Source organism: Pristis pectinata, chromosome 3 (genome assembly GCF_009764475.1).
Source record: "Pristis pectinata isolate sPriPec2 chromosome 3, sPriPec2.1.pri, whole genome shotgun sequence".
Classification (NCBI taxonomy): Eukaryota; Metazoa; Chordata; class Chondrichthyes; order Rhinopristiformes; family Pristidae; genus Pristis; species Pristis pectinata.
This window is the reverse complement of record NC_067407.1, coordinates 129,412,799-129,682,750: the sequence shown is the minus strand read 5'-3', so window position 1 is coordinate 129,682,750 and position 269,952 is coordinate 129,412,799. Positions and strand designations below refer to the sequence as shown.

Here is a 269,952-nt window from a genome sequence, read left to right as displayed (position 1 = left end):
CATGCCAAGTGTTGGCCCTGCCAGTCAAACACTTCTGAACTGCAGACAGCCCCGTTGTAGGAAATATTTTGTGCACATCACTCCCTCACAGACAGTAAAGGCGAGATTGTTTTTATATATTGGTTGACGGTTAATATTGCATAGATGTGAGATCTCCCACAAGCGCCGAGCAAGTAGATGAGGTCCTGCTTTAAACAAGTTACGCCTCAGTAACAGAGCAGTTCCCGCTCAGCAGCGCAACAGGGAGGTCACAGTCTGGATTTTGATGCTCAGGAATCTGGAATGGAACGTAAATCAACAATTTCCGATCAAGTGAAGCAGGGCTAACACACTAGGCATTCAGGAGATTATGAAACAGAGCCGGAGGCAGTCAGATGGAGCGATAATGTATTGTTGCAACAGGAACTGGCGTGAGAATCCAGCCCTACCCTCTCGCCGGCCGGCACCCGCACTGACTGGCGTTCACATACTGCTCCACTATAAAGAGGCTGTGACCGACCCCGCCGGTTCTTTCAAAGCTTGGAGATGGAGAGCGAGCAGACGGGAGAGAGGGCTGCGGCCGGTGAGGCCAACACCCTCGAGAGCAAGTTACAGCGTCTGCTGATCAGGGCGAGCAAGCTGGAGCCGGAGGAGATGTTGTTCCGCTACAAGGGGCTGCTCTATCCCACCGTACTCAGTTCCGAGGACAAACTGCAGCAGTTGTCAAAGTTCGAAGCTCGCTCAGAGGATATGTGCATCGTTTCCTACCCCAAGTGTGGTGAGATGCCCGGCTACCTTTCAGTTTAACCTGTTCCCCCAGCACAACTTTGGCTGAAGTCAGTTTTCTTTTTAAGTTTTTTACTTCAGCCCGATAGCTAAACGTTTTTAAGAAACACAGACAGACTGCAGATGCTGAAATCTGGAGCGGAAAATAAAACAAACCTCTGGGGGAACTCCGCCGTTCGAGCAGCCTCTGGCGTGGGGAATGGACAGTCGACGTTTCGTGACAGATGGTGGCTGACTCGCTAAGTTCCTCCAGCACTTTTTTTTTGCCAGAAATTTTTAGATATAGTTTCTCTTTCATGGGTGTGATTTTTTTAAATGCTTAATTCTGTGCCTGCCTTTCAGTTTAACATTTACCGTTGTTTCATTGCTTTTGGTTTAACTTGCCGGCGGGAACTCTCCTGTTGATCTTAGAAAATGCTTGCTTTTTCTCCATGGATGCTGCCTGGCCTGCTGAGTTCCTCCAGCATCGTCGTGTTTTTCAACTGGATTGTTTGAAACAAAGAGAAACTCTTAGAAAATGCTGGTGCTGGAAACTTGAAATGAAACCAGAAACTGCTGGGAACACTCAGCAGGTCAGGCAGCATCTGTGCAAAGAGAAACAGGTCAAAACCTCTTGGTCAGAACTAGGTCTGATTCTGTTTCTCTTCCTTCAGGCGCCTCCTGACCTGCTGAGTGTTTCCAGCTTTTTCTGCCATTTTAGTACTTAAACATCTTTGAGATAGTGACATGCCAAAGACGGAATTTCTAAACAGCAGCGCATCCCAGTTTCCTTGAGGGGTATGGGTTGGTGCTCAACATTCCTCTTCACCCTGGTTACCGTGTCCTTTGACCCAATTAGAGTCTGCCTTCATTGCCCTTGACATCCCAAGGAGACCCCCATAGTTTGCCTGCACACCGTTACGGTCCCAAGCAAAGATCCGGCAGGGTCGGCCCCTACCGGAGCCTGAGGTGTGCAGGCTTAATCCTGATCCACGCCAGCAAGCCACCCCTATGATTGTACTGAGCGGCTGTAATGGGGAGATGCAAATCAAGGCACCGCTGGTAAAGGTGGGCTGAGAGCTGGTGGGGAAGACCAATAATGCAGCTGTTGGTAGGGTTGGAAGACAAGAACATAAGAATGAGGAGCAAGGAAAGGACTTCTGGGCCCTCAAGACTGCTCCACCATTTGTCAAGGTCATGGCTGATCTTCTGCCTCAGTTCCATTTACTTGCCGTAACCCCATCATTCCCATAATATCCAGAAACCTACTGATCTCTGCTTGGAACAAACTACACTGCAGATCCAGCTCAAGAATTCCAAAGAATTCACCAATCCTTGAGTGAAGAAGTTTCTCCACATCTCAGTCCTAACCCGTATTCTGTGACCATGACCCTTGGTTCGACACCCCTCAGTGAAGGGACACATCCTCCCTGCATCCATCTTGTCGAGCTCTGTACCTTTCACCTGGAAGATTGCTGGTTGGGGGGGGGGGGTGAGAGGTTGGGGGATGCTGGTGGAGTACTTTTTCAGTGCCTCATTGATCAGTGTTTTGGCTGAACTAGCTGCACTTGCTCTGAATAACAATCACAAACATGTGCAGCTTAAATTGGCATCGTGGTGGGCACAGAGATTGTGGGCTATTGCAGTGCTGTACTGTTCTATGTTCTGTGTTCTATTTCAGGATTCTGAGCTGGTTTAGGGAAAGTTAGTGCATCTTCTTGGGGAGAAGTGGGTTGGAGTGAGGTGAAGCTGCAGGTTCTGGGAGAGCAAGAGTGAAAAGTGGGTAAGATCAACGCAGTGTGAGGAGTGTAATGTAATCCTGAGTTGCTCTGCTCTCCGAGGGAAGGAGAAGGGAATAGACAACCCCTTCCAGAGCGGCACATCATGTGTGTGTGTGTGTGTGTGTGTGTGTGTGTGTGTGTGTGTGTGTGTGTGTGTGTGTGTATTTATGTGCGTATGTATGTGTTGTGTTTGTATATGTGTGGGTGTGTGCGTGCCATTGGTGTGCATGCCTTTGGTATGTCATTCAAAGTTGCGAGGTCGAAAGTCGAGTTTATTGTCATGTGCACAAGTACATGTATGCACGGGTGCAATGAAAAACTTACCTGCAGCAGCATCACAGACACATGGCATCATATAAGCAGCATTCACAAGAAAAACAAATTAAATTATACGCAATTTTAACAAGAAACAATTAGAACAAAAAAAGTCCATTTTAGTGCAATTAAGGCAGAACGTGTGTTACTGCACTTGAGATCCAGTTGCACTGTGTGTGGTAATCCATTCTGTTTGTGATTTTTTATTTTAAATTGTGTGCTGCAGGATTTAATTGGGTAAATCAGCTATTTCACGACATTGCTGCTGCCGTGCAGGATAAACCTGAAGAAGGAAAGGATGAAGGTCAACATAAAGTCATACTACTGGAATTTGCAGATCCTGTTACACATGAGGTAGGTGCAAGAATCTTTTAACTCATCAAAGAGAACTGGAGAGAGAAAAAAATCAGCCATGGGTTTAACATCCCTGGGGAGGGTGAAGGTAAGAACAAGGGGCCTGGGAACATGCTCTGACAAATCAGTTTTGTGCCATGAATTCAGTGAATAGTACGGTAACCTTTTTAAAACGTCTTGGGGAAATGTCAGGGCCAGGGGGATTGTAGGATTACAGGTTTAGCTGCTTGGTTTATTGCTCAAGTCATGCAGGGCAATCTGCCCACAGGGAGTTTGTGCTGGATTGGCAGCAGCTGGGGAAACCAGATTTGCCAGGTGGTCCTTGGCTTGTGTTGGTCACATATCCTGTGTCCTTTTGAGCCACATGTTACCTACCATTCCCTCTCCTGCTTCGGGAGCAGTTGAACATAGTACCCCATTAAATCCCTGATACGTCTAGTCGCTGAAGCCCATTAATGCACCAGTGAAAAGGGTTACTACTAATCATGACCTGAGCTGAAAACTCCACTTATCTTCACCAAGCAGTGTAACATCCAAGATATCTGGGTGTTACAGATTTGACTGCTGTATGTTAGATATCTTAAATATCTAGATATCTTTATTAGTCACATGTACGTCGAAACACACAGTGAAATACATCTTTTGCGCAGAGTATTCTGGTGGCAGCCAGCAAGTGTCACCACGCTTCCAGTGCCAACATAGCGTGCCCACAACTTCCTAAATTGTACGTCTTTGGAATGTGGGAGGAAACCGGAGAACCCGGAGGAAACCTATGCAGACACGGGGAGAACGAGCCCTTAGGAATGAATCTCATTTATTTTCGATTTCATTAAAATTATTCCAGGAATGATTGCAAATTTGCATAAATTATGGAAGCTGCTTGGTAAACAATGGCAGCACTCAAAGTTGGTGATGAAGATTTGTTTTTTCAGTGTTTGGGCAGAGGATGAACACAGGGTCAGTCTTCTCTGTGACTTTTTCTTGTGCTGTTTGCATCATATCCATCCTTCAAGTTGTGTTTGACGTTTTCCTTTGTCCTGGGATTTGAAGGAATCTGGACTCTTATGCTTAATTTGTGCATGGTGCTGAGTCTGAATAACCAACTCCAAGGGGTATACAAAGCTTTTATTGTGCTTATTTAAATAGGTTGCCCTACTTATTATGAGTACTCTCCTACTTATTATGTGCAGTATCCTACATTACAGCAGTAACTACGCCTTGTTGGCTATAGCATACTCTATGATATCCTGCAAAATGAAAGATACTTTATAAATACGAGCCTTTTTGTTACTTTGGCATTGATGTCCTTTTGAGATATGCTGTTCCAAACTAGTATTGGTATTGGTATCGGTTTATTATTGTCACTTGTACCGAGGTACAGTGAAAAGCTTGTCTTACAAACCGATCGTACAGGTCAATTCATTACACAGTGCAGTTACATTGAGTCAGTACAGAGTGCATTGATGTAGTACAGGTAAAAACAATAACAGTACAGAGTAAAGTGTCACAGCTACAGAGAAAGTGCAGTGCAATAAGGTGCGAGGTCACAACAAGGTAGATCTTGAGGTCATAGTCCATCTCATCGTATAAGGGAACCGTTCAATAGTCTTATCACAGTGGGGTAGAAGCTGTCCTTAAGTCTGGTGGTACGTGCCTTCAGGCTCCTGTATCTTCTGCCCAATGGAAGAGGAGAGAAGAGAGAACGTCCCGGGTGGGTGGGCCAAATAATGAACCTATTTTAATCTCTGGAGTAGTTATAACTAATACATGTTCCGTTAGGTATGCATGTATGATTATTATTACATAATATTCATTAAATTTATTTTCCATACCTTGTGCAGTTATCTACATAGTGAAGCCTTTATTCTCTTTTTCTGGTCCCAAGATCACATACCAATTATTAAATCACCAATACAAGACATCATGACTTCTTTAACACAACCTTGAGAGGCTGTGGTGGCTGTGTGCAACACAAGTCAAAGAAATAGAAGTAACATTCCAAGCAAATTTAGCTTCCTGAGTTGGAAGGGCTGCTTCCTGATGCCAAAAGTGGGAAATAAAGAAGTTATTTACATTGAAGGCCCATACAGGTGTTGCTGTCCCGAAAGCTCAGTATAAAGCACATTGTTATGGTTAGGGGCAGGTATGGTAGTGTAGCAGTTAGCGTAACGCTATTACAGTGCCAGCGACCTGGGTTCAATTCCAGCCACTGTCTGTAAGGAGTTTGTACGTTCTCCCCGTGTCTACATGGGTTTCTTCCATGTGCTCTGGTTTCCTCCCACATTCCAAAGACGTGCGGGTTAGGAGCTGTGGGCATGCTATGGTGACACTTGTGGGCTGCCCCCAGAACACTCTACGCAAAAGATGCATTTCACTGTGTGTTTCTGTGTACATTTGACTAATAAAGAAATCTTATTTTAATCTCTAGGGAGAACTTGCCCATATTGGCCATAGTCCATCTTTTCAAGGTGTAGCAAAGTACTTGTTGATCAATGTTTCTTTTTGCAATCATCAATGTACTTGGTATAAGAACAGAAAATGCTGCAAACACTCCACCAAGCTAGGCAGCAACCATTATGAGTCAATGACCCTTCATTAGAATGTACTTGGTGTTAACAAGTGAGATGCTTTCATGGCTAATTCTGACTTCCTTTCACATGCAATTGCCCTTAGTGGTTTATTCTTTCTCTATTTTTGTTTATTTAAGATGATGAAAAGTTATTCATCACCACGGGTTTATGGAATGCATCTTCATTACGAAAATTTACCACCATCTATAATTGAGAAGAAAACAAAGGTAAGGTAGCCAGGTTACCATTTGATAACAATATGTGGGAACGTATGACTAAACAAAAGTGTAGTACCCTAAACTAATCTTAATAGGACCCATTTGACCTGGTCTTTATCCTGGGAATGGAAAAAACACAAATGGAAAGGAAATAAAGCTGGATGGCAAGTTGCGAGAGCTTGGAGAATTTCTTACAGCTCTTTGTTTCAGACTTTAAACATTGGACAAGGGGTAAAAGTTCGAAATGGATAAAAGAGATGTAGTCCGTAGTGGTAGAGAGGGAGAAGAGGATGTTACAATGGACAGAAGGTGCATTTTAGATGTACATTGAGCTAAAAGAAGTCAAAATTTCAGGAAAAGTGAAATGCTGTACCCATGATGAAAGACATGATGATGCTGGAGGAACTCAGCAGGCCAGGCAGCATCCGTGGAGAAAAGCAGGCGGTCAACGTTTCGGGTCAGGACCCTTCTTCAGGACTGAAGATAGGAAAAGGGGAAGCCCGATATATAGGAGGGAAAAGCAGAGCAGCGATAGGTGGACAAAAGAGGGGAGGCCAGGGGGGCACAGGGTGGTGATAGGTAGATGCAGGTAAGAGATAGTAATAGGCAGGTGCGGGGGAGGAGGGGAGAGCAGATCCACAGGGGGATGAGTCAAAGGTAAGGAGAGAAAGGGAATAAAAAGGATAAAAGAGAGATAGGCTGGGTAAGAAGAGAAGAAGCATGGTAGGGGGTGGGTTGTTGTGGGGAAGAGGGACAGGGGGGCAGGGATTACTTAAAGTGGGAGAATTCAATGTTCATGCCATTAGGCTGCAAGGTTCCAAGACGGAAAATGAGGCGCTGTTCCTCCAGCTTGCATTTGGAATTCTCCTGGCAGTGGAGGAGGCCGAGGACTGACATATCAGTGATGGAGTGGGCCCCCCTCCCACACTATCACTGATATGTCTCCCCCTCCCTCACTATCTCCTTACCTTTGACCCATCCCCTGGGGGATCTGCTCTCCCCTCCTCCTCCACACCTGCCTATCACTATCTCTTACCTGCATCTACCTATCACCACCCTGTGCCCACCCCACCTCCCCTCTTTTGTCCACCTATCACTGCTCTGCTTTTCCCTCCTATATATTGGGCTTCCCCTTTCCCTATCTTCAGTCCTGAAGAAAGGTCCTGACCTGAAATATTGACTGCCTGCTTTTCTTCACAGATGCTGCCTGGCCTGCTGAGTTCCTCCAGCATCATTGCGTTTCTCATCTAGATTCCAGCATCTGTAGTCCTTTTGTTTTTCTAAATGCAATACCCATGACTTACACCATCTACAGCTGCCCAGACTGATGCATATATTGGACAAATTGCACCGACCAGCATCCATTACCACAGATATCATTTATGCTACTTAAATCTCATTGAATACAACATTTATTCCAGTAATTCAAGAGACTCTTAACAGTTCATTACAATGAAATCTCTTTGTCATTAAGTTTCACCAACTTCCAGTGAAATGGCCAAGCAAGGAGTATGCATGTAGCATTAAGGTGCTGCTTATTAGAGATTAGAACTATACAGTTCTAATTAGTGGAACATGGGTTAGAAAATATTATGCGCAAAGTAGAGAGCAAAGCTAAAGCAAAGCTAAACTTCATCATTTTGGTAGAACATAAAGCATAAGAAATAGAAACAGGTCATTAGACCCCATGTGCCTGCTCTACCATTCAATAAGAGAAAGGATGACATTTTACCTCAGTGTCACTTTCCTGTATCTGACCCATATTGCTTAATTCCTTTCAGAACTATAAGTCTATCAAACTCTGTCTTCAATACTGTCAGTTCCTGAGCCTTCACAGCCCTCTTGGAATTCCAAAACTTCAGCAGCTTGTAGGTGAAGAAATTTCTTCTCACCTCAGTCCTGAATGCTGACCCTTTATTTTGAGACACAAGAGACTGCAGATGTTGGAATGTGGAGCAACACGCAAAGCACTGGGGGAACTCAGTGGGTCAGGCAGCATCTATGACGGGAAATGGACAGTCAACGTTTCGGGTCAAGACCGTTCATCTGGACTGGAAGGAAAGAGGGGAGGTAGCCCGCAGAAAAAGGTGGGAGGACTGGGTGGAGCGAGACCAGGCGGGTGATAGGTGGATCCAGGGGAGGGGCGAGGGGGGTGATAGGCAGATGAGGGTGGGCTTGATGTAAGAAGCTGGGAGGTGATAGGTGGAAGTGACAAATGGCTGAAGATGATGGAATCTGATAGGAGGGGATGGTGGGGCATGGATCAGAGGGAGGGAGGTGGGAGGGGAACAGGTGGGAGAAGCGTGTGGGTGATGGGCAGATGGAGAGATGCACATCTTCCCCTCCCCTCCCCTCCCCTCTCCGCTTTCTGCAGGGATCATTCCCTCCGTGACTCCCTCGTCCACTCACTCCTCCCCACCGACACCCTCTCTCCCCAGGCAGTCGCCCCTGTAACCACGCAAAATGTTACACCTGCCCCTACACCTCCTCCCTCACCACCATCGAGGGCCCTAAACAGCCCTTCCAGGTGGCGCAGTCCTTCACACGTGAATCCCTCAGCATTTATTGCATCCGGTGCTCCCAGTGCCACCTCCTCTATATCAGTTGGACCCAACGCAGATTGCCGGACTGCTTCGTCGAGCACCTTCGCCCCGTCCGCCGTGTCAGTGCCTCCCGGTGTCCAGCCATTTCAACTCCACTTCCCATTCCCACGCTGACATGTCTGTCCACGGCCTCCTCCACTGCCAGGTCATGGCCAAACGAAAATTAGAGGAACAGCACCTCATACACTGCCTGAGCAGCCTCCAACCTGGTGGCATGAATGTCGAATTCTCAAACTTCCGGTAACCACTCCCTCTCTGTCCCTTTTCCCTTATTTTTCTTTTCTTTCTCCTCCTGATCTGAGATCAGCCTTCATTCTTTTAAATTCAAGAGAGCTAATTAAATCAAACCTGTTTCAGATCCCTGAAAGTTGCCTCACAGGTGGATAGGGTAGTTAAGAAGGCTTATGGAGTGTTAGCTTTCATAAGTCGTGGGATCGAGTTTAAGAGCAACGAGGTAATGATGCAGCTCAATGAAACTCTGGTTAGACCACAATTAGAGTACTGTGTCCAGTTCTGGTCACCACATTATAGAAGGGATGTGGAAGCGTTGGAAAGGGTGCAGAGGAGATTTACCAGGATGCTGCCTGGTTTAGAGAGTATGGATTATGAGGAGAGACTAAGGACCTAGGCCTTTACTCTTTGGAGAGAAGAAGGATGAGGGGAGACATGATAGAGGTATACAAAATATTAAGAGGAATAGATAGAGTGGACAGCCAGTGCCTCTTGCCAAGGGCACCAATGCTCAATACAAGAGGGCATGGCTTTAAAGTAATGGGTGGGAAGTTCAAGGGAGATATCAGAGGAAGGATTTTTACCTAGAGAGTGGTTGGGGCATGGAATTCACTGCCTGGGGCGGTGATGGAGGCTGATACATTGGTCAAATTCAAGAGATTACTAGATAAGCATATGGAGGACTTCAAAATAGAGGGATATGTGGGAGGAAGGGCTTAGCTAGTCTTAGGCAAGGTTTAAAGGTCGGCACAACATTGTGGGCTGAAGGGCCTGTATTGTGCTGTACTGTTCTATGTTCTATGTTCTAATCTCTCCACCTATGATAAACGCACCGTCCCAGGAATCAGTCGAGTTGTACTGTGTCATATCGAATTGCCCTGAATCTGCAGCTCAGTCCAAGAGTGGAATTAATGCAGTGAATGCAGAAAGCTGCGTGAAAGCCCTCTCTGGCAAGGTGGGGAGAGTATGGTGGTGGGAAACATAAGAAGAATGGTGAGGCAGCAGAGTAGACTTACCCCATGAATAGCTGAGTGTTTTATCTAGAATAAGAGTACAGCAGAAAATTGACTGCCGTGTTTCCCACAATACTACTAGTTTATAGAACTGGGTGCTGATTGGAATCAGGTCTGCAAGCCATGCTGAAGGATTGTGGGGATAGTGTACATTGTACTGTTCTTCCTGATCTGCCTAGTGTTGAAGAAAAAGATTAAACCCAAACTTTACTTGTGGCCTGTCCGTAGGTATTGGTGGTGTTTCGCAATCCCAAGGATAACGCAGTTTCCTATTATCACTTCTGTCAGAAAAACCCTCTACTGCCCAACTCTGCATCCTGGGATGAGTTCTTCAAGAAGTACATGGCTGGAGAAGGTACATGTCCTGGTAGCTTTTGGTTACTTTTAACATTTTCAAATGCATGGTCTCCATGTTTTAATACCAAAACTGACTTGTGGTGTTAATGCAAAATGTGCATTTGCAACGGTAAATTTTCAGGTATGGCAGTGTCACCCTTGGCATTCCTTCTGAATCAGAAGGTTGTGAGTTTAAGAGACTTTATTCCTTCATTAGTATTACTGAAGCGAATGACTTGGTTATAATCATACAACTTTTTGCTTTGTACAAATTGGCTGCTGTGTTTTCTACAACACAAGACTTCACTATACAATTTGGATGTAAAGCATTTTGGAATGATGTGAAAGGTGCTGTATAAGTGCAAATCTTTTGTTTCTATAGAAGTGTATGCATCTGACCAGCAAAGCAACAGAGGCCCTCCTATTGCAGGGAACTCTCTGAAAAAACCTTGATGATGTTATCTGCTTTTTATTCCCCAATGAAACCCAAGTTTCCCTGTATTCTGATGTTCTATCAGTGCAGTAGAGGAACAAGGCCCCTTTCTTTCTATTTGGTAAAAGTACTAATCATTCCAGCTATTTTATTGAGAAATACAACTTTGAATAAATTGCATCTCCTTACCACCTCATTAAATATACTGACTGGCTTTCTTAGTTCCTTCAGCTTTAATTCAGCATCTTCATATAACCTGTAGCTATCAACTACCACTTCCTCCCGTGGAGAGGGCACTGTTCTGGGTGCCTTCAATACTTGCACGCTACCTATCTCTGATGTTATAACCTACATTAAACTGCTGTCGCCACTTAGTTTGACTCAGGAAAATCTGTTGGCCAGGGGAGGTTCATATTGTGTTAGGGAATTTTCCTTGATATAGCCCGAGTGGATAAGCTTTGTATCTTTGACAGACAAAATAGTTTCTTTAAACTTCTTTTTTGCTTCTCACAAAGACAATGGTTTCAAAGTATCTACAAACACAAAGCAAGTATCACTGTGACACACTTCACCAATCCATAGGTCAAGTACCTGGTTTAAACATGTGTAATTTTACATTTAGATGTTTGCTGCATAATAACATGAGACAAACAAAGATAGTTGTTGCATATTGAACAAGAATTGGCTTCAATCCCTTAACCAAAATGCTGCCCCTGAAGAAACTCATGACTTCAACCTCCCTTTTCAAAGTTACACATGCTTTGTAACATAGGGTACACCAGTATAGTGGTTATGTTACTGGATTAGTAATCCAGAAACCTAGGCTAATAATCCCATGACAGCAAGAATACACATTAATTAAATAATCTGGAATTGATAAATTAGTATCACTTTTGGTAACCTGATACTATCTAGGTATCCTATCTAGGTAACCTATCTAGGTAACCTATCTAGGGAAGGAAACTGCTCCTTCTAGTCTGGCTGGTATCCTCCTGTAACGTGATTGACTCTCAACTACTGTCCGTAAATAGTTGATAACGGACAATAACTGCCGACCTTGCTAACAATTCCCACATCCCAGGAGGGTTAATTTGGAAGGAAAGCACGGGGATGTCTGATGGTATAAGGAGAGAGTAATTAGTCTTCGATTGATAGCACTGTAAATGGTCTCACATTGGACTTGACTCCCGTGTATTTGTTTCCATGGACTTCAGCAGAATTGAACGGCCAGATGTTTATAACTGGCAGCTGATAATCTTGCATGTTTTATGCTAGTGAACAAATTTCTCCCCCTTCAATATGTGGGAAAGGTGAGAGGGGACATGTGGAACTTTAGCAGCAGGAAGTTTCCGTTTTAAACACTCCCCAGTAATGTGGAGTTAATCATGAACACGGTTGTTACAATTTTATCAGTGTTGAAATTTGTGAAGCTCCAGCTGTTCTTTGGGGGGGATTGACTAGTAGACCTCGGATGGTCACCCAGTTGTAGAAGGACATTTTAGATCTCAACAACAAAGCACCATGCACATTTTTGGGATGTGGGAAGACTATGATTGCACTGGAGAGAGTGAAGTGAAGATTCACCAGGATGTTGCCTGGATTGGAGGACTTTAGATCAGGGGAGAGATTGGATAGACTGGGTTTGTTTACCCTGGATCAAAGGAGGCTGGGGAGTGACCTGACAGAAGTATCTAAGTTTATGAGAGGCATGGATAGGGTAGATAGTCAGAGTCTATTTCCAATGGTAGAGGTATCAAAAACAAGAGGGCATTGGTTTAAGGTGAGAGAAAGGAGTTATATAGGGGATGTGAGGCATAAGCTTTTTACACAGAGAGTGGTTGACATCTGGAATGTACTGTCAGGGGAAGTGGTGCATTCAGATACAATTACTATGTTAGGGGGCATTTAGACACACACTTAAATAGGCAAGGCATACAAAGATATGGTTCTACTGCGGATACATGGAATTAGTGGAGATAATCCGTAAAGTGCCAACTGTGAAAACTAATTCAATCTAGTCCACCAGCTTCACTTTCTTTTACAATATTTTTATTAAATCCATGAAAGAAAATACAGAGTACATGCATCAAGAAAGACTAAAAATACTACTAAATACATTGTGTTAAGTCGCACTTAGGATTACAATACTCTAAGTCAATAATCAGATATAGTAGTTAGTTAATAAAGGAAGAAAAAATTGAAATATTTATTACAAAAAAAAATCTACCCCCACTACCAAAACCCGAAGCTGTTATATAAAAGAAACAGCAAGGAAAAACCTTTAAAAACGTAACAGTGTCAGCCAATATCTGCGTTTTAGTCCCCAAATCAGAGATTTTGAAAATAATTCAAAAAGGGTCCCCACAGGGTTTGAAATTCTAGGTTAGATTCAAAAACTGAACAGCAAATCTTCTCTAGATTCAAGCATGACATAACATCCCATAACCATTGAACATGCGTAGGCGAAGTAGCTTCCTTCCATTTAAGCAATACTGCTCTCCTGGCTATAAGAGAAATAAAAACCAGAATATGTAGATCAGAGACCTTCAAAGTTATATCTTTTTCTCCAACAATCCCAAATAGTGCAAAGGATTAAGTTTAAAATTTATTTTAAAAAGTACAGAAAAAGTATGAAAGACCTCTGTCCAATATTTTTTAAGACTCTGACACGTCCAAAACATGTGAATTAAGGAAGCCACCCTGTTATTGCATTTATCACAGTAAGGAGATATATCAAAAATGGGATAGTTATCTTTAGACCAGTGAGCTCTATGGACCACTTTAAATTGAAGGAGAGAATGATGAGCACATAATGATGACGTATTAACCAACATAAAAATTTCATTCCAAGTTTCCTCGGAAATTGACATCTGCAAATCTTGTTCCCAGGCATTTTTAATTTTATCTAGTGGCACCTTACTCATTCCTAATAATTGGTCATAAATATTAGATATTGAGCCATCCTGAAAGGGTTCCAAATTAAAAATTACATCTAATAAATTCTTATCAGGACACAAAGGAAAAGAATGTAATTGAGATCGAAGAAAATCTCTAATTTGTAAACCAGCTTCACAAACCTGAATCACCGTTCATTAAGGGAAAAAAATGAAGCTCAAAACTACCCTGATTGTAGGTATAAGGACATAAGTAGTCCAGGGAAGTTAGGCTGAACCTTAAGACTCTGGTTAGGTCACAACTAAAAGTTGGAATCCACTTCCGGTTATTACACTTTAGGAAGGATGTGGTGGTCTTTGAGAAGGAATGGTAGGTACCTGGAACATGCTGCCAGGGGAGGTGCTAGAAGCAGGTACGATAGTAATATTTAAGAAGCAGTTAGACAGACACATGAACAGGCAGGGAATGAAGTTTACAGGTCATATGCAGGCAGATGGAATTAGTTTGCTTTGGAATCATGGTTGGTACAGATATGGTGGGCTGAAGGGCCTGTTCCTGTGCTGTACTGTTCTATGTTCTACGTTCTGTGTTCTAAGGTGCAGAGGAGATTTACCAAGATGGATCGAGGGATGAAAGATTTCAGCTATGGGGTTGTGTTGGAGTAGCTAGGGTTGTTCTGCTTGTGGAAAAGGAGGTGAGGGGAGATTTGATAGAGGTGTACAAGATGGCTATAGGTTTGGATAAGGCAGAGAAGGAAAAGCTGCTCCATTTAGCTGAAGGTCAAGGAATCAGAGGGGACACAGATTTAAGTCTTTAGACAAGAAATTCAGGAGGGATGAGAGGAAGAACATTCTTATGCAGTGAGTACTGTAGTTAGAACCTGGCACTTGCTGCCTATGAGGGTGATGGAGACAGAGATAATCAAATGGGAAGTGAAATATGATTCCAGTTTATGGCTCAGAGATACCTCTCAGACTCAAGCCAATTTCACCTCCAGACTGTGGGACACCTTACATGCAATATTATAACAAATGAATACCTAATTTTGATCACTGTTAAATTTCACATGCTTCTGTGGGTTTTAGTTTACTGTACATTATAGTACATTTATTTTATAGTACATCATTGTATCCTGGTAAGGGGCAAGAGGACTTGCAAGGAGCAAATTACATCAAGGAGGGTGTTTGCTGTGGAACAGTGACTGATGTTCTATAGCCAGATCTAGGTCCTCCCCAGGTTGTGAACACCCAACTTACGGACAGCCGGTACACACAACAAGTGTTTGGGAGACCAGTGGGGTGGATTTGCCAGCTGCTGCAGGGCTGCAGGCATCTTCTGCCGTGTGGGAACTCGCTTCATGGCCACATTTCTGACGTGCAAACTGTTCGGGTTATGAACAGTTCACAGGAACTGAACCCTGTCGTAACCTAGGGGCAACCTGTATTGTGGGAGAGTGAGGTCAGCTTCCTACTTGAAGACAGTGAGAAACCGACAGATATGGCACTGAGACTGAGAGAAATGTGACTCAAAAATCATAGCAAATCCACAAATGGTTACTGTTTCTCTCTGACACTTTTCTAAACCAGTTGCCTGGGGCTCCTACTTCGATTATGCACTCATCTGGGAAAAGTACATTGATGATGAAAATGTGATGTTTATCACGTATGAAGAGCTGAAGGAGGTATGGTGGTCTTGCTTTATCTCTAACTAACCCTATATATACAGGTTATCAAAATGGATTATGTGCACACTTACCTCTAAAATTGAATGTTGCTCTGATGGTTCACTTTGTTCACCATTGACCACCCATTTATACAAATCCTACATTAATCCCATTTTTAAAAAATGCTCCTCACATCTTCTTCGACTCCCCCCAGATTCTACCACTCACCTATGCTTTGGGGGGCAATTTACAGTGGCCATCTAACGTATTAGTTTGGAGATCTTTGGAGTGTGGGAAGAACCCAGAGTTCCTGAGAGATACCCATAAGGTCACATGCAGACTGCCCTCAGATAGAACCCATGGTCAGGATTGAACCTGGGTCCCTGGTGCTGTAATGCAGTGGCTCTGCTAGCTGCACCATTGTGCCCTCCTTAATGGCAGGGCCCTGGAGAGTGTTGTAGAACAGAGGGACCCAGGGGTAAGAGTACATAATTCCTTGAGAGTGCTGACACAGGCAGACATGGTGGTGAAGAAGGCATTTGGCACATTTGCATTCAGGGCATTGAGAATACAAGAGTTGGGACATCATGTTACAACTGTACAGGGTTTTGGTGAGACTGCACTTGGACTATTGTGTGCAGTTCTGGTGACCTTGTAAAGGAAGGATGTCATTAAACTGTGCACAGTTTTGGGCCTCATATCTTACGAAAGATGTGCTGATGTTGGAGAGGGTTCAGAGGAGATTTACGAGGATGATTCCTGGAATGAAAGGGCTTACGTATGATGAGCGTTTGTCAGCTCTTGGATTGTACTCACTGGAGTACAGAAGAATGAGAGGGGACCTCATAGAGACACTTAGAATGTTGAAAGGACTGGACAGAGTAGATGTGGCTAGGCTGTTTCCCTTGGTGGGTGAGTCCAGGACCAGAGGGCACAATCTTAGAATTAGAGGGTACAGGTTTAAAACAGAGATGAGGAGAAATTTCTTTAGCCAGAGGGTGGTTAATTTGTGGAATTCCTTGCCATGTACAGCAGTGGAGGCCAGAGCACTGGAGGCGTTTAAGGAAGAGATGGATCGATATCTAAATAGTCGGGGTATCAAGGGATATGGGAATAAGGCCAGAAATTGGGGTTAGAATAGTGTGTGTGTGTTTCCCCACCCCCACCCCCAATTTCTCATTTCTTTTTCTTTTTTCCCTTTTCCTTGGAGCAGACTCGATGGGCCGAATGGCCTACTTCTGCTCCCTTGTCTTGTGATCTTGTGAGCTGGAAAGGGTACAGAAAAGGATGCTGCCAGTAATGGAGGGCTTCAGATATAAGGGGAGGCTGGATAGGCTGGGACTGTTTTGTCTGGAGCATGGAAGGCTGAGAGGTTTAGATTTAGTTTTAGGTATCTTTATTAGTCACACGTATATCGAAACACACAGTGAAATACATCTTTTGCGTGGACTGTTCTGGGGGCAGTCGCAAGTGTCGCCACGCTTCTGGCGCCAACATAGCATGCCCACAACTTCCCAACCTGTACGTCTTTGCAATGTGGGAGGAAACTGGAGCACCTGGAGGAAACCCACAAAGACATGCGGAGAACGTACAAACTCCTTACAGACAGCGGAATTGTATATAAAATCATGAGGAGCATAGGTAAGGTGGATGGTCACAGTATTTTTCCCAGGGTGGGGGAATCTAAAACTAGAGGACATAGGGTTAAGGTTAGAGGGGAAGATTTAAAGGGAATGTAAGGGGTAAGTTTTTCACACAGAGAGTGGTGGGTATGTGGAACAAGCTGCCAGAGGAAGTGGTAGAGGAAGGCACAATTAAAACATTTAAAAGACATTTAGACAGGTACATGGCAAGGAATGGTTCAGAGGGATATGGGCCAAACACAGGCAAATGGGACTAGCTCAGGTAGACAACTTGGTCGGCATGGGTGGGCTGGGCCATAGGGCCTGTTTCTGTGCTGTATAATTCTTATGACTCTATAGCACTCAGCACAACATACAGCCCAGTTCGTAAGTCACATTTAATCTGTTCCACACAGTGGCAATATAAATTTCACAAAATAGCATGGGCATCAGATTGATTTTGGTGTCCAACATTACACTCATTCGTTTTCTGATGGGTTAGAAGCACGTGAAACTCAACAGGAAGGCTCAACAGGATGTTTGATTTCTGGTTTGTGCCATGTTGGTTGATCTCTGAGCATTTGTATCTCTGGAGTAAAACTGGCTCTGATTCCCATTCCTGACAGTGACTATCGCATTACAGAGTCACAGAAGGAGGCCATTCAGCTCATTAACACCATCCTGGCTCTCAGTGGAGAATCCTGTCAGCCCATCCCCCGCTCCATGCCCAAAGCCCTGCAATTTATTTCCCTCATCTGCCTGTCCAATTCCCTTTTGAAAACATTGATTGTCTTTACAAAAGCTCTGTCAGGACCCGGTGGTCTAGATGAAGGGTTTCACCCCATCCGTCAGGACTCCAGTTTCACCCTGAAATATCGACCGTCCATTTCCTCCACAGATGCTGCCTGACCCACTGAGTTCCTCCAGCGTTTTGTGTGTTGCTCCAAATTCCAGCATCTGCATTCTCCTGTGTCTCCCCAGCTACATCCTCCCTTATTTCCCATAGCAACCAAGGATAGGTCTCATCTGACCCTGGGTATTTAGCAACCCTTATGGCATCTAACACCTCCTCCATCTTAAAAATGACCTGCTCCAGATTACCCACATAGCCCTCCTTGAACTTTTTCTCTTCGGTGTCCTTCTCCCTGATGAATACAGTTGACAAGTAGTCATTTAGGACCTCACCCCATCACCTAGCTCCACACACAGATTACCCCTTTTGTCCTAATCTTTCCCTGTCTACCCTCTTGCTCCTGATATAAGATAAGATAAAATATCTTTATTAGTCACATGTACATCGAAACACACAGTGAAATGCATCTTTGCGTAGAGTGTTCTGCGGGCAGCCCACAAGTGTTGCCACGCTTCTGGCGCCAACATAGCATGCCCACAACTTCCTAACCTGTACATCTTTGGAGTGTGGGAGGAAACCGGAGCGCCTGGAGGGAACCCACACAGACATGGGGAGAACGTACAAATTCCTGCAGACAGTGGCCAGATTTGAACCCGGGTCACTGACGCTGTAAAGCGTTATGCTAACTGCTACACTGCTGTGCCTGCCTTATAGAACGTCTTGGGGTTCTCCTTAATCTTCCTTGCTAAGGATATTTCATGGCCCCTTTTTGCTCTCGTAATTTCTTTCATAAGTTCTCTCCTACACCCTCCATATTACTCAAGAGACTCGCTTGATTCCAGTTGCCAACACCTGTCATATGCTTCCTTTCTTTTTTCCTGATCAAACATTCAAAATCCTTTGTCATCCAATGTCGCCATCTTTTCCTTTCACCTGTACCAGAACATCGAGGCCCTGAACTCTTACTCATTCTTTTTTAAAGGACTCCCACTTGGCAGATGTTGTTTTACCCATGAGCATTTGCTCCTAATTACTTTCGCCGGGTCCTCTCTTACACTATTGAAATCAGCCTCCCCCAATTCAGGACCTTAATTTGAGGACCAACCTTATCCCTTTCATTAACTACCTTGAAACTTACAGAATTACAGTCACTGTTCCTGCAGTGGTGCCTCACCGACACTTTCACCACCAGCTCGGCTTCATTTCCTCAGATAATTGGTAATTGGTTTATTGTCACACCTACCAAGATACATGAAAAGCTTTGTTTGCCTGCCATCCAGACAGGTCATTCCATACACATGTACATTGAGGTAGAACAAAATGAAAACAATAACAATGCAGAATATAGTGTTACAGTTACAAAGAAAGTGAAGTGCGGGTAGACAAGTAAGGTGTGAGGGTCATGATGAGGCAATTAAGAGATCAAGAGTTCATCTTTATTGTACAAGAGGTCTGTTCAAGCTGAGGTTGAGTACTGGTCCTTCTCTAGTTAGATTCTAGTTGAAGTCTCAAAAAACTTCCTTGGATGCACTTAACAAATTCTGTTCCATCTAAGCCCTTTGCACTAAGGCAATCCCAGTCAATAATGGGAAAGTTAAAATTCCCCATTACTTTAACCCTATTGCTCTCACACCTTTCTGCGATTAGCTTACATATCTCTTACTCTAATTCCCGCTGTCTGTTCGAAAGCCTATAGCATAACCCCAGCAAAGTGATCACCCCTCTCTTGTTCCTAAGTTCTACTTTGTCCTGTCTTTTTACAGATTTATTAAAGTGTTTTATTTTCCCTTCCTTTCCCCAAAACCCCCCCTTCCGCACTCTCTAGAACCTGGCAGGAGGAGTGCAGAAGATAGCAGAGTTCCATGGCTTCTCACTGACTGAAGAACAGATTCACAACATTGCTCACAAGGGCACCTTCCAGGCCATGAGCAACAACTCTCAGGAAACCCACTCAATACTTGGCAACGTCTTTTTCCGAAAAGGTAGGTAAAATCAGATATTGCGGCACAGGGAACTGTTTGTGTGACTGCCTTCCTGGGGACGTCTTGCGAAATGTATTTTTGATGTAAATTCTTACATTACATGTTTAGCTAAAGCTGACTCACTTCCTGGTTTATTAACATGCCTTACTGGCAATGATGTTTTCTGGATGTAGTAACATAGGAAAAACAGATATTTTGCAAGATCAGCAGCAAGGAGTCATCAGGATGACTGCAGAAGTTTAAACTTCATGCTACATTGCAGCCTGTGTTAGAGATTGAGGGTGTGTGAATAAGTTGGTAATCAGGATCTGCCGGGAGTGATCCCTGCCATAAGTTGGGGAGAAGCCTCTGACCTCAATCTTGTCCTCTCTCTATTTCAGCCACTGGGGTTGTTCTCCTTTAACCAAAGGTTGAGAGGAGATTAGATGGAGGTGGAGAGGATGATGCAGGGTTTAGGGAGGGTAAATAAAGGGTAAACCATCAGTGGATGGGTCAAAGATTATAACTTTGGGTAAAGACTCTCTCAAAATATGAGGCAAAGCATTTTTACTGGTCGTGAACTGGAGTTCTGATAGAGACATATGACAGAGAAACAGGCCCTTCAGCCCCCTGAGTTCCTGCCAGCCATCAGGACATCATCTACACTCAATCCATTTTTATTCTTCCCGCATTTCCATCAACTCCTCCCAGCTACGCACTAGGGCCAATTTACAGTGGCCAATTAACCCACCAACCTGAAAGTCTTTTTTGGGATGTGGGAGGTAAGTAGAAAACCCATGTGGTCCACAGGGCAGTGCCAGAGGTCAGGATCAAACATGGGTTGCTGGAATTCACAAGATCACAAGACAAGGGAGCAGAAGTAGGCCATTCGGCCCATCGAGTCTGCTCCAAAGAAAAAAGAAATGAGAAATTGGGGGGGGGGGGGGGGGGGCAAAGAAACCTAACCCCAGTTTCCGGCCTTATCCCCATATCCCTTGATACCCTGACTATTTAGATATCTATCTATCTCTTCCTTAAACACCTCCAATGATCTGGCCTCCACTGCTGTACGTGGCAAGGAACTCCACAAATTCACTACCCTCTGGCTAAAGAAATTTCTCCTCATCTCTGTTTTAAATCTGTACCCTCTAATTCTAAGATTGTGCCTTTTGGTCCTGGACTCACCCACCAAGGGAAACAGCTTGACCACATCTACTCTGTCCAGTCCTTTCAACATTTTAAATGTCTCTATGAGGTCCCCTCTCATTCTTCTATACTCCAGTGAGTACAGTCCAAGAGCCGACAAACGCTCATCATACGTAAGCCCTTTCATTCCAGGAATCATCCTCGTAAATCTCCTCTGAACCCTCTCCAACATCAGCACATCTTTCCTAAGATATGGGGCCCAAAACTGTGCACAATATTCCAAATGAGGCCTCACTAGTGCCCCGTAGAGCCTCATCAACACTTCCTTACTTTTATACATTATACCTCTCGAAATGAATGCCAACATAGCATTTGCTTTCTTTACCACCGATCCGACCTGGTGGTTAACCTTTAAGGTATCCTGCACGAGTACCCCCAAGTCCCTTTGTACTTCTGTACTTTGAATTTTCTCCCCTTCTAGATAATAATCTGCCCATTTATTTCTGTTTCCAAAGTGTACAACGGCACATTTCTCAACATTGAATCTCATCTGCCATTTCCTTGCCCATTCTCCTAAACACCTAAATTGTGAGGCAGCAGGCTCTACAAGTCACGCCACTGTGCTCTCTGCCAGTTGAGGTGGTGGAAACTGAAACGATGAGCGCCTTCGAAAAGATATTGGATAGGGACTTGAGGGAAAATAAGTGGCAGGGTTCTGGGGAAAGAGCAGGTGTGTGGAACTGACAGATTTGGTCCACTGTCGGCCAACATTGAGTTGATGGGATGAATGGCCCCCTTTAGTGCTGTAGCAATTCTATAAGCTTCACAGCAATAAATTTCATATGATATGATTGCATAAAGTCTACCACATAGATCTCAATGGTTTTGTAATCAACTTTGTGGATCTTTTTGATGTAATCTGGTATGACTGAAATTGGACTTTGAAGGTAGCATCGAAAGGACAATAGTGAGTTAGTGACCCGTTTAACATGCAATCTGATCTCATTTTCATTTACTTCGAAACAAAATCAGATGGATTATCAAATGGTTGAAGTTTGAATGCATTTGACAGGATGAGATAAAAGAATAGCAGCTGTGTGGAGAGAAACCAAGTTACCCGATCAGTAACGATGAAAATTCTGTTTCTCTTTCCACAAATGCTGAGGGATTTCCAGCATTTTCTATCTTTAAATCAGTTCCTCTGGCATATGATTGGAATGGTGGGGGGAGTGGGAAGTGATAGGACAGCAGAATTAAAGGGAACGTAATGTTGGAATTAGTGCTCAGTCATTCAGAGTGAAGACAGGAGACACAATCTTACAAATGTCATTGAGGGGTCTTGGCAGGGTGGATGGAGAGAAGATGTTTCCTCTTGTGGGAGAACCTGCAACTAAGGATCACTGTTTAAAAATAAGACGAGATGAGGAGGAATTTTTTTCTCTCAGAGAGCCACGAGTCTTTGGAACTCTCTTCCTCAAAGGGCGGTGGAAACGGAATCCCTGAATATTTTCAGATCAGGTCAGATTAGTTTATTGTCATGTACACAAGGACAGAACGAAATTCCTTGCTTGCATGAGGCTCTCGTAGTATTACATGGTAATAATAAGTACAACAATAAGTACAGCGATGAGCACAAAACAGAACAGAATGGTGCTAAGATTGTAGTGCAAAACTGAAGTAGTGCATAAAGAAATGCTAAAGTGACAATAACAGAATAACTGAGAGAGGTGGAATTAACCACCGGGAAGGAGGTGTGAAAGAGGTGATTGGTTCAGAGGTCTGATAGCTGTGGGGAAGAAGTTGTCCTTGAGTCTGTTCATCCAGGAGAGAATGTTGATAAGCAAGGGGGTGAAAGGTTCCCACAAGTAGGTTGGAATGTGGAGAGGGTCAGATCAGCCATGATTTTATTGAATGGGAAAGCAGGATAGAGGGGCTGAGTGTTCTCCTACATGCTCCGAATTCAGATATTCATGTATTCGTGTGACCTTTGTTCTCCAGAAAGCAGAAGTTGGGTCGATTTAAGAGATTCCTAAACTGGGGTTCTGAGGTTAATATTTGGCAAAGGTTTTTATGGAACAAAGGGTTGAGGCAGTTGATAAGTGGAGGCAAGATATGGATCGGCCATGATCCAACTAAACGATAGGACAGACTCAAGGGGCTGAACAGCCATTTCCTCTGTCCTGCCAATTCATTCCATGACATGGCTGTAGACTGGTATTGTTCTGGTGAGTTAAATACTGGACTCAAGACTGCTCATAGAAACATGGAAAAACAATGACAGAGAAGGAGGCCATTCAGCCCATTGAGTCTGTACTAATCATAAAAGAACTACCTAATCCCACCATCCAGCACCAGGCCCATAGTCCTGGAGGTCATGGCTTTTTAACTGCTCATCCGAGTGTTTTTTAAACATAACAGGGGATCAGCTTCTACCATTCTGTCAGTCAGTGAGTTCCACACCCCATTAATCCTCTGCTCAGCACAGTGGTGCAGTTAATAGAGCTGCTGCCTCATGGGTTCCAGCAGCCCAGGTTCAATCCTACCCTCCCGTGCTGTCTGTGTGGAGTTTGCACGCTCTCCCTGTGATTGCACGGGTTTCCCCTTGGTGCTCCAGTTTACTCCCACATCCCAAAGACGTGCAGGCTGATAGGTCAATTGACTACTATAAGTTGCCCCTTGTTTTGTAAGTGAGTGGGGGGGATAGGAGGTAGCTTAATGGGAATCTGGGGAGAATAAAGTGGGGTAAGTGTGGGATCAGAGTAGGATCAGCGCTTGAAAGTTGGCACGGATTCAGTGGACCAAGGGACTTGTTCCACTGCTGTAATGCCACTGGGAGAAGCCCTCCCTAGATCCCTCTCCTCTCACACACCCACTTCTTTCCAGCCCCTCCACTCCCGTGTTATCCAGTTTCTTTCCCCTTCCCCACCTGGTTCCATCTGCCTATCACCCACATACTCAACCCCCCTGGGTCCCCATTCGTCCTACTGTTCCCTGCAATCCCTCGCTTTTCTGGTTCCACTCACCTCCTTCCTTTTTTTTATCAGATTCCACAATCTACAGCCTTTTATTGTCTCCACTAATCACATCCCAGCCTCTTTCCCTCCCCCACCAGGCCCACCTGCCCCTCAACCCCTCCTCACCTGGATCCACCTATCCCTTGCCAGCTCCTGCCTCAACCCTCTTCCTCTTTATAATGGCTACCTCCCTGATGCAGGGTCTCGACCTGAACCGTTGCCTCCACATATTTAAGGTTGAGATGGGTGGGTTTATTGGATCCTTGGGCAAGGACGTGAACATGAGGCATCAGATTAGCCGGAATCTTACTGAATGGCAGGACAGTCTTGAGGAGCTGAACTGTGCCCACATTTAGATCTAACGCTGTTGGGTCCTGGTGATGGGAGATTGGACAAAAATGTACAGGGAAGTTCCCAATTAGTTTATCATATTGAGTCGTAGAGCAATACAGCAGAGAAACAGGCCCTTTGGCCCAACTTGTCCATGACAACCAAGATCCCTATCGAAGCTAGTCTCATTTTCCCATGTTTGGCCCATATCTCTCTAAACCTTTCCTATCCATGTACCTGTCCAAGTGTCTTTTAAATATATTTCAGAGGAACCACAAAGAATGAGATATATTGGGGAAAAAATGCATGGAAGAGTAGTGGTTGTGAAGATGTTTAGAGAATTCAAACATGGTTGGATCTGATTCAAAGCAATGGAACTTTTTCCCAGTGTCCACATTGGGTGTAGGATATGCCACCCTCCCTATCCAAAGCCAACCATTTACTCTGGTCTGAGGGAACCAGTCAACAATTTTACTTATTTGGCTGAACATGGCCCTTAATCAATTTAATTTTTTTTAAAATTTAGGTGTGGTTGGTGACTGGAGGAACCTTTTCACTGAAGAACAAAGTCGAGAGATGGATGCCAAGTTTGAAGAGTGTTTAGCAGGCACAAAATTGGGAGCAAAACTGAAATATGATCTGTACTGTAAGGCATAAAAAAGTGCAGCAAAAATTGTGATAAACAAGGACTAATTTCTTTTTTAAAGAACTGATCATTTGGGACTGTGTGCTCAGAACTCACTGGCTTGAAGCCCACAGCTTAACAATATGGAAAGAACCACAAGGTCCACCAGGAAAAGGCAGCTTGGTGTTATTGATTCAGAGCCAAGTTGCCTGTGACTTTTCAATTCCGTGACTATAATGTTAAGCATTTTCACCCCTCAGCTCCACCACCCTCCCTACCCCCAACATTAGCAGCCGAAGCAATCATTCAGACCCTTTTGTTTCTCCTTGACAGAAACAAATCCAGCTGAAATCTCTTGCAATTCATCACAAAGGCGAATGCTGCCTGAAGTGTACTGTGATATCGCAGCATCCCAGACTCTCTGCAGCTGTGACAGCAAAAAGCATGCCCTGGACAAGGACAATTATAGGTCATTGCAGCGAAATTTGTTGTCATCTATATCCAGAAAGACAAGGCAGTTGTCATTAGCTTAGATGCATGGCGGAGATTATCTGGTGCTCCCATGGGTCTTCGTTGAATAGCAGAACTAAAGGAGGGAATAAAATTCTTTGAATAGAGTTGCATTTTAATTTTTTTTTAAATCCAACACAGCTGAGAATGTATCAGTGCATCTTGAGTCAGCTTATTGAAAAAATAATACAAAAAGCCACAAACACAATGACAGTCTTGGGCATTATTTTATATCTCCTGTTGATACTGTAAGCATTATTGTGGGGGTTGTGACTGCAATTTCCAAACGTTATTTTGCTGATCTGTCAAAATTTCAGAGATTTAAAGAAAATAAAATGAATCATTTGGAATGTGTTGTGTTTTTGCTTTGAACATTTTTGTGATTTTGTTTGTGAATTGCCCACGATATTGCTTTGTTTAAATGCAAAATTGACTTTGCCATCAGCAGATAGTTGTTGGGAGTGTATCTGTGAGTGCTGTATCTGGACGTTTGCTGTTTGGAACCTGCCCACATGTTAGCAGAAATTACTAATGGAGCTCGGTGCCATGTTTCTTTCATCAGTGGAGTAACAAAGGAACCGTGCAGAGGCATGGTAAAAAGAGAAAATTCTGGAATCGCTGGGGGAGAATGTTAAAGATGGGATTCTGCCTCTGTCCACTGGGTGGAGCCATTAGCCCAGTAAGGGAGAGGGGCACATGTAGGACAGGCTGTGTGAGGCACGTTTCTGCAAATGCACCTTCCAAAGTCGAGCTCTGTGGGCGATTTGCAGGGAATTCCCCACAAAAAATTAAGCGTTAAAAATTAGAATGCTACACATCTGCTTAGTAGTTTCAAAAGTGGCCAGAGCAAATTCAGGACTCTCATCATATGGATTTTACTTTGTGGAAAAATTGCTTGTGTTTAATGTAGGCTTAATGTGATTGAAGGGATTTGCCATCTGTGAAGTATTTAAAGAAATAAAATTGAAGGGAAGATTTTGATGTTGGCTGCTTATTACTTGGTGAAGATGGAATATTGAGTCAAGTGCATTCATGTATTGCCATCAAATTGACTTAAAAGCTATGGTAAAACAATGCTCGTACTGCACTGAAAATGCCAATTGATCTAAATTTTAAGGGGAACAAATCTCATTAATCGCAGACACTCAGCTATTCATTGAAAGTTGAAATTATTTGTCCCAGGTGTGCTGACGATGCAGATGCAATTCCAAACAGGTTATATAGAAGAGCAATCAATGCAGTGCAGATGATCTCATGCCACAGCCCGTTTCTGTCCACTGTTGGAGAGTTGCTTGTTTATTGACTACAGCTCCGCCTTCAATATTATAATTCCAAGCAAACTCATCACCAAACTCTGAGACCTGGGACTCAACACCTCCCTCTGCAACTGGATCCTTGACTTTCCGACCAACAGACTGCAATCAGTGAGGATAGGCAGCAATACCTCCGGCACGATTATTCTCAACACTGGTGCCCCACAAGGCTGCGTCCTCAGCCCTCTACTCTACTCCCTATATACTCATGACTGTGTGGCCAGATTCTGCTCTAACTCCATCTACAAGTTTGCAGATGATACCACCGTAGTGGGCCATATCTCAAATAACGATGAGTCGGAGTACAGGAAGGAGATAGAGAGCTTAGTGACATTGGCATTGGTATTGGTTTATTATTGTCACTTGTACCGAGGTACAGTGAAAAACTTGTCTTACAAACCAATCGTACAGGTCAGTTCATTACACAGTGCAGTTACATTGAGTTAGTACAGAGTGCATTGATGTAGCACAGGTAAAAACAATAACAGTACAGAGTAAAGTGTCACAGCTACAGAGAAAATGCAGTGCAATAAGGTGCAAGGTCACAACAAGGTAGATCGTGAGGTCATAGTTCATAGTCCATCTCATTGTATAAGGGAACTGTTCAATAGTCTTATCACAGTGGGGTAGAAGCTGTCCTTAAGTCTGGTGGTACGTGCCCTCAGGTTCCTGTATCTTCTACCCGATGGAAGAGTAGAGAAGAGAGAATGTCCTGGGTGGGTGGGGTCTTTGATTATGCTGGCTGCTTCACCAAGACAACGAGAGGTAAAGACAGAGTCCAAGGAGGGGAGACTGGTGTCCGTGATGCGCTGGACTGTGTCCACAACTCTCTGCAGCTTCTTGCGGTCTTGGGCAGAGCAGTTGCCATACCAAGCCGTGATACATCCTGATAGGATGCTTTCTATGGTGCATCGGTAAAAGTTGGTGAGAGTTAAAGGGGACAAACCAAATTTCTTTAGCCTCCTGAGGAAGTAGAGGCGCTGGTGAGCTTTCTTGGCCATGGCATCCACGTGGTTTGTCCAGGACAGGTTGTTGGTGATGTTCACTCCCAGGAACTTGAAGCTGTCAACCCTCTCGACCTCAGCACCATTGATGTAGACAGGTGTATGTACACCGCCCCCTTTCCTGAAGTCAATGACTAGCTCTTTAGTTTTGTTGACATTGAGGGAAAGGTTGTTGTCATGACACCATTCCACTAAGCTCTCTATCTCCTTCCTGTACTCCGATTCATCACTGTTTGAGATACAGCCTACAACGGTAGTATCATCCGCAGACTTGTAGATGGAGTTAGAGCAGAATCTGGCCACACAGTCATGAGTGTATAGGGAGTAGAGCAGAGGGCTGAGGACGCAGCCTTGAGGTGCACCGGTGTTGAGAATAATCGTGCCGTAGGAATTGCTGCCTATCGTCACTGATTGCGGTCTGTTTGTTAGAAAGTCAAGGATCCAGTTACAGAGGGAGGTGTTGAGTCCTAGGTCTCGGAGTTTGGTGACAAGCTTGCTTGGTATTATTGTGTTGTAGGCAGAGTTGTAGTCAATAAACAATAGTCTAACGTAAGTGTCCTTACTGTCCAGATGCTCCAGAGCTGAGTGAAGGGCCAGGGAGATGGCATCTGCTGTAGACCTGTTTTGGCAATAGGCGAATTGCAATGGGTCCAGGTTGTCTGGTAGGCTGGGGTTGATGCGTGCCATGAGCAACCTCTCAAAGCACTTCATGATGGTGGATGTCAGAGCCACTGGTCGGTAGTCATTGAGGCATGTTACCTTGCTTTTCTTTGGTACTGGGATGATAGTGGTCTTAAAACAGGAGGGAACCTGAGATTGAAGCAGGGAGAGGTTGAATATGTCCACAAATACTTCTGCCAGCATGGTATCATGACAACAACCTTTCCCTTAATGTCAGCAAAACAAAAGAGCTGGTCATTGACTTCATGTAAGGGGGCAGTGTACATGCACCTGTCTACATCAATGGTGCTGAGGTCATGAGGGTTGAGAGATTCAAGTTTCTAGGAGTGAACATCACCAATAGCCTGTTCTGGTCCAACCACATAGACGCCACGGCCAAGAAAGCTCACCAGCACCTCTACTTCCTTAGGAGGCTAAAGAAATTTAGCATGTCCCCTTTGACACTGACCAATTTTTATCAATGTATCATAGAAAGCATCCTACCTGGATGCATCACTGCCTGGTATGGCAACTGCTCTGCCTGTGACCGCAAGAAACTGCAGAGAGTTGTGGACACAGCTCAGCGCATCACGGAAACCAGCCTCCTCTCCATGGACTCTGTCTATACCTCTCGCTACCTTGGTGAAGCAGCCAGAATAATCAAAGACCCCACCCACCTGGGACATTCTCTCTTCTCTCCTCTCCCATCAGGCAGAAGATACAGGAGCCTGAGGGCACATACCACCAGGCTCAAGGACATCTTTTATCCCACGGTGATAAGCCTATTGAACGGTTCCCTTATACAATGAGATGGACTCTTGACCTCACAATTTACCTTGTTTGATCTTGCACCTTATTGTCTACCTGCTGTGACACTTTACTCTGTATTCTGTTATTGTTTTTACCCTGTACTACCTCAACGCACAGTGTAATGAATTGATCTGTACGAATGGTATGCAAGACGAGTTTTTCACTGTACCTCAGTACAAGGGACAATAATAAATCAATACCAATACAAGAAGACCTGAAATAAAACAGAAAATGCTGGGAACACTCACAGATCAGGTTATACTAAAGCAGAAGGTAGTATAGTACAGTCTGGACTGATGAGCATGTCCTACAGCCCTAGATTACCAACACATCGCACAGGTAAAGAAGCAAAATGTGCTTCCAGCAGCCACATTAACCTGATGTGGCCACATCCTTTCAGAGATATTTCCTTCCCCCAACTTCCCTTCAACTGAAAACCAACTGTTTCTCTTTTTCCCCATTCTGGCGAAGGAAATGCTACCTGTTTCTCTCTCCTCAGATGCTGCCTGATCTGCTGTGTGTTTCCAGCGTCTTCCATTTTTATTTCAGATTTCCCGTTTCTGTAATTCTTTTTGGTTTTCCAGAAGTGACCATCCTTGGCCATTCTGCTTACCCATTGGCTAACTATCTGGAAGATTAAGGACTAAGAACATGGTTCAAAGTAGTGACCCATCACCTGCTTTATATGATTGACTGTCGGCTGAGAATGCCTTGTGGGACACGTTCAGTATTGGTAGAGTTCCTACAAGGACTTTGCTCTATCCATCACCCAAAGTTTGTAGATGCACCATATTCTGACCTCAGACTGCTACTCCAACACAGTAATTGCTATACCACCAGGTTTAATCCTTCTACATCCATGGATGACTTCGCTCTTCACTAGATTCTCATTTTTTACTTTCACGCTTTAAATGAATTGATGTGATAACCTTTGCGAAGACTACAATGCAAATATGAGTGAAGTGGTAACCAAGCTGTTAATTGGCTATTGTCTGACACCCGAGATAAATTTCAACTTCAATTATTTCCCTTTTGTGTTAAAGACACTCTATGATGCCAAGCCCAGCTAAGAACTGAGCATCTGGGGAGAATTCAAGGGAGCACAACTTTGCATCTAACATCTTCTGTTCTTGCTCCCTCTCTTCTCAGTTCTTTCCTTTTTTTCTCTTGGCACGTACCACCAGACCTAAGGACAGCTTCTATCCCACTGTGATAAGACTATTGAACGGTTCCCTTATACGATGAGATGGATTCTGACCTCACAATCTACCTTGTCTGACCTTGCACCTTATTGTCTACCTGCAATGCACTTCCCTGTAGCTGTGACACTTTACTCTGTATTCTGCTATTGTTTTTACCCTGTACTATCTCACTGCACTGTGTAATGAATTGATCTGTACTAATGGTATGCAAGACAAGTTTTACATGGTACCTCGGTGTAAGTGACAATAATAAACCAATCCCAATACCAATACTTTGCCCAGTGCTCCCCTGAGCTTTTTCCACCTTCATTCTCAGCTGCCAACACATCATCTCAGAATCCTAAAATGTAGAGCTCATTGGAGTAATCCATTGTTTGGGTTCTTGAAAGCCTATCTCTGAAATCAGTTGTGCAAATTTACTTTAAAAATCCTGGGATTTATGGATTAGTTAGATCTTAGGATTCCTTCTATTGCAATAGCCAAGAGGATTGAGAAGTCTGTATTGAGATACACAGTGGTACCGCGGTTAATGCCGCTGCTTCATGGCTCCACTGACCCAGGTTCAACTCCGACCTCCGGTGCAGTCTGCGTGGCATTCTGCTGGTGACTGCGTGGGTTTCCCCTGGATACTCCAGTTTCCTCCCACATCCCAAAGATGTGTGAGTTGGTAAGTTAATTGGCTAATCTAAATGCCACTAATGGAGGTGAGTAGCAAGAGAATCAGAAGGGAGTTGATGGGCATGTGAGAGAGTACAATTTACAAGGAATATGTAGGCAAATGGGACTGATGGGATTACTCTGAGATCTAGCATGAACTAAAAGGGCTGAATGGCCTCCTTTGTCATAAGAAAATATAAGGATAGAAAGAAAATGCCACTGGAGAGACCTGATTTCAAACAATAAATTGCTTCTGAAGACATGTTAGCTCCAGGATTATTGCTCTCCACACAATATTGTTGGCAGCAGCTGCCTTTTTTTTCACAGGAACCATTGAAAATTGTTCAAGTGGCAGCTCAGTGCTAATGTTATTTATTTTTGGACCCCCATCAAAAGTAGAAAGAGAATTGTAAACTGAGAGTACAAAAGTGATGAGATATACATACCAGGCATCGACCCATCCCTTCCTGAGGGCGATTTCCAATTGCCTCCTCTTTTTATTACTTAAAATGCTACCTACCCCAAAGTCCCAGCTATTCACCCTTCTGTGCTTTCGTTTTCTATCGCCGTTTCAAGTTCCATTTACCTTGCACCTTATTGTCTACCTGCACTGCACTTCCTCTGTAGCTGTGACACTTCACTCTGTACTGTTATTGTTTTTACCTGTACTACCTCAATGCACTCTGTACTAACTCAATGTAACTGCACTATGTAATGAATTGACTTGTACAAATGGTATGCAAGACAAGTTTTTCACTGTACCTCGGTACAAGCGACAATAATAAACCAATACCAATACAGGTCCTCCCCAGCTTACGGACACCTGATGCGGACAGCCTGTACACGCGAGAGAGCCATTGGGAGACCGGTGGGGTGGCTTTACTGGCTGCTGCGGGGCTGTAGGCATCTTCTGCCATGTGCGAACTCGGTTCTTGGCTGCACTTCAGACTTGCGAACTGTTCGGGTTAAGAGCAGGTCACAGGAGCGGAACCCTGCCATAATCTGAGGAGGACCTGCATCTAACTTTACTGGGGGGGCCATTGCTATGGCCCTTCTGGAATAATGAGACAATCATTACCACAGCACCAATTCAGATTCCACAATTGACATCAGCACCCTTGGAGAGGTGGCAGGTGGGGGTGGGGTGGGAGAGAAAAGCAAAAACACAGCCAAGGTTTCAACAGTGTCTCTGCCTTAAAGAGTAGTTACCAGAGTCAGCCCCTGGGTGATGAGCCAACTCCCATTTCAGAAGACACAGTTCAAAACTCTCGGGTACCAATCCAATGCAGTACAGAGAGTGTGCCGCACTGTCAGAGGTGCTTTATTGCGGGGGATTTTAGAAGCCGCTGAGGTTAGAAGTTTTGGAAAGAAGAATGTTTCATCATGGGGAATGGTTGCGAAAAGTCATTGTAAGTTGTAAGGGAAATGTGAATAAATCTGAAGCAGGGAACGACAGGAACTTGGAGGAGGGCAAAGCAGCAGGATGAGCTGCCCAGTAGAATAAGATAAGAAGATAAGATATTTTTATTAGTCACACGTGCATTGAAACACACAGTGAAATACATCTTTTGCGTAGAGTGTTCTGGGGGCAGCCTGCAAGTGTCGCCACGCTTCCGGCGCCAACATAGCATGCCCACAACTTCCTAACCCGTACGTCTTTGGAATGTGGGAGGAAACCAGAGCACCCGGAGGAAACCCATGCAGACACGGGGAGAAGGTACAAACTCCTGACAGACAGTGGCCGGAATTGAACCCAGGTCACTGGTGCTGTAACAGCATTACGCTCACTGCTGCTCTACTGTGGGGGCAAGTATAGATTGGGCTTCTCCTGGTCATTGTTACTTCAGCTGAAACTCCAGAAAGATGCTGCTTACTCCCAATGAGCCAGACATCTGTCTTCTTGAAAAGATCCCACTTAACAGCAATCCTCAAGCCATTGAATCAGCTACCCTTCACAAACATGCTCCATTCTACATACTGACAAGGAGCAATGTATTGGGGATTAGATAGTCCATTAAATTTATCTTCCATTTTGATTCTTTGCTCCCTTCATGATCTTATTTTAGCCATGACGCTCCATTGGAACATCTTTCTAAAAAACTTCTTAACGTGTGTACATTGATATAGTTTCTTCTCGATGGAATCTGAACATAAAGAGGTGAGGATCAAAGTATCGGAACAGGCAGAAATGATAACCAATGGTATTGGGAGCAGCAGTGGGACAATGCTGCCTTCAGGCAGGAGGTATAGGAGCCTGAAGAACCACACCTCAAGGTTCAACTGTGGCTTCTTCCCCATTGCCATCAGGTTCTTGAACTGACCTGAAAAACCCTAACGCTACCACTGACTGTATTTCTTTTTTCTCTCAACTTGCACTAATGTCATTGTGTTTATTTCAATTTATTTTGTTGTGTAGGTTATCTAACTTTCATGGTAATTATACCCTGGGTATATACACCTGCAACAATAAACAAACTTGGTACCATGGGTGACTAGGTCACCCGCAAGTCGCCAGCTATCACCACACCGCCTCCTTTCTTGGTGAGCCCGTTGTCCCCAGACAGCCGCTTTCTGAGTATTACAGGCGATTTCTCAGATGAAAACAACAGCAGCAATGAGCCAGAGTATCAGAGCCTCCCTGAGACTACTTCCACCTCCCTGCGCATGATATTGGTGTTGATGGCAAGGCCAGCACTTATTGCCCTCAAGAATGTGTCGGTGAATCACCTTCTTGAATTTCTGCAGGTCTCCTTGTGAATGTATTCCCACAATGAAAGAGGGAATTCCAGGATTTAGACCCATTAACGCTGGAACAACGATATATTTGCAAGTCAGGAAGCACGCAACTTCAAGGGAAATGTGCACATGGTGGTGTTCAGTCCGGATGAAGGACCTCGACCTGAAACAATGACTGTCTATTTCCCTCCACAGGTGCTGCCTGACCAGCTGAGTTCCTCCAGCTTTTTGTTGTTGCATGCAGTGGTGTTTTCATGTGTCCAAAGCTCTTATCCTTCTTGTTGGTAGATGCTGCAGTTTGTCAGGTGTTGACAGATTACCTTGTCGCTGGACAAGAGTACCTTGTCGCTGGTACACACTGTAGCCACGGTGTGCTGGTAGTAGAAGTAATCAATTTTTAGGGTAGCTATCAAATGGGCTGCTCTGCCTTAGGTAGTGTTTAGCTTCTTGGATGTTGTTGAAGCAGCACTCATCCAGGCAAGTAGAGAGTATTCCATCACACACTTGATTTTCAATATGTAAAATATTGAACATATCTGAGTTCTTCCAGCATCACAGTGTTTTTCATCTAGATTCCAGCATCTGCAGTCCTTTGTTTCTCATTGAACATATCACCTTTATTTATGCATCCTCAATACTCCAAAAGAATAACAATAATCTACTGATCAAGTCTTACAATTAATATTGTCTTGAATGTATCAGTTCCAATTTTATCAGACACGTATGAATTACTTTGTTTATAATGGATACCAATATTTTTTGCGCATTAGATCCCAACTAATGGATCTATTCTCCACAGAATCAATCTTTTTAACAGTTTGGAATAACATTCATTATTTACCAATCTTCTGGCACTATTCTTCAATTAAATGGGCTTTGCAGAATGATTCATGCTGTTGGGTTAATACAGTAATAAGAATATTAGAACATCTCCTACAATAGGAATATAATCATGCTAAGCTTGGCTTCATTCCTCAGTATAGTGTTATAATCTGTATTGCTGATTGATGTTCTTTACTGTAAAACGTGGCTAAATCTTCAGAGTGAAATGTAAGGTTAAGTGAATCTAACACAAGGTCATTATGACTTGAGCGATTAATTTAACAGCTTTAAAAACATAGTTCATAAAATACTCTTTACCCATCATTCAGGTTCTTTGCATTTCATAGATGGACTCAATTTTGCAGCACATTTCCACGCCAATTAATGACTTTCATAAGAAGCAGTGCAAGTCTAAGGGGAATTGGTAGCCTAGTGTTTAATATGAAGAAGCCGGGCTATTAATGTGCTAACATGAGGTTGAATCTGAGTGCAGCAGCTGGAGAACTTAAATGAATCTGAAATTAGTAATGGTAACCATGAAACTACTGGATTGTCATTAAAAACCCGTCTGAGTCAGAAACATTCTTCGGAGACTGAAATCTGTTGGCCTTATTTGGCCTATGTGTGACTGCAGACCCACCAGTGTGGTTGAAAGTTGACTCTTAATTGTACTCTGCCATGCTAGTCATTCAGTTCAAGGCACAATCAGTGACAGACAACAAAGGCAGGCCTTGCCAGCAACATTCACTTATGAGCAAATTTGTCACTAAGTGGCTTGGGAGGTCAATTGTACACAGATCTTTAAAATGTCTTGGAGACATAAGGGAAATGGCTCAAAAGTCCTTTAGAAGTAAAAGGAACTTGAGCACAAGGAGGTAGAAGTTATGCCACTGCAATTCAAAGCCTTATTTAGGACACACCTGGAGGACTGTGGGCACCACACTATGGGAAGCTTTGGAGAAAGTGCGGTGTACAATTATCAGAACGGTATCTGAACTTGAAGAGTTGTATTATTAGGAGCAATAACAACAACTCAGATTGTATTCTCTGTAACCTACTGTGATTTACTGTTGAATGATAATAGTGCAGATGGAGGCCATTCAGCCCTCGAGTCTGTGCTGTCTGCAACAGCAATTCAATGAGTCCACTGCCCTTCCGTTCCCAATTTTTTTCCTCTTTCTCAACTATTGCTCCTTTTGTGAATCACCACTATGCCTGTCTCCATTGGGCAGGGTATTCCGGATCCTACCCACTTGCAGCTTAAGACATTTTCTCCTCATGTTGCCTTTGGTTCTTTTGCAGATTATCTTAAATCCGTGTGTTGGATTCTTAACAATTCCAGCAATGGGAATGAATTTTCTGGAGGCAGAACCTATATTTGAGGAAGAGTACCTCACCTTCTGATGGGAAAATTGTGGCTTCTGGAATATATATCAAATTCAACCATTTCAGGTAACTCGTTTTCTCTGTTTGTATCATGACTGGCCAGTTGTGGTGTCAGGTCATCCATCTGTAACAGTAGGTTAGTTTTTTTTCTCCACTAATACATCCTGATCTTGGGGAATTCTTACATCTCTGCATAATACAGCTTTTACATTTCCTTTGGATGTGTCCTTGCCATCTAACCTCTCTCATTAACCTATCTACCAGAGGCTTAATCAACGGTTTATCTGCTTACCACCCCGGCCTCACCCTATTAGAGATATTCTCTGTCTTGTCCATCCCTCCCCCATCACACAATCTTAGAATTAGAATTCTAATCTTAGAATTAGAGGGTACAGTTTCAAGACAGAGATGAGGAGAAATTTCTTTACCCAGAGGGTGGTGAAATTGTGGAACTCCTTGCCATGCACAGCAGTGGAGGCCAGATCAGTGGGGGTGTTCAAGGAGGAGATAGACAGATATCTAAATAGTCAGGGTATCAAGGGATATGGGGATAAGGCTGGAAAATGGGATTAGAATAGTTTTTTGTCCCCCACCCCATTTCTTTTTCCCTTTTCCTTGGAGCAGACTCGATGGGCCGAATGGCCTGCTTCTGCTCCCTTGTCTTGTGATCTTGTGATCTTGTGATCTTCCCCTATTGTCTCTCCCCCATCTTCTCTGCAAATGGTTTCTCTTCTTTCCTCGTTCTGACAAAACACTAACTCTTTGTTCCTCAGATACAACCCTACATGCCGTGTGTTTCCATCATTTTCTGTTCTGATAACAAATTCTCTCTGTTGGTTATCCCAACACCTCTCAGTCCTTAGAACCCCACCTCACCTCTCAACCTTTGAAGGAGGACAATCACAGCTTTTCCAACCTTTCCTATTAAATTGTGTCTCATCCCAGTTATCAGTCTATCTTTCAGTCCTGATATTTCCTATCTTCAGTCCTGAAGAAGGGTCCTGACCCGAAACATTGACCGCCTGCTTTTTTCCACGGATGCTGCCTGGCCTGCTGCGTTCCTCCAGCATCATAATGTTTTTCATCAGTCTACTAAACTGTTAGTGTGTCATTTACAATCAAGAATGTACCTTTATTAACAGTGCACTAGTAAAGAATGAGGGTGATTTGAATGAAGTTATTAAAGTCAAAGTTGAGTTTATTGTCATCTGCACAAGTACATGTATGCACAGGTGCAATGAGAAATTTACTTGCAGCAGCATCACAGGCACATAGCATCAGATAAGCAATGTTCACAAGAAAAACATAAATTAAACATAAATTATACACAATTTTTACAAGGAAAAAATACAATTAGAACAAAAAAAACAAAGTCCATTTTAGTGCAAAGTGATCAGAGAGGTCACAGTTTTGCTAAACTGTAATGGTGATTAGGGTTTTGCCGGTTAGTTCAAGAACCAAATGGTTGAAGGGAAGTAACTGTTCTTGAACTTGGAGGTGTGGGATTAAGCAGAACTCATAGCATAGCTAGAGAGAACCTATTTCAACTGATAAATCCTGGAGGCACAGTTTAAAGTTAGAGCTGGTCCTCTTGGGATTGGTTAGGAAAAACACTGTCAGACTTACTGCCCTTTGACAGCGATGTTAAGCTAAGCCCCATTCTATTCTCTCAGAGCCACGATATTGGTTTGAGTAAGAGCAAGAAGGTTGTCTGACATCCTGGCCAGCATCATCAGAACATCATCATCGTCACATCTTTTTTTTGTAGGAGAGCTTTCTGCGCACAGGTTGGCTGCTGAATTTCCCACATATCAGCAGCGACCATGTCTCAACAGTAGTTAATTGGTTGTGAAATACCTAATGAAAGACGTGACACAAATGCACACGTTTCTGTATTATGTATAAATATCATGATTAATAATAGAAAATTAAATTTGAAAATCTGGTTACTCATTCCCTTCCTTTCTTGGCCCCATTATCTGGTTCAGTCACACCTCCTGACCTGCGGGATATGCATTAGTAAAGATGTAAATACCTGCAATTATAGATAATTACTTCTTTCAACTAGGCATCATTGACAGCAGGAGAGCTCATACATTGCCGCATGTGAATATTTGCAATGTTTTCCAAAATAGGTTATTTGTATCTGACGCAATTCCCAGTCACAGCCACAGGAGAGGACTCTTTAATGTTCAGGTCTTTATCCCTTGCTTTATGAGTCCACCAGTGAATCTTTGCAAATTTAAAAGGATAGAAATGAATGAAGATTCTGTTAATAATTTCATATAAGGATTAGCTTTGGATAGTTCTATACAGATGTGGAGAGAAAAATCAAACATAATACATTGCAAAATGGAAGTATTTCTACACAAACAGAAACTTGTGAATGCTGGAAGTTTGAAATAAAGACAGAAAATGCTGAAAGAACAACACTGAACATAGAACATAGAACAGTACAGTTCAGAACAGGCCCTTCGGCCCACCATGTCTGTGCCAACCATGACGCCAATTTAAACTAATCTTATATACCTGCACGTGGTCTATGTCCCTCCATTCCCTGCATGATCATGTGGCTGTCTAAATGACTCTTAAGTGTTGCTACCGTAATTGCTTCCACTGCTTCCCCTGGCAGTGCGTTCCAGGCACCTACCATTCTCTGTATATAAAAACTTGCCTCATAAATCTCATTTAAACTCCCCCCCCCACCTTAAATCTATGCCCTCTAGTATTTGACATTTCCACCCTATGACTACCTACCCTATCTGTGCCTTTCATAATCTTATATTCTTCTCTCAGGTCACCTCTCAGCCTCCAATGCTCCAGAGAAAATACTCAGCAATCCAAGCAGCATCTGTGGAGAAAGAATTAGTTAAAGGAAATTATAGATCTTGAACCTAACTCATTAGTCCTCTTCTCTCCCAAGATATGTTTGATTTTTAATCATTGATGAATTTGAATGTAATTCTCATTTGGAAACCTCCCATACTTCTCCCCCAGTGTTTCCTTGCCTGCATGGATTCTTTCTTGGACGGAATTTGGGTTGGGATGGGTCACTCCTCTGGATGAGATTAATCATTAATAAGAACATAAGAAATAGGAGCAGGAGTAGGCCAACTGCAGCCTACTCTGCCATTCATTAAGATCACTTCAAACCATGTTGTATTGGTTTACAGGAGTAGGGAGAAAATCATTAAAAGGTGGTGTTGAGCTACACATAGAGCTAAGGATGAAGCTGCAATCAGACCCCATGAGAATAAGGGCAGTTATTGTTGAGTGAAACATTTCCTTGTTCCTTATGTTAACTGTTTCTTTTTCCACAGATGCTCCCTAACCTGCTTGGTGTTTCCGGCATTTTCCATTTTCTATCTTTATATCATGTGGGCTTAGTTTTTCTTATCCTGCTCATATGTCTAGCCTACCAGGCAGGTCACACCACCTCACCATCAATAACTCATTACACAGACCAAGAAATTTAATGAATCATAATTAAACTGTTTGGACTCATCCTATCACAGACATTCCCTTTGTTCAGTGCATACCTCCCCTGCCTTCTCTCCTACTGAAAACTGACTTGCATCTCTGTCTTTCCCAGTTCTGACAAAGGACTACAGACCTGAAATGTCAACTGCTTCTCTTTCCACAGGCACTGCCTGACCTGCTGAGCATTTCCAGCCATTTGAACAAAGTTACTGACCATAGAAAGTCAGCCTATGACCTAGAGGTGGGGCAGGTCACCTGGCTCACAACAAACAGACTAATGTACAGCAAAGAAAGCTGTTTTACACAGATGGTGAAGTCAGTTAGAAACTACAACAATGTTTCCCAATAAAAGCAGAGTCATTTATCCAGAAAAATGCAGTAGTTACAAAAAAAAATTATATGTATAAAATCAGCCTCAGTACCTTACAGCAGTGTGATCGTCACACTTGATTGACAGGAGAGTTACCCAATCATATTTACGCTGCCAGGCTATAGCGTTGCCACTGGATGCTGCCGTTTTAAATGTGCAGCCTCTGACATAATGTAGGAAATCCAGCAACCAATTTGCCCTCCAGCCAAGTCCCACATACAGCAATGTGACAATGAGCTGATAATCTGTTCTGAAGTGTTGCTTGAGGGACAGATATTGGTAATGGAAGTTGAGCCAGGAGCAGACAGCAGGGAACTTGTCTGCAGAGCTAAACTGGCAGCAGAAGAGGAAGAGGCCATCTGCCATGTCACAGAGAAAATATCAAGGGAAATTCTGCGTCTACAATGGGGTAAAGAGCAGGGAAGTTAACGTGGAATCAGGCATGGCCATGTTGTTATCATTCTCTGACCACGTGGGTGTTTGCCTGCCATGTGACCAATAATACCATAGGCTTCCCACTAAAAACCCCTTCAGATGAACTGCAATCTCTCATTAGCCCAGTGAATGAATCACTGAAGTACCAAATCCAGCAACAATATTGTCAATGGGATATTTGCTATATTTTCCCCACCCAATACCATAGAGATATGTACAGATTAACCTGGTGAACGTAAACCAGGACACTGTATGGCTAAGAAAACAGCAACACTATATCTGTGATATGACCATACTGTTAAGAAATTTACATGACCAAACAATTAAGATATTTAAGTAACTTCCCCCCCCTGAGTTTAATTTTTTAGGTGATAGCTAACCATCAATCAAATTACCTGAGAGAAACAATATGCCCAGCTTTATACTGGCACAGTGGGTAAATAAATTATGATTGCAGCTATGATAGTCCCCAGTATATCACATACCAGCAGTACCATCATAAGGCTAAAGGTCCCCTATAAACATTGAGTTACAATAACATGAATAAAGGTATCATTGATACTTGTCAGGTGAGTGTGAAATCGCCACCATCAAAAGGATACCCCTGGCAGTTTGTGGCTGTTATTGGCCTCTGGGCAACAAACATGGCAAGTAAATCATAAAGTGTTGAGGATGTTGCTGACGTGTGGGGGTGCTGCGGTTCCACATGAATGAAAGCAGGCCATTCAATAAGGGAGAAGTATACTCTGGTCTCTAGCAATAGACATGAAGGTGAGTATCAGCTATGCATTGGCTCCACTGATTTCAATACACACATACGTAGCACCAGTAACCAAAAGTGATTCTTGTCCCTGTAAAATTAGGTTGTGTACAGAACCATTCCTTTACAATATCATTGACTGATTTTCACTATCTTTCAAGGAAGAGCAACTTTGTCAAAAAGAACCTTCAATGTGAGAGCCACCTTAATCACTCAATTACTGCTATCTATCCCTCCTGCACTATTCCAACAAAGTTCAATGTAAGCTTAAGGACAGGTGCTCATCTTGCTTCTGGACACCTTGCAGCCTTTGGTGCACAATAATGGATTCAATAAGTTCAGATAATTTGCTTTTTCTGTTTGTCTCAGAAATGGCCAGTTTTGCTGTAGAGTTATCTATCTGTAATATTCACTCAGTTTCTCTCTCTCCACAGATACTGCTTGATCTGCTGGGTATTTCCAACATTGGAGTCATAGAGTAAAAGAGTAATACAGCATGGCAACTGGTCCTTCAGCCCAACTCATCCATGCTGGCCAAGATGGCAATAAATTAATCCCAATTAGAACATAGAACATAGAACAGTACAGCACAGAACAGGCCCTTCGGCCCACAATGTTGTGCTGACATAGTTATTCCCTCCTGCCTACAGAATGCCCATATCCCTCTATTTTCCTCTCATTCATGTGCCCATCCAAGCCCTTCTTGAAAGCTCCCAATGAATTTGCCTCCACCACCCTATCAGGCAACGCATTCCAGGCATCCACCACTTTCTCAGTAAAAAACGTACCCCTCACATCTGTTCTGAACCTACCCCCTCTCACCTTAAATGCATACCCTCTGGTATTAGATCGCTCAATAATGGGAAAAAGATATTGCTTGTTCACCCTATCTATGCCCCTCATAATTTTATGCACCTCCAACAGATCACCTCTCAGCCTCTGCCACTCCAGAGAAAAGAGCCCAAGTTTGTCCAGCCTCTCCTGATAGCACATGCCCTCTAATCCAGGCAGTATCCGAGTAAACCTCCTCTGCACCCTCTCCAAAGCCTCAACATCCTTCCTATAGTGAGGTGACCAGAATTGCATGCAATACTCTAAATGCGGCCTAACTGGAGTTCGATAGAGATGCATCATGACTTCTTGACTCCTATACTCAATACCTCGATTAATAAATGCAAGCATTCCATAAGCCTTCTACCACCCTGTCTACCTGTGTAGCCACTTTCAATGAGTCATGCACTTGTACCCCAAGATCTCTCTGCTCTTCAACACTGTTAAGGGTCTTGCCCTTAAGAGTGTACTGCCTCTTGACCTTAGTCCTACCAAGGTGCAACACATCAGATTTATCCGGTTTAAACTCCATCTGCCATTTCTCTGCCACATCTGCAACTGATCTATATCATGCTGTATCCATCGCCAGTCTTCTACACTATTCACAACTCCACCAATCTTGGTATCATCTGCAAACTTACTAACCCACCCATCGACATACTCATCCAGGTCATTTATGTACATCACAAACAGCAGAGGTTCCAGCAGAGATCCCTGCAGAACACCACTACTCACAGGTCTCCATCCCGAATAAGTCCCTTCAACCACCACCAGTTCTGGATCCACACAGCCAATTCTTCACTGACCCCATGCATCCGAACTTTCTTGATTAACCGATTATGTGGGACTTTGTCAAATGCCTGACCTTGGCCCATATCCCTCTAATCCTTTCCTATCCATGTACCTGTCCAAATGTTTTTTAAATGTTGTAATTGTACATGTCTCAGCCACTTCCTCTGGCATCTCATTCAATTTACATACTCTCTCTCTCTCTCTCTCTCTCTCTCTCTCTCTCTCTCTCTCTCTCTCTCTCTGTCTCTGTCTGTCTGTCTGTGTCGCCTCGTATACTTCCTCCTACATTTGTCCCCATGTTTCAGTTACATGCCAGTCTCCAGCTCCTGATCCTAGCTATATTCCAAATCCCAGCTTTCGATTCCAGCCACACTTCGGTCCCTGGCTCCCAATCCCAACATGCTCGTGGCCTCAGCTCCTGGCCACACAGCTGCCCCTGCTCCCAGCCATCCCATGTACACAGCCACCCTCATTCACAGCCAGACTCCGAACTCCAGATCCTGACTCCAGATCCAGTCACGGTTTGTCCACACACTCCCATCCACACTCCATCCATACACCAATCCACATTCTTGCGCACTCTCTGTTTGCACATCTGCCCACGTTCCATCCACAGCCCTGCCCATGTTCCCATCCACTCTCTGTCCATGTTCCATTCACCCACATTCCTATCATCTGCACATTTGTCCATGCTCATTCCACAAACTCTACCCATATTCTGGTCCGTACTTTGTACACACACAAGCCCACATTCTTGGCTACACTCTGTCCACACACCTACCCCTATTTCCAGCTGCGCACCTTCCCACAATCCTGGCCACCCCCTCTCCTTACATCTACCTCCATTCCGGCCATGCTCTGTCTACACACCTGCTACTGTTTTCATTCATGCACCAGCCCCCAGTTCTTGCACTTAAGGTCAAAGGGAGACACCACTGGCTCACAGGCCAAGCAGTGAAGATCACTAGACTATATTAAAGCTGTCAGTTTTATTCCCCCAGATTTCAAGCGTCATCCCCTTTGTGTATTAAGATGAGATTTCTTTACTAGTCACATGTACATCAAAACACACAGTGACATGCATCTTTTGCATAGAATATATGCACTTGATTCAAAGTCTAATCCATTCATTTGCAATATTCCTTCTTCTAATCTTATTCTTAGGCAGTCCTTTGGAATCAAGGCAACTTGCTTCTACTCCAGTTCTACATGTTCTGAGGAGGACATTGTGGGATGTGAAGAGTTTTCTAGAGCTGGGGCAAGAGATGCTTGATGGAATGGGGACTGGAGTTGGTGCACTTCTTCTGTTGCTTATGCTGGGCTTCTATATGCTCACGATGAATGGATTTGAGGTTCTCAATACCATCTTAAATCTTTCTTCTCTACTTTGAGCAGTTATGGGCCACGAATTCCTACAAATCAGTGAGGATGATCAACATCTATGAAGTAGATTACCTCACGTTTGTATTCAATTCTATTCCATCTGCCAACAGTTTAACCTGTCTGCACCCCTTTGCAGGATTTTTGTGCCCTCTTCACAATTTGCTAATCTGCTTTTCTTGATATCATCGGCAAATTTGGCTTCAGTCCTTTCATCCAAGTCTTCCATATAGATAATCATAAATAGTTAAGAACTCAGAATTGATCCCACTCGTTACTGATTGCCAATACAACAATGGCCCGTTTATCCTGACTCTGTGTTTCTGTTTGTCATCCACTCTCTATCCATCCACGTTCAACCCTGTGTGCCCTGTGCAGTCATCTTCTACTGAATGTCTTCTAGAAATACAGATATGCTAGATCTACTGGCTCCCCTTTATCTATTCTGTTTGCTACATCCTCAAAGAACTCGAGCAAATTTGTCATAGGTGATGGAGCTCAGAATAAGTTTTCCCCCTTTGGGAGTCTGATGCCAAGCAAACGGAATGCTAGAGATGTCGGCGTGGGAAAGGATCCATATCCTTTCAGACGATTTGGGGGATTTTGTGGAGTCAGCATTGATGGTACCTCTCCAGTCCTTTGAGTTACCTGTGTACATAATATGGCAATATTTCTATCATTATAGACACTGTCATTTACAGTAAATTTCTAGACTGCTAAAAGAAAGGAAGCAAACCAATCATCATCAAATACCAATGTAGTTAAAAAGTATTATTTCCAACCTCACTCAGCCAAATTATTCTTTGGAACAATTTATGGTGCAGAATTTTGGGAACGAAGACAAATACCACAGACACAGGCAACTGCAATTTGCACTGAATATTTATTGAAATGGTGATATGGTTGGATAAGGTTCGGAGCACAGACCCAGATAAAATGAACACACTGCAATTCCCTCTCAGGAAGCTTCATAACGGTACAGTGCTGTTTGAGTTCCTGTTCATTTTTTTTTGCTGCGTTTCAACAGATGTGTTTCTTCAAGCGTCAATTGAGTTCGGAGTGTGGCTTGTCAATATTTAATGTGTGTGTGTTCTATGCCCACTACTTTCATTACTCTTGGTTGCTGATAGTATTTAAATTGAAGCATTCAAAATGAACAGTCTTGAGGTCAGTACGATTCCAGTTGGAAGGGGAGTTCAAAATATAACTTGGTGCACACCTAATGCAATTTACCTGCATCCATTGTTCTCCAAAGACCCACATTGAAGACTTCTTCATATTTTCCTACCAAACCAGGTAGAAATAACTTAAAAGATTAAAGAAAGACAGCCTTAATTTAGAGTGGTCTGGAACACAATGGGATGTAAACCCTGTGTAGTGTACAAAGCTCAGGTAAGATCCCCCTTTTGCTTCTTCCAGTTCTGTGTGTAATGTGCCAGGAAGAACATGCATGCCGCACATGTTCCTTGGGATGATACAGATAAAGGAATTAAAATAATAAACACAGGTCATATCGACTGTTTATTTCCCTCCATAGATGCTGCCTGACCTGCTGAGTTCCTCCAGCACTTTTTGTGTATTGCTCCAGATTCCAGCATCTGCAGAATTTTGTGTCTTTATCTTCGTATCGATCAAGGTTATAATTTGTTTGGATTATTAAGCCCTTGATCTAACGCAGCACTTAAGATGATTAAAGAGGTAATTGGAATGAATAAGATAGAAACTATTGTCTAGAAATACATCAGCACCAAATATGTAAGTAGCCTGTGGTCGGCTAAAACCTTCACTCAGATGGGCACACCCATTTCAAAGGCTAGCAGGTTTATCATAGAATTGTGATTATTTTTAAGGCACAGAAGAAGGCCATTCAGCCTATCAAATACATGCCCATCTCCTAGTACAATCCTATCGGTCCCATTCCTTTTCTCTATCAAGTACCTATTCAATTACTTTTTGAAGGTGCTGAATGATTCTATTTCCACCACTCTTAAAAGCAGTGAATTCCAAATCCTAACCACTCTCTGGGTCCATTGACATAAATTTGCATGCTCAAAATGGGTATCAAGCTGCCAGTTAAGGGCTGACACAATATCAAGTGACCTGGAGGACAACACCTGGTGGCCTGACTGCTTCAGGAGAGGTGCTGTGGGAGAAGGAGGTGTGGTATGGTAATGGGTATGGTGGAGTAGGGTGAACCAGGGTGGGAGTTATCGGGTTGAGGCCTGGAGAAGCACACCTGTTTCTCCTGGCCCAACGAAAGTATATCTCCTCTGGCATATTGCCACCTGCTGCTGAAGAGAGCATAATTTGCAGGACTCTGGGGAGACGAGTTGGAGAATGGGACTGATGAGATTGCTATACTAGGATGCAGCACAGACTCTATGGACCCAATGACCTCTTTCTCTGTCACAACAATTCAATGATGAGGGTCCAAAGCACATGCTCTGCCTAATCAGCTGTTAAGACCACATGGGAATCATATGTGCAACTGGGATGGATTGACAAGCCTCTAAGTTTCTTGAAGCCTGCAGCTCAACCCACCATCGGAAATCTTGATGAGAGCAATATATCTACCACCTTTACTTTAACTCCATACTGCCAAAATAAAATCTGCCAGAGACCAGCTGCCTTCTTTGTCTCCTGCAGGGAGCTTGAGAACAGATATAAGAGAGACATGGAAGTAGGTCATCTGTATATCACGTGTGTGTGTGCGTGTGTGTGAGAGAGAGAGAGAATGTGTGTATGAGAGAGAGAATGTGTGTGTGAGAATGTGTTTGTATGTGTGAAAATGTGTGTGTGTGAAAGAGAATGTGTGTGAATGTGTGTTTGTATATGTGTGTGTGTGTATGTGCATGAGTGTGCGCATGTATGTGTGCAAGAGAGAGAGAATGTGTGTGCGTGCGTGACGGAAATTGCATTGGTGTGTGTGAATGTGTGTTTGTCTGTGTGTGAGAAGGTATGTGAGAGTTTGTGTATGAGTGTGTTTGTGTGTGTATATCTCTATACTTGCTTTGAATAAGAAAATTTAAACACATCTTTTGCATGTCTTTGCATTTCTGACACAAAATAGAAAAATAGTGAAATGTTGTTACTTGTCAGGCTTATTTTAAATTCTATAGGATTGTACAATCCTGACGCTACTTGTCAAGAGTAATCTTTGTTATACCAATAAACATGTAAATTCTAACAAATTGTGCAGTGTAAACATCACTTTCTAAGCTAATTTAACTGATTTACCCAACAAATACATTTTTTGTGAAAATCAAATTTGCATTTCTGGATTAGTGAATCTGATGATTTTGCATGCAGTTGCCAGCAGCCTCTGGGCTTCAAGATGGAGACTGACAACCATCCATCCCTGACACTGTAAGAGGAACCCTCAGTACAATTTCACAAGCAATCTCAGGTCGAGGTGAAGTAAAACTCCTAAAGATACATTTCAAGGGGAATAGATTCTGACTGTTCTGATTGTCAGCTAACAAAATTATAATTCTTAATAACCTCAGGGTCTTTAGTGGGAGCATGAGGTGCAGATGGTGCAATACATTAGAAAAAGGGTTAATTGATTGCTACATTCAGGGGAAATGATTCAGTGAATATGAATGAGGTTGTGATCCTAATAACAGAAAAGATTAACTCACATAAGGATCTCTTGCAGTTCAGCAATGTATCTGGCATGCAGCCGATTCACAGGGTGCTACATGTACAGTGTGTATGAAGCAATGTTGACAGTCTGGCACACTAATGTATGTTGTCTTTATAACAGACAGGGCAATGAACAAGATCCATTCAAAGCAAACACAGGCTGTATATCCAACACACCAACCACTCACTGTAACTGTCTTTCACATACCATTTTTCCAGACAGAACATTATTTATGAATCTCTCATTAGCACATAATCCATGCAAAATGTCGTCTTTGTAACATGACCATATGTATAACACATTTAGTGTTTTCCCAAGCTTGCCGATCCAAGGGAGATTATTTTACTTTCTCAATCTTTCCTTAACCAGCATGGCAGCTAAAGAACAGTCAAGTGAATTACAGCTACATCTGTGACCTCAGCTTTTCCTGCAATCCTGCAGAGAGAAAAGCTGGTTACTGCAGGCTAAAATAAATGTGGAAGGTGTCCTGTGATTCTGAGGGACACCTCATCTTCCAGAATACGACTGCTAATAAAATTCATCACAGATATAGCCGGGAGATAAAAAAATATGCAAGGATCCGAAAAGTGAGGTGAGAGGCAGGGGAAGGGTGTATGAATGAAGGAGGTTCACCATTTTTCTTCATTTCTATACACAAAAGCACTTATTGCGAAACTGGTTGAACACAACAACATAATTCAGAGCAATAAATGGAGAGTGCAAGTAAATGAAACTGTAAAATAAAACCCATCACTGTTTCATGTATCTGGGGAGGGGGAGGGTTACACCACGATGTAAAAAGGAAACCAATGCAAAGAAAAGGTAGACTAATTTACAAAAAGGAAAAAAAAACTCCACTGATATCAATGCAGGATACAAATTTTTTCTCATTCTTTTCCTTTAACGTTTTGCAATGAAACGATGGAGAAAATCAATATAGGAATGAAATAATGCATTGATGAAGCACGTAAATATGTCTGAGATTTATGCAACCCTGGGACTACCAGATGTCATTCATGAATAATATTCCTAACATTTGCAATTTAAAATGGAAGTTATTAAGGGTCGAAAACTAAAATAAAGACATAAAATTGAAGCTTTGCACTTCCATCAATTTGAAAGAAAGAAAATTTGTGGGGAGTTATAATTTTATTATTTAGATCAATTTGAAGAACATCGTTGAAGACAGGGTAAATGCACTCATCACAAAACATTTTTGCCTATATAATTCTGCCACTTAATATTTTCCCCAATAGGCTTGATATTTTTCCTCACATAATGGAAAAAATAGAAATGTTTTGTCTTGTTTTCAGGCCCAGATTAAAGTAGCCAGTTTCTTAATGACATCAATTTCTATCTTTCAACCCTCAGATTCTGTCCAGCATCTAGTCTTGGAAGATCATGAATTTTCCAATGAACCTCACCCCTCCAAACAATCCCTTAGGTTAAAGGTTTAAAAGTATTCAGAGTAGAACTATAAAACAAGGTTGGTTGTCTGGCATTTCATTAAATGGCCCACTCCAGTAATCAGCACTTCAGAGGGAGAACTTGGGCCACATTTGTTTAACAAACACCTGTCAAGTCCAGCACATGCCAGGTAACAAAGCTTTATTGTATATTGATAAGACTGCTTTGTGAAGAATCATTGTTAATACTCCACTATCAAATTCCATTCTTCAAATTAATGCAAATACAATAACAATGCAAGGCACCACCTATATTCTTCTTTCAAATATTGACTGGCCTTGTATACATTCCTATAATTTTGTCTTTATTTCCACACTCTGGAAATTACATCAACTCTCCACTTCTCCCTCCTCAAGACCCTTTTCAACACTTATCTTTAACCAAGCTATTAATCAACTGCCCTGATATCTCATTCTTTGGCTTGTTGTCTATGTTTTTCCTTTGAGTAAAGATAAAAGCTTTTCCTTGGGACATATTTCTATGAAAAAGTCTATTTTTTTAATAGCAAGCTGTTGTTGCCTATCACAAAATAGCCAATCAATTGAGAACATTTCCACTGTTAACATAATCTTGATAACTGCAGCATGACACATTCATTTCAGTGTGGAGTTATCAAGCATGGAGACTTGAATTCCACTTAAATTAGTTGTTCGGCTTAAATAAAGCTAGGTGATAGGCTTAGGTAATTGTAGACTTTGGGAATTTCACAGTCGCCTGAAGAATTGTTCTCTAGGTCACATTTTGTGTGACCTGCACTGTTGCAGATAAAATAGCGGCACCCATATTGCATGCAAACATAATCAACCATGTCCACTATTCTAAGGAATCCAGCTATGCAAGATTTGCTCTGTATCAAAACCTTCAAGTTTCTTATAGTAAAAGGAATGAATGTGCCCATCACTTTAAAAAGTTTAAACTGAAAATATAAATGAGTTATGATTGTACTTCTCTCCATAAGTCTTCCAAGACAAGACAACAGATAGCTAAAGAAGGGGAAAATCAAAAAAACTGCAGATGCACGAAATCTAAAATAAAAACAGAAAATGCTGGAAACACACAGCAGGTCAGGTTACGTCTGTGGGAGGAGAAACAAAGGTAATGTTCCAGGTTAAGGACCCTTTGTCAGAATCTAATAGCTAAAGTATTTTTTGTGCTACTGATACAATGATAAGTGTACTTTGGTACCTTGCTTAGTGTTCAGGATACATTCTCAACCTAATGGAATCAGGGCTGAAAGGAACCATTATAGTGATTTATATAGAGAGAACTGCTATAGGTAGCACTGTTGTATCGGGAACTGGTTGCAATCCCTGCCCTCCTCACTGCTAATGTCAGGAATTTGGTTGAGGCCTCAGCCCTTGGTTGTTGCTACTGAACAGCTTGGTGTGGAGTGAACCACTGATGGGGAGGGCTGAGGCAAGCAGTGTAACCACTCAGTGCTGAGATGTGGGGTGCAGAGTTGCACCCTGGCTGGGGACTGGCTGCAGTGGCTCCATGTGTTGACAGACCACCCGGATCCTACTGTTTCTCTCAGCAGCAAAGCAAAAGAGCTGGTCATTGACTTCAAGAAGGGAGGTGGGCCCCACGATCCTGTCTACCTCAATGGTGCTGAGGTTGAGAGGGTTGAGAGCTTCAAGTTCCTAGGAGTGAATACCACCAATAGCCTGTCCTGGTCCAACCACGAAGATGCCACAGCTAAGAAAGCTCACCAACACCTCTACTTCCTCAGGAGGCTAAAGAAACTTGGCATGTCCCTGTCAACCCTCACCAATTTTTATCGATGCACCATTGAAAGCATCCTATCTGGATGCATCATGGCTTGCTTGGGACTGCAAGAAACTGCAGAGGGTTGTGGACATAGCCCAGCACATCACGGAAACCAGCGTCCCCTCCACGGACTCTGTCTATACTTCTCGCTGCTTCGGTAAAGCAGCCGGCGTAATCAAAGAACCCACCCACCCCGGAAATTCTCTCTTCTCCCCTCTCCCATCAGGCAGAAGATACGAAAGCCTGAAAGCAAGTACCACCGGTCTCAATGTCAGCTTCAATCCCACTGTTATAAGACCATTGAACAGTCCCCTAATACAATAAAATGGACTCTTGATCCCACAATCTACTTCATTATGACCTTGCACTTTATTGTCTACCTGCACTGCACTTCCTCTGTAACACTTTATTCTGCATTGTTATTGTTTTACCTTGTACTATCTCAATGCACTCTGTAATGAATTGATCTGTATGAACAGTGTGCAAGACAGTTTTTCACTGCACCTCGGTACATGTGACAATAATAAGCCAATTTACCAGCTCTTGTTGAATGCTGCTGTCCCCACCTCCCTCTCTTTGTTTGGCTGAAAGATCTCCCTTGCCCCTAGATTTCTCTATGGTAACAAGGCTCAAGGGTGGCTGCTGGTCATTGAGTTTGTTACCATAAAGACATCTCCGGGTTGGGAAGGGCTATGTACTCAAACAAAGAGAAGGCGAGAGAGCAGCTTCTGTCATGTCCAACAGGAGGTGATGGGAGTGAACTGGCGGTCTGTCAACATGTGATGCAGTCCTGCTAGTCTCCAGCAATGGCTGTCCACACCATTCCAGACAAGGTGCAGCCTTGAGCCCCACATGTGAGAAACCACACTGCTCACCCCAGCCCTCACAGATAGCCTCTGCACAATGCCTCTGTGGTTCATTCCACAACCAGTGGAGTGGTGATGAGAACACTCTTTCATTGCAGAAGCAGGGGTTCATTCCAGGTCCCAGCACAGTAGCACATAGCCCAAGCAGATGCCTTTTTTAAATCCATGTTATATGTAGAACATAGACCATAGAACATTACAGCACAGTACAGGCCCTTCGGCCCACTATGTTGTGCCGACATTTTATCCTGCTCTAAGATCTATCTAAACTTTCCCTCCCACATAGCCCCCCTCCCCCCCCCCCCAATTTCTCTGTCATTCACGTGTCTATCTAGGAGTCTCTGAAATGTCCTGAATGTATCTGTCCCCACCACCTCTGCCGGCAGTGTGTTCCACACACCCACCACTCTCTGTGTAAAAAACTTACCCCTGACATCCCCCTTATACCTTCCTCCAATCATCTTAAATTTATGTACCTGCAAATGGTCAAACCGCAGGACCAAGAACTCAGTAGTGAATCAGTGCTCTGTGGGGTGGTGCTAAGCAGGGAATCAGTATCTAACTAATTCAAAATAAAGACCTGAATTTATTCATTACTTTACTCCTTCCGATCTAGATGTCCCACACCAACTCAGAGTGAAACTTTTGAAACATAGTCACTTTTACAAAGCAGACTTTATGCATTAACACTCACAAACGACAGAGTGATAATAACCAGATAATCTGTTTAAGCATGGTTGGGTGAGTGTAATACTGGCCAGGACTCCAGGAATGGGTTCCCTGCTCTTCCTCACCTGAGATCACAGACAGCGTCTCAGTTTATTACATCATCCAAAAGGTGGCACTTCCAACAGCACAGCACTCCCTCGGTACTTCAGAGAGATATCAGTTTTTATCTTCATTTTGCCTCTTTGGAACTGAATTTGAATCTACAGCCTTACGATAGAGACCCAAGACCCACAGCTCACACTCTGCAATCCTCAGTAATCACTTCTGTGACAAGTTTAAGGTTCCTGAAATAAGATTGTACACTCCATTTCTGGTTTATAAAGCCAATAATTTTGCCTCAATTCTAAAACTGTTCACCGCTTTAATTTCATGTTATATTGAAATTCATTTTCTTCTTTCTTAACAGAGCTATTTCCCAGTGTGTCACATAATAAACCAATACCAATATTACAGTAATAAAATGTGAGACTTGGATCCAAGGAAAAATATTGTGTTCATTTATATCACATAGTATCAATTTGGCTAAGTCAAGAGCTCTCCCCCTCATCCAATTTCTCTCCCTCATATCTAAGTCTGTGTTACTTATTTTACATTCATATGCATTATCCAAAAATGCTAAGCAAATCCTTGTCAGAAAATATAGAAAGAGAAAAAAAAACTGTTAAAATGACTGGTAAGGCAGTGTTGCTTTGAGCATCTTGTAACATTATTGCTTGTTTTGTTTGACAAAATAGGACTACCTTTGTCAATAGTTATTGAATTAGAAATAAAGGCAGTTCAGAAATTTATTCAATTCACCTGAGCCCCTCCTAAAATTGTACAGCAGGTTTGACATTTATAATTGCAAATTTAATTTAATACACAGTAAAGCAAAACAGAATTTAGACTTAATTCGCTTGTTTGGGTAAAAATACAGTAGTCATATATGATTAATACTGTTTTCACTTCCTGAGGAATAGCTAGGATCAATAGGGAAATGAGTAATGGGATTGCAACCACAGAACTACATTCTATCAACAAAAGCGAAGATGTTGGAAGAATTCAGCCAATCTCCATATGATCTTTTGTCTTACACCTCACTGCTCCACCAGTTCTGCTTTGAAGATTTCCCCAATCCTGAGGAGGGGTTCCTGACCTGAAATGTTGACTAGTTTTGTTTTCCACAGATGCTGCTTGACTGGATGAGTTCTTCCAACATTTCTGTTTTCTTTTCAGATTCTAACATCTGTATTTTTATTTCTTTCCAATACATTCTAATAATGTTATCATTATATGTGTGTCATGGTTCCAAGTACTGGCCTCAATTCAGCTCCATTGATGATGCCTTGTTGGGCAGCACATGGATTCCCTGCATGACTAATTGCATAATGACACACACCTGAGCCCCATTAGGCACCTAGCATAAGTACCCAGGTTTCTCTAGCACTAGTTGCTGGAATATTGGTCAATCTTTGGGTGTACTTTTTCTCTTGGCTGCTTAGAGTTGTCAGCTCTAGAGCAGTTCTGATTTCACTGTTCCTCTTAGGAGATCCAGTTTTTGTGTTGGGACTCCATCTCAGATCCAAGATCCAGGATTTGCTTTATTGTCATTTCTCTGAGTATTTACATACACAAAAAAAATACTGTTTCTCACCAGCTCATATCAGTGCAACAAAAAGAACAGTGATAAATATCTAAAATAGTCTATAAAAACATCTCTAAAACAAAACTAAAAACATATCAACACCACATATTCATCTGTTAAAGTGTGTTTATGTATTAATAAGTGCTTATTCAGCTTGAGATGAAGTTCACTAAATATCAAACTGTTTCTGTATTGATGTGAGTATGTGTGTGTGGAGGGAGAGCTTGTTGGTGGAAGGGGACACAGTCCATTTATGATCCTGACTGCTTGTGGGGAAAAAGCTATTCAGCATCCTACTAGATCTAGAGCAGATGCTCCTATATTTCTTCCCCAACAGCAGGAGGGAAAACAGGTCGCGAGAAGGGTGATGAAAGTCCTTAACGATGGCCGTAGCTCTGCGAACGCAGCGTTGCTGATAGATCTCCATCAAAAAGGGGAGAGGGGCACCAATGATCCTGCTAGCTGTCTTCCCCATCCTATTGAGCTGCTGTTGTTCGTAGGCCTCGCAGCTACCAAACCAGGAGGTGAGGCGGTAGGTCAGGATGCTTTCAATGGTGCCCCTGTAAAAAGTGATGAGGTATGGAATAGGGAGGCCTGCCTTTCTGAGCCCCTGGAGGCGGTAAAGCTGCTGCTGGGCTTTTTTAACGATAGGTGCAGTGTTAATAGCGGAGGTCACATCATCCGCTAGGTGAACCCCCAGGAACTTAATGTTGCTGGCCCTCTCCACAGCAGCACCATCAATAGTCAGCGGTGTATGATCATGCCTGCCAGCCCTCCTAAAATCAATCACCATCTCCTTTTTTTTGTCCACATCGAGGGTGAGATTGTGGAATCTGCACCATGCTGTTAGCTGCTCCACCTCCATCCTACATGCAGACTCATCATTGTCACTGACGAGACCCACCACCGTTGTGTCATCAGCGAGCTTAATGATGTAGTTGGTGCTGAATCTAGCAATGCAGTTGTGTGTGAGCAGGCTAAACAATAAAGGGCTCAGGACGCAGCCTTGAGGTGAGCCCATGCTCACTGAGATGGTTCCTGATGTATGACTGCCAACTATCTGCTGCCGCTGCGTCAGGAAATTGAGGACCCAATTGCAAATGCTAGTATCCAGCTCTAACAGCCTCAGCTTTTCCACCAGCTGTTGTGGAACGATCGTGTTAAATGCTGAGCTGAAGTCGATGAAGAGGATCCTGGCGTATGTATTCTTCCCCTCCAGATGTGACAGTGTGAGGTGGAGCAAAGTGGACACTGCATCCTCTGTGGATCGATTGACTCTATATGCAAACTGTAGGGGATCTAAGTTTGCAAAAAATCAGGTCTTAATATGCGGCATGACCAATCGCTCAAAGCATTTCATTATTGTTGGTGTAAGGGCCACAGGGCGGAAGGCATTCAGGCAGGCTGAGTTTGACTTTTTAGGGACAGGAATAATGAGGGCACTTTTGAGGCAGGTGGGCACTACTGCCTGGCTGAGCGAGATATTAAAGATGTCTGCAAAGACATCCTTCAGCTGCTCTGCACAATCCTTTAAAACACGTCCAGGAATGTTGTCCGGCCCCCAGCTTTATGTGGATTGACGCTGGCGAAGGCCTTTTTCACTCCAGCTGTAGACAGCTGAAGTACCTGGTCTCTTGATGATGGTGGAAGCATCTGTGCCTGAACGGTGTTATTTGCCTCAAAACGTGCATAAAAGACATTAAGTTTATCTGGTAAAGAGGGATCATTATGACATACCCGCAGGGAGGGGGGCTTGTAGTCGGTGATTGTTTGAAATCCCTGCCACAAACGACGTGTATCTTTGTTGTTCGTAAAATGGCTGTTAAGTTTCTGTCCATACAGCCTCTTCGCCTCCCTAATCCCCTGGGACAAGTTTTTCCTTGCCCATCTGTATGCAGCAATGTCCCCACATTCAAATGCAGCATTACGGGTTCTCAGCAGTGAATAGACTTCCCCAGTCAACCAAGGTTTCTGATCGGCACGTATCTTGATGGTTTTGACCACAGTCACGTCATCTCTGCATTTATTGATGTAGCCAATGACGGTCTCTGGGTATTCCTGCAAGTCAATGACGTTGTCATATGTTGCTGCCTCTTTAAGGATATCCCACTGTGTATTTTCAAAACAGTCTTGCAATGCTGAAAAAAAACAGGCAAGATTCCTTCCAGTTGCTGCCTGTGTTTGGTTCTGAGGAAGCATCCTGACTCCAGTCTCGTACCAGCATGCCGCATTTGGGTTCTCTGCGAGCTTGCTCTTCGCTCAACATTGTGACAGAATATTCTGGCTCACCATGAACCCAGTGGACAGGAATCCCCTGTATGAAGCCCTCACCAGCCAGGGCTTACTTCTGGGTGGGCACGACCAGCAGCTCCAGGGGGTTGTGGCAGACTTCCACACCCTTACCGCGACTGTTGGGCTACTCAGTGAACAGGTCATCCGAGTCTCTGCTCTTCTTACCTCTGCCATTCCTGGAGTTCCGTCTGACCAGCCCGGGCCATCAGTAGGAGCATCACCATACAGTTTGATGACCCGTCACCCAAGGAACCGCATGTACCTGACCCAGAACCCTACACTGGGGATCTGGGAAAATGCTGGTCCTTCCTCCTACAATGCTCATTAGTGTTTGAGCAGCGGCCCTCCACGTACACCACCGAGAGATCCAAGGTCGCATTTATCATGGGGCTGTTGTGAGGAAGGGCGCTGGAATGGGCCATGGCCATCTGGGACCATCAGCCAGAGACCTGCTCCTCATTTCACACCTTCATTGGGGAGATGAGAAAGGTCTTCAACCATCCCATCCATGGAAAAGAGGCAGCCAAGCGACTCCTCACCCTCTGTCAGGGCTCCCGCAGGGTCGCAGAATACTCCGTGGAATTCTGGACGTTGGCGGCCGACTTGGGGTGGAATGGGGAGGCTCTCCATGGGGTTTTTCGGCAAGGCCTCAGCAACAGGATTAAGGATGAGTTGGCAGCACGGGATGAGACAACCAGCCTGGATGCATTGATCTCTCTAACCACCAGGCTGGACAACCGACTCCAGGAACGGCAGAGAGAGAGAATGGTTTGTCCGACACCTCCATTCCCCCCACGGGTCACCTTCCCAGCCTCTCCTGACCTGAGCCTCTCAGCTCCTTCTCCTTCCGCCCCTAGAGGCACTTCCGACCCAGACGATTGCACCACGCCGGGAGATCAACCAATGCAATTGGGATGGAACTGCCTTTCTCCATCCAAGCAACATCGGAGATTAAGAGCTGGGGATTGCCTCTATTGCGGCCAGCCTGGCCATTCTCTCACCACTTGTCCCCTTCGGCCAAAAGGGGAGGACTCACCAGTAGAGTGGAGGATCCTGGTGAGCCAGACAACTTTCCCTATGGCCTCCCAGAACCAGATGCTGATCCCAGCTACCATAAGACACCTCCAAAGGTCCCTGTCCTTCTCCGCCTTGGTGGACTCCGGCGCCAAGGGAAATCTGTTGGATGAAGGCGTAGCCTCCCGGGCCGGGATTCCTCGGGAGCCATTGAGTGCCCCTCTAGAGTTCCGGGCGCTAGATGGCAGACTGTTGACTTGGGTCACGCACCGTACACATCCGCTGTCATTGTTGATCTCTGGAAACTATCAGGAACAGGTCCACTTCCACCTGATAACCTCCCCACAGACGCCGATGGTCCTGGGCTACCCTTGGTTGAGCCGCCACAATCCCCACCTCGATTGAGTGACGGGCAGAATAGTCAGTTGGAGTCCATTCTGCCATTCCACTTGTCTCCAGTCGGCCCTCGCTCCAGTACAGGCTACTGCTAGTTCGTCAGCCGCTGAAGCCCCAGACTTGTCCTGGGTCCCAGCGGAGTATCACGACCTGGGGCAAGTATTTAGCAAACAAGGGGCTCTTTCTCTGCCTCCTCACCAGCTATATGATTGCGCAATCGACATCCTCCCCAGGGCTCCGCTACCTACCAGTCGGCTATACAACTTGTCCCGGCCAGAGACGGAGGTCATGGAGGAGTACCTCAATGAATCTCCCAGGTAGGCGCAGGGTTCTTCTTTGTGGGGAAGAAGGACGGCTCACTGTGTCCATGCATTGTGTACTGGGGCCGCAATAACATAACCGTCAGAAAGAAGTATCCACTGCCGCTCATCAATTCCGCATTTGAACTTCTTTACGGGGCCACCACATTCTCTAAACTTGACCTACGAAGTGCTTACCACCTGGTCAGGATAAGGGAGGGAGATGAGCAGAAAACAGCATTTAATACCCCTCTCGGCCACTTTGAATACCTAGTAATGCCATTCGGCCTTATCAATGCTCCCGCCATCTTCCAAGCCCTGATTGGGCTTGGAAGAGCGGTTGGTTAGGGAGAGCGAGCAGGAAATAGACAGGAGTTATAAAGAGTTTGTAGACAGCACCTCTGTGGCGGTCCCCCTCAAAAACCGATATCTCATTTTAGATTCGGTTGGAGAGGATGACCTGATAGAGGAAGACCTCAGCAACCGGGACCTTGGCGCCGTGCCTGGTACTGTGGTCCAACGGAGGAAGCGAAATGCAGTGGTTATTGGGGATTCTATAGTAAGGGGTACGGATAGCAGATTCTGCGATAGCGACAATGAGTCCCGGATGGTGTGTTGCCTCCCTGGTGCCAGGGTACGGGATATCACGGACCGGGTCCAGAATATTCTGAGGGGAGAGGGTGAACAGCCAGAAGTCTTGGTACATGTAGGTACCAATGACATAGGTAGAAAAAGAGAAGAGGTCCTGAAGGAGGAATACAAGGCATTGGGGAGAAGGTTGAGAAGGAGGACCTCAAGGGTAGTAATCTCAGGATTACTACCTGTGCCACGTGTCAATGATAGGAAGAATAGAAAGCTCTGGCAGATGAATGCCTGGCTGAGTGACTGGTGCAGGGGGCAGGGCTTCAGATATTTGGATAATTGGGACCTTTTTTGGGGGAGGCATGACCTATTTGCTAAGGATGGATTGCACCTAAACTCCAAAGGTTCCAATATCTTGGCGGGAATGTTTAATTTAGTTGTAGGGGAGGGTTTAAACTGATCTGGCAGGGGGATGGAAACCAGGATGTTAGGTTACAAGATGCTAAGGTAAGGCAGGAAGTTTATAGAAACAAGTCCAATGAGGATGGCAAGAAGGACAGGCAGGTGAGAAGTCAGGATAATTTGCTGAATAATAGAAGTACAACAAGTCAGGATGTTAGGATACAGAATGTTAGGATAGGGGATGAGGTATATAGGAACATGTCTAATGCAGTATGTAGTGAAGATGGTAAGAAGGATAGACAGGTGGAAAGCCAGGATAATCTGCTGAACAATAGAAGTACAACAAAATTAATAGCAGATACCGGACTAAACGTACTATATTTAAATGCACGTAGCATTAGGAATAAAGTAGATGACCTAGTGGCACAACTACAGGTTAATAAATACGACATTGTGGCAATCACCGAGTCATGGCTTTATGATGGATGTGATTGGGAACTGAATGTCCAGGGGTACACAGTGTATAGGAGGGATAGGCAGGTAGGCAGAGGGGGAGGTGTGGCCATGATGGTTAGTAGTGATATAAAATCCATAGAAAGGAAGGATATTGGGTCAGAGGAGGTGGAATCCTTGTGGGTGGAGCTAAGGAATAGCAAGGGTAAAAGGACAATAGTAGCAGTCATATATAGGCCCCCTAATAGCAGTCAGCAAGTGGACGGTAAGTTGCAGTTTGAGATAGAAAAAGCATGCCAGAATGACAATGTGAAGATAATTATGGGAGATTTTAACATGAAGGTGGACTGGGAAATCCAGAATGGCGGTAGTGCTCAGGAAAGGGAGTTTGTGGAATGTCTAAGGGACGTTTTTCTAGAGCAACTTGTTGAAGAGCCCACCAGGGGATCAGCTGTTTTGGATTGGGTGCTGTGTAATGGACCGGAGGTGATTAGGGAACTAAAGGTAAAGGAACCACTGGGAACCAGTGATCACAATATGATTAAGTTCAGTTTCAAGTTTGAGAAGGAGAAACTGATAACTGGTGTATCGATATTTCAGTGGAACAAAGGAAATTACAATGGTATGAGAGAGGAGTTGGCCCTAATTGATTGGAAGAGTAAGCTGGCTGGAGGGACGGCAGAGGAGAAATGGAAGGAATTTCTACAGGAAATAAGGAAATTGCAGGATAGATATATTCCAAGAAAAAAGAAGATTTTGAATGGAAAAAAGGCACAAATGTGGATAACGAGAGAGGTAAAGGCTAAAATAAAAGCAAAAGCGACGGCGTACAAAGAAGCAAAAATTAGTGGGAAAACAGAAGACTGGGAAGCTTTTAAAAACCTGCAGAGAGAAACTAAGAAGGTCATTAGGAAAGAAAAGATGAATTATGAAAGGAAGTTGGCGGATAACATTCGAAAGGATACTAAGAGTTTTTTTAAATACATAAAGTGTAAAAGAGAGACATGGGTTGATATAGGACCAATTGATAACGGTGCAGGAGCTATTATAATGGACGATAGAGAGATGGCAGAGGAACTGAATGAATATTTTGCATCGGTCTTAGTCTCACAAAATGGAACTGAATTCAGTTAAGATTACTAGGGAGAAGGTGCTAGGAAAACTAAATGGGCTAAAGACTGATAAGTCTCCCAGACCGGATGAGATGCATCCCCGGGTTCTGAAGGAGGTGGCTTTAGAGATAGCGGAGGCATTGGCGATAATTTTCCAGAAATTGATAGATTCCGGCATGGTTCCGGAGGACTGGAGGGTCGCAAATGTAGTTCCGTTGTGTAAGAAAGGTGGGAGGCAGCATAAAGGAAATTACAGACCTATTAGTCTGATGTCAGTGGTAGGAAAGTTATTGGAATCTATCCTCAAGGATGGGGTTACGGAATACCTAGAGGCGCAAGGCAAGATAGGTCCTAGCCAACATGGTTTTGTGAAGGGAAGATCCTGCCTGACCAACCTATTGGAGGTTTTTGAAGAAATCACAGGTAGGATGGATAAGGGAGAGGTGGTAGATGTTGTGTATTTAGACTTTCAAAAGGCCTTTGATAAGGCGCCTCACAAGAGACTGATTAATAAGATGAGAGGTCATGGAATTATGGGTAAGATAACAGAATGGGTGGAGCATTGGCTGGTTGACAGGAAGCAAAGAGTGGAAATAAAAGGATCTCGTTCTGGTTGGCTACCGGTTACTAGTGGTGTGCCGCAGGGGTCAGTGTTGGGACTGCTCCTTTTTACCTTGTACATTAACGATTTGGATGATGGAATAAATGGTTTCGTGGCTAAGTTTGCGGATGACACCAAGATAGGGGGAGGAGTAGGGAGTATTGAAGAGATAGGAAGGTTGCAGAGGGACCTAGACAGTTTAGGAGAATGGGCAAGGAAATGGCAGATGAGATTCAATGTTGAGAAATGTGCCGTTGTACACTTTGGAAGCAGAAATAAGCGGGCAGATTATTATCTAGGAGGAGAGAAAATCCAAAGCACGGAAGTACAAAGGGACTTGGGGGTACTCGTGCAGGATACCTTAAAGGTTAACCACCAGGTTGGATCGGTGGTAAAGGAAGCGAATGCTATGTTGGCATTCATTTCAAGAGGTATAGTGTATAAAAGTAAGGAAGTGTTGATGAGGCTCTATGGGGCACTAGTGAGGCCTCATTTGGAATATTGTGCGCCGTTTTGGGCCCCGCATCTTAGGAAGGATGTGTTGACGTTGGAGAGGGTTCAGAGGAGATTTACGAGTGAAAGGGCTTACGTATGAGGACCGTTTGTCAGCTCTTGGACTGTACTCGCTGGAGTACAGAAGAATGAGAGGGGACCTCATAGCAACATTTAAAATATTGATAGGAAAGGACAGAGTAGATGTGGCTAGGCTGTTTCCCTTGGTGGGTGAGTCCAGGACCAGAGGGCACAATCTTAGAATTAGAGGGTACAGGTTCAAAACAGAGATGAGGAAAAATTTCTTTAGCCAGAGGGTGGTGAATTTGTGGAACTCCTTGCCACGTACAGCAGTGGAGGCCAGATCAGTGGGGGCGTTCAAGGAGGAGATAGATAGATATCTAAATAGTCAGGATATCAAGGGATATGGGGATAAGGCCGAAATTGGGATTAGAATAGGTTTTTTTTCTTTTTTTTTCTTTCCCCCATTCCCCATTTCTCACTTCTATTTTCCCTTTCCTTGGAGCAGACTCGATGGGCCAAATGGCCTGCTTCTGCTCCCTTGTCTTGTGATCTTGTGATCTTGTGATCAATGATGTCCTACGAGACTTCATGAATCGATTTGTGTTTGTCTATCTAGATGACATCCTGATCTTCTCTAGTAGTCTCCAGGAACACACCCAGCATGTCTGTCAGGTTCTCCAGAGGCTTTGGGAGAACAAGCTCTTTGTCAAGGCCGAGAAATGTGAATTTCATGTTCCCTCCGTCAGCTTCTTAGGATACATCATTGAGAGCAGACAAGTAAGGGCAGATCCCAAGAAGATCCGACAGTGGTGGAGTGGCCTCAACCCACGATGCGCAATCAACTCCAACTGTTTCTGGGGTTTGCACATTTCTATCGCCACTTCATTAGGGATTATAGTTGGGTGACGGCACCCCTTACTTGACTTACTTCACCTAAGACCCCTTTTCTGTGGAATCCCGAAACTGACCTGGCGTTCTCGGACCTGAAGAAACGCTTCACGTCCTCTCCTATCTGGTCCTACCAGACCCCTCCCTCCAATTTGTTGTGGAGGTTGACGCCTCTGACTCCGGGGTGGGAGCGGTCCTCTCTCAACGCTCCGGTTTGGATCAGAGACTGCACCCCTGTGCCTTTTTTCTCGCCGGTTGTCCCCTACCGAACGTAACTATGACGTGGGGAACCGGGAGTTACTAGCAGTCAAGCTTGCATTAGAGGAGTGGAGGTACTGGCTCGAGGGAGTGGAACATCTGTTTATTGTTTGGATAGACCACAGGAACCTGGAATATATACGAACTGCGAAACGCCTGAATTCCCGTCAAGCACGGTGGGCATTATTCTTTGGCAGGTTCTGGTTTACGCTAACATATCGTCCGGGGTCCAAGAACAGGAAGCCTGATGCTCTCTCCCGACAATACACCACCGAGGAGGATCATCCTTCCCCGGTCCTGTGTGGTGGCCGCCCTCACCTGGGAGATCGAGGCTGCAGTGAAGGAAGCCCAACAGACCCAACCTGACCCAGGCAACGGACCACCCAACCACCTTTTTGTACCAGAGCCTGTGTGGTCTCAGGTTCTGCAGTGGGGACATTCTTCTCGTTTTGCCTGCCATCCAGGGATTGACAGGACCCTTTTTCTCTTGAAGAAGCACTTCTGGTGGCCCTCCATGGACACTGATACCTGTTCCTTTGTCTCTGCCTGTTCTGCCTGCACCCGTGGAAAAGCCTCCCACTGACCACCGGCTGGACTGCTTCATCCCTTACCCACACCTAGCTGTCCGTGGTCCCATATCGCCCTGGATTTTGTCACAGGACTGTCCCCTTCTCACGGGAACACTGCTGTTCTCACCATAGTATACCGCTTTTCCAAAGCAGTGCATTTTGAGGCCCTTCCCAAACTCCCAACTGCTCAGGAGATAGCCGACCTGGTCGTCCAACACGTCTTCTGCCTCCACGGAATCCCTGCAGACATTGTCTCCGACCGGGGTCCCCAGTTAGTCTCTGCAGTATGGAGGTCTTTTTGTCGGGCCCTTAGAACATCTGTAAGCCTATCGTCCGGTTTACATCCACAGACGAACGGCCAAACAAAACGGGCAAATCAAGATTTGGAAACAGTGCTACGTTGCATAATGGCGAACAACCCTTCGACATGGAGCACCCATCTCGCTTGGGTTGAGTACACCCACAACTCTCTAGTCTGCACTGCCACTGGAAGATCCCCCTTTGAATGCTCACTCAGTTACCAACCCCCTCTGTTCTCCATCCATGAAGGGGACATCTCTGTGCCCTCAGTTCAGGACCATCTCCGCCGTTGCAGCAAGGTCTAGGAGGACACACGCGCGGCCCTGCACTGGACTGCTGACCGCAACCAGAGATTCGCTGATTGTTGGCTGATTCCCGCGCCAGTGTACCAGCCTGGGCAGAAGGTTTGGCTCTCGGCCAAGGACATCCCTCTCAAGGACGAGCCCAAGAAACTGGCTCCTCGTTTCTTGGGACAGTTTGAAATTGAGCGGATCGTCAATCCCACAACGGTCCGGCTCAAATTGCCTATGACTCTGAAGGTACATCCCACCTTCCATGTGTCTCAGGTGAAGCCAGTGGCTAGCAGTCCATTGTGCCCTCCAGCCAAGGCTCCCCTGCCACCCCCCCCGGATTGTTGACAACCACCCAGCATACTGGCGGTTACTGGATATAGGCCGCCGGGGTAGGGGCCTGCAGTACTTGGTGGATTGGGAGGGTTCCTGGGTTCCTCAGTCCTTCATTTTGGACCCCTCCCTCATTCAGGAATTCCATCAGAACCATCCAGGTAAGCCCAGTGGGTCGCCTGTAGGCTCCCATTAAGGGGCAGGGGGGTACTGTCATGGTTCCAAGTACTGGCCTCGATTCAGCTCCATTGATGATGCCTTGTTGGGCAGCATATGGATTCCCTGCATGACTAATTGCATAACGACACACACCTGAGCCCCATCAGGGGCCTAGCATAAGTACCCGGGTTTCTCTAGAACTAGTTGCCAGAATATTGGTCAACCTTTGGGTATACTTTGTCTTCTGGTTGCTTAGAGTTGTCAGCTCTAGAGTAGTCCAGGTTTCACTGTTCTTCTTAGGATATCCAGCTTTTGTGTTGGGACTCCACCTCTGATTCCTGAGGCAAGACTCCTTCCAGTTGCTCCCTGTGTTTGGTTCTGAGGAAGCATCCTGACTCCAGTCTTGTACAAGCGTGCTGCATTTGGGTTCTCTGTGAGCTTGATCTTTGCTCAACATTGTGACACTGTGAGGTCTGAGGCTTATTTCTGATGGTAAAGACTTCTTATTTTGCAACATTAACATATGATTACATTGCTGTTCTGGACACACATAGAAGACACATAGGGAAGGGTTGTAATTGGAAACCATAAATGGAACTTACTCAGGGATACAAAGGGCATAGCTCTTCTAAATGAGAATATTGCGTAATTTTTCACCTCAGAAAAATATGTTTCTAAAGTGTCACCAAAGGACAAGCTCTCTGAAGTTCTGGGTGGGCCAAAAATTCTTAAGGAGGAGATATTGGAATGGCTACCTGAATTTAAAGTGGATAAACCTCCTGGTCCAAATGGGATTCACTTTAGATTTACTGAGATAAATAATGATAGAAATTGCAGGGACCCAGTCATAACGTTCCAAACATCTGTAGATTCATGGATGGCATCTGAGGATGGAGAATTGCAAATGTTACATCCTTGTTGCAAAAATCATGCAGGGACCAGGATGTAGAGGGATATGGAATTAATACAGGCAAAAAGGACTAATATAGATGTGGTGGACTGACGGTCATGCTTCTTTGCTGTACAACTCTATGACTTTATGATAGACCCAGTCATCACAGATCTGTCAGTTTAACCAAGGTAGTGAGGAAAATTCTGAAAACAATAATCAGAGGCAGAATTAGCAATTTCTTGGACAAGTGTGGATTGATTAGAGAAAGCCAGTGTGGATTTGTCACAGGCAAATCATATGTACCTAACCTGACAGTGTTTGTCTGAAGTAACAGAAAGTCGTTAAGGGAGATGTGGTTGATGAGATAAATACAGACTTCCAAAAGGCATTTGATAAAGTGCCACAAAGTAGGCTTGTTGTCAAGATTGAGGGCCATGGAATAAAAGGGTTACTCAGCATGGATAGAAAATCGGTAAAGAAACAGAAAATAGAGGGTCAAGGGTGAAAGGCACGGCAGGTAATCTTCTGCCTCACAGCTCCAGTGACTTGGTTTCAGTCCTGACTTCTGATGCTGTCTGTATGGAATATGCATGTTCTTCCTGTGATTGCATGGTTTCCCCTGTGTGCTCCAGCTTTCTCCCACAGATGTACTGGTTGGTAAGTATATTGGCTACTGGAATTTACCCCGAGTGTAGGTGGATGGGGGCAGGGGGTTTGATGGGCACATGGAGAGAATAAGTTATAGTGAAATAGTGGGGAATGGGACTGATGGGATTGCTCTGAGAGTCAGCACAGTTGATGGACCAAATGACTCCCTTCTCTGTCACAAGAAAATATTTTAAAAATCTACATGTGAGGAAGGTTTGCTTTTAAGACGAGAGGGAAGTTTACTGTAGAGTTCAACAGGTGTTGGTACTCAGACTGTTGCTTTTATTAATTCATATTAATTATTTGGGCAGAGAAGGCTTGCTAGAAATACCTGAAATGGGCAAAAAAAGATTGCTGGAGGAACTCAGCGGGTCAGGCAGCATCAGTGGAGGTAAAGAGATGGCAACATTTTAGGTTGAGACCCAGTATCAGGACCTGAAATGGGTGGCCTTCTAATGAGGAAAGGCTGAATAGTCAAGGATTGTATCTGTTAGAAAAGTGAGAGGGGACTTGGTTGAAACAGATAAAATGCTGACTGGTTTGGACTGGCTGGGTGGGTGGGGGAAGAGGGTGTTGGGGGAAACAACGTTTCTTCTTATTGGAGAATCTAAAATTTGTGGTTCTTGCTTAAAAATAAGGGTTTGCCCATTTAAATCAGAAATGAGAGTTTCTCTATAAGGGACACAAAGGGTAGTTGAAGTAAAACCTTTGTGTATTTCTACAGCAGAGTTGGATAGAATCTTAATGAGCAAGGGTTTGAAAGGTTATTGGGAGGTGAAGTAACAATCAGATCGGGTAAAGTGAGCATTAAAGACTTGACCTTCCAGAGGTTGGAGTCATACCGCGCACTGAGGTAGCTGGTTATGTTTGTTAGAAGACAACCACCGCAGCCCTAGGATATCACCGTAGGATTTCCCCAGCATAGTTTCCTAGGATCAGTCATCTTCAGTTGCTTCATCAATGATCTTTCTTTCATCAAAGGATGGCACAGTGGCACAGCTAGGAGAGCCGCTACCTCACAGCTCCAGTGACCCAGGTTCAATCCCAATCTTCGGTTCTGTCTGTGTGGAGTTTTCAAGTTCTCTCTGTGACAGCGTGGGTTTCCTCTGGGTATTTTGGTTTCCTTCCACATACTAAAAATATGCAGGTTGGTAGGTTATTTGACCACTGTAAAATTACCCTTAGTGTGTAGATAACTGGTAGGATTTGGTGGGTGGAAGTTGATGGGAATGTGGGTTAGGGTAGTAGTTGTGTAGTAGTGGGTATTTGATGGTTGGCCAGAGTTGGTGGGCTGAAAGGTCTGTTTCCATGCTGTATCTCTCTGACTACTACACTCTATAAAGTCAGAAATGGAGATTTTCACCGATGGTTGTACAATGTTCTGTTCCTTGGAAGCATGCCCTCAGAGGTGTGGTATAGAGGACCACCAATTATTCTATTACTTGCTACAACATGAACTCTGACCTTTTTTTACTGGTTATGTTGTTTTGGACAATTAAAGATGTGTACTACTTGCACTATTTCTTACAGGTATATGAATACAAAAGTTGGAAGGTTAAGTTCTGAATGCGAAAGGTTATGGGGTTAGTGAGAACACATCTGAAGAACTATGTACGATGCTGCTTTTATTTACAAAAAGATTCTAATGCATTGGAAGCATGTCAGAGAAGGTTTATTGGACTAATACCTGATATAGGTAAATTGTCTTATGAGGGAAGGTTGGATAGTTTAATCTTGTAACCACTGGCGTTTAGAAGAATGAAAGAGGACGTGCTTGAACCATTTAAGATCCTGAAGAGTCTTGGTAGGGTGGATGTGGAAATGATGTTTCCTGTTGTGGGAGAATCTAGAATGAGCGGTACAGTTTAAATATGAGGCAATTTGTTTTATCAGCGAAGTCTGTGTCTCTTCCTCAAGGGGTGATGGAAGTAGAGTCTGTGAATATTTTTTAAGGCTGAGGTAAATAGGTTCTTTTAAGCAAGGGTATGATGCAGAACTAAGGTTACCATCAGATCAGCCATGATTTTATTAAATAGCGGAGTGAAGAGCTGAGTGGCCTAACTCTGATTGCTCTCCTCTGTGTTCAAACTTGGCTACCTGACCTAAGCCAGATAGGATTCTTTATGTCCAGTCTCCACTCTGTGTGAACAATGCAGCTACCCATACTTGCCTTTCTTTCGCCATTCACCTGAAATCTGTGCCCTCTGTACCTCTCAAGAAGGGTGCATATTCTGTAAAAAAAGGCATTCAAGTCTGGGTGGGATAAGACCAAGCCATGCTGCAGTTTGTTTGTTGAGTTGATTGACTTGGTATAGCCACAAGTGTCACTATTTTTGATTAATATTTAGTTTCATCTCCAAACAAATCAATAGTAAGTTTTAAGATTGCTACATTTATGGCAATGCTCTGGTCAGGTTTGGAAAAATAATATGTAGTTAGGATTGGGTTGAGTTTGGATTGGCTCTGATTAGGTTGTGTTCAGGCTGAATTTTTTTTTCCTGAAGCAGATATGTAGTCATCACTGCCTTCAGAGCTTATAAGTTTGGTGTAGTTTGAAAATTTAAAAATTATTTTCTGTATCAAATCATATTTATCTTTGTTTCAGATTTCCAATACTATATCATAGGAAATAAAGACTACCACCTTCCTGTGTTAATGTATTTCAGGAAAAGCAGTGGTCCTAAATTGGTTTATTATTTTCACATGTACAGAGGTACAATGAAAAACTTTGTTTTGCATGCCATCCATACACATCATTTCATCACATCATTGCATTGAGGTAGCACAAGGGAAAACAGTAACAGAATGCAGAATAAAGTGTTACAGTTACAGAGAGAGTGCAGTGCAAGCAGACAAATAAGGTGTAAGGCCATAATGAGGTGGATTGTGAGGTCAAAAGTCCATCTTATCATACAAGGGGACTGTTCAATAGTCTTATAACAGCTGGATAGAAGCTGTCCTTAAGCCTGGTGGTACGTGCTTTCAGGCTTTTGTATCTTCTGCTCGATGGGTGGGGGGAGAAGAGAGAATGTCCAGGGTGGGAGGGGTCTTTAATTATGTTGGCTGCTTTACGAGACAGCGAGAAGTGTAGACAGTCCGTGCAGAGGAGATTCGCCTGTGATGGAGCATTTCAGTTAAGAGGAAAGACTGGATAGTCTGGGTTTTTTTGGATGGTGGCGGGGGAGGGGCACATGAAAGGTATACAATATTATGAGGGATGCAGATAGGGTAGACTTTACCCCATAGCAGAGGGCATAGGTTTAGGGTAAGGTTAAGAGATTTAGAGGGGTTATGAGGAATATTTCTTTTCACCCAGAGCATGGTTGGAATTTGGAATGCGCTGCCTAAGTGGTGGCAGAGCACACCATGTTAAAAGTATCTAGACGAACACTTGAATCACCAAGATATAGGTTACGGACCAAGGGCTGGGAAATGTGATTACTGTAGATGGTTACTTGATGGTCAACATGGACATAGTGGTCCAAAAGGCCTGTTTCTGTGTTGTATGACTCTAATGAATTTGAAAAAATCATCAACCTAAACATTTCTGTTTCTGTATCCATAGATGCTGCCTGACCTGCTTCGCCATTCCACTATTTGTTTCATTTCTAAAGAAAGATACATTTACCTTGGAATTAGTGCAGTGCAGATACACTAGATTAATATCAGATGATTGTTCAATAAGAGATTACATGCCCAAACTTCTGCTTTGAAGAATCAGAGGTGGTATAGGATTTGTGATGGATTGATAGATTAGATGCTGCAAAGATGTTTCCTCTGCTGGGGAAGTTCAAACTGATCTCAGAATAAAGGACCAGCCAGTTACAACAGAGCTGAGAAATCCTTTGTTATTATTACAGATGATCATAAATTGTTTAGTTTAGAGGGCCGTGGATGCTTTGTCTTCCAATGTTGAAATTGTTGGACACTAAGTGAATTAGAGGATAGGGGGATCAGTCAAGAAAATGGGCTTGAGGTGCAGGTTTGGCACTAAGTCATAGAGCACAGAAACAGGGCCTTTGGCTCATCATGTCCATGCTGACCATTGTACTTATCTATACCCATTTCCATTTTCTTGCATTAGGTCCATAGCCTTTTATGCCTTGGTGATCCAAGTGATTGTCTTGGTGCTTCTTAAATGTTGAGTCACTGCCTCCACCACCCTCTCAGGCAGTGTGAACCTACTAGCGGGGAAAAAAAATTCCCCCTCAACTCCCATCTAAACCTACCTCTATCTTAGCGTAACACTTTACAGTGCCAGTGACCCAGGTTCAATTCCGGCTGCTGTCTGTAAGGAGTTTGTACGTTCTCCCTGTGTCTGCATGGGTTTCCTCCCACATTCCAAAGACGTATGGGTTAGGAATTTTTGGGCATGCTATGTTGGCGCTGGAAGCGTGGTGACATTTGCAGGCTGCCCCCAGAACACTCTACACAAAAGATGCATTTCACTGTGTGTTTTGATGTACATGTGACTAATAAAGAAATCTTATCTATATCTATACTGTCTTGTTTTAGACAGTGCAATCCATGGGGAATATATTCTTATCATCTACCCTATCTTTCCCTCCGGTAATTTTATATACTTTTAAGTCACCCTCTCAGCTGCCTCTGCTCCAGGGAAAACAGCCTATTCAGATGAAAAACACGATGATACTGGAGGAACTCAGCAGGCCAGGCAGCATCTATGGAGAAAAGCAGGCAGTCAACATTTTGGGTCAGGACCCTTCTTCAGTCCTGTAGTCGTTTGTTTCCCCAGCCTATTCAGTCTCTGCTCATAACTTAAATGCTCCGTCCCAGGATGGACTGACTTTGAATAAGGAGGTAAATAAAAACTTAAAACGCAGGAAATTAGAACTAGCTAGGTGGACAAGGTAGTGGGCATGGACTTGTTGGGCCGAAGGGCCTGTATCCGTGCTGTATTGCTCTATAAATGCAAATGCTGTAAACATGAATTTTGCTTTTTTGTTAAAGAAATAGAAAATGCTGGAAGCACGCAGCAGGTCAGTCATCATTTGCTCGAATAGAAGTGGGGTTAACGTTTCAGGTCAGCACGGCCTGCCTTCATTTTGACCGTGCTGGGTTAGTTCCGAGGGGCCGAATGCCCGCGTTTCCAGCGCGCCCTTTGGTTCCCGCCCGGGCAGGCGTTGGGGTCGGTCACGTGGGCACGCTTGGTTGGTTGGGGGCGGGACGCGCGCCCTGCCCTGCCGTCCCGGTCCGTTCAGTGTGAGGTCACGGCGTAACTGGGAGGCGACGCGCACGCTGGCGGCTGCCAGTGGGTGAGCGCGCGCGCCGGCGGGGGACGGGCGGACGAACCGTCGGGCGGACGGGCGGGCGGTCCGAGTGCCGCGGCCATGGCGGCTCCCTTGGCGCAGTTCGACGAGGACTGGCAGGATTTCTACGAGTTCAAGGCGCCCTCGGGCAGTTTCAAACTGGACCAGGTCAACTCCAACGGCGTTGCGGCCCCGGTCCCGGCCAGCGGCACCGGGACGCTGGAGCAGAGCCTGGAAGATTTCGCCGAGCTCGACAACTTCTCCGGCGAAATAGGCAGCTTCAAGTCGATGGAGGACCTGGTCAATGACTTCGACGAGAAGCTGACCGTGTGTTTCCGGAACTACAACACCAACACGGAGAACATTGCACCGATCAAGCCCATCTCCGAGGAGAGCATCATGAGAGACGACGAGTGAGTACGGGGCCGGGGGGTTGCCAAGGGGTCCGTGTGCCGGAATGTTTGTCTCGGGTGGACCCGCCGTTGCGTCCGCCCAGTGAATCTGAATTGATGCAAACTTTGTCCTCCACACTTGTGGTCCCGGCTTCCTGAGTCACTTCCCATTGCACCAACGCCTTCTGCTTGCGGGGTCGGCTTTCCCCTCTGCAAATCTTTTCCACATGCTGGGAGAACTGCAGTGTCCCTTTCTATTTTGTTGCATTTCACGTTTCCAGCAGGTCTTCATGAATGCATACTTCCCATTGTAACAAAACTATTTATACAAGGCTATTCGCTGCCTGCAATGTAAAATTCTAACATTGACAACACTGGATAGGTTGAGGGCTTGCAAGATGTTATAGATGCTGCACAGAAACAGGCCCTTTGGCCCATTAAGTCTGCACTGTCTATCAGCCACGCATTTGCACTACTCCTACGTTAATGCCACTTTTTAATTCTCCCCACATTCTCATAAGCTCGCACCCCCGATTCTACCACTCACTCACACAGGGGCAATTTACAGTGGTCAATTAACCCACCGACCTGAAGGTCTTTGGGATGTGGGAGGTAACTGGAGTACCAATGAGGAAATCCACACAGTTACAAGCAGAGTGTGTGGAATCCACAGAGACGGCACCTTGGGTTAGGATTGAACCCAGGTCTCTGGCGCTGTGAGGCAGTGGCTCTACTAGCTGCTACTCTGCTGCCCTGTGTAGGCGGAGCTAACTTTTAATATTGCTATACAAAAATGGTCTGAGATATAGCTCTTTAAGTAAGTTGCATGCACTGTACTGCAGGTAATATGATCTTGTGTGGCAATATTTTATCATGGAGCCAACAGATAGCTAAAATTCTGAGTTACTAGTTTTACTCCTGAAAAGTCCAAATAAGGCAGGCTGTGAAAAGTCCAAATAAGGCAGGCTGTTGTAGATACTTTTGAATTTAGAAACCCATGTTGCTCATTTCAAAATTAGTAGCCTTGTGTACTAAACAGTGAGCCTGAAATCTTGTATGCAAGTTCATTTTTTGTTATTGCTGGGATCTCTGCGTAGCCAGTAGCAATATGGCATTTTTAAAATGAAAATATTGTTACTAAATTTTATTAACCATTGTGCAGATAGCAATCATGTAAACAACAAAGCATAATGCATTGAGTTGTTAATATTGTTTAGGTTATTTTGGAAGCTACTGAGTAAAGTCTATTACTATTGTAACTGCTAAATACCTTTATTTTAAAGTGAATTAGTCCTGGTTGTGTATTGCAAGCAAAATGTTGGAGCATTATGACTCTGGCTTTATTAATATTGTAGAGAGGTATCATAAAAGTTTTCAAATTATGAATTAGGTTTATTCATTTATACAAGTGTCATTTCTAGTATTTTAAAATCCAATGCCTAACTGCAGAATATAAATGTATGTTTAATTTCTCATAGAATCATAGTTGTTGTGGCACAGAGGCCATTGAAATAGGTCGCTAGCCCATCTAATCCAGGTAGCTTTTTCTTAGAAAATAAAAACAAAATATTGGAAATATTCAGGAAGTCATACACCATCTCTGCAGAAAGAAGCAGTGGTAACATTTCAGGTCAATGACTTTTCATCAGAACTGACCTGATTATTTCTGTTTTTATTTTAGATTTCCAGCTTTTTGTCTCGTTCCCTATCATATAGTATATGTATAATCAGACACTTTCTATTTATAAGTATTTCCTTAAAAATTCTATGCAATAATATTCTTGTTAAAAGGAAATGTATATTGGAACCAACCTTCACTTCAAGTACCTTTGATAATATTTTAAAATCTTAAATTATGGAAGGAACTGTGTAACTTCCCTTCTAGTCTGTACTTGGGTTTCCCCTTTTTTTTCTTTGTTTTTTTACATTTATTTTTCATGCTCCTCCCTGTCTCTTCTATTCCAGAGGTGTGAACAACATTATCTGTGTGCACATCAAATCTTCCATTTTACTGAGGCATTTTCTCTTTTAATTATAGTTCATTTATAACACCCTCTTTATGGAAAAAGAGAGAATTCACTTTTTTTAATCTTGCTTCACATTTGACCATGTGAATTTGCTTAGTTTTTTGTAAAATGAATATTCAACTTAGCTGAGTTCATCATTTTATGTATGAACATTTGCCATTGCACCAAGCTCTGCTTAAATAATTCCATGTCCATAGGTGAGAATACAGCAAGTGTAGTTTGCATGTTCTGCCTTATTTAAGTGAGTTCCAGCAACATAGTAGTACTGTATCAGCACTTGATCATCACATTTAAGAGAAATGTATCCAGTAGTTTTGTTGATGCTATGATTTATAGCAGTATCAAAGTCATTTAAAGATTAATGTGGCTTTTCAGGTGGAATGAGCATATAAGTTTTATTAATGTAAAACTTGATTTTGCATGCTTGCTCTTTTACAAAATTTGGGTTTATTACCTGTAAATCGTGGAATCCTTCCAATCGAACTCAATACCAAAGTTTTTGCATGCCATCTTACCAGCACCTGAGAAATTCTTAGCTGCAGGTCTATACCGAAGTGCCATAATTTCCTGCAGATGCAGCAGCAAAATGATGCTGAGTTTGTCGTCATCTACTCTCTCTGCACTCATGACTTTGTGGCCAAGTGCAGGTCAAACGTCACCTGTAAATTTGCCGATGACACCACTGTTGTTGGTAGAATCTCAGATGGCGATGAGGAGGCATATAGGTGTGAGATAGATGGGCTGGTTGAGTGATGTCACAACAACAACCTCGCACTCACCATCAGCAAATCAAAGGAATTGATTGTGGACTTCAGGAAGGGGAAATCAGGAGAACACACACCAGTCCTCGTTGAGGGGTCAGCAATGGAAAGGATGAGCAGCTTCAAGTTCCTGGGCGTCAGCATCTCGGAGGATCTATCCTGGGCCCAACATATTGATGCAACCACGAAGAAGGCATGCCAGTGACTCTACTTCATTAGGAGTTTGAGGAGATTTGGTATGTCACCAAAGACTCTTGCAAATTTCTATAGATGTACGGTGGAGAGCATTCTGACTGGTTGCATCACTGCCTGGTACTGAGGCTTCAATGCACGGGATTGCAGGAGGCTGCAGAGGGTCATAGATTCAGCCAGCTCCATCATGGGCACAATTCTCCCCACTGTCAAGGACGTCTTCAAGAGCCAGTGCCTCAAGAAGTCGGCATCCATCACTAAGGTCCCTCACAATCCAGGACGTACCCTGTTCTCATTACTACCATCGGGGAGGAGGTACAGGAGCCTAAAGACCCACACTCAATGATTTATGAACAGCCTCTTCCCCTCCTCCAGATTTCTGAACAATCCATGAACACTACCTCTTTATTCCTTTTTCTTGCACTGTTTATAAATTACAAAATAAATAAATAGTAATTTTATGTCTTTGCACTGTACTGCTGCCACAAAACAACAAATTTCATGACATATAAGTCAGTGATAATAAACCTGATTCTGATCTTCATAGATTATTCTTTGGGATCAAAGATGACTTGCTTCCAGTCTGGTTCTTTGGCTTCTAGTGTGACTGCTAAGGCTATTGTCGGAACTACAGAATCTTCCATGGATAGGCGAGGAAGTGTCTGATGGGAAGGGTGGATGGTTTGATTGTGAGCTGGTGTGCACCTTCTACTGTATATGCTGGTCTTCCATGTGCTCTTGGTGCTTGGGTTTGAGGTTCTTCGTATTATCCCAGCTGATTGATGAGGGTGAGACAGTGGATTTTGTCTATATGTACTTGAGTAAAGCATTTAAAAAGGTCTCATGGTAGGCTGATCCAGAAGATTAAGGCATATGCGATCTATGGAGGCTTGGTAGATTGGATTCAAAATTTGTTTGGCGATAGAAGAAAGAGGGTAGTGATAGACGGGTATTATTCCGACCGGAGATCTGTAACAGTGGTGTTCTGTAGGGATCTATGCTGGGACCCTTGTTGTTTGTGATGTATATAAATAAATTATTTGGACAAAATTATAGGTGGGGTGATGAGTAAGTTTGCAGATGACACAAAAATTGGTGGAGTTGTGGATAGTGATGAAGGTTGTCAAAGGATACAGCGGGATGTAGATCAGTTGGAAATATGAGCAGAGTAATGGCAGATGGAGTCTAAAGAAGTGTGAGGCGTTGCACTTTGGTAATCAAATGAAAGAGGAATGTATACAGTAAATGGCAGGACCCTTGGGAGCATTGATGTACAGAGGAATCTTTGGGTGCAGGTCCATATCTAGTGTTGCCATTTTCATGGAGTTAAGGTAGTAAAAGGAGGCATACAGCATACTTGCCTTACTACCAACTCGACATACTTGCAGGTTGAGTTGGTAGTAAGGTAGGCAAATGCAATGTTAGCATTAATTTCGAGAGGACTAGAATATAAAAGCAAGGATGTAATGCTAAGGCGTTGGTCAGACCACATTTGGAGTATTGTGAGCAGTTTTGGGCCCCAGATCTAAGGAAGGATGTGCTGGCATTGGAGAAGGTCCAGAGGAGGCTTACAAGAATGATCCTGGGAATGAAAGGGTTAACACATGATGTTTGATGGCTTTGGGCCTGTTACTCATGGAGTTTAGAAGGATGAGGGGGGGATCTCATTGAAACCTACTGAATATTGAAAGGCCTGGATAGAGTGGACGTGGGGAGGATGTTTCCAGTAGTGGGAGAGTCTAGGACCAGAGGGCACAGCCTCAGAATAGAAGGATGTTCCTTTAGAACAGAGATGAGGAGCAATTTTTTTAGCTAGATGGTGAATCTGTGGAATACATTCCCACTGAAGGCTGTGGAGTTAAGTAATTGGGTATATTTAAAGCAAAGGTTGATAGGTTCTTGATGAGGGCATCAAAGGTTATGGGGAGAAGGCAGGAGAATGGGGTTGAGAGGGAAAAATAAATCAGCCATGATCGAGTGGCAGAGCAGACTCGAAGGGCCAAATGGCCTAATTCTACTCCTATGTCTTATGGTCAGGACATTAAGCGTAAAATTTGGCAAGTCATGTTGTAGCTGTATAAAACTGGTTAGGCCACATTTGGAGTATTGTGTGCTGTTCTGGTTGCTGCATTACAGGAAGGATGTGGAGGCTTTGGAGAGGGTTCAGAAGAGGTTTACCAGGATATTGCCTGGACTAGAGAATATTAGGTTGGATAAACTTGGATTATTTTCTCTGGAGCAGTTTAGTTGAGGGAGTGACCTGATAGAAGTACAGGAAGTCCCCGACTTACAAACGCCTGTACTTACGAACCGACCTTTGTGGTCGGTTCATAAGTGGGCCCGGCCCCCAATCATACCACGGCGGTGGTAGACCTTCTTTGGCCCAACCCCAGGACAAGTGCGCATATGCGGCCGGGGAACCGCGGGCCAAATGCATATGTGCGGCCGTGATCCCCGGCCCAAGTGCGCATGCGAGGACACTGTTCCAAGTTACATACAAAATTGGGTTACGAACAGTCTCAAAAATGGAATTCGTTTGTAACCTGGGGACTTCCTGTATATAAAATTATGAAAGGCATAGATAGGCTAGATAGTCTTTTTCCCAGGGTGGAATTGTCAAATACTCAAGGGCATAGGTTTAAGGTGAAAGGGGGAAAGTTTCAAGGAGATGTGTGAGGCAAGTTATTTTTTACATGGAGAGTGGTGGGTGTCTGGGACATGTAGGTGGTGGAAACACGATAGCAACATTCAGGAAGCATTTAGAAAGGCACATAAACAGGCAGGGGATGGAGGGATATAGAACATGTGCAGGCAAATTGGATTAGTTTAAATTGATGTCATGTTTGGCACAGACGTTGTGGGCTGAAGGGCCTGTTTATGTAGTATAATTCTATGTTCTGTGTTCCTTCTCTACTTAGGGCTCTCATGGGCCAGGGATTCCCAGGAGGAAGTTAGAATGTTGCTTTTTTTTAAAAGGAGGCTTTGAGAACATCGTTGAAATCATTTCCTCTGTCCACCTAATAACTTCTTCCCAGGGTAGATGCACACTACTTTGAGGTTGATTTTTTTTAGGAGTCTGGTGTTAGGCATGTGAATGCCATGGCTTGCCCAACAGAGCCAACTTTGTATATTTAGCTTTCCAATGCTGCGATTGTTGGCCTGGGGAAAGGCATTGACTTTGTTCTTTCAGTGGATTTCGAAGATTTTGCAGAATCAGCATTGGTGATATCTTTCCAGTGCTTGTGCCTGCTTATGTAGTCCAAGTTTCAGAAGCATGTAAAAGGGCAGGGATCACTGTCTGAATTTTGTACTAGATCACAGCTAGGGAAGGCTTGAAGGTTTGCATTCACAGGCTGCAGTTGACACCTTTTATTAGATCTGTTTTTATTAAATTTGTCCAAACCTTCCTGAAATGATTTATGAAATCCTATAATATTTAGGTGCTATCATGAAAGAAATAATTTGCTTGGAGCTAGAAACTAAGGGTGCCGCAATACTGCAGCAGGTGAATTTAGCTTGGCATTTGCTCCTTATGATTGCTGTTGTGTGAAACAAAGTGCTGCAAATACAGATGCATTTCTGTGGTTTTCTTCTGTCAGTTCTTCTACAGGAGCTTGTTTTCTCTCTCTCTTTGTCATTCTCCTTAAAGTTCCCTGACTGGCAAGGAGTTCAAGATAGAAGGCTATTGCAGAGGTGTTCCACTGACAGAGGGACAATCTTTCAAGTGACTGAATAAACCAAGGCTTTTCGGTAGATATCTAAGAATTTAAAGGAAAACTGAATTATCCCTAATGTCTTGACAGTTTCTTTATGCTGCCTCGATAAAGCAGCCAACCTAATCAAAGAGCCCTCCCATCCTGGTCATTCTCTCTTCTCTCCCCTCCCATAAGGTAGAAGATACAAAAGCCTGAAAGCACGTACCACCAGACTGAAGGACAGCTTCTGTCCCACTGTTATAAGACTCATGAACAGACTTCTTGTACAACAAAGATGAACTCTTGATCTCTTAATTGCCTCATCATGGCCCTTGCACCTTATTTTCGGCCTGCACTGCACTTTCTCTGCAACTGTAACACTTTATTCTGCATTCTGTTATTGCTTTTCCGTTGTACTACCTCGATGTACTGATGTGATGAATGATCTGCATGGATGGCATGCAAAACACGTTTTTTTCACTGTACTTTGGAACATGTGACAATAATAAACCAGTTTACCAATTTATATTCCCCTACTCTAGTAAAAGAGACTATCTGGTCATTACTTTGCTGTTCTTGAGAAATTGCTGTGTGTGAGATGTCACTTGGAGGGTGAGACTTTGAAGATCTATCATCTTTGTTAAGTATTTTTTATATTCGATGTAATTATTTTTGTCTATTATGCTTATAACCAATGTACCTGTACTATAGTGGTGCATTGTAATCATAAGTCTCAAATCAGTTTTACTTTCAAGTTTTTTAATTTAAATATGAATTGAAAAATCTTGAACAATTTATGCCAAAATCTTCCAGTCTTTTCTTTCTCTTCACCCCAAAAGCTTTCCCAAGACCCATCTCTTTGGCAAAACTCCCAGTCACATTTATGTGCTTCTCTTGCTATCCAATGGAAAGTACTCTGCTTTATGCTGCATATACGATATAAACCTGGGCGGTATCAATTGATTTTAATGTTTTTCTTTGTTAACTTTTACCTTAATTCCAATTGAATTTTTAAAATAATTTAAACTGTGTATATTGACTTGGAGATCATTTTGGTTGCAATAAATTTCATGAGTGCTTTTGTGGTGCCTAAAGAGCAGAACTTTGTCCGCAACAATTTTCTGCAGAAAAGTGAGATCTTGGCATCCACATCACAGGAGGGTTGGAGCGGGTAGTGCCTTATGTGAAGAAGTGCCAACTGGTGCAGTGTTAATGTATCCTAACTGTATTGGCATCCCTTATTTGGCATAGGCTTGCATTCATTGAAGTTAATAAGCTATCTCCCTCCTGTCTCAATTGAAGTATGGCATGGGAGAAGAATTGAGAGTTTTCTGATATAAAAATTTAAAAAAAATATATACTGTGACCAAGAAGAAGGAACCTGCAGAAGTTTCATTGAAAAAATCATTAATATTAAAAATTATTTTAATGAAAATAGTCTCCTGTAGACTTTATGGAGTCCAGATTAGGAGCCAGTGCTGCTGGTGATTACTCAATGCTAAAATGGATTTGTGAAACCCTGTTAGTGATTATATGACAGAGAAGTTGCACGCTTTCTCACCTCAACAAGGCACTCCAATTTTATTTCCAAAATTGGAGAATGGAGCTATATTGGCATACATCTGGATGCCCTGCATGGCAAAATTCATTTAGCTTGATTTTCCTTGAAAACTTTATTTGACATGATAGGTTTTTTCTCTTAACATATTTTGAACTATGATTATGGACTATTTTTTATTTTTAGAGTTGAATTATTGGGAATTCATACTCTCAAAACTTGTTAGAGTATCTTCATCAGAAGGACTGTAGTGGTTTAGGTAGAATCCATCACCTTTAGTAAATATTTGAGCTATTCAGCTTGCTTACCACATTTTGGGAGAGCAGTCATCCTGATCCCGAGAATATTGTTGTGAGGGTTCCTTCAGGACTGTGTCTTAGATCCAATCATTTTCAGCTGCTTCATCAAGGATGTGCTTTCCATTGTAAATTCAGAAGTAGGTATGTTGGCTGATGATTGCAGAATTCATTTTCATTAGCAACGCACCACAAAATGAAGCAATTCATGCCTCAATGCAACAAGACCAAGACAACATTTGGGTATTGGGTGATAAGAAGCATCTAACCACCTACTCGTGACATTTTAAGCTATTATCATTGTATCCCCTCCTGGCAATAGGGGAAAGGGGTGGGGAGCAGGAGTTGGAGAGGGGTCAGGATTGACTGGAAATCTCAACTGGACCAGGGATGTAAATATCATGCCTACAAGAACAGGTCAAAGCCAAGGTATCCTGCAGCAAATGACTTGCTTCCTGATACCTCAAAGCCTTTCAGTTGTCTACAGGCACAAGTTAGGAGCATGGTGGCATGCTCTCCACTTGTTTGGATGAATGCAGCTCCAACAACACTTAAGTAACTCAACATCAACTAGACAAAGCAGCTGGTTTGATTGGTACCCCATCAATTACCTTAAACCTCCATCACCAGTACAGTGTATACCATCTACAAAAAGTAATACCATTCTTTGCCTAGGCTACTCCAACAGCACCTGCCAAGAAACATAAGGATAACAGGTACTTAGGAACACCATCGCTTGCAGGATTGCTCCAAGTAACTGACAATCCTAACTCAAACTTATCATTGTTCCTTCATTGTTGCTTGTTTAAATATTGGAACTCCTATCCACCAGCCTTATTAGAGCATCTTCATTAGGACTGCAGTGGTTTAAGGTGGTGACCTATCATCACCACCTCATGTACATTTAGAAATGGGCAATAAAGTTGGCCATGCCAGTGACAGCCAGGTTCCAAAAAGTAAATAGATTTAAAAAAAAATCCAGTGTCTCAAGTCAAGGTGAGTTTATTGTCATATGTATGAGTACATGTATACACAGGTGCAATGAAAAAACCTACTTGCAGCAGCATCGCAGGCACATAAGATTAGAGAGACAATATTCACAAGGGAAACATAAACTGCACATAAGTTATACAAAAGTATACAAGAAAGAACACAATTAGAACAGCAAGCCAAAGTCCATTGAAGTGCAAGATGGTAATAGTGTTGCTGTACTGAGGTAGTGATTAGGGTTGGAATTGGTTTATTATTGTCACTTGTACTGAGATACAGTGAAAAACTTGTTTTGCATATCATTCATACAGATCAATTCATTACACAGTGCACTGAGGTAGTACAGGATAAAACAAAGTTTCACAGCTACAGAAGAAGTGCTGTGCAGGTAGACAATAAGGTGCAAGTCATAACAAGTTAGATTGTGAGGTCAAGAGTCAATCTTATCGTACTAGGGAACCATTTCAATAGTCATAACAGCAGGATAGAAGCTGTCCTTGAGTCTGATGGTACGTGCTTTCAGGCTTTTGTATCTTCTGCCTGATGGGATAGGGGAGAAGAGAGAATGTCTGGGATGGGTGGGGTCTTTGACTATGCTGACTGCTTTACCAAGGCAGCAAGAAGTATAGACAGAGTCCATGGAGGGGAGGCTGGTTTCCATGATATGCTGAGCTGTATCCACAACTCTCTGCAGTTTCTTGCGGTCATGGGCAGAGCAGTTGCCAGACCAAGCTATGATGCATCCGGGTAGGATGCTTTCTATGTTGCGTTGATAAAAGTTGGTGAGTGTCAAAGGGGATATGCCAAATTTCTTTAGCTTCCTGAGGAAGTAGAGGCACTGGTGAACTTTGTTGGCTGTGGAGTCTGTGTGGTGGACCAGGACAGGGTATTGGTGATGTTCACTCCTATGAACTTGAATCTCTCAACTTCAGCACCATTGATGTAGACAGGAGCATGTACACTGCCCCCCTTCCTGAAGTCCATGACCAGCTCTCTTGTTTTGTTAACATTGACATTGTTTTGTCATGACACCATGTCACTAAGCTCTATCCTTTCTGTCTATCCTTGCTGATTGTGGTCTGTTGGTCAGGAAGTCAACAATCCAGTTGCAAAGGGAGGTGTTGAGTCCCAGGTCTGAGTTTGGTGATGAATTTGCTTGGAATTATAGTATTGAGGGCGGAGCTGTAGTCAATAAACAAGTCTAACGTAGGTGTCTTTACTGTCCAGATACTCCAGAGATGTGTAGGGCCATGGAGATGGCATCTGCCGTGGACCTATTTTGGCGGTAGACGAATTGCAGTGGGTCGAGGTTTTCTGGGAGGCTGGAGTTAATGCGTGCCATGACCAGCCTCTCGAAGCACTTCATGATGGTGGATGTCAGAGCCACTAGTCGATTGTCATTGAGGAATGTCACCTTGTTTTTCTTAGGTACTGGGATGATAGTGGTCTTCTTAAAGCAGCTGGGCACCTCACATTGAAGCAGGGAGAGGTTAAAAATGTCTGCAAATACTCCCGCCAGCTGATCAGCACAATATCTAAGCACATGGCCAGGGACACCATCTGGGCCAAATGTTTTCTGTGAGTTCACTCTCTGGAAGACTGATCTTGTGTCCTCAACAGTGACTTTGGGTTCAGGTGCATTGGAGGCTGACGGCTCAAGAACCAAATGGTTGAAGGGAAGTTGCTGTTTTTTGAACATGGTGGTGTTGGATTCTGGTTTCTGTATCTTCTGCCTGATGGTAGCACTGAAAAGGTGGCATGGCCCAAATCGTGGGGATCTTTGACGATAGATGCTGCCTTAATGAGGCAGCGCCTCGTAGATACTTTCAATGATGGGGAAGGATGTGCCCATGATGTATGGGGCTGAGTTCACTACTCTCTGCAGCTTCTTGTGTTTCTGCACATTCGAATTGCTGTACCAGACCATGATGCAACCAGTTAGGATACCTTCAACAGTATATCTGTAGAAGTTTTATATTAAAGAGTGTTTGGTGACATGCTGAACCTCCTTAACCTTCTAAGAAAGTAGAGATGCTGGCGTGCCTTCCTTGTCTTAACATATCAGATGACCTGTCTTGGGCAGGTCATCTGATATGTTAACGCCTGGGAATCTAAAGCTGCTGACCCTATCCAACACTGAATCGCCAATGTAGACTGGCGCATGTTCGCCCTCCTTCCCCTCCCTCAAGTCAATGATCAGTTCTTTAGTTTTACTGACGTTGAGCAAGAGGTTGTTGTGACATAACTCAACCAGGTGTCCTATCTCACTCCTGTATGCCGACTCATCGCCACCTGTCTGTATAGAGAGTAGAGCAAGGGGCTAACGGCTACTTGCACTGCTTAGCACTACTTGGCTGTACTTGCACCATTTTGATGGCTAAACTTGTTCACTGTTGAAATCTCTTTCATTATTCCTACTGATTTTAATCTGAGGGTACTAATCTCATTTGGAGAGAGACAGTAAATGAAATACAAAGTGACTAAATTCAAAAAAAACTGACAAATCTGATTCCATGCACAGTATTTCAAGTTGAAATGTATGAATTTTGTTTAAAGAATTTTTCAACCCAATAGGTGGCATACTTCATTTCAATGATATATGACTATGTGACATGGTCAGGAAATGTTGCCTTGCTTGTCATGATCTATAAGTCTGTGGTTTTGCAATATTCTCCTCTGGGAAGAACAGAGAAAGTTAACTATTCTTGGACTGTTTGCAGGCCAGAGTTAGTAAATAGCCTCCTCTTTTATCTTTGTCAGGAAAATTACTGTTATATTAACAAACTTTTCAGAGGTGAAGTGAAAGGGGATCATCCTTATGGATTTAATAAGTTAATTTAGTAGTTGAAATGAACAAAGTTTGTGTTACATTTAAAGAAGAGCAGTTGGTTTTCTATGTATCTTGCCCAACAGCCTTCTCATTCATCATCTAACTGTGAATGGGTCTTGATCAATCCATCTTGACTGATGCATTTGTCTACTTTGCAATATGGAACCAGCATTTTCTGTTTTTATTTCAGATATCCAGCAAATGTAGTTTCTGATTTTCATTTGTTTCCAGCAGCTAGTTACATGCTGTTGATCATTCCATGGGCAATCTGTCTTCTAGTAATTTATATTGATAGAGTAATAGGCATATTTTAAACTTTGATTCTTTAGAATGTTCCCCATCCTAAATTACCCTAGTTACTACTTTGACATTTTATATGGAAGTTGATAAATGTACTTTTCAGAAGTCTTAAAATATTTATGGCATTCATTTTTCTTAAATAGCAGTAAAATGGTCTTGATTACATCTCCCCTGATGTACATGTAAATAAGTGTAAAACAGAAGCTGGCTTAGAATTCTTGCTGGGACATTTTAACTGAGTTTCTAATGTTTATTCTGTAGTGTAGAGTTGTGAGAGCTTCTGGCTTCCTCCAGGACAATTGTAATGACCCTGTGTACCTCATTACAATTGAATTGGCAATTCCTACTAGACAAAGTAGGAGATGTAATAAAAAAGCAGATGGATTTATTATTGTTATTAATGTTCTGGAAGCACAGGATATGACAATGGAAATATCTCACATAGGATTAGGATTAAATGTCTTCATTTTAGAGCCAGTTACTGTTTTTTTTATCAAGTCACAGTTGAGGACTGGACTCTGTCAGTTTCTTTTCTAAGTTAATCCTCAAGGTCTTCTCATTTTTCCATAAATCAGAACTAATTCTATATCTGCTTTCACTGTAAGTTAATTAAAGTAGATATTTGTTCAATTACATTTTTGATTACTTGCATCTGGAGCCATTTAAATTTAGTTTGTAATCTGTGAGGTTTCCATATCTATTTGGAGCATATTATTTTTCTGTGTTTAATAATGACATTTTGTCCCTTCTAGGAAGTGGGAATTCAGTGCCCTTTTCTGCACTTCCTTTTCTGCATTGAAAACAAGCACATAATATTTGTGCATTATATTCCTTAGCATTTGAATGTTAAAGAAAATGATGAATTTTTAAAATCTTGCTTGGTTTAGCAAATAAGTTTTTGTTGAAGTGTGGCTCATGACAGAAACAGATTTTTCTTTTCATATTTTTATGGTTTCCCTCGTAAAGATGCAAATTGAACACTTTACCATTTTTGGCACCTGTGGTTAGCCTTAAGTACTTGCAGGTTAAAGCAAGCTTGATTGTAGCTGAAGGACAATTCCTTATTCACAACAATAAACTTTAACCATGATTTCTACTCGACTACCCACGTAGACTAGTATGCAATTTCCATTTCTCCACTTGATGCATTTATAGATTGCGGAGTTACTAACTATGTGAAATTGTTTTGCTTGCTTATGAATGCACTAATAGTACAGTATAATGCTGTGCTTTAGTTATGTTGGATTAGATGTTGGGTGTCATTTATGGCTGAGGCTGAAGTTACAGGAAACATTTTTCTGATCATACAAGTTAGCTACCCAAAAATAAAGCAGAAAATTCCAAATTTTTCCTCTTAGTGCAGATACCATTGCTTTTATTTAGCAATACAGTTAAAACACTGGTATCTACCTGACCATTGTGGAAAATTGCCTATGTACGTTTTGTTCACAGAAAGCAGGACAAATCCAATCTGGTTAATTACTGCCCATTCGCAGTCTACTCTCAATCATTGGCCAAGTGTGGAGAGTGCTATGAAGTAGCACTTATTCACCAATAACTGATGTCCAGTTTGGGTTTTGCCAGAACCTTTTGGCTCCAGAAATCATGGCAATTTTGGTCTAAACATGGACCAAAGAGCTGAATTTACCAATACTGTAGATTAGATGAGAGTGAGTGTGCTTGACATCAAGATAGCATTTGACTGGATGTGTATCAAGGTACACTGGTAAAACCAAAGTCAAAGGGAAGACACTCCAATGATTGGAGATATAACTCACACAAAGGAAGATGGTTGTAGTTGTCAGAGGTCAGTCATCCCAGTTCCAGGCCATCATTGTTGGAATTTTTTATGGCAGTGTCCTAGAAACCATTCACAGCTGCTTCATCCATGATAAACTCAGAAGTGGGGGTGTTCTCTGCTGATTGCACAAATGTCTAATTCCATTTGTAACTCCTCAGCAAATGCAGCAACCATTGCCTGAGCAAGACATAGCCGAAGCTCAGGCATGCCACAAAATGAACAACATCAACAAGTGAGGGTTGAACCATATATCCTTGACATTCAACAGCATTGCCATTACTAAGTCTTGCACCATCGATATCCTGGAGGGTTTACTGCTATCATGGAATTTTGGGTAAAATTACTTTTGTCCATGACTAATCAGGTGCATTGAAATTGACTTTTGACCTCTACGTTCTCAAAATGCTATTGCAGAAGGGAATTCATTTAGCAGAAATGGACAGATCTTTAGAAGAGTCTAGTCAGTTCAATTTCAAAATCTTGAAGATTTGTTTTCCTGTAAGGTATGTTAAAATAGTTTGGAAATGCAATGAATAGAAAATATTTTTCTGCTTGTTTCCTACTTAAACCTTTTCAGTACTAGCCAAAAGATGAAAATTTCATTATTCACTGTTGTTTCTTTCATAACTTAGAGGCAGTGTGATTCATACTGCAAAGATGTATGATTTGTGGAACATGCCAGATCATATTAGTTAATCTATTCTAGCAGTGGGATGGTAGCATTTATCATGGAACGTTTTGCAACTTGTATTTGGGAGCTTTTGCATTTGAATCTGAGCCTTCTAGGTCTTTTATGTTTAATTGCTTGATTACTTTTTAGTTGCGCTGAAAAATGAAGTGGCTCCTAATAACTGAAGCGGAATTTATTTCAAAAAGACATTTTGATTTTTGTGGTGCCACACGTGACTGAAAAGAGTATTGAGCAGAAAGCAGATTCTGAACTGTTGGATTGTTGATCATGTTATTGGTGGTTTTCGAATTATATATGAATGGTTGCAGTAATTTTTAGGGAGCTTTGCCTTGAATCATTTTATAACCTATTCACCAGTGGGTTGGTTCTGTTTAAGGAGCTGATTTCCATACTTTCATCAAATGTGATTTTCAAAAGATCTTTATAATTAAATTTTTTTAATGTTTGTAATTGGCTATCGATTTTTATTTTAATCAGGTGTTATATTTTTACTTTTACCAGGTGCTTCTCTGCACTTCTATTTTCTTAAATATGGTCATTCCTTTTTTCAATCTCTCATCCCTTTGCCCATCATTTACAAGGAAGAAGGGTCCAGAGTGATAAAGGGGCTGAGGGGATGATATAGTTCGAACAGGAGGCAGATCCTGAGGGGTAGAAATACCAGCATAGACTTAAATGATACTCTAGACTTCCGAAATCTCTTCTCTGCTTTTCTTCCTCTTTTTGACTAAGTTTTTGTTCATCTGCCCTAATATATCCTCGTGAGCTGTTGTCAGATTTTATTTATCTGAAGTACCTTCAGCATTTTACTATGTTCAAGGTATATAAAAGCATGTTTTGTTGTGCATGTATTAGCCGTCATGCTTGTCTATAAAACCAGAGTGCCTTTTCAGAAATAAACCATAGGTTGCCCTGAGCGCACAGCCATGTACCTTTTTCTGTCAGTCTCTTCTGTGCCTGTGTCTCTGTCCCTTTTCTCCTGTTTTTGTTTTGTTTTACTCTGTTCTGCTGTGTACTCCCTTTACTGTACTTCATACTTCCATTCTTTTAGGTCAGTTTTTAAATCTGTTGCCTGTTATAACTTTAAATTTGAAGGATCTGCATCTGTTCAGCAGAATGTATTTATTGCCAGACTTATGCAAGATGTAAAATGCATGTAGTGTTTTTAAAATTCATTTAAATCTGAGGAACACACCTTCACCATGGTGAATGTAATGTCCTTAATGCATACTGGCATAAAATGCTGAATTCCTACCTGTTTTACTGAACCAGGCAACTATTACAGCAGTCAACCTATAATAGTTGCTCTTGACATTCCATCAACTATTATGGCTGTCTGCTATAATAGTTGATGGAATGTCAAGAGCAACTATTTATTAACATCACTTAATGTCTCCAAGTTCCCTGCCATAAACATCTTGGGGTCACCGTTGACTACATATTCAATGAGACCATCCTTGAGACCTGAGTATTCTGTGGCGAATGACTGGCTTCCTGACTCTGAAGTTTTTATACCAAATGCAAGCGGTGTGATGGAATACTTTCCACTTGCTTGGTGAATGAAGCTTCCTTTTCATTCAATAGCTTCAACACCACCCAGGGCAATGCAGTCTATTGGATTGGCATCACCCTAAGCATTTATTTCCTCTGTCATTGCACACCATGGCTTCAGCCTGAACCATATCTATTCATTTACTTGTCTGGCAGCACCATCCAAGTCTCCAAGCAGCAGACAGTTCCTGCAGATTCTCCTTCCAAGTTAAACACCATTCCACACTGTAAATGTTTCACTGTTTCCTTATTGTTGCTGGATCAAAATAGTCCTTGCCCAACAAAACCGTGCATACTATCACCAAAAGGGCTATGGCACTTCAAGATTTATCATGGTTTATAAAGATGGTTTATCACAATTTTCTCAAGTGATTAGGAAGACCCAATTAATGCTGGCCTTCCCAGCATGCATCCTATAAATTTAAGAAAATGTCTGCACTGTGTATTAGTACCTTTGCAGTAAAGTTGGCTTTCCTCTTTAATAATAAAACCATAATGGGTGACTGTGAGTAACACAAATGTGCAGTGTATAAAAAAAATGTATGCTTGGCTAAACTTGTTACCGACATCGCAAATACTGCTACAGGGTAGCTTCATTTGGTATTTTAAACTCAAATTAAGATGACTTTACAAATTATTAGAACTGCTTTGTTGTCCCTGAACTTGCTTTAGAGGGACTACTCCAATTTATCATTTCTGCATATGTAAAACTTATTTAATTGTTTTCAATCCAGTGCACTCTGCATTTAGATGGTTGGGCAGTGAGTCCAATGTATCTATTAGTAGGATGACAAGAGATGTGTGCTTTGGCACATCATGAATGCAGCATTATTTTCCTTTTTTGGATATTTATCTAGAAGTGTAGGTTAGCTGCTTAATGCTACATAACTATAACCACAAGTGCAAACTGAAATATATAAATTATGTTTGAACTTTTCCATTACTTCAAGTTTCTTGCTGATGTAATTGTAGGATAAGATAAGATTTCTTTATTAGTCACACGAACATCGAAACGCAGTTTAATGCATCTTTGCGTAGAGTGTTCTGGGGGCAGCCTGCAAGTGTTGCCATGCATCCGGCGCCAACATAGCAATTAGGATACAAATATATGTGTAGCTTTCTGAAAACTGACTTAGGATTGGAGGATGGCAGCCTAAATCTCTGGCTCCATGTTTTGATGTCCCTTCAATATTTAAGGAAGTGGTATTGTGAAGACTAATTACTTAACTCTAGAGTTCCCATCGACAGAATATTGTTTTGGTACTGATTTTGTTTTGTTTGTCTCTTTGTGCCTTTGCTTCTTGTCTATGCTGATACTTAGGTTGCTTGGTTTATTGTGTTACGGACTCAGTGAAAGTCCCTTTAAGATAGAGAGTGTGTGTGTGGGGCGTGCTTACGTCAATAGAAGATAAAGGACGTAATGACGTTGTTGAAGAAGTTAGGAGAAGGGAGAGAGACACCAGCCTGCTTGTTTTCTCTATCGATGGATGAGAAACAACTGTGTTTGCCACTGAAATCCATGTATGGAAGTTGGAAGTAATCCGGTGGAGTTCACTTTGTTGCTGACCTGTAAAAGGAAACAGGTATTTGTGTGTGGACGACCACAATTCAGATGCTTTTCGGGGTGAGGAAGTCACTACTGAGTAAACACTGAAGTGTCGCTGGGGTTCCATCGTGGAACGTTTGGATTTCGTATTTACTCTCTCTATGTTCTCTACATCTACGTCTTATCTTCAGACAACGGTGGTGTTTGAAGAAGCCCTTGCTCATGTTTCACCTTATGGCTTGCGGAACTGAACTTTAAGAACCATTCCGGAACTGGGAGTTTGGGACTTTGTCACACACACACACACAAAGACTTTAGTTTTGGGGTTAACGTTCAAGGTTTAACATTTTTGAATTCTAACATACTAACATTTTTACTTTTATGTATTATCATAAGTAGTGATTAATAAAATAGTTTTTAACACTAAATCATGCTCAGTGTGTTTCTTTTGTTGCTGGTTCGTGACAATTGCATAATAGCAGGATTCCAAGATCTAAAATCCCTCCTGGTTTTGGGAGAAGCAAAAATGGGGTATTAAAGACTATCTTTATTCTGATAAGTATCCTGAGGGAGCAATGATCACTCAAGGCTCCCATGACAGTTAATGGCCCAACAGTGGTTATAACTAAAGCCAGAAAAAAAGTTATACCCAAGGCATTTGGCTTGACTAACAGAAATTTGGGTCTTTCATGCCATTGGGTTTTAAGACATCAAATTTTGTCCTGCTGAGTTTACTTGACAGTAGAAGGACTGTACGTCTGCTGTGATAACATCCATATAAAAATCAAACTGCTGGAGCAATTCAGTGGGTTGAGCAGCATCTATGGTGGGGGTGGAGGGATAGATGAGGGAATTGTTGACGCTTTGGGTCGAGAACATGCATCAGGATAGCTGGAGGGTCTTGACCCGAAATATCCACAGTTCTTACCCTGCCACCACCCCTCCCCCAAACAACCCACAGATGCTGCTCAACTTGCTGAGTTCCTCTAGCAGTTTGTTTTTGCTCCAGATTCCAGCATGTTGTTTCTCTGTATCTATACGAAAATGTTTCAAAAGAAAGCATTTCACTGGAGAATTTTTAATTCAAAGATTGTTTTAGCAGATAAGTAATTCCCTGTCCAAAACAAGATGCTAGCAACTGGGAACAACTGTGGAAGTATCTTTAATAATGACGCTGATTCTGTTACTACGCATTGTTGTTGCAATGCAAACTCATCTTTGGGGCATGAAATAATTGCTGTAGAAGTACTTTTCCACTGAGGATTAAGCTGTTAATTATAAATCTGTTTGCTGTACTACATCACAAACCAGAGATTTTGTGAAATGGATATAGTCTGTCTGTACAATAACTCATTTCTGGTATAAAAGCAGGAAATGCTACAATACTTCCAGGTCATGCAGCATCTGTGGAAAGAGAAATGGTTAATGTCTCAGATTGATGACCCTTCATCACAACTTGCACCTCATTTCTGATGAAGGGGCTGCACACCCATTTTTTTTTTCTTTTGATGGAACCTGATAAATTTGCTTTTATTTTTTAAATAAAATTCTTGAATAATTCCTGCAGTGGTTTTACAGGACTCCCTCTTGACGTGAATTGTGAGTGAAGGGCATCACACCTCAAGGGGAAAGCAACAGCTTTAAAGGCATCTGAAAGGTGAGGTCCAACAGAAAATCCATGAGCCAAATAACAGATGGTGGGTGCAGCTTGCTGATAACCACGACATGCTCTGATTCCTCGGCATTGTCAAATCTGTCTTGCTGAGAGTCGTGAAAGGAGGAGTTCTTATCAAGAAAAGAAAGGTAGTCAACACTATTTGGATAGAGTACTTTAAAGAACTTCTCAACCGTGACCATATTCTTGAAGTGGGTGTCTTCGACTCAATCCCATTACAAACTATTTGGTTCAGCTTGGCTGCCAGCCCAAACTGACAAGAAGTCAACTGAGGAACATATGGAGTCCCTGCTGAAGTTCCAAAAGTTGCTGGAGAGGAACTTCAAACACAAATTTACTGAATTATCTCACACCTCCCCATAATTGTGGAGAGGTCGACATGCTGGGGATCCCTGAGGCTATAATTTAGATTATTTTCAAGAAAAGAGATGCATTTAATTGCAGTAGAGGAGTCTCTTTTATATATAGAGAAAGATGGCATAAAGGTCCTCTTGAACTCTTTCCCAATGGCTAAAGAGCTGCTTCCTGAATGGTGGTATTCTGTCCATCTTGAGGTACAAGGGACATGTTCTTCACTGATTGACAACTCAAAGGCAGCAACCATTATGTATGGCTTTTCCTTTGACCTCGTAAAAGTCTTTGACTTTCTCAGTTAGGACAGATCGGGAGCTGTGATCTTTCTCAAATTCTTCATTTTGTCTCATGATGGCCATGATTTTAAACCAGTATGTCTACAACTGATTCAGCTTCAATATTTTTGAGTCGTCACTGCAGTGCTGCAACCCTCTGATTAGCTTCCCACTGATTATCTAGTGAACAAATAGAAAACTGAAACTCCTGTACCCTCCACTCCAGAATAAAGGTCACTCCAAGCTGGTATTGAGCTGTAGTAAGATCAGAGGCTAAACTTCAAGTCATTGACTCATTCACTGAAACAAACAAGAGAATTTGCCTTGCACTAAGTACCTGCAAAGCAAATGACGTCCATCACCATGCCCCATTGCATAACAGACCTCTGTACCATGAAAATAAAGATCTGGGATGAAACCCTGGAAAGCATGGGCCACTTTCCAAATCTAGCGAGTCACCTCTCAGCAAACATTGGCGCTAAATTTTATCATTGCCTTCAGTGTGCCGGCACAGCCATAGAGGAAGAGTGTGTGGGTTTAACATCCTAATCTTCAAAGTCCATTGTCTACTGGGCAGCAGGAATCTCTGTCCTACCATAAACTTCTGAGCCATGGACTACCTATCCCAGGTAGCTCAAAGTGCTGGAGACTACCACTGTACCATGCTTTGTCTGGTTTGACACAGCTTGCAAATTTTGGCATTTCTTTCTCAATAAGTTATGATTTGTGAAATAAAAAAGGCAGCACATCCTTGTCCAATAATGGTTTTGTAGAAATCCATTGAGGAATCCATGAAGGCTGATTTGTAAGCCGTTGGGTCCACTAAGTTTCTCAAAAAATTGTTTACATTAGACTGTAAATGCCATGAGAGACATTAATTTGAAGGCCAAGATAAGTTCTCTTAAACATTTGAATGAAACTGGAATTTCCTTAATTCCTATCAAGCTGTTTGTATATTTTATAGTTGAATCATTTGTTTTGGTGGAAATATTTGAAACTTCTATCCTAGGAACTAATAGAATCTTGTGAATGGAATTTATGCATTGATCCATATTTGCTTAGTGTTTACTTAATGCTTAATTTTTTACTTAATTTCCAACCAATATCCTCTTGTGAGATGCTATAAATATAAGTAAAGGTTCACATGCTTGTAGGTGTATGGGGCAATAGACACATTGGTCCAAATGACTGACTGCTTTCAAATGGGGATGTCAAAGGTTGTGTTCTCCATGAGTTACATAGGTATATACTGGTTTATTTGGTAATAAGGGAGGCTATCCTTATAAAACTCCTATTGACTGTGCATCTCTCACTCCGCTGATGCTAAGAAATCTGATTAAGTCTCATTAATTGAGAATGCCAAAACCCCTGATTAATTCAACTGTTGTCTTTGAGCTAAAGGGTTCCTAGTTCAGGCACGGTAGTGTAATGGTTAGAGTAACGCTGTTACAGCGCCAGCGACCCGGGTTCAATTCTGGATTTCCTCTGGGTGCTCCGGTTTCCGGCATGTTGTGGCATGCTATGTTGGTGCCGGAAGCGTGGCGGCACTTGTGGGCTGCCCCTAGAACACTCTACGCAAAAGATGCATTTCACTGTGTTTTGATGTACATGTGACTAATAAAGATATTGTATCATATGTATTATCAAGGCTGTCATGGAAAAATCCTTCAACTGCAATTGTAGGATAAGTGAATCAACGTAACTTCCTTTTCTGGACCAAGATCCTCAGTATCAAAGCTGTAATTACACTCGGCAAGTTCTGATTGACAGGCCGTGTCTTTTGTAAACCTGATGTTAAACTCCATAAACAGGCAATTAACTTCAAGCTTTGTCATATCAAGAGATAACCAAGGAAACAGTTCAAATTTGTACCAAGCCTCTTAGAAAGGGTGTGACATCCTCACTAATTTATGGAAATTCCTGATCCATGATGTGTCAAAGTGGAGCACTTGTAATCTAGAGTTCTTTTGGGAGCACGTAAAAGCCCAGTGAAAACTGGAGGAAGCCACCACCCGTCAAACTACCGACTTACTTGGTTCATCAAATGCTATCTACAGCAGAGTCTGCCAGTCCCACATTGGCCTCATCAGCTGGAAAAATGGAGTGGAAGCAAGTCAACTATAACCATTAGGGACTGCCTAAGAAAGGCATGAAAGCCATAGAACAAGTGTTATGAGAGTCTTATCAAATCAGATGGGGGGGGGGGGGGGGGGGTGGTGGTTGTGGTTGTGCCTTCCAAGGTTAACCCTTTTATTGTTTCCCTTAGGACAAATCCATTCCGAAAGATTGCCTTAAATCCCCTTGCTTTTGTAGCACTGTTGTGTCTGGCCAGAAAAATAATTTCTGGGTGATGCTGAGAAGTGGGCAATTCTTTGAAATTATATATGCCACCTTCCCACACCCACAAACCACTCCAAAAATGAGTGAAAAATGTTTTACATGGGTCTCTTTAAAAATCGATGAGATTTTAGGCAGCCGATTTCTTTTACATCTTCCTTAAAGATGTTAACTTTTTGCCTAGCTGTGCTTCAGTGAATGGCTTTCAATATCTAACCCAGTATCTTGTGCAAGCCTAGAAGGTGAATCTATTACTGTATGTCTAGCAAGGAGAGTTGATGTGAGCTTGCCTACCTAAGAGCTTGTGGCTAATTCAAACCTCAACTTCTATGTCAAATCTATGTGCATTTAGCTCTTATTGCTCAGCAGTTTATAGTCTTAAACGAAAATACTGGAGAACTGCTTATTCATTTGGTTCTGGGTAGCATTGTTGGCTCAGTTTCCAAATTAGTTTGGGAAATATGTTGTGTCTCTATAGGCTTCTATAGTTTTATTCTTTGGCTTCTGACAGACTTGTTTATTACAAGCAGTGAGAAAGAGGCAGTTAAACTTTAATTTCCCCCACTCCTCCAGTCATCTCTGGAGTTTTGTTACTTATTCCTTTTATAGCATTTGTAAATCACTGGCAAGGTCAGAGCTTATTGCCTATTCCTAATTGCCAATGAAGTGGTTGGAGATGAAACACCTTTAATTGCTGCAATGGAATATATTACAAAGTCAGATTAAGAGATGATTTTGAGAGGAATTTAGGACTTCCCATGTACTTGCTAGATACTTTTCAGTGATAAAGATTGAATGTTTATGAGGTGTTGTTGGAGAAACTGGTGGGATGCTGCAGTACATCTTGCAGATGATACCCATAGTAGCTGCACTGCACAAGAGATAAAGAAAATGGGGATTTTAGATGGGTGGGTTGCTAGTCAAAAATGTAAAAGCAGTCAGCTGTCAGTTAATTAAAATACAAATTGTTATCAAGGTTTTTAAGAAAAATTTATTTGTATAACTGATATGAGGAAAAATGATTTGCATAATTGTTCTTTCTTGAATTGAGTGTTTTATACTCACAAGTTATTACCATACTTTTGGCACAAATATGGCATAAATTGCAAAACATTTTGCTTTACTTTGGGAGTTTTCTGCTCATTCATCTGTCCATCTCCTCTCATGAAGGGGTTGAAGGGGTTCACTTTGTTTGGAATGTTTATAAGGGACCACCAATTCACTTTTATCTTTTCACGTTTGCAGAAAGAGACGGCATTAGAAGGGTAATTGATTGTAGGATTGCATCGCAGTTTAAACTTGTTTCCAAAATGAACACTCATACATGTGCATTTTGAGTTAGGAATTGGTATTCCCTGCTATTAGTATACTAAATGATGCCTTTTTGAGCTAAGATATCATAGAAAGTAATTTGCTTTGTTCTTGGTGATTTTATTTACAAATCTAGCATCCCTATGTATTTTAAATAGTGCAAAATTTGTTCCAAAAATTTAATGCCTGTTTTTTGCCACAACATATGGCCCCCTCTCAAAAAGAAAGGTACTGCATGTTTCATTTTCTGACGTTAAAAGCAAGGACAATTTTCTGCTACTCTACTGTCAATCATAATCTATTTTGTATTCCTCACTCGAACCATTGTGCAATTTTCCTGTTAAGTATTTTCCTCTCAAGTCTACACTGCTGCATGTTTTTGGGAGAGATGCATGTTATTCACTGAAAATAAATGGGTTTCTACTTTGAATGTGATTAGAACCCATTTCCCATGAGAAAGACAAGGTTGCTGTGTAGGGATTTTAAAGCCTTTGGGCTCAGAAGATGCCTGTCAGGATGTAAATGGTGTAAATTAATATTCATGCTGTGTATTATACAGAGTATCTAAAACCATACTGAAGGGCTTTATTTTATCATCCTCTTTACAATTCTGTATACTTGCATCTTAATAAGAAAAGACCTTTGTTCGCTGTTGTTTCTTATGTCTTTAATATTAATGCCATCTTTCAATTGCCCAGTGGTCATCTAAAAAGTAGCTTTTTATTTTGGTCGCTATAATTTTGCCCTATCTTGTAAGCAGGGTTATTGTTGCATAGTGCAGGCTCTGCTGAGTTTAAAGAGTGAATGCCAACAGACTATGGAAGAGATTCTATTCTAATTGTTTGCATTAATACACACGGCATTATTCCCTTGCTCTGTCTCTTGATCTATCTAACCTTATCTTTTGGCCTAGCCATCTACATATGTTTCTTTTTCTCAGCTTGTTTTCTTCTTCCCTTTCCATCTCATCCACTTGCTTTGCTTGCTCATATCTCCTTTAATAGCATTCGGCATTATTGGATATACAATTGTAGTAAGGTTGCTAATGATGAGCAGATTGGCCAATGATCTTCTCTTTTCTAAAACATTACTCAACAACAGAAGAAAATCTTTGTGTGAACCTATGCAGCAAGTATCAATATGCACAATAAATATAACCTTGGATCTGGTGAGATTAAGAATGATGAGTTCAGATTCCAGCATGTCTCTCCAAGTAACTGAGTATTCACTCTGACTTTAAATAAGAAAAAGCAAAGTCAAAATTGGTTTTAGTTGGATGGAAACCAAAATAACTTGAATGATAGCACTGTGCCTTTTAATTTTGAGCTTATTTGATGACACAGTTAGAAACGACCTTTTGACTCTGAGTAAGTTCTCAGCTTTGCTAGTTTGCTAATTGCTCTTCTCTTGTAGAACCTGTTGAGTTTTCATCTTTTAATTTTGATTTAGTGAAAATCGGTGGTTTCTGGAAAAGGCAAGTGACTTGCTGCACTAGGTTACCACTTGGCATTAAAGTCAAACATACCAATTTTCTTAAAACCATTAAGATCTAAATTTGGTGCAAAAACAAAATAATTTTCTAGTTTTGGAATCAGTATTTGTTATGGAAATCTTAATTTGTTAAATCCATTTCCCCTTATTTTCTAAACAATCCTCATTTTCTAAACAAAAATCTTTACTCCTTTGGTTGTACACTTAAAATTTATAGATGATTTAGGCAGGTATGTAGTTTGAGAATGTCACCTTAATTATAACTTTGAAAATAGCTGCTGAACATAAATCTGCATGTCATTTAATTATAAGTCATTTAGTTATTAATTCAGGCAAAGCACTGTCTTTGGATAAGCTAGAAAGGCTTAAGTCAAAGTAAAAAGTGGCTGTTGGTTAACTGGTGTATTCTATATGAGTGGAGTAGATGTGTTTAGCAGAAGACTGGATAAACATATGAAGTAAAAGGGAATAGAATGATATGTGATTTAGGTGAGGAAAGATGGGAGGAGGTTTGAGTGGTGTGTAAATACTGACATGGGTGGACTAAATGCCCTGTTCCTATGCTGTATATACAGTGTAATCTGCAAGAAAAATTGATGTGATATGTGAAACTCGTTGGCCTGATGTGCAAACAATGATATTGCAGACCTGTGCAGGCAGTGTAACTGCACAAAATTATCCATAATGTTGCTGTTTAGATCAGAATCTGCTTTGATTGTGTTACGGACTCAGTGAAAGTCCCTTTAAGATAGAGAGTGTGTGTGTATGTGTGTGTGGGGCGTGCTTACGTCAATAGAAGATAAAGGATGTAATGACGTTGTTGAAGAAGTCAGAAGAAGAAGAAGGAGAGAGAGAGAAGGGAGAGAGACACCAGCCTGCTTGTTTTCTCTATCGATGGATGAGAAACAATAACTGTGTTTGCCACTGAAATCCATGTATGGAAGTTGGAAGTAATCCGGTGGAGTTCACTTTGTTGCTGACCTGTAGAAAGAAACAGGTATTTGTATGTGGACGACCACAGTTCGGATGCTTTTCGGGGTGAGGAAGTCACTACCGAGTAAACACTGAAGTGTCGTTTGGGTTCCATCGTGGAACATTTGGATTTCGTATGTACTCTCTCTATGTTTTTCTACATCTACATCTTATCTTCAGACAACGGTGGTTGTTGAAGAAGCCCTTGCTCATGTTTCACCTTATGGCTTGCGGAACTGAACTTTAAGAACCATTCAGGAACTGGGAGTTTTGGACTTTGTCACACACACACACGAAGAGTTTAGTTTTGGGGTTAACGTTCGAGGTTTAACATTTTTGAATTCTAACATACTAACATTTTTACTTTTATTTTACGTATTATCATAAGTAGTGATTAATAAAATAGTTTTTAACACTGAATCATGCTCAGTGTGTTTCTTTTGTTGCTGGTTTGTGACAATTGTTATTTAAGGTTTGGTTCTAAATTCTGCTTACATTAGGTGTATGATTTATCTGCAGTCAGCTGTGAGATAAAAGGATAGAGATGTACAAGATGATAAGTGGCATAGATTGCGTGGACAGTCAGAGACTTTTTCCCAGTGCGACAATGGCTAACATGGGGGACATAATTTTAAGGTGATTGGAGGAAGGAATAAAGGGGATGTCAGGGGTAATTTTTTTTACAGAGTAGTGGGTGCATGGAACGCACTGCCTGAACACGTTGTGGGGGCAGATACATTAGGGACATTTAAGAGACTCTTAGACACATGAATGATAGAAAAATAGGGGGCTATGTGGGAGGGAAGGGTTAGATAGATCTTAGAGCAGGATAAAATGTTGGCACAACATTGTGGGCCGAAGGGCCTGTACTGTGCTGTAGTGTTCTATGTAAAAATGCTTTTTAATCCACTGAACTGGTACTCTAATAATATTGCAAGATGTGTTTAATAAATTGTCAATACCTGTGGCTAAAGTACTACATTTTTAAATAGAATTTATTTTATATAATGTTTTTTTTATTAAATGTCCAGCAACAAACACAATTGTAATCTTATTTCAAGCTCCGGATCCAAGTGCTTTGGTGCTGTGGTTGCAAAGGATTAAATCTGTCTGTAATCCATACCATTACAACTCTTCTCAGTGTGTAAAATAAGCCCTCGGAGCAAATACTACTTGATAAAATAGATGGAAAACATTGAAAAATGGTTGAATTCTGTAATGCTTGAAGCAGTATTGAATGCTGTTAAGGTAGACTGATCTTCATCAAGGTACTCTGAGCACCATTAATTTGAAAGTAATATGGTCATAATTAGATTGACATTCATGCAAAGCTAATGGAAAATTATTAGACTGTTTTATATACCAGTCAAATTTGTTTTACAAAATCAGATGTTCTGTTACCTAGGTTATGCTTGCACAAAAATTAACATTAACGCCATCTCCCTTGAAGCCTTGAGTTGGAGGTTGGATCTTGTCTCCCTCCACTTCTGTAAAATTGGTTCCACAAGGGTCCATTTTAGAGGCTCTTATTTGAATCAAGAATTTGCTGGACCAATTAACTTCAAAGCTCCATTCATTTGAAAAAGACTTTATTTGAAATCTCTCGAGACTTGTCTCTGAGGGTAGAAAGTTTAGTCTTGTGCAAGAACTTTAGCATAAACCGCAGATTGCATTCTAGGATTTTCATCAAAACCAGCAAATGTAAATTTAAGTCAGTAAAGCTGTATTCCCTACTTGTTCCTCTCCATAGATCAACATCCTCAAATTTGTTTCAGAAAATACTTAATTTGTTCACAAATAGTATACAATATTAGATATCATGTTAATATGATTGGTACAGCACAATAGATTGTTCAGAACACTTTAATTATAAGGAGCAGATAAGTTCATGTATCTGTTTAGGCAAGGATCATCTAGACTATTGTCAAATCAGATTGTCTGATAGGTGTTTCAAAGCCACCAACGCTATACCCTTACTGAACCTTTGCACCTTAATCTGATTTCACTTTTGATCAAATGTCTGAATTTATCATGAAAGTAGGGCAAAAAAAATTAAGTTTAAATTCAAAGTAGTAGTCTAAACAAATTCACTTTGACTTGCTGCTGAATCTTAGAAGTTGAAGTGGAATCAATAGAAAATCTTCTGGTGTCTAAGAATAGATTACTGCGGATTAGATGCAACTCCGATTTGGTCATCCTGGGGAACAAAGGCTGCCTTGGATTCTTGTTATTATTATCAATAATACATCAAGGTTTCTGTGTAGGTTTTGAAGAAATGATGGCAAGCTGTGCAAATGATACCAGAATAGGAGATGCCTCATTAGTATTGGTTTATTATTGTCACTTGTACCGAGGTACAGTAAAAAAAACTTGTCTTGCATACCATTCGTACAGATCAATTCATTACACAGTGCATTTAGATAGTACAGGGTAAAACCAATAACAGAATACAGAGTAAAGTGTCACAACTGCAAGGAATAAGGTGCAAGGTCATAACAAGGTAGATTGTGAGGTCAAGAGTCCATCTCATCATATAAAGGAACTGTTCAATAGTCTTCAAACAGTGGGATAGAAGCTGTCTTTGAGCTTGTTGGGATTGTCCTCAGGCTTCTGTATCTTCTGCCTGATGGGGGAGGGGAGAAGAGAGAATGACCTGGGTGGGTGGGGTCTTTGATTATGCCGGCTCATAATCAGGCAGCGAGAGGTATAGACAGAGTCCGTGGAGGGGAGGCTGGTTTCCGTGATGTGCTGGGCTGTATCCACAACTCTCTGCGGTTTCTTGCGGTCCCGGGCAGAGCAGTTATCATACCAAGCCGTGATGCATCTGAATAGGATGCTTTCTATGATGCATCGATTAAAAATTGGTGAGTGTCAAAGGGTACATGCTAAATTTCTTTAGCCTCCTGAGGAAGTAGAGGCACTGATGAGCTTTCTTGGCTGTGGCATCTACGTGGTTAGACCAGGACAGGCTTGGTGATGTTCATTCCTAGGAACTTGAAGTTCTCAACCCTCTCAACCTCAGTACCATTGATGTAGACAGGTGCATGTATCCCACCCCTTTTCCTGAAGTCGACCAGCTCTTTTGATTTGTTGACATTGAGGGAAAGGTTGTTGTCATGACACCATGTCACTAAGCTCTGTTTCCTTCCTGTACTCTGACTCATTGTTATTTGAGATATGGCCTACTACAGTGGTATCATCTGCAAACTTGTAGATGGAGTTAGAGCAGAATTTGGCCATGCAGTCATGAGTATATAAGGAGTAGAGTAGAGGGCTGAAGATGCTGCTTTGTGGGACACCCATGTTGAGAATCATTGTGCTGGAGGTGTTGCTGGCTATCCTCACTGATTGCAGTCTGTTGGTCAGAAAGTCAAGGATCCAGTTGCAGAGGGAGGTTTTGAGTCCCAGGTCTCGGAGTTTGGTGATGAGTTTGCTTGGAATTATAATATTGAAGGTGGAGCTGTAGTCAATAAACAATAATCTAACGTGGGTGTCTTTACTGTCCAGATGCTCCAGAGGTGAGTGTAGGGCCAGGGAGATGGCATCCACTGTAGACCTGTTTCAGCGGTAGGTGAATTATAGTGGGTCGAGGTTTTCCGGGAGGCTGGAGTTAATGCATGCTGTGACCAGCCTCTCAAAGCACTTCATGATGGTGGATGTCAGAGCCACTGGTCGGTAGTCATTAAGGCATGTTACCTTGTTTTTCTTGGGTACCGGGATGATAGTGGTCTTAAAACAGGTGGGAACCTCAGATTGAAGCAGGGAAAGGTTAAATATGTCTGCAAATACACCTGCTAGCACAATATCTGTGGGGACAACCAGGGACACCATCCGGGCCAGATGCTTTCCTCAGATACACTCTCCAGAAGATTGATCTTATGTCCTCGACGGTGACCACAGGTTCAGTTGCATTGAAGGCTATCAGGGTAGATGGTGACAAACTACTTCCCTTCCGTTCAAAACGTGCGTAGAATGCGTTAAGCTCATCAGGAAAGGATGTGCTGTTGTTGACTTATGCTGCCCGATTTTCGTTTCGTAGCCCATTATAATGCGTAAGCCCTTCCACAACTGACGGTTGGTCTGGGACTCTATTTTGAACTGGTATTGTCTCTTGGCATCTTTGATAGCTTTACAGAGGTTGTATCTTGATTTTTTGCAAAGGTCAGGGTCACCTGATTGGAATGCAGCTGTGCTCGACTTCAGTAAGGAATGGATCTCCCGGTTCATCCATGTTTCCAGTTTGGGAACGCCTGTATTGTCCTCTTTGGTACACAATCCTCAACACATTTTCTGATAAAATCCATGATGGTGGTGACATACTCATCAAGGCTGGCAGCTAAGTCTTTGAACATGGACCAGTCCATTGACTCAAAGCAGTCGCATAGAAGCTCATCTATTTCCTCATACCAGCACTTCACGACTCTCTGTACTGGACCATCCCGTTTCAGTTTCTGTTTGCAGAATGCAAAAGGAAACTGGGGACTGATAAAATGAGGAGGTGGGTTGAAACGTAGTAATTGGAATTTGGTTTTGGTAGGAATGATCTACAAATTGATTTTTTTTTAACATAAAACTGCTGTTACTGCTTTGAATGGAAATAGCCATGTGGTATTGGAAAAGTAGAGGGATGTGAGGGTATGGCAGTGTAATAGCTACTGAACTCCATTATGGCATTTGGGAGAATTTAAATTCAAGGAATTATAGTCTGGAATTGATAGTCTCAGTAATAGTTTCCATGAAGCTACCAGATTGTTATAAAAACCTATCAGTTTCACTAATGTCCTTCAGGGAAGTAAATCTGCCAATTATGTTTGACCGTGTAGTTGGTTGTTAAGTCCTCTTCAGATTGGGGGCACTTAGGAATGTAAAGTAAATTCTGGCATTGCTCGTGATGTCCAGATCCTATGAATGAATAAGTACAACATAATGGGATTCTGGATTTTACCACGAGGTCTATAACACTAAAAACATGGTAATAATGAGTCCATATAATGAGCTTCAGCTCTCAGGAAGACAAAGGAAATGGAGGCTAAAATGGAAAATTTATGACAATTGTCATGACAGACTGCAATCAAAAATCAAACAAAATACATGGTGTTTGGCTAAGTTGATAAGAATGGTACAGAAAGTCAAGAAACATGAGAAAAGTAGGATATTTTATATATAGTGTCTAAATTGGGAGAGTTGTCCCATAGGCTATTCAGGTAGCATCCTGGCACAGTCATGCTCACTGAATTAAACCTTACAGATGTATGGCCAACTCCATCATAATCCCTGGGTATGTAGATCTTGTCCCAACAGAGCTGGTGGCATTATGACAAATTCACACTGGTATTGGAGAGAAACCATTGACAACTGATGAAAGGTATACTTGCCGTTATTCAAACTCTTAATTGAAAGGACAGTGCACAAATATTGTCACCTTGCACATATTATTATGTTTATTTCTCACAGTCTGAATTGCCATCAATATCTCCTCAAAATACCTGATACAGGATCCCTTGATTACTCAATACTGGAGATTCACTCCTTTAGATTAAGTCACTATCAATTTCCTTATATTTAATGTTTTCAGAGAACTATACAAATCATCAACCATCCTTGTATATGAAATCCTCAAAATGTCTGTTAAGGATGTCCATTCTTCTACTTTGTGATGGCTGTTTTAACCCTCTGACTACTACAGTAGTTATAGGTGGGAGGGAGTAGCCCGTAGAATCCTTAATGACTCCCTACCCCATGAAGTCTCATGGCATCTGATCAAACATGGCGAAGGAAACTACCTCCTGATTACCACCTACCATCCTCACTCAGTTGATAGCTAGTGCTCATGGAAAATCATTAAGAAGAAGCACTGAAATGAGCAATATCACAAAATGTACTCTGGGTGAGAGACTTCAATGTCTGTCATCAAGACTAGCTTAGTAGCGGCACCACTGAGTGAGCTGTCTGAGCCCTGAACATAGCTACCAGAAGAGATCAGCAGGAGATAATGAATGGATTAACACGAGGAGTTAACCTTTTTGTCCCTTACAATCTACCTGTGGCAAATGCATCTGTTTGTGATGGAAATGGAGAATGACGGGAAATGGAGCCAATGGTTTTATGGAGGGTTAACATCATGAACTGGTATACCAAAGGGCTTTCTTTCATATCGAAATGAGTTTTATTTTTGTACCTACTCTGTCTCTACAAGTGTCAAGTGAAAGGAATTTGTTTGATCCCAGATTGAGACTATACATGCAGCCAACTATCGATGCAAGTTTTGTTTCCCCATTCCCAAAGCTCAAAGTATTGACATGTCTAATTGAGTTTCTGTTAGTTTTATGTTGCCTTCAGATTGTTAAGATTTCACTGTGGCTTATTATTGAAGCACAAGTGGATATTTCTGGCCCTCCTCCTTCAGTTTCTGGTTGGTGTACCCCATGAAACTGAAGTTGATAGATGCCAGGACTGGAAGATCTGAAGGAATAAAACCTAATCCATGTAGAAATGCAAGAAATCAGTTAGGATTTAAAAAAAAATACAATTACAGGTTGAAACTCTCTGGTCTGATACACTTGGAACCTAACTGTTGCTGGACCACAGAAAACACCCTGATCATCTTCCTCTGAATAGGAGAACTGTTCTATTTTAACGTGTAGACATTCCCCGGGTCATGTTAGGGATCTGAGAATAGTCTGTAATTCGAAGTTTCCCTAAATTGGAAACGCTGTTGGCTGAGATCACAAAATTTACACTGGTAGTTAATTATCAACAGATTAGTACAGATCTTGCCTAATTTTAGATTTTAATTAGTATAGATCTGTACTACAGATTCAAAACAAGCTGGACAACAGAATGCCAGACTAGAATTTCAACCTGTATTACCAATGGATGTCAAGAGTTTTTCTATTGCAGTCCTCCAGTTGTTTCATGAAATGCATAGGGTTGATATTTTGCTTGGGATTCCGAACTAGGCTCTGCCAGAACTCCTACTGACAGTTTAAATGGTGTAGCGGTTTTCTATATCTGTGTGTTGTATACTGAAGAGAATTGTCATTTGAGGTGTTAGTATAAAATGATGCATCCAGGAAAGCCATTCATCCATTAACAGATTTTTCAGCTTTTTACTTCAGCAGTATATATTATAATCATATTGCTGCATATCAGAATAAACAATTGTAACAGAATTTATATCAGTTGAGGCAGTAAACTGTATAAATCTCTGTGCCAATTACAATGGATTTCCAAAGGTAGTTTAACATTGTCATCTGGACATGGGGGATTGGAAGCAATTAATTTGTTTGTGCTTGTACACTTTTTTTATACTGGAAGTGGCTAGCCTGAAATATTAAATCAGTGCAGAAGAGATATGAATTGTGAAAATTGATACTTAAATATAATTTTGCCAAACAGTTTAGCAACTCACTCATCAGAAATTGAATAGATTTGACTTGTATACCATTCTTTCTTCTGATGGGTTATTACGTTGGACATGCACAGTTTTAAAAAGACTGAATTAAACAATTATTGCAGTTGGAGATACATCTGAATAGTAGAACACAAATACCAACGTACTACATGGAGATTTGGTGCAGTATTTTTAAAAAAATCTTCATGACAGCTATTAGAAGTATTTATTTATAGAAGTTAAGGCTTTACAATTAAAATGCCAATTATCCTTCCCTTGAAACTTAAGTACAAAAAGAAATTGTATAAAAGTGAAATTCAAGTTTGTTTTCTCAGTTGTGTTTTCGTTAAATCCTTACTTTGACTTAAACTGCCTGGTTTTTTCATCATAAGGCTCAAAAAATAAAAGTAATGTTTTCCTTCCACTTCCTTGAGAAGTGGAGCAGCAGAGGCCTGGACCATGTTGGATTGGGCCCAGTTGGAACAACAATTTGTTTTATGGTTTATTGATGTGAAGTAATGTTTTTCATTTTATTCTGTTAGACTGTTTGTTACAATAAATTTTAATGTGAAACAAAAGCCTAGTTTGTTCATGTTCTTCCTTGTCCATGATCAAGATTGTCTTGCTTATCCACAAACAGACAAAAAAGAAATTGAACATCAGACATGATGGTAGATTTGGAAAGGAAAATATTTTTGCCAACTATGCAAAATCTGAGTGTAACTGCTATCATTTGGTCTCATTGTTTCAGTGATTGCAACGATGGATGATAAACAAAAACAGCAATAACATGGAAGTTGGTGGAAATACTCAGCAGCTCAGGCAGCAAAAGTTAGAAATCAAACATGGTTAAAGTTGCAAGGTGGGCTGGGGGAAGGATTGAACAAAAGGATTATCTGTGATTGGGTGGAAACCAAAAGAACCTGTAAGGCACAAATGGTAGTGGTGCTGGGTGCAAGAGTTTGGTGGAAGATTTGTTAATTTTACTTTGTCTGGAGGGTATGTAAATAAAAGTACACGAATGAGGATAGGAGACAGGAAAAAACACACTTGGTGCTGTGGGATTCCAACATTGATTTTCATTTGGTTTCCAGTACAGTGACTATGGTATTGTTACAAACATTTTATTCATTAATGAAGGAAAATTTGTCTGTGACTCTTGACCCCCAAGCAACTTGATTCTTAGCTATCCTCTGAACTGGTCTGGTACCAATCTACTAAAATGCTGGTATAAAACTGCATGTACTATGTGACATTGATCTCTGCACTGGATTCACAATCATACACTTGGCCTATTTGAATTGTGAAGTCCTCTTCAAGAACATCCAGAGATATGCCTGAATGGTGAATGCTAACACAGTCTTGAAGAGTAAGATATTTCAGCAAATTTCCCAGACTGCCTGTTCATCAACCTTGGGTATATCCCACTGGCAATTAGGAGATGTTCCCAGAAATTCTTAATGTTAACTTCAGGCCCCATGTTATCAGGTCAGACGAAAGCAAGAAAATCACCACCTGATTACTGCAAAGAGACATGAGACTGCAGATGCTGGATTCTGGAGCAACAAACAATCTGTTGAAGGAACTCAGCGGGTCAGGGTTTTGACCTGAAATGGTGACAGTTCCCTTCCTCCCTCAGATGCTGCTCGATCCACTGAATTCCTCAGGCAGATTGTTTGTTGCACCTGATTACTGCCCTCTGAGATACAGTATTTCTCTATTTTAATAATAAATACAACATTAAATACAATGGTGAGCACAAAACAGCAGAATGGTGCAAAGATTGTAGTGCAGTCTGAAGTAGTGCAAAAAGAAATACTAAAATAACAATAATGGAATAACCAAGAGAAGTAGAATTTAGAGTATGAGAACATAGCAGTACCACCAGCAAGGGGATGTGAAAGAGGTGATTTTATGAGATTCTGAAGGTTCTTGAAAGGGTGGATGTGGAGAGGTTGTTTTCTATTGTTAAATCCAGAACTAGGCGTCACTTTTTTTAAAAAGTAACACTTTTACAGGAATGTAAGAAGTAGGTCAGCTGCCCCACCAAGTCTGCTCTGCCATTCATTAAGATCATGGATGAACTTCTTTGTCAGCACCATTTTCAAGCCATGTCATATCTGTTGATACTCTGATATTAAGAAATCTATCGATCTGTTTTGAATGAATACAATGGTTTTCCACAGCCCTTGAGTAGAAAATTCCAGTGTTTCACAATCCTCTAAGTGAAGAAATTTTCCTCATCTCTATTCTAAGTCATCTACCCCTTATTCTCAAACAGTGCCCCTGGTTGTGGACTCCTGAGCCATGGGAAACATTCTCCCAGAATCTGGCCTATCAAGCCTTTTAGGAATTTTAAGTTTTGATGAGATTTCTCATTCTTCTAAACTCTAGAGAATATAGCACCAGTCTACTTGATCTCTCCTCATCCCCAAAACCAGTCTAGTAAATCTTTGCTGTGTTCCCTTTATGACAAGTACATCCTACCCATGCTACAGTCTTGCCAAAGCCCTATGCTATTGCAGTAAGACTTCCTTACTTCTGTCATCAAATTTTCTCATTAAAAAGGGTAAGTTGCTTTCCTAATCTTCTGCTATACCTGCATGTTGGCTTTCAATAACCTGTGTACTGGCACATTTAGGGCCCTTTAAATGTCAATACTATCCAGTCGCTCACCATTTAACAAATACTCCTCTATTATGTCAACCAAAGTGAATCACCTCACATTTTCCACATTTTATTACACTTGTCATATTCTTGCTAACTTGCACAACTTGTCCATATTTTTCTGAAGCCTCTCTACGAACTATCTGTGTATTAAATCCCACCTAGTTATGTATTGTCAGCAAATCTGGAAGTATGGTATTTGTTTTCACCCTACCTGGCTAAGTCAAATTGTTGATGTAGGTCATGAATTGCTGTGGGCCAACCACTAATCCCGGTGGTACCCTACTAGTTGTAACCTGCGAACCTGAGAAGGATCCATTTATTCCAACTCTACATTCTGTCTGATTATCCAGTTCTCTATCCATGTTGCCATTTCCATGTGCTGGTACCTTGTTGACGAATCTCCTATGTGAGAATTTATCAAAATTCTTCCAGAAATCCAAATATGTTTGTTTTCCCCCTTACTACACACATTCACACAGATGGGGTGAACCTTTATTTCTGAGGGTAGTGAGTCTTTGGAACACTTCCGCAAAGGGCAGTGTAAGCAGAATCTTTGAATATTTTTCAATAGATTCTTGAAGCAAGGGGGTGGAAGGTTACTGCAAATAGATGGGAATGTGGAATTGAGGTTGCAGTCAAAAATGCCATGGTGTTATTAAATGGTGGAGCAGACTTGAAGGTCTATTCAAGTGGTCTATTCCTGTTCCTAATGTTTATGTTCATGTATGAATGAGCTACAAGATTGGGATGTGTTTGGGAATAAATATTAGACTTGGTAACTAATTTCTGCAAGTACTTTTTCAAAAAAGTTGCTTTCCACTTTTGAATACAGCTGAGGCAGTTAGCATGGAATGAGGTTTGTCTCATGCCTATTTTGAGCTGTCTGGTGCTCATTGCTATGCAACATGTGTTTTGGGCCCTTGTTCATTTTACATGTTCATTTGGTCAGCTGGTTGTACAAATGTGATTGCTTTCCTCATGAAAGAGTGTATTATCATAAATTGAATAAATTACTTAATGTAGTTAATCCTAGATAGGCAAACTTGTTTAGAACCTTTCCTTATCTAGTTGTCAATACATCTGGTTCTATCATCATTGTTGTCATTAGATGGATTGTCCACAAGCTAGCAAACTGCAATTTCAAACTTGTTTGCACATTGAGAATGCTGCATGAATGAGGAAAAAGAAATTTGATTAATGGATGTTTCATTATGCATTTCTTAAGATTAAATGTGTTCACTTAGAGTTTCGCATTTAATTTTTTGAGGAGTAATACGCTTTTGGATTTGATGAGAAAGCAAATGAAGAAGTAAGGAGATTATTGCAGAAAGCATTTGTGCCAAAACGCATCTAAGATTTCAGGCTGACATATTGATTCCCAAAGTACTAAACTACATGCATGTATGAATTTGTCTTAATTCTTTATGCAGGTTAAAATTTTGCATTTCCTTCCACAGATAATTTAACATAATAACTTCCATGTTTGCACGTGTAGTTTTGTTATTTTGTTACATGATTTCTCCCCACCCCATGTCTTTTTGTCTCATATGTCTCAGCTATTACACAGGTCACTTGTAGGAAACACTGACCATCATGTGTAGGAATTACTACCCACCATCTCTATTCAACATGGATTGTTTGCCTCTTGTTTGGCAATTTAAGTTGTTACGGACTCAGTGAAAGTCCCTTTAGGATAGAGAGTGTGTGTATGTGGGGCGTGCTTACGTCAATAGAAGATAAAGGACGTAATGACGTTGTTGAAGAAGTTAGAAGAAGAAGGAGAGAGAGAGAGAAGGGAGAGAGACACCAGCCTGCTAGTTTTTTCCATCGATGGATGAGAAACAATAACTGTGTCTGCCACTGAAATCCATGTATGGAAGTTGGAAGTAATCCGGTGGAGTTCACTTTGTTGCTGACCTGTAGAAGGAAACAGGTATTTGTGTGGACGACCACGATTCGGATGCTTTTCGGGGTGAGGAAGTCACTACCGAGTAAACACTGAAGTGTCGCTGGGGTTCCATCGTGGAACATTTGGATTTCGTATTTACTCTCTCTATGTTTCTCTACGTCTACGTCTTATCTTCAGACAACGGTGGTTGTTGAAGAAGCCCTTGCTCATGTTTCACCTTATGGCTTGCGGAACTGAACTTTAAGAACCATTCAGGAACTGGGAATTTTGGACTTTGCCACACACACACACACACACACACACGAAGAGTTTAGTTTTGGGGTTAACGTTCGAGGTTTAACATTTTTGAAGTCTAACGTACTAACATTTTTACTTTTATTTTACGTATTATCATAAGTAGTAATTAATAAAATAGTTTTTACACTGAATCATGCTCAGTGTGTTTCTTTTGTTGCTGGTTCGTGACAAAATTGGGGGCTTGTCCGGGATCCAATCTAAAGATTAACGAGTGTCGTCTGGGATCGTTCCCCAGATTGACGAGATTTGTTCGGGATTCAATCCAAAGATTTTTGAGGGAGGTCTGAAATTCTTTTTAAGTGGCTTGTGTGTGTGGAAACCAGCAGCAATGGATATTAAGGCATTTTTGGAGTCACCAACCCAAAAGGGATTGGAGGTGGCGAAAAAGGATGATCTGATAAAGATTGCTACAAGGTTAAACCTTACAGAAGTAAAGCAGTCTATGAGAAAGGCAGATATTCAGAGACTGATAGCTGGCCATTATGTGGAAAAGAAGGTGTTTGAGAAGGAAGTGTTAAAACAGTTTCCTGGCAGTGAAATAGCAATTTCTGAGGCACAGGTGCAGCTGGCAAAAATAGAGGCTGAACGAGAGCAAAAGAGATTAGAGGCTGAACGAGAGCAAAAGAGATTAGAGGCTGAACGAGAACAAACCCAGTTAAAGATAGAGGCCGAACGAGATAAATTAGAGGCCGAACAAAAGATAACTCAGATGAAGTTAGAGGCTGAACGGGAACGGGAACTAATTCGGTTAAAGTTTGAGGCAGAGGAGAAGGAAAAACAGAGGCAGCATGAGTTACAAATGAAGCGAAAGAGTTCGGAATCTGATTCTGATGATGGTTTTTCAGCCAGCAGGGAGGTTCGATTAGTCCCTCCGTTTGAGAAAGATCAGGTTGATCAGTATTTCCAACATTTTGAAAAGGTTGCTGTGAGTTCAAACTGGCCAAAGAAAGGATGGGCTCTTATGGTACAGAGTGTGATTAGAGGTAAAGCTCAAAAAGCTTATTCTGCTTTGTCTGCTGAGGATGCAGTTGATTATACCAAGATAAAACAAGCTATATTGAAGGCCTATGAATTGGTACCTGAAGCTTATAGACAAAAATTTAGAGACAAAAATTTAGAGACTTGAGGAAATCTGCAGATCAGACTTATATGGAATTTGCCAATGGAAAGAGAATATGTTTTGAACGATGGTACATGGCTAAAAATGTAGATGGGGATTTTGATAAATTGAAAGAATTGATATTAGTGGAAGACTTTAAAAATGTGTTCCAGCTGAATTAACAACATATTTAAATGAAAAGGCAGTGGAAACTTTACAAGAAACTGCTAGGTTGGCAGATGATTATGCTTTAACCCATAAATCCAAATGGGGACAACCTAAAACCTTTCAAAAGAGTTACAAGGACAATCCAGGTAAACCGGAGATTAAATTGGGAGGTAATCAAAAAGGAAAGGATGAAAAGAAGCCAGGGCTGGAGAAACTTGTTGAGTGTACTTGTTATTACTGTAGGAAACCTGGCCATGTGATATCTAATTGTGCCCTTTTGAAGAAAAGGAAGGAAGCTGTGCCCAATGCTTGATGTTTTGTCGAACCTGTCACACATGTCAGATGGTAGGTAAACCAAATCAAAAACCCCCTGTGGCTCCGTTGAAACCAATTCCTGCTTTTGGTGAACCCTTTTCGAAGGTGATTATGGACTGTGTTGGCCCTTACCAAAGTCTAAGACTGGAAATCAGTATTTGTAACCATCATGTGTGCCACTTCTAGATTGCCAGAGGCAATACCCCTCAGAAATATTAAGGCCAAGACGGTGTCAAAGGCTCTTTTAAAATTTTTTTACCTTGTTTGGTTTGCCAAAAGAAATCCAATCTGATCAAGGTAGTAATTTTATGTCAAATTTTTTTCAACAACTAGTCTATGAGCTGGGAGCAAAGCAGATTGTATTATCTGCATATCACCCAGAATCTCAAGGAGCTCTGGAGAGATTTCATTCTACTCTCAAAAATATGTTGAACACTTATTGCTTTGAAAACACCAAGGATTGGACGAAGGTATTCATTACTTTTGTTTGCCGTTAGAGATTCAATCCAAGAGTCAATAGGATTTTAGTCCGTGTTGAGCTTGTATTTGGACATAGGGTGAGAGGACCTTCGGAGTTGTTAAGAGAGCAATGGTTAATGAAGAAGTGCACTTGGAGTCTGTTGGACTATGTCCAAAAATTTAAACTCGGTTGGAGAGAGTCTGCCAGCTAGCGAGGGAGAATTTGAAAAACCAGCCAGATAAGGATGAAGACCTATTTTGATAGACATGCTCGGCCTAGGACATTTTCAGTGGGGCAAAAGGTGTGGGTATTTTCCCTAGCCAAAATAATCCCTTGCAATCTCGTTTTTCTGGACCCTATGTTATTGAATCTCGAGTGACTGATCTAACATATATAATCAAAACACCAGATAGACGCAAGAAAACACAACTCTGTCATGTAAACATGCTAAAACCTTATTATAAGAGGGATTCATTTGTGGCCTTGGTGGATGATGTAAAGGTTGTTTCTAGAATGGCCTGATGTTGATGTTGAGGAAGGCCAATTTAGACCAAATATGTTCCATTGAAACTAAAAAACCTGAATATCATGGAGAACCTTGAAACGAAGTTGGACCATTTACAAGTTTCACAAAAACAACAGATGAGAGAATTAATTTGAAAATTTAAAAATCTTTCCCAGATGTTCCAAACAGAACATCGATAATTACCCATGCATGTTGATGTTGGGGATGCAAAACCAATCAAACAACACCCATATCGAATGAATGTGGAAAAAGTAAACTTGTTGATCAGGAAATAAAATACATGTTGGAAAATGATATTATTAGACATTCTACTTCAAATTGGAGTTGCCCTGTGTTATTGTACCTAAACCTGATGGAACTGTTAGATTTTGCACAGATTACAGGAAGTGAATGCTGTAACGAAGTCAGGTGCTTACCCTATTCCTAGGGTGGATGATTGCATAGATAGAGTGGGAAAGGCAAAATTTCTTACAAAGATTGACCTATTAAAAGGGTACTGGTGTGTTCCATTAACATAGAGGAAGGGAGATTTCAGCCTTTGTAACCCTTTCTGGATTGTATGAATACAATGTTTTGCCATTTGGAATGAAAAATGCTCCGGCAACATTTCAAAGAGTGATTAATTCAGTGATTCATGGGTTAAAACATACAGATGCCTACATTGACGACTTAGTGACTGGGAATGATACTTGGGAAGATCACATCTCTGCATTAGAAAGGTTGTTTGAAAGACTTTCCAAGGCTAACCTTACAGTTAAATTGGCTAAAAGTGAATTTGGCCATACCACTGTGACGTATCTTGGTTATGTTGTAGGTCAAGGCAAGCAAGCTCCTGTTCAGGCAAAAGTTCAAGCAATATCTGAGTTCCCTATTCCCACAGGTACGAGGACTGTTAAAAGATTTTTGGGAATGGTTGGATATTACCGAAAATTTTGTAAAAATTTTGCTGATATTGCTCTTCCCCTAACTAATCTTCAGAAGAAGGGAGTAAAGTTTGTTTGGACAGATTCTTGTCAAGAAGCATTTGAGAAGCTGAAAGCCATTTTATGCTACCATCCTGTGCTCAAAACACCTGACTTTGAAAAGCCATTTTCATTAGCAGTAGATGCCAGTGATGAAGCTGCAGGAGCTGTGTTGTTGCAGAAGGGTGACCTTGATGATATTGACCATCCTGTAGCTTACTTTTCAAAGAAATTTAATGAGCATCAAAAGAATTATTCCACCATAGAGAAAGAATTACTGTCGCTTGTTTTAGCCTTGCAACATTTCAGTGTATATGTTTGCACCACTCAGAAACCATTGACTGTATATACAGATCATAACCCATTGGTGTTTCTGAGCCGAGTCAAAGACAAGAACAGAAGGCTGTTAAACTGGAGTTTAATTTTGCAAGAGTTTGATCTCATGATAACTCACATTAAAGGCAAAGATAATGTGATTGCTGATTGTCTTTTCCGATGTTAAATGGGAAACATGTATCTGTACTAATCTGATAGTCTGTAGTTGTGTAGCATGATAATCATTAACATTACTAACTATGCACGGTTAAATTTTTCTTGGGAAAAATTTTTTTTTAGGTGGGAGGTGTTACGGACTCAGTGAAAGTCCCTTTAGGATAGAGAGTGTGTGTGTATGTGTGTGTGGGGCGTGCTTACGTCAATAGAAGATAAAGGATGTAATGACGTTGTTGAAGAAGTTAGAAGAAGGAGAGAGAGAGAAGGGAGAGAGACACCAGCCTGCTAGTTTTTTCTATCGATGGATGAGAAACAATAACTGTGTCTGCCACTGAAATCCATGTATGGAAGTTGGAAGTAATCCGGTGGAGTTCACTTTGTTGCTGACCTGTAGAAGGAAACAGGTATTTGTGTGGACGACCACGATTCGGATGCTTTTCGGGGTGAGGAAGTCACTACCGAGTAAACACTGAAGTGTCGCTGGGGTTCCATCGTGGAACATTTGGATTTCGTATTTACTCTCTCTGTTTCTCTACGTCTACGTCTTATCTTCAGACAACGGTGGTTGTTGAAGAAGCCCTTGCTCATGTTTCACCTTATGGCTTGCGGAACTGAACTTTAAGAACCATTCCGGAACTGGGAGTTTTGGACTTTGCCACACACACACACACGAAGAGTTTAGTTTTGGGGTTAACGTTCGAGGTTTAACATTTTTGAATTCTAACATACTAACATTTTTACTTTTATTTTACGTATTATCATAAGTAGTAATTAATAAAATAGTTTTTAACACTGAATCATGCTCAGTGTGTTTCTCTTGTTGCTGGTTCGTGACAAAGTGAAAGGATATTGATTTGAAACATCAGCTCTGTTCCCATCTCTGCAGATGCTGCCTGACATGTTTTTTTGTCATTCTGTATTTTAAACACTGATTCTTAACTGATCATATACATAAAACTTTAATAAACAAGATGAGTTTTATTGAACATTTCTAAAGTTATGACTTGCTCCTTTTTATACTTTTCCAATAGCAAGAATCATCTACAGTTTTATAATAGATTTAAATGAATTTTAAAATAAATAACCGCTTAAATTTCAGAAGCTAATTTTAACAGGACTTGTTATTTTTAAAATTATTATCAAACTTTAATCTACATTACAATAAAAACAAACTACTGGAAATGATCAAGAGGTCAGGCAGTATTTGTGGAAAGAAAATCAGTTATTGTTTCAGGTTGAGGACCTTTCATCAAACAATTTTATTTGTTTCTAGTGTTAAGTGTTGTATTTTCCCCCAACATGATTCAGGACTTAGTTATATCAAACAATATTACATTTATTTTTAAAGTATTGTTTTAGTAAAATATTTCTATCTTTAGCAATAATTTTCCTGATTTTTTTTCAGCATTTACTGCCAAAAGCAATGGCACCGCAATGAATGATTCTCTCTGACATCTGCCTGAAATTATAAACATCATGTGGGTCATTTTGATTTCTGAAAATAAATGTGGATAATTTTATTCTACTTTCTGCATGTTAATTTTTTGTGGGATTTGAGGCCTTCTTGCAGAAAGGTTTCAAAGGTAAAAAATGTTCTTTCCACATGTTGAAATTTTTAAGCAAGAGTGAATTGTGCAACAGTTCTGCCCTTGAGTGATTTGCTTTCATAGCAGATTGTGTGGCATTGATTTGACTTTCATCTGTAAATACCACTTTGCCCAGGGCATATGACGTTGAAGTATTGTGTACGTTTTTCTATTCACGGTCTAATAAGCATATTTTGTTGGATTTTAAAGTTTAAAGCAGCAGACCTTTTAAATGTTAAATTATATTTTTCTCCATTTTTGCTGAATTTGGGATTAGGATATTAAAGATGCTTACTACTGAAAAATGTTTGAATTATAATACAGACCAAGGCCATCTAATCCATTGCACTGGAGCTAGTTTTTTTTAACGGTGCTCTTTACTCTTATCCCATTTCTGTACTATTTCTCTGTTTGTGTCTATTTTTGAAACACTTGGCTTTCTTTTAAATTGCTTCTGTGAGTGAGGATAATTCTTGTGGCTCATGATAAAATTAAAATGGTTTGTTACATTTAAATCTTAAATAAAAATGAAACTTTATCTAAGATTTAGTTCAGTATTCATTGCTTTAATTCTAACAAGATATGAAAGTGTTTTCTATCACGTAGGCATTTTGTGGGATTTGTTAAAAATTTGATTGACAGACAAAATCCAAAATTCTGATTTAAAAATTTTCCACCTTCCAAAGATGATAAGGATCTTGTTAGTGTATATGACAAACCATAGCTGAAACAAACTGTGGTGGTGTCTATTTATTCTTGAATTTGGAAAGTTACAGGCAAGTAAAATTACTTCTGCTAATGCTTGGTGAGTTTGGGCTCACCTAAAGAGTTTCTGCACTTTCATTGTTAAAAGGTATGTATATATGCATCCCAGGATCTGCTCACCTAGGTTTTGAGAATCATGTCACTTAAGAGAGATTTTCATTGAATTTTTCTCAGTTTGCAACATCACGTAGTGTCGTATTGGAATTGCATTTGAGGTATTTCCTCCACTGAATCTGTTCTTGTTCTTATATACAATACATTTTCAGATCTTCTGCTTCTGAATGAATCGGGTACAAATGATGTGATGGACTTTAAATTGGGGAAAGTTTTATATATGATTTGTAAAAAGGAAACAAAATGCATGCAGAAGAACAAAACAGTATCAGACCAACTTTGTGCTTGTATAATAAATTTGAGTGATTTCTAGATAGTACTATGCAACATGTAAGCTTTTCACTTTTCCTTTCAAGTTGAAGTTGTCACTATTCTGATGTGATTTATACTGAAACTTGTATTGGTATAGAGATTATATGACCTTGAATCTCTTGCAACTTAACAGTTTGCAGTAAAATGTAGCTTAAAGCAAGGAAGATAAAATTGCATAAATATAAGCAAAAGGATGATATTGAAGAAATGCCTATCTGCAAGCTTCCATAAGAGTAAAATCCACCAGTGGGCCCTCACACTGAACATTGATTGTGGCAGTACTATATTTAATAGCATACAACTGTTATATTTGCTGAACACATTCTGGCAATGCTTCAGAATTGTTTTTAGAAACTGGAGTTTTAATGTCAAGCTTGGGTGTTTAGCTTTTCACTGGAAGCATTTAGTCTTTGAAGCTAATGACTCTTCATTGTCTCTTGAGAAAATGTACTACCAAAATACACAATAATTGTGCATAAAAGGTGTCCTACTCTGCCAATGTAAGAGTTTGTATTCAGTTTATTTGGCTTGGCTGTTATATATCTCGCCACCCTAGAAAATTGATATCAGATTAAAATGCATCTAAATTTATGGAAGTAATGGGTTAATTATCTACTGGATGTATATCGCCATTGATACTGCACCACTTACCATTTCATAGTAGACTTGGAAAATTGACCACCTCACAGACCCTGAAGTGGGATACATTGCCCTATTTATCTTTGCCCCTCTTGCCCTCAGAAATTTTTAGATTTACCCATCCGGAAAGTTCATTTGTTTTCTAACTTGCCTCATTCCATTGGAATATAGGCTCATTGTTTGGGCACAGAGCTCAGACGTAAACTGTCATTGAGAGAAGCTGATTTAAGAAGGAGCAGAACCGGTATGGATGAGCTTCTAGAATGAGTAATTTTAGATGAAATTCATGGGCTAATCAGTGGCAGCAGGAATTTGCTGAAGGTAAGTTTAAAGGACCACCCTGGTTAGTGAACAATCACTTAAAGCCTTTCAATGTGGTGAAGATTTATTATTTAATTTAGTTTGTTGCTTAACCCCAAAGCTTCATTCACCACAATGAGGGGTAGGGAACACATTTGGAGATTATCTTTCAAAACAGGTCCATGAAAACCAGTAACATTTAAGCCTCTTTGATTGGGTTACTGAGAAAGAGTCTGTGAAATAAACAAGCTCTTTAAAATGGGGGGAAAAAAAACTTCAGCGCACTGTCTCTGGCAAAGATGGTCATTGGATGAATAAATTCTAAGTTTCAACTTCTATGTTTTAGTTTGTCAAAACAAATGTGGTTTGTTATTGATTTTAGTGCATCCTAACTGGGAGGAGTTTGGCCAGCTTCTGACTTGCTATCACTGCAACTGGTATCCCTTGTGTAAGTTAAGGGTTCACTGTACCTCCCACTATATTAAATTTTGCCTAAAGAAGGGTTCTTTCAGAACCTCTCCCCTTATTTATTTGGGGGAGACCTGTATTTAAATTTGTGGAACTAATGAATTAATGACATGTACTGGATGTGTACTGTCATTGATAAATAGGAGATGGAGTAGAATGAAATGTAACAAGATGATCAAAGTTATTTCAGTATTAAACTAGAAAAAGGATGGAAATAGTGAACTCTGGGGTCAAGCAACTGCAGATGCTGGAATCTGGAAGCAGCATCTGTGGAGGCAAAGGGTGGGGTCTTGACCCAAAGTTTTGACCATCCCCCTGCCTCCACAGATGTTGCTTAACCTGTTGAGTTCTTCCAGCAGCTTAATTTTTTTTACTCTGGAGTCATTATTGGTTGGAGTTTTGTACTTGGTTTGCATAGAGCCTCCCCTCCATGGACTCTTGTCTACACTTCTCACTGCCTTGGTAAAGCAGCCAGCATAATCAAAGACCCCACCCACCCTGGACAGTCTCTCTCTCTCTCTCTCCCATCGGGCAGAAGATACAGAAGCTTGAAAGCATGTACCACCATTCTCAAGAACAGCTTCTATCCCACTGTTATAAGACTATTGAATGGTCCCCTAGTACAATAAGTTGGAATCTTGACCTCACAATCTACCTTGCTATGACCTTGCACCTTATTATCTGCCTGCACTGCACTTTCTCTGTAACTGTAACACTTTATTCTGCATTCTGTTGTTTTCCCTTGTACTACCTTGATGTACTGATGTGATGAAATAATCTGTATGGATGGCATGCAAAACAAAGTTGTTTGCTGTACCTCAGTATATGTGACAATAATAAACTAATTTACCAACTTGGGTGTTTAGCAAGCTCAAGATTTTTATTCCTAATAACTCAAATAAGGCTGTTTTGGTAAGCATGAAGAAAAGAATTAATATAGGAATGCAGATGGATAAAAATGCTTTCAATTATTATTAACACACAGAGCTAATGTACTTGGCTTGTGTCCAGATAACCAACATCTTCTGTTGTTCAGGGAGCTGCTTCTAACTGCTTATTTGTGCTAATGGAAATCGCTGCTGCTGGTGTTTGAGGCAGTTTTCTTAATTGTGTTACTGCTTTGTAGTAGTCTTGTTGAGGATATTTGTGTGATTATTCTAGGTCCTACATTTAGACATTAAAGTTACAAGACTCTGAACTTACTTGCTAATTTGGGCTTTTAAACCTTGGCATCTTGCAGACTGAATCTAAATCCAAAACAGGGGATCTGGTAGAAGAAACTGATCAAAGGATCATGAGTTGAAACAATGTATCTGCAGGCAATGGAAGGGAAATGTTTTCTCTGTTTAAAAATCTCATGCCAAGTTTGAAGCTAATCATTTTGTAATTTTTTAAAAAAATCTAAGTTGTGATTTAATTAAACACTTGTGAAAATGATTCTTTAATTGCTGTCTTAACAAAAGTCAAGTTTAATGCTCGCCGGGATTTCTAAATGCCATTTTTGCGTTCAGATTGTGAAATATCACATTTGGTAGATTATATTTGCATGTAAACCCATTTGGAAACACTTTCAGATAAAAAATTGATTTTCTCAATACTTGTCTCCTGCTCCCATAATCCCAATCCCACTAAATTTGGCTTCCGCCCAGCATCCCTTCCTGGCCTATATAAATTGATATTGTTAGGTTTTATCTCTTGGTACTGTGTTGCTCCCCTAAAATCCATAATCATCACACATTCCTTTAACAAATAATCTTCAATCCCTATGACTTTACAATCATTTGCTTCACCTGACTTCCCTTTCTTCAGAAATCTTGAATGTGTTGCAATTTCCAAAATTGTTGCCCCCCCCACCCCAAGAACTCTTTGTATGAAACCCTGTGATCAGTTTTTCGGGCTTGCTACAGTACCAAAAGGCTTTAATCAAAGTCAGCAATGTCATCCCTGATTGTAATATAGATAATCTACACCCCCCACATCCTTCAAAACCTAATTGCAACAAAAAACAAACTCCTGGAGAAACCCAGCAGGTCGAGTAGCATCAATGGAGGGAAAAGAATTGTCGATGTTTTGGGTGGAAACTCTGCATCAGGACTGAGAGTGGAGAAGGAAGGTATCTGGTGTCAAGAGGAGAGGGGGAAGGGTGAGACAAAGGCTGATAGGTGACAGATGGACCAAGGAGGGGTGAGAAATGATGGGCAGATGAGCCAGGTGGGGCAGGAGTGGAGCTGGGAGACAGGCAGGTGGATGATGGGTGGAAGCAGACAAGAGGGGGGAGGGAAGAGGAGGGACAGATGGGGGAAGGTGGAGAGAGGCTGAAGGGTGATAAGTGGGGACATAAAGACAACAAGTGCTAGAATCGAAGTAAGGAAAGTGATAATGGAAACCATTTAAGGGAGAAATGTAGATGGAACCCGGTAGGGGAGGGAATCTGGTGGGTGAAGTGTGTGGAAGGAACCACGAGGGGGGATGAAAATGGGTGATGGGGGCCAGAGGGGAGTGGGGGTGGCATACAGGAAAAGGAACAAAAATGGGAGGATCAGGCATGGATCAGGTGTTGAGAGAGGAACGCTGGGAGTAAGGGTTACCTGAAATTGGAGAATTCATTGTTCGTACTATTGGGCTGTAGTCTACCCAGGCGAAATACGAGGTGTTCTTCTAGTTTGCATTTGCCCTCTCCCTGGTAGTGGAGAAGGCTTGAGTATGGACAGGTTGGTGTGGGGATGAGAAGAGAAGTTGAAATGGCATGCAACTGGAGCTCAATATGGCTATTGCGGACAGAGTGTGGGTGCTCTGCAAACTGGTCAAATCTGCACGTTAGACATGTTTGTGCTGCAAACATGGCTGTGGTGGTCCCAAAGGATCTATTTTCTCAGCCACATGCTCATCTATGGCAACAACATGTGAAGAATGAATGTTAGTTTCCACATATGCACCCTTCCGCACAGCCATCTGTCTTGACCCTTCAGCTGTCAGATTGTTTGCCATATATCCAATATAAGAGAAGAGTAATTTTCGCTAATGTTGGTTAAACTGTGAAGCCATTGCCTTAGATATTTTTCCACTCTCTACTCTTCAGCTCCATCCCTGAAAATATTTGAAATTAGATAGTTTGCAGCTTGGTATCTTGTTTCACACCCTTCCCCTTTCGATATAGTTGAACTTTGGAATTACATCCACCGTATCACATAAAACACCTATTTTCAACTACTTAATACTGCTCAAATCTTCCTTTACCTCAGGCTATGTTCCTCTGATATCCTCATACATCCTTGTTACTTCCAAAATTGACCACTGTAATCCACCTTTGGGCAGAAAAGGGAGCTGCTTCTTTGAGGCATTGAGGTCATCTAAAAGTCTGTGCATATTGCAACTCGCACAAGTCCCATTCACCCATCATCCCCGTATTTGCTTGCCTACATGGTGATTGCATAATGTTTTCTTAAGTATTTCAAATATTTTTGAGTTCATTCAATTTGCAAATCTTTCTCTCTTCTATGCATGTTAGGAAAACAAGATTAGATTTCTCTGCAAATGAAAGCATGGAATTATAATATTACAATGGAGGTTACTCCCCACAGTCTTAAGAGCAATAGAATTTCAGTTATGTTTGATTACATTGAGTATCTGAAACTATGCTATCATTTACGATGGCAGTCCCAAAAAAAATTTCAGGAAATTTATATTCTCCTTGGATTTTTTATAAAATCACTTTTAAATGGGAAGATGCAAATTACTATTAGGTTAAGTGATTACAATTTAACTATAAATAGTTAGTTTATAAAGGGCTGCAGTTTATTAAAGCAGTTCTAAGTGATTAAAGATGAAAGTGATACATTATTTATGATTGAGACCTTGAGAAGTTGGTTTTTTTTAGAAGCACACTGAAGTACAGGTAATATATTAATACATAATGCTTTAGTTTGTAGGCCTCAATGACTTATAAAGTGAAACATTAAATTTTTAATAGCAGATTTGTTTTACTGGCCTCCAGTGGTTTTGCTTTGATACAGTGGTATAAAGTAGAAGATTTATCTGTTGCCTTCTAGTTACAAGTGAGGGGAAAAAAATCACATTGCACTGCATAAATTACATAGGTAAAGTCCTTATGAAGGAGAAAAGTCATGGATTGAGAGTCTTACAGCATGTGGGCTTTCTAGAATAATGAGTATGTAAAATATTCAGACTAAAGGTATTCCACCTTTATCTCCTTTTGTCAAGGTGGCAACTGCCAGCTTTTGAAATCACTGCAATGTCACTCAGTAGCAGCAACATGATAGTGGGCTTTACAGGATGCCAGATGGAATTGGACAGTCTATCCTAACTTGAAGGGGATGATTTCAGCTTAAGGACAGCTTCTACCCCACTGTGAGAAGACTATTGAACGGTTCCCTTATACAATGAGATGGACTATGACCTCACGATCTACCTTGTTGTGACCTTGCACCTTATTGCACTGCACTTTCTCTGTAGCTGTGACACTTTACTCTGTACTGTTATTGTTTTTACCTGTACTACATCAATGCACTCTGTACTGACTCAATGTAACTGCACTGTGTAATGAATTGACCTGTACGATCAGTTTGTAAGACAAGCTTTTCACTGTACCTCGTTACAAGTGACAATAATATACCTTTACCAAAGGGATTGCCAAGTCTGAAGCAGACTCCTTTATCCCTCTACCCATAACCCACACGCTTTCAGCTAGGCATCTTAAAGTATATATGTAGTGTGCTAAACCCATCCATTTCCTTGTGCTGTCTTGACTGTTCTCTTCTTGACTCTTCTGAGCAGAACTTTTAAGCATCATTGTACCCAGTGAGGTGCTTGCCCAGTAGTGCCTAGATTCCACACTAGCTTAAAAATTTTGTGGTGGCAGACTGTTGCTGCCAGTGATAGTGGTGCTTCTCTTACTGCATTCAGGCATATTTGAATCACACCAATTAACTCAAATTTCAGGCTAAAGAAATAGGTATTTCTTGCTTGCACTTGCAATTGATATCCATTTTCAGCCTTTCCCAAAATAACCTTTACAGGGTTAGTATTCCCAATTGCTATCCAGTGGCCTTGGCTGAAAATTATATATACATAAATATCCAAAAAGAAGATGTTGCTAAGAGTAAAATAGCAGATCTGGGTTTTCCATGAAATATGAACAGCCAGGCAAGGTTTTTACTAGCAACATGGAATTATACCTTATTAAAAATTGGTCAAAGGCCTCTCATTGTAGGCATACAAGCATGCTAAAGTAAAGTTGGAGCCTGCTTCTAATAGTCTACTCGGTGTTGTTGCTATTATATGTATAAAATTAAAATGTTCATTTTGAAGGAACTTTGGGTGCAAGTCCATAGCTCCCTGAAGTGCAACACAGGTGGATAGGGTGGTAAAGAAAGCATACAACATACTTGCCCTCATCGGTTGAGGTATAAAAGTTGGGAAATGATGTAGCTGTATAAAACTTTGGATCAGGCCACATTTGAAGTGCATTGTGTAGTTCTGGTCACTGCATTACAGGAAGGATGGCTTTGGAGAGGGTGCAGAAGAGGTTCACCAGGTTGTTGCCTGGATTAGAGATTATTAGCTATAAGGAGAGATTAGACAAACTTGGATTGTTTTCTCTGAAGCATCAGAGACTGATAGAAGTATATAGGAGAGGGGAGAGCTGATCAAAGTATATACAAGAGGCATAGATGGTCTGTTTTGTTTTCCCAAGGTGGAAATCTCAAATACTTAGGCATCTCTTTAAGGTGAGAGGGGGAAAGCTTAAAGGAGATGTGCGAGGCAAGTTTTGTTTTGCACAGAGTGGTAGGTGTCTGGATCGTGTTGCCAGGGGAAGTGGTGGAAGCAGATAGGATAGTGATGTTTAAGACTGGCACGTAAACAGGCAGGGAATGGAGGGATATGAATCATGTGCCGGCAGATAGGATTAGCTTGGGTTGGCATCATAGTCAGCACAGACATCATGGGCCGAAAGTCCTGTTTCTATGCTGTTCTGTTCTAAGGAGATTGCAAATTTTAAGCACCAAAGTATTAATCCTTGGTGGTAGCAGCATTGTGCAGTTGGACAACCTTAAGCTTTTTATTTAATACATTTTAAATGATCTTGCAGATGAGTCACAAGTTCTTTGCTGCCAATTCCAGCTAACTGTTCAGTTGTCTTTTGTGTGACTACTAGATTATGTATGTTTGATGCTGAAGATGTGCCAGGAATCTGCTAATCATCTATTGCTGTAAACATCAGAGACTCTCAAAGTGCCCATGGGGTTTTGTTAATCTTAGTGAAGAAGGCAGTGTGTGAATGCTTCTTTCGGCATGTAAATATCTTCAATATAACAAAAGTCCTGTAACTACATTACCAATTAACTTGAGTAGTATTTCTGTCATTTTCTGCACGTCTGGTAATTTTTGCCTTAGAATGCTTAGGAGTACCTTCCTTTTCAAACAAGCACAATCTCAGTGGATATATTTACTTGCTTTGCAGGTCTCCCAACAATAGGTGGTTGTTGTTGAGTTTAGTTACTGTCTTGCATCTGACCTGACCTTGATCCTGGCTTTTTTTTCCTGCCTTTGCTCTCTTCTCCATCCATGTCTTTCTGTTATAAAGTTTCACCATCAAACCCCTCATTGGTTAAAGCCACACATCACCTGCAGGTCCCAGTCTCTTCAATCAATGGCCTTTCACTTCCACTCTCTAATCTTTCTTATTATGACCACTCATAATTTTTGGTATCCATGTCAATTGCCTCTTGCTTTCTTGGAAATAAAACAGCAGGTGGCAGTGGGTAAATTAATGACCAGTTAAAGATAAGGATGAGTTGTGGTTCAATGATAGTCTCCAAGTGAGGACATTTGTTTTTAATCTGCAGTCCATTAGCTTGTTCATAATGTATTATATCATTTAAGTGCAGTGCTGAAGGAATGCTCTGCTGGTGAATGGGAAATTAAACTAAATGTATGTCTCACTATATAAAAGATCCCATGCAGTTTATATGAAGAATAAGATCTTGCTCTAAAATTGGCTGTACCATTCCTCAATTGAAAATGCAGCATCTAACTTTAAACAGGCATAATTAAAGCAGATTATTTGATCATTTAATCCATTGCTATTTGTGGGATCTTGCTGGGCTCAAATTAACTGCTTTAATTAAAATAATTGTCACACTTCAAAAGTTCTTGATTGGCGTTGGGCACAGGTGCCCTTGCCCATTGCCCTCCCTCTTCACTTCCCACTCTCAACTCCCCTCCCATTGATCTGTTACATTCACAGTTCTCCCTGTCCCTGAATATATTCACTTATTTTTCCCTCTCCTCTTCCAGACATGCACTCTGACATTCATGCACAGACCCACTAATTTTCAGCCCTTACTTTCCCACCTTCTCTGGATACAACTGCACCTATTTCTGGCTGCATTCTGATCCTTGCTCCCTCCCTCTCCCCTCCCTGGACTCTGATCTTGGCTGCACCCTGACTGCTGCCTTCCAACCCCTGGCTCTCAATTCTGGCCACTTACCACTTGCATAAATTGGAATATAAACTGTTAGTCAAGGAGCTGCACGGTCAGTGGGAGCCAACACTGGACAGTGACATGCTGTGGAAAGAACAGACTAGAACAACTTCATGTCTGACAGCATTAGAAGTGTTTGTATCTCTCTCTCCATTCTTGGTGGGCACTGGTTTGGGTTATCAACACCTGAGTACCCATCTATGCAGTGCTGCTTTTATTGACTAGTTGGCTGCACCCTTTTACTTTGACCTTTTCCTGTGGGTTTAGGCCTCTAGGCTCCAGTGTGAACAGTTCTAGATATGTCATCCTTGGCTGGGTTTATCAGATTACTGTTCCTTAATGAATTGTAAATTGTCCTGCAGACAGAATCTCGTCTTTTTGAGTTGTACCTATTATATGGTTTCTTTTTCTGTTTATCCTTAAATGCTTACCTAATTAGTTGGAAAGTATGTATGTTGCTCTGCTTTGTATCCTTATCGCTTGACCAAAAGGGAGCAGTGTAAAGTAAACCTTTGGGGACTGTGACTGTAGATCCAGGTTATGTTGTTTCTGAATACCTGTTTGAGCTAAATACATGGCATAATGCTAGTTGAGCCCTGATATCTGAATATCTTTTATCTGTGCAAATTTTATTTAAATTCCAAAGTTGTATGAAAATTGCAATATTATGGAAAAGCTGTTTGCATAACATTTTCTGAATCATTGTTGCATTGGGTTTCTGGTTATATTGTGTTTAAGACAAAAGCTGAATTTCTGCCACATTGCATTCATTCTCTTTTCTCATTGTCATTCTGTTCATGCATCTGTTTTCTTTCTAGGATTTGGAATGCATTGACTGATAACTATGGTAATGTAATGGCCGTGGACTGGAAGACATCCCATACCCGCGCTTTGCACCTGCCAACACTGAATCTATCAGAAAAGGCGGTGAGTGGTTTGTCAATCCTGATCTCAATAAGTTTGCAGATTTTGTTTTCTGCTTATAGAATTAGCATCTTTTTTGTGAAGAAGATGATCTTTATGGGTTAATTTGATTTATAAATAAATTGTTTTCAACCAAATTTGCTATGACACCCTATGTGTTTATGGGAAGGTCACCTTGCCCCTTTTCCTCTTCCTTCATCTGTGTGCAGTTTTGACACCATTGGTAATACCATCCTGTCCAATGCCATTTTACTGTTCTTCCTCCAGGTGGGATCCCATTTACCTGATTCCATTCTTATCTATCCAGTCAATGTCAATGAAACAGCTATGATAGCTTCTCTTCCTGCCCTGGCACCATTATTTTGTTTAGCCCCATCTGATGAGCTGGCTCCCATCTATCCACCTGCTGTATCTTGATAACATCATTTGAAAATATAGCATTACACATAGTGTCCACATCTACACTGATAGCATCTGGTTGTACCTTGACAATACTGTGACCCTTTCACACACTCATTACTTATTGTCGTATTACTTATCTGACATGTAGCACTCGATGAGCAGAAATTTTCTCCAAATAATTTTAGTGAAAATCAACTCACTGCCTTTAATCTTTTTCACTAACTTTCTTCCTTAGTCACTTAACTTGACCTTGCTCTATGGCATCATTCTGAAACTGAATCCAGTTTTTAGTAATCTTGTTATATTTGATCCAGAGATGAGGTTTCGACTATGTATCATCGTCTACCTATTCTGGCCCAGTATTGTTGAACCACATCCAGCCTTGGCTTGTTTGCTTCTGAATATTATCTCTGAACCTCAGTATTCCAACATGGTGCTGGCTGGCCTCCCATATTCTCCCTTTCATAAAATTAAGACTTTGCAAAATATTGCTGCCGATGTCCTGATTCCCACCAAGTCCCATGTGCTTACTAATCTACCTTGGCTGCTATCAAGCATCACCTCAATTTAAAATTCTCACACTTGTTTTAAAACTCCTCCATAACCCCACATTTCAGAATCCTCTCTGGCTTTACAACTCTCAGATTTCTGCATTCCAATTTTAATTGCTGCATGTTTGGAAACTGTGTCTTCAGTTTCTGGAATTATTAATTATTCTTGGGCCTCTATCTTTCTTTAGGTTACTCCTTTATAGTGCTTTGGTGTTTCATCTACCATAATATCTCCTGATATGATTCAAATATCAATTTTTGTTTGATTAATGACTTGGGACTTTCTACATTAGAGGTGATATATGAACATGAGTTTTTGTTACTAATGAGCTTGGAATCAGTAATTAATGACTTGGAATTGGTTTATTGTCACTTGCACAGTGAAAAAGTTGTCTTGCATACTGTTCATACAGATCAATTCATTTAAAAATCCTACTGCTATTAAGAGGTGTGTATGTATGTATGTTTATAATCCTTTTATATTGATTTTTATATTTAGAATTCTTTTACCTCTGTGTCCCCCTCCTGGAAATTTTTGTGATTAACCACTCTATGGTGTTAACAGATGTGTGGACCAAGATAAAACAGCTTAATCACTGGGAACAGTTCAAACAAGTCCCAGACTTCAAATGAAGGGACATCCAGCATATAAGCAGCTTTGAAGCCTTGTTCATGCTGTGCAACTTGGTGTATTCACTTTGTGGATCTCCATTGACAAGACGGTAGTCTTCCTCAGCAGTGATTTGTCAGGATTTAGTTAGTCATCTAGATACTGGCTGGGAATGATGGCATCACCACATGTAGCCTGGACTAGATATTCCAAACAGTATTTGATACAAATAATCAAACATCTAGTAACCTTGATGTTTCCACAACAAGAACTATAATGAAACAAGAATGGGCCAGTCAGTAACTGAAGGGCTAGAAACGGAGTCGATATTTCAGGTCAGGAACCCTTCAACAGAACTGGAAAATTGAGAAAACAAGCGCGATAAGTTGCAAAGAGGTGGAGAGAACAGAGGGAATGCTTGTGATAGGGTGCAGACCAAAGTTGCATGATAACAGTTACTTTAAAAGCTGGCAGTTGGAGACAGAAAAGTAAAAAAGCATATTGAAATGTGGAGGTACAGGAATATCTGTGGAGAGAAGGGGAAAAAAAAATAATAGTGGCTGCTTGAGATTGTTAAGTTCAATATCAAGTCCTAAGGGTTGCAGCATACCTATATGGAAGATAAGGATCTGTTCCTCGAGCTTTGGGTTAGGCATTGTTGGAGCAATGTACGAGGCCAAAGTCACAAGTTGTGGGGTGGAAAATTAAAGTGACCAGTGACTGAAGTCACTTTTGCAGACTGAGGGCATGTGTTTTGCGGACCACCAAGAACTATAATGAACGTAACTTAGTTCCTGTTGCAAGACTGAAACCTGAAAGATCTCCCTACAGTCATATTTCCAAATGTGATGTGTCAAACTTTCGTTCTTCTAAAGTCCTTTAGTAACTTTAGTAACTTTTTAATATGCTAAAAGAGAGTAAAGCATATACACACATACAATTGTGCACAGAAGAGAGATGGTAAGTATCATGTGACTTCAGGTGTCTTGCGAGTTCATTCAGATTCCTAGATGACCTTGTACAATGACCACTGACTATTGTCATCATGCAGTTGTTAAAATCAATATTTAACCATCTCCTTCCATACAAATGAATCTGTTTCTAGGATTTATTGATTGTTTTTCTTTTATTTGTATTTTTTCACTTTTTCTTCCATTCCTAGATAATTTTGGAATCAGGAATTTCTTATAGCCTTTTCCTATCATTAGTAAAAATATACAATATAACTTCTGTCCAATTTGTATTACTAACACAAAGCTTTGGCTGTTAACATTTGGCCTCAGGATAAGCTCACAGGGACCACTGTGGTAAAGAGATGCTATTACACTTCCCTCATCTGTTTCCCTCCCATGCCTCCCAAAAGAACTACTGAAGGCTCCTTTATAACCCAGTGATTCCATTTTGCTGCTGGATTCACCACTGATTCCAAAGGTGGAACACGTGTAGAGCTAAGAGGCTGGATGTGTTTGGCATTCCAGCCTTTATATTTGTGCCAGCTATTTGAAAGGTTTCATTGACATTAAATGAAAAGATAAGCGATTTATTCATTTTTCATTATTTTGTTTTATCTATATTTTGATTTATAGTACTTTAAGGATATCAGGTAAAACATCTTATTGAAATTATGTAGGACCCTAACAAGAATTTACACTTGAAATATTTTACACAAGTCTAGTCTCCCTGTCTAAGAAAGAATGTACTTGTAATGCAAAGAGTGCAATGAAGGTTCACTAGACTGATTCATGGCATGGTGGGGATTATTCTCTGAGAGATTAAGTAGACTGGGCCTATGTCTCTGGGTTCAGAAGAATGAAAGATGGTGGATCCGAGGATGATGATGAGGCATCTAGACCTAGTGGTCAAAGTCTCAAAATAAGAGTGGTTTTTCAGGACTCAGATGAGAAGATTTTTTCCCCCACCTAGAAGGTGGTGAATTTTGGAGTTCTCTATCTCTATCCAGGAGATCTGTTGAGCAAATAGATTTAAGGTAATTGTAAAATGCACTTAACCCTAGAGGACAGTAGCTTCAGAAATATGACTAATCAAGTCCAGTAAAATGAACTACTATCTATAAATTAACTTCCAAGGAAAAGAGTTGGCAAAAGTGTATACTTCAGTAAGAAATTGGAGGAAATTGATGAGAGTGCACTAAGTCTTTAGGCAGAGTTAATCTGTGGGCACTTTTACATTGAAATTCTATTCATTTGGAAATTTAAATCATTTGGGATTGACAATGGTGTATCAGCTCCACAAATTAACATCACATATTTTTATTCCAATAGCAGAATCATAGGCATCTGAGAAATATTACAGCAGCATAGATTCAAGGACAAGCACATGGGCACCGTTCTAATGCTGTCCATGTGATATATACACTGTTTACATACTATGTTTACAACCAAGATTGATTAAGAAATGGCTTCAGAAGACAATTGAATATTAATGCTTCATTAGCTTCAGAAATCTGATGGTCTAAAGAAGTCCAGTAAAATGGACAACTTGGTATTTATTAAGTTCCAGGGAAAAGAGCAAAAATGTGACCTTCAGTATGAAGTTAGAGGAAATAGGAGAGTGTGGACTCATTGATTAGATAAAGTGATGCTTTTTTCTGACATTCACTGCTTGTGGAGACAGCAGCAATGCAAAGTAAGCAGTTGTTTACTGACGCTGCAAAGGTCTAATTGGTACTGTATCTTCTTGCCTGCTCACATCAGCAAAATTATCAAACCTACATTGGTTTTATTTTGGAACCTCTGACAACCATGTGCCAAAATGTGGAGAGACTGATCAAAGCATAAAATTGGCTAGGTAGGAATGGTTATTTCTGAAGTATTCATAAAAGAGAATCTTGGCAAAAAAAAATGAAACTTGCATTTATATAGAATCTTTCAAATGTCATTCAGAATATCCCAAAGCACTTTCCAGCTAATGAAGTACTTTTGAGCTATAATCACTGTTGTAATGTGAGAAACATAGCAGCGAAATTGCGCAGGGAACAAGGGTGTTCCTCAGAGGTTACCAAGCCTGCTTTCATCTCCCTATTGCAGAGAACACGTGATCAATGAACATATTACACTTCACTGAAGGATGTACAAATAAATGACCAATTCACCTGTAAAAGTGGAGCATAAAAGACCTTATGAAAGGCATCCCAGTATCTTGGCCAATATTTATGCCCCCAACCAACACTCTGAAACAGTTTAATGTACTGATCACAGTGCCATTTGTTGGAGCTTGTGTGTCCCAACTTCAAAAAATATTTAATTGGCTGTAAACTTTTGGGATGTCCTGACAGATGAGAAAGGTGTTAAGTAAATGTAGACCCATCTTTTTCTCTTTTTTTAGTACTGATGAAAGTCTTCAACGTAAAATATTAACCCTGCTTTCCTCTCCACAGCTGCTTCCTGACTGGAGAATTTGCCATGGAGGGAATACAGTGAAGATTTATTAGACTGTTTCCAGGGTGGTGGGTTTGCCATACAGAACATAGAACAGTACAGCACAGAATAGGCCCTTTGGCCCACAATGTTGTGCCACTTTCTACAAACCAAAGGTGTAGCAATTGGCACTTGCATGGACCCCAGCTATGCCTGTCTTTTCACTGGCTACATGGAGCAGTCCTTGTTCCAAATCTCCTCTAGCAATCCTCCCTAATTCTTGCTCCACTACATTGATGACTGTGTTGGTGCTGTTTCCTGCACTTGAGCAGAAGTCATTAATTTTATCACTTTTGCTGCTAACTTCCACCCTGTCCTCAAATTCACTTGGATCATTTTTGACACTTTTCTCCCTTTTCTGGACCTCTCAATCACCATCTCAGGAGACAAACTATCCACTCCACTTCTCTCATTTTCTGCATCTCGGCTGCATCTGTTCTTGAGATGAGGCTTTCTATTCCAAAATTTCTGAAAAGTTTTCCTTTTTCAGGAAATGTGGCTTCCCTTCTACTGTGGTTGATGGAACCCTCCATTTCCTGGACATCTGCTCTCAGCCCCACCCCCTTCCCCAGACAGAACAGGGGTAGAGTCCCCTTGGTCCTTGCCTTTTCATCCCACTAGTCTCCGCATCCTTGACCATTTCTGCGAGCTGCAACAAGATCCCACAACCAGTCACATCTCTCCTCTCCTTTCTGCTTTCCGCAGAGACTACTGTGTCTGTTACATCCTGGCCTGCTCATCCCTTCCCACCCACCCTTTCCCTGCAACTGCAGGAGATGCAACACATGTCCCTAGACCCACCTCCCTTACCACTATCCAGGGACATTATCAGCCCTTCCAGTTGAGACAGATTCATGTGCACCACCTCTAACCTCATCCATTTCATTTAGTGCTCTCGATGTGGCCTCCTCTACATTGGCGAGACCAAGCATAGACTGGGTAACAGTTTTATGGAGCACCTGCACTGGCCACCTTGAGCTTCTGGTTATATTACATTTCAATTCCCCTTCCCACTCTGGCACCGACCTGTCTGTCCTTGGCTGCCTTCGCTGCCACAGTGAGGCCAAATGCAAATTTGAAGAACTTAGATACCCTACAATCCAGTGGTATCGACGTTGAATTTTCTAATTTCGGGTAACCCATCCCCAGGTTTCCTTTCCCACTCCTACATGGGTTTTCTCTCTCTTTTGCCTTTTCCTCCCTCATCCTTCCCCCAGTTACCTAGATTCATTACCCTTCCCCACCTGGTTCCACCTGCCCAACATCCAAATGCCAATCTACCTGGGTTTCTTCTCTCTTGGGCTACCTTTCCTGTTCCTTCCCTCATCTGCTTCCATTTGTCTATCATCCCTCCCTTTTCTAGTTCCACATCACCTTCCTGCCTCCCCTCCCCCCCCCCATCTTCTACCTCTAAACTCCTCCTCCTCCAACCTACATCACCTGGAGTCCTGATGTAGGATCTTGACCTGAAGCATTGACCATCCCTTTTCTCCACAAATGCTGCTTGACCTACTGAGTTCCTCTAGTAGTTTGTTGCTTGCTCCAGATTCCAGTGTCTGCAGTCTCTTGTCCTTGATATGGGGTTAATACTGAAAAATGGCACTGAAATAGATGATCAGCCATGATCTTAATGAATCTCAGAGCCAGCTGTTATGTCTATACATTTTTAGTTTAAGATTATCAGCATATGCAGTGTTGTGCTTTTGTAATACAAAAATGTATTTGGATTCCCCTCCAGTAACAATTGATATTTCATCCAATTGAAATGCTGCTTTCATGATTTTATTGATTCGATTCAGAGGTTTACAACTCAGGCTATTTGGCTTACTCCTTGCTCCTTCAGCTCTTTGTGCTACTAATTTCTCCCTTTCATCTGCATAACTCCAAACAATTATTTAACTTTCCATCAAAAGATGCAGTCATCTCAACTATTCTCTGAAAACCATTTTGTGCGCTCAACAGTTCTGTATAAAGAATGTTCTCCTATTTTCCTTCTCCATTCTAGCAGTTGCAGTTGGAAACGTAACTTTTATGAGCCAGAAGGATGGTTTCTTTTTATCTGCATGTGTTAAACGTCATGCAAATCAAATTTGGAAAGAATGGGAAAAACCTCTCTCCTATTACCTACATTTCCACTGGTGTCAATCAACTTTATGGTACAACAGTGTACTCGAGCAATTCCACAATAAAAGTGTACCCTGTCTGCCCTGCAATAACATGCTGACTGTATGCGAAATGCCAGGCAGTATTTATGTAATTGAGGCTATATAGCTAGCTGCGGCATTGTTATTGTTCTTAGTTTAGTAAAATTACCATGACAGTAGTTGCATCTGTGCTTTCTCATTAATTTAAATGAGTGGTGTATTTTGTGTATTTGGTTAAAGTCTGGCACTTTGTTGTAGAAATTCTGCATTGCAGTCCTCGCACTCAAGCAATAACTATTTAGAGAACTGTCCCATGAGGAGAAACCATTTCAAAGAATGGATTATTCCATTTCTGAAAACCTGGATGACACAGCAACTAAAACAAATTAAAGCAAATCAATTGAACTTCTCTCCAGATTTCCTTTTTCACTTATTGTTCAGAATTTAATGTTTGAGGTCTTGCCCAGTAAACTGCCTCACTGTGTTCTGGGACCTATCCAATAGATTTGTAAACTAGTGGCTTGAAATTTCCAATAAATTCCAGCAGTTCCATGTAAAATGTTTAGCTTTGAACTCCGACTGTACATGATTGTGCTCTGACATTGGACTCCTCAAGGATTTTAGCAGTGGAGTGAGATCTTCCTCTGATTTCCCAGCACAGATCTCTGGTTAGCAAACATTCACTTGACAAATCTTCACTACAACAAAGGATTTTATTCAATTTTTAACTTAATGAAAATTTCATTTACCACAGTGAAGATAGGGAACACATTTGTGACTGTCTTTCAGATACAGGTCTTTGAAAACCAGTAACATTAACTGTTCCTTTCATTAAGAATTTATTGTATCCTTGCTGGTAGAAGATTAACTAGCTTCTGACTTCCTTTCATAATATTCATGGCATCCCCTGTAAAAGTTAAGGCCTTACTGTATCTCCTGCTCTATATGACTTTGGTATAATGAAGGGTTGTTTAGGAAGCTAACTGCTTCATTAACTTAGGCCTGTACTTTTATGGGGAAATCGGATTCCTGTGTAGGCTTAGAGTTGGTACAATTCCACTGCCACCTGCCCCCATCCCTGGGAATCAATATGGTGAATTTTCAATGCATTTCCTTTATCACAAGGAGGGGAAGTATAGATTTAATGATATGTCTGTGCAGGAACAGGGACCGGGGTTCATGTGTGTAGATCTTTGAAGGTGGTGGAACATATTGAGAGTAACTAGCGAAGCAAAAATGATCTTCATCTTCATAATTAGCATAATTGGAGGTATTGAGTACAAAAAAACAAATTATGTTGAACCTTTATGAAGATGTAGCTAGGCGCAACTAGAACATTGCATCCATTTTGTCATCACGTTTTAGTAAGGATGTGATGGTCACTGAGAGAGTGCTTATCCCTAATAGTTCCAGTGATAGGGAAAATTAGTTACAAGGTTAATTTTGAAAAGCTGATGTTCTCCGTGGTGGTGGTGGTGAGGATCTGGTGCAGATGGTGGACCATATGACAGGTTTAAATAGGGGAGACAAAGAAAAGTTCTTCCCATTAACTGATGGTTACAAGGACTGGGGAGAAATATTTACGGTTTTTGACAAGTGTTTGGGGAGTCAAAAGTCAGAATGCCCTGAGACGGGAGAAATTATATTATTGAGGAATAAGGAAATAGCTCAAGACATCACATGAATGCAATGTGTCTGTCTTCACAGAAAACAGCACAGTAAAAATCCAAAAATAATGGAAAACAACAGGCCTAGAGTGAATGGGGAGGCGAGGAGGAGGGAAGGAGTGGGGTTAGTCCTTAAAGAATTGGCCATAAGCTTAAAACTTGGAGAAATGAATTGGACTGAAAACCAGTAAGCTCCCAAGATTTTGAAAGCTGTAGAGATAGTGGGTGCACTGGTGGCTATCTTACAAAATTTCACAGATTGAAATGTAGCAAATACGAAAAATGAAAAGTAGGGAAAATACTAGAGTCTATTACTAAGGAAATGCTAACAGGGCACTTAGAAAGTAATAATATTGGGTAGAATCAATGTAGATTTATGACAGGGAATATGTTTTGAGAGTATTCCATCACTTTGCTGAGTGTTACCAACAACACTGGAAGCTTGATACCATTCTTGACAATGCAGCCCATCTAATTGGTACTTCATCCACTGTGCTAAACATTCATTTCCTTCAGTGGCTGCAATGTGGATTGTCTGAAAACTACACTATTACTTGTAGCGATTACTCCATCTGCATCTTCCAAAACAGTGACTTCAACCACCAAGAAGGAAAAGTGTTTCAGATTCCCAGGAGCACCACAACCTGAACGTTTCCCTCCTGGTTGTACACCATCCTAACTATCACCATTCCTTCCTCATTAGTGAGTCAAAATCCTGGAACTCATTACCTACAGCATTGAAGGAGTACCTTCAGCAGATGGGCGGAAGTGGTTCTACCACTTCCTTGGGGCCAATTAGTGAAGGCCTTGCCATCGATGCACTGATCCTAAAAATAAAAGTATCATTTAAAATATTTTACTTGTTACTTCAAAAGTTTCTTTGATTAAATCTGACTGTTTCTGATTTTGTGCTTTGTTTTTTGTGTGACTCATAGAGTTAGTATGGAAACAGGCCCTCTGGCCCATCTTGTCTATGTTGACCAAGTTATCTACTAGTCCCATTTCCTTGCATTTGGCTGATATCCCTCTAAATCTTTCCAATCCATGTACCTGTCTAAATGTCTTTTAAATATTATAATTGTACCTGCCTTTACCACTTCCTCTGGCAGCTTGTTCCAAATACCCACCACCTGCTCTGTGGAACAAGTTGCCCCTCAGATCCCTTTTAAATCTTTCCTCTCTCACCTTAAGGTTATGCCCTCTAGTTTTAGGCTCCCCTGCCCCAGAAAAAAGACTGTGCCCATACACCCCATCAATGCTCCCCATGATTTTATAAACCTCTATAAGGTCACCCCTCTGCCTCCTACCCTGCAGGGAAAAAAATGTCCCAGTCTATCCAGTCTCTTAAGCTCTCCAGTCCTGGTATCATCCTTGTGCATCTTTCTGCACCCTTTTCACCTTAATGACATCCTTCCTATATCCAGGCGACCAGAACTGCACACAGTATTCCAAGTGTGGGCTCAGCAACATAGAACAATTACAGCACAATTCAGGCCCTTCGGCCCACAAAGCTGTGCCGAATGTGTCCCTACCCTAGAAATTACTAGGCTTACCCATAGCCCTCTATTTTACTCAGCTCCATATACCGATCTGACAGTCTCTTGAAAGACCATAACGTATCAGCCTCCACCACAATTTCTGGCAGCCCATTCCACCCACTAACATGCTGTAACATGTCTAAACTCTTGTACTCAATGCTCTGACGAATGAAGGCAAGTGTGCCAAATACCACCTTCATTACCCGGTGCACCTGTAGCCCTAGGCTGCTCTTTTCTAGGGCCCTTGCATTTACTGTGCAAGTCCTGCCCTGGTTTAACTTGCAGAAGTGTAACACCTTAAGGAAAGATGTCTTGTGCTTGGAGATGGTTCAGGAAAATTTTACTAAAAGATTGAAGGACTTCACTTATGGAAAAACTGGAGAAGCTGTGACTGTCATAGAGCACTGAAGGTGAAGAGATTTCATGATGCATTCAGTATCAGGAAAGGTTTCAATAGAATAAATGAGAAATAATTTCCACTGGAAATATTTCCAGGATGTACAGAGTGAGGGCCCAGGAGCAACAAGAGGAAAACGTTTATACACAGCAAATTGCTGTGATCTGGAATATACATTTTGATACAATGGTGGAACCAGATTCAATAGTAACATTCAAAGGAAATTAGATAAGTATTTCAAGCGAGAAAACAAAGGAGTATGGGAAAAGAAAGAAAGGGGATTAATTAGATACTTTCTGGAAAGAGCCATCAGTGTATCATTCTGTTATGTTAATAATTGATTGACAGAACAAGAACACAATCTATTTGTAGTCATGGAAAAGTTTTATTTTCTGATTAACTTTAATTTAGAAATTTACAAATATTGGAGCTAGAGTACTGTGGGAAGGATGTGATTGAAATGGAGTGAGTGGGCGCAGAGTTTCATGGGGATGTTGCACTTGAATCGCCAAGGATTAGGTAGCTATAGAACAAGTGTTGGTGAATGGGGTTAGTACAGATGGGTACTTGGTCATCTTAAACATGGTCACGGTGGGCTGAAGGGACTTTATTTGTGCTGTATGACTCAATGTTCAAAATTCCTAAGACACTGAGACTCAATTACTTACAGTTGTCAAACTCTGATCAGCATTCACTCTGGCTCCAAAGCAGTGCTTTGAAATCATAACAATCAGTGGATGGAGACTTTCCAGTGCAGCTTGCAAAATAAAACAATCAGAGATGATATAAAGGCTACTGATGATGTGTACTGTTATCTCAGCTATTATCAGTTAACACTGCAGAATGTGGATTAAATCTGTGATCATTCTGATCTGTATCTTGAGCACAACAATAGCACTGCATTTACCAACTGAACCATCAGAATGCTGTTTGTTTTCCTCCATACATTCACATTTTTCATTTATTTGATTTTATTGTATATATTTCCTTGCTTTTCTTCATCGGTTTTTCAGATTGTTGGTTACTTTACATCTTGACAAAAAAAAATTGATATCCCCTGTGGTAGCATTGAGCTGGTACTTTTTAATGTGCCACACTTGCATTTGTATTAAGAAATTGAAGAGATTTGATTTTAGACTTTTACAAATACTGGACTTTCCAAACTTGTTTCGGTCTTAGGATACAATGGCAATGCAGTACTCTTCATGTACTCTTAATGAATATTCCACATAGTAAGTTCCCACAAGAGGAGTGAGATAAATGACCATTGTATCGGTGGAAGAGTGAAGGTTGGTCAAGCCACTAGGATCTCTATCCATTACTTACTGACTCAAGAGGCAGAAGTGCTACCATTCAACCAAGTTGACATAGAGAAATTAAGCTACATATTATGAAACGATTTTCTCTCATAATTACTTTTTTAAAATTCCTGAACATCCACATTAGATTCTGAACTATTTTCTCTTTCTTCAAGGCACTGTACGTTGGATTTGCTTTTAGTGCTACCTCACCTAAGAAACCATTCAAAATGCCTGGCTCTACTGAATGATTGTCAGAAGACTGTTTACATTGGAGGGCATTGAATCAGCTATGACTGAATGTCTGCATTTTTCAACCAGATTTCCTGACAGTAAGCTTGATCAGGGACTTGGCCTGTGATTTTCCATGCCCGATTATGGTTGCAGCTGTGCCCTATGCTCTTCAACCCTACTTGTATGGCTTAGTGCTACAAGAAGTATCTTTTTAACCCACTTACCTATCACAGTATCTTATACTTATCAAATTGAGGAGTGTCGGGCAGATGGTGAAATGTTACTTTTGTTTCTCACTGCCATCATCATTTCTTATTATTAGTAATTTATAGAATAAAGTTCTTCCTGCATACACATTGCCACTCCTTCGATCTCTGAAGATATCTATCTACTGTACTGGAATAATATTGAATTTATAAACAGTTTGCAAAATGGATTCTAGAGATTTGCATTAACACTGACCAGCATGTTTCATTCAGGTCACATTGAAAGGAAGTATCTACAAATGTAATTGTTGATTAATTGATGAAATCTCCTGTAATTGCTTGTATGAAGCAATTCTTCGTTTAGTTGTTCATAAGGAACTTTGCCATCCTATCCCTAACAGACGTCTTCATGCATTTGCTGTTGCATTCTAGATTATGTGGGATTGAACTAATAATTACTTCATTATAGTATAAAATAAAATCATTGTTAATGGTTTGATCAAAGAAAATTACAGACTACACAATAGGAATGCACATTCAATAGATCTCTTTTCAGTACTTTTTTATGATCCCAGAAAAAATGCAGTTGTGTTGGCCTGGTGTACAGGTGCACCCCAATGTGAAGATGGTTGGGACGTAGTTTAAGTCCTACTAACTCATTTGATGAGGCCAGTGACAAAGAAAGAGCTTGCTTCGTGAGTTTGACAAGCAGTGAATTTAGTCAGGGATGCAAAATCTGGCAAAGGAACTGTCTGCTGAGATGCAGTGTTGTAATTTTGTGGATTATTTTCCACAATGGTACTTCGAAAATGTGTAACAAGACAGCTTTTTTTGATGGTGAAGAGATGTGCTGCTGAAATTTGGACGGTGCTATTTGGTATTAAAGTCCAATCCTTGTTAAAACCATAGCTGTTGTTTGCAGGATGTAAGGTTTTTGACTAAGTGCCAAATGTGTTGCAAATACAAAAAGTGAGGACCACAGCAAAAATAGTTGCAAAATTAAATGCTGTAGATGTTGCAAATGTGAAGTAGAAACAATATGTTGGAAACCTCAGAAGTTTAAGCTTAACGTTTCAGGATGTTGACCAGTACATATAAGGGGAAATAGAATTAAGGAAAGAGGTGAGGTGGGAGGGGGTGTGCAGAAATCACCTGTAATTAGTTGGCAGATGGGTGATGACTAAATAAGTGAAATCAGTATTAGACAAAAAGATAAAGAAATGTTTACAGGACCTAGTGGATTAATGCATGTTTATGGCAGAATATGGGAGGGAGAGTGAAAGCATGAAAAGCCTGGTTTATGAAAATAAAAGGCAGAAGATTACAAGGGTGCCGACCACCGATACGGGATTTGCATCCCAAGCACAATCCTGCAACCTGCCCCATCCTGGAAGTGCTAATGCACTGAGCTGTCAGATTGCCTGCAGGTCAACAGGATACATTCTGTTTAAATTTTAAATGATGATGCACACGTCAGGAGCACAGTCTTGAGCCTTAGCATCATAATGTCAGTCAGAAGATCAGTCAATCAAGCAAGCAATGATACACAGCCTAGTGCTAGGTTTTCTTTGTTATAACTTGAATTCAAATCCCACTAATTCTATGGGAAAATGCAGAACTTAGCCATTAAAGTTCTTATTTTCCACAATGTTCATCATTTAATTATGAAGCTATCCCAAGGTAAACACGTTTGACTAGTTTCAAATGGCTGCATATAGAAACCCTTATGCAAAGATATCTGGTTCTCTGTAATTGAATTGAAGAATTGGTGATTCCACCAGGATACTTAATGCTCTATACTGTACTGTTTTGTTTTAGAAATAAATTAAAAGTTTCTGGTCGCTATGTTACAGGAAGGATGTGGAAGCTTTGGATAGGGTGCAGAAGAGGTTCGCCAGGACATAGCCTGGATTAGAGAGTATTAGCTATAAGAGGTTGGGCAAACTTGGATTGTTATATCTGTAGTGTTGGTGGCTGAGGGGCAACTTGATAGAAGCATATCAAATTATAAGAGGCATAGATAGAGTAGATAGTCAGCTTCCCGGGGTGGAAATGTCAGATATGAGAGGCATAGCTGTAATGTGAGAAGGGGAAAGTTTAAAGGGATACGAATCAAGTTGTTTTACACAGAGTGATAGGTGCTTGGAATGCACTACCAAGGGAGGGGGTGGAAGCAGATACAGTAGCAATGTTTAAGAGGCATTTAGAGAGGCACATACACAGGCAGGGAATGAAGGGATATTGACTATGTGCAGGTAAATGGGATTAGTTTAATTGGCACCATGTTCGGCACAGATATTGTGGGCTGAAAGGCCTGTTCAATTTCTGTACTGTTCTATGTAAACCAGATGGTCCCTGAAGAGAAACTACAGAAACTTTTCAAAAGACCTAAGACATCAGATGCTGGAAATCTCAAATAAAAACAGAAATGATCAAGTACCCTGCAGGTCAGGCAGCATTTGTGGAGAGAGAAGTTAATGTTTCAAGTTGTTGACCTTTCATCAGAAGTTTCTGAAAAGTTAATTCTATGCCTTTCTCCACAGAAGCTGTTCTGTATTTCCAGCATTTTCTATTTTTATTCTAGAAGCATTTTGCAATTTAGAAATAGATCTGGAGGGAATTTTTATTGAAGCTATAAAAGCCAACATTGCTTCAGCACAAATCAAGACGAAAGTGCTGCTTAGTTTATTTCCTTCAAAGATGGAGTAGTTGGAAATCAAGATTTGTTAAAACCATTGACTTAAGTTCTACATAAATTTATGAGAATAATTTAGAAGAAAGATTCTGAAGTACCCATTGCATCCTCCGAGCATTCTATATCTCCTCATTGTCAATTAAGTCCTGTACTTTTGAAGTGCAGTAGTCACTTTTCTAATATTAAATGTACAAGAGAGTCAAAGTCTAATTGAATTTTTTTAATAATCAAGGGGAGCCAAGGCCTTGGTTTAACATCTCAACCGTAAGACAGACTTCATAAAAGGCAGCCTATGTTCCCGTGAATACAAAGCTTTGGACACCTTGCTGCAATGTACTTTGATCACATGCAAATCAGTACTTCATCACTTGCATTTAAAAATCTTCACCTCTGGTTCTGGGTATATTTATATGGGAATCTTTTGTGCCTTGGGACTTACTGTTTCTTCATGCTCTAGGTTGCTTGTAACCAAAATCCCTTTCATGAGTGCAGGTCTTCAGCCTGATATGGGAGAATTTGCTAGAAATAAGATAGACTGAGAAAGCAATCTTTCTGGACTTGGATTTTGACAGGATATTAATTCAGTATTTAGAGATTGGAGCTCTTGGCTCTGCTTGCCAGGCTGTTGGAGAGATACTCAAATGTAGCAAAGTAAAAGGCCATTTAACCCAGCTCCTACCAGGCCAATTCTGTGATTGAAATCGTGGCTGACCTGTGACCTAACTCCATTAAATATCCTTTGTTGGCTTTTATAATTCATAGCTTCAATAAAAGGAAACTTAATGGAGTTATTATTAATCTTTTCACCACCTAGCAAGTGTTCTAACCTGCTCCTTTTTCAGATACAAGTTGCTTGACTTTCCATTTTCCCATATTGAAACCACTTGCTAGTTTTTCTTATCTGCTGATTCTATCAATATCTTTGTAATTTACAGGTTCCATATATATATTACTCACCCTTAATCTCTAACACGGATCTGGAAATACTACTGTTATTACTAATTTTTGTTGTAAGGGAACGAAGAGTCAAAATTATATAGCACAAGGTTGTACGTGTGAATATGAAAACTTTGAATTTCTCAAAAGATTATTTAGAATCAAATATGAACATTCAAACTTTAATGAAAGTGAATGTCTCTGAAGTTATATGTAAGAGTGAAATGATAGAGATTTGTTTTGATTTCTTGCCAGCATTGCAGTTCATATTTGATCCTTGTTTGGTAGCTTCCATCAAAGTGCATATTTATGATGTAAAATTCTCCATGGGTTAATTCTATGGTGTCAGTAGTTTATCACCACTGTCAATATAACAGCTGCTCTGCCATATTATTGATACCATATCTGAACTTCTCTTGGCATCCAGTCCTTGAAGCAACACCCTTCTGTCCTTCTATGTCCCCTAGGATCCTAGGCCTGAGATCCTCAGATATCAGATTTCAGGCAATTTTCCAGACCCGAGGACCTTTTTCTATAGATGCAATTTTTTTTTTGCAGAGTATGGACCATTCAGTTACTTCGGAGCTGTTTCTTTGTAGTTAGCTAATTGTATCCAGTCGCTGCTGCCTTCTGGGTTGAGATCAGGTAATGGAGCATATTCCAGGGTCTGAATATTTTCAAATGCTTTTTACAGTGATCTCTTCTTTCCTCCTCCCTTTATTGTTATATTCTTTATTTTTGTTCTCTCACTGTAGGGAGTGCATGAGTAATTATCATCCTGCAAGTTCTCTGAGCTAAAATACAGGACAATAAATAACTGCTCAAGATCACAAGGCAAGGGAGCAGAAGTAGGCCATTCGGCCCATCGAGTCTGCTCCAAGGAAAAGGGAAACAAGAAATATGCTAATATGGTACTAAAATTTGTTTCAAGCCAGATAGATTTGGTTCTAAAATCATCTAGTATTTCCTTTCTATTTAGAGCTGTAATACCATTAATATTGTAATTCTCCCTTTTTGGTTTTCTTCTGCATCATTCACTCAATATTTGATGACACTCCTTAGGTCATGTGTTTGAGCCATGTCTCTACTGGTGTAGTTACATCCTAACAAGTTGCAACCTCACTAACCTTATTAATTATTTCATGGATATTGATTTCCATTTAATTTAATAACTCTTGTCATCACTTACAGTATTTTCCTCAATCTGGCCTCTGTAGTTGTTGAAACATTCGTATTTATATTGCTATTTTTGGTTCTGACTTGATTCTGTTTTTTCTTCTACTTTTAATTCCATTTCTTCTACCAGATTAGTTTAAATCCTGTCAACAGGAGCATTGATCCCAGTTTTGTTCAAGTAGAAAGTCTTCATCTTGTATACATATCTTTTCTCTCACAGTCAGTCCCTCTGTGGCAAAATCTGAAACCATCTATCCTTCATATACCCAAATGTATTTTGTCTGAGAAAGAGAGAAGTGCTGGAGAGTTAAGGAGAGCAAAACTGGACAAATCTCCTGGGCTTCATGGCCTGCAAAGCCAGAGTTCTTAAAGTGGCAAAGACAGAGATAACAGATGCATGAGTAATGATCTTCCAAAATTCTGAAGCAGTGACAGCAGATTGGAATGTAATGCTGGTAATTAAGATGGGAAGGAGAGAAGTAAGTAGGAGCTATGTTTGAGTTAGCCTTAAATCTGTAATCAGCAAAGTTTTGGATTGATCCATCGTTAAAAATGTGGCAACAGGGTACAATCATAGAACTGTGGCAATCACAGATGAGGCAGGAAGGGTGGTGGATAGTTGCATTTCTTTTGTGAGATGGTACCTTCTGCCGTTTACACTGAGCTTCCATTGTAAATGGCAGAAGGACTTGAGGTTCACAGTACCATTCTGAATGCTATCATTGGTTCCAACATGGGACAAAGAATATGCCACACCTGCTCAGTGACATCCTGCATTCTGGCTTCAGAGAGACAGAATACCATTTTGATATCATATTTGTAGATATTTATACCCTGTATATCTGATTTTCAGGATGGTAGTGACTCATGCAATCTCTACATTGAGACAAAAAGATAATGAAGTAGCTACTTGAGATAAAATAAACAAAGGAGAATATAAATGTAGGATCAGTTCTCTAAATAGGAAATCTTTGAAAGTTCCATGTTATGTCTGAATTTTAAGTCTTTAAAGAAAACTTAATAATGCCTTTGTTAATCTTTTGAAAAGGTAGATGTGTATAAAATGGTTAGATATTGCTTTTTGTTCATTTTTATCTCTTTACAACAACTTGTAGTTATTTGACACAACAAAGTAACCCAAGATAATTCATGGGCATTGTTTTCATATCAAACTTAAGCCCAGTTAAGCTCTTTATGGACAACTGATATGGTTGATCAGAGTTGTAGGTTTTAAGGAATACTTTGATAGAAGACAGAGGTGTGTGGAGGTGTGTGGACTGAAAGAGTGGAGGACATCTCAGAGATTGAGGCTTAGCTGAAGGTAAGGCCATGAATACTAAAGAAAATCTGGAATATGAAAGATATCTTGTGGAGAAATGGAAAAATCTTGATCAGTTTAAGGATTGGAAGAGGTTACAATCATTGAGAAAAACATCATGAACAGATTTGAAAACAGGGTTGAAATTTTAAAATCGATCAGAATTTTTAAACAGGAAACCAAGGTAGCTCAGCAAGCATAATTGTGGTAGATGAACAGGTTCTACATAAGTTAGGACATGGGAACAATATTTTGGATGAGGTTAAGTTTATAGAGATTGAACGGCAGGAAGCCATTCAGAAGAGAACTGGGATAGTAAAATCAGGAGATACCAAAGGTAGGGAGTTTCTGCTATCAAAAAATGCTGCAGCAGGAGTAGATATAGTCTATATTGCTGAAGTGAAAATAGCCAGAGGATATAGAGTGAAGATAGGGATATGATATGGCATGGGATCAAAAGAGAGTGTGACTGAGCTGATTGCTAGCTACAGACATGTAGCAAACAGAGATCCAAAAGTTGCAAGTGCTGTTATAAGTGATTTGGAGAAAAACTTGCAGTTTTCACAATTGGGAATTCTTAACCTGCACAGAGCTGCTAACAATAAAGAATGGTCTTATCAGCAAGTATCATCCGACAGTTCAGTAAAGATGTGTGGATAGGTATTGAGGTATCCATTTGTATAATATTAAGTGATAACCTGAATTTGTTGTGTCATTCCCTAAGTTGAATGAAGGTACACTTTTACTTATAGTGCAAGGTTTTAACCATTTCATTTTTGCCTTAATATCAGAAATAGAAAGATATCTGGGTTATCTCTTGTAACACTGTTTAGAAAAAACATTATTTTTCAAAATGGATTAGTCATTTGTAATCTTATAGAATGTCATGCCGGTGAAGCTAATGATTGTTTGCATCAATGTTGTTCTGGAGGGAGATGCTGGAAGACAGTAACATCTATTTTATTTTTGTTTTCTAGTTGAATGACAACCTTAACCTTGATCTTTCTGATGATGAGGAACTACGGGATCAGCTAGACATGCATTCCATTATCGTTTCTTGTATAAATGATGAACCACTCTTCACGGCTGAACAGGTGAATTCATTATGAACATTCAGTTTCTATAATATGAGAGTCGCTATAAAGCAGTGAGTTTTTTAATCCATTGAAAGTTTAAACAGGCAGGGAATAAAACTGGACAGACCGCTGGCATTGATATGCTGGATTCCTTCTTCACAATTCTGGGGTGTGTCAGGTCCTACCAGTTGAATGGATCCACCAGAGACGGTGGCATAGTAGCATGCAAGCTCGAGGGAGTAACCCTTGGAGACCTAAGCATCGATTTCAGATCTCATAAAGTCTTATGGCTTTCAGTCAAACATGGGCATCACAACTTCCTCCTGTTTATTACCTGCTGTCCTCCCTCAACTGATGAATCAGTGGTTCTCCATATTGAACAACCACTGGAAGAAGCACTGAAAGTAGTAAGGTGTAGAATGTACTCTGGGTGGGGTCTTCAATATCTGTCACCAAATGTGGCTTGGTAGCTGGCTGGGGATCTCAGGGAGAAGAATGTAGCTTCTTCCTGAGATCCCCACTATCGCAATAGTCAGTCTTCCACTAATTTGATTCACTATATGTTATCAAGAAACTGCTGAGAGCAGTGGATACAGCCAAGGCTATGGGATCTGACAACATCCCAGCTGCATAACTGAAAATCTCCACTTTGGAATTACCTGCTTCTCTTCAAGCTGCTCCAGTACAATTACAACACTGGCATCTACCAACAATGTGGAAAATTGACTAAGTATGTCCCTTTCACAAAAAGCAAAACACATCCAATTTGGCTACTTACTGCCTAATCAGTCTACCTTCAGTCATCAGGAAAATGAAGGAAACTGTTGTAGATTATGGAATCAGATGACACCTACCACCAATGCCCTGTTTGGCATGACCACTTGGCTCCAGTCTTAAGAAGGCAGGATGTCAGCACCTTCTCAAGGACAGTAAGGAATTGGTAATAAAATGCTGGCTTTGCCAATGATGCCCAGATTCCAAGATTGAAAATGGAACTGAAACCAAAATCAGATCAATCATGATGTGATGAAACGGCAGAACAGGTGCCACATGGTCTACTCTTCCTACTTCTTATTTCCTTAGAACGGAATGTTAAATGTAGATCTGTTTAAAGTAAAATATTCTTTTTATATTTATGTTGCTATATGCAAAGTAGATAATATAACTCAACTGCCACAATGTTTCTGTGATCAAATTAGTACATTATTCTGTTACTACCCCATTTTTTTTCATCCAGTAGATTTATCCAAAGGGGAACCAGTGGATGTGGGTTAAAGTTCCATACCCAAGTTTGGTGAACATGGTTAAAACATATATGAAATTGGTGCTAGTATACTAGCGTGGAACGAGAGTTTAACAGGTAGAAAACAAAGAGTCGGAATAAGCTGGACATCAGGTTGGCAGGCAGTGACTAGTTGGGTACTGCAGGAATTGATGCTTGGGCCAGAACTATTCATGGTCTATGTCAATGATTTGGCTGAGGATTACCTGTAACACTTCCAAGTTTGCAAGACACACAGTTAAGTGGGAATGTGAAAAGTGAGGAGGATGCAAAGAGACTCCAAGGGGATTTAGACAAATTGAACAAGTGGGCCACAAAATAGCAGATGGAGCACAAAGTGGAAAAATGTGAGATTATCCAACAATTTTAAAAAAATGAAATGGTCAGTACTTTTTAAATGGTGAGAGATTGGAGAAATGTTGATCTCTAAAGGGACCTCTGTGTCCTTTTTATAAATCACTGAAAGCTGGTGTAAGCTGCAACAGGCTGTTATGCAGACAAATGGTCTGTTTGTGGCAACTCACGATCCGTGCAAGTGAACCGGCTCGGCGGTTGGGGCGTGTGTAGTCGGAGCGGTGAGGCCCAAGATGGCGCTGGGCCTTCGTTTTTCCCGAGTGGGGGAGAACCCGCACGTGTGAAAAGTTTTGATGACGTAGTGTGTACGTCATTTCCATTTTCGGAGGGCGGGAACCACGTCACTTAAAAGGCCCGTGCAAGGTGGGTAAATAAATCAGTCTTGTTCTACAGCTTGCAGACTCATGTCTTTATTCTCGCATCATGGTAGCAGCCACTACATTGGTGACCCCGACGGTCCAAATGGATTTTGGACCCACACAATGACCGACAACGCAGCAGCCAATGCAGTGGCACTCAAGCTGCCCACCTTTTGGACGCTTCGGCCCCGCGTGTGGTTTGACCAGGCCGAAGCCCAGTTCCAACTGCGGCAGATCACCTCCGACTCCATGCGGTACTACCACGTGGTCAGCTCCCTGGACTAGGAGACAGCTGCCCAGGTCGGAGACTTCCAGTCTCCTCCATTGGAAGATAAGTACCCGGCTTTCAAGGCCCTTCTCATTTGGACCTTTGGCCTCTCCCGTCGTGAGTGCGCTGCCCGCCTGCTTCATCTCGACGGCCTGGGGGACAGATCTCCATCGGCCCTGATGAACGAGATGCTGGCCTTGGCTGAGGGACACAAGCCCTGCCTGATGTTCGAGCAGGCCTTCCTCGAACAGCTGCCCGATGACGTTCACCTGCTGTTGGTCGATGCCGATTTCAGCAATCCACGTGAGGTAGCCGCCTGGGCAGATGTCCTGTGGAGGGCCAAACACGAGAGCGGTTCGTCCGTCGGCCAAATCGCCAGACCGCGTGCCCAACGCCTACCATCGTTTCATCCCTGCAGCAGCCCATATCATGCACCCTTTGTTCTCGCTGATGTCTGGCAAGGGCAAGGACATCGCCTGGAATAAGAGGCTGCGGCTGCCTTCGTTAAGGCCAAAGAAGCCCTAGCAGACGCCACGATGCTGGTACACCCCAGGACAGACGTCCCAACCACCCTCACAGTGGACACATCTAACACCGCGGTCAGTGGGGTACCGGAACAACTAATCGAAGGCTGTTGGCAACCCTTGGCGTTTTTCAGCAGGCACTTTAGGCCACCTGAACTTAAAACCAGCGCCTTTGATTGAGAACTACTAGCGCTGTACCTGGCATTCCGGCATTTCCGGTACTTTTTAGAAGGCAGGCCTTTCACCGCTTTCACTGACCACAAGCCATTGTTTATCGCCTTCTCTAAGGTCTCCGATCCCTGGTCAGCCCGCCAGCAGCAACATTTGTCCTACATTTCCGAGTTCACAATGGATATCCAACGTCTCCGGAAAGGATAATGTCATTGCTGACGCGCTCCCCAGACCGACCATCCACAGCCTGTCCTGGGTGTAGACTACACGGCCCTGGCTGACGCACAGCAAGCCGACGACGAGCTGCCCAGCTACAGAACCTCAGTCTCAGGCCTGCAGCTCCAAGACTTTGTAGTTGGCCCTGGTCAACGGACCCTCCTGTGCGACGTCACAACAAGTCAGCCCCGCCCTATAGTTCCTGTAGCCTGGCGGAAACGCGTTTTCGACTCGGTACACGGGTTGGTGCACCCGTCCATCAGATCGACTGTCCGACTAGTCGCCACAAGTTCGTCTGGCATGGCCTGCGCAAGCAGGTCAGTGAGTGGGCCAAGACTTGTCCGCACTGCCAGACATCAAAAATCCAACGACATACCAAGGTCCCGCCACAGCAGTTCGAGCCTACCCGTAGAAGGTTCGACCACATTCACGTCGACCTCATTGGTCCCCTGCCTGTTTCAAGAGGAGTGCAGTACCTCCTTACCATCGTGGACCGGTTCATGAGGTGGCCAGAGGCAACCCCTCTTTCAGGCATCACGACCGATTCCTGCATCAGGGCGCTGCTCACAACTTGGGTCTCGCGCTTTGGTGTTCTGGCCCACTTCACTTCGGACAGAGGCGCCCGGTTTACCTCCAGCCTGTGGTCTGCGCTAGTGAACATGCTAGGAATGCAGCTGCACACCACCATGGCCTACCACCCTGAATCAAACGGTTCCACCACCATCTGAAATCAGCCCTGATGGCCCACCTGAAAGGTCCTAACTGGGTCGACGAACTTCCTTGGGTCCTGCTCGGCATACGCACTGCCCCAAGGAGGATCTCCACGCTTCATCTGCTGAACTCGTGTACGGTGCGCCCCTGGTCGTCCCAGGGGAGTTCATACCCACCCTTGGGGGGCAAGAGGAACAACCCGCAGCACTCCTAGGAAGACTGCGCGAGAGGCTCGGCAGCTTGGCACCGATTCCCACTTCGCGACATGGTCAGTCCCCGTCCTGTGTGCCCAAGGAACTACAAGACTGTAAGTTCGTTTTCGTTCGCAGGGGCACACCTTGGGCACCGTTGCAACGACCATGCCGTTCGGGTCGTCAGAAATAATGGGTCCACCTTTATTTTGGACATCGGGGGCAAGGAAGGAGTCTTCATGACGGAATGCCTCAAACTGGCCCATTTAGACCTACGACAACCGGTCGAGGTCCCAACACCGTGACGCAGAGGCCGACCACCCAAGCAACGGCTAGCACAGCCCGTGAACTTTGGGGACTGTATTGCTGGTTCTTCGTGGGGGGGTTGTGTGGCGACTCACCGTCCACGCAAGTGAACCAGCTCGGCGGTTGGGGCGCGCGTTGTCGGAGCGGCAAGGCCCAAGATGGCACTGGGCCTTTGTCTTCCGCGAGCGACGGTGGAGAACCCACGCGCGTGAAAAGTTTTGATGACGTAGCGCGTACTTCATTTCTGTTTTCGGAGGGCGGGAACCGCACCGCTTAAAAGGCCCGCACAAGGCAGGTAAATAAATCAGTCTTGTTCTACAGCTTGCAGACTCGTGTCTTTATTCTCGCATCGCGGTAGCAGCCGCTACATGTTGACCTTTCTTAGGGAAGATTTTAACTAAAAGAATAGAGATATTTTGCTACACATATATAGGGCCTTCATGAAACGAGCACTGGAGAATTGTGTGCTGTTTTTGGGGTCTCCTATCTATACTTGTTATAGAGAGAGTCAAGCAAAGGTTCATCAGACTGGTTCCTGGAATGGCAAGTCTGTCATATATGAGACACTGGGTAGGCAAGATCTCTATTTGTTAGAGTTTAGAAGAATGAGAGGTATTCTCATTGAAATGACAAAAAAATACCCTTGGAGTGCTCGAGCACAATTACGGGGAGGATGTTTCACCTGGCTAAGACGCTACAACTCAAAGACACAACCTTAAAATAAGGGGTAGGCAATTTATGACTGGTAATTTTGCAACGAGGAGAGATCACCTCATTCAGAGGATGACGAATCCTTGGACTTCTCTGCAACGGAGGGCTGTATATTTTCAGTTGTTTTTTGAATTCAAAACAGAGAACCATAGTTTTCTGGATGTTATAGGAATCAAGGGATATTGGAAAAGGACAGGTGATGATTAGAAGATCAGCCATGATCATGTTAAATGGCAGCACAAGTCTGAGGGGCTAAGTGGCATACTAATGCTCCTATTAAAAATATTCTTGTATTGGATCTTTGGCATCTGAATGGGCCATGATACATGTCTTTGACTTCAAAGCAGTTCTTTATTGCTGCACTAGATTCAGGTCATGGTCAGAAGATGGTATTGAACCTCTCAGTTTTCTGATTCAGAGTTGAGAAATTTGCTGACAGAATCAGGTTAACACGTGCCGTAGAGTGATTTTAGTACTTGGAGGCAACAAAAAAGACATGATTTTCAGAAATCATTATATTTGAGCTTTTGGGTGCAAGGTATTGCAGCACGAACAAAAATGGATAATTGAATTTAGAAACAAGAAAGAGAACTTCATGTAAAAAGTGATTTAAGAAGATTCTACAAGCACTCGTATATACTGAAGGCATAAGAATCATGTTTGTATAACAGATGGATATGCTTCTATCTTTACGCCAATTTAATTAGATTCATCCTGATGCAGTGTTTTGAACCATAGATTTTGAACCAAAACATAGAATTCTCTTCTGCCTCGGATGCTGCTTGACCCGCTGAGTTCCTCCAGCAGATTGTTTGTTGCTAATTAGATTTCCAATATTATGTTAAGTAGCCTTAACTTGTCAGGTATTTAACAGCATTTTTGCTCTGTTTTTGTAACTGAGTGAAATTTCCCAAAGGATTACATTGGCTCATGTAGATTTGATATTTTCCTTGAAATTAAACTATAGTTAGCACTATTCTTAATTTTTTGTTATTAATTTATCTTCATTGTGCAAACTGTAAAACAGCATGACAAACTTCCCATCTGGCTTTGTCTTGATTGTGATGGAGGGGAGGGAATCCTGTCTCCTCTAAGTCTACCCATTATGCAGTTAGTGTGAAACTGTAACCTATAACTTTAATGATCACAATAAATGATAGAAAAATTCTTTGACGCATCCTTAGGAAAACCGACTTTGTATAAAGAGTCTTCAAAGCTATTGTCAGCCTACACATTAAACAGTTCTTCTCTCTGTTATATAGGAGACCCAAAATGAATGTGTAAAGGTACTTTTTGTTTATTAAAGTTTGCTAGTTTCACTAAAATTTCTAAATTCTGATCTTGATGAGCTCCTTGCAATCCAAAATACAACATACAGAAGAACAAACCGGCAAATTCCCAAAACATTGTGTCTTCCTGAATTCTCTCTTGGTGAACAAGTGGAATTCCAAATTTAGTTTGGAGCTAGCTTAATGGGTCAGTCATACTGTTAAAAGTGGCCACTTGGAATTGGGTTTAGCTTAGATTTTGAAAAGTTTTGTGTATGCTTTAAGTTAACATAAATAAGTTACAGAGTAATTGATCCAATTACAATAAGAACATTAATGTTGCAGTTATTTTTGGAAAATAGGTTCAATAGAGTAATTGCATTTATTATCTAATAATGGTAGCTTTAAAAATACTTTCTTTCTTCTTTACAAGGTAATTGAGGAAATAGAAGAGATGATGCAAGAATCTCCTGATCCTGAAGAAGATGATACACCCACTCAGTCTGACCGACTTTCCATACTTTCGCAGGAAATTCAAACACTCAAGAGGTCTAACACCAGCAACAGTTACGAAGAACGTAAGCACCCATGAATTCATATAATTAACGTTGAGTTGTGGGGATGGTCATTTTTGAAGGAAAGTCTAAACAGGATTTTCAGTTCTGCAGTAGAACAACGTGTGTTTGTAATATTATAAAAGGTGATTTATTCTTGGTGGGGGGAGGTTGGCTGGAATAAAACAAGGCTTTTGAAATAGCTAATTTAAAAAGCAAACATTATGAATTGTAAAAATATGGAAATATCATCCATTGGCAGTTTAAATCTTGCCAGATCAGGTGGGAAGGCGTGATGTGGAAAAAGGTTCTGGAAGCAAATGGGAAAATATACTGGTTTCTTTGTGTCACAGTGGAGTTTAAGATCTTACAGCTTATTCTGGTTATGTTCTCGATATTTCAGACTGCTTCAAAGTGATGCAAACGCATCATACAAATGCCTGGGTCCCACACTTTGAATAATTAGTTAAATTTTGTCTTCAGTGCAATATTCCTATATTCATTTGCATTTTAATCTTTAATTTACAATGATCTACATAAAATAACCAGGAATTATATATTCAAGATGAACTTTATTAAACACCACAGTACCAGCGTTTGAAAAATTTGTTATTTCATAGTGCTATCCACACCCCCATCCCTAACTGCCACTCCAGCAAGAAACATCTTGCCAAAGCAAATAACCTCCTTCTTTGCTATTGAAGGATGCACAAGAACAACGTCCTGATTTTTCCTGATGTCCTTCCTAATTTTTCCCGTGAGAAGATTTTTTATATTTGTTGTAATTCATTCAATCTCTGTAAAACTAATGGTTTTAATAGTAAATAATGGAATTGCTGAATATGATTTTCAAAATGCTAGACAAAACCTTTGAGTCTATATAGTGAAATCAAAATCTTACCTCAGTTGAGCAGTATAAAAAATGTTTTGTTAAAAAAATCACCATTAATTAATCTCAATTAATTATGAAATATCAGTCACTTAAAATATAGATAACTATGTACATTATGATTTACTGACTTTTTTAACCTTTTTCTTATTAAGTGCTAAACTATCCATGATTGCAATTCATTCTGGTTGGAAGATCCCCTTAAGGAAAACTTGGATAGCATCACATGCTTCTCATGCATGTGTTCTGAAAATAAAGGACAAGACGAGTAGAGTTAGTATGCTGAGTTTGATAAAGAATCAGTACAGGATAAACTGAATGTGTTATTTAGTCTTTGATGTCAGAATGTGCCTGATCCCTTGCTGTACCATATTTAGAAAGGATTTATTCATTGGGATTTAGTAATATCCATTTGGGCTGTCTCAGATAAAAACATCTTTTAAGAGGGCAAAAAGTAATTATCTCTTATTTTTGTCAGAAATAAGTTTCAGATCAGTTTTAATTGTAGAGACCATACAAAGTAATTGAGTCAATGGAATAAGTTGATTTAAAGCAATAACCATATGTACATTTACTAATACATAGTTTAAAGATGCTACTGCCATCAGTCTTTGAATGAGTCAGCCACAAATGTCTAGAATAACTAATTCTGTAAAAGCAGGTCATGTATTTACTGCTAAGACAGAGCGAAAAGAAATGAAAGCTCAAGCTCTAATTTAAGGACAAAAACTTAAAAATTCTATTGTAAACTGCGGCTTTTTTATACGTAGCATGATAGAATTTTATTTGAAATTCTAATTGAAATCTTTTTGAAAATTTATTTTGAATCGGTAGCTGGCACAGTCCTTAATGGCTATGATGAATTTCTGCATGAGGGCTAATGATGTATGCAGTGATGTCAAATAGTGGCATTTTCTACTTTGAATATGCGTTCTGCATTTGACAAAATCCTTGATTGTTAGAGCAAGTTTTAAATGGAGGAGCTAAAGATGGAATGATAATCTAAGGTAAACTTGCTTCTCCCTTTCATAAATATTATTTAATGTATATACATCTGCACTGCTGGAGCTGTTTGCTAGGAGCTCAGTGAGCCAGAGCTTTAGATAGCTAGGCTGGCCTTTCTCCTGACACGAAGCAAATATGCCAGTGGACTATATCTCTTTACCAGTTCTGTCCCCGTAAAGAATTCCCAATGTCATGATAATTAAATGCAAGTGACTTCATAAAATGATGATAATGCTCCATACCCAATTGTTGCTCTTTCCGTGGTGTAGTGAGATTATTGGATGAAGCAACTTGTCTCTGGGGATGTACTACACAAGGTTAAATGCAAGGCATGAGTCGAGTCTCTGGTCACTGTAGAAATGGAATGAGAGGAATAGGCTATAATGCTTGCCCACTGAAATCAGCTTTAAACTGATATTTTAAACCTTTCAGTAGCATGTTATAATGTGGATCTCAGACAAATCATAGTTTTCTTCTAATCATGTGTTAGTACGTTCTTGTGGTTGGCATAAGCAAAGTTACACCAACTTCCCATTTTTAATTGCCTTTAGAATATGATTGGGCTCCATCTTGGAGTGGTACTGTTAGTTATGGTTCTCTATCTGATAGTACTATTAGCAAAATTTTCGACAAGGAATCACAGGATCTTGACCCAGTGGCAAAGAAACTGCAATACAAATCAAGTCAGATTGGTCTGTGGAGATTCAGAGGTGACTGTGTTTCAATTATCTTCTTTCTCTTAACTTTGGCATTAGAGGTTGTCAGACTGAGAGAGGCTACTGAAGCTGATTTAATGAGTTATTGTATACCATAGCATTTCTTCCATATGCCAGTGACACGGGGGTAAATTTGGAATACAGTGGTAAGGGCACAGATGCTTTTAAAGTTCTTCATTGTTGTTGTAGCTGCACTCACCCAGGATAGTAATAAATATTCTATCGCATTCTGGAGCTTTAATGGTCAAAAGCTGAATTGCTCTGTCTTCTATCCTGTGCTTGTATCTGTTGTATGACACAACTGGTCCTTTAAGGCTCTGGTGAATAGAGACTTGCATTAGTGATTATGGGGAACTTGGCAGTAGTGGCACAGTTAAAAGGGATGTGGTTGAGATATTTTGTTGGTTATCCGATGCATAAGTGTGCAAATTTTTCTTTCTCTTGTAATTCTGGAAGATAATCAAGTCCTGGTGTGGGCCGGCATGGTCTGTTTCATTATGTAAAGAGTTGTGAATAGAATTGAGCATTGTAAATGATAAATATTCACACTCATTATCTAATAACCAGAAGGTAATTGATAAAGCAGTTGAAGATGGTTAGCTTAGAGTGCTGGCCTGATGGCCATCTGTCTTGGGATGAGATGGCTAGCCTGCAGCCGGCATTTCCTTTCTGTCACATTTGACTCCAGCTACTGGTGGGTTTCATCTTCTCCATTAGCCTCAAACTACATTGTGCTCTGGTCAGATTACACCTTTAACTATTGTGCCCAGCTCTGATCATCAAAACTGAGGGAGATATTTAAATCTCTGATGCAATTGGGAGACCTAGGGAACAAATCCCTTTTCATAAAGGAGCTGAATTATGAAGAAAGATTTGTAGAGATAAGCATCATCTGAAAGAGGTGTAATAAAATAGACAAGGAAAAGAAGAAAGTAAATATGGAATACTATTAAACTTAGTCTTGGGAATTGAATAAAGGAATACATTTCAAATTAATAATAGGTAAATAGATGACTAATATCAAGAAGTACTGCTACACAAAGAATGATTGACATTTTGAATAGTGTTGATCAGGATCCTGAAATAACTAGATATTACAATAAGGGGACTTTAAGACTTTCTTGGATAGTTAAGGTGGGTTCAATGGAATAGTCTCCATTATTTGTAATTCTCTTGTACTCGTGTAAAACAAAAGGAGTTATAAGCAGGAATCTGCAGTCAGCAATAGGGATTTGCATTGATGAGTGAACTTGAGAAGCCTGAGAAAATGAAAGATGGTCAGAAGAATCCCTCCAGAAATCATTCACGCTTCTTATTCTTCCACAACCTTTCCCACCATCATTATTATCACTATGATAGTTATTTTTGCATTACTATTTACTTTAGGCTTAATTTATTGCTTGCAGTCTCCTAACCATGAAGGTTATGTAAGTTTTATTCAGTGGTTCTGTTTCCAGTTACTTTGATTTTCATTATCAGAAATTTTAAGAAAAACTTGCACATATTTTTAAACTAAAAAATGTCTTTCTGTATTAAATTCAAAAGATGCAAATCCCACTCTAGATGAGTGGTTCAGGTGTGAAGGAATGATGGCTGCAAGCAGGATTCTGTTCATATTGGGCATTTATTTTTGATGCTAGTTTAGTTTGGATAGTTGGCTGGCTTCTCACACTTGCATTCCTTAAGCAGCTCCTTATTGCTGGAGACAGATTTATTGACCTACTGAAGACTGAGATTACAGTTTTGGTGCCAAAATGAAGCTGATTTTAGAACTTTGGATTTGTGGTGTAGAGATGCTGACCTCCTATAAAATAAACTAAACAAGTACCTATTTAACGTTATTGAAGGTTTTGATGCAAGTAGAATATGACATCTAGGTAAAGCAAAGTATGTTTAACATTGATGTATTTTTAAGTTCAATTTTTCAGATGTTTAGACATTCTAAACCTATTTAACAGATCACATCTGAAATGCTTTCAGTTAATTCATCTAAAATTGCTGCCTTCCAAATGTTATTTTAGATCATTTACTGAATACTTTTAGGTATTTTGCAGAAATCCCATGTAATATTCCTGAATAGTATTCCAAAAATTTCAGAATCATTGTTACAAGGCATTTTTAAAATCACTATATTAAATATTTTGTTTATCTTCTGGAGTGTGACATATGGTTTTCTAAATCACCAATGGTTAACTGGCTTGTCATCAGCATTTGTTTGTTCCATGAGGCAAGCAAATAAAAGCAAAAACGATAACTGATCTTTAAATTCAAATTATGTGGGGATTGTACCTGATTGCAGTACTTATCATCATGGAGCACATGGCTCCAAATCTTTTCAATAGATCATATAAGACTTGGCAAATTTGGGATTTCATTGTTGCATGAAATGCATTTAGATGTTCTGTAAACACACCATTCAGTGGCTCTTATTAATAACTCTCCTCAGAAGGAAGCTAGATACAGTTGTTGCATTGGATTGGACCCAGTTATGTTAAAATGCTGTTGCTAGTTTGAAGCTGGCTTTAGCTTTAATTGCAATTTTTCTTGTATTATTACCAGAGAGAGCCACTATTGCAAGAGAAGAAATATTCATTGTTTACATTGTATTCTTTGAAAAAAACAAGTCCTCCAAGTATGACCATGTCTGATATATTTCTGTTGAGCACTGAAATTTAACTGTAGAGTATCAGTTAGTGCTGTAGTTCATCTTACATGGCTAAATGTATTTTAACAGAGACCTATTGATTTTTACCAGAGCCAACATTTAGGTAAGCTTTATTTACTGAGGTATTTATTAACTTTAAGGCACATAAGTCAATTTTAAATGTTTTTAAACATACTCTTGTTAAAAATGAAATTACCCATCCACTTTGATTGCTTTAATACAGATCTAACCATTTACTGTTCTGTGTGTATTAAATTTCTGGAAAATATGAAGTTATATTTATATTACATCTATATTTAGATATTAAATACAATAAATTATATCTATATTTATATTGGTTTGTGACTCGGTACTTTCTGATAACCAGTTCTATAGAATAAGTAAGCCAAGAAATGCCACTGCCATCAAATGCATCAGAAATGTGTAGAACCTTTAGCTCAGAACAACATAGATGGTAGATAATAAGCTCTGCCAGCAATCAAGTTTTTTTCTGCCATTTTATGTATGGTGTCAGACTAGTTGGGTATTCATAGTATGTACCATTTCAGCATATAAAACAGAAAGCGAACGGGACTATGTTATAGATTTGCTTTCAATGGAATGATTGGTGTATGCCATTATGCAAGGCAAAAGGCCATTGAAATTCACTGAGAAGTAAGACACATTCACTGAGAAGTAGGACACATCTATGAAGAATAGCCACTTTGGGTGCTCAAGGGCTTCTAGTTAAAATAAGACCTGAGCCCCATTGTCATGAGAAGGAGCAATTTACTTAATTGGTTTCATGTCTCAGATTTGTTAACGACACAGAAAGCATTGTTATAAGCAGTGTAGGTGGAAACATTCAATTACAAAGATAGGTAAAGTGAATGGGCAAAGATGTAGAATAGAGGTTACTCCATTGATTCAGAGGCCACCTCGAAATGATCCAGGGATCTGAGTTCTAATCCCACTTGGAGCCACCTAGGCACTCATTCACACCCAACAAAGATGTACAAAATCCTAACACTGCTGCAGAAAATTTGAGGAAATGCTTAAATTGAAAGAGCTGTTGCACAGGCTAATCAAGCATGATCATATTGATGGAATCATAACTTTCAGACAACTCCCAGATTCTTTCCTGCTGCACCGTTCCTGGACCCATCAGCCAGAAATGGTTGAACATACATGTGCAGTTAGGAAGGAATGGCCCTGTGAGTCCTCAACCTTGATGTGCCATAGCACCAGTTGAAAGATGAGAAAGGAAACATTCTGCTGATTATCTTCTATCATTCCTCCTTAATTTATGAATCAATACTCCTTCAATTTGAACACTACTTGGGAGAAGTACTGAGAATAACAAGGAATCAGAATGTACATTGGTACTGGTTATTATTGTCCTTTGTACCGAGGTAGAGTGGAAAAACTTGTCCTTGCATACCGTTCGTACAGATCAATTCATTACACAGTGCATTGAGGTAGTATAGGGTAAAACAATAACAGAATACAGAGTAAAGTGTCACAGCTACAGGGAAGTGCATTGCAGGTAGACAATAAGGTGCAAGGTCACAACAAGGTAGATTGTGAGGTCAAGAGTCCATCTCATCTTATAAGGGAACCATTCAATAGTCTTATCACCGTGGGATAGAAGCTGTCCCTTGAGCCTGGTGGTATGTGCCCTCAGGCTCCTGTATCTTCTGCCTGATGGGAGAGAAGAGAGAATTACTCGGGTGGGTGGGGTCTTTGATTATGCTGGCTGCTTCACCAAGGCACTGAGAGGTATAGACAGAACCCATGGAGGGGAGGCTGGTTTCCATGATGTGCTGGGTAGGGTGTCCACAACTCTTTGCAGTTTCTAGCAGTCCTGGGCAGAGCAGTTGCTGTACTAAGCCATGATGCATCCAGATAGGATGCTTTCGATGGTGCATCAATAAAAGTTGGTGAGTGTCAAAGGGGACATGCCAAATTTCTTTAGCCTTCTGAGGAAGTAGAGGCGCTGGTGAGTTTTCTTGGCCATGGTGTCTGCATGGTTGGATCAGGACAGGCTATTGGTGATGTTCACTCCTAGGAACTTGAAGCTCTCAACCCCCTTGACCTCAGCACCATTGATGTAGACAGGTACATGTACCCTGCTCCCTTTCCTGAAGTCAATGACCAACTCTTTCGTTTTGCTGATATTGAGGGAAAGGTTGTTGTCATGACACCATGTCACTAAGCTCTCTATCTCCTTCCTGTACTCCGACTCATCATTATTTGAGATATGGCCTACAATGGTTGTATCATCTGCAAACTTGTAGATGGAGTTAGAGCAGAATCTGGCCACACAGTCATGAGTATATAGGGAGTAGAGTAGAGGGCTGAGGACGCAGCCTTGTGGGACACCAGTGTTGAGAATAATCGTGCTGGAGGTGTTGCTGCCTATCCTCACTGATTGCGATCTGTTAGTCAGAAAGTCAAGGATCCAGTTGCAGAGGGAGGTGTTGAGTCCCAGGTCTCGGAGTTTGGTGATGAGTTTGCTTGGAATTACAGTATTGAAGGTGGAGCTGTAGTCAATAAACAGTAATCTAACATAGGTGTCTTTACTGTCCAGATGCTCTAGAGATGAGTATAGGGCCAGGGAGATGGCATCCACTGTAGACCTATTTTGGTGGTAGGCGAATTGCAGTAGGTCAAGGTTTTCTGGGAGGCTGGAGTTAATGCGTGCCATGACCAGCCTCTCGAAGCACTTCATGATGGTGGATGTCAGAGCCACTGGTCGGTAGTCATTAAGGCATGTTACCTTGTTTTTCTTAGGTACCAGGTTAATTGTGGTCTTCTTAAAACAGGTGGGAACCTCAGATTGAATCAGGGAGAGGTTAAATATGTCAGCAAATAACCCTGCCAGCTCATCAGCTCAAAATCTGAGCACACAGCTAGGGACACCATCCGGGCCAGATACTTTTCTCAGATACACTCCTTGATGGTGACCACGGGTTCAGTTGCATTGTCAGGGTGGGTGGTGACAATCCACTCCTGTTCTGTTCAAAACGTGCATGGAATGCGTTAACCTCATCAGGAAGGGATGCGCTGTTGTTGACTACACTGCCCCACTTCGGTTTGTAGCCCATTATAGCATGGAAGCCCTCCCACAACTGATGGCTGATCTGGGACTCTATTTTGAACTGGTATTGTCTCTTGGCATTCCTGATTGCTTTCTAAAGGTTTTATCTCAATTTCTTGTAAAGGTCAGTGTCACCTGATTTGAATGTAGCAGTCCTCGACTTCAGTAAGGAGTGGATCTCCCAGTTCATGCGTGGTTTCCATTTTGGGAACACCCGTATTGTCCTCTTTGGTACACAGTCCTCAACACTTGCTGATAAAGTCCATGACCGTGGTAACATACTCATCAAGGCTGGCAGCTGAGTCTTTGAACGTGGACCAGTCTACTGACTCAAAGCAGTCGTGTAGAAGCTCATCTATTTCCTCAGACCAGCACTGCATGACTCTCTGTAGTGGATCCTCCCATTTCAGTGCAGGGAGGAAGAACACAGCCTGGTGGTCAGATGTACCAAAGTGAGGGTGAGGGGTGGCTCGGAAGACATCTTTGATGTGTGTGTAGCAATGGTCAAGGGTGTTAGGGGTCCTGGTGGAACAGGAGACGTGTTGGTAGTACTTTCCTAGCACACTCTTGAGATTGGCCTGGTTGAAGTCAGCTGCAGTAAAGAAGAGGGCCTCAGGGTATCCTGTCTCAAGGTTGTTGACCACAGAGTATAGTTCATTGAGTGCAGGCTTCAGTGTCTGTCTGGGGTGAGATGTAGACTGCCATCAGGATAGCTGAAGTGAACTCCCGTGGCAGGTAGTATGGTCAACACTTCACCATTAGATATTCCAGGCTGGGTGAGCAGGAGCTCGCCAGGACCGTCAAGTTCGAGGACCATGAGTTATTGATTAAGAAGCAGACCCCTCCACCTCTAACTTTGCCCAAGGACGCTGTGCGGTCCATTTGGTGGATTGAGAAGCCCTCAGGTTGAATAGCACGGTCACATGAAGCAGGTTTCGGTCCCCTTTAGAAAGGGGACTTAAGTGTCCATCACTAAGAGTGGCTCATTAGCACCTTCACTGACTCAGCTGGATATAAGTCCTGAAGGACCTTGCTGCTATACTGGGTTTGAACCAGGGTGGTGAGAGGAACAGCAGCTGTGACTTTTTGGGAGTGACTGTTACACTGCCCTCGTGAAGACTAAGTTCCACCATGCCCTCCACCATGTTTTGTGGCCCTATAAGTGTGTCAGATTGATAAATTCAAAACAGATCTGGGAGCTCAAAACTGGGCATCTTTGAGTGTCAGTGGGTCAACAGCATAATTGTATTCTATCATAATCGTTTGCTTCATCAGACAACCTTTATCATCGGCAACAGCAGCAGGAGCAGTTGAGTTACAACTCAGCAGCATGCTCAGCTGAGTGATCTTGCAACCAGTGGTTCAGATCAAAGCTCTGCAACTTTGCCCCATCCACCTGATATGAAGCATCTTCTTGAGATGAGCAGCTTCTTTGCAGATGGTACTAATATCAGCAGAGTGGTTGATAGTGGGAAAGAAAAGTTTTTGGCTGCATGAAGGCACTAATGAACTGATTATGTGAGCAGAAAATTGGCAAATGGTATTCAATCTGGAAAAATGTGAGGTAATGTTTGGAGAGGGAAAGCAAGCTAATAGAATGCACAGAAAATTGTAGATGTAGAGGTATGTGGAGGAGCAGAGGATGTAAGATAGTACTTAAGATGGTTAAGAGGGCATACGGGATATTTGCCTGTACTGGTTGATGTAAAATGTAAGAACCATGCGGTCATGAAAGACCTATAAAATCACTTGTTTGGCAGTCCTGGTCACCACATTAAGGTTGTACATGATGGCATTGGAAAGATGCCAAGGAGGTGTTTTGGATGCTAACTTTGAAAAATTAGTTTGTATTAAAGGAAATCAATTAACTGAATGTCTGAGAATGTTAAATCATGAGACATGTTCAAAATGGATTTATGAATCTAAAGGCTGGAATAAAATAAATATTGAGCATATTTAGATCAACTGGTTAAGAAGTCAAGTGCAAATGCAAGGTGTTGACCATGGTTATCTTGTCCAAAAAAAATTATAGAAATGCCAAATGTAAAAGCATCCATTTGTTCTTGTTACTAAGTTAGTAGCTATCATATGGCTTATCATTAAATTTTGCAAAGGTTGAGCATAATTTGCATCTTATGCAAAGCTATGATTTGGTGCTTGGTGGGTTTCAAAAGAGTTTATTTACTATAGCCTCATTTTCATATCTAAAATTTGGGAAGGGAGCTGTGGTTTCATAATGTTTGCCAGATTTTATTCTTTGAGTTGAAGGAATTGTATTGCTTCTGCTTTTCACAGTATGTTAGTGGAAGTGAATAGTGACTTTCTGGTACATCTGCACAATTTGCAAGTAAATTTTACTTTCTTGTGTATTAGTCACAGCAGAAGATTTGCAGTAGAAGAGTGCAATACAAACAAAGTCTGGTTTGATTTTAGAAGGCATTTCTGTAGCATGATATCACATCAAAATGTGTCAGAGCTCTTCACATGATGAATTACTTCTGAAGTTTGGTGACTATTATGCAGTACATCATAGACAAGAAGGATAATTTTGGCCCAGGGCTGTCAGATTATTAAATCTGCTGTTCTCTGTTACAGCTCCTTATTAGGGAGGTTTGACCAAATGCTTTGAACTACTTCCCAGACAGCCCCCATCCAATCTTTCAGTCTGAAGCAAATCAGCTGCCTTTTAGTCACTACTTGTTAAGTGAAAGATATAAATTTAATGTCATTTATAAACAGATATCATTCATTGGGATGAGTTACTCATGAGCTCCCTTCAGATCTCTACAGGTGCAGTAAATTTATCATGGATCACTGATGATCACAGACTCCTTGCTGATCCATCGCCAATGTACAGCCAAGAGGGCATGGATAATATTATCTCTGAGCTATTCATCAAATACAACAGATAGTGTTCATTTCTGCTCATTGTAGTAAACATTGAGAAGTAGAATCAACACATTATTTAAAATAGTATGCAAACTTCTACATTCAATGATTAACTTTTGATTTAGCAGAAAAGAGAGAAGGGGTTTTGCATGATAGACATTGTGAAGATCCATTACTACTGTTTAGCTGTCTCTACCTCAGATAAAGGGAGGGTACCTTCAGTCATACTTAATACAGCAATAATGAATAAATAAAGTGGTGGCAGGCACCCTTGAAATACAGTTTTGTGTAGCCAGAGGAAGGATGAGAAAGGCATAGCATGCACCTTCTGTTGTTCAGAAGGTTCAATCATTGCTGAGCAGCTGGGAAAGTCAATTGTGAATTGTGTAGATGAAAGGAAATGAAAAAGTACTGCACAGGGAAATTAAGGATATGCATTTTGCTCAAAAGGAGGATGATTTGTGGACTCTGAGGGCAAACACCATGTTATTTTACTTTAAATCACGTAAATTTCTCTGTGCCTTTACATAAGTTAAAGGAAAGTGATTACAAAATCCTGTGGGGTCTCCATCACTGGCCAAGTGAATGAATGAACATTCCTCATTCTGATCTACATTCTGATTTGTGGCTAGCCAGTTAATTGAGAATCATATTTGTTCTTAAATGAACACTATATTCTGAGACAATGCGATTGATATTTAGATTTAAGGTTTGGTAAAGCACATTTGACTTGAAGGTATTCTTTTTCTTGCTTTCAGTTGTGATTGCAAATATACATTTTCCAAAAAAATGGGTTGATAATGCAGATCCAAATTTATTTGTCATTTGTTGATGCACAAAATTATCAAAATATTAGATTCTGTGAACTGCCATGCTTATTGTACATTCCTTGTTTATTGTACATTCAATTTAGCCTATCAGCTGTTGTGTTTAACTTTTTTTTCAGGTGTGAAGCGATTGTCCATGGCTGAATTAAATGAGCTTTTGGAGGAAATTGAGACTGCAATAAAAGACTATTCAGAGGAGCTGATTCAACAGCTAGCTTTACGTGATGAGTTGGAGTTTGAAAAAGAGGTGAAAAACAGCTTCATCTCCATACTCATTGAGGTGCAAAACAAACAGAAAGAGCACAGGGAAACAATGAAGAAAAAAAAGAAACAGAAGAATGGAAGCCCACAAAATGGAAAGCAAGAGAAAAGTCACATGCCAGGAACGGTGAGTCATGGCTAGACCAGCAGAGGAACAAGTCTCCTGGTATTATCTGTGATTAATTTGTATGGAGATTATTCAAAAAAAATTAAACCAAACACTATTTTGCAGAGTTTGAGTCAATCCTTATTCAGTTTGTTTGTGGAAGAAATGCTATTGAGGGGCAAAATTACAGAGGGGTGCTGATTTAATCAATCAGCATTATGAAGAAGCATGGCTTTATTGTGGCATGTTGTGGAACAATATTCTGTGGTGAAAGGACTGTCCCTTGAGATGAGGATGGGGGGCAGGGGGGAAAGCAGTAATTTAAAATTTCATGGCTGTAAAACTGATCTAGTCACGGGAGTATGAGCTTGTCCTATTAGTTGACTGAAGGCTGTCAGAGATGCACTTTCAGATATTGCCTCCAACAGATTAATAATGAGAGCAGGGGATAGAAATATAACTATGCATTTTTTGATATTGCTTTTATCCAGTACTCTCATTACTTCAGCTCCCATTTAATGTTGCAACACAAATTATTTTTAGAGTGTGCAGCTCTCACACAATATCATTTGTGTTGTCAGATTCATTACCTTTAATGTTTTGGAAAAAAAAAACAGGCTGACAGTTAAGGAGAGGAAAGTTTATTTGCAGGATCAAACTCAAAACAAAAGATTTTATTCGTTATGTTCAGGGAATACGCAGCTACTTCTAATGGATGCCATGCCACATTGTGCAGAATTCTTTCTATTTACACTGCATGACAATGAAGTTGTCTGTGAATAGATTTATTCATTCTGAATCATTTAAAGTCTAATTATAAAATCTCATTTTCTTGCAGTGGACTTTCCTCCATGTTATTATACAGATTAGCATTACAGAATCTGTACAGGCCTTTTGTTACAACTTCATTGAAGACTAACAGAGGAAAACCAACACCCAAATACAATTTTCTCCCTCTGAGCAAATTCAGTAAGATTAGCATGTCAAAGGAATTAGCACCATATGCTGGAGAAACTGGAAGGTTTATTTTGAAGGAGGAGAGATAATTTCATAACAGTAGACCTGTGCATGTGAACACTACTACATCCCTACATCAAAGTGAGGGTTGGGGGATTAACCTATAGTTCTTTCCTATCTTTCAAGTGAAAAAGCTTCTAAATTGATTTGTAATTATGCCTTGTAGCTGTGCTACTTACTAGAGAGATTTTAAAATTTGTATTTTAGAGACAGAATTCCATTATCTAAATTCCTTGATATACATTGTCCCTGTGCAGTATTTCTGTCTGGTTTGACATTATCGAAAATGACTTATCAATGGCAGCATCTTTGCCTATTAACTTGTCAAATTCCAAATAGCTGCCTTTTACATCTTTATAAAACACAAGAGCAGTTTACATCATCAATATGGTAAGTAGATCTCTTTTGCCCACTGTTGCTCTTATTTTTCACGTCATCTTCATGACTTGGAGTGCTGCTGTTTTGACTGTCAAACCTACAGGGAGAGAGCTGACAAAATTCACTTGACCAAGGCCAGCAGGTTTGAACGACTGCACTTCTTGGAGATAAATTTGAGACTTTAATTGAAGATTTCAGCTTCAATAAGCTGATTTGTTTTATTTATTCATCTATTAACTTTAGCAAAGCAAGGATGAGAAATAAATTTCTTTGAGTTTTCAAGTAATTTATAATTAGGAAATTTATTTTTTTTGTTTTAATTGCCAAGCTGCTTGTCCATCCTTCAGAAATGGATAGCAATAACTTTGATACATGACTTTCTTTCCTGTGATTTCCAATATCAAGAACAAGATGTAAGATCCTGTCATCAAATATAGTTTACAAATCCCTAGTTTATCTGTGTGAGATTAACTTCAAAGACACAAATATTTTTAACCAATAGGTATGAGAGGAATAAAAAAAATACTGCTGAGAAGAGATGAAAATTGTTGTTACTTCCGTTTATTCCTTTATCCCATAAGACCCTAACAAACATACATCACTACTTTTCCTTTGTGGTGGATCGGAATTTGCTATTCAATCATTGTTAGGCACCCTAGGCCCCCTGTTATTTGTCATATATATTAATTTGGATGAGAATGTAGGTGGCATGACTAGTAAGTTTGCAGATGACATCAAAATTGGTGGTGTAGTAGCCAGTGAAGAAGATTGTCTAAGGTTTACAACAGAATCTAGATCAACTGGGAAAGTGGGCCAAGAAATGGTGGATGGAATTTAACTGAAACAAGTGTTAAGTGATGAGTTTTGGGAAGTTAAGCCAAGACAGGACACACATGGTAAATGACAAGGCCCCGAGGAGCGTTGTAGATCAGAGAGACCTAGGGGTACAAGCATATAGTTCCCTGAAAGTGGTGACACGGGTAGACAAGGTGGTGAAGAAGGCATATCTCACATTTGCCTTCATCAGGAAGGGCACTGAGACCAAGAGTTGGAACGTCATGTTAAAGCTGTATGAGATGTTGGTGAGACTGCAGCTGGAATATTATGTGCTGTTCTGGTCGCCAAACTATAGGAAGGATATGATTAAGCTCAAGAGGGTGCAGAAAAGGTTCACAAGGATTTTGTCAGAACTGGAAGGCTTGAGCTATAAGGAGAGACTGGGTTGGCTGGGACTGTTTTCCCTGGAGCGAGGGAGGCTGAGGGGTGACCTGATAGAGGTTTATAAAATTATGAGAGGCATAGATAAGGTGGATGATGACAGTCTTTTTCCCAGTGTAGGAGACTCTAAAATGTTTAAGGTGAAAGGAGAAAGATTTAGAGGGGACCTGAGTGGTTGGTTTTTCCACACAGACGTTGGAGAGTGTATGGAACTAGCTGCCAGAAGTGGGTACATTTTTAACGTTTAAAAGTCATTTGGACAGATTCATTGATAGAAGAGATTGAGGGATATGGCCCTAATGCAGGCAAATGAGACTAGCTCAGGAAGGCAGCTTGGTCGACATAAACGTGTAGGGCCGAAGGGTCTGTTTCTGTGCTCTATAACTCTATGAATAACCTCACCACAGTTATTTGAGGCAAAAGTTTCCTCATGGCAATAAATTCAACTTTGTCCTTGTTGCCTACGTCCATCTTAAAACATACCCAAGCCATAATTCATCCTCAAAAATTACAAATGTAGTGCATTCTAGCATCTGTTACTTAAAGAGTTAAACTTACAGAACATCATAAGACCAGGACTTTTCTATTGGGTCTTTCTGGCTGTGGTTAGTTTTCCCAGAACCTGTGCAAGCAATTCCAGCAGTACCAACTCACTTTGATGGCATTATATTTGAAGGGCACAATTCAATGTCAAAATGGCTTTGTTTATTATAAGAAATTACAATGGTTTGTTACATATTGAAACGTTTCTGAAGAAATGGTAGTTCGGAGGCCAGCAAATTCCATGAAGAATTCCAGGCAATATCTGTTTTACCTTAAAATCATTAAATTATTGTCAATGTTAACTGCAAACAAATATTAGTCTATTTCCTTTCTACCAGCTTTTCGTCAGGCTCTTTTGCTTTGTCTTTCAAATTCTTGTTCACAGCTCTGAAAGTACCCAAGGATAGGATTTAGGGAAAAATAATACTTCAGATGATTTGGATTTTGGTAGTCATGAAGAATTTTGATAAAAGTACAGTATATCTGTATGAAAGTTGAATGTATAAAATATTTATCCCAATACAGTTAATATGTCCTGTTCAGCCATGAGTTGTTTTATTCATTCAGTGCATGTGGTTAGCTGTATAACTCTAAAGTTATGAAAGAAAACAAAAATATGTTGGAAATACTCAGTTATTTGGCCGGCATCTGCGAGAGAAACATAGGTAATATTTTAGTTCAGTAACTTTTCATTGAAATTGAGGTGTTCAGACAAAACAAGTTTCTAGGTTCAGAGAAAGGAGGAGAGGTGGAGTGAAGAAAAGGGACAGTCTTTGGTAGGATGGAATACATGTTTTTATGAATTGTGATCCTTTCATTTATATTACATCAAGTGTTGTAGCATGTTATCTCAGATTTTATCTCTACACAGTTACAAAAACTCCACTTTAAATGAACTACAAGCGCAGATGTTTGGAATTAGTGGAAGGATTTTAACTGAGACATCAGTATGCTAATTATAATTTCTGAAAGACTGACGGTGATGTTTTAAATGTCTGTTAACAGCTATGTTTTATGGTTGGTCTTCATCTTGCATCTTCTTGCTCTTGTCCCCCTGTGTGCTGTCAGTTGTGAGCCTGTGATTTTCATATGCTCTTTCTCTGTCCTTTTTCTGTTTTCTCCTGCTTCAGCGTTTCAGCATGGAGGGACTCTCAAATGTCATTCAGAATGGCTTTCGCCAGACATTTGGAAGCTCAGGTGGTGAGAAACAGGTGCCTTGTATGGTTTATACTTATAATTCCCTTACAGTCACTTCTTTATGTGGTTGCAGTTTGCATCATTTGTGATCGGGTAGATGGTGTACATTTTATAACATTTTTTGTTAAACTAGTGAAACTGTCTTAGATTTGGGCCATTTATTAATATAGCAGAAAGTAGAGAAAATTTTCCTTTTTTCTATATTAACTGACATCAATATTGATTGCAAAGGCAGTCTTTTCCACTAGGGCATACTCATGATGTTGTCTTGATGAGTTTTGCTTTAGTGATTGCTGGCTTTTCCCTTGATTAATCGAAGTTCTTCCGGTGATAGACGATAGCAACCAGCAATTCGTTGGTTGTTTATGAGGAACTAGGTTCAAACATTAATGACCTAAGAATAAATTGTTCAGGATAATAACAAATCTAACATCTTGATTTGGAACTGCATGTTTTATAAATCTTATAAATTTCTTTAAGGGCAACTAAAACATACCAAAGACTATATGAATTGCTTATCAACATTGCTCTCTGGTTGGTAACATTGCTATGAAATGGTGCCACCTATAGGCAAAGAATTTTACATGCCATGAACTACTTGTTCTCTACATAATTGTGATTTAGAGCATTCCTTTATAGTCTAGAAGAGTATAATTAGCAAAATACAAAACTAATAGGACAGAAAACTAGGGTACTGGGCCTCAGTAGTTCTCATTACTGTTTCAGTAAATGTTCCAATCCCATAGAGCTCCACACATAGTAGGGCAAGGGCAGTGGGTCTCAAGTCATGTTTTGTTATAATAGAATGTCACTGCTGATTTTGCTCAGAACCATTTCAATACTGTAGCTGCACCTGAAGCCTGATTGGAAGGATTCAAACAAAGAGTTCCAGGTAGAATAGGCTTGAATTTAGGAGGCTATATCGTTTAAGAGAGGTTGGAGATGGGCCACTAGTGCTCAAGGAAAAGGGTAATGATGGCAAATCTGAAGAACAGTGAAGAGTACTGAGGATAGTAAGCCATTATCAATAAGAACTTACAAAATTGGTACAGGCAACTTCTGCATTACGGCCGTTCAGGTAATGAGCATTCACTCTTTCAGAATTTGCAAATCGCTACCCAGAAATTTGAGATAAGGAATAAAATTCGCACTCTTGGAATTTATGTGAATAAAAGTAAAGAGACAAACAATTTTTTTTAACTTGTGTTTCTTGGTGTATGCGCAAATTGCAGTACAGGCACGGGAAATTGCAATACAGACCGTTACCTAGGAATGCAACACCTAACCCCCATAACACGAGGGTTGCCTGTATTGATATTGTCACTGTACCTTTAACCTTATGATATTTTTAAAGGTTATGCTCTTGGGGAAGGAGAAAAATAATTTACCAATGTGTTCAGATAAAATTGGTCAGCACAAGTTCACTGAGTAATACATTTGTGTTAGTGTGAGATCCATATAGAGCAACAGTATAAATTCCAGCACTAGGAAATAATGGACTCCATAATCTTAAACCATTGACCACTGACCTTCTAGCAAAACTGGTTGATGGATTTAATGGCTGTGTACAAGATAGTGACAGGTTTTGATATTGGAAATTGGGGTTGATGTACTGGGCATAGATTGGAACTATTATTGCACAGAAAGCAACGAATGGGAATAAACAACATCCTTCTCAGGTTGACAGGCTCTGATGTGTGGGCTGCCAGCTATCCATTACCTATATCAACAATCTGGCACAGGGAATGAAATTTCCCAATTAACTGATTCTAACTAAGATTAAAAATTAACCAAGCTTGATACTTATCTGTATCTAATTAGCCTACTGGTGCAACTTTTGCATTTTCAGCCGACAGCATTTCCAACTTGGGGAAACTTTAGTTTATACACAGTTCTTGGACCTCTTACATGATCTGGGGGATGTCTATACTTAAAAAGAATAGTTCTCCTGTTTGGAGGAAGATGATTGGGGGCAGTTTCTGTGGTCCAGCACCAGTTAGGTCCCCAGGGTGCCAGACTAGACTTTCAGCCAATAGTAAAGTAGAGGAACTCAAAGCTTTAACACGGGTTCCACAATATTGTTGCCATCGCTGAGACACGGTTGAAGCATGGGCAGGACTGGCAACTTAGTATCCAAGGGTATACAATTTTCGAGCAACACAGAGGGGGAGTAAAAGGGGGCGAGGTATTGCGCTGTTGGTCAAAAATTGAATTACTTCCGTATTGAGGGAGAATATCCTAGAAGACTCCGCAAACAAGACCACATGAGTAGAGATTAGAAACAAAAAGGGTGTTGTCACTTTGCTGGGGATGTATTACAGACCTCTCAACATTCAAGAGGAGATTGAAGAGCAGATATGTTGGCAGATATCAGAGAGATGCAATAAAAATAGGGTTATTGTACTGGGGGAGCTTAATTTCCCAAAAATTAACTGGGATTGCCTTAGCCCTAAAGGCTCAGAGAGAGTGGAGTTTTGAGGTGTGGCCAGGAAAGTTTTTTGACACTATATAGATAGACCAACAAGGGAAGGAGCATTACTGTACCTGGACTTTGGGGAATGTAGTTGGTTAATTAGGGTGTGTCAGTGGGGGATCATTCTGGGGATATTGACTGTAACTCTGTATATTTTGAAGTGGTTGTGGAAAAGAATAGGGATGGACCAGTAAGAAAGATCTTAAATTGCGGGAAGGCCATTTTCAGTAACTTGAAGGGGGACCTAGCAAAGGTAGACTGGGAGCAGCTACTTGCAGGTAACTTTATATCTACACAGTGGGAAGCAGTTAAAGGAGAAATAACAAGGGTTCAAGGCCAACATATACCTGTAAGGGTATAAGCAGGGATAACAAGTATAGGGAAACCTGCATGTTGAGGGATATTGAGGGCGGGATAAAGACAAAAAGGGAAGCATATGACAAATATAGGGAACTAATGACAGGGAAGGCCTTTCGTGAGTATAAAAAGTGTAGGAAGGAGCTTAAAAAAGAAACTTGGATGGCTAAGAGGAGTCACGAGAAATCACTGGCAGACAGGATTAAGGCGTTCTATAAGTATATTAAGGGCAAGAGAATAACCAGGGGGAAATGTATGGCCCATGATGGACAACGGGAGCAATGTGTGTGTGTGGAGCCAGAAGGTATAGGTGAAATCCTAAATGAATACTTTTCGTCTTTATTCACAAAGGAAACAGATTTTGTAGTTGGAGAATTCAGTGAAGCGGTTGGTGACAGTCTAGTGCAGGTCTCCATAAATAAAGAGAAGTTACTCAATCCCTTGGCAAGCTTAAATATGGATAAATCCCTGGGACCAGATGGGATTTATTCCAGGTTGTTGTGGAAGGCAAGGGAAGAAATTGCTAGGGACATGAGTCTGCAGTTGCTGGAATCTGGGGGAAAAAAGAAAACAAACTCCTGGAGGAAGATCTATTCCTCCAGCAGTTTGTTTTTTTTCCCCAAAAGATTGCATGGACTCACAGTTTTAAATCTTCACTAGACACAAAGTGAGGTACCAAAAGACTGCAGGACAGCAAGTGCTGTCCCCCTTTTCAAGAAAGGCATCAGGGAAAAGCTTGGTATTTATAGACCTGGGAGGTAATGCTCCAACTTTATAAAATCTTGGTCAGACCTCAGCTGGAGTCCTGTGTGCACCAAGGTATAGTAGAATGTGGGTGCAGGGGAGATCCACCAGGATGTTGCCTGGGATGGAAGAGAGAATGGAGAAGCTAGGTCTGTTCTCCCTGGAGCAGAGGAGGTTATGAGGGACATGATTGAGGTATATAAAACTATGAGGGGTATCGATAGACTGCAGGAAACTTTCCCCATAACAGAAGTAGATAAAACTAGGGGACAAAGGTTTAGGGTAAGGGGTGAGAGGGGATATGAGGGACCACCTTCACCCAGTGAGTACCTGGAATGCACAGCCTGAGAGAGTGGTTGACATTGGGTCACTGACAACATTTAAGAAGTGTCTAGATGAGCACCTGAATGACTTTGGTATAGAGAGCTATGGGCAAAGTACAGGGCAATGGGATTAGTATGAATATTAATATTGGCTGGCATGGATGAGTTGGGTCAAATGACCTACTTTCATGATGTACGATTCTATGACTCTATGGAAATTGAGAAGGGCATTCAGATGGGAATTGAGTGGAACTTGAGGGAAAATTATTTGCTGGTTACAGTGGAAAAGATTAATCTAAATAAGCTAGCATGGACCTAATAGACCACATGGCTGTCTCCTGTGTGCCACAACAATCCTATTATTTCTGTTTTTTCATTTCAAATTTGTGCGGACTTCGGTAAATCTAGGAAAACAGTAAAGTTATTGGTTTACAAAATTCTCATTTGAGAGAATGGTTTCTTCTACCTTATTAAATACTTTAATCATTTTAAATAGATCTCCTGTAAAACCTCTGTAATCAAAGGAATACAAGCCTAGCTACCAGATAGCCTTGTAATTTAACCCTTTTAGATCAGGTATTATTTGTACTGCTCTATAAAGCTTGTATAAATCCTCCTAAAGTGCACTATCTAAACTGAATGTAATACTCTGGATGTATCTAAGCTTTATATGTATGATGTGGTCTCCTACTTGAGATCACATGGATGTGGACCTTTTAAAGAAGTGAGTCCTATCCAAGCAGGTTCTGTTGCAGGATTTATAAAGTGCTCTCTTGATCTTCTCCAAGTGGTGGATCGTTCCCCTATGGTGACCCATCCTTTGTTCTTGAATAGAAATGAAATCATCTTTATGATACTGTAGTTAATTAGGACTTCTGTCCACTCCTGTCTTCTAACATTTCAAGTAAATTGCCCGTGTAAACACCTTCAGTGAGTCTGGTGATCAGTTTCCCATGTATAGGGTAAAGTACAGGTGCATCAAAATCTAATTATTCTATTTTACTCACTGTAGTAGCAGGCTGATAGTTCCCAAATGCGTTTAACCAAGAATGCAGACTGTAGATTTACGTTATACATCAACATAATGTATTCCTATCCTAACTACAAGACTGACATGAGCTGACAAATGATAGTTTCTTGGGAACTGATTTTCGCTTGCCCCTGCACCCCCTTCCCCCCCCCCCCCCCACCCAACCATATTACACAGAACTAAATCACTGATTAAAGTGGGATGACTGCTATTCAGTTCTGCTGGTTTTGTTTTAGTTTGACGTATTGCAAGATCATTTGGTGGCTAAATTTTAAATATTTAAGAATTTGAGGCATAATTCCATATGTTTCATTGAAGAATAAATGCACAGCTGTAAATTTTGCACAACTTTTCAGACCAGCTGATCACATCTCCTTGTTCTTTATTTTTATTTTCTGTGTTCCATTTAAATCCCTTCCTCATTTTTCTGTGGTTTGCAGTGTATAGGGATACATCTTATAAGAATACTATCTGTCTGTTGCTTTGCTCTTCAGCTGGAGCAGTAATTGTGATTTATGTTAGCTACTTACCTATGTGATTGAATGATTGATATTTAGCGTTTCTAGCATGTAAATAAAAAGCATGCAATGGTGCAAAGCATTGGACTTTACCAGAATCTACTTGCCTCTCTCCCACCCTCCTACCCCACCCCGGTTTCTTTCCTCCCACTGGTTTTAGCCTGCAGCCAGTGGACATGTACAGATAGTTGGTGAAAATATGGCACTTGTGTTAACAAATATATATTAATCCCACACATAGCAGATCAATATTGTTTATTTTATTCTTTTTGCAACAGTATTTGACTACAGTCATTCCTTATGAGAAGAAGGCTGGACCCCCATCAGTAGAAGATCTTCAAATTTTAACTAAAAGTGAGTAAAGATAATTTTATAAAATGGGGTTCACCCTTGGGCTAGATTTAACTTTTAACACATTAAGGGGAAGATTTGTTAGGTTATTTCCAGTGAATAACAGTGCAACCTCGATATAACAAGCTTGTTATATTAAAGTTTCAATATGTTGGGGGTTTTATCATGTTATATCTCTCTGGGTATATTTTATTTCATTGCAAAATAGAGCACAAATTCTGTCGTCTGCAATTCATAGGTACATTATGTCATTAGGTTTCCTAGCTTTATTATAATGTATTAGATTTACAAAGAGAAATTAATGGAATAAACTGGGCAGAGTCATGGCAAATGGATTGTCTAATGTAGGCATGTGTAGAATCATGAGAATTTGTGCCTCAGGGATCTATACCTCTGAGTCAGTGTCTGCGGATGACATCCAGTGAGAGTCGGTGTGCATGGGACCTGTCCCCCAGGGAGACTTGGTGTGCATCTTTGTATAATTATGTGGGATTTTATGGCTGCAATGTTTCCTGCATGTTCCTGGTGTTCAGCTGCACTCCAGTTATTCCAAGATTACATGAAGGTATAATATTCCCAGCAGAATGTGACAGACCTTCATTTGTCAATACTGAAGAAGGAACAATAGATTCTGGGAAAGAAATGAATGGAGAGAAAGGAGGTTGATGCTGAGGAAAGCTATTGAGACAGTGTGTGCACTTGTGTTTGTAAACATTTGAACATTGGTGAGGTAATTGGACACTGGGGTATGGAGCCATGTGGTAGAAGTGGAAATGACACACAAGAGAAAGATGAGTTCCAAAATTAAGTAAATGTTAGTATTACTTATAATGTGGGTATTAACGTTGTCCTCTGACACCTGTGTTATATTGAGGTTCAATGTATAACCAGAATATTTTATACTCATTATAGTGGTCTACTGTATATTTAATGCTAGATTACTGCATAATGTTCAAGTGCATTCAGTTAAATCAGTGATAACATTTAAAATAACAGATAATCTCCTCTGCAGGAGTATTGCACAACCTAGTATAATGTTAGACATACATCTGGCAGCATTACAGCACAGGACAAGGCCTAAATCCTTGTAAAATTGGCAAGCAAAAAACTGCAATGGAAATGCACAGGAGGTAAGGCAGCATTTGCAGGGAGAGAAACAGAGTTGACATTTTAGGTCAAAATGATCTTTCATTGGAATATCTTTCCTTAGAAGAGAAATCATGGATATACATAGAACAGTACAGCATTGGACGGGCCATTCAGCCCATGATGTTGTGCCGATCTTGATGCCGATTTATACTAAATGTCCTCCTCCTGTTTATCATCCATTTCCCTCCATTCTTTCATATTCATGTGTCAATGTAAAAGCCTCTTAAACTCCACCAAACTTCCTGATTCCACTACTACCTCTGGTAACCCATTCCAGGCACCTGCCACTCCTAAAAGTTAATTTCATTTCTCTCTCCACTTATGTTGCTTGATCCTATTGACTACTTCTAGCTTTTTGATTTTAATTCTAGTTGCAAGAATTTTCAATAACTTTTTACCTAATATTTTAGAGTTACAGGTTCATACAGCACTGAAACAGGTCCTTACATGCCCATGCAGACCATCAAGTACCCTATTTACAGCACTTGGCCTGTAGCCTTCTATGATTTGCCCATTCAGGTGATCGTCTAGATACTTTTTAAATACTATGAGAACACCTGCATCAATACCCACTCAGTCCATGCATTCCAGATTCTAGGCAGCCTCTGGGTGAAAAAGTTCTTGATCCCCTCCAAATCTCTCACTCCTTACCCTAAATGTGTGTCCTCTGGTTTTTGACACATCTGCTATGAGAAAATGTTCCTTCTTGTCTACCCTATCTATGACCCTCATAACTTTGTTATCTGTATCAGGTCCCCCCCTCAGCCCCCTCCACTCCTAGGAAAATAAATCCAGTCTAGCAAAGCTCTGCTCATAACTGAATTGCTCTGTCCTGATGAATCTCCTCTCCACTATACTCTTTCCAGTGTAATTCATCCTTCCCATAATGTGCTGATCAGAACTGTACACAGTACTCCGTGCTGTCTAGCTATAGTATAAAGTTTTACTATAACATACATGCTGTTATATTCTATTCCCAGTTAATAAAGGCAAGTATCCCGTATGGCTTCTTCAGAATCTTTTTGACCTGTTCTGCCCTTTCTGGAAGCTTGGACTTGTACTCCAAGGTCCCTGTGTTCCTCAATATTCCATAGAGCACCATTATTCATCGTGTAGCTTGTCAGTGCTGCCAAAATGCATCACCTCACACTTACCGAGATTAAATTCTCATACTTTTCAGAATGTTAAGGCTTCAACTTCAAGGTCTCTCTGTTCCTCAGTAATCCCTAAGACCTGGTGGTATATGTCTTAACCTTATTACTGCTTCCAAAATGCATCACATTTGTCTGGATTAAACTCCATCTGCCATTTTTCAGCCCATTTCGCCAATCTATCAATATCTTATCTGCAGCCAAGACCATCTTCCACAGTATCAAGAACTCTGCCAATCGTACTGTCATCTCTGAACTTACTGATCTTGCCTCTCACATCCATTTCCAAGTCATTCACCTATATTACAAACAGCAAGAGTCCCAACACTGATCCTTGTGTGACACCAGCAGTCATAGCCATCCAATCACAAAAACCACCGTCTACCGTCACCCTCTGTCTCCTATTGGCAATCCAATTTTGGATCCAGTTTGCCAACTTGCCCTGGATCCCATGGGCCCAAACCTTTTGGACCATTCTCCCATGCGAGACCTTGACAAAGGCTTTATTAGAGTCCATACAGCCCTATCCTCATCATTACATTTTGTTACCTCTTGCATGGACTTAATCAAATTGGTCAGACAGGATCTGCCTTTGGCAAAGCCATGTTGTCTGTCTCTGATTAGTCCCAGCCTTTCCATCTGATCATTAATCCTCTCCCTTAGTATCTTCCCTACCACTGATGTTAGGCTTACAGGTTTATAGTTACCAGGCTTTTCCCTGCTGCCTTCGTTGAAAAGGGAGATGACACTTGCTGTCCTGCAGTCATTTGGTACCTAACGTGTCCAGTGAAGATTTAAAAATCTCAGCCAGAGCCCCAGCAATCTCCTCCCTTGCCTCCCACAACAGCATGGGATATGTCCCATCCGATCCTGGGGTTTTATTCATTTTTAAGCCTGCCAAGGCATCAAGTAACTCTTTATTTATGGAGAACTGCACCAGACTATGAGCTACCCCTTCACTGAATTCTCCAACTACAAAGTCTGTTTCCTTTGTGAATACCAATTAAAAGTATTCATTCAGGACCTCACCTATAACTCTGGCTCCACATGGGCCCTACTTTCTCCCTGGTTATTCTTTTACCCTTAATATATTTATAAGACGCCTTCAGATTTACCTCAATCTTATCTGCTGGTGATTACTTGAGACCCCTCTTTGCCTTCCTAATTCCCATTCGGGCGCCTACTCATATCCAGATTGTTAATCTATATAACGAACAGTAGGGGTGCCAACACAGATTTCCTATGGTAAGCCACTAGTCACAGGCTTCCACTCATAAACACCCTTCACCATCAACATCTTGACTCCAATAACCAAGCCAATTTTGGATCCCATTTTCCAACTTGGATCCTATAGGCTTTAATCTTTTGGATCAGTTTCCCAGGTGGGACCTCACTAAAGTCTATGTAGACCACATTGACCTCATCAATGCATTTGAAATTCAATCAAGTTGGTCAGACAGGATCTTCCCTCACTGATTTATCTTTGATTAATCCCTGCCTTCCCAGTGTTGAATAATCCTGTCCCTAAGAATTCATCAATCACTGGCCTTAGATTCACTAGCTTGTAATTACCTGCCTTATCCCTGCTGCCCTTCTTGAATAAGAGTACCATATTTGCTGTCCTCCATGATGTCTAAACTCTTTCCATGGTTACTCTCTTGCCCGTAATGTACGTAATGCTTTGAAATTTTCCTTGATCATGTCTGCTGGTGATATTTTATGCTCCTTCTTTGCCCTCCTAATTTTTTTTTAAGTACTCCCCTACACTTTCTGTTCTCCTGAAGGGCCTCCCCTGCTTTCTGTTCTCTATTCTTGCCATATGTTTTGTTTCTCTCTTTATCCAACCCTCTTTCTCTTGTCATCCAGGGTTCTTTGGACTTGTTGTCTTTACCCTTCACCCTTATGGGAACACTCTAGCCTTAAACCCTCATTATTTCACTTTTGAATGACTCCCACTTGTCAGGTGTAGACGTACCTGCAAGACCTGCTTCAAAATGGTCTCTCACTGATACTTCAACCACTTGCTCAGCTGAATTTCCTAAGATTAGGTCCCATATTTCCCCTTCTATAGTCGGGCTTTCTACGTACTGCCTCAAAATGCTCTTGTGAATGCACTTGAAAAATTCCATCCCGTCTGCACCTTTCACACTATAGTGAACCCAGTAAGTGTTGGGGAACCTGAAGTCCCTGCTACTATAACTCTTTCATCTGTCTGTGATTTGTCCTCATATATCTGCTCTCTATCTCCTGCTTACCATTAGGAAGCATATAGTATACATCCAGTAAATTGATCACCCCTTTTTGTTCCGAAGCTCTACCCTTTTGGCTTTATTTGAAGAAGCTTCCAGGATATCTTCCATCTTTACCTCATCACCATAACAGACTCTTTAATCAATATTGCAATGCCACCTCCTCTATACTCGCCCACCCACCCCCAGCACACCTGACACTTCCACACCACAAAATGTTGAGTTGCCAGTCCTGTCCTACTTTCGTCCATGTCTCTGTGATAGCAACAAAATCACATTCCCAAGTGCTGATCAACAGTCTTAAGTTCATCTGCCTTACTAGTCAGACTTCTTGCATTAAAATAGAAGCAATTTAGCTTTGCATTACTCCCATATTCCTTATCAGATCTCTGCCTGCTGGACTGCCTTACTTCTTCTTCAATGTTTGGCTGTAACTTCCTACCCCTCCACCTCAACTGTACATCTATTCTGTGCCCCATTCCCCTGTCAAATTGGTTTAAACCCTCTCCAACAGCACTAACAAGGCTCTCCTCAACAATATTTCACCCATTTTGGTTCAGGTGCAACCCATCCATTTTGGACAGGATCCCCCTTCCCCAGAAACAGTCCTAGTGATCTAGAAGTTTAAAGCCCTCCCTCCTGCATCATCCCTTTAGCCACACATTCTTCTAACCTATTTGCTTGTTCCTATACTCACTAGCACAGTTAATGTATTGGTATTGGTTTATTATTGTCACTTGTACCAAGGTACAATGAAAAACTTGTCTTGCATACTGTTCGTACAGATCAATTCATTACGGAGTGTATTGAGGTAGTACAGAGTGCATTGATGTAGTACAGGTAAAAACAATAACAGTACAGAGTAAAGTGTCACAGCTACAGGGAAGTGCATTGCAGGTGGACAATAAGGTGCAAGGTCATAGCAAGGTAGATTGTGAGGTCAAGAGTCCATCTCATTGTATAAGGAAACCATTCAATAGTCTTATAACAATGGGATAGAAGAAGTATGTGCCCTCAGGCTCCTGTGTCTTCTGTCTGATGGGAGAGGAGAGAAGAGAAAATGACCTGGGTGGGTGGGGTCTTTGATTATGCTGGCTGCTTCACCAAGGCAGTGAGAGCTATAGACAGAGTCCATGGAGGGGAGGCTGGTTTCCATAACATGCTGGGCTGTGTCAACAACTCTCTGCAGTTTCTTGCAGTCCTGGGCAGAGCAGTTGCCATATGCAAGGTCATAACAAGGTAGATTGTGAGGTCAAGAGTCCATCTCATCGTATAAGGGAACTATTCAATAGTCTTATCACCATGGGATAGAAGAAGTATGTGCATACTTCCAGAGCCATGATGCATCCAGATAGAATGCTTCCTATGGTGCATCGATAAAAGTTGGTGAGCGTCACAGGGGACATGCCAAATTTCTTTAGCCTCCTGACGAACTAGAGGCACTGGTGAGCTTTTTTTTTAATGTAATTTCCTCTATCTTCTTGGGCATCAATTATTATCACTGAAGTGTGTAAATAGAAACCACTGTACTTTTCCCTTGGGTTTAAACACTGGAGATTCCAGTGGAAAATCATGAGCCTTCTTTTTACTCTTGATTTTGTTTTCCCTTTGGAATATGAAGAAATGAAAATGAGTGCAAAATAATTGTCAATTTATTACCTTAAGGTTTGCAAAGCCATCCAAAATGAATTTATACTCCATCTCTTCAACCTTCAGTCTTCAAAAATAGACTAATATTTAGATGCTGAGTTTAAGCCTACTGATAGCTTAGTAAGTTAGGGATAGTTTTCCCAAGTACAAAATTAATCATTTGTTCATTTATGTCCATTTAATTTGAATAATTTCTGCAGCTGCTTTTACTTCATAGTTATGATTGCTGAGGGTTTGATTTTCCTCTTCTGTTTTTTTGTAAATACTGCAGTTGATTTCAGTTCCATGCTTCACTGTAAAACTATTTCCTGAATTAAGAAAATCTTGATTTGAAAATCTAATTGGCATTCTCTTTCAGTCCTCCAGGCAATGAAGGAAGATAGTGAAAGAGTGCCAACCTTGTTGACAGATTACATTCTTAAAGGTAAGTGCAAATTTCCTTCTGCATCATTCACTGATGGGTCTGAATGACAGGTGCTGATCTGTAATTATCTATAGCTTTATATTGTCTTGCTCAAGTATGAAATGTTATTTCAATGTCTTCTAATTTACTTCAGCTGAACTTATGATTGAAATGTGGTTATTGGAAACCAGTTTTATGCAGTGCTTACCCATATTGATATCCCTGTTTGTTAGTAAGATCTGAGCACTTCTATTATCGCTCAGACTGCTTGCATACACTTCTAATTGCAGGTTGAACTTATAGAGGTTTCTGAATCTTTCTTAACTTTGGCGGCCTGGGGTAGCTTCTGTTTCTCAGGGTTTCCAGAGTGAGGATTTGATGATTCTCTGCAGAAACACCATTGACCAAACCAACAACTAACATGTTATAGGATCCTGTGTGTCACATGTAGAAGTGGATTTCAGCTTTAGTGATAAACGTCTCCTCATTCCCTGTCAGTTTCAAATAGATGTAGCCAAGGTTATTCCACAGCATTAAACTGTTCATAATTTTCTTCTGGAATAGTAATGTAACTTAGCAGTTTGAATGGCTGCAGTAAAATATTTTCATAGTGGAAAGATGTTTCTTTTTCTAGCACTGCTGAGAACAAATTTCATCCTAAATATCTTTGTCTTAAAATATATATTTCATGAGGCAAAACAAATATTTCTTCCCATTTTGCAGAAAATATCTGCAATCCAGAAATGACTCTTTACCTGAAAAGCACTATGGGACATCCCAAGGAGAGTAACTAATGCAGGTTCTTTCTCTCATTTCTCCCTGCGGCCATTCCCAAAAGTAAGCAAGCAAGCTGGGCTGAATTCTGTGTTGCCATGAATGTACATTACAAAAGTGAATTGGACTACGTCCATTCCAAGCTATGAATCCCTAGTGCTAGTGGCTCCACTCCAATGTAAGACTGCTTAAGTATTCTGATAGATCACTTTGGAAGTGTTTCATTTGCAGAATATCCATGCTGATGACAGTGCTTCAGACACAAATCTTATCCTTGTATTCCACATACATTATGGAAACAATATAGCATGTTGCTAGGCAACCTTGATTCCCTAAAAATCCTACAACAAAAAAATACTCTTGATTGTAGTGTCGACTTGACTGCCAGCAAATTTACTACAGTAAATTCATCTTCAGGTACTTTATTGCAGGCTGATTCTGAATCTGAAATGTTTGTCAGTGAACATAACAAAGGAAAATAACAGAAATAGAAGAGCAAAACAGGAAGATAAATGCACTCTATTGTTAATTGTATCATATAGACAAAGAGAGTTTATTCCACTCTCATTGCTGTGAATATTTGGAAATGAGTAATTTAGTACCCGACCAGTTCTATACTGCTGTCTGATTGGGTGACATGTTACTGATTACATATCCAGAGATTTGTACCCCAAGTTTGGGGGCTAGGGTGATGGTTGTTAGGGATATAATGTGTAATAGAGAATTCCTAATCAAATAAATGAGGAACTGCGGTGCCCATAGAATCGAGGTGGGTATTTCATGAAAATTCCATCAGAAGTTTCTAAAATTTAGGGCCACTTACATTCTATGGAGCCACAAGTCAAGCAAAATACACCCACTCTCTGGCCTGACCTGAAGCTGCCTGAGTTTCTGGAGGTTCAAGTTTTCTGCTTAAACCTGGCCTTTCTTCCACAGCAACCTACATCCAAAAGTGAAGGCAGGACACAGGTAATGGTGACTGGCTTCAAGGTCTCTGACCAGTGTTCACAGTCATCAGATAGAAGCCCTTCTCTAAGTAGGGACATCTTCTCACAAGGTCCAGCCTTTCCTCAGACCAAGAACAGATTCCATCAAGGAACTGCTGGAAGTCTATGAGTTGCAAAAATGAAACCAAGTGTTACATGTTGTATGACTTAATAATTAAAATATTAAATCTTGGTCATAGAGTCTTAAAGCCATACTGCATGGAAACAGACCCTTTGGCCCAACTGGTACATGCCAACTGAGAATCCCATCTAAGCTAGTCCCATTTGCCCACATCCCTTTAAACCTTTCCTCTCTATGTATCTGTCCAAGTTCCTTTTAAATATTAAATCCTCGTACTTGGTATAGAGGATTGCAAAGGCTTTCAGTATGTGAAGCAATTACACAATTAAAGTTAATACAGGGCTAATCCAATGTGGTGACAATTTGCATATTAGTGTTTTCAGCATATTGGACTCTCCAGCTGCCCAGGTCAATTCAGCAATTAGGTGGTATGCCAGTAGAGAGACGAGAGATCCATTTGAGGAAATTCTAGATTTATTCCACTCTATGCACATAGACTTCCTATTGATTAGCAGCGACTTTGTGCCAGTGTGGAACATTGAGGGCCAAGCTTTCCCTTTCTTTCTGACTTAGGATCGGGACCCTTTATCCTGGTAGGGAATCATTTATAAACGGAAAGACAATGTATGACGCTGATAAAATTGGTTCAGTTCACCTGAACCAATTTAATAGCAGTGGATTTTGCAAAAGTTATTTTCTCATTGAATTCTCTTCAGGTTTTCTCTTTATGTTACTTTTTGATTTTTATTTATATTAAATTTGTTTTCTTTCCTTTCCTCTGACTTTGTTTTGCTTTTTTGTTGTGCTAGCATTCGTATAAAGGCTGGATTGACTGAGGTTTGTGTATACTACCTGCAGCGCAGAGGGGAATGGGGTATTTGTTGTAATCAGTACTTTGTATATTTGTCCAGTTCATAGCAATTAGTATCGTGGACTCTTAACATGGTGCAAAAGGTTCACTTACTTCTGGAATCGTGGGTGATTACATGGTGGTTGGTTTAATAAAGGGGTTCATGCATGTTTGTTTCCTCACCAGAACCCTAAAGTCTAAGTAGCTGCCTTTTAACCAATCCATTTGTTACATATAACATGTATCATACTTTTTATTTTGGTTTTCTAACAGATTCATTTAATCGAAACACTGCTGATGGAAAGATGTTTATTTCATTCTGTAAACACGTGTATGTTATTGATCACCTGATTTTCTTTTCTCCACATAAAATATATTCCCCCCTTTCTCCTGCATGCGTGGGCTCTTGTGTGGATAGGAAGCAGAAGCATGTTCTCTGTGAATATCATCATTGATGTTTGACTGGTACAGAATGAGAATCAGTTGACTAAACTTCAAAGCTAAACTAGGAATACAATCAGTGAGAGCTGTGAGAATCCCCCTCATCCTTTGTGAAAAGAGTTTTGTCATTTTCAAGAAAACATACCTGCTGATTTGATAAAATCTGCAGTAATAATTGGAAATTCCTAATGATGTTTAAGAGCAGTTTATTAGAGAAAGTACAGCCAAATGTAAATCATAAAGGCTAGTATCTAAATAGTTTCATGATTCTGATTTAGGTATTAACACAAGTATGGCATTTTAAGGATCTGCACTTCTTTAATTTTACGGTCTCAAATATATTTGTACATTCAAGGAAATATGCTTTTCTACAAAGGACATTTGCTTGTATGATCTGTTTCCTATTTTGAAGTGTTCTAGCTTTAGGTCTTCAAGGGATGGTTGGGTGGGGATTAGTAATGGAAGGGATGATTCCTTTAAGTTTATGATTGCAGACATTTAAATAAGAGCACCACAATCTATTTCCATAAACACTCTTACTCACAGATTTTTTCTGGGATGGGATTCCTTCCCACTGGAAAGAAAATAGCTGTTGAGATAAACAGTACAAGATTTTTAAAACCTTCTCTTTCACTAGTACATTAATAATGGACGTGCTTCTTTAGGTGTTGCTCTCCACATCCTGACCACGTTCCCTGTACAAGAACACAAGAAAACTGGATCAGCAGTAGGCCTTCTGGCTTCTCAAGCTTTCCCTACCATTCAATACAAAGCATGGCTGATCTTCCCAGGTGTCAACTCCTCTCTTATTGCCATCAATTCCTCGATCTTTCAAGAGTGTATCAATCTCCTCTTTAAATACTTCAAATGATCTAGCCACAGCATCTCTCTGGGTAGAGAATTCCAGAGATTCACTACCCTCTGCAAGAAAAAATTCCAATGCAGTTCAGTTTTGTCCATGTCCCCATGTCCGAGACTTCTCACCTAGTGGAAGTATCTCAACATCTCCCCTGTCAAGCCACCTTAGGGTTTTGTATGTTTCAATAAGATCTCCCTCATTCTTCTAAAGTCCAAAGAATAAAGATCTAACTTCATTAACTGCTTGTGATAAGACAATGCTCTTGTCCTATAAATTAGCCAACTGAATTTCTTTTAGATTACCTCCAATGCTCGAATATGCTTTCTTAAATAATGGAACCAAATCTGCACAGTATTCCAGGTGTGACCTCACCAATGCCCTGTACAACTGTAACAATGAAAATCAACAAACTGCAGATGCTGGGCACCTGAAATAAAAATTTACAAAAATGCTGGAAACACTCAGCAGGTCAGGCAGCATCTGTGGAAAGGGGAACAGTTAACATTTCAGATCTGGGACCTTTCATTGTAATAAACTTCCCTGTTTATAAACTCCAAACCCTTTCAGTAAAGGCCAATATGCCATTTGCCTTCCTAATTCCTTGCTGCACCTGCTTGCTAACTTCTCATGATTCATGCATGTAAACACCTAGATCCCTCTGTACTTGAAATTTCTCTCCATTTAGGTAATAATCTACCTTTAGATTTCTCTTAGCGAAGTGCATAGCCTCATGCATTCCCACGTTAAACTCCATTTGCCAAGCTTTCACCCACTCACTAATTCTATCTATATCTTGTTGCTGAGACAATGTTAGTGTCATTGGCAAACTTGGGTACCTTACACTCTGCTCCCTCCTCCAGGTCTTTAATATAAATAGTAAAAAACTGAGGGCAAAGAAGTGATCCTTGGGGCATTCCGTTAGCTACATTCTTCCAGCCTAAAAAAGACACATTCATTCCAACTCTGCCTTCTGTTATCAATCCATGCTCATAAACTTTTCCAATACTATGAGCTCTTAAGTGTTTAAGAAGCAAAGTATCTAAGATGGATTTCATGATCAAGAGACTAGTAAGTTGTGTCAATGGAAGCAGAAAGTTCCAATGTAAATGAGTGGGAAAAGCAGTAAAAAATCAAGTTCTTTATAGGGAAATGTTAGATCATCAACTTTGGATCAAAAAAAAGACTAATTGGAAAGTTGAGCTGTCCATGTACACTAAAAATAGTGCAAAGGCATAGTGACTAAAAAGGTAAATGGGATGTTGGCATTATATCAAAAGGTTTTGAATTCAAATAAATTGACACTGTAGTGCACAGGATCTGGGTAAGAGAAAAAGGAATGGAAGAAGCTGCTGATATTGGCTGAAGAGTGGTGATAGTAGTCCTTTGTAGAACATTAAGCACTGGCTTTTCTGTGTATTGTATAACTCGTCATAATTTCTCAAAAAATGTGCTCCCTCCAGTCAAGGCAGGATCAAAACATTCCCTTTGTGTTCGAGGATGTGCATCAGTTTAATAAAATACCCTCTAGGAACAGCAGTCATTCTCACACACCACACACCAGCTGGAAGTCAAGAGCTTTATGGCATGAAGAGAAGGACAAATACTTGGGGCTCCAGGCATCTTAACCTCATATATGTATCCTCAAACCCATCTACTTTGCCAACAACATAATGAGGGTCTACTTATGTAGACTAAATAAATTAAGTTATTAAATGTATTTAGAAATCAATCATCAATTAGCTTCCTCCATTTAGAGTTCTATTGAATCAAGAAAACATGCACATTCACCAACTGTACAGTTAACTTTAAAATTCGGAGACAGCATAATTTTCTGGCACCATCACCTAATGCAAAGTCCCTGTGTACTTCACCTGAGTTTTTTTTCCATTAATTTCACTTGAATGACTTGATGAAATGGTTTTTGCAGCTACTGATGGATTATGAAATTCATTATGAGCTTTAATATTTTCATATTGTGTTCTTCTCTGTGCTGTTTTTATGCATGCACTACCCATTTACCAAAAATCGATTTGCACCTGCCCAGAATAACGCAGGAATGTTGAACAAGGGGACTGTGCTCAGTGTGTACCTTGCTGATCAGAAAGGTTCATCTTTTAAATGAACAATACAAACAGAATGCCTGAAAATGTTTCCCACTTCCTTTAGCCTTTTTCCAGTGTATGTGCACCTTCTCCACTTGACTTTGTTTGGAGCATCATTTCTTTTTCAAGTTGAATCATTGCTTTATAGTTTTCTGTTTTTACAAAAATGTTATTAATATGTTTTTTTTATTTTTGCAGTGCTCTGCCCAACTTAAAGCCAGCACCCTGTCTTCACATCAGACAGGCTTCAAGACCATATTCTGCTAGCTCCTGTGAAGAAGGAAACACTTTTTTTTTACCCAGAGGTCCTATTGAACTAATTTCCCTTCTTGAACATTTTGCTTAGCTTTTCTTCATTTAATCTAACTTGTCAATGGAGAGTAGTTTTATCAGTGAAGATAGTAGTGAAGATTTCCACATTCCCACCCCACCAAACCTCTTTACCCATTTAACAAACAGTGTTAGGCAAGCTAACTGCAGGTTCAAGTATTAGCACTATGCCCCAGTGCAAGCCCAGCTGCTGTTTTTATTAGAGCATAGAACAAAAGAAAGCCTGTACACTTTTAATGATGAGTATTGTATTAGCAGTGTAATATCTATTTTTACAATGTGCAGATTCCAGAGGTTAACTTTTTATCATTAATGAAACTGTTCAAGAAACAGTGGATGTAAATAGGTTCAAGAATTTTAACCAATCCATAAAGCAGCAAACCTGTACTTTTATTATTTATTTCAATTATGCTAATTTTCAAAAAGGGAACAGATGGTTTAACTGCACCACTAAGGCATCCCCTGAGAACATGGCTCCTTTAATACAATGCTCACTTTTTGGGGTGTTAAATGAGTGCAAGGTTTGAAAATGTAAATCATAGTGTTGCACTTGATTATAAATTAAATTCTGTAAATTTGTGTGATCTGTTTCTGGATATTCTCCCATAGCATTTAGATTTAACAGTGAGGCACTTGTTGGTAATAATGGAGGAGTTAGTCTGCCAACAAATTTGCCTTTTCCATCTCACAACTTCAGTTAGATTGAGAAATACCGATGTTTATTAAAGAAGTACTGGTATTGGTCTGCATAAAATGAAATAGACTGGTCTCCCTGTCCCCTCCTTTCAAAATTCACTTACACTAAAGTTATTTTCTAATGGGGAAAAAAATGCTGGCCTCTATAACATTTTGTGGGGAAAGATCTTTTTGAAAGATAATTTTTATTTGAGGAAAGAACATGACTACTCCAATGAGTGTTAACTGAAAGCTGAAGAGGCAAGACTGAGTCTTAAATAGAATTGAGTATTGATATGCTGCATTAAGGTCACATTTACTCCGAGAAAAGGAAGTCAGCTGAATTTGCAAAATTATATTGACTACATCAGGATACTACTAGGTCTCAACTGGGCCCAGTGAGCAGGGTTCTGTTTAATGGGCTATATTGTAGAATGTTTTGTACTCATTCTGTGTCTCGATTAATTTAATGTACTATACTGATTTATGCTAATCATGTGCAATGAATGTTAATAGATTCATTATTAGCAGTCTTGTTAAATTATATATTTCTTAATGGTGGACATAGGAGAATATTATTGTGTATGTGCTTAGCCTATATGTAAATCAAAGGCAGCATGCTAATCATGTTTGTAAACTAAGTATGTATTGTAATTTCATTTGAGATACAACAGGGATTATTTTAAAGTGCAAACTTTATTTTAACTTGTCTCATTTGTCCCTTATGTCTTCTAATGCCAAGATTATCAACAAAAACAGTAACAAAAATCCCTAAAAATGACCAGGAACCAGTCCACACTACATTGAACTCCAATGCATGCAGCAGTTTTGAAATGAGAACACAGTTTTGGTACAGTTGCTTACGAACTTGGCTGATAGCTCCAATGAATTAGCTGCTGCGTGGAGAGCAAAGCCTCATTGTACTACTATCACATGAAATTTACAGAATGGAGGGACATGGACATGGCACAAAGCACAGGAGTCAGAACTGGCAATGCCACATTATTATGGTTGCATGAGCAATTTTTGGAAGTACGCTGAAACATATCGCCTTCTAACAGTATCTGCAGACTCTGTTGAACCAAGCATGCCTGTGTGTACACATGTGTTGTTGTAATACTCCTGTAACGTGGTATGGTTTTACTAGTTAGGAAATGACTATCTGTGACATGAGAATTTTTTTTCTAAGTTTTAATGTAGCATATTGGTCTTTTAAAGTGGTGGTAGTCTTAATTTGTTTATCCTATATCTTTGACAGCTTGTAAAGTTTGTGGCAGTAATTTTATTTCATAATGGAACATTTTGAGAACAAATAAACTTGATTTACACATTTTGTGGTGTGAACAGTATGCGTATTCTAGCGTGTTTTATTAATACAGGTGGTGAGAAACTTCCCTGATGCAGAATGAAGCCAGGAACAACAGGAGGCTATTCTGATCCTCAAGCCAGATCAGGTAAATCATGGCTGATCAGTATTTCCACTCTTTACATGCCTAGTTTTCATAATCTTTTTACACCCTCTCTATTAACCTGCTTTGAAATTCTTAAATTGATTCCCATATACAGAGTTTGGAGAGAAACCCAGATTTCTTGTACACTTTGGGTGAAGTTTTCATCTGTTCATGCAGTTTTGACAAAGCTGGGATTTATTGCCCTTCCCTAATTGCCAGGCGATTTCAGAGGACAGTGGAAAGTTAACCACCTTACTGTGGGACCTGGCAGTAAGCCTATCTGAGCAAGGAGAACAGATTTCTCTCCCTAACAGGACATTTCTCAGCCATCAAACAGAATACTAGAGGAACTCATCAGATCAAGCAGCCCCTGTGGAGGGAAATAGACAGTCGACATTGACTGACCATTTCCCTCCACAGATTCTGCCTGACCCACTGAGTTCCTCCAGTATTCAGTTTGTTGCTTCAGATTCCAGCATCTGCAGTCTCTATTTGTCAGCCAGTTGGATTTCATTCTGGAACATGCTGCTTTAGGTTTAGGGATATGTCCTTTGTTCACCACCCCACTACAAGAAATGGTAAATTGGCAAATTGCTTTATTATTGTCACACGTACCATTTCTTGCAGTAAGGTAGTGAACAAAGGACATATCCATAAATTTACAGCAGCATGTTCAAGAATGAAACCCAACCAGCTGACAAATAGAGACACAAGAGTTATGTTAATGGTTAATGTTAATGTAAAACACAAATGGTTTATCTGATGTTGTATTCATCTTAAACACTCCTGAATGTGAGTACAAGAGTGAAGCTGTCTTACTGCAATTATACAGGGTGTTTAGTGAGACCACACGTGAAGTATTGTGTTGCTCTGTATTCTGTTACTGTTTTTACCCTGTACTACCTCAGTGCACTGTGTAATGAATTGATCTGTATGAATGGTGTGCAAGACAAGTTTTTCACTGTACCTTGGTACAATTGACAATAATAAACCAATACCAATACAACTTTGGCAGTCTTACCAAAAAAAAGGATACACTTGTCACAGAGGGAGTGCAGCAAAGATTCATTAGACTGGTTCCAGGACTGGTGGGTTTGGCATGAGGAGAGATCAGACTGAGAGTGCATCTTCTGGAGTTTAGAAGAGTGAGAAGATAAGGTGCATTGAAAATTACGAAACTCTAACAGCCCGACAGGCTGGATGCAGGGAGGATGTTTCCTCTGGTTGACGAGTCTAGAACCAGGGGTCGTTATTTTAGGATAAGAGGTAAACCAATTATTGGTATTGGTTTATTATTGTCACTCGTACTGAGCTACAGTGAAACACTTGTCTTGAATTGATCTGTACAAACAGTATGCATTACACAGTGCATTGAGGTAGTACAGGGTAAAAACAATAACAATACAGAGTAAAGTGTCACAGCTACAAGGAAGTCCATTGCAGGTAGACAATAAAGTGCAAGGTAAAACAAGGTAGATTGTGAGGTCAAGAGTCTATCTCATTATACAAGGGAATTGTTCAATACTCTGATCACAGTGGGATAAAAGCTGCCCTTGAGTGTGGTGGTATGTTCCCTCAGGCTCCTATATCTTCTGCCTGAAGGGAGAGGGGAGAAGAGAGAATGACCCGGGTTGGTGGGGACTTTGATTATGCTGGCTGCTTCACCAAGGCAGTGAGAGGTATAGACAGAGTCCACGGAGGGGAGGCTGGTTTCCATTATGTGCTGGGCTTTGTCCACAACTCTCTGCAGTTTCTTATGGTCCCAGGCAGAGCAGTTGCCATACCAAGCCATGATGCATCCAGATAGGATGCCTTCTATGGTGCATCGATAAAAGTTGGTGAGTGTCAAAGGGGACATGCCAAGTTTCTTCAGCCTCCTGAGGAAGTAGAGGCCCTGGTGAGCTTTCTTGGCCATGACATCTATGTGGTTGAACCAGGACAGGTTACTGGTGGTGTTCACTCGAAGGAACTTGAAGCTCTCAACCCTCTGGACCTCAGCACCATTGATGTAGACAGGTGTATGTATACCGCCCCCTTTCCTGAAGTCAATGACCAGCTCTTTTGCTAACATTGAGGGAAAGGTTGTTGTCATGACACCATGTCACTAGCTCTTTATCTCCTTCCTGTACTCTGACTCATTGTTATTTGAGATACAGCCCACTACAGTGGTACCATCTGCAAACTTGTAGATGGAGTTAGAGCAGAATCTGGCCACACAGTCATGAGTATATAGGGAGTAGAGCAGAGGGCTGAGGACGCAGCCTTGTGGGGCACCAGTGTTGAGAATAATCATGCTGGAGGTGTTGCTGCCTATCCTCACTGTTGGTCACATCTGTTGGTCAGAAAGTCAAGGATCCAGTTGCAGAGGGAGGTGTTGAGTCCCAGGTCTCAGAGTTTGGTGATGAGTTTGCTTGGAATTATAGTATTGAAGGTGGAGCTGTAGTCAATAAACAATAGTCTAATGTAGGTGTCTTTACTGTCCAGATGCTCCAGAGATGAGTGTAGGGCCAGGGAGATGGCCACTGTAGACCCATTTCAGCAATGGGTGAATTGCAGTGGGTCAAGATTGTCTGGGAGGCTGGAGTTAATGTGTGCCATGACCAGCCTCTCGAAGCACTTCATGATGGTGGATGTCAGAGCCACTGGTCGGTAGTCATTAAGGCATGTTACCTCGTTTTTCTTAGGTACTGGGATGATAGTGGTTTTCTTAAAACCTCAGATTGAAGCAGGGAGAGGTTAAATATGTCTGCAAATAACCCCACCAGCTGATCAGCACAATATCTGAGCACACGGCCAGGGACACCATTCGGGCCAGATACTTTCCTTAGATACACTCTCCGGAAGACTGATCTTGCGTCCTCGACGGTGACCACGGGTTCAAGTGCATTGAAGGCTGTTGGGGGTGGGTAGTGACAACCCACTCCCCTTCTGTTCAAAACGTGCATAGAATGTGTTAAGCTCATCAGGAAGGGATACGCTGTTGTTGACCATGCTGCCCAACTTCGTTTTGTAGTCTGTTATGGCATGTAAACCCTGCTACAACTGATGGCTGGTCTGGGACTCTGATATTGTATCTTGGCATCTCTGATAGCTTTACAGAGGTCGTATCTCGATTTCTTGTAAAGGTCAGGGTCAGCTGATTTGAAAGCTGCAGTCCTCGACTTCAGTAAGGAGTGGATCTCCCAGTTCATCCATGTTTCCAGTTTGGGACCACCCATATTGTCCTCTTTGGTACACAGTCCTCAACACATTTGCTGATAAAGTCCGTGACTGTGGTGACATACTTATCAAGGCTGGCAGCTGAGTCTTTGAACTTGGACCAGTCCACTGACTCAAAGCATTCGTGTAGAAGCTCATCTATTTCCTCAGACCAGCACTGCACGACTTTCGGTAATGGATCCTCCCGTTTCAGTTTCTGTTTGTATGCAGGGAGGGGGAGCACAGCCTGGTAGTCTGATTTACCAAAGTGAGGGCGAGGGGTGGCTCGGAAGGCATCTTTGATGTATGTATAGCAATGGTCAAGGGTGTTAGGGCCCCTGGTGGGACATGAGACGTGCTGGTAGTACTTTGGTAACACACTCTTTAGGTTGGCCTGGTTGAAGTCACCTGCAATAATGAAGAGGGCCTCAGGGTATCCTGCTTCAAGGTTGTTGACCAGAGTTAGTTCATTCAATCATTGAATTAGGGCTGTGATGTGAAATTTCTTTCACATCACAGGATAGTGAATTCTACACCCCAGGGGGCTGTGGAGGTTCAGACAATGAGTTTATTCTAGACCGAGACTGATAGATTACTGGCTATTAAGTGATCTAGGATTGAGCAGGAAAGTGGTGTTGAGGTAGTAGAATCTTGATAAATGGTGAAACAAGCTTGAAGAGCTAGATAGCCTACTCCTATTTCTATTTCTAATGTTCAGTCAGCTATCTTTTAGTTGTCTACGCCAGGGTCACTGCAACCCATTTTCCTATTTTAATTTGGGAATGCTTCATTACTAATTTCTGAACAAAAAGGACTAGGAATGACCTGGTTTTATTCGGAGATAGGTACCGGACAACCTCCAGCCCTTAATTACCCACTATTACATGGATCCCAACAAGAGGCACTTCTTCGAGAGTTGGAAGAAGAAATGAAAGGACTGGAAGTTGTGTTGAACAGCAGTTTGCATGTAGCCCAATATCCCAAAGCATCAGCATGAAGAGGATGAGGTTCAGGAAGATGATGAGAGACAAGATCAACAGATTTTGCATAAGGTTTTAAAGAAGTAGAGAGGTAGAAAGAGACTGTATCTAACAAATGTACATCAAGTGTAATTGAGAAGAAAAACTGGAAAAATTTGTTGAGTGTATTTGTATATATTTGACTTGTATCTATCAGATAAAGCAGACAGTAGTGAAAATAACGGTTATGTATCATGAGGAAATAAATTCTCCCCTGTATGAAATTTGCTGTTTTGAATATTAGCATGTTCAAATTTAATTATTTTCTCCATTGCAAATAACGTGTTAACTTTGTAAAATGACATCTCTATTTGTATTGTTTTGCATTGTGCTAATTTGATTAGCCAAAGTTCCTACCAATTTGTCCCAAAAACATTCAATCATGCTTTATATTATTTATTTGTTTGTGGGATGCGGTTCTCAGTGACAAAGCTGGCATTTATTGTCCATCACTAATTGTCCTTGAATTGACTTCCATTTCAGAGGTCAATTAGAAGTCAACTACACTGGTCTGTCTGGTGTCACGTATAAGTTAGACCAAGTAAGGCTGAAGGATACAGGGGAGCCAGATGACAATATTGTAGCCCCAGCAACAATCAATTATTTCAGTGTAGACCTGGGAGCATTCTGGTGTACCATGAGTACAAGAGGAGCTCTGCAGTGAATTGGAATGGTCAGATTGCTGGGGTCAGCAGCTTGCATTTTTCCAGCTATGGACTGTGGGAAACGATGGTTCGAGAACAGCTAAATCATAGTTCAATTTATTAATAAGTCATGCAAACATCATTTAACATTTGGGAAATAATAATAGCCTATTACAGTCCTTAAGTTTATTTCTAATTGTAAAATCCAGAAATATCTAGTTGCAGATGACATGAAAATTGGTAGTGGCATTGATAGTGAGGAGGATGGTCTTCGGCTACAGAATGATGTAGATCAGCTGATAAATTAGGCAGAGAAATAGCAGATGGAATTTAATTCTGATAAGCATGAGATATATTTTGGTAGGTTTAATAAGAGTAGGACGTACGTTATAAATTGCAGGGCCACAGGTAGTGATGGTGTACAAGTGCCTAGATCTCTAAACATGGCAGCAAGATAGATAAGGTGAGGAAGGTATACATGATGCTTGCCTTCATTAGCCAGGGCATAGAATAAAAGAACATGCACATCTATACAGCTTTGATTAGGCCATATCTGGAGTATTGTGTGCAGTTCTGGTGCTACATTATGGAAAGGATGAGAATGCACTGGAGAGGGTGCAGAGGAGATTGATGAAGATGACGCCTGTGGTGGAACATTTAAATTATGAGGAGTGACAGATAAACTGGGTTTGTTTTCTTTGGAGTGGAGGAGGCTGATAGAGGTATACGAAATTATGAAGGTCATAGACAGGGTAGATGACAGAAAGCTTTTCCCCATAGCTGAGGTATCCATAACCAGAGAGCATAGGTTTAGGGTAAGGGGTAAGAGGTTTAGAGGGGATCTGAATTTTTTGCTCTCAGAGAGTGATTGAAAACTGGGACACACTGTCTGAGTAGGTGATGAAAGCAGGTACTCTCAGAGTGCTAAGACATGGAGGGCTATGGAGCACTTACTGGTAAATGGGATTAATATAGCTAGGTACTTGATAGTAAGCACGGACACGTAGGGCTGAACAGCCTGTTTCTGTGCTGTAAGATCCTATTTAGATTAAAAAAATTAAAATTGAGTTTAAAAATTTGAGCCAAATTGCATCATGTGATCAGTGATTTAATATTCTTTAAGGAAGAGGAGAGCCTCTGTCTGAACTCCCCAGCCAGGGGTAAAGTACTGTGTACAATATTCCCTGATTTATCTGTGCTTTAAAGCTGTACACCAGAACCCGCGAGCGTTCAACATTGGTAGAAGATTGATCACAGTGCTTAAATTCACTTCCACTCTTCCCGGGGATAGCAGGCTCTAATTCAGTGGGTGCTGCCTCAGCTAATACTCATACTAATTGTTTATTCACAAATGATACATCTTCGCAACCTCTTTTGCTTTGCAAATTAATCTTACTTATGTATTTATTTTAATGATTCAATTTCACAAAGAGCAGGATTAGAGTTCTATGGAATCTTACCATTGGCATCATTTACCCCACTTTGTTGCCCCGAGAAGGTGGTTCTGAGGTGCTTTTTGGAACTGCTGCGGTCTCTAATTGATCAGTGATCAAGCAGAAGGGTTGCAGACTGTTGCCTCACTGACACCCCTTAACCTAAAACACTGATGAACATCCCTTCCGATCCACGAGTGAGATGGTGGTGGTGGGTGTGTGTGAGAAGGGAGGAAGGTAATTGATGCTGTGACCATCCACCCACAAGGGACTCCGCTTCTTATCTGTTTGGCTTCATTGTTTGCCTGAGCTGGGATTTGAACGTTACTTCTGTTTTGGATGGGTTTGCTTTCTCATTGCATCCTCCCAGGGGAGGGGAAAAGTATGTGGAGGTGGAAGACAGAGGCAGAATCCACAACTGGAGTGCTGTGGGGAGAGAAGTCTGCATGCACCGTGGGGAGAACTGGTGCCGGATGCCCTCACACTCCTTATTTAGAGCTATTCTTAACAAATGAGAGCAATTAAACACTCGCATGTTACCTGTCCAGAGAGTGGGATGGTATCACGTCGTGCCTAACCTTGTATCCCAGCATTTCACAGTGGAAAGCACTCTGCCCATTGCCTTTCCACTGTGAAATGCTGGATGATAGATTATCAGGAATAGAAACCCTGGGACAAAACCCTGAGACTTCCTAGGTATTGAATCCATTTGTAGCCATCACTATCTCCCAGGCCAAGATAAATCAACCCAGCACAGATTCTGGCTGAAGACTGATCTTAAATTGTTGATCTAACCAAATGATAGATCAGAGCAGGGATTTAATAAAATAATTTGGGAAGTTAGGAACTTGATACTTTAAATAACAAAGTTAGATGATTCTAAGTATAATTCCAATCAGCAGAAAATTTTAAATGGAGTAAATATAAAGAACCTCTAGTTTTGACAATTACCCTGAATTACAATTACCTTTGACAATTATCCTGAAATATTCAAGTATTAAGAATTTTTTTTTTCTAGATCAGTAAGCATAATATGGGGCTGTTTGCCTCTTAAGGGGAAAAGCTGTTATGACTCAATTGGTTACATTTTTGCAGTCAGAGGAAGCTGAAAAGTTTGTCACACTGAAGTGAAGGACACATTCTGGATCTATTAACTAGCAACTTGGCTGAACTACAAGTGGAAAAAGTTGCAGTTCAATGTCAGCACAGATAAAGGTGCTGTGGGAGTTGCCATCTGTAGGGGAGCGATACAATAGAACGAGCCAACGACAAACGAGTGGGTCAAAGATGCTGTGCCTGTATGGAATTCTCTGCCTGCTTTTCTTCAGTTTTGTCCCATTATTCAGGTCTATGGATCCTCCTCAGCCTATTGTTCTCAAGGAAGGAATTCTGAAGGATGCCTTTCACAACAGAAGCATCATCACAAATCACCAGTAAGTTCGTTGCAAAGTGATAGGTGCAAGCAGTTTATTTCCCCCAGTGTTACTCAGTGATTTGTTTTTCCTAGCAGCTGTCTTGCAATTACTGTGTTGTCAGGGGACATAATTTCAGAGATATATTAAGATATCTTTATTGGTCACATGTACATCAAAACACACAGTGAAATGCATCTTTTTGCGTAGAGTGTTCTGGGGGCAGCCCACAAGTGTCGCCACGCTTCCGGCGCCAACATAGCATGCCCACAACTTCCTAACCCGTATGTCTTTGGAATGTGGGAGGAAACCAGAGCATTCGGAAGAAATCAACGCAGACACGGGGAGAACGTACAAACTCCTCACAGACAGCGGCTGGAATTGAACCCGGGTCAGGTCGCTGGCACTATAATAGCATTACGCTAACCGCTGCTCTGGGACCACTTGGAGACTCTGCTCAGGGGCTGTGATACTGAGTGGGGAGGGGGTATACCATAGAACCATACAGCAAAAAACAGGCCCTTAAGCCCACCATATTGTGCCGTCCATCAAACCACCCTCACACTATCTAACCCTTTCCTCCCGCATATCCCTCTATCTCACATTCCTCCATATGCCTATCCAACAAGCTCTTGAACCTGTTCAATGTATCTGCCTCCACCACCACCCCAGGCAGTGCATTCCATGCACCGACCACTCTCTGGGTGAAAAACCTCCCTCTGACATCTCCCCTGAACCTCCCACCCATAACCTTAAAGCCATGACCTCTTGTCTTGAGCATTGGTGCCCTGGAAAGGAGGTGCTGACTGTGTACTCTATCTATTCCTCTCAATATTTTATATACCTCTATCATGTCTCCTCTCATCCTCCTCCTTTCCAGTGAATAAAGCCCTAGCACCTTAAGCCTCTCCTCATATTCCATACACTCTAATCCAGGCAGCATCCTGGTAAATCTCCTCTGCACCCTCTCCAACACCTCCACATCCTTCCTATAATGTGGCGACCAGAACTGAACACAGTACTCTAAGTGTGGTCTAACTAGAGTATCTAAATAGAAAATCAAACTGCAGACACTGGAAATCTGAACTACAAAAACAAAAAAAATTCTGGACGCATTCAGCAGGTCAGAGTTAACATGTCAGGTTGAAGTTCTGACGAAGCATCCTAACCTGAAACATTAACTCTGCTTCACCTCCTAGAATCTTCAAATCCCGCTGCTCCTCATTCCAAAATCTCTGATAACGTATAGGATGTGGACAGCATTAGGATCTGTCTCTTAAATTTCTCCTCTCCCAAACAATGGCCAAACCCTCTTGATTCAATAACCAAGAGCTTCAAGTTGTCTTAGCAGTGGCAGCTGAGGGAGAGATCAGTGATGAAAATGACAGTCCAACACCCTCAGCCCAGCTCAGGTACCGGCACTGTGTGTGTGGCAGAAGTTAACTTAGAAGCCGGGTCTTTCCATGTTGAGTCATCATGCATGAGTGGACTTGAAACGGAACAGAGGAGAAGGGTTGTGCTTGTGCCTGGAGGCCATGGCACTCCAGAGAACTTGGTAAGGGCAGCCTACAGGCAAACACTGATGGGCACATACAAGGAGGTTCTTGGGGGTGAGCAGTCCCTGCAAATCTGCTTAAAATTTCACGGAGGGTGGAAGAGTCATCTCCAAACCTGGCACACTGATCTGTGCAGAGTCTGGAGTCAGACTTTTCAGTATAGAACTGGTAGTCAGCTCTATGTCAACATGTATAGCTCGACAATGTTTGTAATATGACTGTATGTGAATCCAACCATCATGTGGTGAGGGTCAACCTCACAAGGAGTATTGAGGAGATGCGAGGAGTACTTGAGAGGTGATGGGCAGATGGGGAGGGGAGAGCACAAGTAGCGACTGTGATTACATGCTCTGCCTTCCTTTCCTATCAGATTCCATCAACATCAGCCCAGTGTCGCCTCTACCTATCACTTCCCAGCTTCTGTTGCTGTTTCTACTCTCCCCTCCCCCATCTACCTGTCACCCACCTCACCTGGATCCACCCATCACCTGCCAGCTCTTGCTCCACCCCTTCACCTTTTTATATTGACTCTCTTCCCTCTATGTTTCCGTGCAGACCAGAAACGTCGACTGTCCGTTTCCCTCCACAGTTGCAGCCCAGCATGAGAAGGTGATGTGTAAAGGAGGGTAGTCATTTGTAGAGATGTGACTACTCTGGCCTTAGGATGGAAGGAAGATGATTAATGGTTTGATAGGAAACTGCTCCTTCACTTGTAGGTAGTCCAATCAGTAAGTTGGTTGTAAACTCTGACATGATACAAGCAGTTTATTTCCTCTGATTATTAAACACTTAGCTTACCAGTTGCTAGTTGTGATGTTACTCGAAATGCTTCAGAGAAGTTATAAAATCTGTGTTGTCAGGCCACACAAGCAAATTAAATTCATTTTGATTTAATATGCTTGTGTGGTCTGACTGTGCAGATTTTACAACTTCTCTGAATCATTTCAAGCTGAGTTAAATTGAAATCAGTCCAGGAGGCAATTCAAGCACCAGTCAAAACTAAATCTACAGGGGCAGACAGTTCCTTCGAAACGTTTCAGTCTGCTGCTCGCCATGAACTTGCCAGGCCTGTGAAGCCCAACTTTCATACACAGGTCTGGTCGCTCTTCCGATGGAAGGGTATAGTTGTGATAGAGGGAGTGTGATGATTGATTCCTGAGATGAGGGATTGCGCTACTGGAGAAATTTATCAGTCGGGGCCTCTTATGTCCAGAGTTTAGAAGAATGAGAAGTTGAAACATGCAAAATTCTTACAGAGCTTGACAGGGTAGATTATCCAATGATCCTAATTATTTTTTTCTTGTTTGTTCATGGATTACTTCCTCGCTGACAAGTTCAGCTTTTATTATCTATCCCTAAGGTGACTGGGTCCTGAATCGAATGGTTTACCACAGCAACCCTGAGGTCAGAAAAATCAACCACTTTGGTGGGCCTGTGATCTCATACAGATTGGAATGGCAGATTTTTTTACCAGAACCAGAATCTTACCAGAATCAGAATTATCACTGACATATGATGAGAAATTTGTTGCTTTGCGGCAGCAGTACAGTGCAAACACATAAAGATCTATACATTACAAAAATAAATATAGTATGGAAATGGACGTTAGTGAATTCGTGGCTTTTTACGAATTTAATTTTTTCAATTTAAATTCCTTGATTGCCATTTGAACTCATGTCTCTGAATTAATAGTCCAGGCTTTTGAATACAAGTCCAGTTATGTACCTCCCATCCACTATAGCTCATACAGGTGGGAGTGACAGAGGAGGAACGTGGGGTCTGTGGGATCTTCTGCACTGTTGAGAGATTAATTGTCAAACTTAGAGTTATAGAGCACTACAGCACAGAAACAGGCCCTTCAGCCCATCTAGTCCATGCCAACCTGATCTTCTGTCTAGTCCCATCTACCTGCACCCGGACCACATCCCTCCAAACCCCTTCCATCCATGCACCTATCCAAACTTTTCTTAAAAGTTACAACTGAACCCACATCTACTACTTCCGCTGGCAGCTCATTTCACACTCACACCACCCTCTGAGTGAAGAAGTTCCCCCTTAGATTGTCCTTAAATATTTCACCTTTCACCCTAAGTCTACGTCCTCTAGTTCTAGTTTCACCCAGCCTGAGGGGGAAAAAGCCTGCATGGATTCACCCTATCTATACCCCTCATAATTTTGTATACCTCTATGATCTCCTCTCATTCTCCTGCGCTCCAGGGAATAAAGTCCTAACCTATTCAACCTTTCCCTATAATTCAGATCCTTAAGTCCCAGCAACAGCCTTGTAAATTTTCTCTGCACTCTTTCAAGCTTATTGACATCTTTCTGTAGGTAGGTGACCAGAACTGCACACAATACTCTAATTTCAGCCTCACCAATGTCCTGTACAACTTCAACATCCCAACTCCTGTACTCAATGCCCTGATTTATGAAGGCCAAAGTGCCATAAGCTCTCTTTACGACCCTATCTACCTGTAACGCCACTTTCAAGGAATCATGGATCTGTATTCCCAGGCCCCCTAGTTCTACTGCACATCTCAGAGCCCTACCAATCACTGTGTAAGTCTTACCCTGGTTTGTCCTCCCAAAGTGCGACACCTCACACTTGTCTGCATTAAATTCCATCTGCCATTTTTCAGCCCATTTTCCTAGCTGGTCAAGATCACACTGCAAGCTTTGATAGCCTTCCTCGCTGTCCATTACACGCCCAATCTTGGTGTCATCTGCATATTTGCTGATCCAGTTTACCACATTATCATCTAAATCATTAATATAGATGATAAACAACAACGGACCCAGCACCGATCCCTGCGGCACACTGCTAGTCACAGGCCTCCAGTCAGAGAGACAACCATCTACTACCACTCTCTGGCTTCTCCCGCTAAGCAATGTTGAATCCAATGGCTCCTTCATCCTGAATGCCAAGTGACTTAACCTTCTGGAGCAGCCTCCCATGTGGGACTTCGTCAAAGGCTTTGCTAAAGTCCATGTAGACAACGTCCACCGCCTTTAACTCATCGACCTTCTTGGTAATCTCCTCGAAAAAGATTGGTTAGACATGACCTACCACACACAAAGCCATGTTGACTATCCCTAACCAGTCCCTGTCTATCCAAATACTTATATATCCCGCCCCTTAGAATACCTTTCAATAATTTATCCACGACTGACGTCAGGCTCACCGGCCTATAATTTCCCAGTTTATTCTTAGAGTTTTTCTTGAACAACGGAACAACATTAGCTACCCTCCAGTCCTCCGGCATCTCACCCGTGGCTAAGGACATTTTAAATATCTTTGCTAAGGCCCCTGCAATTTCTGTGCTAGCCTCCCACAAGGTCCAACGGGACATCAGGGGATATATCCACCTTCATTTGCTTGAAGATAGCCAGCACCTCCTCTTCCATAATCTGGATACGGTCCATGACCTCACAACTCTTGCCTCAGTTTTATAGCCTCTGTTCTACAGTCACTTCCTAATATGAGTGGATACTGTCCAACAGGCCAGATTATCTGATGGAACGATTGAAACAAAATCTAACAGTAACATGCCAGCTGGACAGGGGATCTGCAAATGGATAAGAAGTTACTGAGTTCACGTCCCCTCTCTGGTGTTATTGCAATGCTAACATTTTATCACATTTGCCTTTCCAGTCACCTTGAGGAGGAGTTGAAGCAGCATCTCGGAAAGATTGACTTGGACAAAATGTCAGAGAAAGAGCTGGAATTCTATTACTTCACGTGAGTCAGGTGCATCTGCACTTCTGTTGAAAGTCTTAATAAATGCTTTTCCAATATTTTGCCCTAGCTGAAGACACTAAGGTTGATTGTTTGTCACACTGTTGTTAGGGTGCGATTTGACTGCTGTATCTCCTACGTAGCTGCAGTCACCGAATATTTGAAGAACCCAACTGAGCACTCGGGGTGTCCGGAAGTCATGAAAGAAACTAATATAAACATAAGATCTCTCCCCTTTCATAGATGCCACCTTTATATTGCATTATATCTGTTAGGGAATGAAAATAATTAAGAGAAAATTAATTTCTTTCATTTAATAAATGCAGACTTTCTGAGAGACAGAGAAATTGCATTTGTTAAATAACAAAGGAATTAATTGTGTATTAAAATATGTAATAATCTAATGTTCACATCAACTTCAGAGCACTAGTGCAGTTGTGCCTGCAGGGTCTGAACAAGTAATGCCTGCAGTTATTTCTTTGTCTTGCTGAAGTGCAGCTGAAAAGCCAGAGTAAACCTTTGCTCTTTCCCAAGTCATGTTAATAACACCTGCTTGAAAATGGTTAAGCCAACCAAGAGAATTGGCAGGTGTCCAGCACAGACAAGATACGAGTTCTTTTTAACCATGATATTTTTTCCCCCAGAAATGATCATGTGCCCACTTATGAATGTTAAAAGGAGCTTGTTAACAGTTTGCTGATTCAGCGTTAGCTAGAGTCTCCTAATGTCTCAGTGCACGTGGGTATTGGGCTGGCTTACTTGGTTATAGAGTCATAGAACAGTACAGCACAGATACAGGCCCTTCAGCCCAATCAGTCTATGCTAGCCACAGTGCCCACCCAGCTAATCCCAACTTCCTGTGTTCAGCCCATATCCCTCTAAGCCCTGTCCCTGCATGTACCTACCCAAGTGCTCCTTAAATGATACGGTTGTACCCGCCTCAACCACTTCCTCTGGCAGCTTGTTCCATATACTCACCACCCTCTGCCTGAAAAAGTTGCCCCTGAGGTCCTTTTTAAATCTTTTCTCCTTCACCCTAAGTCTATGCCCCCGAGTTTTGGGAGTCCCCTACCCTGGGGAAAGGACTGTCACCATCCACCTTATTTATGCCTCTCGTAATTTTAAACATTTCTGTAAGGTTGCCCCTCATTCTCCTACATTCCAAGGAAGACCTAGCCTGGCCAACATCGAACTCAGGCCCTCTAGTCCTGGCAACATCCTCATAAATCTTTTCTGCACTCTTTCCAGTTTAACTACGTCTTTCCTATAACAAGGTGACCAAAACTGTACATGGTACTCCAAGTGCCGCCTCACCAACAACTTGTACAGCTGCAACATAACGTCCCAACTTCTGTACTCAGTGCCCTGATGGACAGTGAGCTAAATACCTTTTCACCAGCCTGTCTACCTGTGACGCCACTTTCAACAAACCATGTACTTGTACTCTTGTGTTCTTCTGCTCCATCACACTCCCTAGTCCCTACCATTTATAGTACAAGTCCTACGCTGGTTTGACTTTCAAAAATGCATCACCTCACATTTATCTGTATTTAAATCCATTTACCACTCCTTGGCCCGCTTCCCTAATGGATCAAGATCCCCCTGTAATCTACGATACCCTCCTTCACTATCAACAACACCTCCTAATTTCATGTCATCTGCAAACTTACTGATCAAGCCTTGTGCATTCGCATCCAAATCATTTATATAAATAATGAATAACAAGGGTCCCAACACTGACCCCTGCAGCACACCACTAGTCACCAGCCTCCATTCTGAAAAACAACCTTCAACCACCACCCTCTGCTTCCTGCCTCCGAGCCAATTTTGAATCCACCTAACTAGCTCTCCCTGGATTCCATGGGACCTCACCTTCCAGACCAGCCTACCATAGAACCATAGAACCATACAGCACAAAACAGGCCCTTCAGCCCACCGTGTCGTGCCGTCCATCAGACCACCCTCACACTACCTAACCCCTTCCTCCCGCATATCCCTCTATCTCACGTTCCTCCATATGCCTATCCAACAAGCTCTTGAACCTGTTCAATGTATCTGCCTCCACCACCACCCCAGGCAGTGCATTCCATGCACCGACCACTCTCTGGGTGAAAAACCTCCCTCTGACATCTCCCCTGAACCTCCCACCCATAACCTTAAAGCCATGCCCTCTTGTCTTGAGCATTGGTGCCCTGGGAAGGAGGCGCTGACTGTCTACTCTATCTATTCCTCTCAATATTTTATATACCTCTATCATGTCTCCTCTCATCCTCCTCCTTTCCAGTGAATAAAGCCCTAGCACCTTAAGCCTCTCCTCATATTCAATACCCTCCAATCCAGGCAGCATCCTGGTAAATCTCCTCTGCACCCTCTCCAATGCCTCCACATCCTTCCTATAATGAGGCGACCAGAACTGAACACAGCACTCTAAATGTGGCCTAACTAGAGTTTTGTAAAGCTGCATCATAACCTTGCGGCTCTTAAACTCAATCCCGTGACTTATGAAAGCCAACATCCCATTGGCCTTCTTAACTGCTCTTTCCACCTGTGAGGCAACTTTCAACGAACTGTGAATATGAACCCCCAGATCCCTCTGCTCCTCCACACTGCCAAGTACCTTGCCGTTTACCCTGTACTCTGCCCTGGAGTTTGTCCTTCCAAAGTGTACCACCTCACACTTCTCCGGATTGAACTCCATCTGCCACTTGTCAGCCCAGCTCTGCATCCTATCAATATCCCTCTGTTAGCTCCAACAGCCCTCTACACTATCCACAACACCGCCTATCTTAGTGTCGTCCGCAAACTTACTAACCCAGCCCTCCACCCCCTCATCTAAGTCATCTATAAATATCACAAAAAGTAGAGGTCCCAGAACCGATCCCTGCGGGACACCACTAGTCACTGCCCTCCAATCCGAGGGCACTCCTTCCACCACAACCCTCTGCTTTCTACATGCAAGCCAATTCCTAATCCACACAGCCAAGCTTCCTTGGATCCCTCAGCCTCTGACCTTCTGAAGAAGCCTACCATGAGGAACCTTATCAAATGCCTTACTAAAATCCATGTAAACCACATCCACCACACTGCCCTCATCAATCTTCCTGGTCACCTCCTCAAAGAACTCTATCAGGCTTGTGAGGCAAGATCTTCCCTTCACAAAGCCATGCTGGCTGTCCCTAATCAGTCCATGATTCTCTAGGTGTTCATAAATCCTATCCCTTAGAATCCTTTCTAACAGCTTACCCACCACAGACGTGAGACTCACCGGTCTATAATTCCCTGGCCTATCCCTATTACCTTTTTTGAACAAGGGGACCACATTCGCAATCCTCCAATCCTCCGGCACCACCCCCATAGACAACGAGGACTCAAAGATCCTTACCAGCGGTTCAACAATCTCCTCCCTAGCCTCTCGAAGCAGCCTGGGGAAAATCCCGTCAGGCCCCGGAGATTTATCTGTCTTAATATTATTTAACAACTTCAACACATCCTCCCTCTTGATATCAACAACCTCGAGAACATTACCCCTACCAGCACTCCCTTCCGCGTCATCAAGACCCCTCTCCCTGGTGAATACCGAAGAGAAGTACTCATTCAGAACTTCTCCCACTTCCGCCGCCTCCAGGCAAATTCTCCCACCTTTGTCCTTAATCGGACCTACCTTTACCCTAGCCATCCTCCTACCCTTCACGTACTTGAAAAAGGCCTTTGGATTTTCCTTAACCCTACTAGCCAAAGCCTTTTCATGTCCCCTTCTAGCTCTCCTCAGCCCTTTCTTAAGTTCCTTCCTCGCTACCCTATATTCCTCACGGGCCCTGTCTGAACCTTGCTGCTTATACCTCATGTACGCTACCTTCTTCTCCCTAACAAGTCGTTCCACCTCTCTCGTCACCCACGGTTCCTTCACCCTGCCATTCCTTCTCTGCCTCACCGGGACATATTTATCCCTAACATCCTGCATAAGATCCCTGAACATTGACCACATCTCCATGGTACATTTTCCTTCAAAAAGGACATCCCAATTTACACTCCCAAGTTCTCTCCTCATAGCCTCATAGTTCACCCTTCCTCAATTAAAAATCCTCTTGTCCTCTCTGCACCTGTCCCTGTCCATGACAATTTTAAAGGTTATGGAGCAATGGTCACTGTCCCCCAAATGCTCACCCACCAATAGATCCTTCACCTGTCCCGGTTCATTTCCTAAAACTAGATCTAACATGGCATTCCCTCTAGTCGGCCTGTCAACATACTGCGTCAGGAATCCCTCCTGGACACATTTAACAAATTCCGTCCCATCTAAACCTTTGGCACTAAGCAGGTTCCAGTCTATATTTGGGAAGTTGAAGTCTCCCATTATAACAACCCTGTTATTTCTGCTTCTCTCCAAACACTGCCTGCCAATCTGCTCCTCTATATCTCTACTGCTACCGGGGGGCCTATAGAATACTCCTAGTAGAGTAACTGCTCCTTTCTTGTTCCTTAACTCCACCCATACAGACTCTAGAGATGATCCTTCTACAACATCCATCTTTTCCACAGCCGTAACAGTGTCCCTGACCAGTATCGCCACCCCTCCTCCTCTTCTCCCCCCTTCCCTATCCCTCTTAAAACACCGAAAACCAGGAATATTCAATATCCACTCCTCTCCTGACGTCAGCCACGTCTCAGTAATAGCCACGATATCATAGTCCCCCATACTTATCCAAGCCCTCAGTTCATCCCCCTTATTCCTGACACTTCTTGCATTTAAGTAAACACGCTTCAGTCCATCTACCTTACTACTTTTACAGCCTGTATTCTGCTTCTCCTTCCCCAAAGCCTCTCTACCTGTTTGATCTAACTTTTCCCCATTTCCTTCTTCCTCTGACCTACTCCTCCGGTTCCCTTCCCCCTCACAAACTAGTTTAAACCCTCCTGTGCCACCTTAGCAAACCTCGCCGCAAGGATATTGGCCCCCTTCTGGTTCGGGTGTATCCCGTCCTCTCTGTACAGGTCCCACCTTCCCGAGAAGAGATCCCAATGATCCAGAAATCTAAAACCCTCCCTCCTGCCCCAACTTCTCAGCCATGTAGGACCTTGCTGAAGGTCTTGCTAGAGTCCAAATAGACAACATCCACTGCCCTACCCTCATCTACCTTTTTGGTTACCTCTTCAAAAAACTCTAAAAGGTTCATGAAGTACAATTTTCCGCACACAAAGCCATGCTGACACCTAATCAGACTCTGTCTATCCAAATGCTGGTAGATCTTATCCCTCAGAGTTCCCTCTAGTAACTTCCCTGCTACTGATGTCAGGCTGACTGGCCTGTAGTTCCCTGGCCTGTCCTTGCTGCCCTTCTTAAACAACAGAACAACATTAGCCACCTTCCAGTCTCCAGGTGCTTCATCAGTGGCTAACAATGAAGCAAGTATCTCCTCTAGGCCCTCTGCAATTTCATCTCTAGCCTCCCACAAAGTCCGAGGATGCACTCGGTCATGCCCTGGGGATTTATCCACCTTAATATGCAGTAAGGCTGCAAATACCTCCTCTCTGGTAATATGAATTTCCTCCAAAACATCTCCACTAGTTTCCCTTTTTTCTTGAGCAACCATGATTTTCTCCTCAGTAAATACCAAGGAGAAGTATTCATTAAAAATCCCTACCATCTCCTATGGCTCGAGACATAGGTGGGCAGCCCTGCTGATCTATCACTCACTGGTCCCCCTTTTACTCTTAATATAGCTATAGGATGTCTTGGGATTTTCCTTAACCTTACCTGCCAGGTCTATCTCATACCTTTTCTCTGCCTCCTGATTTCTCTCTTAAGAGTATACTTAATCTTTCACTCGTCCCTGACCTCCTAAACCCAATGTATGCTTCCTCCTTTTTCTTGACCAGAGCCTCAACATCTCTTGTCAGCCAAGGTTCCCTAAACTTGCCAGGTTTACCCTTCACCCTAACAGGAACATGCTGCTCCTGGACTCTTGATATCACACTCTTAAAAGCCTCCCACTTGCCATTCGTTCCTTTCCCTTCAAACAGACTCGCCGAATTGACCTCTGCCAGATCCTGCCTAATTCCCCCAAAATTAGCCCTGCTCTAGTTTAGGACCCTAACCTGTGGACCTGTCCTATCCTTTCCCATCACTGCCTTCAAACTAATAGAATTATGGTCACGATAACAACTTATCATAGCAATAATATTATGGCAATAATAATGATTTATGGCAACTTCTGTTACTTGCCCTACCTCATTCCCTAAGAGGAGGTCCAGTATTGCACCGTCCCGAGTAGGGCCTTCTATTTATTGACACAGGAAACTTTCCTGGACACATTTCACAAATTCAACCCCGTCCAGGCCCTTAACACTCTGGTTAGTCCAGTTAATACCAGGGAAATTAAAATCTCTCACTAATACAACTCTATTATTCTTACAACTATGAGCAATTTCTCTATACACCTGTTCCTCAAGTTCCCGCTGACTATTGGGGTGTCTATAATACAATCCCATTAGAGTGCTCCTCCCCTTCTTGTTCCAAAGTTCTACCCATATGGCCTCACTGGATGATCTCCCAAGAATGTCGTCTCTAAGTACTGCTATGTCCTCCCTTATCAAAAAGCCAACACCCTCTCCTTGCTTACCTGTCCCTCTGTCACACCCGTAGCATCAGTATTCTGGAACATTGAGCTGCCAGTCCAGCTCTTCTCTCAGCCATGTTTCTGTTATGGCCACAATATTCCCAGGCCTCAGAACCAATCCACACTCTGAGTTCATCCGCCTTACCTGTTAAACCTCGTGCATTGAAATAAATGCAGTTTAACTGGGTGTCCTTTCCCTGCCTTTACTGTGTCCCTGGCTATCCTGATCACTAAACTTGCTCTCGCTAGCTACTGCTTTAACCCATAACTTGCTCCTGCTCAGAGTCCCATCCCCCTGCCAATCTAGTTCAGCTACCTTGGTTAAGGTGCTAATACAGGAGCTACATATCACCAAAGGCAAGGTTGAAGCAATGAGCCAAGTTAACCTCTGGTTGACACTTGAACTCTTTTGGAAGCTGTGTTTCTCTAAATTAGATTAGATTAGATTAGATATCTTTATTAGTCACATGTATATTGAAACACACAGTGAAATGCATCTTTTGCGTAGACTACTCTGGCGGCAGCCCGCAAGTGTCGCCACACTTCCGGCGCCAACATAACATGCCCACAACTTCCTAACCCGTACATCTTTTGCATAGACTATTCTGGGGGCAACATATTACATAGTTCCATACATCATTGTTGCTGAATATCACTACCTGACAGTATATGTGAGAGCGCCTTTGCAACACTTATTACAGTGGTTCATGAAAGAAGCTCATCACCATATGCCCTAAGGCAACCAGCACCAAATATTAAATACAGGTCACGCCAGCTGTGCCCACATTTTGAGAATGAAAAGAAATTCAGTAGAAATAATTGGATGTTATTATAACCGTTGGGCACAGAAGGTGCAACCTGGCATGAACCCACCATTGTAATAATATTCCAAAACTGTCCACCTTTCCCTATCATAGAGAATAATTTCAATATGACTTCAAATCTCAAGCTTAAAAAAATAAAGAGAAGTTAATAAAGCTACAGAGCTATTACATTTGGCTGCCGGATAGAAAGGGAACCTTCCCAAGTCTGATAATTCCTCAGTGTACGCTTTTAAATTCCTTCCATACCTGAGAGAAAAATAGTCACCTTATATCTTTCTCCCTCTCTCCAGTCTGCATGACTTTGACAAAAACATACTCTTGGATGGTCTTGAGATAATGACAGCACTGGAAGAGTCACTTGAAGAAGCCCTGGCTGTTTTTTCAACAGAAGACATGATGAATTTACTGATAGGTATAATTTCTGATTTTAGACCTGTGATTGTCTGTGTGGGTAAATCATCAGAGAGTCAGGGAGAGAGACAGCACAGAAACAGGCCCTTTGGCCCACCAGCTCTCTGCCAACCATCAAACACCCATCTGCACTAATCGCATTTTATTCTCCTCATATTCACCTCCACACTAGAGGCAATTTACAGTGGCCGATTAACCTACTGACCCACACATCTCTGAAATGTGGGAGGAAACGGAACACCCAGTGAAATCCCATGGCCAGGGAGAACATGCAAGCTCCACACAGATAGCACTGGAGCTCAGGATTGAGCCCAGTTCACTGGAGCTGTGAGGCACCACCCTTCTGATCCCGGCATAATCTCTAGACTGAGATCAAGAGGCACCCCACCACCCTCCCCCAAATCCATCTTCATTAAAAAGCACTTTTTTAATGGTTGTAACACTTTCCTCGCATAACTAATTATGTCCCATGATTATTAAAAAAGCTGATTCTGTAAGGCACCTTGGCTGATGCATATATTTTCATTATTTTCATTTATCAGCTGATTTTGGTCTGAAATCTCCCATCAAAAATACAAAAACTTCAAAGGCAAATTATATCCAGCAAATCCTATTACTGCGAACATTTGATCAGGCTTTGTGAAATGACAGATTCACCACAAAACTGGCCAATGTTATCACCATAGAGAATTTCCCACATTCTGCCTCTTTATGGGGCTCTTTGGGAGTTCTTTCTGGGCTTAAACTTAGTAGTCACTATTTAAAAATTGTTACCTGACCTTTATGCCAGTGAAATGTTGTAAACAATTTTGCATATCTTAACCCATTAGCTATGAAGATGATTACTCAGGCTTCTGGCACTGGGTCAAAAAGTGCTTATCTTGTGCAAAACAGATTTTCAGCAATATTGCTGAAACTGCAGCAGGTTACTACTCATTAATGTAGATAAAAGCCAAAAACAATTACAGTCTAAATGCTGCCTGGCTGCTGTGGTTCAAGGTAAATTTTATGTTACTGATAAAGCAAATAAATTTGGCTTCAAAGTCGAACCGTAAGATCAAGGCTGCAAGTGGTGCCAATGATGGGTGCGATTGGTTAATTTCACTGTCAATCAAGCTCACTGACCACGTCACTGGAAGTGACTGAGGTTGAAGGAATGTATCTTCCAGTCCTTGCAATTTTTGCTGTGGTTTCTGCCACAAGTATTTTTGCTGCTCATTAAATAGACCACTTTCTGAATAAATCTTTAATTCAAAAATCAACTGTTTACTGTGAGCCCTAGCATATATCCCACCCATTGCCAAACCTGGTTGTTAATAGAGACACTGTAAAATCAATTTGGAAAACTGGAGCAAGTTTGACCATAATTCATGCTCAGCTTGCCAGATGTACTCCAGATGTGTGCCCAGTGTTCTTCCAGCCCATACTCCCTGTAATACTCGCTCATTTCAATCCACAGGAGTTTCCAATGTTGATATCTGCCTTGGTCTTAAAACTGTTCAAGTATCACCTTCAAACATTAAACTTGGTGGAAGAATTTTTAATCGGAGTCCCTGGTTTGTAGTGTTTCTGGGATAATTTTCTATAGCTCAAGATATAAACAAGTTGTATTTTGTATGAAGTATTAGAGCAGCAGAGTTGAGGATCGAGATCTCTTTGATAGTGATATTGTGGCCATATGGCGGATACTGACACCTCCTGTTTAAGTATTGAGTCCATAATTATGTGCGAGGATGCCATCTGTACAGCAGTAGACACACCTTGCTTCCCTGATGGAAATGTCATTCAGAGCCATCCAGGCCTTGTGCTGGAGCTCACATCCTGGGAAGTACTTGGTTGGCTCACGGTTAAGGTATTGGTTTCTTCTGTCTACAAGTCCTTCTAATGAGGTATCTGAGATTGATTCCGTGATCCCAGGCTTCTCAAAGAGGACCAGTAGAGCAAAGTTTTTTATACAATAAACCTTACCATCTCCACTCTTCTTTTGGTAAAGAAATGACAGATGAAGTTTTGGAAAAGGATGACATGGACAGAGATGGCTATTTATCCTATTATGAGTACGTGCACTCTCAAAACAGGACAGCTAGCCCCACCACAATCCTGGATAAAAGTGCCAAAGATAAAACAGCAAACCTGATGCTGTGAATACATCGTACTCAAAGTCTACAGAAGCAAAGAATCTAAAGGAAGGGGGCAAACAAATTTGTGTTATGTTTTAAAAATCTGTTTTACATAATTCATTAAAGCACTAGTGAAAGATAATCTGACTCCTTGTGATACCAGGATCAGAGAAGTTACCAATCCATCCTAAACCTGACTCCTCCTCCCTCCTCCTCTGAGTCAATCATACAGTCGTAGCATGGAAACAGGCCCCTCAAGTCCGTGCTATCAAACAATCAAGTACAATAATTCCATTTATTCTCCCCACATTCACCTTAACTCCCCTCAGATTCTACTACTCATCTACACATTAAAGGCAATTTACAGTGACCAAATAACTTACCAACCAGCATATCTCTGGGATGTGGGAGGAAACCGGAGCACCTGGAGGAAACCCACGCGGTCATGGCGAGAACATGCAAACTCCACACAGACAGCACTGGAGGTCAGGAGTGAACCCATTCACTGGTGCTGAGGCAGCGGCCCTACTGGGTGCATCACTGTGCCGTCACAAAGGGGACAACGGCTTGACCTACTGAAGCAGGAATCTGTGGAATTTCTTCCTGACTGAACAGTTAATATTGTCAAAAAAGCAAAAAAAATTGCAGATACTGGAAATCTGAAATAAAATGCGAAATACTGGAAATACAAAATGCTGGAGGAACTCAGCAGGTCAGGCAGCATCTATGGAGGGAAATAGACAGTGGCCGTTTCGGATTAAGACCCTTCACCTCTTGACCTGAAAGATCAACTGTTTATTTCACTTCATAGATGCTACCTGACCTGCTGAGTTCCTCCAGCATTTTGAGTGTGTTGCGCCGGATTCCAGCATCTGCAGAATCTTGTGTGTCTACTGGAAATACTCAGCAGGTTAGACAGCACTTGGGGATACTCAGTTGTATAACTGCCACATATAAAACTGGACAATGATCTCCAGTTCCATTGATTTAGACACTGAATGTGGACACTGCAATGTCAACATTGCTAAGTCCTCCTCACAAAGAGTTGGTGGCTAAATTGGGAGAGCTGTCCCGCAAGGTAGCCAAGCAACAGCCTGACAAAGTTGTCCTCAGGATCGTACCTCATAGAAATCAGATTCTCCGTAACAATCTTACAGGCAGGACAGACCCACCAGAGGTGGGTGGTGGATCAACGCACAGATGGAAAGGAATAACCTTGGTGTCTGGACTCAATGTTGATACTCCATGAAGTCCCATGGCATCAGGCATCATGAAGGTCAAGGGCACCACCTCCTGATTATCACCTACCAACCACTCTCAGCTGATGAATCAGTGCTCCTCCATGTTGAACAACACTTGGAAGAAGGCTGCAGACAGTACTCTGGGTGAGGGGGCTTCAATGTCCCCCACCAGGAGTGATTTGGTAGCACCAACACTGAGCTAGTTGAGTACTGGAGGACGTAGCTGCCAAAATGGGTCTGCAGCAGGTGGTAGGTCAACAGGAGGGGCAAACCGACTTGACTTTGTCTTCACCGATGTTCCTGTATCTGTTGCTGATAGCACTGACAGAAGTGACTACCTAGAGGAGACGAAATCCCATCACACCGAGTACCCTATCTTGTGTGGCATTACAATTGTGCTGATTGGGAAATTGCTCATGAGGGACTGTGAATCATCAGTAACAGTAGACATGGACCCCGCCACAATCTGCAAATTTGTGTCTCAGCACAGTCCCCACTCCATTACCAGCAAGCCAGATCAATGCTGGTTCAATGAAGAGTGTGGAAGGGCTTGTCAGGAGCAGCACCAGACATACCTAAAAATGATGAGGTGCCAGGCTATTGAGGGTGCAATAAAGCAAAGCAACATCACAACTAATGGGTCAGATCAAAGTTCTGCAGTCCTGCCACATTATTAGTCACATATACATCGAAACACACAATGAAATGTGTCATTTTGCGTCACTGAGAATGTGCTGGGGGGCAGCCCGCAAGTGTCGCCACTCTTCTGACGCCAACATAGTGTGTCCACAGCTCCTAACCCGTATGTCTTTGGAATGTGGGAGGAAACCCGAGCACCCAGAGGAAACCCACACAGACATGGGGAGAATGTACAAACATATGAACCCAGGTCGCTGGTGCTGTAATAGCGTTATGCTAACTGCTACACTAATGTGCCGCACATCCATCCAATAAAGGTGGTAAGTAACAAAGCAGCTCTCTGTGAGGTGGCTGTGACAGGAGACATAAATGGTGGAGGAAAATTGAATAGCTTACGGGAGGAATTTTCCAATAAATATCCCCACCCTTGATGATCCCATCATGAGTGAAACGCTGAATACGTGACCCAACTCAACTTCCTCCTGAGATCCCCACCACCACAGACCCAGTCCTCCGTCAACTGGATGTCACGCCATAACTTAGGGCAGCAAACACCAGCAATGGCACAGGTTCCAGGACCAGTCAACATCCCAGCTGATATCCCGTAGACCTGGGCTCCAGAAGTAGCAGTTACAGCAGTTAGTTACCACCCACCAATGTGGAAAATTCCCCACCAATTCCACACTAACCAGAACAAATCCCATCTAGATAATTACTGCCTAATCAATCCACTCTTAGTCATCAGCATCGTGACAGGTGTCATCCACAGCACCACCACAGACACTTATTCAGCACTTCTGGTGGAACGTGTTTGTGAATTACCTCTGCTGAACGACCTGGAGTTCACAACTGACCAGATACTTACCTGGATGAATCACACCCATAGTTGGAGCAGGTTGTACATTCTGCCGCAAATGATTTATTTCCCAATTTCCCGGAGTGACCTGCCATTTCATAAGCTACTGCAAGAACATTGCAGTAATCGCTCCCACCCATGCTCTCATGGTCAGATGTGACTACAATGACTGGATTAGTAAGGATGATGTCAAGTAGATGTTCTCATCAACCTCTGCAATCCCAGCTTCAGTATTCAAGTCAGTGGCAGTGCTGTCAAACCAGTCAGGGTAAGAGATATCTTTATTAGTCACATGTACATCAAAACACAGTGAAATGCATCTTTTGCAGTGTTCTGGGGGCAGCCCGCAAGTGTCGCCATGCTTCTGGCGCCAACATAGCATGCCCACAGCTTCCTAACCCGTATGTCTTTGGAATGTGGGAGGAAGCCGGAGGAAACCCACGCAGACACAGGGAGAACGTACAAATTCCTTACAGACAGTGGCTGGAATTGAACCTGGGTCACTGGCGCTTTAATAGCTTTACGCTAACCGCTACACTACCGTGTGTCCTTGTTACCTACAGTTTTACAGTGGAGTGCTGACTCAGCGTCCGAGAGAGGTAAGCTGCGGTCAAAGTTTTGCTGCTCAAGTCTGACCCAATACTATGAGAGCCAGTGAGATCTGCAGTCAGTCTCGAGGACTCCCAGGGCCACGATTACAAGCAAATGTGGCACCTCTGGTGAGGCAGGACACACCCAGGGATTGTGCTGAAGGAGTCAGGGATGCTGAATGAAAGATGCATGTCAGCCTGATGTTTAAGTAGTCTGTGCAATTCTCCCAATGCAGGCACCTCCCTTGCTGATCGTGAGAGGAACCTTGCAGGCTAAACTAAGCCGCATATGTCTTCAACATGTCTGAGTGCAGTATCTTGGTCTTCTGACCAAGTTCACTGTAGCAGTTTGGGATAACTGAGTGGCTTGACGGGCTTTTTTCAGAGTATATCACATTTCTGTTTATATGGGGCTGCACGGAGACCAGACTAGATGAGATGGATTTCCTTCCCTGTAAAACATTGGTGACCCTGAGGTAAAGGAAGGGAACTTGCGCCTGTGATTCCATACTCCAGTAAACTGTTGAAAATGTGGGTGCAAGGAACAGCCTTCGCCATTCATCTCACTGACCTGTGCCTACATGCCTTTGGCTGGAATTACAATGCAGACTTCCTCTAATCCAGTGTTTCAGCTTGGTACTGTACAGGGAATCTATGACATGTGAATAGAACATACAGCAGTCAGGCTACTTAGCCATCCAGTGAGCCAGGACAAGTTCAAACCAGGAAACACATTTCAATATTCAGTAAATGAAATATAACTTGGGGTATACAGATGGAACTAATGGAGAGAAAGATGAGAAATACTGATAGAACCTATTCAAATAAACGTTAAATTTAAAAAAAAAATCAACACCATTTATTTTCTCAATGAAACAAGACTCCACACTCAGCGTTAATATTTCTGAGCCACAGCAGCTGCTCAACAGTAATTATCATTATGTCTTTTAAGCCTTTCTTACTCTGGCCTGCACCAACACGAACCTTGTCAGGCACGTTTAATACAGTATTAATTGATTCCATTTCAATAGCAAGTGTCAGTGCAGATTATGGTCCTGGAGCCCCTGGTGCAGCAGGGTGTGTCTGAAACCCACTGCTGGGTATCCATGTTTAACTGCACACATGCAGGCGCTAGAGGCTGCAGTCAAACCTACCCTGTTATAACAGTGACTGCAGACAGCCTCTTTTTAACCACAGTGAATACAGAGCCATTGACTTACAGTGGGGTATTCACTGTGGTAAAGTGAAAATGCTCTGGTATGGCGATTTGATATGTTGTTCATGGCGATTTTATATGTTGTTCTAACAGTCCTTGCTGAAACAAACTACTGAGCAGGCACCTGCTTAATCAAACAATAATACAGCACAGAAGGAGGTCATTCTGCTGATTGTGCCGTTTCCAATTTGGCTCACTTCCCCTTCTCTTTCCCCATGGCCTTACTTATGTTTTCCTTAGATACACGTGGAAATAACTTATGACATTCGCTTCACTATTCTTACTTCTCCCCATCCACAAAAGTAGGAAATTAAAGAAGTTGGGGTATATAATTTGCTTTAATTGTCTTTCAGAGCACTTTGCCTGCCCCTTATGGCAGCAACCATAAGATCATAATTCAAATACACATCGGCATATTGTGCACAGTCCTGCTTCACTTAAAAGATCCTGCAGTACATATACATATAGAAAGCACTGCAAAATACCAAGGCTGCTCCATTGACAATGGGGTAGAGGCACATATCCCACATTTATTCAGGTTAATAAAGCATTTCTCAGTCATGGGTGTGACCTTGTTTCATTTCTGAATTTAAATATCTGATAACTGCATTTAAAAAAAGGACAAGAACAGTCAAACTGGAAACAAAATCATACTTAAATCAAATCTGTATTTTATACAATGAACAATTCTAGGTCAATATATAATAGAGTGTAACTGGATACAAAGCTCCTTTAAAAGATCCAGCTCCCAGATCAGTCCCTCTTAGGTAGGAGTGGATATTCAGTCATCAGCAGACCTTTCTCATACAAGGCCACAGCTAAGGAGATCTGTAGAAAGAAGGGAAGCACATGGTTGGATGGTTAGAGATTCTTTATGCCTTTAGTATTTATATATAAACAAAATACCAGCAGCTACCTTTATGACAGTGAGCTGATCTACTGAGAAGTTGTGCCTCCTGGTATAGTCACCTGACATACCAGGAAGGTCACTGAAATGGGCCTGTCTCTCAGTTAGGTGGGATTGGTGCTGGTGGTGGCATTAATTAGTTTGGGTTCCCACTACAGATCACTAACAAGCCACTTGTGAGGTTATTAGACAAGCACAGGACCATAACTGCATTTTTGAACAGTTGGCTGACACTCAAACACCAAGGCCAGTGTGTGAGGAACAGCCACAAGGTACTGGGAGGTAATCAGCACCTGTAGAAACAATGCACAACACAAAGTTAACAATTCTGGGAAAGAGAATGGGAGGAAACATATTGGCAACAAAAACAAGAACATTGATTTAATCTCAAAATATCACCTCGAGTCAGCTGAGAATGTGATCAAAGTTGATTGGATGAATTAAAACAATATGCATTCCTACTAATAAAACTAACCTCAGCAAAAATACTGCTACAAAGAATTCACAACACTATGGAAATCCTGAAATAAGACTTTTTAATACAGTCTTCCTATCCAAATGGAATGCCAGAGATAATTTTTATAAGCCTGATGTATCAGAGTGCATCAGTGAGTAGCACTCTCACCATAGCTGAGGGTTCAACTCCCACTCCAGATGCTTCAACATGTTGGGAGTCAAACCAGGGCAAGACTTTTACAGTGAATGGTCTGGCCCTGGGGAGTGTTGTAGAATGGAGGGACCTAGGAGTACAAGTACATGGTTCCCTGAAAGTGGCGTCACAGGTAGACAGGGTGGTGAAGAAGGCATTTCAGCCAGGGCACTGAGTATAGTAATTGGTACATTATGTTGCAGTTGTACAACACGTTGATGAGTATTGTTTACAGTTTTGGTTACTCTGTTATAGGAAAGACATCACTAAGCTGGAAAGAGTGCAAAGAAGATTTACAAGAATGTTGCCAGGACTTGAGAGCCTGAGCTATAGGGAGATGTTGAGCGGGCTAGGATTTGAGAGCGTAGGAGACCATATCGAAGTGTTTAAATCGTGAAGAGCATAGATAGGGTGTATGCACACAGTCTTTTTGCTCCAAGAGAAAGGGAATCAAAAGAGTAGATGGCATAGGTTTAAGGTGAGAGGGAAAAGATTTGAAAGGGACCTGAGGGGCAATTTCTTCACGCAGAGGGTGGTGCCAATATGGGACAAGCTGCCAGAGGAAATGGTTGTGGCAGGTACAATAATCAGAATCAGGTTATCACTGACTTATATGACGTGAAATTTGTTGTTTTGCGGCAGCAGTACAGTGCAAAGACATAAAAATTACTATAAATTACAAAATAAATTAATAGAGCATAAAAAAGGAATAGAGGTATTTGGACAGGTATGCGGTTAGGAAAGGTTTAGAGGGATATTGGTCAAACGTAGGCAAATGAGACTAGCTTAGATGGGCATCTTGGTCAGCATGGACAAGTTGGGGTGAAGTGCCTGTTTCTGTGCTGTATCACTCCATGACTCTATGTCTTAGTCTAACACTTAAGTACATTACTGAGGAATTACTGAACGGCTGAAGGTGGCATCTTTCACATGGACCCTTGCTCCCTCTGTTGGTGCTGTAGAATCTAGACCACTCTTTCAAATAAAAGCATTGGAGTTCTTCCTAGTGTCCTGGCCAATAATTACCCTCCACTAAATACAAGCCAAAGTGCAATTATTATATTGTCAGTGGGAGCTTGCTGTGCTGAAACAAGCTGCCAAGTTTTCCTAGTTTACAACAGTGATTATACGTAGATATTTCATTGGTTGCGAATTACTCCAGGAGTTCCTAAAACGGATGTGAAAGGCACTTTGTAAATGGCTTCAGATATCAGATGACTAGAAACTACTGCTCGATGATCGAGTGTATAAATGCCTAGTGTGGCAATGAACAATACAGCCTAGAAACATCTGGAGGCTTAAGCAGCGGTCTGTGCCGAGATTGCTGATCTTAACAGGGACAGTAGTTGAAGCGTTACAATTGGCCTTAATGTCACACAGCTGTGGAATGAGGCTATTGGCCAGGACACACTCAGCGAATAATACGGCACACAAAGAGGCCACCTGGCTTACTGTGCCTGCGCTGGCTCTTTGAAAGGGCCCCACTGCTGTTTTTTCCCCTTACAGCCTCCAAACTTTTTTTCCCTTTGTGTATTTATCCAACTCCCTTTGCAGAGAATTATTAAATCTGCTTCCTCCACCCTTATAGGCAGCACATCCCAGGCCACAACACTGAGTAAACCAACTCCCTTCTCCACTCCCCTCTGGCTCTTTCAACCAGTTACTTTAAGCCTGAGTCCGCTGGTTACCACATCTTCCGCGAAAAGTTGTTTCTCCTTATTTAACCTGTCAAAACCCTTCAGTTTCAAACAGCAATATTAAATCTCAGGTTTCTCTGCTCCTTAAGAACCCCATTGCATAGAATCGTACAGTACCAAAACAGGCCCTTCATTTTCATGCTGAATGCTGTACTTATCCATACAATGTACTTAACTATTGCCCATCTCTCCAGCTTCTACAAGTAAAACTGGGCAGGGCTCCAAACGTCTGGGATTGCTGCTGGAACACACAATATAACATAGAACAGTGCAGCACAGGGACAGCCCACAATGTAGTGGTGAACTAACCAAACTGGTAACTAAATGCCTAACTAACCCCTTCTGCCTATACGTCCATATCCCTCCATTGGTACAGGATCATACCTACATTGACGGGGGGGGAGAGGGGAGACGACAGAATCTGGATTGGTTGTAATAAACTGACCCGGAATAGCAAGCTCAGTCAGTAGGGTGACCACATCACTCTACACTAGATGGTAGAAATACCACATGAAGGTGGTCCGAGGGGAGTGGTGTGCACGTGGAATAACTGGAACAGGTGGATTGGTAGGGAGGGTGTGTTCCATTGGCCTTAGGACCCCATACAGAGAAGCTAAAAGAAGAAATTTCTAAGGTAAGTCCACATTTACACTCAGATTCAAGGAGGGGAGTTCAACTCCCAATTTAGTTGTTAGAGAATTTGAATTCAGTTAATTAAATAAACCTGAATAAAGAGCTGGTATTGGTAAAAATGATCCCTGAAAACTGCTGAGTTGTCATAAATAACAGCTGGTTCACTGATGTCCTTGATGGAGGGAAACCTTCCACCTTTACCCTGTCTGCATCATGAGGCCGCAGCACTGACACTGATTGCGAACTGTTCTCTGAATGGCATGACAAGGAGCTCCATCCAAGAGCAATCAGGGATGGGCAATGAATGCCTGCTTTTCCATCGATGTCCACTGCCCTCCTCCCTGCAGGAAAACAAGTCAAGGCTACAGAGGATTTATGAGAACGATAAACTACTGAGTGGATAGAGAGGAAGGGTTTCTACTCTCCAAGCTGAGGGTGTAAGGAAAAGCTGGTTCTCATTCCCCTAACAGCTAGGAACAGACCAAAGACAGTCCTCACTTATCCTATTACATCTGTGCAGCTGCAGCTGATCCCAGTTGCCTCTCCTACTCATTGGGTAATATCGCTTCTGAATATATTATGAAAAATCAAAAGGGGTCACATACTCTTTGAACTGCTCAAACTGGGTAAAAGTGTTGAAAGCATCAATATATAAACCATTGGGAGTTGTGATACAGGTTAACACAACCACACATTAGCCCTAATTTCTGGAGGAGTGAATTGTAAAGTAGGTAGGATTTTACTGTACATATTAAATTTTGTTAATTCCACAAATGGAATACTATGTACAGTTGTGTTCTGCGTGTTGTAGAGGCACTGAAGAGCATTAGGAAATTTTACATGGATATCAGACTGGTAGGTTACACCCATCAAAAAAATGTCATTCAACCAGGCCTCTTTCCCTCTGATAGTTGGTGATTGAGGAAGTAACATATAACAAGTTGTTAGAATGATGAAAACTTCAGATAGAACAGTGAGGAAATATCTCCACTTATGAAAGAGAAAAACTTAGAGGCTCTCACTACAAGATAGTCACCAAGGCATCAAATAAGGAATTCAAAAGGAATTGACTGTGGGGCAAGATCATAGAATTTTATGGTACAATAAGCCGCTTCCTGGAGTATGAAAGTAGAGAAAGTTTCTCTGCACTGTACAGGGCTTCGGTGAGACAAATCTGGAATACTGCGTCACCTTATTTAAGGAAGAATATACTTACCTTGGAGGTAGTGTGGAGAGATCCAGATGTAAAAGGGTTTGTCTTATATGGAAAGATTAAGTTTATATTCCCAAGTTTAGGTGACCTTTTGGAAGTGTACAAGACCTTGAGTAAACTTTATAAGGTAGATACCAAGAGATGTATTTTCTGGTGGGAGATCTAGAGTTAAAAGGCACAGCCTCAGGGTAATGCATTGGACACTTAAGACTTCAATGAGGAGAAATTTCTTCTGTCAAAGGATTGCACATTTCAAAACTCTCTACCGCACAGAACCATGGAGACCAAGTCACTATGTATATCCAAGGTTGATATTGACTTCAAAGGAATTGAGGGCTATGGGGACCAAGCAGAGAAGTGGAGCTGAGGGCAAGGTGAGATCAACTACAATCTCACCGAGTGGTGGAGCAGGCTCAAGGAACCATACTGCCTATTGCTACTGCTATTTCTTGTTATGCTCTTATTTGTCCTATTGTGTCCATGACAGTTTAAAATAGACTGTTTCTGTATATTCCAATGCAAGGATGCAGAAGTGGTTTACCAGAATGCTGCCTGGTTTAGATGGCATAGGCTATGAGGAGAGGTTGGACAAACTAGGGTTGTTTTCCCTGGAGCCATGGAGGCAGAGGGAAGACCTGATAGAAGTTTATAAGAATATGAGAGGCACAGACAGGGTAGACAGCCGGTGTCTTCTTCCCAGGGTCGAAATGTCCAATACTAGAGGGCATACATTTAAGGTGACGGGGGCAAGTTCAGCAGAGATGTGCAGGGCAAGTTTTCTTTTTTATGCAGAGAGAGGTGGGTGCCTGGAATGCGCTGCCAGGGGTAGTGGTGGAGGCAGATACGATAGAGGCATTTCAGAGGCTCTTAGATACATGAATATGCAGAGAATGGAGGGGTATGGACCTTGTGTAGGCTGAAGGGATTAGTTTAGACGTTTAATTACTAGTTTAATTAGTTTGGCACAACATGTTCTATGTAGCCACTATCTGTTTCCCTATGGTCAGCTGTGCTAGAGCTCTTTCAATCCCAATTTAGATCAGATACTGAGTGCAGACTTGGCAAGCACAGAATTGTCGATTGTGATCTCCATCCAACCCAGGAGATTTCCTACCTTGTCATCAAGATTTCCAGCTGGAAGACTATCGACCTTTATAAATTGTGGGTATGAGCAAAGCAAGAGCTCCACCCCATCAGCAAGCTGGAAGAGAAACGGGACAAGTTATGGTTGCACAAAATGTTTTTAATTACTCAGTTCTTTAAAGCATGGCATGTTACACTTCCACCTACAGCTAAGATATTACCCTGGCAAATTAAACAATCGGTTAGCATGCTCAGACCATTGTGTCCAGCCACATTGTGCAGATGCCCAAAATTTGAAAGAAAATCTCAATGGAAATAAAAGGATATTTATTTTTTCTAAAATATTATAGCAAATGAAGAAGACAACCCATCTTACCTCTGGATCTATTTCTATGCATTTACTTTCTTCCTTGTGGTATTCTCTGGAATTTTCAATGGTATAATAGAGCAAAATGCTCCCGTTCTCACCACATAACCTATGGAGAATGGACAAAAGCACATCTTTCAGCATGTACGAGTAGTTGATGTGGGAGAAATGACAACTGAGTTTAATATTACGGGTTAACCTTGTTTGTCTCAATAAGGTTAAGAAAACCCAATTTTTGAGAACTAACTCCACTGCAATGCCACTATACCCACCTCCTGTAGTAGGGTCCCTCTTGGAAATCTGAGTTTGCCAATACAATGCTGTAATGTAACAGGCTCAGATCAACTCAAAATAAAACAGCCTGCTAAAATTTATTTGCCGATGGACTCGTAGAACTGAGACTGGACCAAGTTTGGAGTCAGGACTGAAGGTTGAAGGCACATCTGGCGATCTACTACACCATTCAGTTCCCTTACAGCTTTGCTCATTTGAAAAATATTGGGATTCATAACACAAAGTAAATGATAAAGAAATCATTGCACGTAAGCAAAGATACAAATTTTAATTGATGGTTTAATTTTTACATTAGCTAATTAAAGCAAACTATCTTGCACGATAGTGTCACAAACTTGGGTAATTGGTAAATTGGTTTATTATTGTCACATGTACCGAGGTAGTGAAAAGCCCGTTTTGCATGCCGTCCATACAGATCATTCCACCACATCATTATATTGAGGTAGTACAAGGGAAAAGCAATAACAGAATGCAGAATGAAATGCTACAGTTACAGAGAAAGTGCAGTGCAGGCAGACAATAAGGTGCAAGGGCATGACGAGGAAGACTGTGAGGTCAACAGTTAATCTTATCATACAAGGGGTCCATTCAAAAGTCTTATAAGAGCAGGACAGAAGCTGTCCCTGAGCTTGGTGGTACGTGCTTTCAGGCTAAATTATCTTCTGCCTATTGAGAGGGGGAGGAAGAGAGATTGTCTCTAATTATGCATGCCAATGCATCCTCTGAAATCATGTGTCCTTTGCATATCCTCTGCTCATTTACCCTCTAGTGAAGAGTCTCCTCAATTTTTAAGGTATAAGTAATATAAACCAGGAAAACATTCTTAGTGTAAGATACTTTCTTCTTGGCTCTCCATTTCTATCAAATATAAGAAAACAATTATTGACTCCAAAAATTTTTCAGCACTGCTCTACACAAAAGGACACCAAACCAGTCAGGTAGGTGAATAATTTGAGTGTACAGCCAACTGAAAGCACAATGATCCACAACAAATATGTAAGAGGATTTCCGCAAAGAAGCTGCAAAAATAAACTCTATACTGAAAATTAGCATTTGTGCTCCTAAGCGTTTCCAATGGTAGACTTTTGAAAAAGCTACTCTTCAGACAAAAAGAGCAATAAACTTTGTACAGAGAGCACTCTTGCAGAGCAGACCTTTCTGATTGGATTTATTTGTGAAAGCCAATCTTTCTGATCTTTTCCATTGCTAATTCCCAGCCACTACTCTCTCAGGTGTACAGCCTTGAGTATTTAGTCACCTTTTACCAATTAATTATTATTTGAGATTCCATTAATAGAATTTCCCTTACTCCATGTGTATTTCTTTTTCCTTTAACCCTCCCACATAAAATGATCAATTGAATGCAACTTCTTTAGGGAGGGTTTAAAATTATAATGCACAAGGCAAAAACATATGCAGCTGTTTCCCCCTCTGAGGAGTTACAGTTGTGATAACTGACTCTAAAAAGGAATTTGCAGCATCTCAAGACACTTATGGTAACTAATGTATGGAACAGTGACACAATTTTGCTTATCACAAGGTCCCTGAGATACAGGGCCAACAATACATTGAGGAACCAATGTGTGTGAGAGAGAGGGAGAGGGAGAAACTGCAGGAAATGAGGAAAATAGTGTTAGTGGAATTAATAGGATAGAAGGCTGATAAATCCCAAAGGCCCAATAGCCTACATACTGGAATACTTAAGGAAGTGACCCGAGAAATAGTGGATACAATGGTAGTTATTTTCCAACACACTTTACACTCCGGATCAGTTCCCAGTGATTTGAGGGCAGCTAACGTAACCCCACTATGTAAAAAACGAGGGAGAGAGAAAACAGGGAATTATAGATCTGTTAGCCTGACATCAATGGTCTATTAATATAAATGTAACAATGTACTTGGAAAATGGTGACAGCATCTGTCAAACTTAGTGTGGGTTTATGAGAGGGAGACCAAGCTTGACAAATTTACTGGAATTTTCCCACTGGAGGCACTGATGGTACGTGCTAAGATGTAACCAAAAAAATAATGAGATTTCACAAGATCATTATTATGAAACCCATTGTAAGTATAATTAGGAGACCTGGCAATATTACTGCGAAGCATTCGTATCCGGGTACTTCCTCGTAACTGCAGGATGGTGTTGTGTGGTCCGCCATTTCTCCATCGAACTGGTGAACTGTACACCGTGCATGCCAGTTCCTCTAGGAAGGAAAGTGCAATTATTCTTCAATAGAAACTATGTAGTTCTGATTCTATACAGAATATTTTGTACTATGAGAAGTCCAGGCTCAGTCCAAACTTCTAAACACACCTGATATCAATCTCCATCCATTAGACTCTCCCAATAACCCCAACTTCCACTAATGCCCCCAGCACATCCCCAGTGCAAACAACCAGGACACTGAAGTACAAGTATTCCAAACTAAATCACGTGTAAAGATTGATTTGGAGGTTAATATACAAAACATCTGTTTGGGAACTCTTTCCCTGAAAATGTGTCTGAAGGGTAGCAGTTTTCTACTATTTCTGTGCAAGGATTCATTTAGGTTAGTACAAATAAACCTGCAGGTCAATACGAGACATGGGTCAAAGGGACAAACAAAAATTATTTTGTTTTTATATAAAAGAGTATTGCAACCTTAGAGGCACAAAAATCAGACATTAGTATATTAGGCTTCAGATTCTAGAGATTTGGAAGACTTAATCTGGACTGCAAGTGTGTTGCATTAAAAGAACTGTTGTCTTTCAGACGTCTTGTGTACTTGTCAGGTGGATAGAAAAGATTCCATTTTATCACAAGAAATTACCAGTATCCTGCTAATTATAGTTATCCCCCAAGCGAAGGTCAATGAATCATGTTAACTGGTCATTTCTGTCAAGGCAGTTGGTTCCGTTCCATATCCTACATATTATAAACAATTACACTTAAAGGTAATTTATTAACCATAAAGCTGCTTGAAATAGTCCAAAAACATGTTAAGTAAAATCAAACTTTCCCTTTAAACCAAGGGGTAAACATAAATTGTCTATCTAAAAATAACCCCCCCCTTGCAAATCCCTTCCTTTAAGATATTTAATCCAGCTCCCTTTCAATGCTCCCATTAAATCTGCTTCTGCCAACACCAGACCCGAACTACTCACTGTGGAAGAATTATTCCTCATTTTTGTTTTGTTTCTTCATTCTATGTCCCCATTTTTGACCCCGTTCCCCTGTGAGAACCCTGGTGGAAGGAGTCAGAGGGTGGTAGTAGAGAATTGTTTTTCAGATTGGAAGCCTGTGACCAGTGGTGTGCTGCAGGGATTGGTGCTGGGTCCTCTGTTGTTTGTCATCTATCTTAACTAATTGGATGAGAATAAAGGTGGCGTGATTAGTAAGTTTGTGGATGACACCAAAATTGGTGGTGTGGCAGACAGTGAAGAAGGTTGTCTAAGGTTACAACAGGATCTGGATCATCTGGGAAGGAAAGGCAGATGGAATTTAACTCAAGACATGTGAATTGAGGCATTTAGGAAAGTTAAACCAGGACAGGACATAAACTGTGAATGACAGGGCCTTGGGAGTGCTGTAGAACAGAGACACCTAGGGGTACAAGTACATTGCTCCCTGAAGGGTGGACAAGATGGCGAACAAAGCGTATGGCACACTGGCCTCCATCATTCAGACTACTGAGTACAAGAGTTGAGGCATCATGTAACAGCTGGACAGGATGGTGGTGGAGCCCCGCACCTGGAATATTGTGTGCAGTTCTGGTCACCATACTATAGGAAGGATGTGATTAAGCTAGAGAGGGCGCAGAAAAGATTCACAAGGATGTTATTGGGGACTGGAGGGCTTGAGTTATAAGGAGAGACTGTGTAGGCTGGGACTGTTTCCCCTGGAATGAAGGAGGTTGAGGATTGACCTTATAAAATCATGAAGGGCATTTATAAGGTGGGTGGTCATAGTCTTTTTTCCCAGGGTAGGGGAGTCTAAGACTAGAGGGCATAGGTTTAATGTGAGAGGGGGATATGGAATGAACTGCCAGAGGAAGTGGTAGAGGCAGGTACAATCATGTTTAAAAGACACTTGGACAGGTTCATGGATAGGAAAGGTTTAGAGGGATATGGGCCAAACACAAGCAAATGGGAGTAGCTCAGCAAGGCACTTGTTGCATGGACAAGTTGGCTGAAGGGCCTGTATAATTCTATGACTCATATCCCAAGAACATCCCCAGTCCACCCACATAACTAAAGTCCCTCATTACTGGAATCGTTCTGCATTTCTGTGCAGTCTCGAATTGATGTTGGGACAAAGGATTCAAAAACCAGGACCCGAATAGGCAGATAAGCAGCACATTTAATGACATGCAAAATAACTGCAAATGCTTCACTTTGAAGACCGAAATACAACATAAAAGAGCCATGACAGCACATGGCTCATCCAAATCAGCATGGAACTTGCAATACAACGTAGTGATTCAATTAAAAAGGCATCAGAGCATTGGGATGTACAGCCGCTGTAAGGCTACAGAGATAGTGTTGGGACATTATCAATCACCCCTTATATCTTGGAACACAGTGAACAGTTTAAAGAATACCCAGAGAAATAGCAAAAATAATGAACCCCCCAAAAGGAAGAGCATGACTACGAGAAAGCTATGGGAGTTGTGAGCTTTCAAACCAGAAAGGGTTGCAAAGGGGGGGAATTTGTTGAAGGTAAGTAGCACACATAAAGTGACGCAGACTCAGGGAACAAAAGATGAAATAAATTGTTAGTAAATGTATATTTAAAATTTACACAGTTGATAATAATCTACCAGAACTTTTAGAGGAGTTTGATTGGATGTACAAAAGGAAAAATCAATTTGACTTATCTTTTACTTTTTCTTATAGAAAGAACAACAAAAGATTCTAAATGTGAAATTTTTTTTCTGGCTCACAGCAATAAAAATGAACTGCTAGTGAATAATAGCTCCCAAAACAAAGTCTCAAGAGCACTATGTACAAGATGAAGTGCCAAAACATTAAGTGTACAGCATTCACTTGGTATCCTTGTGGGAGAATTACTCGCTGCAGAGGGCTGAATTTGTTCATTACTGGTTTTTCCACTCCCATTAAAAAGCTGCAGTTAATAAAATAATCAAAATACCTTTAGTAAGGACGGGAGGTAGGCAATCATGAATAAAATCTTTGGCTTTCTGATCGACAGCTGCATCGATTGGTGCATACTTGAGTAACTTTCTCATTAGATTGTAAATCTTTTTATTAAATGTTTCCCTCCGTGGATCACCTTCCTGAGAAATAAAATTCAGATGTCAATTGTTTGTTGCAGCTGTACTGCAAAGTAGGAATTGTGTTGGTAAGGCACAGCCCCAGTGTACACCAGCAATATCAGTGTGATGGTGGCAGTGTAGCACAGTGGTTGAAGTTATCACATTAGCAATCCAGAGACCTGGACCAATGAACCAGAGAGAGTTCAGATCTAACACAGCAACTGTAGGAATTAAACTTCATTAATGAAATATAAACAATGAAACCATCAGACTGTTACAAAAAAAAATTAATGACCTTTGCAGAAAGAAATTTGCTATCCTTTTACCATTTCACTTTTGACTACAGGGTAACTTGGAGACAGAAGATACAGCTGGAACCTGGAGCAACAAACAGCCTGCTGGAGGAACTCAGTGTGTTGAGCAGCATCCGTGGGAGGAAAAAAATTGTCAACGTTTCGGGTTGAAACCCTACTTCAGGGCTGCCTGCCCTCTGAATGGTCCAGCAAGTCAAATGGTTCAAGGTCAATGGGGCACAGCACATGAAGAAACTTAAACAAGTTGTAAAACAATGATGATGTCAGGGCTGTTACAATCAGCCATGGGTAACAATATATCAACTTGGAGGCTCACATAAAAGTACAAGAGTAGAATCGTGGAACTGTATCACAGATTGTTAACTCTCTCTGAAGGTGTATACAAAAAAAAACTTTTTTTGAGATACAACTAGAACAAAACCCAATGACATTTAGAGACTATGGAAATAAAAAGAATTTTTTAAAACAGAGGAACAGCTTAAAAAAGGCCCTATAGAAAAACCTTTATTTTTCTTTGCCTTGTTACTTGTCAACTGTATCTTTCTGTTAGAAGTTGCTTCAGTCATTTGTATTTTATTTTTAAACTGTTTTTCTGGTTAAAAAAATAAATTTCCAAGTGTCGTATTGAGGTGTCACAGAATCTTGTCATAGTTGTACCTCAAAGAACAAAGCATTTGTTTTCTGTCTTCACTTGTAGATAAGGATGATGATCTGTGATCTTGTTCTCGATGGGATGTTGTACGGTAAACCTACACAGGACATGATCACTATGATTCAAGAACCAAACATTGAAATTGGAAAAATGAAATAAAAATACTCAGTAGGTCAGGCAGCATCCATACAGAGAGAAACAGAATTATCAAGTCGGACTGACAACTTTCCATTGGAACTGAAAAATTTAGAGATATGCAGTTTTATGTGATAGTCTCTCTCCTCATAACTCAAGCCCTCTAGTTTCAGACTTCCCTACCCTGGAAAAAAGACTGTGACCATCCGCCTTAAGTATATCCCGCATGAGTTTACAAACTTTATGAGGTGACCCCTCAGTCTCCTTTGCTCCAGGGAAGACAGTCCCAGCCTATCTAGTCTCTCTTTATAAACTCAAGCACTCGAGTTCAGGCAACATCCTTATGAATCTTTTCTGCATCCTCTCTAGCTTAATCACCTAGAGTATGGTGACCAGAACTGCACACGATATTCCAGCTGCAACATGACATCCCAATTCTTATATTCAACATCCCATCCATTGAAGGCAAGCATGCCTCACACCGCTTCACCACTTTATGTACCTGCGTCACCGTTTTCAGGGAACCATGAACTTGTACCCCTAGGCTCCTTTGTTCTACAACACTCTCCAGGACTCAGTCATTCACTGAGTATGTCCTGGTCTGGTTTAACTTCCCAAACCAGAAGTTGGTTCTTACGTGTCCGAGTTAAATTCGATCTACTACTCCTTTGCCCTCTTTCCCAGTTGCAGCGCCAGTGATCGGGGTTCGATTCCCGTCACTGTCTGTAAGGAGTTTGTATGTTCTCCCATGTCTGCGTGGGTTTCCTCTGGGTGCTCTGGTTTCCTCCCACATTGCAAAGATGTACGGGTAGGTTAAATGGGTTTAAAATGGGCGGTGCGGACTCGTTGGGCCGGAAGGGCCTGTTACCACGCTGTAAATAAAATTTTAAATTTAAAAAAATTTAGGCAACCACCTTCACTGTCCACACCAATTTTGGTGTCATCCACAAACTTACTACGCCACCTACATTCTCAACCAAATCGTTAATGCGTATGACAAACAAAAGGGGTCCCAGCACCAGTCCCTGCAGCACACCACTGTTCACAGGCCTCCAATCTGAAAAACAACCCTCCACTATCACCCTCTCAACTCCTTCCACCAAGTTAATTTTGTATCCAACTGGCCAACTCACCTTGGATTCCAAGTGCACCAGCCTACTGTGCAGGAAGAGTTGGGACAGATACAGGGGATAGACGGAGGAACACAAAGGAAAGTTCCATAATGGGTGGGGTGGAGAAATCGAGCATGTGGTGGTGGATTGGAGGAGAGGTTAAGTGATGAAACTGTACAATGCAAGAGGATGGTATAAGTCAAGTTATAGAAATAAGACCTGAAGATGTCAAATGGGTTTGAAATGGTTCAACTCACGTTAAGTCCAGAAAGCTGTGAGGTGTCTGCCCAAAAGATGAGGACCTGTTTCTCAAGTTTGCACTGAGTTTCAACAGAACTCAGTCTGATTCAGAGGATGGAGGTTGGAGTGGGAGGAGAATTAAAGAGGCAAACAACAGGAAACCTGGGGTCTTGTATGTAAACTGAACAAAGACATTTCTCAAAATGGTTACTCAGTCTGCAGTTAGTGTCCCCAACAGAGAGGAAATCATGTCGTGAGCATCACCAGGCAACAAAAGGAAAGGAAATCTTCCATTCTTCTAAAGGGTTGTGAAGTAGCACGTCAAAAGACAAAATTAGCACAGATTTGCTTTTCTGAGAACATTCATTTCTATTATAATGAAAAAAAATCAGAGAAAGCAAAGGTGTGAATTTACCCTTTCAGAATTCTGCACTCCCATGTAGTCCAGGTAATCAAGAGGCAAGCCTTCACGGAATTCTACATCGTCTTCTATTGCCAAGTCCAAGGCAGCAGGAAAAAGCTGTAACATGAAGAAATTAAACCGTATTTTAACAATACCTTGCCTTTAAAATGGAATTTGTGTCTACAATGGCAAACATACTTTTGGAACTTTTATTTGTTCAAAGTTACAAATTTGGGGTACTCTAACATTATTGGACTGATATGAGACATGTCATTATGAGACATGACCAAAAGATGAGGAACAAAGACACGAGTCTTACCACATCTTACCACAGTTCCTGCAAAATTTAAATGTTGAAATAAATAAAACCAGCCAAAAAAGTAAAGCTGGAAGCAGGAATAGTTAAAGACTGGATTGTCATAACATTCCATCTGGTTCAATAATGAACTTTGGGGAAGGATGCCTTCAGTATTAGACCAGTCTGGCAGGCAAGCATCTCTATAAACAGAGGCAAGGAGTCTCTTAGACTGTCCACTGAAAAGGCACAGGAAGCTACTCAGTTCTGGAGTAGTGAGGAACATGAATAAAATGCTGGTCGTAACAGCAATAACTGCATTCCATGAATGAATAAATATGAAGTCAGAAAAAAAATGCAGTTAATATGTGTCAATGTGAATAAAATGTGCATATAATTTGCAAAAGGTGCATCTGGAGACCATCTTTGCACTGAGCAAGAAATTTAACAACGGTCAAATGTGCAAGATAATAATATGCACAATAAAGTGCATAATAATAACACAAGCAGGTTTAGAGGAATGTGGGCCAAATGCAGGCAAATGGAATTAGTGTAAGTAGGCATCTTGGTCAGCATGGGCAAGTTGGGCCTGTTTCCATGCTGTACAACTCTATGAATCTATGAACCCGAGTCTCTGATGCTGTGGGGCAGATGCTCTACTAGCTGTGCCACTGTTGCCTAAATCAGTTAACGTAGAGAAAACAAAGAGTAGAAATAAATGGGTCCTTCTAAGGTTGGCAGGCTTTAAAGGGGATTGGTATTCACAATCTATACTAAACTTTGAAGTTTGTTGATGGCACAGAACTACGAATGTGGGTAGTGATGAGGATGCAAAGAAGCTTCAAGCAGTTGAGACCAGCTGAGTGAGTGGGTAACAACATGGCAGGTTGAGTATAATGTGGAAAAATGTGAGGGTATCCACTTTGTATGAGTAACAGAAATGCCAGTGTTCTTTTTAACATGGTGAGAGTTAGAGGAGGCCAACATGCAGGCGCAACAGACTGTTTGGAAGGTGATTGGTGTGTTTGACGAGAGGATTTGTGTACAATTGTGTACAAGAGTTAAGGTGCATTTGCTTCTTTGCGTCCTCATCATTACCCACATTCATAGTTCTGTGCCATCAACAAACTTCAAAGTTTAGTATAGATTGTGAATACCAATCCCCTTTAAAGCCTGCCAACCTTAGAAGGACTCATTTATTTCTACTCTTTGTTTTCTCTATGTTAACCAACTGATTTAGGCAACAGTGGCACAGCTAGTAGAGCGTCTGCCCCTCAGTGCCAGAGACAATTTGGATGGCACAGTGGTGCAGCCAGTACAGCCACAGCCCCTCAGTGCCAGAGACCCAGGTTCAATTGTAGAATTTGCATGTTCTCCCTGTGATCACATGGGTTTCCCCCGGGTGCTCCTGTTTCCTCCCACATCCCCAAGAAGTGTGGGTTGGTAGATTAATCAATCACTGCAAGCTGCCCCTAGTGTGTGGATGAGTGGAAGAATCTGGGAGCAGTTGATGAGACTATGGGGAGAATAAAAAAAGGGATTAATGTAGGGTTAGTGTAAATGGCAAGCTGATGATCAGCACAGTCTCAGTGGGCTGAAGGGCCTGTTTCAGTGCTGTTTTTCTATGTGACTCGAATTATATAAGGTCTTGGTGAGACCACCATTTTGGACTCCTTATCGACACATACAAAATACTTAGAAGGTTCAACAGGGTCTTCGTGGGGAGGATGGTTCCCCGAACTGAGTCGAGGACTAGGGATCACAGGCTCAAATTATGGGGTAGGGCATTTAAGGCTGAGGTGAGGAGAGATTCACGGTTAGCATAATGCTATTACAGCGCCAGTGACCTGGGTTCAATTCCGGCCGCTGTCTGTAAGGAGTATGCACATTCTCCCCATGACTGCGTGGGTTTCCTCTGGGTGCTCCGGTTTCCTCCCACATTCCTAAGACGTCCGGGTTAGGAAGTTGTGGGCATGCTATGTTGGTGCCGGAAGCATGGCGACATTTGCGGGCTGCTCCCAGAATACTCTACGCAAAGGGTGCATTTCACTGTGTGTTTTGATGTACATGTGACTAATAAAGAAATCTTATCTTATTCTTTGAAATTCTCAACCCCAGGAGCTAGGGAGGCCAAGTTCACCTACTGCAATCAAAACAGTGCTTGATAGATTTCTGGATATTAAAGGAATACAGGCGACCCCTGTGTTTGGGGGGGGGGGGGGGGGGGGGGGGGGGGGGGGGGGGGGGGGGGGGTAGGGGTTGGGTTGCATCCTTAGAAAAAGGGCCGTTTCGTGATATCCCATAGTGCAAGGCATCATCATCTGCGCATGCATCAAGAAAAGCAAGTTGAAAAGAAATTTAGTGTTGATTTATTTACTTTCTTTCCTGTGAGAGTGAATTTTATTCCTTATCTCAAATATTTGGGTAGTGATTTGTGAATTCTGTAAGGGCGAATTTCCGTCACCACTACAGCCAGTACACGTGGCTTGCCTGTAAAGGGATGTGGGGAAAGAGTACGTTAACTGAGGTAAATCAGCCATGAAATCAGCCAAGGCAGAGCAGCTGTGAGGGGCTAAAATTTCTTTCAAACTTACATTGTCTTCATCTAGATATTGCTTGTGAATAAATAATCATAAAATAGCTACATATAGAACATTTCAGTGCTGCTTTTAACCCAAGACATCTGCAAAGGTATAGAACCTGTCATGAATCAGTGCTGTAAAAATCCACTAATTGGTATTTTATGGTGTATAGAATGTAGCCCCAACAAATCCAGGGTGATTCAAGATCAACAAGATTGTGCTGTAGTAGCCCAGTGTGATCACCAGAGGCTGCTGTAGCACACATGCAATCATTACTGCAATCCTGCAATAATACAACAAAACCAACCCCTCAGTTAAAGCCTGAGGATGTGCATGCATGTGTGCGGAGGAGGCTGGTGCAAATCTTGCTGGAAAAATAAATTAATGTCACACGCTATTAATGCGCAAATCAGCCAGCAATTTCAGGAAATTGAAGTTATCCCCTGAATTACTAATCTGCAGGATTTGTCTGTCATCTACAAAAATGGCATCTCACCTTTTAGCTGCCTTGCTGTTTCTACGGACTTGCTAGATTCGCATATTAAGTACCTATTAAGCTTGCAGCAGAAACTTAAAAGCACAAGTCGCTGTGACAAAAAAATGCAAAGCTAATCCCTCGCTCTGGGGAAGAAAGTGAATCATTTTACACTGTTCAATCTCATTCCATAAAAAGGTTACTTAAGATTGCATCTTTAACTTTTCCTTTCTAGTTCTATTAATGCAATCTTTCTGTCGATCTCTTTTGGAAATTCATTTCACTTGAATTCACCCACTTTAATTCTGTTGCTTCTTAAAACTCATTGGTTGAGTTCCATTGCTCATCTGAGTTCAATCCTGACCTCTGATGCTGTCTGTGTGGAGTTTGCAGAGTCTCCTTATGGATCATGTGGGGTAGCTCCCACATGCCAAAGACATGCAGATTGGTAGGTTAACTAGCCACTATAAATTGTGCTTGGTGTGTGAGTGTATTGGTAGTGTTAGAATCTAGGTGAAGTTGATAGGAAGTTGTGGTGTCACAGGTGCACAGGGTGGTGAAGAAGGCATTTGGCACACTGGCCTACATCAGTCCGAGCATTGAATACAGGAGTTGGGACATTATGCTGCAGTTGTACAAGACATTGGTGAGGCAGTATTGTTACAGTTTTGGTCACCCTGTTATAGGAAAGACGTCACTGAACTGGAAAGAATGCAGAAAAGTTATGAGAATGTTGCCAGGACTCGAGCACCTGAGTTGGGCATACTAGGACTTTGTTCCTTGGAGCGTAGGAGACTAAGAGGTGATCTTATTGAGGTGTATAAAATCATGAGGGGCATAGATTAGGTGAATGCACACAGTCTCCTTCCCAGGGAAAGGGAATCAAAAACTGGATGGCATAGGTTGAACGTGAGAGGGGAAAGATTTAAAGGGGACCTGAGGGGCAATTTCTTCCGTAATGGAACGAACTGCCAGAAAAAGTGGTTGAGGCAGGTACAATAACAACATTTAAAAGTTATTTGGACAGGTAACATGGATAGAGAAGGTTTAGAGGGATATGGCCAAATGCGAGCGAATGGGAGATGGGTATATTGGTCGGCATGGATGAGTTGGGCCAGAGGGCCCGTTTCTGTGCTATGTTACTCTATGACTCTATGAATGTGGGGAGAATAAAATGGGATTAGTGCCAGTAGGTGCTCAGTTGGTGTGGACTTGGTGGGCCATTGCACCTGTTTTTGTGCTTATGACTTCATGAATATATTGAACTACTGAACTTGCCACTGTCAACTCACACTTCCAGCAGGTTATGGAATGGATATTGAAGGATATTAGGCAAAGTCCAGTTAACAGGTTCCTCCACTCGCCATCATTGAGATGTGATTGGCTGCAAACCTTACAATATGGAAGACACACCGGTAAATGCAATTCTATTCTTATACATGCATGGAAAAAAAACGAGGTTCAACAGTCAGCATTTGCAGCTATCGATCCTGATCAGTGGCTGTAAGTAACTTGTAGTCAGGCTTCCACTGAACATTGGTTAATTTATCACAGATGAAGAATTGAACCCAAAGCCATTCTGATGTCTGTGCCTGGTGATCCCAATAAATGGAGTTTTACACGCAATCATTTGGCTTCCTGCAATCAGCCTTCTTGAGGGAGCAATTATTGAGAAACAGAGAAATTTCTTCAACAAGGTACCATTCAACCTATCTCAGAAACTGATTAACATTCTCAAACCTACTGTAGAGTGTGCTTCTAAAATTCACCAACAGGTCAATATCGCCCAGCAGGTTCAATTGGCTGGTTAGCTGTGAAATAGAGGAAAAATAAAGTTCTCGGGGGCAGGATTATTTAGAAAAAGCCCCTACATGCAACACTTCTGAATAAATATCACAAATATCCACCTACTTTACGTAGCACATCTCCCCAAGAGTTCTTCTGGTAGGTTGAAATGGTGATGTGGAGCGAATGTGTGTCTGGTGTGCAACTTGCTTGGTGGATAAAGCCTCTTGGAAAATACAGCATGTCTCCAGCCTCAAGCAAGGTTTCCATAATAGGAGTGCCCAATTCCTGCTGACTGAAGTTACCTGGGCCAGATAGCACAAAGGATCACAATTACTCCTGCTAAAGGTGGTTATTATACAGTGTAAAATGCCTCCATAACACACAAAAAAGGAACTGAATACAACTTTCTGAAAGTACTCACGGCTTGAAACACTTGGAAGAACTTCTTCAGCTGATCTGTGAATACGATTGAACAGATTTTGGCACCAAAATACACATTGTTTTATTGGAGCAGAAGTAAAAAAAGTTACCATCATAAAGTAATTCGAAAGGATCACTTATGTATGTTAGAAATACAAAATAAAAATAGAAACTCTAGAAATATTTAGCAGGTCAAACAGCATCCATAGAGAGGGAAACAGGGATAAAATTTCAGATCAATGACCTTTCATCAGTGCTAAGTAACAGTACACTGAAGCACAATATTCTTGAAGGTTTGAGACCCTTTTCTATTAGGGTGAACAAACACTATGCATAAAAATGGTCAGGGATTTTCCACAGGAAAACAACAGGCTCTTGCAGGTCAATGATATATTCTACAACATTAATTGGTTTATTATTGTCACATGTACAGTGAAAAGCCTTTGCTTGCATATGCCATCCAGACAGATTATTTCATTCATAAGTACATTGAGATAGTACAAAAGAAAAACAATAACAGAATGTAGAATATAGTGTTGCAGTTACAGAGTAAGTGCAGTGCAGGTAGACAAATAAGGTGCAAGGGCCATGACGAGCTAGCTTGAGAGATCAAGAGTTGATCTTTATTGTAGAAGTGGCCTGTTCAACAGTGGGATGGAAGCTGTCCATAATGTAACCAAAATGAGCCACCTCACTCCTCAGATGGCAATGAAGCACAGTGATCTAGAAACCTAAGAAAGGAACTCCTAAATGACTGCCCCTCTACGCCTTCAGAATTGTGTGGCGTGATGTTCTTATCAGTGAGGGTACTGGGAAAGCAACAAGCAGTCTGCTGGAAGATCTCAGTGGGTTGAGCCACCACCCCACCCCCCAGTTACTAGGAAAGCAGTGTGATTTGCCAGTTTTTTCCCATGGCATTGGTAGGATTGAAAATGCAAGAATCATGCTGTCTAGGTTGCAGTGCCTCAGGACTTTTTTTCTTTTAAAACTCCTTTTCCTTCTATCGAGAATTTTGGCAATGTTCCCCGTCAGCAACTTACAATGAAATGCTACTGCTTGTGTCCATGTAGGTCTCCATGTTTGAATTGGCAGTCAGTATTTAGCATGAGATAAGAAATTATTTGATTGGTAAAGTGTGAAATTTCTTTTGAGTCCATAAAGTGTTTTCCATTAACTTCCATCCAATGATATATAATGAGAGCTGGTCAAAAAAGCAGGTGGTTTAATTACACAGTGGAAACATACCATGCCTTGAGGTAACAGAGGTCTCGGGAGCAGCCAGTACTGTGCACGGACAGATTACACATTACATACCTAGGATCATAGACACGCCAGTACTTTGCCCCTTCCAGCTGAACCACGAATGCTTCAATGTCGTCATAGTGTGGTGCGAATCCCTGGTTCCCAGGAGGAGTCAGATAGCTTCATAAGAAAACAAAACGCACATAAAAATATTTTTGTGATAGATCAAAGGCCTACTCATTCCAACTGAATTTGGCAGGTTCAGAAGTTCCCAATAGATAAGAATTTTTCATCAACAAAATGAATAAGAGCTTGACAAATGGCCCCAGGATGTAACTGCTACAATGCTGATTGTAAATTTCTATTCAATTAAACTAATACGGTAAAACTCCAATAATCCGGCACCCTCAGGTCTTGGGCGATGCCGGACAGCAGCTTTACCAAAATACTGAATTAATTTTATCAAGACACCCAGCACACTTTTAATTCACCTTCTGTCTTAGATATTACACAGTAGTATAAATTTTCCAATGAACTAGGTACGCTTGATAAGAATGTAGGGGAACGGGGCCCCGGCATGTTTATAGTGAGTGTCGAAATGGTCCCGGTGTGTTTATAGTGTGGATCTAGGCCCCGTGCATTCATAGTGAGTGTGGACACGGGGCCCCGGTGAGTTGAGAGTGAGTGTGGACACCAGGTCCCGGTGCGTTTATGGTGAATGTGGAACGGTCCCTGGTGTATTTATAGTGAGTGTGGACATCGGGCCCAGTGTGTTTATGGTGAGTGTGGACACAGTTCCCGGTGTGCTTGAACTGAGTGTGGGAACAGTACCCAGGTGAACTAGAAGCCAGACCATCATGATTTCCAAACACTGGAATACGGATTATCAAGGTTTTACTATATTTTACTGTATGCAACCAGTATACATGTCAAATAAAACAATAAACTTATTTCCACTTTAGGAACAATTTCAGTTTTTATAAACCATAAGAAAACATCACAAAAGATGTTTTTAGCAATACTTACAGAACCAAAGGATTAAGCAGAATATCTTAAAAGATTAAGTAGCAAGTAACATTTATGCCAAAAAATGGTGGCAGCAGTGACAATCTAAAAGAAAAGTCCAGCAGCTTGCCTTGTCATTCCAAGTCTTTACTTCACCGAGTCCCCACCATTAATATCTTGGGGATTACCATTAACAAGCCATATGACAAGATGATCAACAATATCAGGACTACTTGAAAGGCACCCATTGACTAGCATTAGTATTCATTTCTTTTATCACCAGTGCACACAAGCTGCAGCGTGTACCATTTACGAAATGTACTGCAGTTACTTCCCTCCGTTACTCTGATAGCACCTACCAAACCCACAACCTCTACCATCAAGAAAAGGGGATTCAGATGCATTTGTTTCCCTCCAAGTCACACATCATCCTGACTTGGAAATATATTGCCATTTGCTCAACTCTGGAAACACCCTACCAACCTCACTGTGGGAGTGCTTTCAGCAGAAGGACTGCAGAGGTTCAAAAGGTTGTCACACCACCAGCTTCAAAGGCAATTAGGGATGGACAATATAGAACCATAGAACACTACAGCACAGAAAACAGGCCATTCGGCCCTTGTAGTCTGTGCCGAAACTTTTTTCCGCTAGTCCCATTTACCTGCACCCAGTCCATAACCCTCAAAACCTCTCCCGTCCATGTATCTATCCAATTTATTCTTAAAACTTAAGAGTGAGCCCGCATTTACCAGATCAGATGGCAGCTTGTTCCACACTCTCACCACTCTCTGAGTGAAGAAGTTCCCCCTAATGTTCCCCCTAAACCTTTCCCCTTTCACCCTAAAGCCATGTCCTCTCATACTTATCTCTCCTAATCTAGGTGGAAAGAGCCTACTCACATTAACTCTGTCTATACCCCTCATAATTTTGTAAACCTCTATCAAATCTCCCCTCATTCTTCTACGCTCCAAGGAATAAAGTCCTAACCTGTTCAATCTTTTCCTGTAACTCAACTCCTGAAGACCCGGCAACATTCTAGTATATCTTCTCTGCACTCTTTCAATCTTACTGATATCCTTCCTATAGTTAGGTGACCAGAACTGCACACAATACTCCAAATTTGGCCTCACCAATGTCTTATACAACCTCACCATAACATCCCAACTCCTATACTCAGTACTTTGATTTATGTATGCCAGGATGCTAAAAGCCTTGCTAGCAGTACCCAGAACCCTAAAAGTAATTTTTTAAAAATGTCTTGTGGTCTTAACCTCATTTACCAACTAACATTGCACCTCTGAATTCAGGGATCCAAAGTGGGAAACAAAAACAAAAGAGAGGTGAATATTTCTCTATGCCCATCATGTTGATGACATGTGGGCTGAATTGCTATATTTAGTTTTGTGTTGTGTTCATAGTGGAAAGAAAGGACAAGAAGGAGAAACTACATCTTGTTTGTACAACACCCTTGCATTTTCTTATGGATCGAACACAACAACTGTTGAGACCAAAATAATGCATTGCATATCCCACTGCGAGCACCTTTTGAAGGGGGACAGAACAGGGAAAAAAAAATCTCTTCCCTATCAATGTCTTCAAAATTTTTCCTTCAATCATCCAACACCCTGAATCAAACACAAACCTGAATCAAATCCAAACGCAAACTGGTGGAACAACACCTCGTTTTCCTTCTTGGAGCCTTACCGCCTAATGGCAAGGACATCAAATTCTCCCACTTTAAGTAAACCAACACCCCCACCCACCATGCCTCTTGTCTTTCCTTCCCTTTCCTAGCCTCTCTCTTTTCTCCTCACCAATATTTTTTTCTCTCCTTTTCCTCTTCTTCCCCTCTCCCCGTCGCCTACCTCCACACTTTTGACCCACCCCCAGTGGATCTGCTCTCCCCTCCACCCCCACATCTGCCTATCACTATCTCTCATCTGCATCTACCTATCACCACCCTGTGACCACCCCACCTCCCCTCTTTTGTCCACCTATCACTGCTCTGTTTTAACCCCTCCCCACCCCCCACCAAATATATTGGGCTTCCCCTTTTCCTGTCTTTGTTTCCCTGAAGCAAATCCATGCTAACGTTTGAAATAAAAAAGCATCTTTTCAACTGAAAAATTTCACAGCAATTCTATGGTGTGCCCATTAGTCAGTAAAGAATGCACATTTTGGTTTGTAATGCTGCCGTTTAGCCAATTTGTACAGGAATATATCTCTCATTTATTAACAAAAAAATACAGATACTTGCACATTAGCTCCAACCATGCTCTCAAAAACTTCCTGAAGAATAGACAGCACGTTCCAAACAGTTGCAGAAAAGGTCTGAGGATTCAGCAAGCGCAAAGAATATCCATTCTGCCAACAGAAACACACAGTTAATTAGTTAATTCCTGAACAATGTTCACACCATCTTCCCCTACAGATGGAATAGATTGCAAGTCAGAAAGCATTTGGAAAGACAACACTAAAACCAGTATTTAAAGGTTGCTACTCTTTTATCTCTGCTCTTTACAGAGTTCCAAACAATTATGACTCATACACCACCCATGCCAACACATCAGGTGAACAAACTGTAGATGTTCAAAATGTACATGACCAAATAAGTCAATTTCTTTCCACATGACAACACAAAGAAGCAGCCATGTTCCAAGCTAAAAGGCTAAGCAGAGAAAGTGTACTGCAGGCAAATGCATCTGAAATCAATTTAACTAAGAAACTGGGTATTTCAGTGAATTACCTGTGACCTTTCATTGCTGGGACACAAGTTCCAGTGTTGCCTGTTCTGACTGAACACTGGATTGTAAAATCATACAGCACAGAAACCAGTTCTTTTGGCTCACCTTATCCATGCTGAACCCTGATGTCCTTTCTGTGATAATCCAGTTACTCCATCAGGCCCATTTCCCTCTATGCCCTTCTTATCCAAGAACCTGTCTAAATGCCTTTTAAACATTGTAATTGTATCTGCCTCTCACCTTAAACCTGTGCCTTCCAGCTCTAGACTCCCCTGCCTTGGGTAAAAGACTCTGACTAGCTATTATTTTGTAAACTATTATAAGGTCACTCCTCAGCCTCCTACATTCCAGTGAAAATAAACCCATCTTATCCAAACTCTCCTTATAACTACAGACCCTGGTGAATTTCTTCTGAACTCTCTCTATCGCTACCACATCCTTCCTGTAGTGTGGCGACCAGAACTGTACACAATACTCCAAAAGCGGTCTAACCAATGTTTTGCTCAGCTGCAGCATGATGTCCCAGCTCTTGTACTTAACACCCCAGCTAATCAAGGCAAGCATACCAAATGCCTTCTTCACTACTCTATCCACCTGTATCACCACTTTCAGTGAGCTACAGACTTGCACTTCAAGGTCCCTCTGTAGATCAATGCTCCTAAGGGTCCTGCCATTTACTTTATATATCCTCTCAAGATTTGACTTCCGAACTGCACTACTTCATACTTGTCTGGATTAAGTTCTATCTGCAACCACTCCACCCAACTTTTCAGCTGTATCCTTAGACAACCTTCTTTGTTATCCATTGCTCCTCCACTTTTCTTGTCACCTGCAAACTTACTAGTCAGATACTTGCATTCTCATCCAAGTTCTTGTATATATTACAAACAATGAAGGTCCCAGCACCGATCCCTGCAGTACACCACTTGTTACAGACTCCCAGTCCGTAAAACACCCATCCATCACTACCCTCTGCTTATCACCAAGCAAATTTTGGATCCCAGTTTTCCTATGCACCTCGGATCCATTCCCCAACTTTGGGTGTCCTGCTGATAATTAACCTGCCTAGTCAACTCAGGGGGCACAAAACAGCCAAACTTAGTTGATGCCAGATGACTAATATGCAAGAGAACAAACAACAATCACTCATGTTGAGGCCTGGATATGAAGAATGGGCAACCAGACAAGGTTTCAGTAGATTATCATCAATGTCATGGAGCTACATCTGACTTGTAGCTGGTATTTTTGGCTGTCAGCAGAGGGAGTAAACGATCATATTTAAAATTCAACAACATCTGTAAATAGATCATTTTCCATCAAAAAAAAGCTTCTGTTGTGGAGGTGCACAATGCACCAGAATGCTGAAAATTCAGATTATAAATCTCTCCATCTGGTTAGTCCAAACTTGACTAACTTAGAAATGAGCCCTTTTCATGAGAAAATTTCCCCTATCCATAAACCATTCCAGAATTTAAAACAGCTGTGAAAATGCATTGAAATTTCCATCCAAGTTTGAAATAATGCCTTAGCCACTGTCAGACCAGCGCCAACTTACAAAGCTATAGATACAGCTGTTGCTTACCTTATAAAAGTCCCACACCACCACGGGTAATGCCCTGCCAGTAGGAGTATGGATTTCCTTTTCCCCATCGAAATAACTTGTTACGTCCAGGTTTGTTCCAAAATTAACAATTTCCTTGAAAGTAAAGGGAGAACTATAACATTGATTCTGAAACAAAGAGGAACACTTTAATGCCACACATGCACTCAGATGTGCAAGATGCTGACACAGCAGATTTTCTAAATCACTACAGCTGGAGCTTGTGTCTGAAAGCAGTCTTTCCTCTATATGCAGAGCAACATATGGTCATGCACAGAATTCCTAGGTAAGAATGAGAAGAGCAGGACTCTCATTTTAAGCTTGCTATAAATCTGGATCCTGCCAAAATAGTGAGAGGTGAGTAGAGTTAGGGTACACTGCAATTAATATCATGTGAATGTTTTTACTCAGTAACTTATATGTCTTCATATCTTTTTAATTTCTTCTGTTATTCCCACTAGTGTATATAAATCCAAACTGATAACATCATATTATAACTTATATATCATCTATATCCTTTTGTCAATTCTCTTTTAGCATTCACACATTTTCATAATACTTCTCCATTTCATAGATTTTACCTTGCAATTTTAATGTTGGGCCATCTAGCTTTGTTAATTGCTTTTGATTTTTTTTCCTTCACCTTACTGTATTTTTTGTCATCCTCTTGATAGGTGTTGATTTATTTGGGGCCTTTTCTCTGGTTCAATTTTAGCAATTTTTTTCATCCTTGGTGAGTCCTCCAGAATGCTATTCATCACCATTTGAAGTATTTCCTGCCACTGATTTCTGGTTTATTTTTCCGAGCTCCATCTCATCCCCTTAAATTGATTTTCATTTATTCTACCAATTCAGTCTTTCTTATCTCTTTTTAATTTTTATCTTCAACTTTGTGGTGATCATTGTTGCTCCTTTACTCTTACATCAGTCTTTGGTTCTTGTTCATTTCCAATTGATAGATCCAGCAGTTACTTCTCTTGTTAGGCTTATCACATACATAGTACATTTAGAAATAAACGAGAGCTGTACGCATTATTAGAAACTCCATCTGTGTACTCTTTTTACTACCTTTCGATAATATTGATACAAAGTCAGGTCTGGGAAACTACATCAATTGATTAGGAATAGAGTGACAGAGCATGTTTAAGAAACATGAGCTGATCGAGGTTTAAGGTTAAGTCAGTATGACAGATTTCTGAGAAGATCACTAATATGATACTTAAGGTAGTATCTACGGGCATTATCTTTATAGACTTCCAGATGGTTTTCAATAACACTTCATGCAAGGCATCAACAAAAATTAGTGCATATGAAATTAGACACAAACTTTTGCCTCAACAATTAGTCTGAATGGCAAGGATACCACATCAATGTCCCCCAGGGATCTGTTCTGAAATAACAGATGAGGTATTTTTATCCAAATCAGGAAGGAATTTAAGTAGTACATATGGGTGCAGGAAATTCCATTAGAACACAGGCAGATTTAGTGATTGGGCAAAACAGTGACATATGTAGATAACGGTGAGGTCTTCCACTCTGAACTCAACTCAAAAAATATAAAACAAATATTGTCTAAGGAATCAGGAACTGTGGAAGAGCAAGGAGATGTTAAGAGTCCTTTAATAATTCATTAAAAACTAATACATAATGATAAAACAATCTGAAGGATTAGTGTTTTTCTCTAAACACTGGATCTAAGATGGTGGAACCAAGCTTCAGTTGCATGGAGACAAAATCAAAACCTTTCTGGAGTACTGCTTTGGGTACCAAATCTCAAAGCTGATATAAGAGCTAGAAACTGCAGATGCTGGAAATCTAAAATAAAAACAGAAGATGCTTGGAAGACCCAGTAGGTCAGACAGCATTTGAGGAGAGAGAAACAGGGTCAATGTTTCAGGTCCATAACTTTTCATCAGAAAGATTTGGAGTTGGTACAGAGCAGATACAATGATATCTGAGCTTAAGTAGCTTAAACTAGACCTATATACACTCCTGAGTACGACAAAATAATGGGTGATCTGCTAAGATATTTAAAATGTTAAAGTGATTTGATAAAGTAAAGAGAAATGATTTCCCCTAGTGGGGGAAAATCAAGAACAAGGGGTCCTAATCTTAAAATTTGAATTAAATTATTTAGGAGTAAAAACAGGAAGCATTTCCTTCCACTCCTTTATAAGAAATCTGGAATTTTTCCCCTGTAAGGCTGCAGATGCTATAACAACTGATTTTTGTTAAAGGTGTTGAAATTTGGAACAAAGGCAGGAAATTAGGAATAAAGTGTACGAACTAACTGAATGGAAAAGCAAGGCTGAGCAATTCATTAACTTGCTCCTCTTTCTGATAAACCTATGCATCAGGAAATACTGAATTTAAGAAATTTGGCCATTTTCAACAGTGTAATATGGTTGCTTCCTTCATGTGTGAATAAGTGAAGTATTTCAGAAAGGAGTTTTTCTAAGGAAATCTCTTCAAAAATCTTGGCAGACAAGCCATCTGTTTGCAACACATCAAAATAATTTGACCTCTAGGAGAACATCAATTTGCATTCTGCAAGAAATTTGTGGTCAAGTTGAATCATATTCTGATATAACTCAGAACAAACAGTTTTTAAATTGTTACCATTTCAATGGTGCATACATTTAATGAGTAGCATATACAACTCTCCAGCAGTTTTGTAGTACTATACATTCAGACAAAGGATCAAGTATAACAGTGAGATCTTAGCATGTATGATTCATTATTCCGGAAACCCAGTCAGCTTGTTTTGGGAATTATTTATGCATTCCCCTCCCACTTCCATATACCCCAAAATGGTAATCACAGTTAATCCTGAAAAAACATATCAGTTTCCTAAGGTAAAACTTGATAGAAAATAATGATATTCAAATCATAATATAAAATTCATCATTAGCATTTAACCTTAGTGTTCAATGGTTGCAATGTGTAAAAGTACTGGACCTAATAATGTGTGCTGGAGATTCAGATGTTCAAGCTTGAGGAGATGCTTGTATTTCTCTGTACTCACTAAAATATGTAATCTGGGATTTACTGACAGATTTGGAGGATGGATCTATCAGTTCAGCCCACTGCTGGACTCCACACAAAGTGAAATCTTGCTGGGGATTCCCAACATTATGCTGGAGTAATTGCCTCTCAGGTTCTGCATTGAGACCCGTGTGTAGGATCCAAAACATCACTGATTTCAGTGAGGATTAGAAAACAGATTTAGGAGATAGCAGGGAAAGGCAAGTTACTGTTTAAAATTTATTTTGTTTTAATGATTTGTTTCTCATGTTCTAGGTTAACTTTTTCAAAAAATTAATTTAAAAAAATTCCTTCAATTTTAATGAATTTTCAGATCTCTGAATGTCAAAGATTTTTAAAACACACAGCATTGTCAGAAGATAAAGCATCACCTCCAGCTTTGCTGCCTTCTTGGATGTTTCAGGGTTGGGATCCTTCCCCTATGCTGCTTCTGGAGTCTGTTTGCTGTGTGAACATCTCCCCTTAGACTCCATGCCACAGGCAGCCAGTGAGATAGGCCCTCTGCATCTGGTTTACATAAGTCTAGGCCTCCAGGGATTATGTGTGGCAACTTCAGACAGGGGATGAGTAGCTATGATTCCATTGATGGATAAATAATTTTAAAAATTAGAGTTGTGGAATTAAAATTGCCACAACCTTATTCTTGTTTTTGGGTGAAGTCAGGAAACAAAAATATTCGGTCAGAGTGACAGTGGAGAAACATCAAAACTTTATGAAAATGCTCTACTTGAATCAGGTTTTCCTTATAATGGGAATGAAAGTGAAGCGAACCAGTAAATTGAAAATCTGTGTTTAAATAAGATTGTGTTTTGTGTAGTTATGTCTTAGGAGCACATAATATTTCCCTTAAGAGAGACTGCACATTTATTAGACTTGCAAAGGCTGTTTGATTACTTACAAAAATACAAGCTACCCAGTTTCCTATTCATCCTGATTTGCAATCATTATGCAGATAGCAGAGCCCAAGCACTGCTTGGGAACAATATTCCTGTTTCTCCCAAGGGCTGCCTACATTTCCACTCTGCCGCAATGCAAATGTCCAATGCTATACCACACTAGTTTCCAGAAGATTACTTGAAAGATAACCACAGACTAAGATCAAAACTACTGACATGGAATAGTTGTTCTGACATTTAATTGACCATCCTGATTGATTTTGCTCAGAGGCTGTAAATATCTTGAGCTTACCTCTCTCAGTATTCTGTCAAAATCTTCTGCAGAGAACAATCCTTTGTAGTAGTTTACATTGTGACGCCTGATCAAAGCTGGGGTCTTCTCCCAGATGTCACTGAAATGCAGAAATCCAATTAAGATCAAGATATTGTTCTATAAATATATACAATGCAATCTCTGATATACTGCACCTCATTATATCGTGGATACTATTATGACTCTCAAGATAAAAATTAGGTAAATGTTAGTTTCATTTATAACATGGGTGTTAAAGTTGTCCTGTGACAGCCGCTTTACATCAAGGTTGCACTGTAATTAAGTTTTGAATCAAGGGATGATTTTTTTCCATGATTCCTTCACAGTGCCTACATAGTTGTAGCTGTTAACAGCTGCTGCAACCCATCTGTCCAATTCAAACAAGTTAAAACAAAGATCTTCTATTCCCAATGGTATCCCATTCAATTACTTATAAAGTGTCAGCACTGTTGACAACTTCCTCACCATATTTTGAAATTATTTCCCCTTTTTAAATTTCCAACAATCATGCATGATTCAGATCTAATAAAAGGCAGATCTACTTATAAGCACAGTCCAACTTAATTTGTACCTTCACTTTCCCAGCTGTAGGCTTCCTGAATTTTGGAGAACTTTACAAGGAAAACCTGGATTAAAACTGCATGGCCACATTTGCACACAAATTGGAAGTTCAACCTGTCTACTTCCTGAAGGTGACAGTGGGTTTAACATCAAAGACCCCCACGAACAGTCACCTTACTTGGTGGCTTATCATTGGAGTAAGAACAGTTACCTCAGTGATATCACATTTCTGTGATGTCATGATGCACATCCTTGGAGCAGGGAATGGGTAAAACAGAAGCACAAAACCAAGGATGTTTCCAAATCCACAGTGGCCGAACCAGAAATAAGTGCCTATTTATCATTTTGATATAGTGCTTCACATTTGGAGTCATAGAGTCATAGAGCAATACAGCACAGATACAGGCCTTTCAGCCCAACCAGTCCATGCCGACCATGGTGCCCACCAGGCTAGTCCCAATTTCCTGTGTTCGGCCTATATCCCTCTAAGCCCCGCCTCTCCTTATCCAAGTGCCTTTTAACTAATACTATTCTACCTGCCTCAACCACTTCCTCTGGTAGCTCTTTCCACATATTCACCACCCTCTGTGTGAAAAAGTTGCCCCTCAGATCCCTTTTAAATCTTTCCCCTCTCACCCTAAGTCTATGCCCCCTAGGTTTGGATTCCCTTACTCTGGGGAAAAAAGACTGTTACTATCCATCTTATCTATGCCTCTCATAATTTTAAGCACTTCTATAAGGTCACCCCTCATTCTCCTACATTCTAAGGAATAAAGACCTAGCCTGGCCAACCTCTCCACATAACTCAGGCCCTCTAGTCCTGGCAACATCCTCGTAAATCTTTTCTGCACTCTTTCCAGTTTAACCACGTCTTACCTATAACAGGCCAAACAAAACTGTACACGGTACTCCAAGTGCGGCCTCACCAATGACTTATACAATTGCTTTCTACCCATCAAAGGAGAGTCAGACCCTACTCCAAGCCTGCTGTGGAGTCTCAGCACCATGATTGAAAGCACAGAGAGCTCCGATTGAAAGCACAGAGAGCTCCACTTGTAGCCTCTGGGAGGTTAATTCCAAGGACATTAATGGTGCAAATTTATGTTGGGCAGGGTAAGGAAGCAGCAGCCAAATCCTCACAATCAATGAATATTCATAACCTTTGTAGGCTTGGGGAAGCTCAATGAGCTGCCATGAAGACTTAGTTGGATTGAATGGGTGGGGAGATGATAAATGAAAACAAAGGTCATCTCTAAACAATTTTTGTGCACTTCCTAATATTTGCTTTGAATGGAATGACAGGACAAGCTCACCAACAGAACATGATCTGCCCTGTGAGTAGAATCAAATGGGCAATAGGTGTCTTTGAGATATTTTTCAGACATTAATTGAAATTATTTCACTGCATAAAATGCAATGCCTTCAAAATGCATACATTACGACCTCAAAATTATTAACAAAAGCTATCATATAACAGTTATCATCTTAAATAATACTGACAATTACATTTTAAAATAAGTAGTCATTTGGAAATGATTTCTGACAGTTCATATATTGCACGTCAATCCAGCTGAGGTTATTTTAGACACTTTATTAAATGCTTGAGTTTATTAAAAGTTGTGCTGCTATCCTACTTGAAAAACTTCTTTGAAGCAACAGGTGCTATTAACCAATCAAAGAGTTTAATCGCTCTTTCCTTGCTGTTCTGTACATGACGTAGATCCCGAAGAAGTACTGATAATGTCGGTCCTGTCCAGGGTCGTGTATCTTTGCTCTGAGGAAGGACGATAAACAAACCTTCATTATGTAGTTAAGGTTAATACCATTCTAAATTTTTACTAAATTTACATTTTAAAAACCATCTCTTCAGCTTGACTTCTTAAAAAGACACTTTTAATGTTGCCAGCAAGGCCAACATTATTACCTGTTCCTAATTGTCCTTGAAAGTAGCGTCGAGTCCCTTGAACCACTGTTCTCTCGTTGATACATTTTCTCTAGTACTTAAGGACGCTTCCTCCAGTTCTCTAGGATGCTTTTGGTACCCATTAGGACAAGAAATAGTAATGCTGCATAATGGAGCATATGGTGCACAAACCATACATTCTTCTTGCCTCATCAATACGCCCTTGGGTAAACCCAAATTAGAGTGTTCCTCACGTGTGAGATTTTTGCATTTCCCACGTGAACTATTCTTACGGCCTCTTCAACTTAAAGTTCTTTATTAGTACCAAATGTGTCCTATCAATACACACCCATTAGGACCTGATGTGAAACCACTCCATGATTATATCAAGTAAACATTTACAGCTGGAGCTTTGACAGCCTTGCTGAGAGATTTATTTGAATTTAAGTACTAGAGAAAATGCATCAACGAGAGTACAGTGGTTCAAGGGAGTCAGCGCTACTTTCAAGGACAATTAGGAATAGGTAATAATGTTGGCCTTGCCAGCAACATTAAATGAAAGAAAAGATTGCTCACCAGCGTCCCACACAAATATTACATCATGTAACAAAGCCATAATTTATTTGTACTATGTTAAATGCTTCTGTAGATTGTTTGATGTCATTCATTTTGTTCTTAATTTGTGCTGACATTGTATTATAACGACACTAAATGAGTCACCAAAAAACTATTTCTTAAATATATTCTATAAACTGTTTTAACAATGCTGGTAATTCAAAGAAGTCAACTGCTTCAAGTAAGATATAGAACAGACCGATGTAATATCTGTAATTATGATGACAGATATTATGAAGTATGATCCATTTAATGTGGAAGCTGGTTCAGTGGAAGTTCAGAACAAGAGAAATCTTATCCTTGTTCTGGATGGGAGAGACAGTGGAAATTATGGAAGATGATCCTTTGATTATCGAGGCTGACAGAGTGGAAGGTAACCAGGTTTGAGGTAGTTTTTCCACAATTATTTCCAATGTTCAACAGGATGATTCACCAACCTGTTTGCAGATTCTGCTTACTGTGAAAAGGATAGCAGTATATCTCTAAGCCAGGACAGTGTGTGACTTGGAGAAGTACCCCCAGGTGGGTGTGTTCCCATGTCCTGTCCCCCTTTCCTCTAACTGGTAAAAGTCAAATGCTGGGAGAGCAGATTAGTCGAGGAAGACACTAATCGCAGGCATAGTTTAAGTGTTGAGGGAACAACTGTTAAGGATGGTGGAAGAGGTAACAATTAAATGGACTGATTTGTCCCAAATGGTGTTAAACTTCTCATGTTTTTAGACCCAAAATTATCCTGGTAATTGCAACGTATGCTATTGCACTCTTGACTTGTCGCAAATCTTAAGGGAGAGAGGACTTGCGTCTCTTGTCACAGGATGCCCAGTCTCTGACCTGCTCTTGAAGCCGCAGTGTTGATGTGGCCGATCAATTTTGTAGTCAAAGTTTCTGGAAGGAGTATTGGTTCTGCTGAATTTCCAATGTAGATAGTTCTGGTAATTGCAATTGTAGATCACAAACACAATTTTCACATCAAAATCACATCAGCCTATATTCAAACATTGTCTAGTTGCATGCAGATACAGGACGCTTCATTTTCTGAGGAGTTGCAAATGGAACTAAAAATTGTGTGATCTTATCCAACCTTTAATAACAGATGAGCAGAAATGCATTCTGATATTTGGAACACTGAACTTTGGCCCTTGTTACAACCGCATGCCCTTAACAAATCCACCCTATGCCTGGCCTATGTCTTTGGCTGTGTAAGAGTGCTCCGAAACTTGATGTCCCATTTGACCCCATGCTAAGCATCCAACCTCATTGCTGCTCCATGACCACAACTGCCTGCTTCACTTCTCTAATATCACTCCCCTGTCCAAATACATCTGTAGCCAAAAGCCTTATCTGTGCTTATTTTAAATCTAGGCTTGATTAAGCCAATGCCATCGCGTGTAGGGGTAACTGAACAACATTGACACCAAGGTGACAGTAGTCAGCTCAGTATAAGTTATCACAATCTGGAAAGACGCATCAAAATCAGGACCAAGAATCTATTTAACTTCCTTTTCAATAACAAATATCTCAACACAGAGACTTGCACCATGCTCTGCGTCGTGTGAAGGAATGAGTGCTGTGAGAGGACAATCAAAGGCGGTAGGCAAGGCTCGGTAGGAGAAAGACACTGTAAAGGTACATCTGAAAAACTGTTTTTAAGAATGTCTTTTAGATGATGGCAGCAGTGCAGAAGGATGAATGAAATGTTCAGAGAGAAAGGGGGCAATGCAGTTGCTTAATGCCACTTTGAAATAACAGGAAATAACGTTTCGAATAGCATTCATCTTTTTATGAAGGAAAGAATAACACCTTATAAATGTAGGATGAAACAAGGCTGCAGAGATTTTTGATATCAACTGATTGGGCAGTGGCAGCTCAGTTAGACCTAGGATGATGGAGATGTGGGACTTTACACGGGTGAAGCCGTCAACCACAGAATCCTGTATTGAACAATGTCGTGTTTGAAGGTGAACATCAAGACAAAAAAGATGTCAAAGTCGAGTGCAATGAAAAACTTCAGCAGCATCACAGACACATAGCATCATTTAAGCAGCATTCACAAGTAAAACATAAATATAAATTAGACACAATTTTTACAAGGAAAAACACAATTAGAACAAAAAAAAACAAAATCCATTTTAGTGCCAAGTGATCAGAGTGGTCATAGTATTTCTAAACTGTCATGGTGATTAGGGCTTTGCCGGTTGGTTCAAGAACCAAATGGTCGAAGGGAAGTAGCTGTTTCTGAACCTGGTGGTGTGGGACTTCAGGCTTCTGTACCTCCTGCCTGATGGCAGCTGTGAAAAGGTGTGCTTTTAGTGTTTCAGGAACTGCGCAAGAGACAGAGGCAGAGGTAGGCGACATATTACGGATTTGAAAGCCAGCTGTCTAAGTGGAAAAAAAAGTATCAGTTGGACTTGAGCAAAGCGGTTCTATGGAGAAGGAGTGAAGAGGAACAACAGGTCAGTGGTGACAAGGGCAGCAAAGAGCTGGATGTTGAACAATAAGGTACGGATGTAGTACCATAATGTAAACATTTCGTATTATTAATGCCACGATCAGTTGTGAGCAATTCTCTTACACATACTTAACAGCTTTCCCATACAAGTATTTTACCAAAGCACAGTTATCAATGCATGGTAATAAGAATGGACAACTAGTAGATTTGGCTGATAAAATTCAAGCCAAATGCAACTTTTCAAAGGAGAGATTAAGATTTCAATACTGAAGAAAATTAAAGGAAGAAAATGTGCAGAATACTCTGCTGGGCATATTTTATTAATACCATAGAACCATAGAACAATACAGCACAATACAGGACCTTCAGCCCACCATGTTGTGCCGACCTTCAAACCACTCCTAAGACTATCTAACCCCTTCCTCCCACATATCCCTCTATCTTAAATTCCTCCATGTGCTTATCTAACAATCTCTTGAACTTGACCAACGTATCAGCCTCCACCACCACCCCAGGCAGCGCATTCCATGCACCAACTACTCTCTGGGTGAAAAACCTCCCTCTGACGTCTCCCTTGAACTTCCCACCCATTACCTTAAAGCCATGCCCTCTTGTATTGAGCATTGGTGCCCTGGGAAAGAGGCGCTGGCTGTCCACTCTATCTATTCCTCTTAATATTTTGTATACCTCTATCATGTCTCCCCTCGTCCTCCTTCTCTCCAATGAGTAAAGCCCTAGCTCCTTTAGTCTCTCCTCATAATTCATACTCTCTAATCCAGGCAGCATCCTGGTAAATCTCCTCTGCACCCTCTCCAACGCCTCCACATCCTTCCTATAATGAGGCGACCAGAACTGGACACAGTACTCTAAGTGTGGTCTAACCAGAGTTTTGTAAAGCTGCATCATTACTTCGCGGCTCTTAGACTCGATCCCACGACTTATGAAAGCTAATATCCCATAAGCTTTCTTAACTACCCTATCCACCTGTGTGGCAACTTTCAGTGATCTGTGGATATGAACCCCCAGATCCCTCTGCTCCTCTACACTGCCCAGAATCCTGCCATTTATCTTGTATTCCGCCTTGGAGTTTGTCCTTCCAAAGTGTACCACTTCACACTTCTCCGAATTGAACTCCATCTGCCATTAAGGACCAAAGTAAGATAGTGCCAGTGACTCTGAACATCAACAAAGTTGGGTAGTCTGTCAAAATTAATGAGTGGAGTTTGCTTATATGGATAAGAAGACCTAGTCAAAAGGATAAACCCTAATACTATGTCCTCACCTCAGCCATTGCTTCATTCCTTTCCATATTTTATCAATATCTGGAATACTTCCTTTCTGCTCCAAAATCTTAAAGACATTAGCTATTGAAGTTATTAACTGGGTAAAGCGTGTTATCTTCATACGATTACTTGTGAAGATCCGTACTGTACAACTGGTGTGATGCTAGACCACTGTAATTCCAGCAGCTGATGGAACTACATCAAATGTCATCAAAATGATCACGTTTAAGTTCCACTCCATTGTCATCGCTCTGCTGCAATAAAATTCCATTTACAAAAGGTAAACAATTCTGACAACATTCAAATGATTGAAATAAAGTTAAAGCATTTGAGAACAGGTGTGGAAAAAGTCTTTAAAACCAACAGAAATTCAAAGGCACTTTCAAACTTTTTACCCATAATTCTAAGCATTATAAATCTGCATCTCCTGGCAACAGGCTATTACCACGGCAGCATCACAATCAAATTAAAGCAAGAACATATAGCACAAATTATGGCTAAAATCATAGAAATGTTAAAAGCAAGTCCCATTAAGAAAAACAGATTTCAGCTTTTTTGGAAGAATACATGTTTGACATGTATTGAAACACAGAATTTATGCCTTCAGACAAGTTAGTGAAACATTAATTCATGCTTATTTTCCATTTGCCTGATCAACTTAATACTGTCGTTCTATGACTACTTCAATTTACCAAATCCAGGGATCCTGATGAACCACCAGTATATTTAACCAGGCACTGCTAGTGTTTAACCATCTAATAATTACTGTTTTTTTCTGCTACTAGTTCAACCAGTTTTATTTATCGCCTGAAGCTAGATGGGAAGATTCCAGTTCCCACAGAGAAGGTCTACTACTGTTGAAATAGTCACTCACCAACAATACTGAGAACCTGCATCAAAACACTGTCTATCACAGAGGGCTGAAATGGTTTCAAGTTACCATCACCTAATGTATAATCTTGAAGCCACGTCGACTTCAAAAATAAAACTTGAGCTCTTTTCTCCGCTCCCAGGAAGACAATACAATGAGTGACGATGAGATGAATGGAAAATACTTCAATATAAATTGTGATTTAACTACTCCAAACTTTCATCTATAAATGAACTATTTTATAAAGAATAAGGCAACAAATATTAAAAGCTCAGAAACCTAAAAATTGCAATACAAAACTTCTCTGCATCTCCCCAATGAGTAATGATACTGTTTAGCAATAGCCCAATACATACAGTCAGAAAATCTCTGGTTTGATTAGTTCAGAGTACCAGCTGTACCAAATGCAATCCCACAGCACTCCTTGTCTGTGTCCATTTGCTACAAATATTATCCAACTTTCTCTCAAAAGATATCTCACTGTCACAACCATTTGATACGGCAAGAACTCCATGCTCTAACATCATTCAGTTCAAAGCAATTTTGGAAAGAGTTGGATCATAACAGTGGGTTGACAGGGAGGAGTACAAGAATTATCTTCCTTCGCTCAGAGTTGTGAGGACAAGTTTGTGACTCTTCAGCATGCCTTCTCACATAGTTTCCCATTTCAAACAAAATATCTGCAGTATGCCCAGTGGTTCTATTTGCATGGACATTACAAGTTCACATTCACAGGAAAACATTTGGCCTTCTGTATTCAGGTTGCCCAAACAAAAGCTGATCAAATCAATCCCATGTCCCATTATCAGTTCATAACCTTACACAATATCAAATGGTTATCCAGATACTTTTTAAATGTGAGAACAGTTCTTGCTTCCACTAAGCTTTATTAGCATTGAGTTCTAGATATTTGCACTACTTGGGTGAAAACCCATCTTCAATTGCCCTCCAATTCTTCTACTAACATTAAATCTATGCAGTCCTCCCTGGTAAACAAAATAGATTTCCCCCCCCCATTAACCTTATTTAATTCTGTACACCTCAATTAAATCTCACCTCCAAAGAAGATCATCCTAGCCCAACCAACTTTCCTCAAAAGTCAAAACCTTCAAGTCTGTTTCTTTCAAGTTTCCTCTGAGGTATCGCACGTTACTGCATGCTTTCCACAATGAGAGAACTAGAGCCAAGTAGCACTTGAGCTACTGCTTTGTATAATTCTAATATGACATCCCTGTATTTATCTTCTATGCTTAAACCAATGTCAGCCAGTATCCTTTATGGCTTCGTAACCATCTTATCTATCTGTCCTTCTTTCCTCAGGGATTTACATGATGCACTCCAAGGTTGCTTAGGTCTTTTATCCTTCTTGGTATCATAGTCATAGAGTCTACTGTCATAGAGTCGTACATAGAAACAGGGCCATTGCACCTATGCAGACTATCATGCCTATCTATACTAAACCCAATTGCCTGCATTAATTCCACATGCCTTTCTCATTCAAGTACCTGTCCAGATGCCTTAGTTATTACTATTCCTGTCTTCACCACCTCCTCTAGCAACTCATTCCAGATTGTGTATTACCTTATCTTGTTGCACATTCCTGAAAGCATTATCTCACACTTCTCCAAACTGAATTTCACTGGCACCACTTTTTTGACCATCTAATCTCTCCATTGACATTTTCCTCTAGTCTACCTGTTTCTACTTCACCAAAAGGAATCTGATCATTTTTTGCATCAAATTCCTTAATCATAACTCCCAAATTTTAAGTTTAAATTATTGAAAAATACCACAAAAAGGACTTTCTACTGAGCACCAAAGTCCTCATTGCAAACAGACTGTTGACTATTATTACTTTTTGCTTCCTGTCACTAAGCCATTTTTTAATACAACTTACCACTTGTTTGAAGGATGCGATTGCACTAGAGAGGGTACAGAGGAGACTCTCCAGATATTGCCTGGGATGCAATATTTCAGTTGAGGAGAGACTGGGTTTATTATCCTTCAAGCAGGGAAGGCTGAAGGGGACCTGATAGAGATGTACAAAGTTATGAGGGGTGGATAGGTTAGATTGTAAGGAACTTTTCCCCACGGCAGAGGTGTCTAAGACCATAGAGCATGGGTTTAAGGTGAAGGTAAGAGGTTTAGAGTGGATCTAAGGAATATTTTTTTCACCCAGGGAGTGGTTTCAATTTGGAACACATTGCCTGAGAAAGTGGTGGAGGCAGGTACTCTCACATTTAAGATGCACTTGAATCACCTAAGCATAGTGGGCTATGGACCAAGTGCTGGTATATGGGATTAATAATAGATAGATACTTAATGGGATCAGGGGGAAACAGCTGATTGGATTCATAATTGGCTCAGTGTGAGGAAGCAGAGGGTGATGGTCGAGGGTTGTTTCTCAGACTGGAGGCCTGCGTCTAGTGGTGTGCCACGGGGGTTGGTGCTGGGACCTTTGTTGTTTGTAATTTATATAAATGTTTCGGATATAAATGTACAAGGCGTGGTTAGTGAGTTTGCAGATGATACTAAAATAGCTGGTGTTGTAGACAGTGTAGAAGGTTATGTAAAATTACAGGGAGATTTTTTATCAACTAGGTATGTGGGCTGAGGATTGGCAAATGGCTTTCAGTCCAAATAAATGTAAGGTATTGCATTTTGGGAGATTAAACCAGGGTAGGACTTATACAGTGAACAGTAGGGCCCTGGGGAGTGTTATGGAACAGAGGCTCCGAGGAATGAAAGTGGCAACTCAGGTAGATAGGGTGGTGAAGAAAGCGATTGGCACGCTGCCCTTCATCAGTCAGGGCACTGAGTATAAGAGTTGGGAAGTTATGTTGCAGACGTTGGTGAAGCCTCACTTGGAGTATTGTGTACAGTTTTGGTCACCCTGTTTTAAGAAAGATGTTATTAAGCTAGGAAGAGTGCAGAAAAGATTTACCAGGATGTTGTGTGGACTTGGGGGCCTCAGTTACAAGGAGAGGTTGCATAGACTAGGACTTTATTCCTTGGAATGTAGGAGATTGAGGGGTGACAATAGATAATGAGGGGCATAGACAGGGTGAAAGCACATAGTCTTTTTTCCAGGGAGGTGGTGCTAAAAACAAGAGGGCATAGGTCTAAGTTCAGAGGCAAGAGATTTAAAAGGGACATCAGGGGCAGCTTCTTCACACAAAGGGTGGTGCGTATTTGGAATGAGCTGCCAGAAATAGTGGTTGAGGCGGGCACATTAGCAACATTTAGCAGCCATCTAGATAAATACATGGATAGGAGAGGTATAAGAACATAGAACATTACAGCACAGTACAGGCCCTTCGGCCTATGATGTTGTGCTGACCTTTTAACCCACTCTAAGATCGATCGAACCATTCCCTCACACATAGCCCTCCATTTTTCTACCATTCATGTGCATATTTAAGAGTCTATTACATGTCTCTAATGCATCTGCCTCTACCAGCGCCCCTGGCAGCACGTTCCATGCACCCGCCACTCTGTGTAAAAAAAAACTTACCTCTGATATCCCCCCTGTACTTTCCTCCAATCACCTTAAAAGATGCCCCCTCGTGTTAGCCATTTCTGCCCTAGGAAAAAGTCTCTGGCTGTCCACTCGATCTATGCACCTCTATCAGGTCACCTCTCATCCTCCTTCACTCCAAAGAGAAAAGCCCTAGCTCACTCAACCTATCCTCTTAAGACATGTTCTCCAATCCAGGCAGCATCCTGGTAAATCTTCTTTGCAGCCTTTCTAAAGCTTCCACATCCTTCCTATAAAGAAGCGACCCGAACTGAACACAATATTCTAAGTGTGGTCTAACCAGGGTTTTATAGAGCTTCAATATTACCTCACGGCTCTTGAACTCAATACCCTGACTAATGAAGGCCAGCACACCATACGCCTTCTTAACAACCCTATCAACTTATGTGGCAACTTTGTGGGATCTATGGACATGGACCCCAAGATCCCTCTGTTCCTTCATACTGCTAAGAATCCTGCCAGTAACCTTGTATTCTGCCTTCAAATTCGACCTTCCAAAGTGTATCACTTCACACTTTTCTGGGATGAACTCCATCTGCCACTTCTCAGCCCAGCTTTGCATCCTATCAATGTCCCGTTGTAACCCTCGACAACCTTCTACACTATCCACAACACCACCAACCTTCGTGTCATCTGCAAACTTACTAACCCACCCCTCCACTTCCTCATTTATAAAAATCATGAGGGCAATGGGCCAAACATGGGCAGATGGGCCTGTTTCCATGCTGTAAGACTCTATGATTCTATGATGGTTGGCATGGGTATGGTGGACCAAAGGGCTTCTTTCTGTGCTTTCATGAATTTCCCCTGGATTCAATGGACTTCAACTCAGTTTGCTAGGTAGGACCTTATCAAACATCTTGCTAATTTCCATGTTTACCACAATAATTCTCATCAAACATTGCAAATATTTGTCAGATACACCTCACGTTTCACAAATCCACATTGACATCCTTCTCATTAATCTAAATCCAAATTATGAATCATAATGTGTGAATTGTGCCCGATAATCTGTGATCTGCTCATTACCAATACAACCTAACGAGCTTTCCTGTCTTACTTTTTTCTTAAGAACAACTCTAGTATCTTCCATTTTCCTGGTGCATTTAAAAATGATGGTCAGTACTGTTCTGATGTACATTTTACGCTGGCATGGCAATTTATCTACTTTAAAAGATGCTAAGCTGCTTCTCTCTCTCTATGTTCATCATACTTAAGAGTTACTTAAATATTTTACAATCTTCTTTTTCTATCTCATCCATCTCCTTTGTGAAGACAGACTCAAAGCAGTCATTTAGAACTATAATCACATCTTCTGCCTCCACACAGTTTACTTATCTTGTGTCTAATAGGCCCTTAATGATGCTTTTGTCCTTCATGTACTTATAAACTGGGAGTCTGATGAAAGATTATCGACTGAAACATTAGCTTTTTCTCTTTCCACAGATGCTGCCTGACTTGAATATTTGCTGAATTTTGTTGTTTTAGATTTCAAGCATTTCAGCTTTTTGATTTTTTTAATATAAATTATGGGGCCTGTTACACATTGATTCAGAAGGTTCCCTGGAACATATTTTGAGAATTCTGGATACTCTGCAGCTTTTATATTTTTGTCTAATTAAGGATTTAGGGTAGTTAAAATCTCATACTATTATGGCCGTATTGGTTTTGTCAGCCATTTGCAGATGGCTTTCTTTGCACTACTATATCAATACCAGTTAATAGCTGTTTAAGTGATTCGTAAATCACAATTCTAAATTTTATAAGCTTGAGGTGCTGCAATAGATCTCTGGCCCTTCATTTATATTCGCTGGTATTTTCTTGCACAGATATGGGACTCTCAGCTATCTTGTTCTGTTATTTTTCCATTAAACTCATTGCTTTCTGCTTTCACATGGCGATTGCTGCTGTAATGTATCCTCATTAGCCCAAATAGTAATTGGACAAAAATGACAGGGGATTAAGTCACCATGATAATTGCATTTTAACCACAGAAGACTGAAGAGGTGAGACTGCCTAGAATAATCTACATGATTAATATAATACAGGAATACATTTAACGATAATATCTAAGGGAACAGCAACTGAATAGCATTAACTGCCTGGTATAGAAGACTGTCCACAATAACTACAGATAGTTCAAAAGGTGAGGACTGTATTGTAGAAAATGGCTGGTATCCGTGAACACTAGTATCCCTTCAGGTAGGAAAAAAATTGTTTACAGAATAAAAATCATAGAATTACAATCTTTTACACTTTTTCTCATTTCCTCTGCCTAGTTAAGATATGTCCCACCTATTCAATGTATTCTTATCAATCTATGTTTTTGAATATACAATGTACAACTATGGCCCTTTTCTGTGGATTTCAACTTTCTTCCTCCAGACACTAGGCCAGCACCAAACACTGCCGCAGACTGTCGTCAGAGAAAAATGTAACAGCAGCAGATTAGAATTACTTGCAACAAAATTTTTGCTTACATTTAAAATGGAGAGATTGCCAGCTAAACCACTGTGGGGTTAACATTTTTTTTATATAAAGACGACATGTTGAATATACTAAGAAATATCACTAGCCACCTTCATTATTGCCATTGTATTTGCCTTCCTCTGTAACATGAATGTTAAGCAGAAGGGGCCCCTTGAGCCTTCAACAGTAATCAAATATTGTGTACTTGTGAGGTTGGGCCAAGCACCATCTCCAATTTTTTTGAACAAAGATATGAATATACATGTACACTTTGAGGAACCAATCATTATCTGTACAAATATGGTGATTTGTTTCCAGATCACTTGGCTCAAGTGGCTCCCTGCAGTCTTTGTTTACACAGCTGAACACTGTGATTTCAAAGCAGATCAATGCTTGTAATACATTCAATGGAAGCAGTTTCTTAGCCAATATCACTTCCTTCTAGGTATTTGAACATTTTCATATGTTTATTAATGAGTGTTAATATCTGTTAGTATTTTAGAACATAACAGAGCAGATTTTTATTTATTTGGCAGAGGGGGTTATTGGGTTACAAAGATCTCACTTTAAATGATTTTGACATTTTTGGGAAGTCAACGGGGGCCTAGGGCACAGACTGAGGTTTTACCAAAGCTCTGTACAATTGGCAGCAAGATTACCATATTTTTTTACTCCAACTACCCCTTGATATAAAGCGCAAAATCGTTTCACTGCTTAGTACAGGTTAACCATCCATTGAGACCATATTCTTTAATCCTGTTTCTTTTCCTTATGTTGTATTTGTTTTGAATTTCAGCAAATATTTGTATCCTGTGCACAAGCAGGTTTCTGTCAATAAGTTTTAACCCAGGAACAGTAGTGAACAAGTTGAGAAAGACCAACCTTGGATGGTTCCCCAGGAATCTCCAAGTTGGAGGCTGCTGTACTCTTTCCTTGTGAATGGTTCGACAGATCATTGACAATTGCAGCAGCTTTCCTAGACTTTGACTTCATCCTTTTAGTTTTATTCATCCTTTTACTGCTGATCTTCCTTTTACCATTGTGACTTGTGGGTTCTTTCTCAGCACAATCCACGTCCCTTTGCAATAATGCAGCATTGTTCACAATTGCAAGAGTGCCTGTTGAGGAGATCATTTTAACTTTCAAATACTTTCGTTTCCTCTTCATCAACAAGCGCCTCCTAGACAAAAGTGAACACTTTCTTTGTACTTGACTTGTTGCTGGAATTCCATTGGTCTGCAACAAAAAGTTGTTCATTAGCAAATCAGCAGAAAATCAGAAACATTTACATTGAAGTTTCAAGGCTTGCAGAGTTCAATGCAAACATTAGAAAGGTTGGTTAATGAAGGATACCTAGCCTGATTTTGTTTACCTCAACAGTGGCAGCACCAGGCATGCCACATTGATCTCTGTTCTATATTAAGGAGAAAATCAGCCATGGCTCCCAATCCTGATCACTACACTTAGCCATGTATAATTATTACATTGAATTGAAATATTTCAACAGAATCTTGTGCTGCTTTATTAAAACCAGTTAATCAAATACGATTAATTTGATTTCATCTCTGGGATCAAACAGTGACCTTGAATGAACCATAGACTATTTCATAAGTGATGCTGGCAGGCATAAGTCCTGTAAAGCATTCAGAATCAAAGTACTATGCAAAGTTTATGTAAAAGAGGAACATTGCAAATGAAGGTCCCTGGCCTTGGTCAAGCTGCTATTTAATACTTTAAAAAAATGCAGTCATAATAATTATCTATCTTTTGAAGTCCTTCATGAGGATCTGGATTAAGCACATTTGCTTCACTATACACAAAATCATAAGCATCTTAAAACCATTGTAAAAATCTTAAAAGCAAAATGATGAAGGGAAATGCGTTACTTTGTTTGCTCAGTAGGCATTGAACATATAAGCAGCTTTGTTTGCTGGAAGTGACAGAACAAAAATGTAACAGCTTGCTCTGAATGCAATCTTCCTCCAAGTTATCCAACAGGTTTTCAAATTTATCGAGAACAAAATTAAATAAATTCTAGTCACGACTAATGTCTCTAGGGTCACGTCCAATGCAGGTAGTCAGTCAACCATCAACACACAGCAGTCCTCATTGAGGGGCCAGCGGTGGAAAGGGTGAGCAGCTTCAAGTTCCTGGGCATCAACATCTCAGAGGGTCTACCCTGGGCCCAACACATTGATGCAATCACGAAGAAGGCACGTCAGCGGCTTTACTTCATTAGGAGTTTGAGATTTGGTATGTCGCCAAAGACTCTTGCAAATTTCTACAGATGTACCGTGGAGAGCATTCTGACTGGTTGCGTCTCAGCCTGGTATGGAGGCTCCAATGCACAGGATTGCAAGAGGCTACAAAGGGTTGTAGACTCAGCCAGCTCCATCACAGGCACAACCTTCCCCACCATTGAGGACATCTTCAAGAGGCGGTGCCTCAAAAAGGTGGCATCCATCACCAAGGACCCTCACCATCCAGGACATGCCCTCTTTTCGTTACTACCATCAGGGAGGAGGTACAGAAACCTGAAGACCCACACTCAATGATTTAGGAACAGCTTCTTCCCCTCAGTCATCAGCTTTCTGACCGGTCCATGAACACTACTTCATTATTCCTTTTATCGCACTAATTATTTATTTTGTAATTTATAGTAACTTCATGTCTTTGCACTGTACTGCACTTTTAAGAGACTTTTGGATAGGTACATGGAGCTTAGAAAAATAGAGGGCCATGGGTAAGCCTAGTAATTTCCAAGGTAGGGACATGTTCGGCACAACTTTGTGGACTGAAGGGCCTGTATGTGCTGTACGTTTTTTATGTTTCTATATACCGCTGCCGGAAAACAACAAATTCCACAACATACAAGTCAGTGAGAATAAACCTGATTTTGATTCCACGTGAACTGCCTGATACAACTACTGAATGATTGATTCAACTGTAAGCACTATTAGGAATGTCAGCTTGGAGCAACCTGATTGCCAAAGACTTTACTAAACTTGCTATCCCAAAAACAATCAGTTGGACTTTAAATATACGAGCAACATCAGTATTAATTTGGTATGAACTGAAGTGCTTTTGTACTTGAGCAAAGTTTAGTTTTTTTTTGAGATTTGCACTATGGTTTCAGGATGCTTAAACAGAGTGATGAGTTTCAATGTATGCATCCATGCAAGTCAAGCAACAGGCTCACTTCTGACAGAATTCTGCCATGAGACTACACCATTGAGAAATTTAACAGCGGAGTTCACCAGCTATGATATCCTTTTGGCAAAAATCTCTTTGCCAAGCATACCAGAGTATGCATATGTGTTTGGGTCCAGTTCATCTGAAACATGTCAAAACAATGAGATCAGAAGGAACCAGGGATCGGGCAGAGGGGAGGAGAAGAGGAAGGTGTCAAATGGGGAGGATAAAGACAACATGAGGCTGAGGAAAGGAGGAGGATAACCAGGGATGGGTAGGTGAGGTGACATGACATGAAAAGCAAGGGGAAAAAAGTAGGGGTGAGGGGGGCTGAACGTGGTGTGGAAGTGTGGGGTGGGTAAAATGAGTTGGGGGATGTGTGCAGAGGGGTGAATGTGCTGGGGTTCATGGGGGAAGGTGTTGGAGTCTGTGGGAAGGCCAGGGGAAAGTGTTGGGGTCTGTGGGGAGGGGGATGAACATGTTGGGGTCTGTGGGGAGGGGGTGAAGGTGTTGTCGTCCGTGGGGAGGGGGTGAATGTGTTGGGGTCCGTGTGCAAGGGGGTGTGTGACTGCGTTGGGGGATTAGGGGAGGAAATGAGAAGGGTATTTGCTGGTGGAAATGCAATTACCTGGAGAGGGGCTGTTACGTGGTAGCAGGGTGACCAGTGCGGAGAGTATCTCTTGGGAACAGTTATGTGGAGACAGGCCGTACAAGGGACAGAGAATATTATTTGTGTGGGGGGCCAGTCTCTGGGTGGACTGGTTTTCTAGGGAGGGATTTTTTTGGTGGGGTGTCTGTGGGTGGGGATGTTTGAGGCAGGGATGTTTTAGGGAGGATGTCTGTAGCTGGGGGATTGGGGAGGGCTGTCCAGAAAGAGAGGTGTTTGGGGGGCTATGAAGGAAGTATTTGGGGGGCTGTCTGTGCAGATGGTGTTTGAGGGGGGGGCTCACTGTAAGGGGTGTTTGAGGGGGCCAGCCTGTGGAGTGAATGTTTGAGGGGGGCTGTCTATGGATGGGGTCTTGATTGTGGATGGGGTGTTTTGGGGGTTCTGACTGTGGAGGGAGTATTTATGGGGGGGGTTGACTGTGGAAGGGTGTGTTTGGGGTGGTCTGACTGTGGAGGGAGTATTTATGGGGGGTTGACTGTGGAAGGGTGTGTTTGGGGGGGGTCTGACTGTGGAGGGGGTCACTGTGGGGGTGGGATCTGACTGAGGGTGTCTGACTGCGGGGGGGAGGGGTCTGACTGTGGAGGGGGTGGTTGGGGGGGGTGTGACTGTGGGGGTGTCTGACTGTGGGGGTGTGACTGTGGGGGGTGTGTGTTGGGGCTCTGACTGTGGGGGGGAGGGGTCTGACTGTGGGGGAGGTGTCTGTGTGGAGGGAGGGGGTGTCTGTGTGGAGGGAGTGGGGGGGATCTGTGTGGAGGGAGTGGGGGGGATCTGTGTGGAGGGAGTGGGGGGGATCTGTGGAGGGAGGGAGGGGGGGATGTGTGGAGGGAGGGAGGGGGGGATCTGTGTGGAGGGAGGGAGGGGGATCTGTGTGGAGGGAGGGAGGGGGATCTGTGTGGAGGGAGGGGGATCTGTGTGGAGGGAGGGAGGGAGGGAGGGAGGGGGATCTGTGTGGAGGGAGGGAGGGAGGGGGATCTGTGTGGAGGGAGGGAGGGAGGGAGGGAGGGAGGGAGGTCTGTGGGGCGGGCCGGTACCCAGCAGCGGCCCGGTCTAGGACCGGGTAACCGGGGCGCGGGGTGACCGGAGAGGAGACCTCCTTCCTGGGCTGGGTTGGGGGGTGTGAGGGGGGGCCTGCAGCTGCCCGGCCCCGGTGACTGACCTGGCCGGGAAGCCCCCTCTCCACCGCCACCGCCTGGTACACGGAGAACGCCGACACACGAGGCTCCGCCATCACTCCGCCGTTGCCCGCCGCCTGCGCCGTGACGTCATGGCGTCCCTCCGGACCGTCCTGGCTCAGCCAATGGGAGCTCGCTCTCCTGTAGCCCCGCCCACTCCCGGGAGGGTTGCCTTTTCTGAAACTCCTAATAAACTTGAGTAACTCCAACAAGGAGCTTTGCAGGGACTCAACTTAAATACTGAACTAAACTGCAGGGCAAAAGGAACATAAATAACCCTCCCCCAATATCCAGTGTGCTCTCCATGTGGTGGAAGGTGTCAAGACTGCCAGTGGACATCTCCAGTGCCACCAGGGCAAGTATCTTTTACAATATTTTTATTGATTCCACATAAAGAATACAGAGTACGTGAATCATAAAAAAAGATAAAATAATACTAAATACATTTTCTTGAATCATATTTAAAATCACAATACCCCATAATGGTAATAAAAAATGATAATTAATTAATATACCAGGACAAGTATCAAGCCACAGATGAGTGGCAGGAGGCAGGTCAACAACACTTGGACCTGCAGGCAGCCTAGTGTGGGTCAAGAGGTTAAGGGAGCTGATTGTCCACCTTTGAATTGTTGGGCATCTGGCGAAATCTCCATCATGCCTCCTTCACCTGGAGGTCTGGAGGAGGGGGCTCTCGGATCGACCGCCTGTACCTTTCGCAGGCTTGTGTCTCAGCGGCCTCCATACACCCAGAATAACGGAAGGGTGTGTCGCTCCAGAGGGCCACATAAACATCGATTGCAAGCTGCTCTCTGCAGATCAACTCATTACTTCTATTATAATCGT

The 269,952-nt window shown here is 41.4% G+C and overlaps 3 protein-coding genes across 5 annotated transcripts; 2 read left to right on the top strand and 1 right to left on the bottom strand.

Moving 5' to 3' along the window:
- Window positions 1-353: 353 nt before the first annotated feature.
- On the top strand, window positions 354-25,567 carry sult6b1 (sulfotransferase family, cytosolic, 6b, member 1). The gene is made up of 7 exons (XM_052012167.1): window positions 354-757; window positions 3,067-3,194; window positions 5,902-5,991; window positions 10,058-10,184; window positions 15,080-15,174; window positions 19,457-19,613; window positions 24,609-25,567. The coding sequence occupies exons 1-7, from the start codon at window positions 526-528 to the stop codon at window positions 24,737-24,739; spliced, it is 960 nt and encodes a 319-aa protein (XP_051868127.1). The 5' UTR covers window positions 354-525; the 3' UTR covers window positions 24,740-25,567.
- A 45,624-nt stretch (window positions 25,568-71,191) lies between these two features.
- On the top strand, window positions 71,192-191,394 carry LOC127568437 (fasciculation and elongation protein zeta-2-like). Of its 3 annotated transcripts, XM_052012165.1 has the most exons (10): window positions 71,279-71,641; window positions 127,072-127,180; window positions 146,764-146,880; window positions 153,657-153,801; window positions 165,967-166,235; window positions 170,501-170,581; window positions 176,291-176,366; window positions 182,921-182,986; window positions 185,617-185,644; window positions 189,258-191,394. In XM_052012165.1, exons 1-9 carry the CDS (start codon window positions 71,310-71,312, stop codon window positions 185,625-185,627), a joined length of 1,206 nt encoding a protein of 401 aa, XP_051868125.1. In that variant the 5' UTR covers window positions 71,279-71,309; the 3' UTR covers window positions 185,628-185,644; window positions 189,258-191,394. The 3 variants fall into 3 exon arrangements, with proteins under 3 accessions (XP_051868126.1, XP_051868125.1, XP_051868124.1); XM_052012164.1 differs by lacking the exon at window positions 185,617-185,644; XM_052012166.1 differs by lacking the exons at window positions 170,501-170,581; window positions 185,617-185,644 and having other exon boundaries at window positions 71,192-71,641.
- A 26,097-nt stretch (window positions 191,395-217,491) lies between these two features.
- Window positions 217,492-269,183, bottom strand: riox1 (ribosomal oxygenase 1). The gene is made up of 15 exons (XM_052011675.1): window positions 269,091-269,183; window positions 264,958-265,311; window positions 252,582-252,721; window positions 250,366-250,465; window positions 246,115-246,228; window positions 244,046-244,152; window positions 240,856-240,963; window positions 239,543-239,577; window positions 239,245-239,423; window positions 233,994-234,098; window positions 231,002-231,146; window positions 227,954-228,074; window positions 225,586-225,685; window positions 225,241-225,327; window positions 217,492-219,855 (listed from the first exon to the last, which is right to left on the bottom strand). The coding sequence occupies exons 1-15, from the start codon at window positions 269,160-269,162 to the stop codon at window positions 219,781-219,783; spliced, it is 1,842 nt and encodes a 613-aa protein (XP_051867635.1). The 5' UTR covers window positions 269,163-269,183; the 3' UTR covers window positions 217,492-219,780.
- Between the last annotated feature and the right edge of the window lie 769 nt (window positions 269,184-269,952).

Excerpts from the sequence above, each read along its gene's own strand:
- sult6b1 (XM_052012167.1), top strand. The coding sequence starts at position 526 with ATGGAGAGCGAGCAGACGGGAGAGAGGGCTGCGGCCGGTGAGGCCAAC. Across the intron at positions 5,992-10,057 it reads TAATTGAGAAGAAAACAAAG|GTATTGGTGGTGTTTCGCAA; the intron begins GTAAGGTAGCCA and ends GCCTGTCCGTAG. Across the intron at positions 19,614-24,608 it reads CAACGTCTTTTTCCGAAAAG|GTGTGGTTGGTGACTGGAGG; the intron begins GTAGGTAAAATC and ends TTTAAAATTTAG.
- LOC127568437 (XM_052012164.1), top strand. The coding sequence starts at position 71,310 with ATGGCGGCTCCCTTGGCGCAGTTCGACGAGGACTGGCAGGATTTCTAC. Across the intron at positions 127,181-146,763 it reads TGAATCTATCAGAAAAGGCG|TTGAATGACAACCTTAACCT; the intron begins GTGAGTGGTTTG and ends TTTGTTTTCTAG. Across the intron at positions 170,582-176,290 it reads GCTCAGGTGGTGAGAAACAG|TATTTGACTACAGTCATTCC; the intron begins GTGCCTTGTATG and ends TTTTTGCAACAG.
- riox1 (XM_052011675.1), bottom strand. The coding sequence starts at position 269,162 with ATGGCGGAGCCTCGTGTGTCGGCGTTCTCCGTGTACCAGGCGGTGGCG. Across the intron at positions 239,578-240,855 it reads TGGCGTGTCTATGATCCTAG|ATCAGCTGAAGAAGTTCTTC; the intron begins GTATGTAATGTG and ends TCGTATTCACAG. Across the intron at positions 219,856-225,240 it reads CTGGAAATCTTGATGACAAG|ATCTCCTTAGCTGTGGCCTT; the intron begins GTAGGAAATCTC and ends TTCTTTCTACAG.